The sequence below is a fragment of the Melospiza melodia genome, chromosome 4 (genome assembly GCF_035770615.1).
Source record: "Melospiza melodia melodia isolate bMelMel2 chromosome 4, bMelMel2.pri, whole genome shotgun sequence".
Taxonomy (NCBI): Eukaryota; Metazoa; Chordata; class Aves; order Passeriformes; family Passerellidae; genus Melospiza; species Melospiza melodia.
This window is the reverse complement of record NC_086197.1, coordinates 70,816,881-71,064,221: the sequence shown is the minus strand read 5'-3', so window position 1 is coordinate 71,064,221 and position 247,341 is coordinate 70,816,881. Positions and strand designations below refer to the sequence as shown.

The 247,341-nt window shown below is 40.9% G+C and overlaps 3 protein-coding genes and 1 long non-coding RNA gene across 6 annotated transcripts; 3 read left to right on the top strand and 1 right to left on the bottom strand.

The window, feature by feature from the left end:
* Nucleotides 1–41,526: 41,526 nt before the first annotated feature.
* On the bottom strand, nucleotides 41,527–78,880 carry WIF1 (WNT inhibitory factor 1). The gene is made up of 10 exons (XM_063155129.1): nucleotides 78,734–78,880; nucleotides 78,510–78,649; nucleotides 61,128–61,236; nucleotides 55,245–55,385; nucleotides 52,043–52,138; nucleotides 50,374–50,469; nucleotides 48,960–49,055; nucleotides 45,274–45,369; nucleotides 44,579–44,674; nucleotides 41,527–42,364 (listed from the first exon to the last, which is right to left on the bottom strand). The coding sequence occupies exons 1-10, from the start codon at nucleotides 78,867–78,869 to the stop codon at nucleotides 42,243–42,245; spliced, it is 1,128 nt and encodes a 375-aa protein (XP_063011199.1). The 5' UTR covers nucleotides 78,870–78,880; the 3' UTR covers nucleotides 41,527–42,242.
* Nucleotides 78,881–98,475: 19,595 nt separating this feature from the next.
* Nucleotides 98,476–139,468, top strand: LEMD3 (LEM domain containing 3). Its single transcript, XM_063155120.1, has 13 exons — nucleotides 98,476–100,023; nucleotides 113,740–113,777; nucleotides 116,187–116,253; nucleotides 123,364–123,431; nucleotides 125,248–125,327; nucleotides 125,408–125,556; nucleotides 126,163–126,264; nucleotides 127,270–127,372; nucleotides 127,606–127,784; nucleotides 134,382–134,463; nucleotides 137,143–137,248; nucleotides 137,335–137,413; nucleotides 137,655–139,468. The coding sequence occupies exons 1-13, from the start codon at nucleotides 98,511–98,513 to the stop codon at nucleotides 137,816–137,818; spliced, it is 2,730 nt and encodes a 909-aa protein (XP_063011190.1). The 5' UTR covers nucleotides 98,476–98,510; the 3' UTR covers nucleotides 137,819–139,468.
* A 1,296-nt stretch (nucleotides 139,469–140,764) lies between these two features.
* On the top strand, nucleotides 140,765–222,325 carry MSRB3 (methionine sulfoxide reductase B3). Of its 3 annotated transcripts, XM_063155132.1 has the most exons (8): nucleotides 140,906–140,978; nucleotides 162,157–162,283; nucleotides 166,294–166,365; nucleotides 175,605–175,713; nucleotides 177,524–177,601; nucleotides 187,852–187,880; nucleotides 215,029–215,126; nucleotides 219,848–222,325. In XM_063155132.1, exons 2-8 carry the CDS (start codon nucleotides 162,208–162,210, stop codon nucleotides 220,010–220,012), a joined length of 627 nt encoding a protein of 208 aa, XP_063011202.1. In that variant the 5' UTR covers nucleotides 140,906–140,978; nucleotides 162,157–162,207; the 3' UTR covers nucleotides 220,013–222,325. The 3 variants fall into 3 exon arrangements, with proteins under 3 accessions (XP_063011201.1, XP_063011202.1, XP_063011203.1); XM_063155131.1 differs by lacking the exon at nucleotides 166,294–166,365 and having other exon boundaries at nucleotides 140,765–140,965; XM_063155133.1 differs by lacking the exon at nucleotides 166,294–166,365 and having other exon boundaries at nucleotides 140,914–140,978.
* A 160-nt stretch (nucleotides 222,326–222,485) lies between these two features.
* Nucleotides 222,486–229,675, top strand: LOC134418085 (uncharacterized). Its single transcript, XR_010027684.1, has 3 exons — nucleotides 222,486–222,635; nucleotides 225,219–225,343; nucleotides 229,555–229,675. It is a non-coding gene; the product is annotated as an uncharacterized LOC134418085 (long non-coding RNA).
* Nucleotides 229,676–247,341: the final 17,666 nt, after the last annotated feature.

Sequence of the window (247,341 nt, the reverse complement as noted above, 5' to 3'; positions counted from 1 at the left end):
TGACATTTCTGTTTGTTGGGGGCTTTTAAAATTCCTAGAGTTTTGTTTTTTGGAGTTCTTTTGGTGGTGTGTTTTGGTTTTGGGGTTTTTTTCCCTTTGGGTTTGTTTTTTTTTTAAGGATTTTAATAGGATCATGTTGACTTTTACTTCTGAGCATATGTTTCACCATCATCAAATGAAAGCTTTCAAAGGGCAGGCAATTGATTCCATTTTGCAGGCACTTACACTGCAAGTGGAAACAGGTCCACAGCTATTCAGAGATTATGAGAAATTGTCTACGCTTTGGGGGTAAAAATAGCAGATAGAAGAGATAAATTTTTCAGAATTGTTGTTAGCAAAAATTGGTTTTATCCACAACTGCAGCTATTGTGCAAATTCAATTTTGTGTAAATCACAAAAATCCTACCTCCATTCAAAGCAACCTAAGTGGTTACTAGAAAGGCAGCAAAACATTCTTTCATGCAAAAGTAAAATGCAGCCTTTTACATAGCCCCATACATCTCCAACTCAGGTAAAAGGTAATTTTCAAAATTCAAGACTTAAAATCTGTATCAAACTTTCACAACATCTATTTAAAACTGCTTGAAATATTTCATACAGAAATAAGGTGAGTTGTTTCACTGTACTGTAGTTTTCCTTGACCTTCCTTGCAAGGAGTTATCTTGTGCCCATCCATGGGCAGTAGTAGCACCTGGCTGAGTGGCAGGGAGCCAGGATCATCTGACAACAGCTCCACTGAAGTATGAAGAGATAGAAAACATCCAAATGCATCCCTATTCTAGTCAATGCTTCATTTGCTCCAATTTTGCTTGTGTTTAATTGGTGAAAGATTCACTCAAGGCAGGGGGTTGTCCTAGAGGCCTGCCAGTGATCTGAGATGCGCAGTCATGCCAGGCAAGCACCCTCAGGCTGTGTGCCATCAGCCAGCAGGGACTGGGGAGGTGACTGATTTCTCAGGCAGCCAGAAGCTGCTCAGACACCTTTGCACACGTCTGTGTTAACAGTGGCCTTGGGAAGGTGGGCTCCTTTGTGGGAGGGGGGAATCCAGCGCACTGCAGGAAAATGCACGGGTGAAGAAAGGGTCTCCTCTCACACCCTTTCCCAATGAAGAGCCCTCAGGGCTTGCACTGGCTGATGGGCTGATTTGAGATATTTGACACAGTTTAGGACATAGAAGTGGTTTGCAGGGTCGGACCATGCTCAGGCCCAGCCTCCCCCAGCCTGCAGGATGCCATCTCAGCTGTGCTTTGACCTACAAGCAGCACACAGCACTTGCTGGCTCACCACAGGTTTAGAAAGAACAACAAATGCTTCCAAGTCTTTTTCTGATAAAACTGTATCAAACCACACTGGTTTGCCACAAATCAGCAGGCAGGCGTGGTGGTGGCACCAGAGGCAATGCGTGTGGATGGAGAGCTTGAGAGGAGGGAAGGATCGACTCGTCCAGGCAAAAGGTACAAGAAGTTCTGAGGGAAAGGAAACTCCTTGGTGTCTGTGTGGCTTTTTAGGTTTTTAAATTTTAAACAACAAATCCATGACATGCTATCTTTGCTGTGTTCAAAGTGGTCATGGACTGGCCTGATGCTAGCAAGGCGCACATCCTGCAGTGGTACTGTCTGCCCACTTTGTACCCCAGTGGTTGCTCTGCCCTGGCAGAGGGGAGATGCCAGTGGAGAGCCCTCTGATGAGGTTCACTGTGGCTCACTTCACACTGAGCTATCTAAAAGGCCCTCCTCTCATGGATGTGTATGGGTTTTTGTTCTTGCTTGTTGGTTTTCTGATGTTTTATATTTGTTGGTGTCATGGGGAAATTTTTTGATCCTTTCCTCATTTTTTGAATATTGCATCAGGAAAGACAAATGCTTTCTGCATCTCAGGACTCAATAGTTTTGCAGCTATTTCTCTCTGTTTGGCTTGTATTTTGCCTTTGTGGACTCCCAACCCTTGCTGGTATTCATTGTCTGAGTGTTTGATGAGAGTTTTCAGGAAGATAAGGATAACCATGCTGATTGACGTAGCCCAGTGTCTTTTCTCTGGCAACTAATGGTTGGAAAGGGCCAAGAATGGAGTCCTGCAGGAACACAGCACATCAGAGAATGGCAAGCCTTCCCTTGGGGCAGTCATCCAGTTTTGTCTGGGTTGAGTACACCACACAGAGGTGAGCTGGATGTTGGGCCAGCAGCTCACCCACAGCAGGGTGCTGATCTGGGCAGCTGTGTGCACAGCAGGGACCACAAACACTGGTTCATAAGCAGAATTTCCTCCTTCACATGGAAAGAACAACAATAATGGAGACATGGCCAAGAATGAAAAGAATAATAAACACCACAAAATGTGAACCTGAGGCTGCAGCTGTCATGGTGGTTCCTGCTGGGTGCTGGACTGCCTCTGTGGGCTCCACTTGAGCTTCCAACTCATGGTGATTCCTCCCTTCCAGGCTAACTGGCCTCCCCTTGCAGGGGACATGACAAGGGACTTAGCTGGAGGGATCCTCCAAAGGGGAAGAAGGTGGGAATGGACTGGAAAGCCTCCCAGGCCCTCAGAGGGTCAGACATGCTGAAAACCCCAGATGCAATGCATCACACGGCCTGTTCAGTGATGAAGGGCTCACGGGCAGTCATTCCCAGGCAGGTTTCACCCCCTTCTGGGCACAAGCAGTGGTGTTGCTCTGCTCCTGCTGCTCACTGTCCATGATGGCTCCTCCACCCTGCTTTCCTTTCCTAACCATTCCAGCTGCTGCAGATGACACATGGGTACAAACCCAGAGTGAAGGGCAGGTGCCAGTCCGTGCAGACACATCACAAGGACTGCTGTGGAAGGTGTTCAGCCAGCAAGAAGAAAGTAACTTTGTTCTTAGGAAAAGTAGGAAAGGTCTCTAGCAACCACCCAGCATAGGCATAGAAGTCCAATGTTAAGACTTTGATAGGCCAAAGGTTTACAACTCACCAGCAACCAGTCACAGGTGCTCAGGGAGAGGAGAGCTGAGTGGAACCTTACAACGTATGAACCTGTAGTTCCAGGCACCAAAAAGAGTGTCAGAAATTGTACAATTTTTTTACCCAGCTGTGACTTATAATTGCAGCTTCTCTTAGTCTTCTGATGACATCTCTTAATGAAATTAGATTTCTTTTTACTTTCTTTTTCTTTTAATGAATGTAGGTCTATTGCTCTGTTTTATCTGCAGCAATGTACAGACCTGACTGTCTTCTGCTTGTTCCCACACTACTTACATTGGGCATACATAATGCCCTTTTGAACTCCAAATTACTGTGTATGATAATTTTTATACTGTTTCCCCTGCACTGGTAAACTTTTCACCCAGTTACAACAATACTGTTCAGTCTGGCCTCCAGTGCTCTCGGAGAAGAGGCCTCTCTCCAGAGGGAACAAAAGGACTCTTGTCTGCTTGGCAGAGGGCCAGGTGACTCGGTGCTGCTGGACACGTTCTCTGTGCCCAGCAGCCAGCACTGAGTCACTGATTTCTGTCCAGACTGGAAAGTGTTTGTTCCACAAAGTGTTTGTTGCTGAAGAGGTGATGCTTCTGCCATCGTGGCAGAGGCAAGTTGTGCCACACTGCTGCTGAGCCTCCAGGCTGCTGCGACAGACAGAGCTGGGGAGGATTTCACTATTGCACTGGGCAAGACACGATAGCATCTTCTGTAAAAGGGCTACAGCGTCTGGCCCCCGAGCTCCAGTGCTGCTGCCGGAGGTTAGAGCAGCTTTGCAGCCACCACCAGCAGCAGGGCAGTGATGTGAGCTCCGGCCCAGTCTGCACTGAGGCTTTCTGTGCCCGCACCCATTCGAGGGGATCTTCTAGGTACGGTCACTAGGTGCCACTGGTGCTCCATGCAAACACAACTGCTGCAATTCCTGGGAAAGGAAATACAGCCATCGCTTAGTGTTTTCAATTTTTATTCATTCCGCATCAGATGTGAAGCAGTTTCTAGTCTGTTTGCCTTTGCTTTCACATTGCAACCCCTCTGCTCTATTTGACTCCTCTTAGTAAGCTTGCTAACCTTGCACAGTGATCCCAAAGCACAGAGACATCCTAATCGTGTGTCTTTGGAAACAGAGCCCACAGCAAGATTCTAAAATGGTCTAAAAACGCTTTCTCAGTCAGAGGTATAATGAACTTTCTCCTTGGTGAACAAACAGAATTCCAGTTGCAGGCAGATGAAGGAAGCTTATTGGATTCACTGAGCTGAAACTTATGAGTGCACCAGCAATGACAACCAGTTCCTGTCAGTCATGAATCAGCTGAGGTATTTTATTATAAATATTGGAGTTAAGCTGTTCCAAAGGCTGAAAGGAAAACCCCACCTTTTGGTCAAACTTCTGTGAAAACTAACCCAAACAAAATATAGCTGTACTAATAAACTCCCCTCAGATACTTACCTGCTTGCTGCTCTTCCCTGGAGAGCTTACTGCTCAACCCATTAATGTTTTAAACTTCTGGAGCTTGAAAAAAAAATGCATTCAGGTATCCAAATGTGGATCTTGTGCCTTGAAGAACTGCTTGCCTTAGCTGAGAACTGGAATTTGAAGTTCACATGCCAGTCGTCAGAAATCAGTACTGACTGATTCCCCCAGTGGGCCTGAGAGAATCTCAGGAGGTTTAACAAGGCCAAGTGCAAGGTGCTGCACCCAGATCAGGGCAATCCCTGGTATCAGCACAGGCTGGGGATGGACAGATGGAGAGCAGCCCTGCTGAGAAGGGCTCGGGGTGCTGGGGGAGGAGAGGCTGGACATGACCCAGCCCTGGGCCCTCCCAGCACAGAGAGCCAAACGTGTCCTGGGCCGCATCCAAAGCAGCGTGGGCAGCAGGGCCAGGGAGGGGATTCTGCCCCTCTGCTCTGCTCTGCTCTGGTGAGACCCCACCTGCAGGGCTGCATCAGCTCTGGGGTCCCCAGGAAAGATGAGGAGCTGTTGGAGCAAGTCCAGGGCAGGGCCCCGAAGATGGATTGGAGCACCTCCTGTGAAGGCAGCCTGAGCGAGTTGGGGTTGTTCAGCCTGCAGAAGGATGTGGGGAGGCCTTACAGAATCCTCCTAGTACCTAAAGGGGCATTATAAGAAAAATGGTGACAAAATTTTTAGCAGAGCCTGTTGTGATAGGACAAGGGGCTAGTTTTAAACTAGAAGAGGACTGTAAAACACTGGCACAGGCTGCCCAGAAAGGTGTGGATGGCTGGAAACATTCAAGATTGGGCTGGATGGGGCCCTGAGCAGCCTGGTCTGTTTGAAGCTGTCCCTGCTCAGTGCAGGGGGCTGGACTAGATGGCCTTTAAAAGTCCCTTCCAAACCAAACCACTGTATGATTACATGGTGGCCTCTCAGGTAGATACTTGGTCTAGACATAGTCACTGTCAGCATCCAGCAAAATGATACAAGCCTTGGATTTGTAACTCAATTTTTCAGCAGCTTGCTCTGCAAATTGTTGTGACCAGACACATGCAGCAGCACACAGGCTTGACACAGCCTCACTGAATATGCACCAGACATTTTGCTGCCAGGAAAAAGCATCAGCTGAATGCAGGTCACTTGAAAAAGAAGCATCCTACATCCCTTTAAGGACTTAGGCTCTTAAAGCAGGAGCAAGATGTTATTAAGATGCTTAAAAAGAAATGCAGCCCTTGCCAAGCCCTCACACAGCAGCAGTGGCCTTTGGTACTCTGTAAAATTTCCCTGTTTGGCTTCAGCACTTCCCATGCACCTAGAATTCTGCCTTTGCTTGTGTCACCTCTGTGTCCCTTGGCTAAATCACATGAGACTGATCCAATGAAACTGAAAAATGAACTCTGATTAAATCAGAGATTGATCTGGTACATCTAGAGCTCCTCCTTGCCTTTTAATAATGAAATTCAACACAGGGCAGATCTTGTTGTGTGTGGGCAGAGGCAGAAACAGACTGATTTGGGGCATTAAATCAGGATGTGCCCAAAGAGATTGTGGTTGTTTCTAGATCAGAGTAACTGTAATTAGTTCAGCAATGCCTGGAGAAGTTCAGCAATTAGCTGCTTTTAATTGCCATATCAGGATACACTTCAAAGAAAGGTGTTACTGTTATCTCAGAATTTGTTTTTCTCTTGTACAGACAGCCATGTCCATGACCAGAATCCTTGAGGCTGGACAGTTCCAACCAGTGGTTCCCTTCCTGATGAACAAGAGTCTTTACTGTTGAGTGTACCCAGTTTTAGAGGACAAGGAGGAGTGGTCTGCAGCTCCTGTTGGGGTGGTAACACCATACACACAAATCTGAGTTCCAGATGCAAGGACATGGCTCTGTGCCACCTACACAGGATGCATGGGTTTAATCCTCTCGCTGTGGCTTGACAAGGGTGAAAGGGAAGGAAGATATTGACTTTTATAAACTTGCAGACAATAGCCTTGTTTAAAAAATGGCTGTAGATGGGTCTGTGCATCCACTGGAAAGGCTTCAAAACATGAAGTGTATAAAAGCTCTGTCCTAGAGTTCTGACCTTTCATGTGGATGAGGGAGACCTGGACCCCACCACCTGTGTGTGGTTAGATTTTTCATTATACAGTAATTATATAAAAAGAGGATGAGCAGGGAATTGTCTCAACCTGAGGCTGATTTCTTTAGATTAATAAAAGATACCAATGATGTAATTTAAATATAAAATCTATATTAGAGGTAACCCATAATAAATCTCCTGTGCCAATTCTCAACTTGCTTTCAAGCTTCTATTTGGCAGTGAGTACAGAAACCTGAGCCCATTTGGCTCAGATACCATCTGTACTTTGAACTGGAGTGGATCTGTATTTTGAACTACAGATTTTTGCATATCTTTTTCCTTGAAGGACACACAGTGTGCAGGTATTTGGCTGTTACATTTGTTACAGGTGCATGGTATTACCAGTCTGCGTGGTGAATGCTGACTGCTATTTAAATTAAAGTAATGGTAACCCTGCTTGAGCCAGTCCCCATTCTATTAGAAAGTGACACCACCTCGGGCAGCAGCTTGCAGAGAAGCTGATGGTCTCTGGGCTCTGAAGCCACATGCAGCACTTGATGGTGAGTTAGAGGGGCCAGAGCACTACAAACACATGCAAGGTTGGTGTTTGCTGGAGTTCAGTATCAGGAAAAGTGAGCTGGAAGCATCCTCGCTGTAATGGAGCTGCAACTGCACAGTTCATACAGGTGATTGGTTTCTACCACGTTCACCTGCCAGCAGCTTACCCTGCAGTGCCACTGGTGCTGATACTGACTGTGGATCCCAGAAGCTGCTGCTGGTCTCCAGGAAAGGAATTATGTCATAAACAAATGAAACAAATGTTCTGGGTTTGGCTTATGCCTTCTTGTGTCCTCATGGCACAGACTGGTGCCACCACTGTTAAAGATGGCAGACTAAAGAATTTCCATTCCTTCCTGCCTTCCTGCCTTCCTGCCTTCTTGCCTGCCTTCCTGCCTTTTCCCCTCCCTCTTTCATCCCTGAAAAGATCAAAAGCATTTTCCAGAGCTGATTTTTAGAAAAAGGCAGAAAACACCCCGCAATGGTACCTGACCTGCATGTAATATTTAATTTATCCAGCTTTCCATTCACATTTATTCCTTCTTACACAAGACCTGTGATGTGTCTCTAGACTTTCAGGAGAAGAGAACTGAATGGTTTCTCTCTGTTCCAGTACACTGCAAGGACCTAAGTGCAGTATCTGGTTATCAACAAGGCAATTTTTGACAAGTGCACTCCTGTTATGAACCAGCCACAAGTTAGATTTTTTTAATGTCTACTTTTCTCCTCATGAAGTTTTGTAGGGTGGGCTTTTTTGTTTGGTTTGCTTTGGTCTGTTTTTTATTGTCTTTCCCCTCTGTTACAAGCCCTGCCCATTAGTTATTAATGCTATGGAGTTTTTCGCTGTTGGTGGATTTTTTTTGAGCCTTAGCTGCTAACACCAGACCATACCAACAAAACCACCCCAAACCCCAAACAAGAAGACGGCAATGTTCCTAGCTCTCCTAGATTTGATAAAGTTTCTGCTGAAAGTTTGAACATCAGAAGGAAAAAATTCTCCCAAAGCTGTTACTCCTATATTGATTCTGAGTGATTTTGGAGGAGTAATGTGTGATTTCTTAGCATTCTGACATAAAAAAGTATTGCTGTCCTTCAAAATTGAGAAAGTAGTCATTATTCAGGTTGACAGCAGCAAATACATGACCTGCCTCTTGAAGGCAATCATTCTCAGAGTGAAAGATGAAGGAGAAGCAGCAGAAGCTTGGAGGAGAGTGAGAGCAGTACTCCCCCTGGACTGGGATGGGCATGGCTTTTCTCTTCCCTTCCTTTCCAATACAGGGACCTGTGCTCTGGTTCCCCTTAGAAAATAGCTGAAGTATGTATCTGAGACTATATTTTGGCCTTGCTGGAATTGCTCCACTAAAATACAAGTCTTAGAAGGGAATTACCACACAGCTGACCCTGCTACAGAACTAGCTGCAGGTTAAAATTTCTCACTGTCTGTGTATTTCACTGAGGCTCAGAGAAGATGGAAGCACTGGGAATTCGCTGCAGTTGAAACTGACTGTGAATGGTGAGTGAAATGCAGTTATTTTTTCTCTCAGAGGTGTGTTCCACCCTGAGGTTCTGTTGGAGAGCATGGAAAGTTTTGATGAAGGTTCTTTGATGACAATGAAAAGAGTCATGACATATGTGCAGAAAACAAAAAGGAACTCCTGGTTTTATCTTCTCCTTTCTCACACAATGGACTGACTAATTGAAAAAAGGATTGATAAGTTGCATCTTGATTGTTCACCAGCTTTTGAACTCTGTCCAGAGCAGAGAATAAGTCTTGCTTGCTTTTCTGTCAGGCAGAGCGTGCCCACACGATTTTCCAGCTCTGCCATTCACATATGCAGATCATTAGAGATGAAATGTATTTTTCATGATGTTTTGCTCACTACTCCCATGCAGAGAGGGGCTGGGGTGGAGAATGCTTCACATGCACCAACCCTGAAGTTATTACTCTCAGAGTAAGTGTTGTAATATAACTCTGTTGTCTGGGTGGTATTGCCAGGCTCTCATTTTCACTCTTTTAATAGTTTCTAATGTTGTTGTGATGCGAATTTTTAGTTTGCATGCACCACAGGATCTTGCTTGAAGTTAAGGCAGCTCAGGATGGGAGGAGGGCGTCAGCTTAGGTCCTTAGTTGCCTTCAAATGGTGGTCTCAGCTGAGCAAGGGTGGACTCCATCTTCCCTTGGTGTTTGTAAGGTCCCTGGGCCTATTGAAAGAAGTGGAGATATGCCAGTAAGGTGTCCCTTGCCCATCCTCCCGGGGCATAGTGTCCCTCTAAATCCAGCCAGGTTTCCAGCCTGAGCTGCTGGTTCTGTGCAGCTCTTCACCTACATCAACTGGTCTGTGGGATGCTTCCATCCACACTGTTGCTGTTTTCTTTGGAGGAAATGGGCAGCTGCTCTTGAGGCTGGTAATGCTGCCCTTGCAGGTGAGCACCTCCTTTTCCTGCATTTTCTGTATATTCTCACAAGGGAATATGATTTTAAGGCTGAACTACAGGAAATCTGCCTCCCTGGCTTTAGTCTCACACCTTCCTGCAGTGGTTTAGGCCCATCATGTAGACAGCACAGCAGTGGCTGCATGAGGTTGAACAGGACCAGAGGGAAGGCAAGAGGCTTTCTGGGGAAGGAGCATCCCACTGGCATCTGTCCAGCCAGGAACTGCCACCATCCCTAATAAAGCCTGTGGAGAGTGGGTGTCCAAAGCAGCCCCTGTGGCAGCTACCCTGAGGCCACTCTGATTTTCCATGTCAGGATTTAGTCTGAGACCAAGTGCTGAACAGCAGAAAGCCTGGAAGTGCAGGCACAGAGTTTGTGGTGATTGGGATGGGGCTGTGGCTGAGCCCCATCCCCAGTGGGTGCAGCTGTGAGCAGCAGGTGAGCAGCACTGACAGCAGTGAGCCATGGAGTGCCCAGGGCACTGACCCACCACCAAAGGGAACAGAGGGCACACAGGGGCAGGGCATCAACATGAGGGGTGTAAAAGGCTGGGCTGAAGAACAAGAAGGGCAGATGCCTGCAGCCTTCTGAAGTGTGATAGTGCTGCTCTGTATGGGTTGAGGCTTTCTGAAATTGTGTGGTGATATCTTTGTATCATGGCCATCTCAACTGAGACATGTGCTGTGGCATAGAAGAAGTTGCTCAATGGTTTGCTGTTGTTCAGAGCAAAATGGAAAGCCAGAACCAAGCTGGTGAGTGAAAATCCCTTTATCTGGAAGTCACAGAACTCTCTGTAGGGAAGCTGTGCTGAGGGGAATGTCTCTGTAGGGCTGCACTGAGCTTTAACACTTGGGGAAAAGGGCAGCTGGAAGTATGATTTTGAGCTCTGCCTCCTGTTACATAAATCAGTAGCAGATTATGTGTGTATAAAAGTGTAACCCTGAGGGAAACAAGGCTGATTTGGTCTCACAGAGTGGAGTACAGAGCTGAGAGGAAAAGTGGACTTATATTTTGTAAGAAATGGGGTTGAAATGTTCTGGGTAGATTTTCCTAGATTTAGTTTAAGAAAAATAAAGCAAAAAGAAAAAAAATCTCACAGTGTTGCCTATACTTCATACTCACATTTTTAGTGAAACATTGTGATTTCCAGTTCCTATTTTTGCATATGAGCTCTAATTCAAAGCATGTGTTCTATATCATTGAAAAAGCCCTTCTCAATTGGCTTGGAGCACCCCAATCCTCTGGCATTTTACTTTTGAGAGAAGAGTGGGAGTGGTTTTTGTCACCCTAAACTAGACTGTTAGAGAAGGGAAGGGGAGCTTGTCCTTCTGTCCTTTTGGCACACCATGTGTGTTTGTCTGAGCACTAAGCTGCCCACAGGTCAGGCAGGCTCCTGGCATTTGCTAACTGGATGAAAAGGGCTCAATGCAACAAAAACTTGAGTTGCTTGTAGAATAGCTACTCAGATTCACCTGAAACCTAAGGCAGATATTGATCTTTTTAGAAAATACCAATGCTTTTCTAGTGTTTGCTGGTTTTCTGACAAAGAATTGGAATGATCTCCCAGGTTAGGATGCTCTGAGAAGTGTGAAATGAGACTACAATGCACAGATTAAATAAATAAGCAAGTCATTAAGGGATAAAGAAGGCCTGAAGAGATGGAGGAGTGGCTTGTTTGAGAAGAATAGGGATATGCCTCTTATTTTGCATTAGATTTTACCCTTCCTTTCTGCAGTAATCCCTAGGTCAATTAACAGTTTGCTGTGACTGGAGCAAAAACCAATGTCTCCTTTTTCTTTTTTTTGGTCACTCACAGGCATCTTGAGTTCAACAGAAAGCTTTCTGACTTTGAGCCAACTATTTGCTCAGAAGTTTCTGCTGCTATTCAGTATTTCACAATGGCACCAACAGGGAATTTGTCAACACAGGATTTCTACTGAATTAACAGGCTGTTAGGAACACCCCTGGGACAGGAGAGGAGAAAGACTGTTGAATTTGTTAGCAACCTCGATGTGGGAAGAGATGAGAATCTTGACTCCATGTTTCAGAAGGCTGATTTATTAATTCATCTTGTATATTATATTAAAAGAAAATTATATATTAAAACTATACTAAGAATAGAAGAAAGGATTTCATCAGAAGGCTAGAAAGGGAAGGAAAAGAATGATAATAAAATCTTGTGACTGACCAGACAGTCTGAGACAGCTGGACTGTGATTGGCCATTAATTTAAAACAACCACATGAGACCAATCAAAGATGTACCTGTGCATTCCACAGCAGCTATAATCATTGTTTACATTTAATTTCTGAGGCCTCTCAGCTTCTCAGGAGAAAAGATCCTAGCAAAAGGATTTTTCATAAAATACGTCTGTGACAAAAGGCCACCAGAAGTCTTGGCTGGGATGGGAGAAGGGAAGGTGAGAAAAAATTGCTGCAACACGGCAGTAGAAGAAATGTAAAGTAAATAAACCTGAATACTAACAGAAAAAACCCAAGCCCGAAATAAAATAATTCCATTTTTTCCCATACGTTTCTGTTTTGCCTATTGAGCCCTGTCAGGTACCTTGCCTCAGAGATGGCTAACTCAGTGTATTGCCTCAGCTACTCTGAAAGTAAGCAACAACAACACTACCAACAAAATTAACTGACCTTTTTTTTTTTTTTGGTTTGTTTTGTGAAAGAATGAATTGGACAGATGGAGAGTCTGCAGACCTCTGTACACCATGATTGCTATCCTTACTGTTATTTCTTTAGATACAAGTAGTATGGCATAAAAAAGGGGACATTTCATTATGGCCAGCCTGATACTGATCATAAATGACAACCAAATGATTTGCAGTACACTCTGAAGTTTGCATGGATAGAAGCCACTGATGATTATCATTTAAAGGACACTGGCAGAGTAAAGTTAAGTAATTTACTTAGTACAACACAGTAAGCCAAAGCCAACAAAAAGTTGAATCCCTTCACTGCCATCTCCAGGCTCAAATACAACCATAAGAATTGCTTCTTTTCTTCCAAAACAACCAATTCAAAACAAAAATATTCCTCTTGGGTTACAGGCTAGTAACCTCTAGTGTCCATAAATGGCATTGTCTTTAAAACACTTCTACAATTTTGTAATAACTGTGGGACTTTGTTCCTTCCAATATCTGGTTAGCTACACATTTTGTTGCTTGGGTACTAAAGCTACAACTATCAATTTTATGTATATTTATTTACTTTTGAGAAACCCATAGGGGGTTTTTTTGTTTTTGTTTTTTTTTTTTTGTAATGTATGCTGTATTTCAGAGTTCCGCATTCAGTCCTGTTTCTGGCATGTTAGCAATAATCTTCTCCTCTTTCACAGTTCCATATCTTATGTAGTCCCATATCTTGTGTGGTCCCATATCTTATGTGGTCCCATATCTTATGTGAATAAGCTTCTCCTGAGCATGTCCCTGCATAAATCTGCTGTTCAGATCCCTGCCCTTTGACACCTACATTTTGTAGAATGGCCTAAAATTGAATGTTTCAGGTTTATTTATTTTCTAGCTTTAACTAGTTTCCCTACCTTAGTCAGTTTCTGATTCCCATAGTGCTTTTCCTTGTAGTCTTTCCCCTTTTTCTTTAAAATTCAGTTGAAAGTTTTTCTTTGGAAGAAATGAAGATCTTTCCTTGTTATAAAGCTGTTGTAGACATAGTAAGCCAGGATATTTGAGGACTTAAGGGCAAAATTATCTCTGGTGAATTATCCACCAGAGAATATGGGTTATTGGATATATATTGGTTATAGAGGATATGGATATTTTGGCTTGTGATTTTTACTGTGCCTTTTATGAGGTAGGTATTACCTGTTGATTCAGAGGGGAGTTGCAGGCACAGTAGAAAAGCAGGGTACTTGAGTAGGCATCAGCATATGAAATTAATAAGAGAATTTTGCTTTGTTCTTTCGGTGTCCTTGAGAGTATGGAAATTATGCCAATGGCATAAAGTATTCTTTACTCTTTGTTAAATGTTAATGAAGATTGGGGCTGTTATGTAGTCATGACATTTCCACATTAGTAAGTCCATCTGTCACTGAAAAGGGAGAAGTTAGGCTAAGTTATGTGGTTTATTGACCAACTTCTCTTACACACCAACCCTGAGGTTTTAAAAAACAGACAAATTTTTCATTTCAGAGGAGAGGAAACTTCTGCTGGAGTGAACAATGGCTGTGAAGGTGCCAAGAGTGTAGGATGCATGAAAAATCATTCTCGCCCACCAAAAAGCCCCCAGTGACTGTCAGTCCAAAAAGATCCTTTTCAAAGAAGGGTCTTTACTGGGACCCTGCGACGTGTCAGCAGGGTTTATGTGCTCCATGCATTTCTGGGGTGGTGCCTACCACTCTGAGATTTTTCCATTCCATTCTCAGCACAGCTGATTTGGACTTCACCCATGGGCTGTGCAATATTCCTTCTGGGTATTTAATTCAGATTAATTGCTTTGAACACCTTTGCTAATGTGAAAGTGTAAAAAATTGGCTCGTTTTTATAGCTCTCTTTTCCTTCTTCCCTCCAGAATTTCAGAAACGCTCTCTTTATCATGTGGTGATTTATAAGTCCAACGTAGACAATTGTAAAGGAGACAGCCAGCTGTGTTATTTACCTTCTTTGGCACCCTGAGCCTCCAGCTAGGTAATCTGTTAAAATTGTCCAATATTCCTGGCAAGGCTCTCCTCAGTTTTCTCTTTGGTTTAGTCCAAACCCAAGGATATTTTTCTTTTATCTTATTGTTCCGAATTTCAAAGCCTTAATGAAGAAATGCATTGTCTTTGGAACAGCAAGTGAAGCTGCCAGAGAGAGAGGAGGGAAGGGAGCTTGCCTGGAGAAGCTGGAAATAACTGGGAATATTTCTGAGTGTAAACCAGGTAGGATCCTGCAAATCTAAAAATCTACTAAATGTTAAAAAAACGGTGGGAGGTTACTTGAGTGAAAGGTATTGCTAGGTGAATTGTTTAGTTTATTATCCTCTACCATGTGTGATAAGACTAGAATGGATTACTGTGGTCCTCTTGGGATTCTCTGTTTAGCATCCTTACAAGGCCTCCTACCCCGGCAGAACACAGTGGGAGATAAACCCAAACCTGTTCTTCTGCAAAGCCTGGTTTCCAGGCATGGTCAATCCCTTCAGATGATGTCTGTCATGTTTAATAGGATTGTGGTCCTTGTTTTCTGAATTTATTTCAATGGAAATTCCTAACAGTATCTCGGAGGAGAGGCACCTTCCAATAACAGATGGGCCTAGGTGGGTAGGCACATAAAATTTCAGCTTTCTCTGCCTTAATTTAACTGCAAATAGCCTTTAGTTATTCTCACAGCTCATCTTTGAATCTCCACTTTTTCAGTCCTGTCCAGAAAAGTATTTAATTTAAGCAAATAAAAACTGTTTCAGCAGGAGAGCCTGAGAGTCTTATGAGGTGCAAAGATCTCTACTCAAACCTCTGCTTTCTGCCAAGGGAGCACAGAAAAGCCTGTGGCTGGCCTCTGTGTGAGGTCCAGCCCTCTAAATGTGTGCTGGGGAGGTCCTGTCTCATCAGCCAAATAGACCTTTCCCCCCTCCTCTGCCCTGTGAACTGTGCTGTGCCACAGAAAGTAGAAACTGGGTGATTAGGAGATTTGGAAGGTTCCTACAGGATTCTGTGGGAAGGAACAGTACCCACAACACCAACTCACAGAGGAGATAACATCCAGCCGCTGCCCGTGGGACTCACATGGTGCCCTTGGCCAGTGTGGTTTCTGAGGCTCTCCATCTCCTGTTTTCCTTCTTTTGGTAGTCACTGAAAAAGCTCCAACTAGATCAGGGTTGTGTACAGGACCTTGCAGTACAGGACAATCACTTCAGACTGGTTTCCACCTTCATTTCTACCTAATTTATCCAGTTTCCAGTTCATTTATGCACCTCCATGTTCTCTTGGCACTGGTGTGACACCTTAACCAACTGTTAGTGATATGAGAGCAACACAGTGGTCTTGCAGCCTTGGGATCTAAAAACTGGTGTCAGGATCTGCTTTCTGCTGGCCTGTCTGGCCAGAGTTATTCCCAGTACCTTCTCCAAAGCAAAATTTGCATGCTGGGGTGCACGCCCTCAGGGAAATCACAAATGGATCTGGGGAGCTCTGGTGGCTCTCCTGGCATAAGTTGAAGCTGAGCAAGAAATGGTGTTAGCAGACACTTGCCCAGGTTAGTTTTCTATCAAAAGAGTGCTGGCTGAACTCAGCTGAGCCTTCCAAAGTCAGGAAAGTTCTATGGAGGCTGCATGAATAGAGCAAGGAGCTAGGCTTGTGCTGGGCAACCCATGACACTGAGGTAGAAAACGGAAAAGTACCAAGCATTACTGGTTAAGTGTAGAAAGGAAAAAAGAGACCAAAAAAGATACAAGAAGATTGAAGTCTATATATGGGAGGATTTAAGTCTTCAAGTTCATGTGTTTGTGAAAGGGTTGGGAAAAAATTGCCCTCCATGGGCTCTCTTCCCAAATAAATCTCCATCCTCTGTAACAGCAGCACCACCACCACTTCCCTTCAGTAATAAACCAGCACCATCATCAGGTTTCTTTGTTTTGGTCTATTAAAGAAATTACTTTTTTTTTTTGTTCTTACACATGCCACCCATAAAATTCTAGCTGTCTTTGTTTCTCTTCTTAGCTTTTTATTCCTCAGCTGTACTAATTTTTATCAATTCATCCTTTCATTCATGTCTTATTTCTTTCTCTTTCTTCATTATGTTTTTAGCTTATTTTGCACTCTTACTAAGTCAAGTTCTTTTGTAACCATCACAGCCTTCTTTTCCAATTGTGGTATTGTGGCTTTCTTAGCATCTAGTGAAATATTCTTAAATATCTCCTAATTAACATTTTTCTTTTTCGAGTCATCTCCCAGCTGACTTCAGTCAATAGTTTTCAGCTTGGCTCAAGGCTGGCCCTTTTCAAGCCTCCAGGATGTGAATAGCTTGGACTCTGTTCCAGTTACAGAGAACAAAGGTAATGAAATCATGACTGCTGGCTCCTATGTATCACTACCTTCTACTTCTGCTAATGGCCTTTGTGTAAACAGGAGGGCTAAATTTAAATCCTCCCCATGGTGGATGGTGGATGTAATGCTTGAACTCTGATATTGCCTATGATTCTCAAAAACAAAGGAAAATCTCACATATGAAGATCCTTAAGATCCTTGGAATTCTGATTTTCTCCTTCCTGAACACTGCAGATTAGTCTGGTGTGACTCAGCCATCAGCAGGTTACTGCTTTGCTGGCACGAGCAGCCTGTGCTTCACTCACTAGTGTCTTTTTCTCCACCCATGAGTCTTCTTGACTTCCTCTGATTTTTCTCCCCATCCCTTGGGAAAGGGGAGTGAGCAAGTGGCTATGTGGGTGTTTGGCTACTGGCTGGAGTCAATCCAGCCCAAAGAAGACAAGGCTAACAGGGGCTCACAGCCGTGTGTCTAAATACAGGAAGGGAGGGCCCTTTACCTGGAGGTGAAACCTGAACTCCAACCAGAGGACCTCCTTCTCTCGTAGCAAAATGTAGAGAATAAAAAATTTATAGCCTTCTTAACATTAAACAGTGAAGTTAAAAAACTTAAAGTCCCAAAAAGAAAGAACTGTTGCATCTCAGTGAGCAAGAGAGTGCTAAAGGATTGATGTGCAACCAATGCCAGTTCTTGGGTCTCATCTCCAGCATCTCCCCCCAGCCATGCTCAAGTGCATTTTGCCTGTTACATTTTCCATCAGCAGCTTCCATGGCTGATTGCTCCTGCTGTAGGCACCCCACTGCTTCATGGATCCTGGCTTATTAAGCCAAGCACTGTTTATTCCCACCTTTATTCTGAATTTCTGCTAGCTTGTCTGTTACAGAACATCAAAGGATGTGGTCCCTTCTTTTTACTATCCATGTTTTTAGTGGGAACTAGAGAACTTGCTGAAAGACTTGCTTTTCTGGAAATTTCTTTGTTTTCAGCAAGACAATTTCTGGGCAGTCGAATGCCACTAATGCATATAGATTTTCTATTTAAAACCAGAAAGAATCCTGCAGTATTGGACGTACTTAAAAGCAGCAAGAGTTTGTTTTTTTTTAATTCAGTCCCAAATATGTTTGGGATCTCTGTAAAAGTCTATGTGGATTAATAGCATGATTATGTGGATTAATAGCATGATTTCTGAAGAGGAAGGCATTCATTTTCCAGGATTGTGTGGGGCTGATATTGTCTTCCTGGCTTTCTAAAATTATTTCTTCCTAGGCTGTGAAACACTGCTCAGCACAGACAGGTTATGTGAGCTTCAGTAATGACAGAAATACATGTACTTTAGCTTCTCTTGGAAATGTGAAAGAACTTTTTTACTTTGCTTTGCTTTGTGAACTCTTTCAAAATGTGGTTTCTACTTCGAGACACTGTTACAATAAAATATTTTCTAATATCCCATGCAAATATCAGCCTATTTATCCAGAGGCAAAAGTAAATACAGACTAAAGACTATCTACACTCTCCACAGGAACAAGCTGGAGGCCTATATTTTGGGACCTGTTCTGCTACCCGCACTGTCATGATACTTTTGTGTTCTGTGGTGCCTTTTGGAGCACAGTTTTGGATTCAGCATCAGCCACGTGCCCCATCAGCAGCACTGTGCTATGTCTTGTAGACACAGGCTGAACAGATACAGACCCTGTTGTGCCATTTTTGGCCATAATCTGGGGATATGTACACCTGGGTTATCTCTAAAAGATGCATGTTGTGGGTAGAGGGGGTGTGTCTTACATCCAGGCAGCATGAAAGAGGGACAAATTTTAGGGCAAATGTAGATGTATTCACATATAGCCAAAATTAAGTATAGAAGTAGCTAAGGTCTCTCTTAGACTGGGGGTATCTCAGTAGCTAGATGAAAAGACAAACTTGAAACACTTGAAAATCTTTTTGCCATCCTTTGGCAATCCATCAGGAGCAACTCCCCCCTTCTACCCAAGACTTCTGTGAACTGTCCGGCTCCTTACCCAAAACAAAAATTGTCCCCCTGGAATACATTCTGATTCCAAGGGGAATAGCCCTGGTCCCAAAAGGTGCAGTGTTCAAGATACAGTTTGAGATACTCAGTTCACCTAAAATTAAAACTGAAGCCACTTCACAGTTGTGTTGAATATGTTGTATTAATCATCCTTTTCCCTGTTTCATACTGTCCTGAAAGCTGGGGGGAGGAGGAGCACAGCATTTCTTCATGATATGTAAATTGTGTTGGCTGTTTGTTTGAAGTACATGGCTCCCTGTAATTGTAGTTTTTTTACTTTAGATTTCCACTCCTGTTCATTCTGTCATGGATTTGCACATATTATTCCAATCATGGCAGGGCAATCCATAGCTTGCCTTCTTACTCTGCAGCCAGACTGGTTTCTCTGAAATCAAAGTCCTGGGACTTATTTTGTTTATTTTGTTTCTTTTAAATAAAGAGACTTTCCAAACAAAGAGCCAAACAAATTTTCCTGTGGGCTTCCTAGATTTGTTCTGCTTCAGTTAAAGAAAGATGTAGGACAAGTCAAAGTGTATTATGGAACAATGGAAAAACAGATTAATACACTGCTTTTTCTTCTTCTTCTTTTTTCCTTTTTTTCTTTCCTGTGTTGAAGAGCTCCCTAAACAAAAGCAGCAACGTTTTAGAGTCCAAATCTGGGTGTCCTTGAAACATGTGTCTGATCTCACCTCTCTGAACAATGAGCCTCCTTACAAAGCAAGTGCCAACTGCTCTCCCAGAGTTCATTTGAACTTCCTCCAGCTTCAGAAGAAAGAGAAGCAAGAAATTCCACTTAGGATGCCAGCAGGTCTCGTTTGTGTAGCTGGCAGCTCTGAGGGATTCCAGATGGCTTCAGCCTTCTTTTGAACATATCTTTTGATCTCATTTAAGTTTCCTCCTGATTTCACCTGCTCTGTGTTTACTGACTGAAGGAGACGCAGGTGGACATATTAACTTCGCCATGGGACACAAATGGATTTCATTTTGAGTTTGTGTGCAGGAGGGAGGTTGTGTAGTACAGCTAATGCAGCTCCAGCTCCACTCCATGATTTATGATTCAGAAACCACAGTATAATTTTAACAGACAGAACAAACAAATGGAAACCCTTGTCTGTCCCCAGCGTGTGTTTTCTAAATGTTACGACATGTACTCTTCAATCTAGTGGTCACCTAGGAATCAAGAAAGAAATGTTTTTAGAGTTCACTTCTGTGATCACATATTTTTTTCCCATTCTTTGTTTACATATTTATAGATCTCTTTATTCACAAACAAGTTGTTTGTCAACCTTTTGAGCTATGTTTAGCTATTGGACATCTCCATAACAAGTATAAACAAAATAATTTGTTTCAACAAAGACAGCAACCTAATTACATTTAACATTGTACCTGAATCTGCATGTTGTGGAAAGAGGGAGAGCAGTCAGGATCACACACTGGTGGACTGCTGACAGAAGAAGACATCAGAATGCAGCAGAAAACTGGGATTGATGAGCTGGATTGTCATCAAGGAGGACATGAAATGGGTCAGTCTGCAGAGACACAGGACTTTGCTGGTTGGGTTAGCATGTGCCTTCATCTAAGAAGGGATCTTCTCAGCCCATTAAACTGCTGAGTGCAGAGCACTTCCTCACTTCAGTTTCAGTAGATACCCCTTCTGCATGTTGGCTGTGTCACAATGAGACTCAGGTGTAAAATTTTCTCCATAGTGTGGTCTCTGTGGGGTGCATGAGTTAGGAGAAATCTGTTTCACATTTTACCAGGTGTGCTGCCTCTGTGAGAAGCTGCCAGAAGCACGGAGCCAATGCCAGGGCTCCAAGACAGACCAGCCACTGGCCAAGGCTGAGCCCATCAGTGACAGTGGAAGGATTTCTGGGGTAACAGATTTAGGAAGAGGGAAAAGTCTCTCTTGAGGAGCAGACAGAGAAGAGTGAGAATATGTGAGAGCCACAGCTCTGCAGGCACCAAGGTCAGTGAGCAGGCAGGGGGAGGAGGTGCTGCAGGTGCCTGTGCAGAGATTCCCCTGCAGCCATGGTGAGACAGGCTGTCCCACTGCAGCCCATGGAAGTGCACAGTGGAGCAGAGATCCACTGGCAGCCCACAGAACATCCCAGGCCAGAGCAGGTGAATGCCTCAAGGAGGCTGTGACCCCAGGAGAAGCTCATGCTGGAGCAGGGCTCTTACAGTACCTGTGGAGACAGGAGTGCCCACTGGAACAGGTTTCCTGGCAGGAATTGTGACCCTGCAGGGGATCTATGTGGGAATAGTCTGTTCCTGAAGGACTGCAGTCTGTGGAAGGGATGCATGCTGCAGCCTTTAGGAAGGACTCACCTTAGAGGAGCTCATGGAGCACTGTCTCATGTGGGGAGGACTCCACACTGGAGCAGGGAAGAAGGTGAGCAGTCTTGGCCCTGAGGTGGATGGAGTGGCAGGGACAGAGTGTGATGAATGGACCATCGTTCCCCATTCCCCATCTCCCTGTGCTGCCTGCAAGGAGGTGCAAAACTGGGGAGTGAAGTTAAGGCCAGGAAGAAGAAAAGTATAAGGAGAAGGTGATTTTAGCTTTGGTTTTATTTCCCATTATCCTACTCTGACCTGGCTGGTAATAAAGTAAACTGATTTCCCCCAAATTGAGTCTGTGTTGCCTGTGACAGTAACAGGTGAGTGATCTCTCCATGTCCTTGCTTGACCCACCACTTTTCCTTATATTTTCTCTCCCTTGCCCAGCTGAGGAAGGGGAATTATAGAGTAGCTCTGTGGGGCAGCTGGCATCCAGCATCAGCCCACCAGACTCCATTAGAAATGGCATTGTCAGGGTGAATGGCACAGTACACACTACTGATGTTGCAGACCAGAGAATAAACATTGCTTAGTGACTCTTTTGTTAAGTAAATGTTGTTTCTTTTAAACATTTAAGCCCTCCCCAGCCCCATGTTTCACATCTGCTGGAAAGATCTGATTAGGTTCTTAGCCAAGTCACCCAAATGCTCTGAGCTTGTCCTTGCTGACCATTTGCTTCAAAAGGATCTCGTCTGGCCAGAGTGGATGCTTGTAGCTGACAGAATATTCTAGACACTATCTCTAACTAAAGGAGAGAAACAGGCACTTCCACAGTGCGGCTGTCCCCATCCTAAACAAACAAAAAACAACAAACAGAGCATTCGCTCCAGCTGCAGGCTCCTCTGATGAGAGAGGGAACACGTGGCAGCCAGCATCAATTTAACTCATTGCCTAACAAGTGAGATGGGACCCACTGTCTCCTGATGGCAGCCACTCTTGTCCCTTTCCTTTCCCCAGGAACAGTCAGTAGGGATACAGCTGCTTTCTTGGTACAGGGAGGTGCCAGATCTAACCTGGAACAGGACACGGAGCTGTGGAGAGCCCTGCCCACAGCCATTCCTGAGGCTGCAGCTGGAAGGGGCTCCCCTGGCTCTGATACCTACCCATCCATTCACATGGCTTTTGAGTACCATGAGGTACCTCCTCCTCCCTCAATGACTGAACATGTTGCTTTTCCTGTGTTCACAGCTCTTGCATCTGCTGATGACCTGCTGCAGGTTTCTCTTCTGCGCAGCACAGTGTCCTAATTATTATATCCCAGTTATTGTATTAATCCTAATGCAGCCTGAATACATCCCACTGAAATCAGGAATGGTCAGTGAAAGTGTTGAGTAAAATTTGCAAAGGGCAATTTCCCTGCAGTTTGTTTGTATTTTGTTTGCTTGATTTTAATTTAAAGGTACCACAGTTACACCCACCAGATAGATAGCTCCAGGGTCTTGACCTAAATCTGGGAAGGAAGACCCCTGCTTGGGCTTTGCTCTATTTTCCAGATTTCAGTAGAGCTTGTCAGCCTAATTACAGTTTTGAACATACCATCACCATCATAGAAAGTGATGTGAGTATTTGCTAATATGGGCATTTAAACCTTTGATCTTCAGATATGCAACTCAGTGACAATCCTTCCTGTGCACATCCTGGCTGGTCACTTGCTGGCCATCAATGTTGACTTTCTGCCTAGAGAGACAGGTTTAGAAGCAAATGTTTCTCATAATTTTTCTAGACAATATTCCAAAGGTTACAGAAAACTTGGAAGAGTTTGAAGAAAAGCCTTTTGAAACACAGACATGAAAATGAAGCTCTGTTTACCTATGCTGTGTGGCAGACATCTCTCTCATCTTGGGGGTAGATTGCTGGTAGTAAAACCACGTGAATTTTCATGCAAAGTCCCTGGAAAATGCTCACACATTGACTTTATGTGCATGTAGATTGAACACGGCATGGAGATGCTTTTGTTCCCCAGTATTCAAAGCATTTTGTTAGAAGAGAAGTGGGAAAATAAATGTCTGGGAGAAATAAGCAGATGTTTGCTGTTAAAGATCAGCATGTTATACAATCGAGTTTACAATAACTGCTTTTAAATATAAACTAACTTCTGACCAATGTTTTTTCAATGTACTGTGAAATCTGCATGTCATTCCTTTTGTCATTTGCAAGTAAACACCCACTGGAGTGTTTTATAGTTTGTAAAATATGAAAAGGGCTTTGTTCATAAGAGGCTCCTTTGATTTACTGTAAGATGAAAACCTATGTGCCAGAAGTTTTTGGTTCTCTTAATCAGAACTGAGCAAACTTTTCTTCATCTTGACCGCTCTGATCTCATTGCCTAAACATACCAGCAAATAGCTAACAATTGTGGTGGCTTTTTTTCTTCTTTTAACATAGCTTTCCTTCCCTCTGGACAGGGCAGATGTTGGAGACTGGCTTCAGCAGCCAGGAAAGGCATCTTTATCTCCTGACAGGCCTACAGAGCTACAGAACCCACAAAAACAACAATAATGAGGAAGCTTTCAAAAGTAAACAGACCAAATGGGTGCATCTTCCTTTTCCCAGTGCCTCTGTGCCAGGTCCTAATGCTTAGCCAGTGTGCTGAATCAACAGCTGCAGCTATAAAAAGCTATGTTAGGTTTGCTAAGGTGGACAAACCCCCCTCCCCTCCAATTGCTGTCGAAAAGGTCAAACAAGTATGAAAGATAGGTATCCCTTCAAGGAAGATTTCACATATTCCTGAAGTAAATGGTCCAGCATTGAGGGAGGTATCCAGTATCTGAGGGAATTAACCATGCTGAAGGTGATCTATAATAACCTGCATGACAACCAGCACCCAACGACCCAGATGAAATCTGAGGCACGTGGCCTGTGTGGTAGAAGTTGTACAAAATGCACCAATGGCATCACCCCCACTCTGGTGAAAACATCTGGACTCTGGTGATAACATCTGGACAGACATGGTGGCACCAACTGCAGATGAACAGGCCAGACAACTTTTAGAGTGCGAGGATTATCTCACTTCCCACATGGGGCTGTGTCTCAGCTGTGGACAGGCTGACCAAAAAATGTCTGAGCAAGCTGAGGAACGTGGGTCATCCTCTCACACTCCTACCAAGGCCTCAGCTTTGAAGAGTCAGCCTTGTCTGTTCATGAGAAAGGGTGCCAGTGCTGCAGACCAGGTATGATCCTGTGGCTCTTCCTGTGGGACCATGAGAAAGTGGGATGGTAAACCTACCTGGAGACTGGAAACAGACACAGGAACTGAAAGGAAAATAACAGTCCAAAAGCATCCATCCAGGAAAATTACTGCTCCAGTGTCTGTTGAGTGGAGAAAAGAGCTGATTGTACCTTTGAGCCCAACAAAGAGGCTTCTTTGTCTATTTTGCTGCTACAAATATTGAGTAATGAAGACCAGGAATAGAGGGGCCTTTCCTCCTTTGGCCAGGTGGAGGAAAGGGACAGCTGGGTTTACTGGACTGTGGGGTTCACATGGCCTGCCTCATCAGCCCCACAGGAGTATAAAGCTCTAGCAGACATCTGCAAGCAGTGTACCCTGGTGCCATCAGACTACAAAGGGGTAGAATCCATCTGCAGTTCTTGAGTGACAGGAAGATCCCCAAAACTGCCTGGCTTGTAGGCTGAGGCAAGTTTAACTGGGAATGAATGGTAAAAGCATCCTACTCTGACTGGTGTGGAGTCTCTGTGGATCATTGGCATAGACTGCTTCAAGGGAGAGTACTTCAAAGACCCAAGAGAGTACCAGCGGGTGCACAGTATGATGCCTTGAGAACAGAAAAGATTAAACATCTGTCTAGCTGTCTAAACAACAGACCTTGCCTGGTCTCACAGATGCTCTGTCTGTGGTTTGGTTGCTGTGTTTAAAGAAGAGCAGATTCCCACTGCTACCATGACAATGCATGGGCAGCAATGCTGCACCAGTGGAGATTCCCTGGTTTCCACGTTGATCTGGTGGCTGGACAGCCCCGCAGTGATCAGCAGGACCTGCTCCCCCCTTGGCCTTCTCACCACACAGCCAGTGCAGAAGTCTGAGGGAGTGGAGACTAACAGTGGACAATGGTGGCCTGAGTGGTCACGCTGTGGTGAGGGCTGCCAAACCAGACAAGCTGGAAATCCAAAATGAGCTGGAGCTAAAGGCTGCCAAATGACACACAACCATTCATATTGCCAGTGAGTTCTTCTTATCCCTCTGGCAGCAGAGAGCAGTTTGCATTCAGCTGTGGGGGTATGGAGTACACCTGGAATGGACAGCCCCAGGGTGGAAACCCAGCCCTACCATTTGTTAGTGGGTCTGTTCCGGGTGAAGCAGACACAAACAATTTGCATCAAGCTGCAGGAGCTCCTTTGGCTGGTTATTAGCTGTGCATTAGCCACAGCTGGGCCAGGTGGCACTTTGCAAGGAATGGTCAGGAAACAGCTGGCAGGGCCCATATTGAGCAGGAGTCAGGGACAATCAAGTAAAAGTTTTAGTATTTTCTGGGGCTGAATAATTGGTATAGATTGGAAGGGGTAGGGGAGATATGGAATAAAAAACACCATGAACACCGTGTGCAAAGCTTTCTTCTTCACAGAGACAATCTTTTCACCCAGTTTTTTAGCAAAGCTGCATTTTGCATGATGTTCTACTGGATTTGAGTCTAAAAAGGGGAGATAAAAATATTTTACTTTATGTTCTGTGACAAGATGACTGAAAAAGTGATTTAAGAGGGTATGATAAACATATGTTTATCATATGTACTTATGAGCAGAAGAGACTTCTCACCCTAGAGGAGGAGCTAAATTACAGGAGAAATTCCCAGGGACCTGGAGGAAATTTGGAGCTCCTGCTCTTTTTTTAAGCATTATTCTCAGGAGTCTTCAGACAGACACAAAAAGGGGTGGTAAAAGATGAATTATGTGCTGGAAAAATAGCTGGGTCTTAAAAGGAGTTTATGTGTGGCTCAGCAGGACTTTGGGTTAGATCATTCCCTCAGAACCTGCTGGGTGTTGCAGTCTGGCACTAAACAGTTCTGGTGTATGACTACAGCCATGAACAAAGCTAAGCTTTGATCTAAACATCTAAGATGTCCATCACTCTGAAGAAGAGCTACAGTAGTTAGCATGCTGGCTAGCAAACATGAGACTCCTCACTACTTAGGGTTTGGAGATGTCATTTCATCCCTATAGGGTAAAAAGCCATTTCTTTCAGATGAGATGCCAGATCTGCTTAACCCTGTGGTTTCCAAATAAATGCTTGCTGCTGTCTTTCCTCATCATTATAAAATGTGATGGTTAGAGATCTGCAAAGAGAGGTAATTTCAGTAATACCAGTAATTTCATGAAACAACGATACAGCAAAAATGTGTGTGGGCTTCACTGGGAGGAGACAGTCCCGGGGCTTGCTTACCTTTCCCAATCCAAGTTCTGTATTTTATGTGAAACACTCATTGGATAGGAGTCCTCAGAAAAGCCACAGGAAAAGGCATCCACAGGTGTCTGTGCTAAGCATTGAGCTGGAAATCAGCTGCCCCGCAGAAAGCATGAACACTCTGCAGCTGGGGTGGCTGCAAGCCTCAGAGCTCGCTGCATGCAGGCAAAGCACATTAAAACAATCCAATCATTTACCTGGGGTTCAGTAAAGCATCTCCCTTCATCTTTCTGATGCCCTGAGGTAATCAGTTTTAGGCTCAGGAGGGAATACATAAAGTTTCATGGATTCCCTGAGTTAGGACTAGGCCAAGCACGTTGTCACTCTTGAGTGCCAAGCATCCTGTTCACCTCACAGACGACATTATAATTCTGCGATGCATTTAACTTTTAGTGCCAAATTTAGGTGCTTGGTGAACTCCCTTCTAAGCAGCTGAAATGGAGGGTCTTGTCCCACAGTCTCTGGTCCCAGGACTGTTTGTATGGCCCTGAGCAGCCAGCAGCACCTGCTCCATGTGCTGTGCCACCCCTGCACTGCCTGGGCACTCCCACCCTCCTCTGCCCTTCTGGACTTTCTGTGCTTTGGCTGGACCTGAGGGCTCTGTGCAGCTGCGAAGAGCTGGACTGCTTTGCCAGTGCTGCTGAGAGGGAGCCTGAGTGCTGCAGGAGACTTGCAGGCATAGGAATGGAGTGGCACACCAGTCTGAAGCTGACAATGACTGTGTTTGTGCAGTCACTTAAAAAGCCCACCCAAATAATTTGAGAGCTAAAAATGAATGTTTCTGAGCACTTTCATAGCCACAGAACAATTTTAGCATCTTGTTGATTGCATATTTTGCAGAAACATTTGCTTTTGGCTCAGGGAAGTGCAACCACAGAATGCAGTGCTCATTATTGACATTACAGTCCTGCTGTCTAGGGTGCCTTATTTCAGGAGAGAGATGCTTCTCAAAACAGTTTTCAGTTAAATCCTGGCCTTCCAGCTACCTAGTGTCTTCATGGCTGTCTGCACACAGGATGTCACAGTCTTTAAAGATTTTCACTTTCAAGAACTGAAAGGACAAGTCTAAATCAATAGTTACCTACATTTTACAGATGGAGGTTTATTACTTTCATTGCTTAAGCGCACTATCCCAGTTTTCATGACAGCAGAGAGCTCAACCCAGGGCTCTTCAGTTCAGTGCCATGACCACAGATATCCTGTTCTTATGAAAATTCCAGTGTGTGGCAAAGTCAACATGTTTATGATAATATGGCTTGATTTTGCTCTAATGGACTCCATTCAGTGCATTATTATGGTGAATATTCCCTTATTTCAGGGAAAACTTAAGCTTAAAATCTATGCTGCTTCTTTTTATCAAGGTTTTTTAGAACAACAAGGGAAGGGGATGGAGTTTAAATTATATAGGTTAGACTCATCTGGCAAAGTTTGATATACACACCTTCTGTCTGTGAAAGATGCCTTAAAACTAGTTAATAACAGCACAAGCTGTGTTTATAAGGTGCCCTATAAGAATTTTGCTTAAAGGTAGAATTTTTTTTTATCTTGGAAATTCTACATAAGTTTATGTAAAAACACCTTTGACTTCAGGAATTCTGTCATTAAGACAGTCATATTATTTGCTTATTTTGGTTTGTTTGTGGGGTGGTTTTTTTACCAGTTATAAGAAAAGGATGTTCTGAGTGAGGATTGAAATAGCTACAAGTCTTCCTTACTCCTCCAAAGCACTCAAAGGAGACAGATTATTGTGTAGTCAGACCTGCTCTGTGAGCTTGACTTGACTGATTCAACTTGAAAACAATAATGCACACAAACAAGAATCTGAACTCCTTCCCTTAGGGTTTCCTGCCCTGGTCTCTTGCTTGAAGAGACAATTCACATTTCTCATCTCTCTTAAAACAAATTAGACCCACATGCCAGCGTGACTTAATGATTATGTAGTAATTATCATGGATATTTATGCAAGTTTTCAATAGATAGGCTTGGGACGACTCATCAGAAGGATTTTATGCTCCTGTGAAGTTTTGTCCTCCCTCCTGCTTAAAAACGTCATTTAGTTGCTACTGAAATGGTTTCTGCTCAGCTTGAATTTAATCAGGATTTTTGTGCTATCTGCAATTTTTTTCTTACTGCAAATGAGAATTTTAGGTGCCTTTTAATTAATGTTTGACTAACTTATCTATTTGCATGGGTTAAATCTGCATTTTGTGTGAAAGTTGCAGACTTCATCTTTGTGTGTCTAAATGTGGGTGTTAAGTCATAGAAATGAGATTTGAATTAAAAAAGAGAGTAAATGAGAGCTAAATAGGAAGGTGCTGCCACTGCTGCGTTCTCCATGCTACGATTAAAAAAATTTATCTGCCTATTTTGTTCACTTCAGTCTTTCTGACAAGGTCACTGTTTATTTTGCTGGTTTTGTTTGTTTGTTTTTCTCTTTTTAAGATGCAAGTCCACTTTTTCATCTTCTAAATCCAGTTCTGGTGTCTCTTCAAATGAGCAAACTTTTTAAAAGGCTTCAGATCGCTTTGCCATTTTTTTTTTTTTGCATTAAATATCAGTTTTCCTAATCCAGCTCAGCTCTGTTTTGATATATCAACCAAAATTCTGGGATTACTTACTTTCCTCACTGACAATAAAAAGGAACTTTTTGTTTTAGCTTGTGATTCCCTTGTAACTTTGGAGTGTGTATGAAAGCTCATCTCTGCTTTTGCACAGTGGAGAAGTTTCTTTGGTAATTTTTAACCTTTAACAGACTTTGTCTGCTACATACCTGTTAATCACACGTGTATGTCTGTCTTGCTCTTTAGTGTTGTCACAGGGTACTGCTACATTACTGGCCCTGCATTTCTTTTTTTCTCAAACAGTCTTTTTTCAGTCAGGTATTCGTGGCACAGCTTACACCCAAAGCATCCAGGACTAGGTGCCATGTGGCGAGCCCTTTCTCTCCTAGCTGGGCTGAGGAGAGCTCTACACTTGAATTCATGCCTGTAGCCATTTCATATGAGAAATGAAGATTTCACATGCTTGATTGCAGCACAAGAAGCCTAAACTGACTCCTTCCAAAGGCTGAAAGCATGGGGTCCAGCTCTTGCCCTATTGAACTAGTCTGTGGCAAGTTTTCAACAGAACTACCTTTGGTTAGTCCTATTTTATTTTTTTTTACTCATCTACCCTGCTTTCTTTCTCAATTTCCTTCATTTTCTCACATGTGTTTTTTACTTTCCCATGCTTGCTTTGTGTGTCCTCATGTACCTTTAACCTCTCTTATTTTCTCCTTCTCCCTTGTCCCATTCAATTACATTCTCTCTCCTCTGTCTCATTCTTTCCTTCCTTGCTCCTTGCTGCTCCCCCATGTTATTCTGGTTTCCATACCCCCACACCTACTCCCTTCAGCCTGCTCTGCTGCTGTAGTTGGCAGCTGATCTCTGTCAGGCAGCCCAGACAAAACTGAAGATGGATTTCTTGGGGTTTTTGTTTGTTTGTTTGTTTGTTTGTTTGTTTGTTTTTTCTTTTTTCTTTTAAACCAGCTGGACTAATAATGATTGCAGCTTGTCACACACTCTCAGTGGGAAATGTTTTGTGAGCAAATCTTGGTCAATCATAATCTGGCACTGTAATAAGGACCTTTTCTGGTCCAGGGGCACTAAATAAATTGGCCTTACATCTTTGCTTTCAAACTGTATTTGAGCTGGGTTTTGTAATTGCCATTTACATGCCAGAGGGATTGCGTAGGGGTGCTACTCAGATCAAAGTTTCATTCATCTGGCCTCGGTGTATTAGCTGCAATTAGTAATGTAATTTTAGGAGACAATGCCACATTTGTGGGATGAACTGAAACTACAGCAGCACTTCAGCAAAAAAAGCAATGTTGATGCAGTCTGTTTCTCTTCCAGTAGCAGAGACTAATTGCAGTGGGAGTATTTATATTACACACACAAAATCCCCTGACATATTTCCAAACTAGCATGAAATACTAACTGAAACTGCAGGTAATTCAGAGCTGTGCCTCTCACCAGATGGGAAGGAAGCACTGCAAGAAGAGGACATTTGTTTTGTGTGTTACATGGGGGCATAAGAGATAAGTGGCCACGAGTCAGAGAGAGGGGCAGGAGGATTTGGGTTGTATTTCAGGTTCCTGTCTGTTTTCTCACCAATTAGTTGCCACCTTTCCCCTTCAAAGAACAATCCTGCTTGGACCTTGTTTTTGATTCTGAAGAGAAAAAAACCAACAAGACAGCAACCTTTCATGTCACCTACTCTTTAAAAAAAATTAGATGCTATGCATTTTGGTAGGCAATTGTTTTGGCTGTACTCTGTCTTCTTGGTCTTGTCTCTATCCACTGTAATTCTTTCCTGCTCTGCCCTTGTGTACAGCAGAGAAGATGGTAGCAGACAGACCCCGAGAAAGCTACAGATCCAATGGTTACAGCCTTTGCAAAGTATGGCTGCATCTGAAGAAGGTCATTAGTGGGGAGATCATGAGTACTACAGAGCATGGCAATTGTGCTTTAAACTTGCAATACTCTTTATTAATGCAAAGGTATCCAATAAAACTTGTCTTTTTGATATGCACATTCAAGGGCCTACATTGTTTCAAATTCTAGACATCCTCATACTCTGCTATGGAAAAAAGCATTTTGGGTTGATCACTGCAGGTGATACCTGCTCATCCCAAGAATTGAGCTCAAGCGAGATTTATCTTTACAAAAACAAAACAGATCCAAGGGAATTGTTCTTGTTGGACTTGTCTGACACAGATGTTTTTTTCAGTTGTCCCAAACTCATCTCCATGTGATATGTGGAACTACCACATGGACTTAGGTACCTATCTGAGGTCTTATTACAAATCCCAGACATATGTGTCAGTATGTGGCCTTCAATGATGGCCATTACAGAAACATAATTTAGGTTGGGAGTCACCTCAGATTACCTGGTCCAAACCTCTGCTCCAGCTGGGAATTGCATCAGGCCACAGATGTTGTGTCTGGGCAAGTGTGAACACCTGCAAGGATCAAGATTCCATACCCTCCCTCAGCATTTGATACAGTGTTCCACCATATCCAGGATAAATCCCTTTTTCCCCTTCTTACTGTATTGGATTATCTCTTGTTGTGTTTTATGTCTGCTGCTTCTTTTGGTATTACTGTGCACCTGATGGAAGAGTATGGTCCCTTCTTCTCTACGACTTCCATTTAGGTGCACCCATTGTTATGGCAGCAAAGAAGGAAAAATAAAAGCAAGTAAGGAAGGGAAAAATCTGGGTGTTACTTAAACCTGGTAATGGGACGCACTGCTAAAGCAGGGAGAGTACCAATGACTGTGGAAAGCCCTACAGAGGGGCTCAGGTCACAGATGGATGGCTCCTCTCCTTCTAAAGGACCAGCATGAGAAGGCAATGGATCGCTTGCTATATAACCCCGGTTTAAAGAGATTTAACTGGAGTTAGATAGGAAGAGGGAAGGGACATCTTCACTGCAAACTAATTCTTAAAATAGGTGGATCGGTTAGTGCAAATATAAATAGTGCTTGTGGAGTGGACTTCTGCTCTCCTTTGAGTGCACTAAACATAATGTAAAGGTGAAACTATATTGAACTGGTGTTCTTCCCTATATCTGGAATAAAATATGGAAAGAAGAAGAGGAACTAAGGAAAATTATTATTACCAAAAATCAGGTTCCCTGAGCAGAAAAATTAGAATTTGTTATCTTTTCTGCACAGAGACATCACTCTTAGAGTGTTAATCACAGTACTGTTTTAATCTACTTATTGTTTTGGGATTTATAGTTCTAGTTACAGGGTTTTTAATTCAAAAATATGACATTCTGTTTTGAAAAATGTCTCTCATGATTGTCAATTACTGCTCAATTATGAACCTTTTCCTTCTGTGAAGGTCCATTGGTGGTAGAGGTATTTATGTAAGCCAAGCAATTTGGAACTAGCTCAGGGTCTGCAGTAAAATGCTCAGCCAAATGGTGTTGATTTGTAAATGGAATCTTCCTTTTTTTTTTTTTTTTTAATATATTTTTAAATGGGTAAATCACAATGGTGGCTGAGAAACCTTTGTTGTTCCCTTTCCTCCCATCAGCAGCACTCATATCCAGGCTGAATAAATCCTTTAACGGCATTCTTTGCTCGGGGTTGTTTGATGTGGTTCCAACAGCTTCAAACACAGGAGGAATCCAAAGTTGAAAAGGCTGAAACTCCACCATCGTGGGAGTCCAGAGTGGCAGTGGGGCAGCTTGGCAGTGCCTTGTAGTACCAAAGATGCACACACACACAGTCCTTCAGCTCTGCTTCTCCTTGCAACACTCTTGGAGCATCTTTCCTAGGGGTTGGTGGCAGGGTGCAGGGAGCATTGGGAGCTCAATGGCACAGGCTACCTGCTTGCTGGAGGGCAGCTGCTGGGAGGAAGGAGAGTGACACGTGTGCCCTGGCTGTGCTGCAGTGAGTCTTTCTGTGGCACCACGGTCCCTGCTCACTGTGTTGCACCAATGAGCCCATCTGGGAGAAGGTGGGGAAGGAGAAGGTGACAGCCAAGACTCAGGAAGCAGGGTCACGTTGTCACTGTTGTGTCCATGAGACCCTTTCCTCAAGTGGTGTCTTGGGGATGTATGTCTCCTGTGGGTTTTGTTGTTGGGAGTTGGTTCCCAGTGTTGCTAAGCCCAGTGGTTGGTAGCCTGGTGGCTGTGAACGGGCTCTGCCTGTTCAGAGGCTGCAGCCAAGGAATGGATGGACAACTGGAGCGGGAAAGGCTGGAGGAAAGGCAGCCTGGTGATCATGAGCACCTTTCCTGGACAGAAAGTGATACCTCTGTGTAGCACAGGTCATTTGTGAGTGCAGCATCCCCCCCTGCAGCAGCAGGTCCTGGGGAGTGCAGCTTGGGGGGCAAACAGATGGCTGCGTGCTCCAGCCTCAGTCCATCACCTTTTTCCAAGACCTAGGCTGGCTGCAGCACACCAATATTCCCTCAAACCAAGGCTTTGTCTCTGATGCTTGTACAAATGAAAAAATTCATTTTAACAATACAATTTCCAAGTAAGAAACCTCAAATAATTAGAGGAAACCACCCCAGGGGTATATAATATCTGGTTAAAGACCTTGCTGAAAACTGAACAGATTATGTTGTTACATGTGGTTAAACTGGGCCACTAATATTAAGACTGTTCAAAACACAAAATAAATTTTCTTCCATCTGAGCTTGTGGTTCAGTGTTCACACATTCTAGGTTCCAGTTAAATGATTTACTGTACTGCTTAATGCCTTTCAGCTGTCACTCGCACAAAACCATCCCTTGAATGATCTGCCAGCAAATAAAGGCAACACTTGTCCAAGGTGGACTTGGGCCAGGACTAAAAAGCCCAGTGTGCCAAGATAGACAGGAGCAATCACATTTGCCCCTGTGACCCACACTTGGCACTCAGAAGAGTGAAGGCATCACAGCTGTGACTGAATCTGTGAAAACACATCATCTGAAATACACGGAGACATTCATTCTGCTTTTGTTGGGCTTTTGTGAGCAGTTGCCTTTATGAAGGCTTGTATCAAAGCATGCTGTAGTTCTGTGCCCTCATGAGCTCTTCTCTGTTCCTGTTCTTTAAATGGTGTGAATTTTTGAAGTGTTTCTCAAAACTCCTTCACAATAGCTTTTTTAATTTCTAATTCTCATGTAGCAACAAGCTGAGGAGAGACAGTTGCCATGGGACAGTGAAAAATACACTTCAGGAGCAAGGAAGGAAATAAAAAAGCCACTGCTCTTCTCTAATTATACAGTTTAGGGTTTGAGTTGGCCTTGAGTTCCTTGCCTTATCCTTGACAAGCTGAAGTCGTGGTATATGACCAAATATCAGTGTATGAACAGCATCTTGCTGTGATTTCAGTTATTACTCAACTTCCTTCACCTCTGGAGTGAAATTGTAGATGCACTCAGAAATTAGGTACCTGCATAAGCTTTGGGGTTATTCACCACTTTATATGTTTAAGACCAGACCAAGATATTAGACCAAATCTAAGGTGACCACAGTTTGGAAGGAACCAAAACCTTGTTTTGTGACTTCTACAGGAAGACTGTAACTTATTTTTTAGCTACTAATTTATCTCTTAGAAGGTCCTGCTTTTAAGACCAGATGATGAAGAACCTGCTGCAGTCCCAGGTAAAACCTTACACTTACTTAATCCACTGTTAATAACAGCGGTGTACCCAGTCTGAAAATTCTCTAGAATGAATTTTTTTCAGGCCCAGGAGACATTTTTGTGACAAGGAGTTGGTTTTGCAAGTAGTGAAATGGCTGGGATACCCTTTGAAGATCTCATCCCTTCTGCTGATCTACCAGAGAGCTGGTAAAGCTTGCTTATTCAGTAGAAAACTTCTTGTTTTTTTCTGCTGAGGATAGTGTATGGGATGAAGAAAAAACCTCTCTTCTAGCAGCAGGGAGTGTTTTTAGCAGCCCAACCACTCCTCCTGAAATATGTTTGAAGTTTCTCACTGTGTCACACACTTTTCTATGATTCTGAATAGCTCTTGCAATTTTCTTCTGAATTCTCATAAATTTTCTGTGTTCTCTTGAAATATGGATACTGCAGTAGCAGTATGAAGCAGACTGTTTTTTTCTTGGAACTAGTCCTACACACCTTTAATAAAAAGATCTTTAATTTTGTTACAGAAAATTACATCAGCGTCCCTTCCTCTCCTGCCCTTTCCTGTGAGTTATGATTCAGTACTGCTTGAAGAGAGCCACTGTCAGCTTCTGATTATTGCTCCCCTCTGTACTTTGATGGGTAACTCAGCTGGGAGAGCTCTGCTAAACTGGGAAAAGCAGGCAGGATCAAACTGCTTGGGATGGCTCTGAGTTTGGGACAGTCTCCAGGGCTTGGCTAACACCACTGGCCCAGAACATGCTGAAAGTCAAATAATCCTCCACACATTCAGCAGAAGTTACTTCTGGGCTCCAAATACATCCTGTAAAAGAGCCAAGCTACATTGGTTCCATGTAGCTGTGTTTTCAGATCCAAAGCAGTGGGGCAGCAACTTTATAGCTGCACTCCAGTTTCATAGCAATATCATTTGTCTCTAGTGACTTCACAGATATGAAACAGCAGTGTTGTATCACTGGCTGTTTATAAGATAAGGAAACCTGAGTGGAGTGTTACACAACAGATAGGAAGGTGGCAGTAATAATGAAGTTATAATTACTGTTAATTGTTTGACAGGTTTTTAGAGTCTCCCCCCACACCCCCACCAATTTCAAAGGGACATTCACTGTCTTGATTTTTTGAGACCTTAATTGTTGTGCTGGGCATGACAGAAAAAGCATAGCTCCCAATTAGCCACTTTTTCCATGTAATTATTCCCTCTCTATTTTCTGGAATGCAGAAGGGAACACATACAAAAGGAATGTGTTTTGCTAGGAGAGGAAGCAGAGTTAGAAAGAAACACAGGATTCTGCATTCCTCTTTTGATCAAGATGTATTCAGCAGATCTTTTATTTTATCTTAAACTCTTCCAGAACAACCTTTGCTGTGGACAATAGAGGATTGCAGTGCAGTCAGAGCTGTTGCATGATGATATGTTGAATAATAAACTTTAAAAATGGACAGGAAATTCAATACCTAAACAACCTCATGGCACTTTTTGGGTACTTTCTGCACTTGACAGCTCACTTTTTTTATCTAAGTGTTCATGTCATTCATTTGCTGCAGAGACAACTGCTGTGTCTCGAGCAGAATAGACTCATCAGAGTGACCAAAACTTATTTCAGTCAAATACTAATCCTCAAGCTATTTTCTTATTGTCCTCTAAAAACCCAAGGAAATATCACATCCAAGGCGTTCTGCTGGCCTCATTGTTGCAGCTCCTCTTCCTTGTGGATGGTCCACAAGGTGCTCAAAAACATTGTAGTATTTCCAGGGACAAGTGCAGAGTTAAATGTGGTGTTACTGCAATATCAAATTATTGCTCTAAAAAGACCAGAAGTGATGTATCCTAAACAAATTAAATTCTTGGGGATCTCAGATACTTGGGGTATATTTAATTATTTGTTTGTTCATTTGTTATTTGATGTTAGTGTGTTTTAAGACAAACAAAAAAAAGGAAGCGCAGTAGAACAGGAAAACCGAAATTTGATTAAAGGCAGGGAAAGCTGAGGTTATTCAGCTTGGAGAAGATTCCAAGAAGACCTTATTGCAGCCTTTCCATGTATAGAGGGGGCTTATAATAAAGACAGCAATACTTTTTAACAAGTCCTATAGTGACAGAGGTAATGTTTTTTAAATTAAAGAGGGTAGGTTTAGAGTAGACATAGGGCAGAAATTATTGACTGTGTGGGTGGTGAGACACTGGAACAGGTTGCCCAGAGAAGTTGTAGACGCCCCATGCCTGGAAGTGCTCAAGGCCAGGCTGTATAGGGCTCTGAACAGCCTGGTCTAGTGAAAGGGGGGAGCTGGAACTAGATGGAAGTTAAGGTCCTTTCCAACCTAAACCACTATGTGGTTCTGCATTACTAGATCATTTATTGTAAAGATGTTCAGGAACAACTACCGAAACCCTCAGTGATCCCTCTTTCAGCTCCCTGGTGGCAATGAAGATGAACCTCCAGGGGGGCACTATGCACTCTTCTCCTGGTGTTGCTGTACATTTTCAAACAGCTAGAGGGGTCCTCTGGTGTTGGGGAAGCTCCTACTCTCACTGATCACAAGGAATAGAAATTCCAAACTCACCTCTCCCTAGAAATCCCTTACATCTCATTTTTAAGTGGATTGCTGTAAGTTGCGACATCTAAACCACTCAGGAACCCATAACTGTCAGACTAGGTTAACATTTCACCTGCCTTTCAAATCCAGTTGATTCCTTTTAGGAATAAGCCTTGGAGGTGGAACTATCACTGCTGAGTCAGTCTTACAAGGGATAAATACAGTGAAGCGGTACAATCAATTCCTTTATTGTTGCTGTAGCTGTAAAATGGGAAAAATCTTTATGCCTTTGCACAAAAAGAGTGGTTTAAAAAGCACCGAGTGGATTGTGCTGAACATTCATTTAACTTTTTTAACAGTGACACCATCTGGGAGATGTATACATTTGGCAGTCCCTCTCCAGATAGACCAAGGGAGAGGTGATACCCACAGTGGCCACCGAAGGGTGGAATTGTGCATGCTGAGAACAACCATGACCTTAATTAAATGCTCAGACTTTCAGCTGGATTGCCTAATTTGAAGAAAGCCAGAGTCCAGCACACAAGAAGCTCCCATAGCAGCCAAATTTGTCCAACAAAGTTTGGCAAATTGTAGTAGGAGGACTGGGGAAAATTCCAGCCCAGGGTCATGGCAGGCTCCATTTGGGCAAGGCTCCTGCAAGCTGGAGATGATGGATAGCACAGAAACTTGATGCACAAGGTATAAACACTGTGGGCCATCCTTTCCAAATACGGCCTGCTGGAGAATTTGGGGAATCCCACTGGTCCTTGCCTAGAAGTGAGGCTCACTACGATGTCTGGGCAGGAAGGATCAGTACAAGTGCAGCACGCTGATTAGGATATATATGTGTATATATATATATATATATATATATATATATATATATATATATATATATATATATATATATATAATTAATTAAAGCCAAACAGAGCAGTCAGAGCCAGTTAGCTCTGCAAACTCTGTGCAGTGCCCCAGTGCCAGCTCCTCAGCTGTAAAATCCCCCAAGCATATGCCAGGAAACAAAGTGTTAGACAGTCCTTGTGGGGATGTCCCTCATAAGCATCTGAACTACTTTGGAGCTGTGGTTTGGCCAGACAGGGTATGTGTGTTAAATCTTCTGAAAAAATTCATATTTCCGTGGAAAGATTCCTGCAACGAGACTGCCCTGGCTTCTGATGGGCTGTGTGGAAAGGGATTAAAATGCAATCCCTGTAACTAATATGGATAATAGAATATGGTGTTCTAAGTAAAAATATATATAGTGTGGGGCTTTTTTAAACTTAAAATTGTGAAGGTTCATTGAAACTGAACTTCCTAAAGCCACAAAGATAAGAAATACATCTCTCAGATCTGCCTGCCTGCCTGCCTTTTCCAAACCTTGCTGTTCTCCTAACCCGTTTGTTCTGTGCTCAGTTCAGCTTTGCACTGTTGCTGGGTGTGGGTGAGCTTGCATGGCTGCACTGGGCTGCTGCCCCCAGCCAGCACCCAGGGGTGTGCAGCCAGCTGTGCTCCAGCAGATCCCGGGTGCTGGGAGCCACTCAGGGACTGCTCTGGGGCTCAGCAGCCATCCTGCAGAGAGATGCAAGAAAGAATAAACAGCAACTGGGACACATTTCACTTGAGACTTTTTTTTACTAGTTGCTTTTCTGTTTAAAGCATCATGTGAGCAAATCTTGCTGGCACATTTTAGAGCTGGAGAGGCTGTCACTGTTTTAGTTGAGGTTTTAAGGTTTGGCTATGCCCTGGCTAATCACAGCACCTCATCACCTCACTGAACACAAAGTCTTATTCACACTGCAAGATTTGTGGGATTTAGTAGGACTTAATCCCTGTAATGGATGAGAGCACTTTTGACTGATGCAGATCCTCTGGGCTAGAGCTGAAATGGCTGCAAGGCCTAGAGCTGCCATGAAGCCATGTCTCTGAGTGATGCCTCAACACCCACTCACCCATTCCCCCTGCCCAGTGCCATGCTGTGGGCTGTGCAGGCACTGGGGGAAGCCTGGCACAACTCCAGGCTGTTTCAGGCACCTCCTTCTCTGCTGCTGCCAGATCTCCCGTCAGCATCTGCAAGTAGGAATTTTTTCCGCAGTAGGCAATCCCAGTAGAACAGGTGATGTAGAGGAGTGAGAGGAAAGGAAAGGTAACAAATCTGTCCAGCAGAAACAAAGCTGACATTTTTGAATTAATACCAGAAAGTCTGGCCAATGCTTTAAGTCTGGCTTTTGGAGTTTGAATCTTACAGGCAACGAGTCATCTGGAACAATTTTGAATTTTTTTCTTTATAACTATTTTTCCTTAATATTCCTTGAAATGCAGCTGAAGCTGAAGAAGAACAACTGGACCATTCAGTCCCAGCACATGGAGAAAGTGTGCTGGGTTGCAGCAGGCAGTGCTGCCTCCTGGCCAGAAGGAACCCTGAGCAGCACCCGGTGCGTGCTGGGCCCTGCTGCCCCCTGGTACCCCCGCCCTGCAGGTGGAACCAGCACAGGCTGCCAGGCCAAGCACAGCATGAACAAGAAAAGGCCACAATTCTCTCCATCTCCCCAGCAGACAGGTGAAGATGTGAAGAGGCACAGATAGAGATATGTTTGAAATCCAATGGCACAGAGAGAGGCAACCTGAAATGCAAATTTCAAAGAAAAAATAAAACAAACAACCAAACCAACCCCCAAAAGCATGTGCATCAGTTCAGTAATGTCAGCAGTACAAAAAACGCAGTTTGCCCTTAGGATGTCTGCTTCTGCTTTCTTTGTGTGCCTTGTGTATTTGTCCTTTGAAATGTTGCGTGCACCTGGCCATAGCAGGATGCCAATATTAGACACCCAAATTATCAAGTACTATTAGAAGTCCTTTGTAAAACTATCATTTTGTCAGTTGCTAGAATTGAGATTTCTTTGGTAGAGTTATAGTGACTTTAATATTTTATGTTGCTTTATTAATTTTCATCACCTTACAGCTGCTGCTCACAGGTGCAGTGTTTGGCATCTTGCTCTGGCTAACTGCAAACTTTCCAAATATCATTGAAAAGGCAGTTTCTGTCTGACCTATTGTAGTGGATTGGTATTTTAAATTTTTTTTTTTTTTGCTATTTTTAAATAATTTTCATCTCTGGCAGGTCTTTTTTTCCTCATATGTATCTCCTGTTTAGTGATAGAATGTGATAAATTCTGTAGTTTATTTTCAAATGGCTAAATTGCTTCCAACTCCCAGCTGGACTTTTTCTGGAAAATTCATGTCTTCTTTTAGCATTCTCAGTTTAACTTAAAACTCTGACATCAAGGACTGCCTCTTACACAGGAAACTTTGTGCTCAGACTGCAAAGATATGGAGATTTTGTGTAGACAATTGATGTTATTTAAGAAACAGTTGTGGTACAGTGTGCACTTTGAGGACTGTCTTTTCCTTTTGTAACCCTTCTGATTATATTCTTCTCATGATAATGATACTTCCAAAAATCAGTGGTGAAACTCTGAAAACAAAACAGCAGCATTAAGTGTCTTTACGGCAAGTAGCAAAAAATTTACTCTGTATAAAGGAATACACTAGCTATTTTTAAGGAAGCACTTTCTAAGAAATTGACAGGAGCAGAAAAAGTTCAGCCAAAATATCTGAGGAATTTTAAGTAAGAATTTTCTCTGCTTTTTACGGTATTGTGTGATAAACCACTTAATCTTTGCTACAGAAAGAACAAAAAGCATACAAATGTGACATTCATGTTTGTACACAGCTCCCGAGGCATCCCTGGGTGTATGGAGCAGCTACACATTTAATCTCAACCTACAATTAATCTTCTCCTTTCAACACTTTTAAGAAAAATATCAAAAAATGTTTCCTTCATAAACAGTTATCCCCAGGTTTTCATCACCAAAATGTTTCCTTCTCTGCCTCAGGCTGCTTCTTTCCCATCTTTTTTAATCTGAATAGGGTGCTTTTGGGACAGCACTGACTGTGGGCAGAGGCTGAGCACCTTTCCTGCCCACATCTCGTCTTCCTGGCCTCGGTGGAGGGAAAAGTTCAGCTCTAATGCTTCCAATTTTATGTTATTTATTTTTTTTATTTTTCTCCCAAATAATAAGATTGCCAGAAATACACTATAGCAAGGGCCAGTAACCATTGGATATTTACTGTTCTTCAGTGCAGACAGAAAGCATGTTTTCTGCTTCCAAGCCACATCAAATTACAAATCACATGGCCCTTGACTGTTGCAAGAAGCAGCACCCAAACCTTCTACAGAGTGATCCCAACATGACAAAGGACCATCACCCTTGAGCAGCGAACGTGGCTGGGGCAGAAGCTGTAAGAAGAACATTCTGAGCACCTGAGGCACCACAAACTGGGCACACCAACATGGGTGGATGGGAACAGGAGGATGTGGTACAAGGAGGACAAGTACAGGGAGCGAAACACACAGCTTTGTATGTTCTCCCCTCCTTTGCCAAGGCACAAGAAGTTGTTCTTCTGAAGTATTTTGAAGATCTGTGGGGCTAAAAGCAGACAGAGGGATACCACCCCAACAGTGCCACTGTTTTATGAGGGTGTCCTAGAAAAGCCATCGTCCCAACCCAGCACTGATGAGACCGCAGGAGGCCACACAGAGCAGTACTCAAAAAACTAAAGCAGTGTCTTTATTTTATACATAACAATCAGTATAAAAAGTTTATTACATAAGAGCTGTTCTGTTTTCAATATATTATATTGCTTCAAGCTGATGCAGAAACTTCTTACATTATAGCTCTACTTTGTTTACAATACATTATGTCAGTTAAATGGTACCACTGCAGTTTCTTTTTAATACACAAAACTGTAAAGCCAAAAATAACATTGAATTGAGTTATTCAGTTTTTAAATTAGGCAACTTATTTATTTATGTATTTGTTTTTCTTAGGGAAAAGTCTAAATACACAATTTGTAAAAATTTGCAAAATGCACCTTTCTTTTGTCTTAGGCAAATTGCATCTGTAGTCATTGAAATAATTCAGGGTTAGCATCTACAGGATTTTCTCCTTGAATATTGTTACTTAATTTTTGGATAATATTTGCTATATAACCAAAAAAAGGGGAAGTTTAGCTGTAACTGAAGTGTAGTACAAAACACCATCCAAAGCACTGAGAGAAGAAGCCTATATAATCATGCTACAGAAGTATTTATAAAACTTAAAAGGAATAGTAAGTGTCAGCTCACTGGTTTATAATGAAGCTAATAAAATTCCAGCCGGTAATCTTAACTGTAATGAAGAGCATTTTAACATTCAATCCATGAGAGGTTAATGAAGGCTGTGAACTTTGTGTAACACGAACCATTTCAGATGTTGGAGCTCACCAGATATAATTGGATTCGGGTGGGACATGCTTCTCCTCGGCCCTTTTTGGCGAAGGCGTGTGCTGCCTGTTCTTGCTGCCTGCTGGCCTCAGGGCGCTCAGACCGCTGGCTCCGTACCCTGGAAAATTATCCAGTTCAAGAAAAAAGAATCCACAGAAGTGGGCTCGTGATCCACAGCTAATATTTCAAATGGAAACTGTCTTACCCATTTGAACAAAGGATTTTGCTTTGCCTTACAAAAGTGCTCACACGTCTGTTACCCCTCAGGACAAACAGAGTCCTGCCAGACAGACGGATGCTTGGCCTGGCCAGGGAGCCCAGGGATCCCAGCACAGCCAGGCTGTCACTCAGCCTGGGGTTCACATCTGTAACCCCCATGCCAGGTGGGTTACACTCATGATGATCTGCCAGCTCTAGATTGGGGCGTAAGCAACCCCCTGGGGAGAACCTGCACCAGCCACCTGAGCTGGGCTTAGGTTTATAGCTGAGTGCAAAGAAAAAGAACACCAGTGACCATAAACACCCGGGGGAAAAAAAAGCCATCTGAAACAGGCTTAGTAGAGCTGCTTTGTTGTGGAAAATGAAAGCAAACAATAAAAATGGAATTCAAAGTATTATGTTGTAATTCTTTATAGGTTCATTTACTCATCTCATTACTTAAAGCTCATGGAAATTACTTTGAAAAACTGAGTCCTCTGTTCAATTTTTTAGCCACTTCTTTTTTAAAGAAAACAGCTTTACCAAAGAGCCATTCATTCGATGGAATATGAAGCAAGTCTCTCAAGTTAACTGTAAGTCTCCTCTCAAGACCTGGTGATGTTTGGTTCCAGTTGAAAAGAGGGAACTGCAGTGCATGCACATTAATGGACACTTAAAATGGGGGTGAATTTTGCCAAATGCCCATTTCACAGGTTCTGTGCTGAATACAGAGAGTTTTGCAGTACTAAACACAACAGGACTGTATCCAAACTCCAAGTAATAAAGGATGCAAAACCTTGGAGTTTACAATAATGTGAGACTATTGACTTCTTATCACAAGGCAGGTGTGAGCTTTGGTTTTGTTGTACAAGTAATTACTTCTTTGGTGATGGTCACCTAAAGTATGTATTTGTTTTCATGTGCTATCTGAGTTCTTTATAGGAAGAGTATGACAGGAAGAAAAAGTTCATACCAAAGTTATAAACTGTAGTTTGTAGTGATTCATTTCTTTATATCTTTTTTCTAACCATAACTTGTATTAACGGTATTTCTCCTTCAGAGAGTAGCATGAATACTTAAACACAAATCCACTAGGTAACGACAGAAAAGTAGACTCCCAATTTTCACAGCAAACCTAATTTTCAAGCAAAATCCATCTTAGTTGGATAATACTCAGTTTTCAATGAAAATACTGTATTTATTCTATACATTTTGATGTGACAAAAATCATATGCATCAACAGGTTTTAATAAAAGTGAACATTCAGTTGATGCTGCAACGTAAGGTTCACATTCCTTATGGCTGATTGGTTTTGTAGCTGAAAACTTTTTTATTATTGACTCATAAAACACAACATGTGAATTGGTAGCCAACAGTGATATACATTAGTATTTTTGGGAGTATATAAAGATCACTGCTGTTACAGTATTGTTGCACATGAAACATAAAATTAAATCTGAAGTTCTTACTGGATATATCCTATTGTATTTCAAATAATTATACAACACCATTTTAAGCCCAGTGAAATGATCAGTTACTACAATAGATGGTAAATGGACCAAAAAGCACAACAGAAATTTACTTCAAGAACTTTAACTTTGCTTTGGGGCAATGCATTTTGTGTGCTGTGGAACATGGGTGGGAAGAGGAGAATTAAAATGTAAAGTTGCAAAGAACAGATCTTGCATAATTCTTCAAGTTTTCCCCAAAATTTCTAAAGGACATTACATTTTTTCTAAGTTTCAAGCAGTTTTAAAACCTGACATCGTTTTATTTTTAAAAATACCTACCCAGCATTTCAAAGCTAGCTAACATTACTGAGGAGTATTGAAAAAATTGGATCCCTTCCATGCTATGGTGGGAGGACATGCAAGTCCTCCTCTGATTGATACCAGATTCTGGAATTTCTAATACAAAAATGGCCATGATAAAACACTTTCAAATTATTATGAAATTTTTTAAGTAGGTGAAATTATGGAGTATTGAAAGCCTTTGTTTTATTGCTTGGATTAAAGGTCAGAGAAAAAGGAGTGTGGTATCATTAATGATGCTGGAAAGGCTCTTGAGGCAGTCAGTTCTGTATAGCACTGGGTGTGTAACACCTCAGATCCAACTCTCAGGGTTTCTCACTTACTTTTGTTGCAGTGTCTCCCGTGCCAGCCTTCCTTGCACTGGCATTTGTTGGGCTCCACACAGGTGCCATACAGGCCACAGCTGGGTTCGCAGACAGCTGCAGAAAGTGAACACACACACTTGTTCTCATGACATTTCATCCAGAGACAGTCACACATTTGCTCTCCCTGCTGTTTCACATGATGAGCTGGTCCTGGCACAGGCTGTGGCTCTCAAAGTAAATCTATGCCTTTGCACTGACTGCAGTCAGAGCCTTGAAACAGTCCACACCCATTCTTTACTGGCAAGGTCTGGCTCAGCCCCTGGCAAGAGAATCAGGTTGTACAGCAGAGATGAGCATTCATCAGAACCAGCCAGAGGAGAGAAGTCCCCAGCACTCCACTTAGAGTGGATATTTACATGGCAAATTATTGACATTTCATTAAGCATTTCTCTCATGAAACTGCCATTGCTGAGCTGACACACTGCTGTTTTATAGAAACTCAAGAGTACAGAAGGGCCTGTGAGGACACTTCTGTTAAAAAATGTTTCTGGTTTCATAATTTCCTTAAGTCTGGTGTAGGATGTACGTCCAGAAAGTAAAATAACTTGAATTACTTTGACAACAAACAATTAGCAGTGATGTTATGTAAAACAGATACTGCACAGCGAGCTCGATGTTCCCACAGGGACTGAAGGAGTGGCTTTGGTACTCACGCTTTGAACACAGGTCTCCCTGGTAGCCTTTGGAGCACTTGCATTTGTTCTTACCAGTACATTTGCCTCCATTTCGACAGGGTTGATGGCATTTACCTAGAAATTGAAAAGGTGGAAACAATGGTTTTAGTCCCCTGTGCCCACTGGAGACAAGTGTCAGACAAGCTTGCCTGTACCTGAGAACTCACCAGATGTTAGATTGTGCACTATGGATCCATCAGGAAAGACTCTGCTGCAAGTCTGTGCTTCCAACTTAAAAGTGTTCTTCTCCTTTGAGAATATGACAACAATTTGGCATGGCCAGAGCCTGTGTGACCTTGGTCAGTACTGACTCCTGCTCTCCCCACCCTTTACAGGGGAGGCAGCCCTGCCCAGACCATGCAGTTCCAAAGAGTGGGATCCAAACCCGAGGGGCCCCAGCAGAAAAAAATCTAGTGCCATCTGAGAGCAGTAGGATACTCAGGAAATGACAGGTGTGGCCGCTACTTGCAGACAGTAAATAGATTGGCTGGGCCCTTCAGCTTATAGCACAGACTGGGAACACCATGGTGCTGTGGATGGTGCAGAGAGGAATGTTCCACATGGCAGCTCAGAAACTAAGAGCTCATTACAAATACATGCCCTTCTTTCCTGTTTGCAAAGAACAGAGCAACTTTGCTAACAGTAATCCGAACTGGCAGACATTTTTCCAGGCTCTTGGACTGGAAATTACTTTCCTTCACAAACAGCCTTTGCCAAAGGCATAGGCTGGGTCAGGTGTTGCTGCTGTAGGAAGTCTTGTTTGGCCCTGATTGTCTGGGACTGAGGAGGCCCTCCTGGTGAACAACCACACTCAATTTCTTTCTTTCATGCTGGGCACACCAGGGACCTTCCTCAAACTTAACATCCAATGTCCCACCATCAGACTGCCTTGTTAGAATTTGTCTGCATTTCTGAACTAATTAAATCTTCTCTCTAAGAAGGGAAGAACAGTGCCCATGAACTCAGACACTCCCAAGCTGAGGGAGGTTCACTGTCACTTCCTGGGCACTCTTGAGCCACCAAGAACTGCATCCTCACTTTTCTGCCACCTTGGTGCCCATATGTACCAATGCAGATTTTCTCATTGTGGTCCAAACCCATTTTTTTATCTTTTCTAATGCCACTAGACTTCCTTCTTCATTCAGAAAAGAGAAAACAAAGGCACCCTTCCTAGATTTAACACTAATATTTACCTGTATCTGTAAGCAAATAAAAACTGGAAGCTGGGGCAGTGAACTGATTCCTTTCCTTCCCTTTCCCTTTTTCCCTTCTCCTTTCCCTTTCTCTTATTTTCATTTCTTTTTTTTTTAAGAAAGGTATTAACTGAGAACTGCACATCATAATTTAAGCATCAACACTAGCTTGCTGTGCCTCATTTCATGATCACAGACTGTCCTCTTGGGAGCTCAACATCACAGGCAGCACCTGCTTAGCCCTCAACCCCTACAGACCTTTGTGATACACATGTATATTGTCCATATAAAGGAAACACTCATTCCTATTCTACATAATTATTTTAATAACTCTGAAAGAATTTTCATAAGTAGCTGGTGGAACAAACTGTACTGAGGAGAGTTTCTGTAAAAGCACAATTCATCTGCAGGAGCCTTTGGGGAGGGAAACTTTAGGCATTCTAATTTACAAACAATTGCATCCCAAGTAATTAACAATTGGAAAGAGCAATGCTAAAGAAATCAATGAACTTTCCTAGTTCTTTAAGCAAATCTGAAGGATATGGGTCAAGAAATGTGACATCAACTTCCACCAAGTTGCAACAGGCAAGCATTTGGCTCAGTGCAGCTCAATTAACTTCGGACTAGGATTGCCACAGAATGAAGGAAAGAGTAGTAACTCTCTCTGTTATTGACTTAAAGATGGAAAAAGCAAAAAAACAGCTGGTGACAAGTAGGAGAGGAATCCAAAGCAAAACAAAACTCTGGATTCAAAGTGAAACACTAATTAGGAAAAAACCTGGAAGACTTTGAATGCTTGTTAGTTTTGTAGACTGGGTTCAGTACACTTCCCAGGAGTCTTACAGAGGGATTCAATTATTACACAAGCACTGAAAACCTATACCCATTTCTAAAAAAACCCAACAAAACAACAAAACCTTGCAATTTTCAGAAGATGGCTTTCTGCCTGTTGAAAGGTTTTTCCCCCTCGTTATTTTAAGAATCCCATGATTAAATGTAGCTGGCCCTGGATCTAAGAAAATGGACTGAGTTGTGTTTCTGCTCTGGTATTTCTAAGCCTTGTCTAGATTTCTTGCAATCTTCCACTGCTGTGCTGATGCAGTGCCCAGGGGTGATGACAGCTGTCAATCACAGTCTAACAATTGCAGTCCTGGCTTTACAAGAGCCAGAGTAAGTGCATCGCTTTCCTTGCTCTCATTGAGGTTGTCCCAGTTTACCACAATCTGAATTTGCTCTTTTTTCTTTTGTACAGAAGCTAGTTTACTGCCTGTATTTTAATTAATTTAATTTGAGTTTCACAGGTAAACCTTTCTAGGAAATCAAAACAGTTGCACTTATCCCAAGCAGCAGTAGACAAATACAAGCTTCAGTTCCTCAGACAGATCAATTAAATGGACCACACTTAATTATAAATGCTGCAATAAGAGTTCTAAGAATTCTCCTCAAAAAACCCACCACCAAATATAAAATGCATGTTTCTCTCTGAATCAAACTTTAATTTTCATATGAAAAATGTCAACAACAAAAGCAGCAAAGCTTCTTTTTCCCTGAATTTTTAATGCTGTGAAAAGGAGTTGCAAAATGCCTTGTAATGCATACAGACATGGTGAAACATTTACATACACCTACTGTTAATCTGCACATAAAGAGTGAGCAAAATGTAGGTCTTAGTGTACCTGTGTACTTTCTTTGCATAGTAATTCACTTGTTTTTGTGTATTGCCTGATAGCAAGTTAAGAGTTTATTTCCATGTGTTTCCAAAGTGATAAAAATTTCCTAATTGTGAGGAGAGCTTGTTTCTACTGATGTATATTAAAAAATCAGCATTTACATATCCTAGGCAAAATACTGCTCTCCATGCTCCTGTGAAGGTGCTGGGAAATATTAGTGGGATTATTTACAGTAGGGAAAGCTTTCCTGCACAGTGTCCTGTTAGAAGTTGTAAGTCCAGGAAGAATGAGGTCTGGTTCTACATCCTCAAATTACCTTGTGAATGTAACTTTGCATGTTACATGAAAGCTCTCAGCTCTTACAGTTTAGTTCTCCTTTTGCCCCAAATCTTTTCATTCCCAAATTATAGTAGCCCTTTCAGAGGTGACAGCTCAAACTTAATCTGCTGTGCCCAGGTGTGATTTGCCATAATGTTTGAAAATAGATGCACCCCACAGGCTTGGCATGGCAGCACATGTCTGCCACAGGGCGTTGCTTGCATACTTATGGCTTGAGTATTGTTACCAAGCCTGGTTACTAGTGAAAACAGAACAGGGCAGGGGGTGAGATGGTCCAGCAATGAATCAAACTTCTGAGTAGGAGACTTGTTTGGAGGCATGTGGCATCTGACTCAGAGGGTCCCAAAGTGCTGTGTGAGACCCCTTGCTCTGCGCCCAGCAGAGGCAGCTCAAATGTTACCATTCAGGCAATGACAGTAGAAGAAGCTGTAAATGAAAGCAAGCACACAGAGATGCTACTCACTAATTTCACATTGGTCTCCCTCATAGCCTGAAGGACAAATGCATTTTCCCAGATAGAAACACGTTCCTCCATTGAAACAGGTTGTTGTACAGTTTGCTGAAACAAATAAAAAGAATTAACTAATTAATTAACATGAACTAGAGCTAACTTGGACTTAATGTTCTCTGCTGTTCATCATAAATAAACATTGAGTATGTTGTAAAAGCAGGATTAACCTCTTTTCATCTGCTTTACAAAGTAAGACTGAATTGCAGTTATTCCTACATAATGCTTTACATGGGCACACACACAAGGCAATATAGAATGAGACAAGTGAACAATACAGCAGTGAGCTCTCTGAGGACAGACTGTGCTACATCTTTATCAACCCTCACTTATAAAGCTCATTGAAGAATTAAGGCACTATTGCTATTGAAACTGCCAGTGTCTGATAAAAGGAGCACAGCCTAGGACTGGAAGCTATTTCTACAAGAGGATACTTCACTACAGTTCTTAAGTAATCCTTTGACTGAAAAGAAACCTCTGTGAGTTTTTCTGTGTGGTGACATAGATGCAAATGCTCTGACTTTCAGCTGCCAAATAACTTACATTGTGTTAGATGTGACTTTTCACCAAACAGCTGGGATTCACATTAATCCTTCAAGACATCAGGAGCATTTAATTAAAGCGCACATTTGAAGCGTTTTCTAAATGTGGTGAAAGTCTGTTCAAAGGCTAGATAGAAGTTGTGAGGGCATTGACACCAACAGTTTGTGTAAAGTAATAGGAAGGTTCCCACTATTTTGCTGAAAAGGCCTCTAGGACCTTTTGCATTCAGTCTTTACTTCATATAGACCTGCAATGGCAAATGGAGCATGACATGAGCAGGTCAGTTACACTTCTGCAGGAAAGTACTTAGTTCTTTCTACATGGCAGCTTAGACTGTTCCCAATTACTGTTCTGAACAATTGATTGTTGGTTTTTACCCTTCATGAGTCACAATGCAGCAACGAAAAATGAATAGCTTGCATATTTTTTTCATGTGTCCAGATGTAGCACATTAATGTACTAAATAATTAGTAAAATTAATTTTACTACAGGAAAATAGAGCTCAAATAGAGATATTTTTTTTGTAGTTTTTTTTCTCACCCCAGAAATAGAAGTGGTTTTTGTGGTAAGATCAGTTTTCAGTGGATCAACTGAAGGGATTATCCCAGCAACCCTTCACAGAGCTGGGGTGTATGGATCCCTACAATTTCCTACATTCTTCCAGCAGCTGCCAGCCTGCGCAATAGCATCTATTTTAAGAATTTTAATTTTGAAACTTATTTACTCATTGCTCGCCTGACTTTCCAAAGTGCTGTCCTAGAGGGAACCTGGCACAGGTGGGTGAAGAGCGGCTGCACGCAGAGCCGGGGCTCTGGCGGGCGCTCACCTTTGTCGCAGTTGATGCCGTAGAACCCCGGGGGGCAGATGCAGAGGCCGGGTGTGATGCAGAGCCCGCCGTTCATGCAGTGAGGAACACACAGTGCTGAGGGGTGGGGAGAGCAGAAAAAGCATTGCTGGTGGCGATGTCCAAATGTCAGTACCTTCCTGGCATTTAAACACGTGCACATTGACTCCTTAAGCTACTTTCCCTTCTGCTTATTGTTCCAAGTCAAAACAAAGTGCCTCTGGTAAGGGGTTAAATCTATTATATCTTTGGTTTGTATCTGGCAATTTCTGTATAGCGCTACTAAGAACTGTAGGCTAACTGAAGTTCAAATCTGACTCCATTTGTAAGCAGAAATTGCCTCTTGTATAGTTTAATACCAGACAGGGGAGAGCAAAGTACCCACATACACTTACACTCTCTGGATATTTAAAACCCCCCCAGACAAGTGCTCTCTACAGCTGTATTCTGGTTCCACAGCTGTGCAGGCAGGACTATCTCAGAAGGGTCAGTAACTCACTGGGGTTCCCAGGCAGGCTTTACAATGAACCTTCCCCACTCCTGCAGACCTAATTTTGGCTAGGTAAGACTGCTGCACAGCCAAACTGTCCTGCATGCTCCCAATGAATCTTCTCTGGAGCTCCTGTGCTCTTCCAAGACCTCTCTGCCTTGTGGCCACCTCAAAAGGCTCTTCAGGGAGGCATGTTAGGGGGCAATGCTTCACTTTGTGGTTGCCCACAATTGGTACACACAGTGAGGTTGGGTCCATGCTGGTGAGTTAAACAGCGCCCAGGCACGGGGCCAAATGGCCTTGTGAAATCATCTTGTGAAATTGTTGGTGGCTTGGCTTTGTCCCAGCTGACCAGCAAATCCTCCTGGCCATGGTCTTGGGATGAGTAGTGACCACAGGCTCCTCCCAGGAGTGAGTTTGTAATGGGTTTGTTGGAAGGTAAGAGTTTATTAAACATATGAATGTAAGCTGTGCCAGTTCCTCTCCAGGCCAGAGAACAGTCCTTGATCCTTTGTGTTTAATATTTTTGATGTAGCCAGAGTATCTGGGAATGAATGATGGCCTTGGAGTAGGTTGCCCAAGGGGACGGGCATCTCCAGTCGCCCTGGGGAGGGACTGCCACTGGGGAAAGGAAGGGAGGGACAGGAAGAAGATCTAATTTCCTTGCTAAGTCACACCAATTTCTTGGTTCATCACTCCTGGAAATGTTGGTTTGGGCTATTATCCACTCATGGAAGAGAAAGAGAATCTTTCCTTCATCTTCCCATTTTTGTTTTCAGCCTGCTTACAAAGATCTTACCTGCAAATAAACAAATGCAGAGCAACTAAAGCACTGTGCTTTGTTTCACAGCTAGTCCTCATTAGCAGAAGAATTTTATTTAATCTTCTTGCCAGATGGATTCCCTGGATTAGGGATCACTTAACTATTGCATCAGTTTTTGTTAAAAGTAATTTGTGAAAGAGAAAATATTTTTCATGTAAGCAATTTGTATTTCCACTAGACCATGGATGATAATAACAATTCTCTTACATATTTGAACTCAAAATATACAAAATCTTCAGAAAAGGCCATTCTTAATTTTAGGAGAGCATACAGTGCAGGAGATACAGTTTTCTTGAGAGTGTGGTAAAGAAGACAGTTGAGATATTTTATTAAATTACCTTTCTCACAATGAGGCCCATAAAATCCATCAGGACATTCACAGACATGTCTTTCATTGCAAACGCCTCCATTTCTGCATCCTCCTGGACATTCCGCTTCATAAAATATAACAACAATCTTAATTAAAATGTTATATACTTCAGCTGCCAGCTAGATCTCAGTAGGATTAATACATTTCTTTGACATAAGAGTCAAAATTTTTGCTGGCAGACAAACACTGAAGAAATGGGAATTCAGATAAGATTTCTTCAAGATAAATTAGTTTTTCTTTTAGTCTATCAATAGATGTTCCATCACATGTTCCCATGGGTGCTGCACTTTTTGGTGGACTCTGCATTTTCATCTCTCTATTGCTTGATAAGTGCATGAGCAATGTGGATGCTCTGCTGAATCCAGTACTTTATTTTCTGTGTGGAAGTGAGCAGGCAGCTTAGTCCAGAACTTGCATGTCTGGTTAGACCTACCCTCAGTGTGCAGGACCAGTTTCGATTTCTGCAGCCTGAAGTAGACATCACTGCAACTTGCATTGCATTAATTACCACATCTGTTACCACTGAGGTGACAATGATGAAATCTGTGTTCACATGAAAGAGTGAGCATCAAGGCTAAATGGAAGAAGGCCAGAAAGGAAGATGAAAGCAGTCCTGCACAACAGTTCTACATCATCGTCAGCTCTCATTCATATCTCAATTACTGATCAAATACATAAAAGCATTTGGCAACACCGGCAGGATTATACAAGGATGAGAGATACTTCTGGGTGCCACCACTATCCTCAAAACACCAGAGTCCATCAAACAAGAAGGCAAACTAAATAAAGCCTTGTGGAATACCATCAAAAAGGGCTGCTGGGTAGAAAAACAATTACACAAAAATGCCTTCCCAGATCCCTCACAGAGAATAAGGCAGGCAGGAGAGACTGCTTATTCCCATTAGAAAAACTCAACATCAGTAGGGATCAGTGGTAGGCACAACCTCCTCATCTTGATACTCTGTTGTGTGACATTCCAAGTGAGAAGGTTCAAAACCTCTAAAGTAAAATTATATGCCTTAAAAGTAAAGCTGTTTGCAGCCATAGTAATTGTAGTAAAGGATTTTTGGTCCTACTGTGTTCTAACACTGGATTGTAGGACTTTTTCTGGAAATACTTCTCTCTTTGTAATCAAATGCAGAGCTGCTATTCATTACCAAAAAATGCATGCTTAAATGCATACCATTTCAAGCAGAAAAATAGGAAAACATATACTTTTTCTTTGTGACCACCTCTTAGCCACAACAAATCCTCTCTTATCCACAAAATTGCTCCCTTGCTCCCCTCACTTCCTCGGCTGGGACCTTTTTGTATGGCCAAGAATAACTGGAAACAGTGGCTAGGGCCCTGACAGGAGCTCTTCACCATGTATGATATCTTTCAGAGGAAGGAAACTCACACCTACTCTAACACTAACCACTAAAGACATTCTTATCCTTCTCAGCATCTGTCCTAAAACACTGCTGTTTCCACCTTACTAGACACAGGGCAGGAATGGGAGTTATTCCAGTATGGGCTGGAAGAGACCATGTGAGAAAGCTCCTCCTTGGCATGTCTCTAAAGTTTGGGAAATCTTCCTTCTGTCTCTCAGCTGGCTCCATGAACAAAGAACTAGGACAATAATCAACCCCAGGTTTCTTGAGAGGTCATATGATGCAATACTGCTAAACTGTTAGATATTACAGCTCTTATAAAAATGGTAACAACAAATATTGACACAGAAATGACAACTTGGATGACTGCTGACTAAACTGAATTTGGAGCCCTTCCTCTTTAAGCCACTATTTTCCAAACTACAGACCTGTAACTCTGCTTTCCCTATCAGAATACCCCAATGTTATTTCCAAAATTTTCTAAGTTCAGTATCTTTGAGTTGAACTGAAAATAAAAAGAGAGGAAAAGTTTTATGTTGTATTTACACCAGACACACAACTTCATACATGAGATCTGATTGTTTTTGTGCATTTAAAGACTCCATTTTTCTTTCTGTATCTCTGCCCATTTCTTCTCCCCCTCCTCCACTTTCCCTGGGCTAATTGGCAGCAGCAAGGCTTCAAAGGGGACAAGCAGCTTTGCTATTTGGGCATAGTGAGGTTTCAAAGAATAAACAGCTCTGGCTCCTGCTGCTCACTCTTTGAAGCCACACTACAGCCAATTATCTCAGAGAAAGTAGTGCAGAGAAGAAAATGTGGGACCGTGAATGAAGATTTAATAGGGGAAGGAAAAAATCATGTTCTTTGTACATCAGCCCTGTCATGAGTTAATTTGATACAATTGCACATGATATGGGATAATTATCTTGTCTTGGACACTGATTTTTCAATTTCCATAGCCTCAGCTTAAAGTGATAATTATAGTTGTTTGTGGTCTATCAAATTAATTCAGAAAGTCTTACTACATAGTGCTTGTGGTTCATAGATTACTTGATTGAACAAGTGCTCTCCTTTCCAAGCAAAAACTGCAAAAACTTCATGGCTTTTCTCCTATCAGCATGTCTTCTGTGTGTTTACTGCTTGATAACTGGAAGTACTGAACACCAGCTTCCACCTTTTTACCTGTATCAAAAGCCAAGAGGTTGCACCTGAGCTACAGAGAAGGTAAAGCCAAGTTTTGCAGAAATTTTCTGATTTAAGATTTTTGCAATCAGTTTGGATGTGCAAGTTTGAGATTTAGGGAACTAATAACACCAAGCTGGAACTGAGGCCCTGACAGCATTAATTGTCCTGTGTCCCCACTATAGTTCCCAGGAGGTCAGCTCCCCAGATGATGTGCCATTTCTGGAAAAATTAACCTCAGCTTGCTTTCACAGAACTAGCTCTCCTCCAAGCACCTTGAAGTGTTTGCTAATAGGGGCTTTTCATATGGTACATCTCTATCAATGTCTTTAATTAACATCCTACTGATGTTAATGTGATGAGCAGTGAACAGCAGGAGGGAGAAATGTCTCCAACCCAGCATGCTAGGGGAGTTCTGTAAGAAAAGGCTCAGTAAACACGTAGTAAATGATCAACTAAGAGCATACAGAGCCAGAAAGCCTGGAATTCACCATGATGGCTTCACATTGTGTGACTGCTTTACTTCCACCTTCTCTAGCTCTTATCCTAAATGAAACATAAGACAGTTAGGTGACCTGATCTAACAGCATTCCAGCATGTTTTCTTCAGTGTTACCTTGTTGACAGGTTTTAAAGAAGATGGCGTTCTGAGGGGTCTGGAGAATAATATTGCCTTCTGAATTCATTATGATCACGTTCACTTCAAATGCAGCGACCCCATCTTGTTTTCCAAGGCAAGGAAATCCAACCTGAACAACTAAAAGGATAATAATACCAATAACACTTATATTTACGTGCACATATACACATACATACAAAAGCATACATTGCAATACTAAAAAAAAAAAGAAGTTATAGATGTATCTAAGCTTTGGAGGAATGCCATTGGTGAAAAAACGTAACACAGAACCCTTTGTTCAGAGGCTCTAGGATTAGAAGGAAAGCAGGGCAGGAGCAGAGCTTATGTTCATTTGCTGAAATAACCCCAAGAGTCTATAGCACAGACAGTGATTTTAACATAACCATACTTTTCTTGCAGATGAGGAAATTAATCATGTGAAGGTATCTAAGGATATATCAAAACATGCTGGAAGCCTACTTTAAATTTTCTGAGTTGAACTGTTCACTTCTGAGTCTAAATTTTCTGCACTGTCACATGACTTCTGTAAAAACATATATTTAGGGGGAAATTTACTTTAGGTAAGTTTTTCTCTTTTGGATATTGCAATTATTACCTAAATGAGATACTGAGCTAACCAAAACTTACTCCATAAAGTGCTGACAAATGGTACAGTTGATACATATGATCATGGGTGCAGTTTTTAAAAAGAAGACATAGACACCTCACTCTGACAGAACTAGTTAAGCATAGTGACATTTGGGCATTACTTTTCCAGGAAAAGTATTCAAACACTTTTGAAATACAAAGAGTTTAAGCAACTAATTAAGGCCAGTAAATCTGGAGTATTTTAATGATGAAGTAAGCCAAATACCTCAGAACTATGGAATTCTCTGTTGTGATTGTCACAAGAGATCTTAAATAATCTTCAGATGAAATGATTTTATCTCTTTTCTTCAAAATTGGCTCTTCTTAGCTGCCTGATAAGCCAAATCCAACTAATAAAAATTGTTTATTCCTTCTTCTAAAGCTGATCTGAGATTTCCTAATAAAATACAGAGCTAAAAGCCCTACACTTGGCTTCTTTTAGATTGCTTGTTATAAAAATTTTGCAAGCCATAATTTGGTAATTTTTGTTATTTGGTGCCTTGGTAAAATACAGAATAATTTATTGCTAAAACACATTCTGCCTCTGGTAAGTCCTACAAATAAAAAGGTGCCTTGCAGTTCTCATTCTAAAGTAATTACATAGTCAAAGGGCTTTTGCACCAACCTTTGCAAAGACCAAAACCATGTAACCAGGTGGCAAGAAGGAAACACAGTTTATTATTTAAAAAATACATTTTAAATGCTGTAAACTTCTCTAAACTGTAGTAACCTTCTCATAGCATAAGTGCAGGAAATCAGTGCTTGGATTAGGATGTGTTTTATTTGAACAAATTGCAATGGGGAGAAAAATGTGGCAGATTGTTAATGACAGCACTACAGCTGTATCTAAATTTCATTGAATTGGTAGCAACCCCTGAACTCCCCTGAGATCTGGCTGTGGTTTAAATGCCTAGGGAAAAACCCAGCAATGCATCACTAGAGCCCAAGGCCACAGATCATAAACCTTTTATTCCAGCACTGCCCACTCCAGAATTTTTGGACTTAATCATGTGTCTGAACATGCACACAGATATGCAGTAAAAGGACCCTCCTGTAGGCAAAAACCACCTGGATCCTGGCTGAACTCTGTGGTGGTTCAGAATTGAAATAAAGCCCCTAAGCTCTTCCTGAATCTTTGCATTTTTATGCCTGTTTGAGTAATGCCAAGCAGCCACCAACGGCACCACAGTCAAACCAAAGCACAGAGGGAAGTCCCTTGCATCAGAAAACATGGCCATGAGCTCCCGTGGCCCACCACGGTGCTGAGCAGGGCCACAGGGGGCAAACCTCAGCTCTGGCCCCTGCTTCCCTAATTCAGGATGCAGTCCACATTTGTCCATCACTGGCTAGAAACAAGGAGAGGGAATCACAGATATGGACCTCTTTCTGTTAACCATCCTCCCCAAACCAGGCCAGAAAACAGCCTCTCCTGCACATATATATTTCTGTATCCTCTGGAGCACTTGTATCCAGGGCTGCAGAGCATATGGCTCTAATAGGAACAAGGAAAGTTTAACAAATTTGAAAACTAACCTAAGGAAACGTAGTGACTTAAACCTAATTTAATTTTAGGTAGTAATTAGAATGCTCTCCTAGGATGCAGAGAATGCAGGTTTAATACCTTTTGTCTGGGAGGTCATGCATTTTCCCTCTGCTTAGGAAACTGAAGTTCTCTAAATTCTTCAGTAGAAGCAGGCTGAGAGTAACTCCTGGATGTCTGCAAGCCCTTCAAGTTTGCAAGCAATTACCTTGCCCACTAAGCAAATGTGCCAAGGCCAACAACAAAAACCACCTTTAGTCTCCACTGGATTGCTTAAGGGACATCTCTGAATGACCAATCCCAACAGAAGCAGGCATGAAAGGTCTGGAGAGGAGTGGGAGCCCATACACAGTCGTGCAGCCCACTGCCACTGTACCAGCATGGCAGACAAGAGCAGAGATGGTGTTGCACTCCGAGGAGACACTGATTTCTGCTGCTGAGCTTGGAGAGATTTTCAACCTGTTTGGATGCTCACCATCTATATTTTAAGGTCTCAACACCAGCAGTGGGCAGGGAGAGAAGGTCTCCTGAGCCTGACTGGTGGGCTGTGGGGGCTGCATGAAATGCAGCGCTGTGCCAGCAACCTGCTCACACCAGCATGCACCAGCACTGCCCTGCCTGGGTCACACAGGGACAGCAGGGGCCAGCTCGGGCCCCTCAGGGGGACAGATCTACCTCAGTCACAGGCCACTACATTGCTTCTGGGCACACACCAATAGCTGTGTTTACCTCTCTGAGTGTGGTGTTCAAGATGTTAATCACTGCCACAAAATGACTCACTTTGTTTTCAACTCGCCACCCTCAGATTGAAACACTGGACCTTCCTAAGCTTTTCCCTGCAGTCAGAAACGAGCAGCCAGCTGCTTCTCACTGAGCAGGTATCCACACTCCTCCCAAATATCTTTGGCACAAGCTGAGCAGTCTTAGCTCTTTAAGCTCCCTGAAAAGCATCTCCAGTCTTCTTAACATCTTACCATGTGTTTAGGTGTAGCAATATCATGTTGTGAGCGCTGAATCAGCTACAAATTCTGGGACTTGGCAATGGGTTTTCAATAAGTCTAAGGAACCTAGGTGATTTAAATCTCAATTAAATCCAAGGAGAATTTGGTAACTCATCTCAGGATGTACCAAATTAGAGAAGGCTAAGAGAAGGACAAGGCTGCATCCAATGAGAAGCAATTGCGTAGGCTGTGACTCTTTAAAGTCTGGCAAAGAGAAGAAAAATCAGGGGATACATAATAGATGTATAAAAAATCATGGATAGGATGAATAGGATAGATTGACTATTGTCTCTACCAGTGCAAGGACCAGTGCCCATCAGATAAAGCTGTTGCAGTCAGATTTGAAACAACAGGAGTGGGATCTTCATGCAATGGATGGCAGTGAACTCCTTGCCAAGGTGATTGGAGACAACAGAAGATGATATGGACTCAAGGACAGCCTGGAAAAGTACTAAAGAGAGAGATCTATAACTCATATGGGCTTACAAAGTAGACAGACCACTTAAGACACAGGAAATCATGCTGAAATAGTAAAAGCTGAGAGGCTAAATGGAAGTATCACATGTGCTTGTCCTCCTTTTGCTCTTCCACAGGTCTTCTTATGGCCACCATTGGCCATAAGACAAATACAGGCTATAGAGGCCCTACAGCAATAAAGCTGTTCGTATGCCTTATATGGAGACAAATATCTTCAAAGAAGTTTCAAGAGTCCACTTGATTTTTGTAAAACCACTGGGTTCAATTACCTCTGAATAAGGTATCTGTTAATCCTCATTCTTGTTTCCCATGCTCATGCTTACTATAGTTGGTCTTCCTCTTTTATTTCTCCTTAACTCTCTGTAAGGGCAATTAATTTCCTTTGGAGTAAAACACTTTTTCAAAAAATACCATAATTGCTGATTTGTCACTAAATACAAGCTTGTGGTTGAATTTCTTATGACATCTGTATGTATAGAAAAATTCTGTGGTAATGCAGTAGATCCAGGTAAAGTAGACTGGGTTTGGCAACTCTGTTTTGCCAACATTTAAATTATACCAATAACTACAAAGTAGCAAACAATCACTACCTTGATAGAGTGTATTTACTTAGGACTAAATTAATTTTGGCCAGCTAACAGGGAGCATAAAAAGCCTACCATCGCAGTAGTGTCTCACCAATAACAGTGTACATGCTTCAAATATTGTATGGGTACTGAGCACTAGAACACCAAACAGGACTGAAATACTGCTTATATATACACCCAGTGCAGTGGTGCCCTGCACATGATCCATGTAAGGGAACACCATGGACATGCCCCTATTAGTCCTGGAACTGAGGTACCAGTGCTGCCAACAGGACAAGTCCTTTTTGTCTTTAATAAGATCTCCCATCACGATGGTAAACAGACATTCTGCTGCAGCTGTGAGCTCTCATCTCTGCCCTCCCTGCACTTTTAGATTAAGTTTTCCTAAACACAGTCAGAAAGGAGTAATTTTGGTCTACCCTTTCTAGATAGTTAAAAATAAAGGGAGAAACTAGGTTATATTAGAGAATGCTGAGTGCAGCAGAGTGCTTTTCACAAATCTCACCTGCATTATATGGAGATGTAAATAATGCTTAAAAAGAACTTGGCCTCTATGACATTTAGGTTGCTTTTAAATATCTTTATTTGACATTCATTGGGCTTGGAACCAATTCAATTGCAGCAGTTGTGGCACAAAGATCATACCATCTTTCACCCAAATCTATTTTCAATACCACTCCTTCAATCCACACTTGAATAGAGAGACCAATCATTCATGCTAAATTCCAGGTGTCATGGCAAAAAGCTGTATTGAAACATTACTTCAATGTCAATCTACCACAAGCTGAAAATGGAGAATATTATACACAGACTTTCAGAATGTATCGACTGAAAAAGACAGCAGGAATAAAGACTCATCAGAGATGAAAACTTGTATATTTGCAGTCCAATCCTCCTGTTTTATTACTCTTTTTTTCCCCCACATTTATCCAATAGGTTGGCTAAGGCAATTTAGGAAACAATAATCACTAAGACACTGCTGTCCTCAAGATACACATTTCTGCCTTCCTACCAGAGGCTACCATGTATGAACCCTGAAACAGATCACATAAACTGTTATTCATCCCCTTCAGAGCTAACTGGATTCAATAATCTTTCATGGAAAGCTTTTTTACTCAAATCAGCTCACTACACACCATGGTATTTCTGGAGCATTTGCATTGGCTGTGGACTTGTAAATTCCAGTGAAGGATTAAGAACGCACAACTAAGGGATAAATAATAAATGATAATATCCTAAACTAGAACTTGTGTCTTTGAGCTGAATGCCGGATGACCCTAAATGAAAGCAGAACATCCACAAACTGCAAATTCTGAGAAACAGAATAATTTGATAACTTTTCCAATAGTGATCAAAGAATTTGTTTTCCAAAAGTTGTACAACTAAGTAATAGCATTTGTGAATTTTATGCAACAATTTTGCACAAATTTCTGCTGATTTACCCACACATAAAAGCTTCATGTGTCTTGACTCAGACAAAATATGCTGCTGTACTTACTCAGGGCAATTGCAAGCATTGCTTTAGGCAATAAACTTCAGAACTACAATTCATAATGAAATATTTAGACTTTACTGGCTGTAGAATATATTTTACAGAAACAAAATTTATAATATCAACAGTACAAACCTGATGCTTTATGAGGAACTGTTCCAAGCAGCGGGATATTTATAGTTGGATCAGCCATTATGCCTTTATCCAAAGAGTGCAAAGACAGGAATTCATAGTAGTACTCAGCCTACAACAAAAAAAAATAAAAATTTGTATTTATTTTAATTGTATTCACAGAAGCAAACTATTGAACACATAAACTATAGCAGAACTACTACACTTTTCATTATTCCATTTACTGGATTAGTTTCTATAATTTCTTTGAGTGCTTCTTCATCTAAACATCATTTTCAGAAATTTCCTCTTATTTCATAGATTGCAAGTGACCATACACAGTAATCAGCATGCAGCATATCAGCAAGGAAAATGTCATGCATATAGTGGACAAATATATCGTTTTACAGAGAAGATGCTTTTTACAACCTACACCATTCTGGCAGACAACAAAAATACCTGAATGCTAAGCTCACTTTTAAAGCTGTTTCTTGGGCAGAATCCTCCTGCCCAAACTGGTCAGTTCCCTCCTGGAACTGACTGGTGAGCCTGGATGACCTTCCTGTATTATAAGCGCAGTTTAAAGGGCATGGGCACATACAAGTGCGGCATGAGATTATCCAGGCTTGCTCTTGGTTGGTCTGCACAGCTCATTGACTTGGGCAAACAGTGCCAGGCAGTGAGCAGCCACGCTGCTGGGGCACCACAACAGGACACATATCTTGTTTACAGCTCTGACACTGCCTTGTTCAACCCCACTCCATTACCTTGTTCCAGGGGTGGAGCTGAGAGCTCTCCTACCAAGCTGGCTTCATGTCACTCATTAACTGCAACAACAATGACCTGTTTTGGCGATCCCTAGAAAGTGTTGGAATGATTTAAAAACTACTTTCCACTACCTTAATCCTTCCCCCAATAAGCACCTGCACTGTGGCACAGATTGCAGGCTCTGGTACTCTTGTCCATGGGAGCCTGGCCTCTCTGTTGGGTCATCTGTTCAAGAGTTCTTCACATCTGATGCAAAGTGCCATCATCTGTCTGCAGTGTGGCTGTACACACCACATACAGCTGAGATGTATGCACCTTAGCCAGTCACTAGAGGCTTCCACTACTGTCAGTAGCACAACTGCTGGTGTGCAGAGCAAGTGGAAATGAAACTTTTATGTTAAATTGTGGTATCTCATTTACCATGAAGCCTACAAGGGATTCCAGGTAATTCTATCTGCTGGTCTCAGGTAAGTGCTTGAGAACCTTAGCATGGGCACCGGCAAAAATGTGTTTCCATCTGCTCACTGACAGCAGATGGTATTGTTCTGTCTACTTTTTAGATAAAACAGTGCAGCAAAGAGAGATTAAAGCCAAAACTTGGGCTGGTAAATGATAACTTGCTTATGTCTGTAAGATGTTTGTCCATATCCTTAGCCAGAACAAGGTCCTTTTTCTCCTGTAATATCCTGGTTCCCTAGTACAAGAAGGATTGATGACACCAGAAAGGCACTTATGACCTGGATAGAATGGTTGTTATGAAATTCCTTATCAGCCCTGGCAGGACATCCACTTGCTCTGTAGGGACAGTAAGGACACCCCACAACAGAGAGGAGATGGCATGAGGGGCTGCACTCTACATGGACAATTTTCAGAGGGTGTTGTGTAGGCACAGAGGACTTGCAAAACAATAGGGCAGGAAAAAATGAAAGGTTTTAAGTAGGGGTTAAACACATGGAGTAAATGTGTGAGGGAGACAGGACATGGAGCGAAACAGTAAGACCAGAGATGAAAAATGAAGTCTGGGGTAATGTTCAAAATGCTGCTTTTAATTAAAAACATTTTTTTCCAATACAACATACCATGCCAAAATATGAAAAAAGGCCATAAAGTCAGATTGTGAACATTTTTGTTTTCAAATAAAACTTTGTTCAGAAAAATAATTGTATGTCTCCACACATCTATAGAATAGTGCAATGAGTGAGTCAAGGCTCCACTGTCTGTTTCTCATTGGTTAGCTTTGATGTTTGGTCGTATCTAAACCAGGTCATAATGAGTTATGACCTGGGTTATTAAAACATTATGTTCTTACTATTCTAGTAAACAACAACTGGTAACTAGTCCAAATAGCTCCAGTCCCATATTTCCATTCCAGACACACTGTTGTAGAAGGTCAGCTTGTGAGCCAGATTCCCAATTTGTAGGAAAAGGACTGGAATCTCATTTTCTAGAGCCAATTTTCTAGTGCCTAAGGACAAAGACAAAAAGAAAGCTCCCCATGGAAAAAGGGACCTGCTGCTGCATGAGCCACAACACTCACAGCTGCTGAAGGAAGTAATTCCTCTAAGCAGGGCAGAGGCGTAGCAGCGGTTGGTGCCTGAGGCAGGAGTCTGCTCTGATGGCACATTCAAAAGATGGGAAGAGACATTGCACAAGCAACAGGCTGCTCAGAAGAAAAGCCACACATTGCACTGTGGAGAGATAACTGCTCTCGCCATTTCTCTGCAAAAGTTTGTACATCTGCTGAGTTGACAGGAACTGAACTTCTTGAAATGATAGCATCTAAGAGCTGAAACACCTCAGGTAGATCCAGCTAGCTTAACTTCAAAGTCATGTGCTGCAGAGAATGTTTGCAAATCATGTGTGCTGGATAGAGCTGGTTAAATTTTGACATTAAAGTTCTACACAAAAATCCCAGTCTACAGAGGTTGCACAGTGAAGCAGAGTAGTTTCACTCCTCAAATCTGTGAATGCAAAACATGATTTGACTGCCACAAATCCTACCTATTTGGAGAAAATATGTCTTGATACGAACCCTACATTGAGTCTCCTATATTGTCCTGCTGTAATTGGAGTTGATTGCCAACTCCAATTGCCAATTAACTTGCATTAATCATCATGACTGAAAAGCAAACAACACGCTCTCAGCAAATATTTATCATGCTCCAAACTACCATGAAATTTAGTGATGATGGTTAACTGAAGATACAGGTTTGTGCAATTAAAATACGGTCTAGTGACTACTGTAATTTATGCTGCAAGTAGTCATTGTGAGTGACCTGGTAGTGAGAACAAGATTTGCTTGGACATTGGTGACAGTAAAGGGAAAAAGTTATCATCTGTAATTCTCTTTTCCATCATACAGGCACTCCCATGGGGTTTTTGGGGGGTTCTTTTGTTGTTCTTTTTTTAAAGTTGGCCTACAAACTCTCTGGTATGTGAAGATCTAAATTTGGTAGTGAAGGTAAATCTTAGATGAACAGTGTTGTCAAGGGTGGTGAAGAAAATGGGGTTTGTATTAAATTGCTGCTCACTGACAATTGCACACTTTGCACTGACAAAGGACTTTTGGCTTGACTTCAGGAAGCACCCAAGGAGAAGTATGCTTTGCTTCTGTGGAAAATCTTTGTTTGAGATCCTCAGAAAGGCAAGGACCTCTGCAGACCTTGTGTGGACAGTCTGGGGAGCTGGTGCTTTCAGGCAGCAGGTAGCCCCAAGCAGCTGCCCTTTAACAGTTTCCCATGTGGGTAAAGCAGAGAGAGGAAATTTCACTTTAGGCAAATAATTCCTTGGTCAGGATTAACTTTTATGGAGTTTGAATGGCTGTTTTCTATAAATCAGAGGAATTTAAAAGGTTATAAAAATAATGAAGCCCTCTAACAAGTATTGTAGAAAACATCTGTCGGCAGTTTGGTTTTAAATGATATACAGTTAAAATTCCTACAGATCTCCTTTCCTTGGTTCAAGATCTACTGCACTGAACCTCTTCTATCATTCAGATGACATGTTGTTTCTGCCTGATTTTTCTTTCATGTTTTTTCAAAGAACTCACAATAGTATGCTTTATTTTTTTTTCATTTTACACAATAGACATAGAATTGTAGTACCTAAAGCAAAGCAGAGTAGCTTGAACTGTTGTATGTTATGGTTCAATAACCTAATGAAATCTACACCCTTTCTAATTAAGAAGCAAATGTATGTTAGCTTTGAAAGTAGATGTAAGAAATTAACTATATTTTCTTCTCATTATTTTAAAGAGATCAATGCTGAATGTTCTGTTATCAATTAAATGACAAATATATCTTAATGCCAATTTTCTATATTTAAAGGAAGAAACACATCAAAGAAGTTCCTTTTTATCCCAGATCCATGAATATTTCTGGCTATGCACACACTGGAAGATTCTACCCTGCATTATCCATAGCAGATGCTCACAGCTGCATATGCCATAAATAAAGTCACGAAGTGAGACAATGTATGTGTTTGTTAGGTGTTTACAGCATGGACCATTGCTTCTCCAAGATATTCACTGCATTAGGTCAGAGAAGTTGGTCTGTGCTCCAAGATGAAGCATGAAGCAAAGTGAGATAAATTCCAGCAAAGATTATCTGTACCGTGCATACCAGGCTATTGAAGGAGTCTGGCAGAGTAGGAATTTGTACATATATGTGAGCATTTTGTTACTGCACTGCAGTCTAGACACTGCTGTCATGAACAACATAATGGGGCTCCCTTAGACAAGCAGATAATAAAGTGTCTGCCTACAGACTGCCCATTTTTGTGCTAGGGACAGAACCCATGAATTGGTCCTGTCACAGAGTGGGTAAACCATTTTTCACACCTCAGTGTAACACTCAGAAACTTGCTGTCAGCCTCAAGAGGTAGACTTGAAATGGGAGGCATGCTCAACAACATGAAGCAGTACTGAAACCTGCTCTGAGAAAATCAGTTTACATAGAAGACAGGGTAATCTGACTGTCTTCCAGTATCAGCTGCTGAGGGTGTGGGAACAAACTGAAGCAGTAGGGTGAAAAAAACAGAGATGCACACAAAAGGAGGAATAGAGATATTTGCTGTTTCAAATAAATAAAAAAAAGGGCATTAACTAGAACTCAGAGAAATGGGAAACCTCAAAGAAAAATACATTATGTGACATTAGTAATTGGATAATGCTGTGGTGAAATGCTCACAAATCTGTAGAGCCTCTTCTATGCCTGCTTTCTTCTCATTAAGGAAATCATGGCAGATTGAAGAAAATCCATGCACAAGAGGGAAGGAAGACTTTTTAACAATAGAGTGCATCCCTGCATGAAACTTTCAACAATAACTACTTGTGGTTTTAATGGTTTTAGAAGAATGGTATAAAACTCTGATTTTGCCAATGGAAGATGACTAACTGGTGCTTAATGTCTCCTGTGGCATTCAGCTGTGGATGGCAGATCAGGTCCTCCAACAGAATGATTTATGAAATTGGAAAAGTGAAATTTATCATTTGTTTTTAAAAGAAGCCTCAGATTTTGAAAGGTGACATTACAGGGTTCCAAAAATGCCTTGCACTGGGGAGATGGTCTGAAATCTTTGCAGAATACATCGGCTTTTCCTCCAAATATTGAGAAAACAATTTCTATAAAGATAAGTAATATGAAAAAATCACTGCCAAGAAGCTTGGTGAGGTCACAACATAATAGATTTAGATTATATTTGGCATTGTTTCTGGCAGTTGTCTGCTCTTTGGGAGACATGGGAAACAGGGCTCCTACTCAGAGATTTTGAGCAAATATTTTCTCTCACCAGAAGCTGAGCTCTGGAGGCACTCTAGCATTTGAAGCAGTCATTTGAAAGTAATCTCAGACTGGAAGCTGAAGGGCTTGCTAGAAAGACCGGGGTTTGAGAGGAACAGAGTTGAAAAAGAAAAATCCAAGTATACCAGCCGAGCATTAACTCTGAAAATCATCATCATGCCTAAAAAGCAGGCTCCTGAGACAGAGGGACAAATAAAAGCCTAGTACACATTCCTGTCCATCATTAGCCTGCTAATGACAATACAGTTTTGGTTTAGATCAGAGGCAACCCTTGATGCAGCAGCAACCTGCAGTGGGGACAGTGGGGCTGTTCCACCAGGCTGGAGCCTTGGTGGAGCCTTTGCATTTGTGCAAAGAGATGCACAGCAACCTCCAGGTTAAGCACAAGCACGTGGAGACAAAGGCATGCAGCATGAATGGTTTTCTTAAAACAGTCACAACAAATTTACAGCTCCTCAGTGATGGAAGTCTGGGAGTTTCTCATTCCTCTCTCTTGCTTTATTTGGAAACAAAGAAAGCAAAATAGCCCAACTTCCTATATTTAGACCTTTTTTTGTTTAACACATTTTCTGTAATGCATTTTAGTACAGCTTCACTAGATTACTTTTGAAAAAAAAATTAAGCTGAAAGAAGACAAAATCACTAAGGTTTTGACAAATATGCAGTTAATTATGTCTCAAAAATTTCTAGCAAGGAATGCTACTTCTCTGCATGAACCAGGCCTGGTGCACAAGCTTCCTTTAAATTGTTTTCTCTCATGTCTTACAGATGAAAATTAGATAATTCTGCTTTGGGGAAGGGGAGAGAAGCAAACAGTACACCAAAAAGAGATATACCATTAAGAGTTCAGATTTAAAGTAAGTAAAACACACACAAGCCTTTGCTATCTTCAACAAAACATATTGGTCCGGTATCCTGAAAGCTATTCTCCTGAAAAGTTAATTCTTGTTCCAGCACAGCAAGGGCTAATTCATTCTTTGTTCACCCAGGAAAAGATTAGTGCTCTCTCTGGTGGACATTTAATGATCATGGACATTTAAAATGCCCACCTCCCAAAGCTAATAAAAAAGGAGAAAATTATTATTGCCCTTAGAGAAAAAAATACAAAAACCACTGTCTCATCAGGTTACTTCCTAAGAAAACAAGTCTTTGCAGGCCTGCCACTGCCACCTGCAACACTTCTATGTGGCTCTATGTACACTGAGAAAAACCCACAGGGCTATATTATCTCCCTCACAGCTTGAAAAGTAAGAGAATAGCTAGGTTGGCTGATCCTGGGTGGGCACCTTTAGATTATAGTCTGTTTACAGTTTCAGGCTTTGGATAGATTTATTGATAATTAATATTTACCCTGAAAATTCTTCACAAGGAATGTAAAATAATTTCAATAAAATCTTTACAATTAGGGAAGTGATGGCACTAACAAGCATTCAGGTTAGTTATGATGGGGATCTGAACAGACACTATATTTAGTTAAGCAGAATAGTTCTAAGAGCAAAAATGTAAAGCTTAGAGATGGTGGCTCATCTGATGCAATGAGGGAAAGCTCACAGACTAAGAATAAGCTAATCCACCTCTTGAATGGTGGTAAACATGGATAATGCATACAGATTCATTTTGGCCACGCTTCAGACTTCCAACCCTTTGTTCTTAAGCCTCACAGAATAGCTTTGAAGTTGAGGATAAAGCTCCTCTAGCACACCATTACTAAAGAGCAACCTTCTGATTATGATCTCATGAAAGTGTAATCAATTACTTACACAAGTTAAAAGCGTGGCAAACAGCAAAGGTCACATAATTGGCCTTTATTGAGTCCATATGTTTCTATCTTGGCTTTAACTGGCACTTCTGTGTAATAAATATAAATATCTCTCTTCAAAATGTAAGCAGTGAACCTTCTCAAAAGTTATGAAATCTCACAACAGCTTCTGTCAGACTGGAGTCCTTCAAGCATTTCGAAGAGGGATGCCTCCACTTTTGTGTACCCATGTGACAGAAAGTTTGCAGCACCTCTAACTGAGAGTTTCTTTATTTATTGCTCAGCAGATACTGGTCTTCAGCCTTATTTTACAGGAAGACTAGTGTTTAAAATTTGAAAAGATGCAAAAACTCAACTCTGTCCTGACTAGCCATTAGGAAAGACTTTCTTAACACTGCTCTCTTTTAATATCTACTGCATGGATTTTCAAATACATTTTTTGTGAAAATTGAGAGTAATTTTTTTCTTATTTCATAGGCTGTTGTTGATCAAAGCAAATTTTAGATACTACTGTGAAAGAAGAACTAAATTCACTACTAAGTGCTTTCTAAGTGTATCTGAAAAGGAACTTGTGTGTTTGCTGTTGTTCCTGGAATCACACCGATTTTTCTACCGAATGAAGACTCTGCTAAGTAGACATATATCGCTGTCATATTTCCACGTACTATAGAGGTGCCACAGAGTTCTGTCCTCCATAACTATACCCTGAATTATTCAAAGCACGATGGACTTCTCTTCAGAGTAAAGTAAGGAAGAATAATCCTATCCCCAGTTTCTGGTGGGAATCTGAACAGGTTCTACAAACAGCTTATCTGTTTTCTGGACTGTTTCCACAGGCAGGGTCAGCACAGCTTCATCCCTTGGTTACAGTACCAGCTTCACAGGTCCAGTCCTCTGAGCTGAGGTCCATTGCATTTCCCAGCATTTAAATGAAGTATCTTGTTTAAAACCAGCTCATCCTTGACTTCTTGTACACTCAAAGGACAGAGACCAGTGCTTGCAGAAGAAAGTTTAGCCTAGCTAGAATCTGATTTACCTGCTGTCTTGAACCACCTTTCTTTCCCTCCCTGGGTGCAGGTAGAGTCTATCTGCAGCATAGGCATCTTCACAAAGCCCGGACTCTGCTGCCTTGACAGAGAGTCCAGCTGAGCTTCCAGATAAACCTTTTAAACACACTTGCAGGAATAAGGTCCATTAAGAAAGGCAGGAAGTTTATTTTGAGAAAACTACATCATTCTGTTGTGGTTTTTTTTTATTCTGGATAACGTGACCTATCCTGTGTCAGTCTAAATCCTGACAGGGAGGGCTGGCAGCTAAAAGTTCCAAGAATCTTTTGCAGAGACCCTAACCTCATTTTTATTAGAGAAAATGCATGAGGAACGGCAGCCTCAGAAATGAATGTGTGGACCTCCCCAAGCCCAAATTTACCTGTGATAAAAACAGGCAGGAGTCTACTGACAGCAGAAGTCTGCACTCTGCTATAAGACAACTGTCCCATTTGGGATTCCAGAGTCTTGTTAAGATCAGAGATATAACTTACTCCTTGATGAATATCTGTGGTAAATCTGGTCTGCTGTTGCAGACTGGGACCAAATTGTTCTTTTTGCCAGTCAATGCATTCCAGATATGTTGACAATCCCGAATTTGTGCTGGTGTCATAGGCTGCTGGAGATTCCCCAAATACCCTAAACCAGCCTTTATCAATGAATGAAGTGAGTAGCACTGGGCTCCACAGCATTTTCAGGAAGAAAAAAATTGCTGAAGGGGAACAATGTCCCACAGCACAAACCTTGCTGAGTAGTCAGGTCTGCTCTCTACATCACTACAGGGCACAGAAATGGCTGAAGAACCTCAGTATGATCCATCACCTACTCTAAATCAGGAAGGGAGAAAGACCTCACTCCACTTACTTCAGTCTTTGCAGTCAAGGACAGGAACACATACATATAAACCTAGAGACAGCTGTTTCTGTTGGAGTTGTTGGGTTTGGGAAGAGGTGGAAAGGCAAGAGATTTTACAAGAAGTTGCAGAGATTGTGAGCTTTTTACCCCCATGTCACCCTTCCTCCTGCCCAGAAACTCTCAGATACCTTGTCCTTTAAATTATTTACTAATTAACATAATTTAATAAATTTATACGGTTTGATTGTATTTTACAGGATGAGGAAGCCCTTACTTTTGGAGGAATAAAGTTATTATATAAATAGGATATGCCTGTTGAAATGTTTTATGTCTAATTCTGGTGTCGGGTGATTCATAGAATCATAGAATGAAAGTAGCAGTGGCATCATGATACTATAAAAATTATGAAGTTTACTGTAAATATTTGGTGAGACAACTAAAAAGGGAATATTAACTAAGCAGGATATTCACACAGATACAATTCAAATGTGGATGCTGTCAGTGGGCAGGATAAGGCGCAGACTTTTTCCCATCAAAGGAAAGTTACAGTTAGGTCAGGTAAAAATGTGAAATCCATGGTTCTTGATGTGATGAAGACTTCTAATTTTTGCCCTTAAGGATCAGTATAAGCTGCTCCATCCTGTACCTAACACCAACACGTCACAGGTCTGATCAGAGGGAATCAACATGTTGGGTTACAATCTTTCAGCCATCCTCCCTTGCCAATACAGAAGTCAGATCAAGCCTATGCAATATAAATAGAGGTTCCTGGGAGGGAGGAAGGGAGGGAGGGAGGGAGGGAGGGAGGGAGGGAGGGAGGGAGGGAGGAAGGAAGGAAGGAAGGAAGGAAGGAAGGAAGGAAGGAAGGAAGGAAGGAAGGAAGGAAGGAAGGAAGGAAGGAAGGAAGGAAGGAAGGAAGGAAGGAAGGAAGGAAGGAAGGAAGGAAGGAAGGAAGGAAGGAAGGAAGGAAGGAAGGAAGGAAGGAAGGAAGGAAGGAAGGAAGGAAGGAAGGAAGGAAGGAAGGAAGGAAGGACAATGCAAAACAAAACAAAAATATCAATTAAGGTAACTGCCAATGTGCTTTGCTAGCAAATCAATTCTCAGCTCTTAGTGTGTTATGCATATCATCTGTTGCTCATGATTACAAACCCAGATAATTGCATTTTGCCTCTTCTTCCTCTCTGAAGTGTGCTCTGCTGTGCAACCTGCCTGTTCTCCCTGACAGTCTCCGTGAGGAATATTGCAGCCACATAACTGCTTGCAGAAACTTTATCTATGTGTGGCTTCACAACAGGAAAATAAATTTGTTTCAACCTAGTAACTAAAGTAGACTCTGTTTCAACAGCTCAATTTATTTCCCAAAACCTCTGCAAGAAAGATAAGTTTGGCTAAGGCTCAAACTTGGCAAAATGAGACCAGTGTTTGCTGCAGTTTAGAAGCGACAGGTTGAAGCTGGGACTTGTACTCCTTACTGAAGGTGTTCAGTGGACTTGATTATTTACCTATGAGGATTTAAGTCTCCAATTCCCTTTGGCTGTATCAATATTCACACATTTGCAAGTTGAGGGCAAGGAGAAAATATTGCAGGAAGAGCTTAACTTCTGTTCATCAATAAGTTGCGATTTGTCCATGTCTTCCACGTGTTCTGAGAAAAATCAGGTTCATAATCACAGTACTGAAAGCTCTGTTCTCTGATGGTCAGGATAGTCCAAGAGCCTGCCCTCTGCTTCTCCGGATAGTTGTTATTGCAAAGGCTGGCCCTCTGGCTCTTGCTTCTGATTTCTGTGCTTCAGTGTTCAGAGCTGGTGACAGAGCTTCTCATTAGTGGGCTGCTGTTTGGGAGTTTATTTTGCCTGGTGATGGGCCAAAACCTGGGGCTGGGAGATTGCCAGGTTTGATGTCAGGCATATTTATTTCCTTTAGGATCAGCTGGGTTTAGCTAGCTTTTTATCCAGGCAAAGGGGCAACTTCAGAGGATTTGTGGTGGGACCAGCTCTGAAAGCAGTATTGGTCTTCAAGTTATTTATTGAAGTATTTAGCACTAATGACAGCAAGTGCTGAAGCAGCTCAAAGGTAATTGCCCATTTTTCCTTGTATGGCCAAAAAAAGGTGGACTCCACCAGCTGATTGGAAAACAAAGCAAACTTTTATTCTAGATGCAAAAAAAAAAAACAAAAAACCTGGGGTTTTCTTATTGTAAGGCTGGGAAAAAAAATCTATCCCAAATCATTGAAAGCCAGTGCTAAGGTGTTCTATGAACAGAACATACTGTGGTGGACTTCAGGTATCATAGCTGGGTAAAGCTTCCTAATGCCTCTGTACAACAGTATCAGTGTCTTTCCTTCATTTATGTTTGGTTTTTTTTGAGGCAGATTTTGGGTTGCTGCTTTACTGTGAGTATGAGACCCAGGACTGACCTCTGAGGTGGACCACTAGCAACTGCTCTCCAGCTGGAGCAATGCACCTTGCTCATCTAAGTGCCACTTCTCACTTCTGCAGCTGGAGCGTGGTGGGAGGCAGTGCTGAAGGCCTGGGCTCCATCAGGCACAGCCCTGCCAGCCAGTCAAGGTGGGTTTTACATTTCCACCATGTCAGGGCTACAGTTCACTGATGCAGTGAAGAGCTCGGCCACAAATAAACTGTCAAAAAGCAAACAAAAACCTCCCAGCAAAATGAAAAAAATCCACAATGGTAAAAGAGATTAGTACAAGTAAAGTAGAATCTTTCAGATGGTGGAATTTGTATAGAGAAAGGCAAATAAAAGAAGAACAAACCCTAACAAGCCAAATGTAAACTCACAGGAAGGCAAAACAAAAGAGATTTTGAGATGCATTTTCTTGAAAGCTTTAAATATCAGGTACTCATTGTTCTGGCCTAAGGTATCCAGCTCTTGAAATTCTGTTCAATGTGATGCAAATATCCACTACATAATAGTTTTGAAAACTCTGGGGCACACCATATTCCTCACATATCTGCATGCCCTAGGAAGAGTGTGGTTCCTTACAGGTGTTTTGTATGTACATAAGCCACTTGGCTAGAATCAAGTTGTAGCTACCCCAAAAAAACCTCTTTGGAAAGTATGAAAGCAAGAAAAGATGTTAATACATGAAAAAAACTTTCAGTTAGTTCAGTTAGTTCTCATTTTTGTTAGTTCTTTCTCTATAGCATGACTTGTTAATGGCATCAACTTTGGACCACTAAGAACATACCTGTGAAACAGTCTGTAAAAAGAGGTGATGTTGCCAGAAAACACTTCCACAAATAGGAAAGAGAAAAAGAGGAAGGCAACACAAGAGGAAAGCCTGGATTTTCTTTTTCAGAAAAATTGTTAGCAATACAGGGAATGAAATCTGTACAATTTCACAAAATATAGACTTGAAGTTTGGGATGTCCTTGTTAGTTCCAATGCTTTTCAACAGTTATGTTATACATTACAGCTACTACTGTAGAACTAGTGAAAATACTTTATGACTAGCTTATTTTTTGTTTAAAATGGATTATTTATAGAAATGATAAACAATGAAATCTTGAAGAACTGTTTACTTAACACAAGTTTACAGTGCGGTGTAAAAAGAATAATTGTGTAGTTTACACACATGCCATGTAAATTACTATGGAAACCAGATGCAGCTTACACTACAAGGTGCCTTGTAACTCATCTCTGCTGAGCAATAAATCCCCCTTTTCTTCTTGGCAAAACTTTGAGAAACTTTACTGCTGTTTTCTATCAGCAGATAGAACAGATGGCTGGCACATGCCTGCTCCACTAAGAAAGTGGGATCTTGACAGTATTACTTTGATCCCTGGTGGCATGTCTACAACACTGAGATGCAAAATACCACAGCTGAGTAGAATCTAAATATTAAAGGTTTTGAGCTGTGCTTTTGATTTGAGAACCCCCTGTCTAAAAATCATGCTCACAGTATGTAAACATCTTCACATTCCACATAGAAATTTTGGTACAGAGGTCAGAAAACAAAGTATTTCCCCAGTTTGGTGATATGGAAGTGCAGTGAAGGTACCACTGAAAATCACAAAAGTGTGAGTTTACGCAATTACCTTGACCAAACTTTGAGAAGAGCCATACTTTCATTGGAAAAAATCTCCTAAATTTTGCATATTAGACTTTTTTAAGCTGTAAAGCATCACTGTAATGACTAGTTATGAATAAGATATTTACAAAAAAATTCAGCAGTTTCTTTGAAGAAAAATTTCCTTTGAAGAATTAGGTTTTGAAATTCAATACTTTATGTTTTCTTTCAGTTTACCAGGGAAATAGCCATGTTTGACTGGAGCATCTTATTGCACCCCTTATACCTTAAAATTGGTGGCCTGGTAGCTTTCCTCTGAGCAAGGAAACAAATATTCCCCCAGCATAGCTGGATATTCCATTTTTTCTTTATGGTCAGGCTACATCTCAGCAATATAAGACAATTTCAGACAACTCAGCTGAGCTATTCAGGGCTGATGGTCACATTGCTGAGATCAGAACCAGCCTCCAGGAGCTGTTAACTACACAGCATTCCTGACCTTCACTTTACAATATAGAAATGATGATAGAAAATGCGCTGAAGACTACATTCCCTCGTTTTCAGAGGTAGGCACCTTTTTGATTGACTCAAGGTTGTCAATAATTCTTTGAGACTTATTTCAGATGTCATGTTATGCATTCAACCAGGCACCAGGAGAGGAACTATGGGCCACTCATAACAGTGGGGAGGGGGAAGTGAGCCACCACAATAATTAATCTGACCACAAATACATATCTGAAAGGAAAAAAACAGCCTGGGCAGGTTGTGGCCCAGACTGACTATTTCTCTGGATCAGACCAGAGAATGCTACACAAAAAAATTCCAACTTGATTTTTGGTTTATTTTTTCACCTCCTGTCTATTAAATCAACTGGGCTGCTGCTCTGTCACTGAGCACTTGCTGTCTGGCAAATAATCTACTTTTTAATACAATTCTCTTCCACCAATATTCTCCAGGATGTGAACTTAATTTTGCAGCTGTCAGAATGCCCACTGAAAGTTAAAAATACATGTTGGGTTTTGTAGATTTGGAGATTAAATACCTGTCACAAATTCTTAAATGCTGTAGAGATTATGTTATCATTGAAATCTTTGGTAACTTTCACTAGTGGACACATGTGGAAAACATGTAAACATGTTGCAGCATTAATCACTGTGATAGGGTTTCACTGGGAAGTTTTTTAGCTCAATCTTCCTCAGAGGACAAGACCACTAAAAGCCATTGTATTTTCTTTTGGAAAAACCATCCAAAATAAGAGCAAGAAGCACACCAGTGAGCTCTAGTGGTTACATGGATGCATGCTATTTACTACATATTATCACTGATTTTTGCTTTTTTAAACCTTTCCATTCAAAGAAATTTGTAACTGTCAATTTATTCTCTTTTTAAAGAGAACATAGTACTTGTAATGTTATGCTTTAATTTATAAGTAGAAGCATAAAGTGCATAAAAACATGACAATCCCATTTTGCAGTACTTTAACATTCTTGTCACCCCCAGCTCATCCTGATTTCACTAGCAAAAAAACTATATATCCAGCACCCTCAGATCCTTAAATTTTGGGTTTCCCCTGTATTTCCTAATAAATAACTAGAAGTAATGGACTAGCAATTAAAAGTGACTAATGAATGCTTTTTTTTTGGTTAATGCTTTCTAGTGAAAATTATTTTGTTTGCTTATCAAATTAAATCTTTTTCACATAAAATGCATTCAGGACACAAAGGTCACTGCATCAGAAGTGTAACACCTAAATGTAGTGAGTTTCAAGCACTTCTGTTTCCACAGAATACAAATGCAATCTAGTCCTTAAAATGTGCCTTTCAAGAAGCCATTTTTGAGTTAGAATATTCAGCCATGAAGGACTGAGGAGCACTGCCACTCCCCAACCTCAGACTTGGATTATCATTTATCCCAGGAGCAGGTAGATGGGATCTGCCCACTGGATATTTATACATCCTGAAGTGCCCTGCGGGGGATCTCAGGTGCGGTGGGTTGACCTTGTCTGGCTGCCAGACACCCACCCAGCTGCTCTCTCACTCCCCCATCTTGTTGATAGAGGAACTGTGTAAGGCCATGGACATCCTGCACCTACTCAGGAGAAGCCTTATATTTGTAGACCCAAAAAGGGTCTAGCTATTCCTAGAGGTGGGGCATACAGTACTGGGAGCCCCCAGCCCTTGGAGTCCCAGAGAAACATATTCAAATTTCAACTGGGATACAGGGTCAAGAGGTCTATAAGGCACAACACTCACAGAAGAATTATTTCAGTTTTACCAAACAGGAGGCAACAGTATGCTAGTTAATAGCTATTTTGCAGAAAGCAGTCTAGCACCTCAGCATTTCAAATGCCTTTATTCTTTCAAAAAGGTACTAGTTTCCATTTCTTTTCCTTCTTCCTTTTTTGCTTCTCTATCCCATTTCTCTTCTTTTCTTTTCCTCTCCTCCTCCCTTCCACTTCTCATTCTCCCTTCTCTCACTTAGGAAATTCCCAGAAAAGTACAGAATAAAGGTAGTAAGTTGTTAGCACTTCCCTGGATGTGTTAATGGAAACTTCTAAGAAGATGTATACTTAAAACCAAATCGGAACACTGGAAAAAAGTAAAAATATACTCATTTTTTCCCCTCATAAAATATTGGGAGTTCTGGAGAAACATAGAACTTTTTTAACCATTTAGGTATTTCACTTACTAATTATGCTTTGTCTAAGAGGAATTCGGTAATTTGGAAAATAGGAAGAGGACTAATGGGTCAAACACCTTTGCAGCTGCTCAGAAAGGATTTCATCCTGCAAGTGGCATCAAGCAGAACATTTTCCTATACTGTCTTTAAGCCTGTGACTCTTCTCACCGAAATCAGTATTGGAACCACCTTTTCCTAATGACCTACCTGTAGGCAGCAAAGGAAGGAGAGCAGAGCACAAGAAGGAAATCCAAGAGGACAGTGTTCAGTCTAACATCTTGATCACCCATTAAAAAAAGAGCTAGTTTTATCATCAACAGCAACTGAAGCTGGCAGAGAAATGGAACAGAAAACACAGTTCCAAAAGACAGCAAAAATTTCTAGGTATTTAAATGCCAGCCCTGGGCTTACAAAGTTGTTTTCTCTGTAAAGCTTGATGGGAACGCCAAAGACCTAGAGCAAGGCAGCCTTTGTGAGCAAGTTTTGTCTCTCCACATTCACCTTCCTCTCTGGAGGAGGGGGTGAAGCACTTCCTAAACCCAAAGGCTTTGTGAGGACAGCAAAAATTGCAAGGGCATCAGACAACACCTTGAAGCCAAACAAATCCTGTAGATAGAGAACTTTCAAAACAACCAAAACCACAACAAAATTTGTGAAGCTGCAATTAGCTGAATTATACAATCAATGATCACAATTTAAATGGAAATATTGTTTCATCTCTACAAAGTTCTTTATTGTATAAAGTCAATGTTCAGCACTGTAAAAATGAAATAATTTTATCCATGATTTTACGCCACCATGTTTTTTCTGTATCCATGATAATGTACACTAACAAGTTTCAGCTTTATGCAAATCCAACATATGTTGTCAGTGTGTGAAATCATACATATGTTTCTTCACAAAAATATGTCACAGATTCTTACATTTTCAACAAAAGAATCCAACAGGATTCAATAAACTGCAGATTTATGTGGTTTTGCAATTTAACTTGGTAAAATTAAGCCCACAGAAGAGAATTGCTATTTAGTAGCACTACAAATTAAGCCTGCACATTTAGTACGTAGAGATCAATGAAGAGCTGTAGCGCACGTTCATAAGCTAAAGACGAAAGAAAACTGCATCCACGGAACTACCGTCCGGTACAAAATTTTACGGCAAGTACAGGCGACTGGGGCGTTCCTAGTGAGTTCAGTCTCACGTCTCACCAGCCTGAGGGTTCTCCGGCCCGGGCGGCCCGGCGCTCCCACGCACCCTCCAGCCCTTTGCCAGCGCGCTTTCCCAGCCATCCATCCCGAGGCGCCGGCAGCAATCCCTGCTCCCCGAGCCCCCGCCCGCGCCTCGGACCCCCGCACCCAGGGCTGCCCTAGCGCGCCTCGGAGAGGGTTTTCTCAACTATTCCAAGGCCAAACCACCTGCCTGGGTTTACAGAGCGTCCCCCGCCCTTGCCGCGGCCCCATCTCGGCACCTACCCGTCCCGTTGCCTGCCAAGTGAAGTTCATGGCGTGGATGCCGACGGGGATGGCGGGCATCCTCTGCTGGGCTTTCCTAAAGTCGTGGGTGAACGGGGCCATCTTCCCCTCGGACACGATCAGAATATCCTCCTCGAAGCCTGCGGAAGGCAAAGGGGCGCAGTGCGCGGCAGCCCCGCCGGGCTCGGCTCCGGGCTCCCGCTCGGGTCAGCGGCCGCACTTACCGATGAGCACCCGCGCCTGCTGGGCGTCGATCCACAAGTAGAGGGTGTCGGGCTGGCGCGGCGCGGCCCGCAGGCTGCAGAGGCTGAGGGCACCGCAGAGCAGCGCGGCACAGCACAGCCGCCCCGCCGGGGCCATGCTCCCGCACCGCCGGCCCGGGGCTCGCCGGCTCCGCTGCCGCTCCTCCCTCCCTCCCTCCCTCTGCCGCGGGGCGGCCCCGGCGGGGCGGCGGCAGCGGCGGGGCGGGCGCGGGGAGGGCGGCGGGCGGCGCCGCGGGCGGCGGGGAGCGCGGCGCTCGCTCGGTCCTTCCCCCGCCGCGGGGGGCGGTCAGCGCTCCGGGGCTGCGGGTGGCCGCCTGCTCCCGCAAGAGCAGAGCCGAGAGCCGGGACCGTGACCCACACCCGTTCTGCCACAGGGGACCCGTGACACCGCAGGGTCGCACCCTGTCGCGCGTCCCGCCCCCCTCCCTGTGCTCGCCGTCCCCGCAGGGGCACCCCGGCACTCCGGCCGTCACCGTGGCACCACCGCGGTCGCAAATGAGTCGCTGGAGTCACTCGTGTCTGCGTGAAGAAACCAAGTCCGTGCGTAGCCGCCCCCCGGCACACGTGGGGTTCGAGTCAGAGATGGGGGGAGCATCACCCAAGCCGCAGGTGGGCGCGGTGTGGCCGCGGCTGCAGCGGGGACCCGCGACACTGCACGGGTCAGCCCTAAAGCGAGCCATCATCCCGACAGCGGCACGGGGACACGCTTTCCAGCGCCAGAGAACGACGCACAAAATGAGGCGACGTGCTAAAGGAAGAAAAGCTTCACCTGGCTTTTGTCCCAAGGTCCTGAGAACAGTGGAGACTGAAAAACACTGAAATGTTGCCATTTACACAGAAACTAGAACTGGCTCAATATAGAAACTTAGTAAAGTATGAAAGAATCTTCTATTCAAAAAATTATTTAAACAGAATCACCACTTCTAAAGGAATAAAAAAATATTATTTCTAAGTTTTCTGGATTTTTCCATTACAAAAAGAAAAGCCTCTAAAAAATGAAAAAAGACCAAAAATTTCAAAACTTAGCAGGATAGATAAAGTTTGAGTAAAACCCCCAAGTTTTTGTCTGTAGTGTTCTGGAAGGAGTTGCAGGGTATTTTCTCCCTGTGATTACTGCTTTAGATGCTGCTGGCGCTCCATCTCATCCTGTTAGTGTGACTGCTAAAGTTACCTCAGTACTACTGCGAGGGCTGGAATTCTCTTTGTAATGGACGGCAACATGAAGTTGGTCTTTCTTTTCCAGACAGATGTTATTGAGTGACATTCCCTAGTAACTTGCCCAGATGAAAAATCTTAGGTTCCAAAAACTGGAATCAGTGTATGTACTCCAACAAAAATACCTGACCTCTAGATGCTTGTTAGATAGGGGTGATTACTTGCTATTTTTTTGTTATTTAGTAGTGTGACAAGTAGGTCAAGGGAGGTGATTCTCCCCTTCTACTCTGCCTTGTGATACCCCACTTGGAACACTGCGTCCAGTTCTGAGATCCCCAGCAAAGGAAGGATGTAGATCTGTTGGATTGAGTCCAGAGCAGGGTCATGAAGTTGATGAGATGGCTGGAGCACCTCTCTTACGAAGACAGGTTGAGAGAGTTGGGGTTGTTCATCCTGGTCAAGGCTCACAAGAGACCTTAGAGCATCTTTCCAGTACCTAGAGGCAGCCTAGAAAAGAGCCAGAGAGGCAATTGAACCAGAGAGGGAACTTCCACAGGGACCTGTAGTGATATGACAAAGGGGAATGGCTTCAGTCACAAAGTGGGCAGAGAATGGCTTCAAAATCAAAGTGAGTAAGTTTAGATCAGAGAGAAATTCTTTACCATGAGAGTGTTGAGGCCCTGGCACAGGTTACCCAGAGAAGTTGTGGATATCCCATTCCTGGAAGAGTTAGAGACCAGGATGGATGGGGCTTTGCACAACCTAGTCATAGGTGAGTTGAAACTTGAGATGATCATTCAAGTTTCCTTCCAGCCCAAACCACTCTGAGGTTCCGTGATTCGATAATTCTCATTTATTTTGTGTAAAATGCTTCTTTTAATCTCGCACACTTCGCTGCGCTCCCCAGTCTGGCTGATGCGGTTGCACGGAGGGCCGCGGGTGCTGCGGCCCGGGCTGTGCCGGTCCCGCCGCTGAGGGCCACGGGTGCGGCGGCCCGGGCTGTCCCGTCCCGCCGCTGAGGGCCGCGGGTGCGGCGGCCCGGGCTGTGCCGGTCCCGCCGCTGAGGGCCGCGGGTGCGGCGGCCCGGGCTGTGCCGGTCCCGCCGCTGAGGGCCGCGGGTGCGGCGGCCCGGGCTGTCCCGTCCCGCCGCTGAGGGCCGTGGGTGCGGCGGCCCGGGCTGTCCCGGTCCCGCCGCTGAGGGCCGTGGGTGCGGCGGCCCGGGCTGTGCCGGTCCCGCCGCTGAGGGCCGTGGGTGCGGCGGCCCGGGCTGTCCCGTCCCGCCGCTGAGGGCCGTGGGTGCGGCGGCCCGGGCTGTGCCGGTCCCAGCCGCGGCTCTCCCTGCGGAGCGGGGCCGCCCCCTGCCGGCCGCCGCCGCCCCTGCAGCCCCGGCCGCCGCGGGGCCTCGTCCCGCAGCATGCGCTGCCAGCGACCTCCCGAACAACCGCGTAAATACCTGATCCCAGTCAATGTTATTGAGCCTTCTCAGCTTGAAAATGCACAATAAATTTTAACTGTATTACAAAATATAAATATAGTGGGGAAAAATAGTATCTGAAATGAAACTTATAAGAAGAGGTTAAATTGGACCTCAAGACGGGCAAGAATATTTAATATTCTAATGTAAATGATTTACATTGTTACTTACCACGTAAAGGGACTTTTTTAAGATCCAGCAAAGGAACACAATGTAATTGCCAATAACACTGGAACACAATTTCCAAAACTGTGATGATACAATTTAAACACTCCTGAGTAAAAATGAAATAGCAATTAGCTTACTCTCTGCAGAGATTAGCTGGTTCCTGGTGACTGACGTACAGTTTGATGGGTATGTTTTTGTACCAACAGACTACCCAAGCCCAGAGACACCTCTGTAGGTGTTTTAGTGGAGTGTCTCTCCTCCAGCACCTGCCAAGGCTTAGGTGAATCCTTTGTTAGTGCTGAGACTGGTCTGTTGTGAGCATGTGCTCTCCAGTTACTCTCTGCTGTAGTATTGTACCACAATGAGATTCACTGAGGGTGAGGTCTGCTAAACTTCTGCTCATAATGCCTGCTTGCATTTGATGTGGAGATCTAGATATAAGCTTGGTATAGTTCTTGATCCCTTTTTAAAATGCCTCTCCTAAATTACACGACATATTTCAAGGAAGAATAGTCTCTTTTTAAGTGAGTTGAGAGCATTATGGAGAGAGGATTGGAATATACTTGGGAAAACAAATATTTTGTGGTTCTTTGTTTAATGAAATGGAAAACATATATGAAAACAGAACTGTGTTGTGAATATGTCGTCAAGTTCCACTAATTTTCATAAGAATGCATATATTGTGCGTTTGTGGCCTGCTCTGACATTCATTGCAATTGACAGCATCCCCCTGATGACAGCCTTGGAATGAATGAATGAATGGATGGTTTGAATGATGACATATCCAGGGAAGGGTATGGAAGTCAGAGCCAGATGCCCTTTGATCATCAGCTGTGAATAATATAAAAGGAGGGAGAAAAAGACATAAGTAATAACAGTATTGGGCATAAATATGGCCCAAGGCAATAATCCTCATTCCAAAGGTTATAGATGCTGCTTCGCTGCGGAGGCCAGCAAGGAGAGAATTCACAACGCTCCCCTGGAGGGAAAACCACTCAAGCCACAGCTACCTTTGGTAGGGTGAGGAAAAAGGTTTCTCCCAGCATGCCTTGCTGTGACATGCAGATTCAATGTATCCCATTGGCCCTTCCCGCTCATTCCACCCCTGTGCCCTCATCCCATTGGCCCTGGTGTTCTGCCCCACCCCTCAAAATCCATATATAAACCCCCCGCTTTCCCTGGCTTTTTGTCCCGTGTCTTGAAATCCAAAGACAGAGTTGAACAAACACTCCTGAAAGGAGATATGGTCAATCAAAAATAAAATTGAAAAATACCAAAAATTTGAAATGGAATGATTACAACCAATTGTACCCAGATGAAATTGAGTGTAGGGAAATAGAGCAAAACTTGCCACAATTATTCCCTTTGAAATCCCTAAAATCAGGGAAGAAAGGTAAACAAAGAGATTGAACAGAAAAAGAAGAATTGAAATTTCAATAAGAAAAAAAAAAAAGAAGCTGATAGGACTGTGGTAAATGGATTTGTAAAGAATTTTCAAAACGTGACTCAAAGTTCACACAGTCTTGTACATCTGTTTGCAAATGCTGAGATAAAGTGTACTGACTTAGGAAGGCCATGGAATAGAGATGACATTGTTCAGGAGGGATTGAACAAGAAACAAGTTTCAACAAGTTTCAAAATACGGCCTTGCAAAAAAACTAGATATTTTAGAGAATTAAAACTGAAAAAGATGCATTGTAGCAGAACCATGTAGGGAAAAAATATAGGTAATATATAGGTAATAACGTAGGTTAGAAGTAATGGCAGCATTGTGTGGCACAAGTTAATAGGCTGGAAAACATTTCTAAGGTGTTGTAACCAAGAATAGGTTAGCTTGTGATAGAATAGCATTGAGTTTTACATCTCTTGTGTCTCACTATCCACTGAGACTTAGAATAAAACCTTTTACAATGCCTCTCAGTTACCCCATCTCTGTAAAAACTAAGAAAACCAATCCTTTACCTTCACACTCCCATCCCTTCTTCCCTTCCTCAACCCCTACTTACCTCCAGCCTGTTCCCTAAACCCTTCACCCAACCCTTCCACAATCCTGCAGGACCCCAGCTGCTGAAGGGACAAGTCCAACAGATCCAAACAGAAAAAATCGCTGACAGAATAAATTCTTTGGACAGTGGGGACTCAAGGGTTGAGGGCTTGCTTTAGTTAAAATGTTTTGTAGATTTTTATTGTAATTTTTATTGTTTTGCTTGTATTTTCATGTTTTTTACGTTGTCATAAAAAAGCCATGGGAGAAGCCTTTTTAATAAATAAAGAAGTCTTAGCAAATAAAGAAGGATTTCTAATAAATAAAGGGAGGGCAGATGTGCCTGTGCCCCTGAGGTGTCTTTTTCAAGACGCTTCTTCGGGAAGGTTGCATCATTCTGAACAATGCTTGCTGAGACACTTCACCTCAGGTATACAGAAATAGTAAATAAGATTTTATTGGTTTGTTTCTATGTGGTGAACACTGGTAGATGGTAACTAACACCTGCACAATTTAAATAAACAAGAAGATGCCAGATTGCAGCAGGATTTTCAGAAGTGCTCAGCCTTCACTGCGTGTATTCACTGAAGTGAATAATAAAATTCCTGCCAGTCTCTGCAGACACGAAGCTTATGCATTGGGATTTAGATCCTTTTAAATTCTTCCTGCTTAAGCCACAACAACTGTCATTAAGAGCTGTCAGGAGAAAATCCCATAGAACTAGTTTTAGAACTGACTAGAAAAGTCAGTTTTTATTAGAAAAAACAGTTTTGCTGAAATTGAAATAAATTGAAGTTTCTGAAATTTCAAATGGGAAATTAAAGACTCCATCTTCAATTATTCTGAATATTACATTCCAATTATTTATTCTAGAACATACTCCTTATTGTAGTTTAAAAAACTATGTCAAAGCAATACTGAAGGTTGCAACACACAATATTCAAGAGGCAGAAGTCTTCTATTTTATATCACTTATGATATGGTTCATTATCTCTCTCATTTCTTTTCCTACAATAGTCCTGGGTCATCCACTGGAGAACATGAAGTTAGTCTGGCTTTGAACCCAGCTGGGTACTGAAGAAGACAAATATTTTTACAGCTATTGTCCCACTCTTTACTGAAGCTGAAAACTGTGGCAAATGAAAGTTTGCAGAAATAAAAAATATCAAATTGTTAGAGAAGTTAGAGAGAGATGTCCTTGTCCTTGCTTCTGTCATACACTTGAGTGGCAATGGGCAAGTTATTTCATTCATTTTCCCAGCTGATCACCAATTTTGTTCTTCATTTCAAGCATGGCTGACATCAGAACTTTGGTCTTGTCTGTAAAATCCCAGAATCTGGTTGTGTTATCCCAGAGGTTTTTAAAGTTTTTAGTAATTGAATTTTCAATGGTTTGGGAGTTTTTTGAATATAAAACTTGTGTGACATTTCCCTGCTTCTAAAAAAGCAGATCTAACCTTTTAAACTTCACTAGTAAATGCTTGCACTGCTTTAATTTAATTAATATTATTGTAATTTCCATTACTTTAATAGACTGTAGTAAATTCAGACCTCAATTATTTAATTTTTAAAAGGAACAGTGTCATTGCCACTGTTTTAAATAAGGGATGGGACCATCATTGGGCTAAGAATGATTTATTGCTCAGAGAAGAATCAGTCTTAGAGGCCGTGAGATCTTAGAGGAGCAGGCAGTCGGCCATAGCACAAAGTAGTCCCAAGTTCTTTGTTACAGAATCACAGAATCACAGAATTTTCAAGACTGGAAGAGACCTATAAGATCATCTAGTCCAGCCGATATTCTAACTGTTCAACTAGATCATGGCAGCAAGTGCCACATCCAGTCTTTTTTTGAATTCTTCAAGGGATGATGCCTCCACCACCTCACTGGGTAAATGATTCCAGTTTCTGACCACTCTTTCTGTGAAGTATTTCCTTCTTACTTCTAACTTACATCTAGCTTGACGCAACTTGAGACTGTGTCCTCTTGTTCTATCTGTTGTCGCCCGGAGAAAGAGGCCGACCCCCAGCTCACCACAGCCACCCTTCAGGAAGTTGTAGAGAGCGATGAGGTCGCCCCTGAGTCTCCTTTTCTCCAGGCTAAACAACCCCAGCTCCCTCAGCCGCTCTTCGTATGGCTTGTGCTCCAAGCCCCTTATTAGTTTCGTTGCCCTCCTCTGGACACGCTCAAGTAACTCAATGTCCCTCCTAAAGTGAGGGGCCCAGAACTGGATGCAATACTCCAAGTGAGGCCTCACCAGTGCCGAGTACAGGGGAAGAATGACCTCTCTGTTCCTGCTGGCCACTCCATTTCTGATACTGGCCAGGATGGCATTGGCCCTCTTGGCTACCTGGGCACACTGCTGGCTCATATTCAATCGACTGTCAACCAGCAAGACAGCATATAACTTTCTGATCCAATGGACAGTTATTTTGCTTTTCTAACCTATCACCTTTACTCATTTCTACAGCACTGTGGATATTTTCACCCAATGGGCTTCTAACTCATGTACACACAGATGCTTCTATTATAACTTTTAAACTCTTAACTCACCCCATACAATCCTGTTACTATACTATAGACTCTTCATCATCTTACCCAGTACAGATTCTTACTTAAGGCATATTCTTACTTACAACTGTAAAAACATAAGTTTATTATTTTTATACTTAATGTCTGTGTACTTTATTTTTACATCAATCCAAGCTCCTTCCCAGGCTGCAGATCAAACTCTCTTGAATCTGTGGAAGTTTCCATCTTTCCATTTCCCACAGAACAGTGCACGCTATTTTTATTAATTAATCCCCAGACTAATCATTGGTATTATCCTGAAGGCATCAGTTCCCAGCTCTCTCGCCTGGTGATTCTCTTTGTCCTGGTGTCAGGACTTCTAACTTTGCTTCAGGTTTCAAGTTCCATTTCTGAAACCAATTGTGTGTATGACTAGAAGATGTGAATACTCCTTTCTAAACTATCAGACTAAAGAAATTTTTAAGAAACAAAAGTAGTCTTCTTTTCTTTATTGCTTTTCTATAAATAATTTCAACGCAAGTATATTTTTAATTGTTTCCATTATTTTGATTCTTGATCGGTAAATTTTTCATTGAAAAATATATTTCCAAATTATGTCCTTAAAACACTGAAAAATATACTAAACTAAATACTTATATTAGTATTAACACAATTAATTGTACCTTTCCTATTTATAAGATTTGGAATTGGATTTTAAAATTAATTTAGTTTTTTTAAAGCTTTCATTGAAGCATTTAGTCGTCAAATAGTCTCAGAAATAATTAGAATGAAATCTTTATATTGAAGCATGTATATACAAAACTATTTCTACCAGTTTTCTTCAATTGTTTGCCTTCATGGAACTTCTTTAGTGCTTTTTTGTGAATGAAGAGAATACTGTAGACTCACCAAGTTACTTGTCCTGAGTTGTTTGAGGGAGGATGTAGCATTACCCAGAAGAGGCAGCCTTAGGACCCCAAGGCTGTGGGTCCAGCATCTCAGTGGGCTGAGAGGAAGATTTTAGCAAAGTAAAAAATAAAATGGAAGGAGAGAAAAGTGGATGCAATGAAGTTTCAGCCTTAGAAATTACAGAGAGTGTGAGTAATGGATCTGAGCAATTAATCCTTCACAATTTTTTTAAAATATTGTACCAAACAAAGTAATCTCTTTTATCAACTTTACTTACCTGCAGAATCAGCTTCAGTGGGTTAAAGTCGACATCTATTGGAGGAGATAATGGGCAGATTGTGTAAATATTACTCACTGAAAAGGAATGAAATGTATGACAGCAGGATGATTTGTTGCTGAATGTGGCTGCCCACAAAGCCTTTGGTGCTTTTGTCATACACTGCAGATTAAAAGCTCAAATTCTGCGACTATAGGATCATGCAAGCTTCTTTGATAACTGAGCTAGTGGTCTGTGACTTGCCTAGCAAGAAAACCTCAGGCACTTCCAGAATCAAGGTCAAAACTAAAGATATCATTACAATTTATCACACAAATAACAACAAAAGCACCTCAAATTCTCTTAGGAATATTCTTGGAAAACCACAGTTAGTGTCCAAAATTACCATCAGGACAGATGGTCCTCAGGAGCAGAAAGATCAAATGTATATTGTTCATTCTGTCACAAGGAAGAATAGACATGGGAAAGATTATATATGCCATAGCATGAAATAATGCCTTACATATGGTAAAGAATATGTGAATTGCAAAGTGGAAAAGAATCACTTGGAGCCATATGTTCCTCTCTGGCATTAAACTGAATGGGAGAACAAAATAATCCAAAAATAATGTAATTTTTGAAGCAGAGCCATTCAACTATGTTCTCCTCCTACCTTTATACACTACTCTAGAGCAGGTATGAGAAGATATAAAATACTTTGAACTGTGCTAAAGAAAAAGGTTCAAACATTCCCTATGCTGGAACAGCAAGGAAACAAAAGAGCAAGGATGAGCAGGGCACAGACCCTGATACTCAGTTCATGGTTTTGGTAGAACATGAGTCAGACAAGCAGGATGCCATCCTAGCTTAAATAAAGGCAGTGACAAAACTGCCATTGACCTAACAGGGCCAGAATTTCTGTCTCATTATATATACTTAAGTCCCCCATCCTCCTGGAACCACTGTGAAGCTGCTGCTGAAGTGTCACCCTGGGCTGGTAAAGGAATTGAGGAACTGAATGCCAAGGGCTGTAATCCCCAGCACTCAGGGAAGAAACCTAAGAGAAGAAATGCAGTAAAGATGTAGAAAGATGGGGTGCTGGCAAAATCAAAAACAATGAAAACATCCAATCAGCAAAAGATCCAAATCAATCTGGCATTGAACACAATCACTATAAGCCTTTTTAATTGCACTAAACATCTCTCATATTTATGTAATGACATGTTTGGAAATAATCCAATTAATATAGGATATTCTGAGAAAATAAGACTTCTGCATCTCTGCAGAAGGTTGTTGCAGCTTTTTCACTGAAAGCAGTAGGCATTCCAGAGGACTTGTGAGAATTGTGTCTGTGGCAAATAGTGATGTACAAATGGACTAAACTGCTTAGAGAGCTCACCACTGGGATTTCTCTTTGTCATATTAATTGCTGGAGATTGGGGTTTTCTCAATAGCCAGAACCAGAAATATTTTCACACAAGTAGTAGATTGGAGAGAACAAGAAAGAGCTTTTTTACTTCCAAACTGCACAGGCAGCACCTGAAACAGAGTGAGAACAGCCACCTCATAGCATATTTATTAACAGGTTAAAGCACTCCTTCAAACACAGGATGTTCTTGAATTGCATAGTTCATGTACTCCACAATCTCAGTACTCCACAATGAGTACCAAACAGGCAAAGCATAGTGGGTATGCTAATACAAGGAAATTCAGCACAGAAACCCATGGAAGGAAGAAAGTGGAAGGAGTGATGGAGTAGCTGAACTTGTATATATCCTCAGCAATCCATTCATTATGTAAGTTACAGCACTACAGCATTACCAGTTGTCAAAAAGAGAAAAAATAATGCGAGATTATGGGAAACCTGAAAGTAAAACATGAAATCTGAGAGCAACAGATGGATAATGAGAATGCTCAAATGTATGTATTATCTACAAGATGAATTTAGAAAATTTTGCCTGGCATCAGTTCTTCAGAAAATCCTAATGACAACTGCAGATAGATTTAAAAGAGTCCTGACTTCCAGAATGAAAGAGGGAACTTTTACAACCAACACAATGTCAAGATGAATGATGTAAAATATAAAAATTGCTGAACTGTGCATAGTAAAATGTTTCCTCAGGGAAGGAACAAGGAGTAATAGGTTCTAAAGCATGGCTTCAGTAAATGATAATTGAAGTAGGAAATGGTCCAAAGAGTTAGTAAAAAAGCTATGGAAAGCAAATAAATGTTATTAAAGAAAGCTAAAATGAAATTACAAGGCAGTGATATAAAATAAATGTCATGGCATCATGCAAAATGTACGGAAACTATTTAGGCAGTTAGTGTTTTCATAGAGCAATTCAGCTTCATACATATCTTTATATCCTTTCAGATGATAAAAATAGGTCTACATGTATTTAGGAATGGACATGATGTTGTCCTAGAGCTGAGGGTAAAGGAGCATGAAAAACTTGGTTGGGTAAGAGCATAAACAAAATTGTGTTTAAAGACTCATTGGACATTGGTTTTACTGAGATTGAACAATATTCTCGATGTCAAAGGGTTTAAAATATTTTATAAATAAAATCAAAACATATTTTCTATACTATGTACATTCAGTTGCATATGTAAAATGTAGATTAAAGCATTAATTCAAAGGTACCATCTTGGTCAATATAAGACACTGCTGGCTTCTTCATATGGTTTATAACAAATGGCAGATGTACACTATGTTGTAAATGTGCAAATGTATGATGTTGAAAACTCTCATTCAAGTAAATAATAATAATAGCTATTAAAAATCTTAGCTGGCAAGTTTTCCCTCCTATATTTTTCTAGATGGTTTTCCAATTAATTTCATTTAAATTTGTGAATAATTAACTTTTCTAAAAGCTGGTCTTCTCTACAACTCAACTTGGACACTTGGATGATTAGGAATACATTACAAAAGGCTCATTTGAAAACTTTGGTTTACCTGTCTTTCCCATTTTACTTCTTGAAGCTTGTTGCAGGGTAATTCAGTTTCCCTGGGTACCAACCACAAGGTACAGCCTGTACTTCTCTTGTGCCTTAACTGCTATGTGTTTTCCCTTTTTTTGCTGTAAATAAGGTTGTTGACTTTTAAATTATAGCCTTCCTTTTATGGTCTAACATATTTTCATTCATTTTATATCTGTGCCTGTTTCAGGACACATTGAAAGGTCTAATAATACATGGCCACTTTGTTTTTCTTATAGAACGACAAATTTTAAAATTATTTAGTCACATGCTGCTTTTTACTCCAGACTGAGTACTGAATTGGCATTTCATGTTTTGCTTGGCTGATTCTGCTACACAGATAACTTCCTTTTAGCACATCTTTTGTCTGCTATAACACATAACATGTAGCACATAGAAGTAATCCAGCATTTAATTTTGCTTTTGCTATATAATTTTGCAGCTTTATTATCTGTAAAAAAAGTACCATTCACCGTAACAAAGACATCACTCTTCAAAAAATCCAGCAAGAGGACAAATGATAGCCTAGGGAGTGCACTGGAGTGGAATTCCTACTTTGCTTTTCTATAACGTTTTCCAGCATCATTCTTGAAGCACTTCTACAAAGATGAATCATTATTTCAATTTGCCTATGGGAGAAACTGACTCACCTAAGAGGAAGTAATTTGCCATGCAGCAAATCAGTGGCAGAGCCAAGGGCAAAGAACAAGGCTCCTCATTTCCTGCCTGGTGCCCTCATGACATTAACTCAGTTTACAGCTCTGCCACAGTCTTCTTTATGACCTTAGGTAAGACCTTTTGGGTCCTTTATTGTCCTAACACTTAAGTGCATGCTTAATTTTTTAATGATCACAATTGGATGACAACTCTCCACTGATACATCAGATATATTACAGACATGGTTCATCATTTCTCTCAGGTACTACGAAACTGAGAATTTTTTGTTCAGCATACTGTTAAATTTCTTTTTCATGCTGTATTATTTTTTGCCCAGGAAGTTTTTTACAAAGACTAATCCTAGCCAGGGGAAACTTGTGTCTGTACATGATAGAAAATGATGAGTTAGAGGAGCCTCTGTTCTGCTGATCAAAGGGTACAATACCTGTGTATTATGGGCCCCCCGTCCTTCAGATTTGCAAATACTATTTTCCTTTCTCATAGACATCTGGAGAACAACTGTTTGCACTCCCGATGAACTCAGGGTGCAGATGAGAGGAGAATGCGCTCCTCCACCTACTGCTCCCTACACAGTGTGTATGAATGAAAAAACCCATTTTTTCCCTTGCCCTACCCATTTGCACATAGAGCTCCTCCAAATATTTCCTCTAGGTTTCCTTGTAAAAGTACCTCCTCACCGTCCTACAAAGTCTCATGGGGTACAAAGCAGGCATTTCAGTATTTGGCTTTTAATTTGTTCAGTATTACTACTTTCACTGTTCCTTCTTCTTTCTTCTGTTCCATTTAACTTTCTTACTTCTCCTTGATACTCTTTCTGCTGTGTCTACTGTTTCTCTCGGTTTCATTTCTGTTTGGGTTTTTTTCCTTTTTATGCTTCTTTTCCATGAGAAAAGGGAGGTGTTCCACTCTAGGCCAGCTCATCATAGAGGCATGGAGAGAACTGGCAGAAATCATTGCTCATGTCTGGCTATGCAGGGAGAGGACTAGGGTTTTGCTGCTGTGAGGATTTCTCAGAAGTGATATTGGAGCTGTTCCAACAGTTTACAGTAAGAGGACTGCAGTTCTAATGCAAGTTCAGCAAGGTGAAGGCCATCTTTTTTCCAGGTACAGCAACAAATGGTGTCAGATGTGTCTCTGGTCTTAGAAATTAAACCTTTGTACAGAATGCTACATGGTACGCTGTGGAGATGAAGGATCCAGCCTTCACAGGAAGTCTGACATTGAAGAGCAGAGAGAGATTTCTGGCCTGTAAGGACCATAAAGAATTAAGCACAGAAGGAAACTGAATGCAATGATGACATTCACATGTATTTAGAAGACCAGGGAGTGTGGGGAATGCTAGAGACTCCCATGATGTGTGACACAGAAGATTCAGTTCAGACAGGATGGAGCTGCTTTTAGATGGAGATGTTTGTGTAGGCCAAAAGTTGGTTGTTGTTAATGTTCCCTAAAAGTACTTGATTTTTACAGCAGAAAACAAAGTTCTAGAAATGTAGCATGTACTTTGAGAAGGAAATTGTTGTCTTAGGGCTAGTGGTACTTTTTTCCCCACTGTCTGTGAGTAGTTCTTATGGAAGTTCTTCCTTCCTCTTTGTGAGATATTTTCTATGTGAGTGAAGTTATAAACAGTGGAAATAATGTAGCCTAAGGAAATCTTTTTAAAATGTGCCAGGATGACACCACTGCTCGCTAATAACAAAAGGATTGATTCAATACTCAATAAGAAGCTGAGAGTAGGAGAGACAGAGAGACTTGTGGCAGTCTGCACTGCTGAAATGCACAAGTGCTTTCTCTACAAAGAGAGAATTTTCTAAGGGCTACTGGCTTCCTGCTTATGTACCTTGCCTGCACTTCAAGACAGAGGTAATGGAAGCAAGTGGGTACTCAAGGGAAGGGAGTATCTTCTCTTGTGTTTGCACAGAGCCAGTTACAAAAGAACCAGGAAAATGGGTCAGATCTCCAAGTGTTAAAGAGGCATAGACAATACCAATAATTATTAGGAGCACACTGAATTTAGTGCTTTGCAGCAGTCTAATGACATGGACAGAAAACAGAATGGTGGCCATGTTCTTACTTCTTGGATTTGGTTATTTTTGTCAACTCTATGAATTAATATTTTGCTTAGTTATTGAATGAACTGAAATTAGAAATTAGAAATCCTGGGGCACAGGAAAATGCATTACACAATTCCACCTGTACAAAAAGGTAAAATATAAACTTCATTTTTTCTTTCTGCACATGATGGCTCTTCTTTTAAGCATTATTAAATTAATTAAATAAACCTAAGTTTTTAAGACATTAATTAGCTTTGGATCAAAGTCAAGGATGTAAATGTAAACAGTGAGCTCTTTATGGCTCCATCTATGCTGCTCATCATTTTGGTGCCAAACACTATTCAAGGTTTCAGGCTACAGTGCCACATTACAGACACGTTAAAGGTTGTTTAGGTCATGGCAAAAAAAAATCTCATCAGGTGTAGTTAACATGTCTATATCCTGTATGGTGTTAACAGGTGTTTCCTTATGTGAGAAAGGTACAAGAATGCAGGGAATCAGGCATCTCCAGGTTTTCAGGGTTCTATTTATTTCAGAAAGGCAGGATCCCTTCCCAGTATTCTTCTGTGGTTAAGTATACAACTCTAGTTTTTATTGTTCCTTAGATCTTGGAAATACTGCAAGGGACACCTAAACATAGGAAAGTAGATGCTCAAAAGCCAGAGTAGTGTATTGCCACAACTTTTGGCCACAACTGTGCTGGGAGGTCATTATATATGTAGAAGTACTTCTACCAATTCCACATGGCAAGTACTTGATTTACCCAGCCAGAGTTTCTGTATGTTAAGAGTAGTGAACCAATAATAAAGTACTCTGCCTGACCACCAAGCTCAGCTTCCCTTTTTCCTTTTCAAATTTAAACAAAAAGCTCTGTTTGTAACTGTACAATGCTTTAGAGAACAAAACAGAACTGATTGGCCACCTTGTTAGAAATATTGATTAAAACATGCAGTAGTCTTTAGCAACAATTCTCTGAGACATAAAATAGTAGGGCAAGAAGGTTTTAGGGACCAACAGGTGGGTGAGCATTTTGATACTGTCCTACTAATGAGATTTTTTCATTCTCTCTGAATAGCTTCAGGATGATCCCCTCAACCATTCATCTGCATTCATGATTTCATCCATCTGCCCCTCGGTAACTACATTTTTGCTTCCTGAAGAGGCTGGAAGGAGAAAGTTGACTATCACAATAAATATCAACTTTTAGTCACTATTACTTCTTTGTTTTACTCCTAAAACCCTTGTCTCTCTTGTTGGCATTTTCTTAAATTCTACTATTTCTTTGTCACAGTTTGTTATGAAATCTGTCATTTTCTGATAGCTGACATTCTTCTTTAAGCTCAGTTCCGGAGGAATTGAACGGCTCAGATTCAGGTTTTAAAATAAATATACCTACCTATTCCGGTCTCTGAGAACTGAATACAGAAAGTGAATTTAAGTGAAAAGCTCATATGTAAATAAACTGTCCTTTCAAAAATAAATACAGTTTTTCAAGTCAATCTTTAGGATTTAAGAGTTCTGCTTTGTGGATCATTTATTTTCAAAGTACAGAGTCAGCAGTAATACTTCCAACAGTTTCATCAAAATGGTCAATGCCCAGGAATACAGATATCATAAAGTGAGCAGAAATTATATGACCTGATCAGGGATGACCACCCAATAGAGGATATGCTATGGATCAGTTTAAGTTATATAAACATTGACATATTAACTGCAGGAGGGGATTCTGTTGCCTTTTTGAAGTCTCAGAGTCATGAACTAGGATTGTTCACTTTTAGCAGCAAGAACTGCACAGTCACAGCAGGTCATCGCTAACTTTGTGGGAATGGAACTAGTGTGGGACACTTAGGAAAGAACTGTAATCTGTAATGTGGTCATGGCCTCTTTGCAGGAGGTGGGGAATCCAGCACACTGTGCTCATGCTGCTGCAGTATCTGAGTGGTCCAGCACCATGTGGGTTGTGTGGGCAAGAGATACTTTGCATGTGCCCACACCTTAGCCACAAAAAGCAGCAATGCAAAGGCAAGAGACAGCATAAGCCTTTTGAATATTAATACGATGCCCATAGGAAAGAAAAATGCATACATAGACTCACATGCTGAATGGCATGGCCAGTACATAAACAAATAATACGTGTTAGTACCATAACACCACTGTAATTTTAACAAAGATGGATTTGCTCTTATTAAAAAAACTCATATCGGAGTTGTAAGGAGGAGAAACAAGAAATTTAAAGAAGGCAAGTGAATCTGTTCACTCAGAAATGTGGCAGCAACAGTAATATTTAAGATCGGCTTGCTTGGGAAAAAAAGCCCATTCAATGTTAAAAGGAAAAGGGTATTTCATGTTCATCATGTAGTATTTGGGACAACTGGATAAACAAGGGTAAATAGGCTTAAAAATAGGTTAGTACAGTTTGTTTTCAGAGGGGAGTGATTTCTTCTGAGGCATACTGCCGTAAGAGTAACTCCACTAGTTCCTGGAGGCCTGTGATTATGTGACTACCTCCACTTTTATTAAAAAAGACAGGAAAGGCACATTCTTACTTTTTACTAACATTCACATTCATTATCAGCACAATCCTAAGAGAATATGATCTCAGCATACCTTAAGGCTCAAAAATCGAAAGGTAAATAGAAATACACAAGCACTTACAATATTGTGAGTTTAAGGATAATATTTCGTTTAGATGTGACTCATGATTTCTACATGCTTCAGGTATGCAACAGTGATTTGTGTAGGGAGTGGGCTGCATTAATTGAAGAGGAAGTTGCAGTGAGAGACTTGCTAACATTTGAAAGGCAGCTGTCATTCACACATTCTAAGAACATTAAAAAAGCATAAATATCACACAAATCTGGAATCAGGAAAGAAAAATAAGAGAGGTGTTAAAATACAACTTCAAGTACCAGTCTAATGAAGTCAACATAAGTATGGTTGCTAACTTCCAGAACAGCTTTTCACCTAATGGAAGAACTGGCAGTTTCTTTACAACACCAGTCCTTTAAGGATGAGAGGGAAAATACAACCCAAAACTTCTTATCAAAAAAACAACCACCATTTTTTTGCTGATGAATAACAGCCTCCACACTCCTTGCAGTCAAAAATTAGAAAAGTACTTTAGAAAAGTAACCACTTTCAGTATTGCCTTAAAAATTGACTATGTGGATATATTGATAAAAATAAGGGATTGATACTAATGTATTCTATGAAAGAAATGTGATTTTAGATTGGTAATGGAAGTATCCTAACTTCAGTACAACAAGAAGACGTATTTTTTAAACATTTCAAAATATTTTGGCACACAGATTTTATATCATGACTTGGAATATGTAGACTTCTCAGTCAGCTGTTCCATGGATCTACATGAAGGAGATGATTCAATTTTTGAGGAGATTATTCAAGTTTTGCAGGTGTTATAATATAATAATTGTTAACTATTTATAGTATTTACTGTACTCCTGCTGCTAAGTAAGCAGTTTTATAAAATAACTCATGCCCTTGCAATAATAAACAGCAAGATAGGAATTGCACTGGTAGGATAACAAGATCCTCACTTTCTTGCAGGACAGCATACTTTCTGCTAGTAGAAGGAAGGTGTCCAAGCCAGTGCTTTCCAGATTGGGCTGGGACTGACTGCTGTTTGTTTGGCCAGTGTCACAGGGAGCTGGAGACAGGCACTGAATGTGGCCAGGCGTGTTCAAACACGTATCCCGACTAGCTGCTGCAAAGTGTGGGTTGCTTCTCACTGATGAGAAGGAATGGAACGTCAGAAGTATCTCCCATGGTGTTTATGGTACCAGTTGGCTAGGACAGATTGGGAAATAGGACAGAACAGGTACATTTACATTATTAGTTTAATGCATGATGGAGGTCATGTTGAGTGTAATGATCCTACAGCTGGAGTTCCATGCATTCCTCCAATGCAGGGAACCAAGAGGCTGTGCAGTGGTGCCACATAAAGCACAGCAGTCATAAAGACCCTTGGCCATGCCTCTAGCTCTGTAGATTTGGCTTGATCTTCTCACATAGCTGCCTTACACCTACCTGAACTCCTTTTCTGCAAATGCTCCTCAATAACAAAATTAGCAACTTCACTTTTGACATTAGCAGGGCACATCCACAATATCCTCATGGCAGCAGACTATGAGGGAGAACACACAGTTGTTCATGCAGTTCGATCTTGTCCCTGGACCAATTTGCCAAAGGTGGTGGAAAGCCAGTCAGAGCTAGATCAAAATTGAGGCTCAGCCTCCTGTGTTTTTGATGTAGTATGTAGAAAAACTGAGCCTGGGGTTTTGTCATTCATGGTGGATAGGTAGAGACAGGCAGGCCAGGAGATTTTGAAGCCTCCATATGAGGTTCTGTGGCCAAAGGGCCTATCCAGAACAGTCAGCACACACCACATGCTCTGAGAAATGCCGGGATGACATCTCTTTATATTGGCACAACCATATGACAAGTATGTTTCTGTATACAGTTTGACAACTTCAGCTGCAATACATATGAAGAATTATATTTTCCAAAAGAAAGAAGTAAAATACATCCAAATAATTCCAAAATTAATCACATGCAAAACTACACAGAATTTATTAAGCTGGAAAAGACCTCAGATCATCAAGTCCAACTTATGACTGAATAACACCGTGACAACTAGAACACAGCACTAAGACTGGATGTGGCACTTCGTTCAAACATCTCCAGGCGTGTGTCTGCCACATCCATGAGCAGTCCATTACAATGTCTAATCACCTTCTCTGTGAGGAAATTCTTCCTAAACCTCCCCTAGCCCAGCTTAAGACTACGTCCTCTCGTATGTATGAGAGGTTGTATGTCTGCTCACAGCCGAGATGTCCTGATGCTGGAGCTGCAACAGGGAAAGGTTTGCTCTTTGCTCCCACCAGGCACATTGGTGGAAAGGAGCTGCTGCCTGCCACCTCGGGAACGGCCCGCCAAGAGGCGCACGCAGCCTCTTCCCATTTCTCCAGCCACCTTTAGGCTAACTTTGACACTCGGGAATGGCGCTAGTGGAGGTTCAGGGCTGGGTCTGACGCTGCTCACTGCAGCGCATTCCCGAGCCCTCCGACACTCGGCAGCAGCCTCTGTCTCCCCCCAGCCCCGCACTCGGCAGCCCCCGCCCCGCCGCTTCCCCGCCGCCGCCGAGAGCGCCTCCCACAGGCCAACCGCGCCGTGCCGGGGGCCGCCCGTTCGGCGGTGCCCTCCCTGCTCCCATCCGCCGCCCGCCACGGCGCGACTGCCGCCCGGGACCCCCTCTGCGAGCCCGGGGGCGGACGGGGCGATCCTGGGCCCCATCTCTCGCGGTGGCGGTGGGAGTGGCGCCAGCCCCGCGCGACAGCCGCGACCGAGCGGGGGCGGCCGGGAAGGGCCGGCGGCGCCGGGCGGCCCCGCCCCACTCATCCCCCCGCTCCCCCGGCCGCGCTCCCGGCGGGCGGCGCCGCGGGGTGACGGGCGGGTCTCGGCCACAGCCGAGTGCGGCGCGTCAGTTCCGGCGGGGAGCGCGGCGCGGCGCGTGGGTCGGAAGCGCCGCGGCGGCGGCGGCGGGGAGCGGAAAATGGCGACGGCCGCGCAGCTCACGGACGAGGAGCTCTTCTCGGAGCTGAGGCGCTTCGGCTTCTCCCCGGGGCCGGTCACCGAGAGCACCCGGCCCGTCTACCTGAAGAAGCTGAAGAAGCTGCGCGAGGATGAACGGGCCGGGGCCCGCGGCGGCGGCGCCAACAAGACCCGGAACAGCAACAACAATAACACGGGAGCCGGAGCGGCGCCGGGCGGAGGCGGCGGCCCCGGGCGGGCGGCCCCGGGAGCGCGGCTGGCTGGCGCCGAGCACCCCTTCCTCCCCGGGACTGCCGCCGGAGGCGGCCGGGGCCGCGCCGCACCCCCCGCCGGGGGCGGCAAAGTGCTGCTGGGCTTCAGCTCGGACGAGTCGGACGCGGAGAGCAGCCCCCGGGGCCAGGCCGGCGGCCGGAGGGAGCGCGCTGCGCCCCTCTTCCGCGGCCTCAGGCCCGCCGCCCCCCACGGCGCCTGCGGCGTGAGCAGCAGCTCCCCCCCGGAGGAGGCGGCCCGGCGGAAGCCCAACGCCTGGTGGGGGGCGGCGGCCAGGAGACCGACGGCGACTCAGGGTCTGAGAGAGCTCGGGGACGGTGAGGAGGAGGACGACGACGAAGAGGAGGAGGAAAAGGAGAGCGAGCAGCAGCGGTGGAAGAACCGGACCGTGAACGGGAACCGGCTCCTCTCCTACGGAGGCAGCAGGGACAAGTACTCGGACTCGGAGGAGGAGGAGGCGGCGGGGGCGAGGGCCAAACAGCAGGAGGAGTCTGCAGTTCGCCGGCCCAGACGGAGCCTCAGCAAGTCGCCAGCTCCATTCATAACAAGCAAATGCGCTGCAGCCGGCGCTGGCGTGATGGAGACGGGCCAAGAAAGGGCTGGCGGAGGCTGCGGTGCTGCTGTGCTCGTAACGAATGACAGGGCGGCGGGGGCGGCTGCTGCCGGCAGTCTAGACAGGGGCAGAAATCAGGAGGAGGAGGAGGAGGAGGCGGCGGCGGCGGGAAGAGGAGGAGGAGGATGTGAAAATCTGGACTCTAGTCCTCCCAGCCCCAGATACCGCATTGGCCTACCCAAGAAATCCCCATCAGTATTGCTGTTGCCACCACCGCTCACGGACGTGGACAGCGGCAAAATCACTGACCCTCCAGGCGCCATTAGGAAAGCGACCAATAACCATGTTCTCAGCGGTGCTCCTGGTAGCTGTAATGTTGAATCCAGGATTTATTCATCTACTAATAGCCTTCCCCCGGGTGGAACCACCTCCTCCCTTAGACTCAATCACTCCAATCATACGGGTTCAAATCATACCTACCTGAAAAACACCTACAAGAAGAATCTCTCTGAGCCCGAGGAGGAGCTTCTCCAACAGTTCAAAAGAGAGGAGGTATCCACCACTGGAGGCTTCAGTGCACATTACCTGTCCATGTTCCTCTTAACTGCTGCATGCTTGTTCTTTCTGATACTGGGATTCACATACCTGAGAATGAGAGGTTCTGGAGTAGCTGAGGATGTGGGAGCCAACAGTAAGTATTAGGTGAAGGGTAAGAGGAGTTTCTGCAACTGGATGTAACAACTGTTAATGCGCCTTTGCGTTCCCAGACCACCCTTACTGAACAGTTCTGGGTTCCACCTTAGTATAATCTCTCTGTAGAGGATGGTGCACAGAGAAATTGTCTTTCCTTATGTATGTGCTTTGCAAGCTGGTGTAATAAGCTTGCAAGATATTTGAGGATAAACTTAAATCCCAGCATTCCCTGCAGTAATCTCTTGATACCTTATTTTCTAGCAAGTTTTCTTCCCAAAGCAGTTCTGTGGGTTTTGTTCAATTTAGCAGGAGTATGGTTAATAGAGAATTGCCGAGGTAAGACTTTACGTTAATCTTGCAGGAGTAAGTGCACAGTTAGATACCTGGGATTCCTGCAGGGCTGAAATTTGGCTGTAGTTGTTTGGTAATGAAGCAGGTTGTTTTCATTCATGTGTGCTGAGGCTTGAAAAGGATCCTAGGTTGAGATGATGTTGCACACGATGACAGATTTTGTGCAGTGAATGCTTGACGTATTGTGTATTGTTTTCTAATAAATGATTGCTTCTAAATTTAGTTGATAATAACGTTTATACATGAATTACTGCTGTGCTTTAGTCTGAATTTCAGAGCATTATTTTTTTTTTAAATACTGAATTATTGGGGAACTCCTTTAACATGTGGAAGTAACTTGGAATGGATTTAAAACCTACAATTTTTGAAGAATACCAAAATGGAAACATACCACGTGAGGGTGGTGATTCATGCTAATTCAGTTCTTGGCTGTTTTGAAATGGACAGTGGAGATTCTAATATCAGAAAGAAAAACCATTCCATTGCTGTCCTGGGTTTTCACTGCTTCTGGTAAGAAATGATGCAGAAATCTGGTTTTGGGATGTAAGAGCATTAGAAAGTTCTTGGCAGCTTGTACTTTTCTTGAAATGATTGAGGATGTTGTGGGGTGTACAAGTGGGGCAAGTGTGTACATTTTTTTTTATGGAGAGTAGAGGATTTATGTACTCATTTGTGGACATGTATACAGTGCCTTGTAAGGAATGATCTGGCTATTACCTTGGGATCTGCTAGATGTCCCAGGGCAGCCGTGTGGGCTGGCTTTTTTTTTTTTATTCCCTTTCAAACTTTGTTCATTACATTAGGGTAGCAGAATAATTTTAAATTCTGTTTAATGCTCTTTGAGGGGGGGGTTGGCATGTAAGACATTTAGTGTTGAGGAAGGACAGTAGCAGCAAGGACTTGGGGATTTGCAGTGGTTTCATTGCAATGGTCCACGTGGCTTTTAAGTCTTGTTCAGTCTTGTTTTTTGAGCTGGCTGTGAACATACACAGGTGGGCTATAATTAGACACAGTGTAGTGTGACTCTTAGGACTGCGTATACTCTGGTCAGCTTCTGGCCATAACTGATAGAGACATGCCTGCATTTTCTTATGTATGGATAAGCTGTATTCTTGTACTAGAATAAGTATTATATGCTGCATTTGGTCTTGAAATATGATTTTAACCGGAGAAGATCTGTCAGCCTACTGGGGTAAACTGCCAAATTCAGTGGTTGAGTTAAAACTGGCTTGTCTTCCTATTTGGTAAAAGGTGAGTGTTTCAGCAATGCAGATAGCAATAGTTCTTAAAGTTCAGAGTGGATATTTTTTTTGTATTGAAAAAAATTTGTTTTGGAATGTGTGAATGTTCCTATAGAGCATGTGGGATGACTGTGTTGAGTATATTGCTCTTAAAAAGTTAACCCAGCTGGGACTGTTACACAGGAAAAATTGTGCTCTTCTTAGAGGACCTTGCTTAGGATAGGCTGCCTAGTCAGTGCTCTGGTAGCCCAGTGTTGCTTGGTAGTTCAAGTAAACCAGTTCTTGGCCTGTTCTTACTTGCTCTCTTTTCAGTGGAACTCTCAAAAGTGGATTTCCTGAAGAATCGTTCTGGCAATGGCACTCGAATTTCATCTGTGCTGCTTCCTCACAGCCCCAGGCTTCGCTGCAACATAACAAATGGGAACGGGAATAGTGTCCTTTGGCAGAAGCAAACGGCAGGTTTTGTGGCTAGCTTCTTTGATAGGGAGAGGAGCAGGCCACTTCTTTTAAGCTATGTGGGAATGAGGAGGGACTTACCTTGCCCATATGTTTAGCACGTGCTTACTAATTTCCTCTTAAATCAACATATGGCACAAGAATACGGTGGGTCTGTAGAACGGGCAAGAACAGACAAGACAGGCTAATAAAGACTGCAAAGGGGGAGAACCCTGTCTTCCTAAGCTTAAACATCATCCAAGTGAGTCCTTTGACTCTTACGTTTATATGGGTGTATTGTCTGGTTTTTTTAATAGAAGCAGAAATGATTCATACTTTTTAATTAAAATAGTAGTATATCTCAAAAACAGCCTTATCATTTAGGCTATTGGATATTGGGATTTTTCTGTCTTTTAGGTGGTTGTAGGTTAGATTCTGTTGGGTGACAGTGATTTGATAGTGGAAGAAAATCAGCTATTTTAAACTCCAGTCTGTGTCATAAAAACTTTTAGTGTTCAGCAGAGTTGCAATATATGCATCTAATTATCATGCTTACTATGATAAAGCAATAAAGACAGTTATTTGTATATTTGGTGACTTCTTATTTTAAATTTGCAGGGAATGATGCACAGTGAGCTTAATGTTGGTTTTCTTAACAGTTAAGTGCTTAAAATGAAATGCAATCAAAGTAAGGTGATAGTATGTTTGTGACGTTGAGAAATACTTATCACAAAGTACACTCAGTATCAACACTTAAATATTTGTCAATCTAAGAACAGAAGAGGTGTGTCTGATGAGAGGGAGGCTTAAAACCAGGTGATGGAGTTGAATTTAGGCCAGGTGGAGTAACATAAGTGGGAAGGGGTGAGCAGAGTATTTCACAAGAGACTTGTTACTTACACTTACATTTTACAAGAGACTTGTGCATAGTGTTCAAATGCTTTTTTATGCAGTGCTCTGAAATAGCTATGAAGTGCTTCAGTTTTTTCACATGTAGCATAAAAAAATCAGAACTGGGCTAATCCTTCTGTATCTAAGCTATAAACATCACTTGAATTAAGGTTTTTATGCATTTTGCTGTCTAAAATATAGATAGGGTTGTTCTTAAACCCGCTGAAATGAACTGCTCTTCAAGCTCACTTAAAAGACCCAACTAATGCTAGTGCCTGTTACGCTTGCTGTCTCTGACAGTGCTACATTTGAAAAAGATCAGTTTGGGCTTGGTGCTGGTAACCTCGTTCCTTTTGCTCTGGCTGTAAAGCATGTTTTGTTTGCACCTGCCTTCAAAAGACCATGGGATTGTATCAACTTCTTGCCAAGCCAGCATAATATTTTGTCAGGAAAATGATACACTTTAGTCTACTTCCTAGGTTCTTCAAATCCTGGAGAGATGTGTGTGTATCTCTTCCAACTCCTGTGGTTTTGTGATGTTGCTCTGAGCATCTCTAGTGGCTGTTCCTGGAAGTTAATTCTAAAGTTGTTTTTAATGAAAAGTTGGTAACAGTATCAGATGGGTTGATGTTGCTTTCAGATATGGTTCACTTTCTTTCTGAAAGATGTGGGTGCTAGTACAGATACTGTTGAAATCTGTCATCTGAAATAGATTGTATGTAGGTTACTTCCACCATTTCTGCTCCAGTACTTTGTCTGGGAAGCACTTGATGTGACAAAAGAAAAAAAACAGAACAGAACAAAACCATCACAACAAAAAATGAATCTTGAAAGTTTCAGGTAGGTCTTGTTTAAAGTCTTATTTTCTTATAAGAAGCCTTTTAAAGTGACATCTGTTGCTAGCAATTTTGGTCTTTCTATGATACTTGTTACAAAACAACTGCTAGGAGGATAATCCTTACTATATTTACTAAAACTTGTGTTTTTGAAATGTTAATTCAGGGAGACTTAGCAGTTGTGCATATTCTGAGTGTAAGCTTAAGCAAATCACAATTCTAAGAGTTTTATTCAATTCCATTGATGTTCCTTTGTTCTTGAAGTCTAAATCTCTCAGGTGTTAAAACTTCCATGGAATTTTATGCAGGGTATTTAATTGCTAAGAAGTTATACATGCTGTATAAAAGACAAGATGATGACTGTTAAGCTCACAGGCCTGCAAATTACTGTTGAAGTGCTGTGGTATTTCGCAGATAACTGTTATAAATTTACTTGCCTTCTAAGATCACCTTCTCAGAAGAGTCTATTCTTTACAGTGTTGGCTTTAATAGAAGAAAATTAGTTGTGGATAGGAAGTACTTATGGAAGAGGACATAATAAAGGGAGGGAGAAAAATTAAAAGATTTATAACATTTCTGTGTTGTGTCCCTATTAACTTTACCTGTGTTTTGCAAGGGATACCCTGACTTGTATTCGACAATGTAACAACTTCTATTGAAATATTAGCATGTTGCTGTTTCACTTTCTGTATATTGCTTTAAATCCTAGTTAGCAAGTATTTCTCAACTAGGTGATATAAAAGAAAATCCTGGTGTTTTTCTTAAAGACTAATCTCTGTTGTAGCAATCTCAGTTCTGTGGTTTGATGAGTTTTGGATCAAGATCAGTAGATCAAACAAGAAGAATCCGTAGGCTGTCTTCATAAGGTAAAGCCAGGCAGAATAGTTAGATTTCCTTAGGATTCTTGGCAATTCTAAACTCTCATCTTCCTTATGGATGTCAGAAATTATTCTTTAAAATGAGGAATAATTTGGCCTTTTATCTAGGAAAGTTGAATAATTATTATGTAGTGACTTTAATCTAGGAAAGTCTAAGTAATTGCTATGTAGTACAAAATAGCTCAGCTGACAGTTTCAAGTCCTTCCTAAAGGATTATAAACAGTCTATTCACCTTTGTAATAGATATGGAGTAAAAAGAATAAATAAGAAAATTGCTCAGCAATGTTTGAAACAAAACTGATGGAAATTCAGAATTCTGTTTTTAGGGAGGTAGTGGTAGTTGATACTTCGTTCAGAATATTTATGACTACTTTGCATTCATGTGCTTAAGTGTGCTGCTGTTAGCAGATGTGCACAGAACATTCCTTATGCCATTACTGTAGATTCTTATTATGACATTTTTTCAAAGTTACTGTTGGAAGCCATGAGTTTTTTCGAAGTAAGTAATGGAAAATCTGGACTAGAATCACTTGCCTGGGGACCAGGGATGCAGAAAAGCTCTGACAGGAGTCAACCTGTTTTCATTGGATATCAAAAAGTAATCAAAAGTTTGCACTGCATTCTACAGTGCGTAGTTTTCTCAAAAACAAATTTCGTTTCTAATGTGAGAATGGTGATCCAGAATCTGAAAGCAGATCTGGTTGCAACTTTTACATTTTAAAAAGCACTAGAGACTAGAAAGGTGTGGGAAAGCAAAAAGCAGACTTGTTTCATTTGTTAAGAACCTCAGTCAACTCTAATACTGTTCAAGTGCAATACAGATATTTCTGCTTAGGACAGATGCATAGAGTGATAATGGATGCAGTGGAAATACTTTAAAGAAGAGCCCATGATACACAAGGACTTAAATTTTTGCCTTGTAGGAGCCCTACTTAACACTGTTTCAGTTCACAGTCTATAGTTATCCCAGTACAGGAGGAGAATCAGGCCTGCAGTCCTCCTATCTCTGGGATGCAATTGTGTTTCTAAAAATCATTTATATTTAAATCCTTTTGAGATCTGTGTTTCATCTGAGAGTAGTAGGTTTCAAACTTTAGCTTGACTGCTTACCCAGCTAAGCTGGCAGGAGTTGTAGAGTTGTACCCAACTGGTCCCTGTCATGCTTCTGGACTTGTGCTTCAGTAACAGTATGAACATTTGAACAGGCCAGAACTGCTGCTTGAGAAAGTTGCTTCACTAAAAAGCTTTGGCAAGTAAATTAAGCCAGTACAGTGTTTTTTTGTTGATGAAAGTGCTATTCCAATGTTGTGGAGAATCACGGAGTGTTGTAATCATGAGGCATATATTCCTTTTGCCTATATAGTTCTTGTGAATGAATTCTCTGCTAAAATTAGTTGTCTGTTGTGATTTGTGTTAGGTTGAGGGCAATAAGTTTACTCTGGTCAGTGATGGTGAAATAAAAAAAAAAAAGGTTTTTTTAAAGGAGAATCTCTTCATTAGTACTTTGTCTTATCTGCCCTTGGCTCCTTCTATTTTTCCTGGTGGATACAGATTTGTGGAAGAAGGTAGCAGTGCCTTTGCTGTGATTATAGTAAATAAGGACATGGTGTAGCTCAGGTCTTGATCAAAAGTAACCTTGGTAGCTTCTGCCCACTGAGTCATTCTGATACAGAAAAGCTTGTCGAAAGGGGCAGTGGTACTGATGGGAAGAAGTATACTGGTCTGGGCAGGGATAGATTGAAGAACCACTGCACATCTTAAAGCTGAGCTCATGTAGGTTCCTTCTGTGTTAGAAGGCTTGCTAGAGTTTGTAATGTTCAATGTGGAGTCCTGCTGTGCTGTACCTCCCACAATGTTATTTAGTGCTGTTTTTCTGTTCTGATTATCTGTAAGCATGAGAAGTACTTATGCTTTTACATCTGCGTATGTAAAAGCAGGTGTGGATAAAAGAGTAAGGCACTATGGGAAATGGGGAATCTGAGCTTTGCTAAAGGATATGTTCATGTTTGGGTACTTTGTCTTTTGCATGTAATAATAAATGCATGTTCATTTTGATATAAACTCAAAGAAACTAAAAAGGTAGTGTTGAGAACACCAAAGAAGCTGTACTGCTGCACTGTTTGTACAGTGACCTTTGAACCAGGAGTAGAAGTACCAATCTTTTGATTACTCCTTAGAGCTCATTCATTCAGAATGGGCAGGTACATATGCACCGTTTGATTTGGTGATTCTGGGTGTATTATGATCAATGCCTGTTAAGTTTTGCTTCCATCTGAGGTGGTAATCCCTGCAGAAACACTGTAGGCTGTGTGGTTTCAGTCGTTCACATTGAGCACGGATGTGTCGGCATACTTTGGAATTGTGCAGTGTGGTGGCTTTTTATTTATAACTTTAAACACTTTATTTCTTTTGACATTCAGCTAGAGAACCTGCTTATTGAACTAACAACAGAAATGTGCAGATTGAGTACAAATGCCCATGAAGTGTAGGGGGAGGAAAAAACATGAGAAGTTAAATCCACTTGTTTTATTCTGCTGTGTAGGATGCGTGGTATTAAAGTGATGCCTTTTGAGGGAGAGCTGACTGGAGGGAAATGATATGAAAGTAGCAGCCCTGGGAAGGAGCTGTCCTGGTAATGGAGGACCTAAGGCCAAATAGGGTCTGCCTATTCCTTCTGTAAGGGAATGAGTTAGCATGTGGTATCCTTTGCCATTCAGAAGATGGAAATGTACTGAGCTGCTTACACAAGCCTTGGGATCAGACTAACTATATGGCCAGCTCCCTTAGGTACAAGATACGTGGTTTGAGGAAAGGATTAGGATCTTATTCTGTAAACTTTTTTTTCATAGTTCAAGCACTGACTTTTATGCCACTATGTAGTGACCTGCATAGTACAGAGTTGTCATGTGCCAAAGGTGTGGTACAGTTTTATTGCCCCTAGTGTTTGAGATATTGTTAAGACTCACTTGTACTTCCTGTCTTCTTTTTTTCCTGTTTCTCCATGGCAAGTGAGTTTCTTGCCAAGAAATGTTTTGGATTTTCTTGGTTTTTTCCTCCTCTCTAGATCCACCAGGGTTAGAAGTATGCGCAGTACTGCTAGAAGATTCATCACCTTAATCCACAAGCTGATGATGTAACCTTTTAACTAATAGGCATAACCTATTTCATTAATAAACAGTGATCATACCTGTTAGTTCAAGTTCAGTCTTAATTCAAGCAGACTCTTCATCTGAGTAAAGGATAATGGTGTGTTAGTCCAGTTGTTCCCTTTGGATAATTTTTGTTTGAACCAGGTAGATTAATCAAACAAATCATCAAACAAAAGCAGTTACTATGGTAGACAACCTAGAAGGTTTAGCCAGCTCTTCAGTCTTAGTCTGGAGGAGTAAAAATGGAAGTAACTAAATATTCCCTGGTGTTATGCATGTCCAGTCTAGTGTTGTGTTGTGTATTAACTGCTGAGCTCATTCTGATTTTGAGCCCTTCTAACTTGTACAGTATGTGGTGAGCAGTTTTCCTTCTTAACTACTGTGGATACTTGTAAAACTGTCTGCTGCTTCCTCCGTGAATGCTCATCTTTGTCATGCCAAGAGACCTGCTAGCAACTCCCTCTGTATGTCCTGCATGGAGCACCTGTTTTCAGTGTTCTGCTGTTGTGTTAGGCATGGTAAATGCATTGTTCAGCAGTTCTGCTGCTCTTAGTGCAGCAAGCACTGATAGAACAATGTGTGCTGAATGATTTAAAGGACAGAGGTGCAACAGAACCCCAGTTTTAAAAATGAAAAATTCCTGTGATCTGTATCTTGACTTTGTTCCTGATCAAAATGTTACCTTTGGATGTTGTAAACTGTTCATACTCTTATTAGTACTTTGTAACTGAAGTCTGTCTGGAAGAAGAGGTTATAACTGTGATTTTATTTTGGAAACTCTTCAAGACAGAAATCCTTATGACTTGTGTGAAATCACAGGGTATTTGTATCAAGACTGGGCCCCTTGGCAGAGTGACAGTAGATTCAATATTTAATTGCAGCTTCCCATTGATTCTTAAACCTTCTGTGTTTCAATAACACTTGCTTTATTAGTTTGCTTTCCACTTTGAACTTTGGAGTTTGAGGAAAGTCGAATGCTTCCTAGTTTAACATAAAACATGTTGTGTTGCTATGCTTTCAAGATGGAGTTTCCCCTTTTTTCTAAATTTGTGTTCATTTGCAGAAGTGGTGGGTATTTTTTTAACCTTATAAAATGTAGGGAGCTGAAATTGTTTGGGAGAGGTGCAGAAAAACGCAGAATAGCTATTTCAGAAGACTGTTCTGATTCTCTATCCATAGTAAAATGCTGGTATGTGTCTGAAGTCTAACATTTCTCCTGGTAATGTTTTGCAACTGCTTATAAGAGCAGTCTTAGTGTGGTGGGTTTTTTATTTCCTATGTATGCACACTAGCCTGTGGTGAATACTGTGTATATGTGATTTTAATCTAATTTTTACAATGCACGGCAAGTGAACTTTTGGGCCGTTTTCCCTGATAGAACAGAGACAACTGTTTCTTCTATTTGTAATATAATGCAAAAGAGCATGTGTGCAAATACTGTTACTAAAAAAATTTCCTTAAATATTCTTAAGAACTGACAGCTTTTATAATTTTTAGGTTTTTTGATCACTAATATGAGTACTACAATGAAAATAATGTTATTATTTAGTGAAACTGAATAATCTGATGAGAAGCTTTCCCAAAACACTTGTGTTTATCCTTAAATATGAATTAAATTGGCATGACATGCAGGAGCACCTTTCAACATTAAGGTCTATTCTAACCAGAATTTAAATAGCAGGAGTAGATTTGAACCTTTCTAGAAAGGGTGATACAGCTAAACAAAGGAGATGGTTATTTTGTGGTAATTTTTTGGGCTTTTTATTTTTTTGTTTAAGTAGTGAAAACTCCAAAGAGAAATTCTGGTAGGTCATATCATTTTACCTGAAATAATGAAGACTTTTATTTTCAGAGCTGATGGAAAATGTGTCTGAAGTATGTATCACAAATATGATTTTTAATTTTTTTGGAGGGGAACTTTGTCGGTAGAAGGGAACAACATGAAATTGTTGGTTATGTTGTCAATCGTTACATCACTTACTTGGAAATAGAATGAATTAAAATTATGTTGGCTGGAAAAATGATCAATAAAAGAGCTTTAAACTGAGCCAGTTGAAAAAGTGATTAGATATTAAGGAAAGGTTCAGCCATTTGTAGCGTTCGGTAATCCTTGTGGCACATTATCTTCAAAATTGACACAGCCAAGGAGTATTCAAACTGTAATGGGGTACTCATAGAAATGTAAAAACCATTTCCAAAGCGTACAGAGATGATCCATATAGAAGGAATTGCTGTATGATTTGATGTCTTAATGTCAAAGCAGAGAGATTTAGCCTACTGGTTCGAAATGGTTTCTACCTGAGTTAGAGAAATATGGAGCTGGAAGGTAATGCAAAACTGCTTGTCTGTTTTGAGCATTGAATAATTGCAGAGAGGAAAATAAAGACAGGATTATTTTGTTTAAGAAGTTTGAAATATGGAGCTCTGGAATAACATTTCAAGCAATAACTCGTTTGTTTGGTATTTTTCTGGCATTTTAAGGTTTAGGAGTTCAGAGGAGCAATGTTTTAGAATTATTCTTGACACATACATGGTATGTCACTGGGTGAAGTCACTTCTTGATCCTAGACTTAGAAAAAGTTACAGGTCTGTTAGCTGACATTGAAAATTCTTGAGTTGTAAAATTATTGAAAACCTGTTTTGAGATCATGTTTTCTGATAGCAGTGCTTCTACTATTGTTTCTTACTCTGGTAGCAGTATATTATCCAGCTGATATGTTTGTTTTAGTAGGAGAAAAAATCTGATGGAAAGCATTAGGTTATCCTCTTACAGAACACATCTTTGTAAGACAGATATTGGAAATGTTACTACTTCTCTTTTGAGTTTAGTCTGCTTGTGGCTTGGTGGATGAGGAGGAGAAAAGTACTTTACAGGGAGAAGCATTCTTGTTTCTGCAGAAGCTGCTACCTTGGAGGTATATGTCATAGTGCACAGTCCCTGAATCCTGTGGGTGAATGGTATTTGATGCTTTGTGGCATCACACTGAGAAACGAGCTGCTTACTGGTTAATTGGGATCATTCTTGTTTCTGCTGCTGCAGCTTTACAGCTCCTTAAAGTTGCATTGGAATTTTGCTTTTTCATCTCTAAAATCACATTATCTGTACATTCAAAAATAGATTATGGCATTACAGTGGTTCTGTTAAAAATGTCACCTTAAAATATTAGGAGGAACATAGAGCTGCAGAAAGGTTCAGAGGTGGCTTGTATAGCAAGGAGGAAGAGGACTCTCAAATGCGTATGAGTGATGAATGAAGTGAAGGCATGAATATTACGAAAGGGTGAATGGTATTTTATACACTCACCTCTGGTACAAGGGTGCATGTTTTAACTTTGTAGCATGAGTAGATGGTAAGTTGTTCTTTGAACTCCATTAGAATGCGAGCTTGATAAACTATTTTCCAGGCAGCCAACTATTGCATGGTTGAGGTCTCAAACCCGTTTTGAGGAGGAGCCTTGGGAAATATATGTTCAGATTAAAAATATTACATTAATAATTAATTCTTAATATAATGTTTAGTTTTGTAGAATAAGAATTTATCACTCTTACAAATATAGTTGCACATTCTAAGAACTGTCAAGAAAGCTTTTGAACCAAGAATGCTGATGTAATATATTGAAATACCTTAGGCATGTTGGAGTATGTGAGAACTTTGCATCTGTGACTGAAGCATGTGGGAGGATTTGGTAAGAGATTAGGTTCTGGACAAAAGAAAGAAGGTTGTATTCAGAAGAGGAATTACTGAAGAGGTTAAGGAGTGGCCTTATTAACTCAAGTAAATTGAGGTTATGTGGTAAATAAATGCAGATTGATTAACAGTTGTAATTGCATATGCAGCTGATAAATTGCTGCAGTTGCATTTTGCTTACTTGCCTCATACAGCACCAGTCATGCTAAACGAAATAGCATCATGTATAAAATGTACTTCAATTTTTGGTTAACAGTAACAATCACTAACTTCAGAGGGATTTCATGGAAATCCTATAGTGTGAGTTAAAATAAAGAGTTTCAGAGATTGCTACATTTTTGTGATAAGTATTTTTGAAGAGGTGATTGGTATTCTTGGTCATTGTAACCACTATATATTTGTGAAGGAGAGGCAAACACTGACATATCATCTGGCTTCCTTAACAAATTCAAGGTGTAATTTATGTAAATATGAAGTTGCCCAAATATGAGATAGACTTTCCCAGCATCACAATCCCAGTAAAATCAAACCACCACCATAGCCTCTACTTAATTTCTGGGCTGCCCTAACACATCTAGAATTTCAGGTGACAGTTTTCAGTTTGAGTTTTTGCAGGCATGGAAATGTTGCACATGTGTTTGTTTTGTGACTTTCATGGATGCTAAAGTATGTTAATCAGGTGTACTGAAATCTACTCCCTCTTGTACCTTGTGTTTGTACCCACCTTCCAATCTAAAACCACTACTCAGTCAAGATTTCATGTGTGCTGAATAGCATCGACCCTGGAGTCTGTAATTATCCTTGTCTGGGTAACTAACAATCAAACTAGGTGTTTAATTCTATTTTAGGCTGTTTACATTAAATGTTTAGTGTGCTGGGTGTGTTTGTTTGAGTTAATGAATGAAATACATAAAACTTTAAAGTTTGTAGCTTGATAATCCAGTAAGCAATGGCTGTGAATTTGGACCTATAGAAACCTATAGAATGAAATAATGAAATGCTGTAGGGCTTGGTATGCAAGAGTCTTCAGCATCTGCTTGTATCAGCTTTAATTAATCTTATATCTGAGTACAGTATTTGGATGTCTGTGAAAACCAGTCCCTGTGTTAGGGGACTTTGGTTTGGTTTAGTTTTTTTTCCATTTGCTGTATCAGAAGAAGCCAAAGGACTTACTGGGTTGGTAACATGCTTAATTTTTTTCTGAGCTGAGGCACATGGACAAACTTGTTTGCAAAGTTGCAGAGAGTCAAGCCTTCTTCATTTAGGAAGTGTTTTCATTGTCCCTCTGTTTTATACATCATTTGTTGGTTGTCACTGTAGGAGTGTGGATCTTAACCATTGCCACGTGTAGGAGCAGAGAAAGGGACTTCAAACTTCCTTTCAAAGCTAAAGTGAAACAGATCAACATTTGTCTGCTGACAAGAGTGCTTCTGAAGTTCATGCAGTTAATAAAAATCACATTCTTTTACAAATAATTAGGGTTTTTTCTTAGAAAATGATTTTTTGTTTCTTATCCATATTCACTTACACTTGACTAAGGTTGGGAACCCTGTTTTATAAGTTGATCCTTAGTTTCTTTTGTATCTTCCATTTCTCCTAAATGAGAAATCTAGCCATGAATTTGATCTAATATGTCAACCTTTATATTTCTATTATATTTCCTGTTTATAACTAAACTATAAATATAACTCTGACTGATCAGTTTGAGCATGGCTGTGGATCAGCAGTCAAGATATTGTCAATCATCTACTCTTGGATGGGCAACTCTTAATATTTTGTGGATACCTATATGCATGGGAGTGCATGAGCTCTCAGTGTGTCATCTCACTCTTGTTAAAAGAACATGCTGAGTTGTAGAGCTTTGTTATATGTATTAGTGGTGAGTAAAAGAGAGGTTTTCCTTTTTTAAATTGTCCACTAAAATGTAAAACCTTCAAATTATTTCAAAGCAATTGAGTTATAAAGCAAGAGTTCAGCAATTGGCAAGTACAGTTTTGTTTGTAAGGAGATAGTTGTGAAATTTGTTGACGTACAAAAATCTAGTATAACCCAAATGCTACTGTACTGCATTATCAAATGCAGAATTAGGGCAAAGGTTAATAGATGTCTGTTAATTTGTCTTATTATGGACCATGTTTTTATCTTAATTATTGCAGTGTTGTCATAAAGCTACAATGTTGGTATACCTTTTTAGTGTTTTCAGACCCTAGAGTGAATTAATTTTTTTTCTTTTTTTCTTGACAGTCAAGGATCCCTTTAGTGAAGAACTCAAAAAAATACAAGTAAGTAAAACCACTTAATGTTGAGATTTTAATCTGTCAGATGATTGTATACAAACAGTATAGATCTATTCAGAAGGATGCAGTTTTAGTAAAATTTGCAGGAAGTAAATGTACTTCTTGTAACTGGTATTTAAAAATTTTTTTCATCTTGGGCAATATAAATAAGATTACAAGATTTGGCTGTGGCATGCTGGTTGCTTCATACACAATGAAAATCGTACATAATTTGTGTTGTAGAAAGAAAAGAGTATTGGAGATTTTGAGACTAAATTTCACAGTTTTTCACTTACTGGTAACATTAGGCTTTTCAACCTTGAAAGCACAGCTGGTAAGAGATGGTTGACATGAAACCCAAGGATCTAATTTAGTGTTACAGAAGTGCAAGGGTTAAAGTCCTTCAAAATGAATTTAAAAATTTGTCTCTTTCACTTTGATTCCATTCTGTTACTTGTTCCTGTATTTACTTTTTTTGTCTGAAGTATCAGGCTAACAAGTTTTGAGATGTCACCGTTGAAGCTATCTGTATTATCCTTAGTGCTGCAGCATGTGTTCAGGTGGTTCTCTCTTCTGACTGGAATTGTAAACATAGTGATCTGCTTTTGCTAGGCATATATAAGCAAGTATTGCAAGATAATTGTGGAGGCCTTGGAGGGGGTGGTTTTTTTTGGTTTACTGTCTGGGATTTGGTGTTTTTGTTTGGTGGATTGGTGGCTTTTGTGTCTAGGATTGAACTCTCCGAACGTGAGTAATTGCATATTAAGCAGGTGGCCTTGGCTGGTTTCTTGGATAGAAAATGTTTCTGAATCTCTTGAACAAATTAAATTTCTCGAGGCAGATTCTGGGGATTCTTTCAAAATGACTTTACTAGTGTGGAGAGAATACATTTTGTTCACTGGACTTGGCCTGAGAGCCTTGTCTATATGTTACTTACTCCTGTTTCTACTGCACTGTTCCATAGTAATCCTTTTCCATGGTTGATTGTTTGTTAGCTACAAAGGTTATACTGCTCAGTTGCTTCTTTTATGTGGTCCAACTGTTAATTAGAAAAAAAATGGTCACAGTAATATTTCTCATGTTCATCTCAGTGTAGCTATTAGTGAAGTCATGGGTGTACCTACTGGCAAGTAAATGTAACTTGATGTACTGCTGGTGGTGTGTGTGTGCTGGAAGACTGATTTTTCTCTTCTGCCATTCAGAGTCTTCTCCAGCCAGGAAGTGAGTCAATAAGATTGGTTAGTTTCCTGAGAAGTATCAACTACATCAGCTTAATCTCAGTGATGGTTTTCTAGTACCAGAATAGGGAGAGATGATGCTGGTAATTGATGCTGTTGGGAAATAATTTGTCCATTGTTTGATCGATGAAAGAAGTATTTTGCTTTTCTGGTAGCAATTTTCTTACAAGAAAAAAGAAATGGACTATTCACATTTTAAAATTATGTCAATAATGCTGGTGCATCAAGGAGTTAAGCCTGCTATAGTTACTTTTTTTTCAAAATTAGTATAATCAGCATATGCACAAACTGGAATTACTTTTTTGAGTATTTTTTGGAATGAAGGCTCTAGTCCTAGCCATTTGATAAAACTTCAACATTTCAGAATAGCCTTCAGTGTACATAATTGTGTATGTAATTGCATGTTCTTTGTCTTCATGTTTTGAATAATTCCTTGTAAATATAAAATGCTCCTGGTTATATTTAAATAAATTTCTTGATATCTTGATAAGTTTAACTCCTCTGTAAGTAGCAATTATATGACATCTCATATTCATGCTTCTTTTGGGAATTAGGCCTTTTTGTTTTGTGGTATATGCAGGAAGTATCAACACTATAGTTCACAGCTTTCTGGTATGCTTTCTTTTGGCTTTTTGTTTGGCGAGGGTGGTTTATTTGGTTGGTTTTTTTAAAATTAAATTACTGTAGTTGGAAGGTGGGCAACAAAAGTCTTCCTTTGCTTGAATTTTGTGCTGGAATGTGACCAGATGGTACTTTAGTGTGGCTTGTATAAAATGTCACAGCACATTTATAAAGAATAAAACTTTTGTTTTTACACAGTAGCTATCAAAAAAAACCACCCCAAACGAAACAGATTTCTTTTGAGTCATTTCACTACTCTCTTGGTAGTATCAAAATACTGCTGAGATTCTCTTGGTGTGAACTGGCAGATCCATCAGAGTCCAAGCTGCAATCTAGTTCAGCTTCAGTCAAGATCTGAAAATTCAGTGTAGTGTATATTTGGATTCAGAATCTATTGCCTGCATCATTGTTGGTGTGTGAGACATTACAGCTTCCTACCTGCATATTTAAACCGTGGGGTTTTTCCTCATGGTAATTGAAGATTCTGGGGATAAAAGGAAAAATGTTCATCTGTACTACTGCTTGTTTTAACATAAATATGTTTTTCTCATTCTAGGAAGATGAAATAAGTCTCATGATGAAGAGCTTGTATGCACTTCATGATAAATTGGCACAAGTAGCAGGTAACACTTTAAAAATATTGTGATGTCACATTATGGCAACATAAAAGTCCCTGCTCAGATAGTGATTTACAATAACTGGGTCTCTGATAGCCATTTAGAGCTCCATTTTGGGGAACTCGAAATCCTGTTTCTAGTTCACTTACACAGTCTTTTTCCACCAGTGTTGCACCTTTTGCTGCAATGTTTGCTAATGAGATAGGCTCTTGAATATTGTGATCCTGTGTGGTTTTTGACCTGATGCCTGAATACTTTAGCAATCTCATTTTGTTAAAAGGCTTAAATTAAATTTACTATATGTGAAGAGGACTGTGTGGGTTTCTTAAAGGTTGTTAATTCACAGAGGTGAAAATAAAATATTTTGCGACTGTGTTAAAACGGTTACTAATAAAGTGAACAGTAATGGTTGAACAAGATTGCCTTGTTAGATAAAATGTCCAACTTAACCATATGACTTATACAGTAATGAAAAGTGATGCATATAGTAATGTGTCAGATTTGGTGTTTAGGGATAGTATTATTGAATATTCAAAGTAAAAAGTAGGGTGGTTTTATCTAGAGTCATAAGGAACGCAGCTTTAAACTGCACACATAGGAAATGGTGAAGTTAAGGCTGTGATTATAACTTTGGCATCTGGTAAATGAGAGTTACAGCTGAATCTGTGTCATGACTATTAAGCCATTTTTATCATCCTTGCGTATTTAACCCATCGTGTTCAGGAGGTCTTACTGGTGTTTGTGCCAACTATTTGTTTGGCATCAGCAAGTTTTACCAAGAAGGCTTTTCCATTATTATCAGGTGCTACAGACATTTTGCAAACATGAAAAAAATGTGGAAACAGCTCTGTGTCAGATACAAAGCCAACAGTGTAATATGTCAGGGCTGTATAGGAAATGTGTGAGAAATTTGAGCAGCTCTGTAATACCCTGTACATTGCAACAGTAATCTATCTTCATGCAGAAACATTTTGTTTCCACAGCATTTATGGTGTCTGCTGTGAATAAAATAGGTGTTTGGACAAGCCCCACATATTTTGGTTTGTTTACATCAGAGAATCCCAGAATGGGTCAAGTTGGAAGGAACCACAGTGGGTCATCTGGGCCAACCTCCTTGCTCAGGCAGGATCATCCCAGAGCACAGGGCATAGGGTTGCATCCAAATGGTTCTTGAACATCTCCAGCAAGGGAAGCATTCCACATGCTTTCTGGACCATCTGTTCCAGTGCACAGTCACCAGCACAGTAAAGAATTCTTCCTCATGGTCAGGTGGAACTTCCTGTGCATCAGTTTCTGCCCATTGTCTCTTGTTCTGTTGCTGAGTACCACCAAGAAGAGCCCAGCTCCATCCTCTTGACATCCTCCCTTCAGATAATTATAGCATTGATGAGGTTCCCTCTCAGCTGTCTCTTCTCATGGCTGAGCAAGTCCAGCTCCCTCAGTCTTCCTCATTAGAGTGATGCTCCAGTCTCTTGATCATCTTTGTCTTCTGACATAGACTACTATAGCTGAGCGTTCCAGGGGATTGCTGCTTTTCCTTGCTTAGATCACTGTCATGCTGCTTCCCTCTCTTTTGAAGAGTGTAACAGCTTGCTGTTTGTTCAGTGTGTCATCTGGCCCTCCAGAGGCCACACAATGTACTAAATGGGTGAAAAGGTTTGGCACATAATTTCTACATCCATGAAAGAAAGGGAGTTTTCTTTACTAGCTGGGGCTTACTTCAGTGTACAAATCTTTACCTGTCTGCCTTATGAAGAAGAATTTGTATGCTCCAGGACAGCTGCTTGCTTCACTAGGTCTCAAAGATGCATTTTTCTCTAGTAGTCTGTTTCTGGCCAGAAGGATCTTCAAATGCTTCCTTTTGAAAAATAGAACTATGCTGTCTGGTTAGGTGGTGCTCCAGACTGGAGCTGTAACATGAGGTTACCTGGTTGCTCAGTAGAGTAGCTTTCATACAGTCTGAAGAAGGACCTAATCTGTCTTTACTTAGGCAGAAATTCTCTTCAATGCTAAGTTTCTTAAGATACGAGAGGACGATGTCTGCCATCCAGTTTTGAATACTGCGTTGATGTAGACCTGGCACACTGTCTGGAAGCAGTTTAAAAGGCATAAAACAGAGAAAGCTGCAGGGGAGATACAGGATTTAAGAGTGTTGATCTTGTGCACAGTGCACCACTTCAAAAGAGAAGTTAAAGAATACAGATTTACACAAAGTGGTGCCTTTCAGGTCTCTCTGTCACATACTTGGAAAAGTTTCTCTCATTTCATACTTGGCTGTGAATCATTTTTTCTTGTTATAACTATTAATATTAAAAAGGCAGGCTGGAAACTTGAAGTAGTCTGTTCTGTTAAGCTTTATTCAACATCTTGACTACCATAAAGATGGTCCCCTCAAAATTTGGTTCCTAGCTCTGTTTAATTAAACAGACTCATTATTTTTACTGATCTACTTTCTTACCTTGTCAACTTCAAATGGAGGGCAAGTGATGGGGCTTTTATTATAGAAGATTGAACATTAATTTTTTTAAGGAAGAAAATGTCAGAGTAATAGTTTGTTCATTTTGAGTTAATATACCATGTTGCAATTGTAGATACCTATTCTGGACTGTGATGCTCCAATATGTTGTCAAATTATTTCATTATCCAATATAGAAATGGGTTGCCTTTAATGCATCACTCTTCTCAGAATTACTGGGCTGCCAAACCTATAGTGAGTTATTTTTGCCTCACAGGAAACTCAGAACCTGATGAGCAGATAGTGCTTCTCCCTTGAGTTGAAATTTGTGTTCCCATGTTCTTATCTTGAATGGTTTAGCCATTCTTCAAAACAGCAACTTTTTATAAACAGTATATATTTCAGTACCCAACACTTTCTGCTAAAACAAAATACCTGCTTTTTTAAAATTAGAGTTACTTCAGCATATGTTAATTACTGGATATTTTGGTCCTTCATGGAGAGACTTCAAGAGATCACATCCATTTTCAGTCAGACTTGCAAAATGAGTAAATCTAACCACTATAGTCACAAGAAGCAACCAGCCACCCATGGGTATGACCCTTTCTTGTAGATAAATGATTTTTTAGGTAGCCACTTCTCTTGCCTGGCATTCTTCAGTGTGACAGTCTATTGGGTTTAGACAGTTTCCTTCTTTTCACGGGTCCTTGAAGATGCAGGGGCGAATTAGGCTTTCATATGTAAAAAGGCTTCCTGATAAATCCATGGCTGGAAGAGAAACCTGGCAAACCACCTAATATTATTTAATATTAATTTCAAGTATCAGTTACTCTATCTGGTGGCTGTCGCAGGCTCTCTATTCTGTCACTCTCCTAATCTTTGTCTTTTCAGGTGATTGATACTGTGCTGTTTCCAACCAGTGATTAAACAGCTGTTTGGCAAGTTCTGGTGTTCTGCAGTGTTGTTGAGCTCTTGAATTTGCCTTTAGAAGATCAGGCATTCTTACTTGCACTTGGTCTTCTGCTTTTCTTGACCTGCCCACTTTAGTATTCTGCTGCAAGTAGCCTGAAAACATGAGACTTACTGAACAAATGTCTTGTACCCTGCTAGCAGTTTGTATTGGTGGCCATATCATATCCAGCTATAAGCTAGAGATCTGTGCTAAATCCATGTCTTCTTTGAAATACTAGATTTCCACTGCATTCTGCTACCAAGTAAGAAAATTATTTACAGAGTAAAGCAAATACTTCAAAATTTTAAATATTTCTGTTGCCTGTATATGCTGCAGCTCATAAGTTAAATGCCTAAATGAAAGTCAATTTCAAATATTCTAGCCTGCATGGAAAAGGAATATCTGACTTGGTTTTTATATTAGAAGCAGTTGAGGCATAATAAGTAATTCTTTGAATTCTAACTTTAGTTGCTTTTTTGTTAGTGGTTTTAGAAGAATTCTACTTCTTAAGTGACTTGCCCAAATACACTAACATAAGCTAAAGTGTAGTTTTGTGATTCTTTCTGGGATGTGCTATTTGCCTTCCTTCAAAAGCAGAGGTTCTTTGGTTGCTCTTGAAGTTGGTGATCAGTAGTCAAGGAAAGTTTAAGCTCAAAGATTCATGCTTTCTAAAGTAAGCTCACAGCAGACATTATAACAGAGGGGCAGTTTTTACAAAGAGATGAGATGTATCTTGCAGCAGACTTGTGTAAAGTTTTTTGCCTGTGCTTCAGTTTCATTCCTGAATATAGGGCCTCAAATGGAACAGTGGGAAACATTTTTGGCTCACACTATGGAAAGTGGGTTTCCAGGCCAAGTGGTTAATGATTGCACCAAAGTTATTCAAAGTAAGCCTTCATTTGCAGAACTATTAGCTAACACAGTGACTGAAATGGCATATAGGAATATCCTGCTGTTACAGTAAAACAGAAGGTTGTCTGGCTTGTGAAATGCCTGACTTTCTGCAAACTTTCAAATTCATGAGTTTCTCAGAAGAAAGCTGTTAAATGGATCTCAGCAAAAAATGTGTTGGAATGAGAAACTGTGTCTTCAATAGCTTTTTGTACAAGACTGAAACTCCATAACTGATTAGCTTATGTTTTTTAAAGTGGGAGACAAGATAGAAGTGATTTTTGTTCCTCTTCCCCCCTGCCTCCCAGTATTGCTTGAGGGAAATTTGAACTGATGGGCCTTAGACATTGACAGAGCCCAGGCAGCAAAGGTTTGGTTAACTGTTAAACTTGTTCAGAGGGAATACAATTTGAAGAAAAATTCAGCAGCAGGACTGAGAGGAAACTGTCTGCTGATTTCTGAAGATGAGACCAGAAGCTGTTAAGTCAGTGTGCTGGCTGGGTGCTGCATAAATGATTCTTGGAAGAAGGCACATAAGATTAGCATTTAAAACTACTAAAGTAATTCAGTAGTCTCCTACCTAAGGGAGCTTTTGTTCTGTTGTAAAAGGCAATGCTGTGTTCTCAGAAGGTGGAAAATCCAACATGAACCCTGAAACTTCTTGTTAAGAATTCATATTTTTCACAGTCGGTCTCCTGCTTGTGTGTTGGGTTTGCTTTCTCATCTGCATATTAACCTCACCCTTTTTATTCTCTCCCATTTATTTCATAACAGGACTTTTTTGCTAATCTAGATAATTAAAAAACCAACCAAAGCAAACCTTCTTAGCAGAAGGGTCTCATCCCCCTTCTCTCACAAGCTGTTTTGTTCAAAGTATGACTGACAAGCTTTATCTGTATTAAAAAGACCTCAGAAAGACTTCAGGTCTTACCAAACAAGAGAGAAGGCTTAAATGTAGGAATACCTGTTCAGACTTGCTCATGTCATACAGCTTAGTATCAGGTGTAAATTGTACATACAGCTTTTACAGAGATGTGTTTTGGGTTTCTTGTATTCATTCTATCAATTCTAGATTTAAAACAATGTGTTTACACCAGAGACTGTATGAGTACGATGTATAGTTATTCTAAGTCTGCTAATCTTGAAACATGAAATCACTGATGATTATACATGTAAATTTACAGGCTGTACAGTTTAGGCTGTAAACCAAAGTCTGCCTAAATTACATACAAGAAAAGCCCATAGCTCCAATTCAGGTGCTAAAATTAGAGTGGGTTTTATGAAAGTGGAGTCCATTTTCAGCAGTGATCTGTCTAGTTTTGCAATTACAGTAGACTCAGGCACTTTGAAAGTCTTAGATGTTGCATGCTAATTTTCAAGTGAAACAACTTGTAAAATTTTCTGCTTAGTACTTGATTGAGAATATATGCATGCACACAGGCTGAGTTCCAGCAGCACTTCTAGGCCAGTTAGCACCCTTACAAACACTGCTCCTATTTCTCTATATCCCAGCAGTAAGAGCATCCCTGTTAGGCTAATGTGCTTGCAAGGCCAAATTATCTTAAATCTGTTGAAGTGTATTAAACAAAACTTCTGCAGTCTGAGAAGGACTTTGGCTTCATAGAAATGCGTATTTCTTTGGAACTCCAAATGAGTGAGGTGTGAAGGTGCTTCTCCATAACTTGCTAGTGTTTCCTAACTTTTGCTCACATTGCCTTGAATGTTCCTGTTTTTGTAGGGAACTAATACTTGAAATTGCTTTTTAAAAAATATATTCCAATATAAGTGAAGGTTTACATTTTACAGAAGCACAAGTATCTTAAATTTTCTTAGCCTTGCTATAGCTTTGGGAATAGTACAACTTGGCATAGATTCAAGAAGGTAAGGCAGGCATAACACTCAGCCAATGAAAGACTGGCTTTGTTGTTTCCTATTTTATTGTTTTGGCACAGTAAAAACATAGTTGCAAATGCCAAGATTTAGGGTTTTTTTTGAAGAAATAGCAGGGGAAAAAGTGTCTTGCCAATGCTGACAGTTCTTCAGAAATGATGGCCTAGTGATAGATGGAAAACTGGCCTTTTCCTTTTCTGTATGGCTTTGTGTTGATATGACTGTCACTACTTTCACTACTTCTTTGTTCATTGCATTAACCATGTACCTTTAGTTTAGCAGAGAAAACCAGGGAGATGATGGCACATTGCTCTGAGGACTGACTATGCATATAAATACCTTATTTCCTGGCTACTTCTGCACACATTCCAAAACCAATAGAAGATGTTAAAAGTGCCTGTTTCAAGCTATAGTGGGATTCTGTGCAGTTTCAGGAAAGTAATGAGAATAATTTAGGCCAGTGTAAAATGCGGTAACTTCATAGTGCCTGAAATACTGTGGATGTATTTCAACTGGAACTTGGGCTCTATAAAAGATAATACAGGTTTTGGAGTTAAAGGAAATTATCTGGAAGCTGAGTCAGGGTACAGTAACTTTTATGGTAATGTCCTTCTGACAGTTCTTCATGCTGCCTATTATTCTGCTTTTGGTGTAAATACCAAAACACACTTTCTGAGCAGCACATGAGATTGTATTGCTGTAATTTGTGCATATTATTAGTTCTGAAAATCATCTGGGTTTTTAAACTTCTTTTGAAGGAGAAATTTGTGCAGAGATTTTTTCCATATTTTTAGTGGAACCTATGAGAATTACTGTACTGCTATGACTGCTTGTGTAAATGTTGTTAACCATAACCTGGTGTTTAGGTGATTTTGTTTTATATAATGCAGTAATAAATAGATCAAAATAAAAGTTTTCATTTTACCAGGGGAACATGAATGTGGCAGCTCTGTTCAAAGAAACCTTACCGTCCAGGAGGCAGCTGCATATTTAAAAGTAAGCAAATGAGTTATTTTTCATTGATTGTATAGAAGATCTGTATAAGTTACAATTTGCAAGGCCTGTTTTTGTATCTACTGTATTGACTAAAATTTGACTTAGTATTGAATAGTATTTGGAAATGATCAGAGCTGATGACTTTAGTACATACTACATATAATTTTTATTTGGGGATGTAGTGAGCATTTGGGGAGAGGGAGGGTAAAAGAAACAGAATTAATGACAATGAAAGTGTAGCGAGTAGTGCTTCAGTGACATGCAGGGCTTTTTCGATGGAAATAGTTGACCAAGATGAAAAGAATACATTTATAATACTCAAATATATAGATGCTTCTCTGAAAATCACTGTTTTGGTTTTTGAGACTTAGTAGAAAGGGATACTCTTCCATTCTTTGTGGAGAATGGTTGATGGGTAGATCTGTGCAAGCAGCCTGACAGGCAGCAGCTGTTTGGAGAGGCTATTCATTGATGCTTTAAATAGAAATGGTCAAAAAAAGGCCTTTTTGTTAATTTGATCGCTGTGCAATATTTTGAAATCCCACTCGCTGTTATTCCCCTGCCTCACTCCCCAAATAAAAGATGACTCTTGCCTTGTCTTGACAGCTGTAGGGTTTATTTTAGCCCATGCTGGTGTACCCTTCAGTGGAAAAGTACTTGAAGCTTTTAAGAGGCAGAGAGTGTAAGATTCTTTGATTGGATGGGGAGGAGGTAAACTGATGTATGTAATATACAAATGTGTAGAAATTTTATGTTTTGGCAAATGTGTATGTAATAGACAAAAAGGGGCAATGCTTTAGAGCATCCCAAAGAAGCTGCTAACACTGGTTTATGGTTTGGCAATAATAATCTATATCAGTTAAAATCAGTCCATTGTGGAAAAAATTAAGGTTATGCCCTAGAGCTGATTGTCTTGCCTATCTGTTATGCTGAAAGAATGACATAACTGTTCACTGTTACCATAACTGTTTTAGCTGTGCTAGAAAGCTCAAGTTTAATATGAAAAATTGTTGCTTTGTAGGAAGTCTAATTTAACCATACAGCTTCTTTGCAGAATTTGTGTGTTCACTGATAAAATTTTCAATACTTTAGTCTCAAAGGTAAAATAAAACCATTACTGTCTTTTCTTAAGTACTTATGCTTGGCTTCTAAGCCAATGTGAGGTTCAGAGGAAAGATGAAAATAAAACTTTTTTGGGACTGTAATTTCAAATACAACAGTTACTTCCATTTTCACTTCTCTCTTTCTGCAAAAGAGCATGCAAGATGAGCTATGGAGAAAACCTTAGCTCAGACAGCAGTGAGTGTTATCCTATTAGAATTAATATAGAATAATTTTTTAAAAGTCAATGTAGTGATGTCAGTTCTTGATCTACAAATCCTGGATTTTTTTTCAAAATATCTGTTAAAACTATATGTACTCGAGCTTCTTAAAAAAGAATGGAGCATGGAACTGCTTTCATAGGAGGCGTTTCCAGCAGAGTTCAGATGCAGTTGAAGTTTCACTCTCGGAGTAGATTTCCAGCGATCGCCGCCTAGTGGCTGAATAGTTTTTTCTTACTCTAGAGTTGTGACTAAAACAGTGAACGTGGCTTGGCTTTTCAAATACTTCTGAGTTTGAGGGATGCTGGTGAGTCTGGGAACTGCTTGTAGGACAAATATATTTACTTTATGCAGTGAACACGTACTGAAAACCCGAAGTATCAGGAATGAAACAATATAGTTTTAACTACTGCTCTGTATAGTATCTCAGTTTTATTTGCATGATAAGTCCCTGGTTATTTATGAAATTACTGATTAATATTGTATTTTGACAGAATTTAGATCCAGAATATGAAAGTGTACTTAACACATCATTACAATGGATCTTGAATAGTGGGGAAGATGTTGGCATAAAGTAAGTGGTGTTTATTTCTTAATTTAATTTCTTCTAAGAGAATGTGTCCTTTTTAATAAGTACTGTACGTTTTTGAATAGGTGTCTCAGCAATGACCCTAATGAGATGGATGTCACTAATGTGACAGATGTGAAGTATCTGGAATCCACTAGTCCAAAGATGTCTTTCAGGTGTCGATTTCGCCGTGCGTTTGTTAATGTAACTCACAGATTATCAATATTGCTTTGGGGTAAGTTAATAAAACAGTCAACCTTTTTTTGTTGTAACTCCTATTTATCTAAGTGCATGGAGAAAAGCAAGTTTAGAGAAAGTTTTTATTCAGCCATAAAACTTAGAATTTCTGTTCATATCTTGATTAAATTAGGGTTTGATATGCATTTCTATTGCACCACTGTATTTTCACACTGGTTGTTATCATCTGCTTCTGTAGTCAGCTGAACATATTCTTTGGGAAATCTTTTTCCCTGCCAGAGCAATATCTTATGGCTTTCAAAAGTTCCATGTTGAACTGACCAGAAAAAGCAAACTGTTCAGTAAAAAGATGACAGCCTTAATTTTGAGGATATTTCACTGTTATTCCAGGAAGTTTAAAAAATAACTGCAAAAAAGATGGTCTGGAGTACTGAGCTGTTCTTAAAACAATAAATGTTTTTCTAGAAGTATCTGCCCTTTCAAGTGGAAGAGTTTGTTTTCAGGCAGCAAGTACAGTGTATTTCACTAGTTTTGGAATGTACAGTGCTTGTTAGATAGTCTACCTCTGAAGTATGCTTTGTAAACTCTGTTAAATATCCAGTGCTCTAATACTGCTTAAAGTGTATTATGCATGTTAATGCAGGTGTAGCAATGGTCTGGGGAGTCTTACACTACATGAAATACCGCTGGGCAAAAGAGGAAGAAGAAACAAAGCAGATGTATGATATGGTGGTGAAAATCATAGGTATGACATGTTTAATTGTGTCTGATATATCTGTATCAGCTTTGTATAAGCTTTCAGAGTACTGTTAATTAATTCAGTTAATGTTTCTTCATGTTTAGTTGTCATACTGTTAGAGTTCTTGGTCCAGTGTGATCTGTGTGTTTTATTTCTCTTTAAAATACCCCATCCTTTAAACCTAATCAAAGCTTTTGACATGAAGCTTGTAACTTGTGAATTACATCAACATGGCTATAAAGTTGCCATTGACTTGGTAGTTTTTTGTCCTCCTGTTGAATACAAATATAAATGTGATGTTTGTTTACTGAAGTATAGTGACATGTTGCTTTCTGTATGTGTTTTTTCAGCTAACTTCAGGTAAAATATCCACTCCAAAAATGTGTGGTAGCTCTCAATACCATCCTTAATGTTTTTTTCATAGAAAAAGCAGCTTTTTAGTTAATTACTTTTAGCAGGAGGTTTTTTGGCAAAATAGTATGCACAACTGAGATCTGAAATCCTCTCTTTCTACTTGAAGCCACAGTATTAGCAGTAGGTTCAGTTTGTAATCTTTCTGTTTGGAGTCTTGTAGTCTTGCTTAAGTTGTTCTATTACTTTCATTTATGGTAGTCACAATAAATACAGAGATGGTAGAGGAATCAAAACTTTTCTGTTTTAACCATGTGCCTACCTTTTTTGTCTGCAAATCAAGTTTTGTTGAGGTGGAAGGAAAGGACTTTATTTTCAAAGATGGCCATCTTTACTAACACTTAAAAAGTACCAGTCAAGAGTAAATGTAAGAACTGTCTTCCTTTACTTCAGAGTTACTTGGGATACCTAGATACGCTGTTAATTTGCCTTAAGAATGTTTTGGAAAAAACAATGATTCAAAATGCCAGAAAAACCTAACTATTGAAATCAGGAAGAGTGTTCAGAGTAGGTGTTAATTGCCAGAAGTGATAGTTTTCTTAATGTTTGCATGAGCTACAAGGTTATCAGTTTGGTTTCTTTTTTTTTTTTTGTCCTCAGATGTTCTAAGAAGCCACAGTGAGGCGTGTTCAGAAAATAAAGAGTTGCAGCCTTACATGCCAATTTTGCATGTGCGTGATTCTCTAATACCACCTCAGGACAGGTGCGTTCTCACTAGAAGTACTGAAAGGGGGGGGAAAACTAGTAAAAATAAATTGGTCAATTAACTTAATTTCAGATAAAAATAACTTAATTTCTTAATAGATTGCACAGTGTAGTATTTTGGAGTTTCCTGTTGATACAGATGGTAGGAAAAGCATTGGATTCTCTTACATTGGATTCAACTATGCAGGTTGTTGTTATGCTAACTTTGTGATTCTTGTTTCAATTTTTAAGGAGGAAGATGAATAAAGTCTGGAACAGAGCAGTTGACTTTCTTGCAGCAAATGAATCTAGAGTTCGCACAGAGACACGAAGAGTGGGTGGTGCTGAGTTCTTGGTCTGGAAGTGGATGCAACCTTCTGCAGCATGTGACAAAATTTTAGTGATACCATCGAAAGTGTGGCAAGGCCAAGGTACTGAAGATGTATTTTGCAGATATAATTGTCTTAATTCTGCATCTAACTTAAAAATGGTACTCTGTTGCTTGAAAACAGGCATGAAAGACTTGTTTTCTCTCTTGCATTTAAGGATTGTTATAAACTGTTAGTGCTACTTTTCTATTATCTTGTTTTATGGACTTACTTTTGGTGCATTGTGTCTGCCTTGTTTTCAAGGGAAGGTAGCTTTTTTGTTATAGCTACTGCAGAAATATGCAGTGGCTATTCAGCCAAAGTGAGTTACTATTTTTTTTTTGTGAATTTAAAAAGAATACTCTTTAGTTGGTCAAATTCTGACATGCTTACACTTACTGTTACTAGTGTAATTGGTTGTGTATGACAGCAGGTAAATTGTGTCTTGCAGACTTAGATTTCCTACTGTTAAGTTGCCAGTAAGCTGCCTAAAGACAAAGTTAGGGGGAAGAGATAATTATTTTAAAAGGGAAATTGCCAGGACAAAAGACTTCTCAATTAGGAAAATGTGCATTTGGAACATCTAATAGTGTTAGATGTTCTATCTCTGTCATAAATGTTTTTCTACACAGCATTTGTTTTTCAGACTCTGTGGTTAGCATTTGCTTTAATAGAGAAGGTAGTTTGTCATACACAGATTTTTCAGTGGTCTGTCACTTTTCAGTTCTATCATGAAACCAAATGGCAAGAATTTAATAAGTTTGCAGTTTTATGTCTGCAGTGGTCATATTTTCCTGGTTTGAAAAGCCTTTCTTGGTTTTTCTTTCTGCTTTTCTTCATGTTAAGCTTCAGGTTTTGGTTTGCTCTTTTTTTTTTGTCAATGAAAAATTGAAACTATAGGATTTGAATTCTGATTTGCAATTTAAAAAGAATGGTCATTTCTATCTCTGACTGAGTGTGAAAGTAAGTAATATCATTATATACTTCTCAAACTTATACTACTGGTTTTAGCATTACATTTCTCATTTTAAATAATTCATTGGAAACGAGGGCTGCTTTTTTAAAAGTACCACATGAATGCTGCTGCAGGCTTGAGGTTCTGTTTGCAGTAGTAGTAATGTAGCATTCTGCTGTGACAACTGTATTGCTGAATTTCTCAATTTCTCAAAGTTTTCTTGAGTGAAATGTGTATGTGAACTTTATTCCAGGAGTTGTGGAACCTTTTCTTTCCAGGACATTGTGCATTAGGGATGTGCAAGTGCTTTAGTTGCAATACAGAAATGGTGGGTTTTGTCAACAGCTGTTTCTCTTCCATCTCTGTAGTAGTGCCACGATTGAATTTCAAGCACTTAAATTGAACACAGCTTCTGCAAACCATAAATGTATTATAAATCTGAATCTTCTACATATTGTATTGTTCAGTGCAGGCTGGGAAACATCATGCTCTAGTTTCAATTTGCAGCTCATTTGCTCTCAGTTTTTCTTGTCCTGTTTGACTGCAGTATAAATCACTCCATGGCATTCTGTCCTGTATTAGAAATGGGATTGGATTCTCCTCACCTGGAGAGCCCTCAGTGTGTGATAGCTCAGGTGGTGTTTTGCTACCTGTAATACACATTCAAGAGTGTAAACGGAACAGTGGTCTCCAACACTTCCTAGAAATACTGCTGTAGTAGTATTGATATGCACCATCCCAGTCTGAGCATCTGATAACCTGCTTCAGCTTCTTGCAAATATGGACAGAATAACTTGATCTCTCAGCTGTGGCTTTCATCTGTATGTCGCTTAGAGAGTATGAACTACAACTTCCTGTTTCCTGTTGCATAGGATGTATCAAAATCCATTCTGTTGCAGTCCTTTTAATTGCAGTTTTTCTGATTTCCTTGTTATGTTTGAAGTTCAGTGAAGATCTTTGAAGAGCTGAAATTGCATACTTTGGCTCTAACAGAAGGGCGTGGAAATGGGGTGCCTGAAACTACAGTGGGTTATTTGGGCTCACATTATTTGATTATTTGGACAGTCAGCAGGCAAAGGCAATTTTCACATGCAAAGGCTCTTTCTATTTTGCACTCCTTGTGTTCAAATGACTGTTGGAAATAGTTCTGTTGCATAAGTCTCATGCTTTTTGCCCAGCTATTTCTTTCCTGATGTTAGGAATTCTACATGTATGTGTCACTTTCTTTCTTGGAAGTATGCATTAACTGGAATTTAAGTTCGTACTCCAGTTCTGATGTTTGAATGTATAAGTTCATAAATCTAGATACTCTTCAAGACTGCTATGCCCTCAACAGACTCAGCATATAGCAAATCATAATGAATTACTGGGTCTGAATCTTGTGAATAAATTTCAAGCTTGCAGTTTTTTAACCATCTGAGATCTGGTAGTGTTCTGTAGCAGAGAACAATACTTGAGCATGTGCAATTGAAGAAGAAACCCTTTTTGGAAAGGCCTGTCATAATTTTACAAGGGTATCCATTAATGATAGTGTGCATTTTAACTCTTGGGACCTGTAGCTTGCCTGAGATCTAATGCCTGCTGTCTGTTAGCAGTGTGTTAAAGCTTCACTGTGACATTTTGTCCAGTTCTTCAGGGTGCAGCCTGTGTTTTGATAGTTTAGTTTGTTTTTGTTTTTTTTTCTGGATTAGAATAAATTCTGGTGCCATTCCTTTGAAATATTACCTACTGGATACAGTAGCTGTATTTGTTAAAAAGAAAAGGGTAGGTAAGCTAATTGTAGGGTGGACAAATGCGATGTTTTGAAAACAATATACAAGAGAATAGTCGATTGAGAAACAATCTGGATCATGCCAAGTGATTTAATTAAATCTCACAGTGGAGAGAACCCCACAATTCTAGTGTGTTCAGTTTGCTTTTGAAAGAACAGATACAATTGTCCTATCGCACCTTTGATAACTGGAACTCTGAAGAAAGCTAGGTAGGCAGGGCTGCAGTGTAGCTAAGCTAACAGTACAAGCTAAAGTTCCTTGACAGCTCTGGAGATGCGATAAAGAGGTTCTCTGAAGTACCACGTCTAGGGTGATATTTCATCCTGCAGCGTGGAAGATAACCTGTTACCTTTTGTGAATGACACCCCTCCTCCCTGGCTTGTGAGAACATAATCCTTTCTCTGAACAAAAACAAATAAAAAAACCCCAAACCACAATTATACTCTGAATTATTGCAAGAAAACTGGATTTCATGCTGCTTGTAAAATTCAGTATCCATCCTGTGTTTGTCTTCTATAGCTGAATTAGCTATATTGAACCTCAATTCAACCATACTTTTCTCTTTGGTGATATTAATTTCAGCATCTTCCATGTGTAGTAAAGAACATATTGTATAGAACACGATGTATAAAAGAACATATTTTCAATATTTTCAGGTAATTGTTTTCTTTTTTTTTCTTGCCTTTGATAAGAAGGGTTAGTACTTATTAAATTGCAGTGATCCATGGCTTAACATTGAAAAAACCTGGTTTTAAGAAACATGGCTACCTATATTTGATGCAAGTATTCAGCCTTACCAGGTTCATCAAATTTACATCTAAAGATCTTTTGGGTTGTCTTGTAACCCATGGTGATGATACTTGGGAACTCCTTTTGTAATAATATGCTAGTAATTCAAGGGGTATAGAAAGCTGTACTGCAATCTCTTCAATGGTCATTTTGAAGCCAGTGCAAGAGATACTTCTTCCATCATAGACAGTAATAAAGGGGTTGACAAAAGCACATGTGTTTAGCTGCTGCTGCTCTTCAAATCTGGAATGATAGTGATACTCAGTTTAAGGTAGTAAAATAATGTACATTATGAATTAAATAAAAAGTAGCTTCCTTTTCTTGAAAGTGCTCAGTAATCCCCATGGGGAATTTATGAAAGTCCTGAGTTTTTTCCCACCAGTGGCTTACTACACAAAGTTGTGTCTCTGCTTCCCTATCTCATCTCTACCTTTTCATCTTTGTCTTGTAAGCATTACTCCTTAGACCTATGTAGAAAAGGATGTGAGATACTTAGTTAACCAGTGTGTAGCTTATACTGTTGTCCTGCAAGAATGTTTGCTTATGCCCTTATCAAGAATATTTTGTATGCTCCACACCAATGTAACTTTTCAAATAATCAGTACTCTATTCTGAACAGCTTTGCCACTGAAGCAACTTCTTTTAGAGGAGGGGGAGAATCAGTTGTTACAGATGTGAAATTAAGTTCAAGAGACATCACTTAACTATGCTGGTTTCAGTTTTGCTGTGTACGTACAACATTAACTTGCCTGTGTCTTCTCTACCTTCTCTTTTTTGGTGCCATTTCTGGTATACATATTAAGGGTTATTATTGTTCTAGCATTAATTTCACACTTCACTGATTTCCATGTAATTTTTTTCCCTTATACATGAAAAGCTCCATCTAAGTTGCAAAAGTTACTTTTAATTTAGCATGATTTTGAGAAGTTTTTTTGAGAAAAGACAGAGTTCATCTTTATTTTCATATGCTGCACTGCCCTGGGCACACTTCCCTACTGGTAGGATGTTACATTAAGTTAGAAGCAGTTTAGTCTTGTGCTGATGGTAGGCTCTGGCTGAGGTTATCTCAGTAAGCACCTGAGATCTTCCAGTCAAAAGGACATCAAAGTTATTAGAAACTGGAACAGGCATAGTTCCATAGAATAGTTTATATAGGTAACTACACTAAAGGGTGAATTCCCCATTTAGTTACTTTTGGATAGCTCAGTGGTTTAACTGCTTCCATAAATATCAGTATGGAGTTTTTTTAGTTCATAAACAGCTTGCAGAAATGTTGATCCTCTGGGTCTAGGATCTCTGCAAATAACCTCGCTATTCTTTATCCTTGGATTAAAACGATGTGCTGAATAAACCTAGTTATAAACAATCAGCACATAATTTCCTCAACCCCACACCTTTTCAGGTCCAGGTCCATGACTAGGCCACCCCAGATCACCTTCTCCAGTATGGTGTGGTGCCCCAGTGTACAATATGCTGGTGACATTTCACCCCCCCCTTGATCTGCTGGAGCCAACCTCCATAAGTAAGGTAAGTCCATGTATTTTTCAATGTTGCTTAGTTCTGTAAAGTTTTTATTGTATACCCTATGTATAATTTTTAATAAGGGGCAAAAAACTTTACAAAACCATGTGCTATTGAAAAAGGACTTGTCCTTAAACTCTAGGCAGCTTAGAGATAGATGCAGTGTCACCAGCATACTTAGAAATCTCTTCCCAAGACAAAAACAGACAGTTATTACAGGTGTTGGTGACTTGCACTCTGTGTGCATGTATTCTTAATAAGAACATTTCTAGTTATTTGGGGAACTTGCAGTAGGTTGGATATTAGAATTGGAGGTTACCTTTTCTAATTTCTAGTTGGTAATTATATTTCATTTGTCTTGAGAATTTACATAAGAATAAGTTTTTCTACGCAGTATCTCCAGGCAGTGAATTTTCTCTTGGTTAGTGCTTGTCTTTCACAAACTGTGTCTTCCACATGACTTAATTTTGTCTGTGTGACACAGTTTTTGTTTGGGTGGCATACAGAAGAGCAGCAGTGTTCATGTATTTTGGATGTACTTTCAAGATTTTAAAAGATCAGCAGTAAGAAGCACAGACATCTGCCCACAACAGGCACTTCTGACCCTTGGAATATAACATCCTGAATATGTTAAATTTTTCTAAAGTAGAATTGCAAAGGAGAAGCATTAATAGTTTTTTTGTTGTTGATATTTTAATCTTATGTTCAAACTCTTGAATCTACTTAGTCTTCAAAGTAAAATTTCCTTCAAGCCTTGAAAGCTGTTTTACTAGGCTATCCCCTTTCATTTCCACTGCTGATTTGTTGGCCCTTCTCAAGGTATGGAGCTGCCTTATCTGAATCTGAAGTGGCCCTTGATTCCTTTTCTCATGGTACAGTCTTCTCTTGTGACTCTCACAAGTAGAACTTGTGAACTTTAGTGAAGTTACTATTTATTTTAGGATTTCAGAATGTATTTTGTGGCACTGTTCAGCTTTGAGTTACTCTGTAATTTTTGATTTTCATTTTTCTTCTTATATCTGTTTTATCCTCTGGTATGTTTCATTTCAGATTTTTAGAAGCTTCTGATCATGTGTGATCATTTAGGGCTATAAAGGCTCTGTCCTTTTAGCGCATCCTTGACATGTTACTGCACTACAAATGTAATGCAACATCCATCTTAAGGTCTCCTTTTTTATTAGCCAGATGGGCAGCATATTGCCCCAAAAGTAGAAGAAATTAAAATTTCATCAGGCAGTTAGAGCTGTATGGTTAACTTCCAGTTCCAAAAGTTTACTCCAGGTGTTGTGTATATCTGGATTTTCATGGAGATGTAGTGCAAATCCTTTCTTTTCAAGTATGTGTTATTTTTAAAAATATCCTGAATTCCTTCCATGTGGCCTGGATATAAGAGAGTGTCTTAAATGTAGAGGTTTTAAGTATAAAAAATTAAGCAAAATATGGTATGTTTTCTTCAGTGTGGTAGAAGACTGTGTGAAACTAATTTGCTTGAATTCTTTCAAATATGAATTAAACTTTCTTCTGAGTAAAACTAGAAAGGTATTAATGTATAAAGTTGACATTTCTTACCTCAATGGCATTATGCCTGTAAATAATTAATATTTAATTTATTTTTCTTTCTAGCATTTCATCTAGATAGAAGAAATTCACCCCCGAACAGCTTGACACCGTGTCTAAAGATTCGCAATATGTTTGATCCAGTTATGTAAGTAAAAGCAGTTATCTTGTCTGTATTTCTGCATTCTTTTGGAAGAGTCCATTTCTTACCTCTGAGAGGGGTTTGGAAGAAGTGAAGAAACATGAACATGTTGAAAAAAACAGGTTGTTAAAAAAAATGTTTCTCTTAACATCTTTGAGAAGACATAAAAAATCTTAACCATCTGTCTTCTGTCCTTCATTGTATTGCTCTGTGTCTTTGGCTCACTTCTTGAAGGATGTGGCATATAGTCAAACTACTTGGAGCAATGACTGATCTTTATACATTAATTAAATTTGTAATGTTCAATTGTATCAACTGACAGAGGAGACTCCTGTGGCCTGACAACAGATTGTAAGTTTTTAAAGTATTGCTCAACATTCTGGAGTATTTGGACTGCTACAAAGCTTGCACAGTTTGCATTTAAAAGGCTGAATTTAAATTGCTTTAATGGCACTGTGACTGCCTAATTTTGAAGCAAATGGATTTTTGTAGTGGGAACAAATTAGTGCTGTGTAGTGGCTTCTAATGCTCATGTAATTCTCATAATTCTGAAGTATGTACTGTGTATGAATAAGTAACAAGCTTATTTAATGTACCAAAAGCTAAGGAAAAATAATTAATTTTTTTTGTAATCTTTTAAATCTTCATCTACTCCACTTTTCTGTAATATCGCCTTTGGCTGTGGACTAGATCGCGGTAGGAGTTGGGAACTAACACATAGGTTATGCCAGATAATCCTGTCTAAGCTTTGAAGTCTCTTTGTCCACTGTAAAGAGATACAGGCACTCCAATAACTTCACTGGAGTAAATTATTCCTTAATGTGATTATACAAGGGAAAAATACAGAGGCTGTGTCTTACAAGGGTACATGTGAGATGCTACCTCAATAATACAACCTATTGATTAGGACAGGAAGTAGGGGAGGACATCAGCCTATGGACACAAATGATTGCTAAGTTTGGATGTATTTATTCAGCCTTTTTTCTAGCCACACTTAATTAGTTTAATTCCTTGCCTTATTAACTGAAAAGCTGTTAGTTAATTTAGCTGGAGACAGTGTTACCTCTCACATAGAGAAGTACTCCAAAAACCTTTTCTCAGTGTCTTTAAGATTTAATGTCTGGTCAAAGACACCAGCTTCTGTAGCTTCTATAATAGTTTTCAGGTTGGAGTAGGGTGAGCAAGACTGAAATTTCAGGGGTTGTTCTTGAAGCAAATTGATCCTCCTGTAGGAGGATTAAAACATGAGATTTGCAGAGAATTTTAAGTGATATCAGCATCCTTATTGTAGATGCTTCAAAGGAGACTTTGTGAGCTGTATTGGTTAGTCTGAGTGGTACTGAAATAAGTCCATTCCTGAAGCTTCACTGTAATATTTATTGGTATGTGGTATTGGCTATTTTCCTTTTTCAGAATGTTAGCAGTTCAAAATGTCTGCTGTTAATGGAACTAATTACTGAGGTGTTATTTTTGTCATAACAGTCTCCCTTTTTAGCCTTTATCTTTGCTGTAAGTTTCAGTGCTTTTCAGTACTGACCCAGTCCATGCCCAACAGGTGCATTTAAAAGCCCCAACATTTATAGACTAGGAGTTGTGTTTTGACACTTGTCTTTAGTGCCTATGTCCAGTCAGCTATTTGGAACATTGCAACTTCTAATACATTGAATTTTTGTAGACCTTTTCTTTTGGAAGCTGACCTAGCTCCATTACTGGACGGCTGGATTGCATTCATAGTGGGATCCAATTCCATATTGTACTCCCTAGTGCATTCTTCTTCTGTGAGCTGTCTTTCAGAGGACTGTTGTTTAAGGAAATAGTTCTTATCATACCCTTGTAGCTATCTTAAAGAAAACACAAATAAAAATCCAGAGCCCTCAGTGCAAGACAAACTGTATTATTAATCTGCTTGTGTCATTAGAGGAAGGAGGCTTATGTTCTTGTTCCAGACCTGAAAGGGATGAATGCTTTCATCCATCTAAAACCACCTAAAACACAGAATGTACCAGTCTCTGTGATTAGATTGTCAAGTATTGTTTTGACGTTTGCTGTGGGTACAAGGTATGTTTAACAAAACTAGTTTTAGCTGCTCTTACAGTGACTGTATACTGACAATAATTACTGAGTTCCTTTCAGTGATTACACCAGTAGCTGTTAGAAGCAGCCCCATGAAAAAGGTCTTTTTTCTTGGCTTGAGAATCATCTGGGAATATAGTGGTTAACTTTTTTTATTAATATTAGCACAGCACATAATCACCTCTCTACTGCCAAAAGTCAAGGAGGAATCATATCAAGGGAACAACTTGTCCAACTTGTTCACTTGTACATTATGAACCCTCACATCACAGCATCAGACTTTGTTGTGTGTTCTAGACATTTACTATGCAAGGCAGAAACATGTTTCTTTAACTATCAGTCTAAGCACCAGTTGGATAGGCCCATTTTAGGACAACACCCCACCCCCCAAAGAAGTTACTTCTCTTCATTTGTAGGGTTGAATTTTCTAAAGTGGACTATGGGAGCCAATTTATGGTGTATTCAGTAGGAAAAGTATTTAACCTGTCCCAGAGGCATTTACCAGAAAATTATGTAAAGTTACAGAGAAACCAGACTCAGTAGGGAAGTATGAGAATGTTGTGACTGTTTAAAGAATTACATAGTCCCTTAAATTTTTCATTGTTTGCCTAGGGAAATAGGTGATCACTGGCATCTAGCAATTCAAGAAGCAATCTTGGAGAAGTGCAGTGATAATGATGGAATTGTTCATATTGCCGTAGACAAAAATTCACGTGAGGTGAGTGTCTTTCCAGTAACATCGTCATACTTCATCCTTTTCAGCTGGACTGGCAAAAAACCCAAATCCCTCTTTCTCTTACTTAGGGCTGTGTGTATGTCAAGTGTCTCTCCCCGGAGTATGCTGGAAAGGCTTTCAAGGCATTACATGGCTCTTGGTTTGATGGTAAGGAATGAGAGTTTATAATAAAACATGAAATTACCCATGGGTGCGGAAGATGGGGGCAGTTTGAGTTCTTTTAAATGGTGAAGTATTTGGTATCTAAAGTATTGAGCAGTTAAAAAATTAAACTAATAATTAGTAAACTAATTTTGATGTAATGAAATATTTGTGTTTTACATCCTGAAGCAAAATGGAATAATACTGAACTAGAAGGTTTCTCTTTTCCTGTTTCTTTGCCTTGTAGGAAAGCTGGTAACAGTAAAATACCTGCGACTAGATCGGTATCATCATCGTTTTCCCCAGGCTCTTACTTGTAACACTCCACTGAAGCCATCAAACAAACACATGAACTCTATGTCACATCTGCGTCTTCGGACAGGCACAACTAACTCTCAGGGAAGTTCCTGAGAAAACTTTCTACAACTGCTAGGACTGTTACTTGCAACAGGAATGTTCCTGTTCGGCCGCCGTCTTCCTTTTTTAGTGCTTTTTGTATGTAATACTTTAAAGAATTAAATAAAAGTTCGAACGTTCCAGAAGTCTTGTTTCCAAAGGGACTTAGCAATGAGGCAGTAATACTGAGCTGACAAAAAAGGAAAAACAAGTTGTTTCACAAAGTTTTCTGGGGCTATAGTAAACCAATGCATTTAAGTTTTGCATGAGGAATACCAATTTCATTATACATTTGCAGATGTGGTGACGTATTTTTGCACCAAGAAGTGTTTTTGCTAATACAAAAGCATGGAGAAAAGAAGACTTCCTGTATTTCCATAGTTTCCTGTGAAATAATCTTGTGGGTATTTTGTAACAAGCAACCTACAGTTCCTGATGGTGAATAAGTTAAAAGAAAATTCAGTCAATATTAGTTTTTTGTTGCTATATAAAAATCTTTTTCTGCAGCTGGGGTATGGGGAAAGTGAATTTGGCATTAGTGGTTGCATATCAATGTGAGGGAAGATGAACTGATTGCGGATGTACTGGGTTTTGTATATAAATGTAAATGCTGGTGGTGGCAAAAAGGGTTGTGTTCTGTGAGGATGTCTGCGTCAAAGCAGCAAATAAGCTTCCTATTTTATTCAAAACCTATTGTTTTATATGGTTTTGGCTGTACCATGACAAGAGGCCAAATACTTAAAAGTGTTGGATACAGGTTCAATATCTTTTATAGGTTTTATATAAAATACCTTACTGATTTTGTGTGAAAGGTCTGATACCAATTGTAATGAATTCAAATTTGTGAGCAATAAAGAAGCAATTGGCAGATACTGGAAAAATATTTTGTGAAAAGCTGTATTTATTATTACAAGTGTCAGGGCTGTGACAAAATACCATTGGATTAAATGACATTCCCAATATATTATAACATGTTTTAATTCTCCATTTATGTGTTAAAATTTAAAAATTCCTTCCTTGCAACAATTTTGGCTCATGCAAACTAGTGCAGCTGACAGTAAATCTTGTGATTCCAAGCTTGTAAATTTACTAATGTTTACCTAGAAGTACAAAATTGTTGCTGAGAAGCTTAGTTGCAAATCTAAGATTATTGGCTTTACTAATCCCCGCTCCTACAACCATTTTACCTAGTTATCCAGCTGAACATCCTGTAGGAGGTGAGACTGGAAGCACACCAGTCCCACAAATTTTACTGAAACTCACTTTACTTTGTAGATATGATGGATCTGCAGCATGAACTTGCACAAATAATGCACGTTTTTCTTACAGTTAAGTAAACATGATGCACACTATTCTGCAACAGGAAATCCTATTGTGCCTTACCTTTGTGCTTTTGTGGGCACCATGTTTATTATTGGAGAGTTTGTTAACCGAAAAATTTTAAATCCTTGGTTTTATGTCTCAGATGCTAATGAATGAGTATATATAATATATAATCAGCCATGCAGAATTCTACTTACCAAGGACAAGTACATATTTTTGATGGGTAAGTGGATTGTGCCAGGTCTGGTAGATTTTTGATGAGTTTTATTATATACATATATGTATATGTATAATATACATGTATATGTATTATATATATGTATATAAACTAATTTTGTTGTATTTGATGTGCATCATAGTGATTTGTTAACCTGACCTTAGTGACCCCATCTTGTGACCTGTTGCAAGAGTGAATGTAAAAATAGCTGTGGCATTTTAAAAGGTCGCCTCGATGCAAATGCATCTATCTTGCTTCTAAGATATATTTCTTGTAAACACTGTACATTTTAATTGTAATATGTACTATTATGCAGCTTATTTTACCTTAAACTGTTAAGTTGACCGATATCCCTTCCTGCAAGACAGGGGAATATGTATAATATCTGAACATTTGAGAAAAATCAGATGTTTGTTGTAACTTGTCACCCTATCCTGTAAAAACAAACAAAAAACCAAACCAGACTCGAATTAAAGGTTTATTAGGGGTTTTTATATGTGTCTCACCTTCTAGATATTCGGGTGTCTCTGACTCAAATGCTTTTCTTATCTGGGGTGGAGGAGGAGATTGATTTGTAACAGCCATGTAATTAAGTTTTAGTATTTGTTAGGATGTGAATGGGTGCTGCCATGAGCTGACACAGCCGAGTTTCACTTAACTGTCAGCTGGACTTTTGTCCTGATTTTGTTCACAGGGAGTGCAGAGACATTACCTTGCTTCCTAAGTCATGCCGTGTTGTCTGCCCTGTTAAAGGACAGGGCTGAAAAGCCTTAACCTTGTGCTTTCAGCCGCTTTCTTGTACTTTGAGGTACAAGAGTCATGAACGGGATTTTGGTAGAGTAACAGAAGAGGTTGGCTTTTTTTCCTGCCATTATCTTGCTTTGTTTGAGAATTGTTTTAGTGACAGGTTGAAGTTTTGGGGGTAGGAGGAACAAACCAGGGTCTGTCAGTCCATTATTTACATATACGCGTCGCGTGAGGAAGGGGAGCAGGAGGAGGAAGTTCGATGTCGTTCAGTTCCCTCCTTTTTGGAAGCTCGGCAGGGTGGGCATTGAGCGCTGTGGTAGTTTCGGGGCCGGTGCTAACGTGAGGAGCTGGCTCGGGCTGGGAGCCGTGGGCCGGAGCCGCTGCGGCGCTGGCAGCGCTGTCCCCGCTGCCGGCCGGCGCCGCGCAGGCAGCTGAGGGTCACGGCAGCGCCGGCTCCGCTCGGCCCGAGCGCTCCGGCCGGGGCTCCCTTGGAACCGCAGGAAGGTCTCTTTAAAGGGGCGCGGAGCCGCTTCCTCGGCCTGCCCGAAGCGCACCCTTTAACCCTTCGGACAGGGCGCTTCGGCCGTGCCGCGGCGGCGGGACGGGGCAGGGTCCCGGCCGCCTCCCCGCGCTGCCGGGTGGTGCCGGGCGTGCGGCGGGAGTCTCCCGGCTCCATGTTCATATTTGGCGTTGGCCGCCGGTGCCCAGGAATTTCCCGTCATGCTCCCCGGGCGGCGGGCCCGTCACTGCGCTCCCGCGGGGCGGGGGGGCCGGGGCCGCTCGCTCGCTCCCTCGGGCCGCTCCCATGCGCGCTGCGCCGCCGCCGCTGCTCCCCGCGCTCTGCCTGGCGCTGGCGGCCGCCGCAGGAGCCGCAGGTAGGAACCGCAGGTAGGAGCTGCGCCCGGCCCCCCGCCTCCACACCGGCCCCCGCTGCCGTGCCGCGGGGAGGGCGGGCCGGGGGCTGCGGCGGGGGCGAGGGGAGGAGCGGCCCCGGCGGCGCGGGGGACCGGGCCGGGCCGGGCCGCACCTGCCGGGGCTGCGGCGGGAGCGGAGGGCAGCGGGTCGGTGCTGAGGAGGACCCTGCGGCCCCTGCCGGCGGCGGAGAGGGGGGCTGGGGTCGAGGGTCGCTCGGGTCGGTCCCCGTGTCACGGAGCGAACCTCTGACAGGGCTCGTCGCCCCCGCAGCCCGGCCGCAGCCCGGCCGTGCCGTTCCCGTGGCCGCCGCAGCGCCTGGACCCTGGCGCGGCGCAGGGCTCCGGGTGTCCTGCGCGGTAGCTGGAGCTCCTGACTCGAACGGGGCGCACAGCAGAATAGCTGGCGCGGGGAAGCAGCGCTTGACCAAGTGCGTAATGAGTTCAGTACAGCCGCGATCCCCAGCTCAGTAAATTGTGCAGCGCTAGGTCCAAAAGGAGCTTAAACTTCACAAATGAGCTCAGAATTTGGTTGTGTTATTCTGAGGAAGCTCAGTATGTTCGCTGACTAGGTCTGTTTGGTGTTATTCTTCTGAAAGATACAATCGATGCAAAGGATAAAGTATAATTTATTTCTTACTGTCCCCTGCCCAAGTTGATGTAGCTGTACTTGCGTCGGAATATTCCTGGAAACAGAAATGAGACTTAATTAAGCTTCCTGTAGTATTTGACAAATTAGCTATAAATGCTCTCTTTCCTGCTTGAGCTGAATTTTCAGTCATCACCCTCTTAGCTCAGACTGTCTGAAGGCACAGTGATCTTAAACAAGCATAGCTGTGTATTAAAAATGCCAAATCTAACAGTAGTTATCTACAGATAAGGCCGAATGTCCACTGTTAGCTAGTGATAAATGCTGTAAGGCAGTCTCTGAAGGTGTTCCAACCCTGAACACAGCATTTAGGAAAGTACAGAGCCCTACATTATATATGTCATGCTTTTAGCTCTTTCTCTGTTGTTGCTATTAAAACTGTTCTGGAGATGAGTTCTCTGGACAGATAGAAATCAGAATAAAAAATCTGCAATAGCCAGATACTTTGCCTTACTGGTACGGCTTGCTTATGGCCAGTCACCTGTAAATGGAACAGCCGTCTCCAGTCCCACTATATCACAGTGCCACTCATTTGAATCCAGAATTTAATGCTTAGAATTCATCCTGCTTATGTTCTTGCCCTTGCTGAGTAGACATAAGTGCTTTCTGTCTTATTTGCTGATGATTCCGAACTTTTTGTTACGTTGCTGCGTGCCTTTGCAGTTCGTCATGATTCCTTGTCTGCCAAATTTGGTTGGTAACAGTGCCCTTTGAGTCTGATTCTGGGAGTAGTTTCCATGTGGCTTGTCATCTTAATCAGACGTTTGCTCATAGTTTCTAAAAGAATCTCCTGCCTCATTTTAGACATGGCTTATTTTAGAACAGTATTTTTCAACTGTCTTTTAAAATTTATGTAGGGAATTAACTATGGTTAGCAGCTTAACCAGAGTTACTAAATAATCCTAGAATTCTGAGATTAAAAAAGGATTTTTTTAAGAAATAAAGTTCGGCATTGCTTTGTTAAAACTGGCAAAATTAATGGAGTTAAACAATATATAGTTCAGTCCAGGATGTGGTTGGTCAGTCCTTTTCCCATCTGATGTACCTCAGATCTTAATAATACACATTTGGAATGATCTTTTAGGAGGAAAAAACAATTCTAATTTTCTTCCAAAGGCACAATCTTTAAAAATAGTGCCTTTGTAGATGGGGTAATGTTTCTATATTTGGTAGCAAAGCCATATAAAGTAGTTGATCCTAGACAAAAATAAAGTCTTTTGACTGATTGACCTTGCTCATTTTTCCAAGTGGTAGCAGTTACTCTTACAAGGGTTAGTTAATTCAGATGCTAATGTCAGTACATACTGTAAGAATTCCTTATTTTTTGTTTGTACATGCCATAAGAATTCCTTACAGCTGTTTGGTAAGGGCCAGCTTGCACGTGAGGGAGGTATTTGGTCCTTTGCCCTGTTATTTATGAAGGTATGGAGGATCTTGTTTACCTACTCATGTTTTGTCAGCTTTGTAAGCTGATACTTGTTTCTGTACCATTGGAGATCCAGCCTATTTATTACATTAGAAATGCTAGAAAATAGAATTTATCTATTAGGTGAATTGTTAACGGTTCTTTTGTTACTTATTTCCAAGGATGGGGTAATAAGAGTCAGTAGGGGAAGAGAAGAAAACACACTGTTAAGGATTTAATCTTCTCAGACAGAAGGTTAAGAAGTCTGCCTGTCTGCATCTGACTGGCATTGCTGCAAGCCAGCAATGCAGTAAAGCCATCCAATTTGGAGATAGCTTTGTTGAGCCGCATAATGCAAGTGAGTGTGTCCTCATTACAGAGCAACTCTTAAACTACACGCAGCATTGTATTAGTCATAGGTAGGGAAAATGACCTTATTTTCCCCTTTCTATTATTTTTCTTTTCCATTAAAAGCTGCAGTTTAGGTAGCACCCAGGCTATATATGAACTTAAGCTATGGAGGCTTTAACTGATAGGAAAGTGGAATAAACATTGGCCTAATTATAGCTGAGTCTAGTTCTAGTTTATGGATTCCTTAGCCAAAAGATCCCTACATGGACCCTCAAATTCCTGGTGTGTTTATGACATTATAATTAGGAATTACTGTTGAATAAAGTCAGGTGTGGATTTATCTTACCCTGAGTAACTCTGAAGTTGGTATGCTTATTTTGGAACAAACTACAAGATTAGACAGGAAATAGGATGTTTCTTGCTCAGGAGTATTCATGTCCATACATGGAGTTATTTCAAGGTTACTTTTTCCACATAAAAACAGAAGTCTTTTAAACAGAACAACAAAAAACCTGAGAGCTTTCGGGACTTTTTTTTTTTGTGTGTGTCTCATAGAGTAAGAAGTGGCTACAGGCTAACTTTCCCTTCTCTTACTCACCTTGCTTTGGTAGGATTTATTGTTATCTTTTCAGAGGCTTCATTTCCCTCCGAAGGATAATTTGTTCTCAGTGAGCTATTAATATGTACTAGCTTAAAAAAAAAAAAAAAAAGCACAAACCCAGAGATTTAAGTCCTTCTCTGTGGTATTTTGTGAATGTATAACCAACTTGCAGTGTTTTTAAAGTAATTTTCAACTAACCACTTAAGAAAAGGAAGGAAACACATATTGCATCATTAATTTCTACCAGAAGTTGAAGAATATCATTGTGTATTTCAAAAGGGATTTTTGTGTCTTTAGTTTGTGAAGACACTGATCTGTATTTTTTGTGTGAAAATAAGGTAGAAGAATTCTTTGAGAACCCCATTTATGGTGAGGTAATTGGAAATTATAATTTATCTGCTTAGCTCCAGCCTTCTGGTTCTCATTTAGCAACCTCAATTCAGCATTATCTGAAAACCACACAATCTGGCAACTGGATCTGGGAATAAAGAGGCTTTTTGCAATAAGGACTTTAGGATCTGAGGAATTGAACGATACTAGCCCAAAACAGGCAAGAACAATACTTACACTTATAAGGTGCTAACACAGTTTTGCTGTCCTCACAGACTTAAATTATAGTTTAGCATTGTTTTGTAAAATAATTATTAGCATAAATACTTCTTTATTTCCAGAAAGTTTTGGATTTAAATGTGATTCAGCTTAGACAAAGTCTAAGGACAGGACTTCTGCAGAGGTCCCCAGTTTGCTTTTTCCTTTCAGTAGCATCTGAACATCAGGATTGGTGATTTCTTTGAACTGTGGGCAGCAGCTTAGCAAAATGTACATGGCGTGCTAACACATTGTTTTGTTAGGAAGTGTTACCTCATCCAAGAAATTTAAAGAGTAATGTTGTGCATGGCATTTGGAAGGATTTCCCCACGGGTCTCTTTAGCTCTGTGTTCTTCCAAAAGGGGACAACGCCTTTGCATTTCACCTGATGGAAAACAAATCCCTACCACCAGGGAACAACAATAGTGCTGATGGAATGTAGCTGCCAAATGCCACCACTTTCGCTCTCACCACACAATGAAAATGGAAAAAAAATTTCAACACATGGAACCTTAGCAGCTTCCTGGGGAAGTGATCCATGCCAGTTGTTGCCAAAAGGAAACAGCCCACTAAGTGTTCCTTCTGGCTGAGGGATTGCCCTGTTCTTGTTCCTCTCCATTCCCCTGTGTGTGGTTCTCAGGGAAATCTGCAGGCGAGGCTGTTTCAGATGCCTGCACAGAGAGTGGAGGTGATTTTAACAACTTCTAAGACCTTCAAGGTGGGTTGGTGGGTGGGAGCCACATGGATGTGTATGGAACTCTTTCAGTTCATGCAGCACAGTGAGTCTGGCCTTGGCTTTCCTGCAGCTGGTTCAAGAGAAAGCATTGGTGTCTTGGTTTGGAAAGACAGGAGTCTGCTAAGGAAGGCAGGAGCCTCCCCTGAAATGGAAAATGTAAACCCCCTCCCTCCGAATTGCTGTAAATTTTAAATTAAAGGGCACTCTGGCAAAAATATGGGAGCAGAAATAACAGTTCTTTATTAGGGAAGAAAATAAAAAGATAAAATAAACAATACAGTAAACCAAAACAAAACTGACAGAGTCAGAATACAACCTGACACCCTCTTGGTGAGGGTGTTGGTAGCAGTCCAGTTGCAATGAGGACTGCAGTCCTCCTGGAGTGTCAGGTGTGGTTCTGTTGGAGCAGGGATCCTGTAGGAAGGGTGTAGTCTTCCTCTGAAGATCCCGTGGAAGAGGCAGCTATTCCTCTGGGAAATCCAGGGGAGAAGCTGTGCTGGTGTTCCAGAACCTCAAGATTGTATCCAGGTAGGAATGCTTGGCTCCTCCCTCTGGGCGGAGCATCTCACAATGGGGTGCTATAGTCCTTATCAGTAATGCAGTGACATTCAGTAGCCTGTTATCAGCAGATGTCTCTCCAGAGGGAGGGGTAGTTGTGGAAGAGATAAGGAAAACTGCCCACTTAACAGAAGACAACTGCCATACAGATAGCAAAAAGAATACATCTTGCCTTGCAATCAGGGACAATTGGTTTGATATAAAGTTGCTCAGTTGGCTAAGAAAAATGGTTGAATATACAAGCAGGCTTTGCCACCTGGGTCAGATTGTCACCATCCTGCTGCTGGGAGGAAGCTTGATATTCAACATAAAACCAGTGCAGATCCACCCTAGTGTGTCCTGATGGTGAACAGTCAGAGCTTTTACTCTAGTTCGAATTGAATTTGTCCTAATGGGTGATTCAGTAGTGCACTGATCCAGTCTGCACAATGCTGAAACCAAGGCTTGCAGGTCAGATTGGTTGGGCTTCCCCTCCTGCACACCAACAGCATTGTCAGTAGCCATAGCACACGTGTGAGAGAGAGCTGGGAATAAGACAGGAGCAGATGCTTTGGCTGCAAGCTCGGGGACAGGTGGAAAAGTAGAGGTGAATCAGTCAACTGTGAAGTTACAGCCCTGAGATGCAAATTCAGAAACTCTGCAAATAAAATTATTTGAGTTTTCTATAGCCTTATCACCTCTGCTTTTGAATGGCTACAGAAAAGGAAAATCAGCCCTGTCGGTCAAAGTCTTAATATTTAACTGCTATGTATTTTTAGACTGTATCTTCATTTTTTATTTTTTTTTTTCAGAATTAAAACCAGTGCTTCATCGGATGTTGTATGTACATGGTGGAAAAATACACTGTACGAACAGCACATCTCTTAACATCTCTTTTCATGAGAGAAACCAAATTGCCTGTGTGCATGCTTGTTCTGTGTACTCCTGCTTTTCCTTAAAGGCAAGCTCACAAAAGGGACAAGATCTTGTAGCGAATTAGTGGCTCACTGGGACCCACCATATGCTCCTGGTATCTAAGCTGCTACCTGGCATCCCTCATGCAAAAACACAAGGCAGCTTTGCTGCTTGCCTCTGAACTCGAGAGAGGTGCTGGTTTGTACCAATTTATTCTAGCAGTTGTTGAACCATGCTGGGAAGGATTACAATAGATATTTTGTAAGACTCTAGGCTCTTCTCATGAAGTCTTAAAATGTGAAATACAGTAGCTGTCTGGGGAAAAACAAGCTCTTTTTGTTGCTCAGTTACATATGAATTACAGACCAGTACATTTTGCTCTAATGACAGTCAAGTAATAACTGTGGCAGTAATAAAGACAGTATAATAGCTGAGTGATGTAATGCTATTTAAGATGAGAGAAAGATTTTCAGAGCATTATCCCATTTCCACAATCACTCTTGTAGACTAAACAAGCCAAGCGCTTAAAAGTTTTTGCAGAGATTTGGCTTTCTGAACCACTCTTTTTGTTTTCACTTCTCCTCTGGGCTTTCCTCAGCTGTTTCTGCCCTACACCCCAAACCAGAAGCATATTCCAAGTGATACCTCACTGCTACTGAGCAGACCAGACTTCCTCCCCAGTCCCTCCTGTTATGGATTATGTTTCTCTTTTTTAATAAACTCCAGATCGTTATCTGCCTTCCTTTTTTTTTTAATAATTTCACACTGCTGGCTCAATTTATTGTTACTGTTACCTTGACATGCTTTTTTGCTGTACTGCTGCTAGTCTGGCGTTCTTTTGATTATTTTGTGCATTTGAAGATTTCTTTTAAAGTCTAAATATGATTCTTTGTACTTGGCTGTATTGAATTTTATCTTGCTGGTTTTTGACCATTTCTCCAATCTATTAAAACCATCTTGAATTCTGCTCAGCTCAGAGCAGTGTTTCACACTCTTTGCAGGTTGGTGTCTCTGCAGTTTTAGCAGGACTACTTGCTGGGTTTTTGGCCCTGGTCTGTAGGAGAAGCGCTGAACGAGTGTGTTTATTCAAGCAGCTCTGCACCTGTGATAGAGGACCTTGATCCAAAAGAAAAGTGCTTTTCCAGTTTGCTTTGTCTAAAAGTATTTTACATTTGAGGTCTATTTGATTTGCTGCTTTCCTTCTGCCTGCAGAGTACAAGGAAAGAAGGAAAGTATGTTAGTTATGGGGTTAGGTTTTGGCAAGCCCATCATGGTGGCTTACTGCTTTCTAATTTTCATTGCCTGTTTATGGATTGTTTAGTATTTTGCTTCAAAAGCTTTCTGTGTGTTGAAGATAGATTTATGGCCATGTAATTCACTAGTCAGTCTTTTCTTCCTTTTTAAAAATGGATAATACCCTCTTCCTCTTGAGATTTTGTAAAGGCAAAAACCTTTCAAAGGCAAAAACCTCCAAGGTACATGCTCTTTTCTGGACAGTTTCCCCTCCTTGTTTCCCAAATGCTTAGGATAAATTTCTTAATCTGTCTGAAGAGGAAGAGCAACCTTAGGGAAAGGTTTCAGGCACACAGGATCTCCCCATCATCCTGGAATATAGTGATCAACATTAGTCTGCCTAATTTCTGATGGTCTCATATTTATGCAGCTAAAGTACCTAAGGTGCAGTTCCTAAGCATGAGATGGAAAGCTTGATAGACTTTGATAAAGATTTCTCTTAAAAAAAGGGCAGGACAGGGGACAGGACAGGGGACAGGCGATAGGAAAAAGGAAAGGAAAGGAAAGGAAAGGAAAGGAAAGGAAAGGAAAGGAAAGGAAAGGAAAGGAAAGGAAAGGAAAGGAAAGGAAAGGAAAGGAAAGGAAAGGAAAGGAAAGGAAAGGAAAGGAAAGGAAAGGAAAGGAAAGGAAAGGAAAGGAAAGGAAAGGAAAGGAAAGGAAAGGAAAGGAAAGGAAAGGAGAGGAGCTTTGGCAAATCCAGTGACAATTTTTGTGCAGAGCAAGGTCTGCACAACAGATTTGAAGTTTCAAAGTTGTCACTGCAAGTACTTCAGGCAATTGCCTCTGCTGTTTCTTAAACAGTCCTATTTCCAACCTGATAATCTCATGTGTTGGTTTTATTTTCTTTGTATGTTACAAAGTTTTTGTTTGTTTTTTTCTTTGTATTGTATTGTTACAAAGTGTGAAATTAGCAGATGGGCTTAATTGATTATAGGTTATGGTTTATTAATTTTGTTATTTGCTTTGCCAAAGAACTACACAGAATTCAAACATATAGATAACTGTATGAGAATGTGAATTTTTCTATACATACATACCAAGGCTCTAAAAATGACATACTGAGCAAATGTATCAGAATTCTAATCAGTAATTATAATTTCAAAAATACTCCAGGTGGACATAGAGCTGGCATGTCCTTCATTGTTTTATCCTGCTCGGGGATGCTGAAGGCTCTCACTGAGACATGCTGAAGTGAGCTACAGGAAAAGGGCCCTGTGCTGGGGTCGGAGCTGAGTTGCTGAGGTTTCATGCCCCTGAGGTCTGGGGGCATGTCCGAGTTGCTGAGGATTTCTAAGAGATGTGAAATATCAGGACCAAGATAAGAAAGAGGGGCTCTGATGGTATAAGTGCAGGATTTTCTTTTTTTGGAGCACGAGTCCAAGTAGGACAGAAACAAACTGCATTTTGGGGCAAAGCTCAATGAAGTTCCTGACAGCTGGCTGTGCTGGGAGGGGCTGCCTGCAGATGCCTGCTGCTGCCTCTGCTGAAGCAAGTGGAACAGATGTCACTTTTAGGGACAGATTATGCAAAGAAAATGTCAACATTTATCTTAGGATATTGATCCAGAGGAAAGCTAAATTACAAAGCCTTGAAAGTAGCCGAAGGTTGGGAAGAGGAGAGCGGAGCTGGTGCCTGCATTGTTGCCCTGTGCACCCCAGCTGCACCAGCACTGCCTGGGGTGCTCCACACATGCCTGTGTGGCTGCTGCCAGGCCTGGCACTGCTGTAAGTCTGCTTTAACAGAGCAGGAGAAAATATTTATGGGTTTTTTTCCCCGAAGGTAAGTGCTTTTTTGCTCTGCAGAAAAGGTTTTGCATGGTTATTGCAAGTCCAGCTGGAGGAGTATAGGATGAGTATTTAGCCCTTTGAATGCATTTAGGGCTGGGAAATGTGGATTGACAAAAATGTAAAGTTTAATAAATATTTTCAATCAATTAAAAGAGGTGGAAGAGACACCTTAGTGTTTTAGACACTTGGAAGAGGATTGAAGAGAAGGGAAATAATTTAAGCAAGTTTTGCTAGAATTAATACTTCTTTTGTTCAAGATTTGAAAAATAGCTTTAGGATGCTTAAAGATGCAGATCCTTGTGCTGCACAGACAGTGTAAATACATTTGGCTAATGAAAAAATAAAATGCTATGTTTGTGGATTTTAAAACTGCACTGGAATGAAAATCACAATTCAGCTCACAGATTCCATGTAACATTTTTCATTGAAAAAGTTTGTCTTTGGAAGCTATTCAGAGGCTGGAGCACCTGTTCTATGAAGACAGGCTGAGAGAGCTGGGTTTGTTCAGCTTTGAGAAGAAAAGGCCCTGGAGAGACCTTAGAGCCCCTTCCAGTACCTGGTGGAGCTATGAGAGACCTGGAGAGGAACTTGTTACAGGGGCCTGGAGTGACAGAACAAGGGGGAATGGCTTTTAACTGGGAATAGGTTTAGATTGGATATTAGCAAGAAATTCTTGGCTGTGAAGGTGGTGAGGGACTGGAACAGGTTGCCTGGAGAAGCTGTGGATGCCCCATCCCTGGAAGTGTTTGAGGACAGACTGGATGGTTTTTGAGCAACCTGGTCTAGTGGAAGCTGCCTCTGTCCATGGCAGAGGAGTTGGAACCAGGTGATCTTAAAGTCCCTTCCAACCCAACCTATTCTGTGATTCTATGGCTCTACAACATTTTCTCTTGTAAGAAGGAGAGTCTTGAATAAATGTTTTTATCCCTGAAATTAACTAAATATAGGTAGGTGTACATATAATTCTGCTTATTAAATTGCAGAAAATTTGGGTAGTGGTTTAAAATCAAGTGATCTTTATATTTGAATCAAATTTATTGCTGTTAGGACAGAAATAGTTTTCCTTGCTCTCTCACTTTTCAGTCACTGACACTCAGTATTCACTCAAAGCTTAAGTTATACTCTTTCCTTACTTGCTGTGGTGTCTTCTTGCTGCTCTTCATAAAAATAAAAGTACAACCTTGACAAGAGAAGACTTAGGAGTTTCTGTTTTACTTGATGGTATTTTATTTTGTTATGTATTGGACGTTTGAGGTTTTTTTCAGCTTCATATAGATTCTTTGGATTTTGGATGATAAATGTTCCTATTGCAGTGTGCAAGGCATTATTTTGTGTTTGATTTTTTGTTTTTGTTTTTATTTTTGCAATGTCAGACTTTCTCTATGCTATAATTTTAAAAAATATTTTTGGATAAAAGGCTGAGTTTTTCTTGTATATTCATAAGGCTGCTCTGCATACCATCGTGACACAGTCTGAATGATCAAAGGTACATTTTTAAAGGATGCTTTTGTTCTGTTGACATATGCGTAGACCTGTGCGTGTGTTTGAAGGACAACTCACGGGGCTGTGCAGCGTGTTTTGTATCAAAGGGAGCTGGCACCGCTCGGTGGTGAGGAGCGGTATTGGTGTGTACAGAAAGCCACGTGGAACATTTCCATGTAAGGGAGACTGCTGGGCAGAGATTGGCAGCTATGGTGTCTTTAACTCCAAGTGCTTTTCTAGCAGCTGGGATGGTAAAAAAAGAAACCACCACCTGAATTACTCTGAGATGAAGTTATGCTGTCTGACAGAGAGATCATAACTAAATTTTACAAATCCTTTACCTAAAAACATTTTTACAAAATACAAGATACTCAGGTCTGGTTCAGAGTCTGATATAAAAATTGTATTTTCTCAAGTAGGAAATAATAAAAATACAGCGAGATGATTCAACTTTCAAATGGCCTGTGCTGAAGAATGCAGAATGAATGAAACTACATAAATAAGACAAATGTCTCTTTTGCAAGAAACTTTATTTTTGTAGCAAGGTGCATGGCATCTGTAGGCACATTATGTGCATATATGCACATGTAGACAGATATTAGCACTAACTACTTTTTCAATTAAAAGAATTTTAAATATCTTAAAAATCTGCTGGCAATAGACCTGCTGATTGTTGGTAATTTCCTATATTCACTGTAATAACTCCATGGCATCCATTAAGAATACCTTAGTTTCCTGCTGTGGCAGGGAGTTTTTGGAGTTTATTCCCTGGTACAGATTTTACTCTGAGAAATCATTAAACTGGAGGGCAAAACTATGTCTGGAATCACAACTCTTCTGGCGCTGTTGTGTTCAGGGACTTTGTCTCCTTCAGTGCACTAGTAAGTGCCATTTGTACATTTCCTTACAGCGCCTCATTAAAGACAGTCACCAATGTACGTGGTCGGTGATGTTTGAGAATTCGGCTTCTCTGCACAGCAGGAGTGGCAGCTCCCCTTCCACCTCCTGCAGCCCATGTGTGTGCGCGCGTGTGTGTGTGCATGTGCGTCTGTGCGCGTGCGTGTGTGTGTGTGCGTGCGTGTGTGTGCGTGTGTGTGTGCGCGTGTGTGTGTGTGTGTGTGCGCGTGTGTGTGCGTGCGTGTGTGTGTGTGCGTGCGTGTGTGTGTGCGTGTGTGTGTGTGCGTGTGTGTGTGCGTGTGCGTCTGTGTGTGTGTGCATGTGTGTGCACGAGTGTGTGTGTGTGCGTGCGTGTGTGTGCACGCGTGTGTGTGTGTGCATGTGTGCGTGTGCCATGCAGGTTGGGAGCACACTCAGCAGACGAACAAACCCCTGCAGGGCTGGTGTGCGCACATCTGGCTGCGGGACGAGGGAGACCCTGCTTTTTTCAAAAGAGGGTACTGTTCTCTTGTGTTGGTCTGAAATCCGCTTAAGTCATACCAGCTAGCTGGAGGCTTTCTCTTTGCTTCATTTATGAGATATTCTACCTAAGAGAAACTGCTCTTGTCATGGATCTATTGTGTATTGTTACCCCGGCAAATAATCTTTGTAAGGCAAGGAAAAAGTCTGCTCAGTTACAGAGTAATGTGTAACCCAATTTAAAAGAACGCTGATTCCAAATGTTGTATTTGTTAGTCTTCAAAATTAGTCTTTCTTTTTCAATTGAAAAGTAAAAGCTAGTACAAAGGTGTTTCAGAAAAGTAGAATAGAAATTTCTGTTGAAGGGCTTCTGTTCATTGCTATAAAAGGAAGCTGTATTTAACATGATGCATGGGATTTGTCCCAAATTAAAAATAGAATAGAAAGTTTGTTATCTCTGCTGTATTAGTAAGCCTGACAATGCAAATAATGGTGGAGAGGGAGACATACCTAATCAAACCATCCTGATAACAGAAATGGATTTCATGTCTTCAAGTGCTAGGGTACCCCTTGCATAGTTCTATTCACAGCAGTACCCAGAAATTTTTAATTTTTTTTTCTTTTGGTATTGAGAATTAATCCTTTATAGGTGCGCAACACAAAATGCTTTTGGGCTTGCCAGTAGGAATTGTTCAATTAAAAGGTTATTTCCAGAACACTTGTATCTCATCATCTGAAGACCAGAAGCAATTAAATCTTTACCACTGTGCTGGAGAGGACTGCCTGGAATAGAAAAAATGAGAAATTTTTCAAGATGTTGGAAGGATCATGATTCTCAGAAAAGACCCATTTAAGAATAGTTTACGACTGTTGTAGTTATAAACTCACTGCCATAAAAGGAATGTGCTGTATGTTGGCAGGCTACCAAGTCAGGGAAAATGGAAGTGCATCTCAGCCCTATTTCAGTGCATCAGATCTGGGAGGAGCAGGAGTGGAGGGGAATCCCAATTGACCTATATTTACTTTCCTTTGGGAAGTATTGCCAGTTATAACTATTGGGAAACAATCTACAAATGACTGATGTATAAGCACTTGCAAGACTGAGAGACTCACTGGTTTCTGCCCTTAGCCAAGAATTCTTTCATCCCAGGCTTGGGGACTCCTTGTTTGTCTTGTTTCTTCCCTTGCTTGGGGTTGCTGCTTTTTTGTGTCTCTTTGCAGTTTCACTTTTCCCATTTCATCTGTTGTTCACAAGGCCTATGCTGTCTTGTCTCTACATTAATGAAATCTCCTTCCATTTTACTACCCTCCCTAAGGACCAAGTGAGAGTCCCTCGCAAGGACCTTCTTCTGTATTACTTAAAGCAGAAACAATTGCCTCCCTCCTGCACTTGTACTCAGTGTAGCATGGATGTCCTCCACATCCCCACAGACAGACCACATCCCTTGGTTGTTTGGATGAGATCAGTATCAGTGTTCTGCTGTGTGTAAATATTAGTTGTAAAATAAGGAGAAATCAAGCCCACAGTTTTCTTGTCCAGGGAGCCAGTTGGTGAACAGGAAGGCATTAATATGTCTTTCCTCTTGTTGCTTTTTTGGAGGGTACAGCCTTCAAAAACTCATTTGTTTTGATTATATTCTCACTTCTCAGGCTCTTTAAATTTGGTCCATGGACACATCCTGGAGCTGTAGTCACCCCAGCCTCGTTGTTGCAGAGCTGGTTTTTTGCTAGGGGGAGAGGGGGAACTGCAGTGGCTGTGCAGTGGCCAGTTCAGCATACAGTGTTGAACTGCAGTGGCCCGTTCAGCATACAGAAAGGGTTATTCCTGTGAGAGACAGTAAGCTTCCCATTTTAGGCGGCTGTTATTAGAGAGAATGTTAGCTCAATTTGGTAATTAGGGGAAAATTAAATATACATCTTTGTTTTCTGCTCAGATGTAGTGTTTTTCTTTTAGAAGTATAAATAATTTTTCTATTCTGGAGAATCACTCTAATACAAATGGAAAGATGTGGTGCCTCCTCACATCGCATATCTTTTTGTCAGCAGTTGGAACCAGTGAGATTATGCTGAATTGTGTGCAGAGATTTCAGAATCTGGTTTGCTTTCCAAGATTTTTCATTATTATTTTATTGGAAAGATAATAATTTTAAGCTGTATGATAACCCAAAATCTGTTGTGGGAATCTCATCTCTCTTACATGGAGGACTGAAGTCTGGGTAATCAAGCTCAGACTAAAGGCTGAACTCCTAAAAATATCTCTGATTCACCTCAGTAGGAACCTTTATGCAACCGAAGGATAAAGGATGGAGGGCATCAGTCCATACAGCAATGCCTGTCAATTGTGTATCACAGAGTGGGACTCAGTGTGAGCAGATGAGCATTTCTGCTTATTCTTCTTTTCTGCTTCCCTCTGTTTTATGTCTGATCTCAACCTTTAGACTTTTCTTCTTCCTTCCCTACTCCCACTGAACAAAAGCTGCTGAAGCATCCCAGCTAGAATATGCCAAGGATACCTCAGGAATGTCCATAGACTGGACTGGATTACCCCATTTCACAGGAGAAGGAGGACTGGCCGGTGGGCACCGTGAGGAAGCTGAGGAAGCCGTGGGACTGGGGAGGGCCCTGTGCACCCCTCGAGCTTGAGCAGCCCTGGTGTGTGCCATGCTTATTGTGCCCAGGCAGGCGTCTGCCACCTCCAGCCCTGCTGGCTCTGCTGCAGTTCATGGCATGAAACACTGAATAGCCTCCACAGTTGGGGACTTGTCTGGTTGCTTTGCAAATTATCATTCCTATAAGTAAGGCCCATTAAACACCTGGATCTGACAGTATCCTAAAGCATATGTGGGGCAAACTGCTACTTGAAAATGTCTTATGTGTGTTTTGCAGGAGGGTTTTTAGGTTGGAGTTTCAGTTGCTCTGGGAAGGGTTTAAGAACAAAATACAGTATAAGAGAATATGTAAAATTCAAGAAAACAAAACGGTTTTGAACTTCACTGTTTAGGCTCCTTTCTAATGACAGTACTAACTTCAGGTTTTAACCTTGACATTTCCTGACATTCCATTCAAATATTACAAGGTGTGACAGTAATTACCTCTTTTATCAGGGCACAATGTAAACTTCCTAAAAGTAGACAGGATTGCCATTTGGTTTATACATTCCAGCACAAGCAGCTAAGGGGAACATGCTTTAACTGAGAGTCTTAAAAGTGAAGTGGGAATTCAGGTCTAATACTTCAGATTTCTGTGGCTGTAATTGAGAAGCTAACATTGGATAGGGGGAATATATGCTGACAAGCATGCAAGCTATATGGTACAGTCCTTCTGTAGACCTGTAAAGTTAATGCAATTAATTTCATTTAGAATGCTTTATTCCTCTTCAGTAAGTCTTTGAGAAGCTTAAATTTATAACTGCCTTTATCATTATCCTAGCTGTTAATGATTAAAGTATTTTATTCTCATCAGTGAGCTTTTGCAAGGTATTTTAATAGCAAATAACAAATCACAAACCTTTGAAGACACCTAGTTTGTATAATCAATAGATATACAAGCACATGAAAATCCAGAGCCTAAAATCTCTTTTTAAAAGTAAATTTCATAGAATCACAGAATGGTTTGGTTGGAAGGGGCCTTAAAGATAATCTGGTTCCAAAACCCCTGTTGTGGGCAGGGATACCTTCCACTAGACCAGACTGTTCAGAGCTCTATTTATCCTGGCCTTGGCTTACAGGGATGGGACATTTACCACTTCTCTGGGCAACCTCCTCCAGTGTCTCACTACTCTCATAGTGAATAATTTCTTCATAATATCTTATCTAAATTATCACTTTCCAGGCTTTTGTCAATTACTACTTTTTGCCAAATGCTTCAAATACAGTACGGTGCATTGAAACATGCAGTTGTCTGAAAATATAATTATAAAGCACAAATGCATATTCACAGGATGTGTGGTTTTTTGAGGGCTGAAGGCTGCCTCCTCATGGTTCTCTCAGGATGTTGGAAGCCCAGGTATGTAAGTGTGAAAATACCTTGTGCACTGCAAAGGGTGCTAGTTTCAGGATTAGACATCTTGGATTGAAGTGGGAACTAGAACTCTTCCCTCCTTCTTTCACTGATAAATAACCAGCAGTCATCAGGCCCCTGCTGAAAAATTTTCCTGTACTCCAGTCTCCTGCCAGAGCTGGCAGCTTCACAGTGGTTTATTAAACATCTCTTACAAACTATTCAACATTGCCTTTGTCTGCACCATAGCATACACCATGTCAAACCTGCAAACAGGAAACTCCTTTAAAGCCACCAAGTGCAGTGCAGAGAGCAGGAAAGGCCAAGGTCTTTGGCGTTAGCACAGAATGTGTAAAGGAAAAATGACTAGGGAGTAAATAATTGTTTAGACACAGAAAGACATGATCCACTCAAACACTTGCTCATGTGGTTCTCTCTTCATGCTGCACCTTTTGTTTCTGCAGTTCCTGAGGGTTGATCTGTCCTGTCTGCTGACTCTGACTGGCAGCAGCTTTAGGTGAGCAAAAGCCAAATAAAAAAAAAATAAATATCCAAGTGTTAAAACTGAAATAAACATATATACAAAATAATCCACTAAGTTTTGTCAGGGAAACATTTGGTTATAGTTTGCTTTGTGTCAAAATAAATAAGTAAACCCTTTGCAAAACAACTGTTCAAAGTTATTGCTGGACTGAAAAAAATTTTACAAAACAAATACTGATAACAATTAAACTGTTAATTTAACACTTGAGTACTGTAGACTCCCAGGCCTTTACTTGGTTCTAACTTCTAGTTGTTTGGCTTTCTTCAGTGTGGCAATTTTTTTGCTCTATGCTTTTTCCAGTGACATAGGAATTCCTGACAAGAGCCTGGGAGCCTGGCTGACTAGTGTGTGCCTATCTCTTAATTGTTTCCTGCCCTCCAAATTAGACTTGGGGCTGGGGGAAGGGAAATTGGAAAAAGGTAGAAACCTCACACTACTAAGGTCTTATTATTGGGGCAAGAAAAAAACCCCTGATCCTTCCCTTAAGAATTTGTGGATGTTTTTTAAATTTACTTGTAAAGAGCTAAAACTTCATGTTTTTTCTTGTGAGAGCTGGGATTCTCATGTAATTTTAGGAATTCTGGATCTGAGTTGTCAGGAGTAACACTGAATATGGAAAAATTTAAACCAGTAGTGTTATGAGCTCCAGAGACCCTTGATGTTTCCCCTACTGCTCTTAAAAACAAGATGTGGTAATATCAGAATTTAACCTCTCAAGTTGTCCTTCACCCAAAGAAATTTTTCTAGTTGCAGACAGAGGTTGAAAAAACATAACCTGAGTACATACAAAGTTCTTAATTTCCGAAGGACAAATTTGACAGACCACCTATGCTACTTTATAGCTAATAATTTCAGGGTGAAACTTATGTTTTCTGAATGTCCACAATGGACAGTATAGAAGCTCTTGAAAGCTGGTAGTTCCTTAATATTTGCCAACATTAGGCTCCTGAGAGGAAGGCTTCCCTGCAATTAAAATGCATATCCTAGAAAACTGCTTCTGAAACCCAGCTAATGCCATAGTTACTGCTGTATTTGTACTATCTGTACTTACAAGATTTGCAAGTTATTGCTGAGCATGGTGTCCATTTTATGAGAGCCAAACAGATGGAAGATCCATGTTGTACTCTGTTAAAGAGTTAAGTGCAGTGAAGGAGCTCCGAGGGGTCTGATGACACCCAGGGAGAACTGTGGAGGAGCCAACAGTGTCCTGGGTGTTGCAGGACAGCAGCGTGTGTTTATAAAAAAAGGGCAATCCACCAAAATAAACCCAAACAGTGATGTATGAAAGCATCAACCCCTTCCCTGAATTGTGAGTTCTGCTCTGACCTCTTCATGTAGCATCTGTCCTTACAGGAGAGTGGCATACTGCAGTACTGCAATAAAGACATAGGGTTGGTGAGTCTGTGTGGTGGAAGTGCAGTGCTGCAGTACTCACTGTGGCTCAGGCATGTGACAGCTGTGTTAGCATTGCTGTCCCCGGGCCACCTGGCCCCTGGCAAGGTGGGGTGCTGTGCCAGTACAGATGGGGTCCCTGGGGCTCAGGCAGGTACCTCCAGCACCAGCATGGGGGCTTTGCTTAGCCTATGGAGGGCCAGGCATGTATAGCATGGGAGTTTAAACCACCAGCCATCTATTCCCAGGATAGTGCTTTCACAGAATCTTTTAGGTTGGAAAAAACCTCTGAGATCATTGAGTCCAGCCTTTGACCGAGCACTACCTTGTCAACTAGACCATGACACCTCCTTGGGCAGACTGTTCCAATGTCTGATCACTTTTTCTGTGAAGAAATTATTCTTAATGCTCCACTAAACCTTCCCTGATGTAACTTAAGACTATGTCCTGTCATCCTACTGTTGGTTGCCTGAGAGAAGAGGCTGACCATCACCTGGCTACAACCTTCTTTCAGGTAATTAAAGAGACTGATAACATCACTCCTGAGCTCCTCTTCTCCAGGTTAACCAACCCCAGCTTCCTCAGCCACTCCTCATCAGACTTGTGCTCCAGACACATCACCAATGACATTGCCTTCCTCTGGACTTCTTCCTATGTTTGTTATGCTCTGGCTGTTCCTCTTAAGTAAATCAGAGACATGAACACGGCACTTGAACATGCTAAAAGGCTATGGCCAAGTTTGCATGTGCCACAGAAAGAGCAGAGGGAAGATATGAACCTGTTGCAATGTTACTGTTGTTCTCCCTAAATCTGTTCTCTGTTCCCGTGGAATTGGCAGGTGGGGTGAAGCACGTCCAAACCAAAAGCGTTAATTGCAATGAGTTTGACTTTGTACTTCTCTTTACTGATTCATCACAAGCCGTTCTTATGGGGTCTGGAAGCTTCTTGCAGCAGGGTTTGTGTGCATGCAGTACCTGGCACCAGGAGATCTCCCACTGGAACTACTGGGCATTGCTATAATGTAAGAGTAAATAGAAATAGCAATCAAAGCATCAGCAATAAAAGAATAAATTAGATTAACTGCAATAAAGCACTTCCATGGATGCTCAGTGATATTTTACTGGGCTCCCAGGACTTGCATGTCCTCCAAGTCTATGAATATGTGAGAGTAAATATTAACATTTTGGTGAACACTGACATAATTGACAGTTTCAAAAGGCCAGAATATTTTATAATTCTTGTGAATTTCAAATAATTTCCTTTGAGCTGTTTACAGTTGAAGGAGGGAGGGCGGAGGAGGAGGAGGAGGAGGAGGGCAGGGGGGCAGTGTCCGTCTGGGCTGTCAGTGCAGCGCCTCGCAGGAGTGTGCTGGGCAGCGGCCGCCAGGCGGCGCCACCGGCGCGGGCCGCTGCGGGCTGCCCGCCGACAGGGGGTGCTCGATACCGCTGCTGCCGGAGCGCGGCACGGGCCTCAGCCCGGCTGAGGGACAGCGCCGGCTGCGGGACGGCGCCGGCTGCGGGACAGCGCTGGCTGCGGGACAGCGCCGGCTGCGGGACAGTGCCGGCTGAGGGTTAGTGCCGGCTGAGGGACAGCGCTGGCTGAGGGACGGCGCCGGCTGCGGGACAGCGCTGGCTGCGGGACAGCGCCGGCTGCGGGACAGTGCCGGCTGAGGGTTAGTGCCGGCTGAGGGACAGCGCTGGCTGCGGGACAGCGCCGGCTGCGGGACAGTGCCGGCTGCGGGACAGTGCCGGCTGCGGGACAGTGCCGGCTGCGGGACAGCGCCGGCTGAGGGACGGTGCCGGCTGCGGGACAGTGCCGGCTGAGGGTTAGTGCCGGCTGAGAGACAGCGCCGGCTGAGAGACAGTGCCGGCTGCGGGACGGTGCCGGCTGAGGGACGGTGCCGGCTGCGGGACGGTGCCGGCTGCGGGACAGTGACGGCTGCGGGACAGCGCCGGCTGAAGGACAGTGCCGGCTGCGGGGCAAGGGCGGAGTTGCGGCGGGGCTGCGCGCAGCCCTGTGGTCTCCTGGCGGTCTGCTCCGGAGGGATCCGCGCTGGTTTTCACGCGGCTCCGCTGCCGCTATGGCAGGGCCGTGTTTGTGTGTGTGATGGCGCTCACGGGGCTGCTGCCCCAGTGCCCCTCCGCCGTCAGGCAGCACGGAAGTGTCGGGGGTCTCGCAGTGAGTTTGGTTTGGGTACGACCGAATTGAGGCGGGTGTGTGAGATGCGCCCAGACCGGTTTGGTGATGGGTCCGGCTGGGGGCTGGGTCCTTGTTATAATCGTGGAATTATCGCAGAACGGTTTGGGCTTTAAAGGCCCCCTGATCCAACGCCCAGCAATGGGCAGGGACAACTTCAACTACACCTCAGAGTTGCTCAGTCGCGTCCAGCCTGACACTGAATGCTGTCAGGGATAGGGTGTCTACACCTGTCTGGGGTGTTCTATAAGTGCCCTTCCTCTGAGAATCTTGTTCCTCAGGACGAGACCGTGGCCAGTTTGTGCCCCGCTGGCACAGCCGCTGCTATGGGCCATGGCTGGACTCACCCCACAGCTCCCGCAGCTGAAAGAGTGAACCTGAGAGGAGGCTGGGAGACCTGCCCTGCTGCTCCGCAGCTCCTAAGGGCCTGATCCTGCTTCCACGAGAGTCCCAGAGAGTTTCTGTACCGATTTTGGCTGGGGATTGGCTCCAGTCCTACATCACATAATCTTCTGAAGTGAGCTGTGGCTGTGCATGGCTGGGCTATAAGGCATCTGCATTTCCTCTTTCCCATTGTGAGGTGAATGGAACAATTAGTATTTGTGCATTAAACCCTTCTGAAATAAAATCTCATGACTGCCATCTCTCTGTTTGCTATATTTGAACTGGCTGGAGGATTGTTTAAATATATCTCATGGACAGTTTACAACATGAATTATTTCCTGCCTTTGAAAAGCCATGGTTTTAAGGTATCTGGCAAGTTTATTACAATGAAATGTCACATTCTTCAAACAAGTCATCAAAAGAACAATTTTTAGCAAAGACTAGTTTCCAGCATTCACCATTCAGAAATGTTGCGGAGTGTGATCTTGGTTTAAATAAAATAAATAGAAAAAGCCTGCATTTGGTCTTCCCAGCATTCCTGGGTGTTCCATGCAGGATTCCTACTATCTAGCTGATGTTCTAAGGGTTTTTTTCCCTTAGTACCCCTGCACCTGTGACCAGGCTACTACCCCAAGTTGCTCTCGGTTGGGTATTTAAGGCAGCTGTTGTGAATGACCCCTATAAAAATGTCCAGGCCCTCTCACTTTGTAGCATATAAAATGGTTACACTGAAGACTGTGTAATATGTCTCAAAATGTTGGGGGGTGGGGTAGCAAGAATGGGTTAAATGCACTTTAAAAAGTACATTTAGAATTGTGGTCCCATGTGGTAGTCATATAAAATTTTAAGTATTGTTTTTTTCTGTGAATGAAAACATTTTTGGTGTTTTAATTTGTTCTCATCTTTTTTTTTTTTTCTTTTTTTTTTCTTCCCTACTCAGCTCTTGCCCCTGTTCTTTGCCTCTGGTTTTGTTGGTGAGGATATCACAGTGATGTCTGCATTCAACCTGCTGCATTTGGTGACAAAGAGCCAGCCAGTGGCCCTGCGAGCCTGTGGGCTTCCCTCAGGTTGAATGGGTGCTGCTTGTTGTGTCATGCATAATAAAGGCCCTTGTAGGAAGGGGTGTCTCTGCTGCAGGAAACAATGTGCTATGGGCTGTTCTGTTTAAATTTTCCTTTGAAGTAGAAGTTTATTTGCACTTTTTTCTTTTTTTGTAAAAGTCTCTGAGTTGAGTGAGCAATTTTATATCCGAGATTTTAAAAATCTTGGAAATGCTGACTTCCTTGTCAAAATACAGTCTCTTAAATTTTGTATTATTTTCCTCATTCTTGGCAAAATATGTGTCATTAAACTGAAAATATTTTACTTAATGCCATTCCTAATTTTAAAAGATAATATCTAAAAGAATTTCACATGTTGATTGCTATTAAATCATTGCTATTAAATCATACTTAAAAGTATTTTCCAAAATATTTAGCAGTACACTATAGTTATACTCCATGTGTTTATTTTCACATTTTTATTATAAATCAAGTATGTTATACTGAAAATCATGTACAAAAAGTGTGCAGAATTTAAAACTTAATTCTTTCATTCTTCTGGCAGCACATTCCTTAATTACATGACACTTCTCTACATAACTAAGTGGAAACATGCAATTTAATGCCCACATGCAGCTGCACTTTTCATGTAAGGCCCAGGTTTGACCATTCAGTCTGGGAAGGGTGCTATAAGAGCCCATCTCCATGAACTGATTTTATCATGAAAACCTTGAACCTAAGTATTTTGTGTTTCACTTAAAAGGCAATAGTCTGTAATGTCAGTGTAAAAATGTCAGTATACAGGGTTATGTGGGAGAAAATAGAAGCTGTGCTGAGTTAATTTTGAACATTACTAGAAATTTTCTTGCTGCCTGAATAAAAAAGATACAGTCCTGGCTGATCTGTGTTAAGCCTCGAAGATGGGCCAGCTTGGGTGTTTGTGCTACACTCACAACGGGTTCATAAGAGTGCAGAATGTTACAAGCAGTTTCTCCCAGACCTGGACTTAGCAAGCATATGGAGGTGATGTTTTAAAGATTTTTTTTCAGTGATAAGACATCAGTTTTCAAGCTGATGGATTTTCCTAAAGCTTATTAGACTTTATTTGAACTAAATCTGAGTCCAATTTTTGCAGCATTTATGTTCCATTTCCCCCACATGTGCGCAAAACTCCCATTAACCTTGATAGGAACTGAAAACACATATTGAGGAAGAGAGAGAATAACCCACATTGTGTCAGCTTGACCTTGGTTTCCTGTTATATTTGCTCCTGAGCCAGATTTAAAATCCTAAAAATATAGGGTAAGCAAATTTCCTTAGCCCTCATTATGCACCTTTTGATGTGTGCTGATATTGCTGTTGTCTCCCTGAACATGGGGACACTCAGTCTTCTGGCCATTTTGTTTCCACTCTGAAAAGGAGATGTGCAAGCTGATCAGCTAGAAACACACAGACCCCACAGGAGGTTTTGCTGCTCTGTGCCTGCTTCCAAAGCACTGCAGTAGCTGTTTAATCGTTTTTCTGTCATAATCCAGTAGTCACATTTTGGAATACAAAGTTAACACTACTGTTTATTCCCATCTCTTAGATCCCTAACTGTGGGACCATTATTAGATTGAGTTCCAATGACTGACTACTTTATAGAGATATATACAGAGAGATACTTATATCTAAGAAGCTCAAATTCATCTGCTAACAGTGGAATAATATACAATCACATATATCACATATTTTAAGAGTAATCTAAATTCCCCAGATGCTTAAAAATTAATATAGGCTTGCTTTGCCTTTGGTTTGGGTTTTTTTGCCTGTGGTGTATTTAAGGGGTTGCAAGTAAATGGCATAGCATGTATCCAATAAAACATGGGAAGGAAATGTCAAACCAACATCTGTTTAAATGCCACAATGCCCTGTGACTTTGGCTTCTGAATATACAGAAAACACCCAAGTTCTCCTGAGTTTTTATAACATAACACTTTGAGCTAGTACTTTTCCCACTGTCCAGTTCTGTGTGAATTGCAGTCCTGTAACCATACCACCATGCCATGTGTCCGCCAAGTCTGGGACCGTGTGGAGCTTGGCCACCTTTTAATTCAGCGGCAAATTCAATATGGAACGAGACTTTTTAACCTTCTGGAACCCATGCTCAGAGTAAGGAAGAAAAGTGCCATCAGAGCAGTAAACTGGGCTTTCAAACAATGCTTTAAACACTATGCAGTTAAATATTTGCTGGACAAGGACTTGAATGAAAGTATTGTTTCAATTTCTATGCTTGGAATGGTACCTCTATCCTTCCTGTAAGGAACAAAGTAACACAAGGCAATATATAATTTATATTTAATGTATAGTTGTAGATCAGAAACAAGAGGGGTTTTTTTTTCGCATCTCTATCCCCATTAAATTAATTAAATACTATTGGAATGCATCTTAGAATAGAGATGACCTGTCCCTTCTTTGAGCTACTATTTTGTAAGCACTTGTGAGATTCACTTGTACTGGTGAAGTGTTTTTACTTGTTCTTTTTGTGTTTATATATTAGCACCTGAAGTGTGGATCTGTTCTTCCAAATTGTATTTTTAAAATATTTTTTTTGTCTGAAGTTAGGACTAAACGTTTCAATGTGTGCACACCTAGTGGACTGTTAGCTCATAACATTTTTTGTAGACAAGATGGCAAGTCTGAGCAGGAGCAGGAGCTCCCAGTAGATGGCACTAGGCATTTGCAGTTCTGCACACCCAGGACTATATAAAAAGCTTCCCGTCTAGGAGTCATTCATTCAGAAAGCACACCCTGAGAACTTAGGAACATTTACAGGTATTTTAAGAAAAGCAAGAATACTGGGAAAAAAGCAAAGTCTTTGCCTGTATGCAAACTACCATCACATTGGTTCAAGGTTTCTTCATTGTCAGTGATGACTGCAGCTCCATTGTGTGACAGAGAAGTGTTGCTCCTTGAGCCCACTTTATTTGAGCTGAATGTTCTGAATTTCTTTGGAAATGTAGGATGCACTCAGTACCTGCCAGGATTTAATTCACAGAAATTAAGTCTTTAAAAAAAACCCACAACAATGCCCACCAAACTTTTAGTATAAAACCTACTTCATCTGCTTTATGCATATTAAGAAGCAACTGATACAAGTACTGATTATGCAGATTCCATGTACATATGTTTTCTGAAGCAGACCACCAAGCTATAACCTAGAAAGATAACTTATATTGCTTTGCTGTGTCTTTTAATTATTATGGGTTCTCATTTCTTAAAAAGACTCTTTATTTCTTTAACACTTTGAATGTTGTGCTGCTTACATCACATTTTTTGCATGTGATAAATTGGATTTTCCTCTCCTGTAGATCAAAGAAAATTATGGTGCTTGTAAAATTAAGTAAAAGTAATGATGAAAAAATTATAGGGGTAGACTTAGGGTTGGGTTTTTTTCCCATATAATAAAGTCCTAGGTAATACCAAATTGTTTTGTAGTGTTTAATTACTAAAATAACTACTAGTAGGAAACTGTACTTTTCTAGCATTAGATTAAACTGCAATGCATCTGTATGAAGATGGTGTTGGGCATATGGTGTAAGTCTTTATTAAGTAAATATCTGTAGTATGGTTTCTCATTCTTTTACTAAATCTTTGTTAATTCTAAGTTCTAACATAATGTCTTTTCATAAAATTGAAATTAATAGTGAACAAAAAATCACTGGGTCTCACAACTGGGTTTTTAGCAGTAATCTGTTAACATAAAGAATTACTTTTAGAAGCAGATCTTGAAAACATTTGCATACATGAATTATTTGTATGCATTTGTTCCTCCCAACTCTCAAACTGCTCATGTCAATGAAATATCTGTGTGCATACTGCTTGCCAGCTATGGCTTTAACAACTGAAAGTCTAGTAAAGACTTTAGTCTTGTGGGTTCAAAGTACAGTAGTTGCTGTCAAACTTTGTGTGACTTGAGTATGACTAAACATTTCATATTGTCTGTTTCTATGTTCAGAGATACAATTTCTATAATGTATATTATAACTTCCCCTTAGTTTTCCGTAATGTGTATCACCAGAGATGTACTACTCCAGAAGTCTGTTCACATGGTCCAAAAGAAAATAAAAGTAAGACTGATATTGTATAGCATAAACCATCCATGCACCTATGGTCAAATGCCTGTCAATGTTTTCATTATACATTCATATTTTCTGGGGTTTATGTCTTGAACATAAAAATTTGCTCTGGGTTTAAGTATGCTATACAAGGTCTCAGATGAATGTATTTGTTCCTCAGAACTGGCTGGGGGGCAAAAATTAAAATTCGTTTGTATCCAGCTAAATTAAAAAATGCAAATATCAATTTGGATCAAAAATAGATTTCTAAATTTAGAACTCAGTCTTACAAGTACCCAGTTTACTGCCTTCCAGCAGTTTTGAGGAAGACTGTTGAAAAGAGTAGAAAATATTCACTGTGTGATCTCAATGGTAAATAGCATGTGAAACCATTCATGTATCATTATTATATAAATGTCTGTGTATATGTTTGCCTTTTAGTCATATGATAGTAGAACCCTACATTATCATAATAGAGCATAACATTATATTTTTTGGAATGGCTTTAAAATGAGTTTGAAAAGATAGATAAAACTGTCTTAATGGGAGTACATTTGATGTTGTAGTGTGTTTACAAATGTTCCTTTTGTACAATAATATTCAGTCTAGAATGCCTTACTTAATACATTTTCAGACGAAATTTATTAGTAGATATCTCTTTTGGTGTAGTACTCTTAAAAATGTCTAGTACTTGCCAAACCTGGGATCATAAAGAAGACAAGAAACCTTCTGTTATGTTCCTTAGAGTTTGTGCTCTTTTTTTTGCTCTTTTTAAATCTTTATTCTGGTGATTTTGTACTCTTCCTCATCTGCTCAGGAGACAGATGGTGCTTGTCCCTGGCCCACCTGGGTGGAGGCTCCTCAGTGATTCTTGCACTGAGAAGCACTGGGATGATGAGACATTTCTTGTGCTCCCAGATCATGCACAAAGACAGTCCCTTAATGTGTACCCTGATGGATCTTTTAAAGTTGTTTTCATTCCCTTTCTGCTCTCATAAAGGATCCACCACAAACCATTTCCACCCTTCTTGCAGGAATGTTTTAATTCTGGGAGTTCATAAATTTCCTGTGTTCCATTCCTGAGCCTTCTGCAGCTCAGGCTTAGTGTATTTTCTGCTTAGTTGGGTACGGAAAAGATGATTTTTCAAGGTGTTTCTGGGTTTTAAAGTTTCTCATGAAAAGTTTCTTTTTTTAGTTATTGGAGTGTCTAACAGGAGGACTAAGAAGTCCTTTAAGGATTGCCTTCACATTTTCCCCTTCAATTAAAAGAAACTCCTGGCTTTGTCTTTTCTCTGAGGAGCGTGTGATGTGAAGGAGAGATGACAGCACACAGAAAGAAAGGAGATTTTCTATATTGCTGAGCTGAGGGAGGACAAGCAAGAAAATGTGCAAGAAGTGAATGTGAGCCCTAAAGCCAATAAAAGTATGTTGGAAAACAATGGAGGAGATGATCACTTAGGGAATTTATAAGCTTGGAATTTAATGGAACCTTGAATGGGTCCAGAGTGTGGACTGGGAATCAGGCACTAGAGGCTCCAACATTACCATACCTTAGCTGCTAGGTTAACCATAGGTTGCTACAGCACAGATCATGATCTGGGGATAAATGAGTAGAGACAAGGTGTGCCCCACAGAATGCTAAGGAGGGGAAATTGTTCTTAGTTACAAGCTAAATATGTATCTCAGTTTGTAATTTCCTTCAAAAGGTGTGCTGGGTAGGGATGCATGGCTAGGGTACAAAGGTGCCCTCTGCTCTGTCTGGAGAAGAGGTTCTTGTGGAACGGGAGGTGCAGGCAGCCCAGGTCTGGTGCTGGCAGCTTTGTGCACTGTGGGTAAGGACTCCTCATCAATGCTCTGGCCCAGGCTAGGGAGTCCCAAGGACAGCAGAGCAGTGAAAGTTTTCACCAAATCCTCTTAAAGCCCTTTTACAGGGCTTGATCCCATCTTCTCGACTCATAAGGCATGGCTGAATTTTAACTAAACATAAGGAATTCCATAAGGCCCAGTAGGGAATAGAGTTGGCAGTTACAGCCCTTTTTGACTGTTCCTCTACCTTTAGTCCTGAAGCAGATTGAGAGGGAAGTGTTTTCACACACAGTGTTTTCTGTGGTGTCATAGCAGAGAATGAACAGGAGCAGAGTGTCCCAGCCGTTCTTGTCTTCATGCTAGGTATGTCCCTCTGTGCTTGGGGAAGTGGGATGAAAGGCCACAGAGCAGGCAGAGCTTTTGCAAAAGTGCTCCTTACCCTCCACAGCTGGAGACAGATCAAGTTTTTCAGGGGGTTAGACTGGGGTGTTATAAAGAATTGGAGGAGAGGAAGGACCTTCCCCCAGCTCTCTCCTTTCATCCACCCCCATCCCAAGTACAGATTGAGGCACCTTAAGTCTAGAAATCCAGTGCTCATTTCACAGGCCACACATCACTATTGTGGAGGAAGCAGCAGGAGGATTTAGCAACAGCCTGAATGCCAAAATAAGCTACACACAACTGCTGGAAAATGCTGACTTTTTAATTGTTTCTGCTGCAGGGTTAAACCTTTATTAAAGCTATGTGAATAAACTTATTTTGATGACTTAATGAAATATTATAAATAAAAAAGGTAGCATAAAGCACTCTTACTAAATTCACCTTGATCTCACTGTTAATAAAATGCTTTTCCATATGTTGAGCACTCTTTTATTGATTCTGTCAGAAATCTACTGACCAGATAAAGAGTGCTCAGTGTTTCTGTCTTTCTTGTTTTTAATTTAAACAAATGTAGTGCCAGTGAAAGGTGCTAGGATAATATCAGCAAAACAAAAGTCTCTTTATCTGTTGGGGGCAGAGGAAGAGAAATCCATCATTATAAATATTCCCCCCTCCATGGCTGTACCAATAGATCTTGATCTTTTCTTGCCTGGTTTGCATCCAAGAGTAAGGCAAATAGGTCAGCTGCCCTGTGCACTCTGTCTTTGGCCATCTCAGCAGAAACGATAACAAATGTGGCAGTTTATAACATAATGAGCTTTTGCTCCACTTAATTGAAGGTTCTTCTATTCACCAACCTGTGCTGAGCAGCCACATGCTGTTGTTGCTGCAACAGTAGTGAAGATGACAGCTCAAAAAGCTGCAGAGGAAGCTGTCTTCATCTCCACCAGCTAATGCAGGGTAGTGGTGGACTCCTCTCAGTCGTTATAATTTGGAAAGGTTGTGAGATCAAGATTGTGTCTGGTAGTGACATTTATTTCATTGATGTCAGACATGGAAGTAAAGTAGACATGCCTGGAGAGGACAAAAGGAGCTGATTTTCTTTCCCCCTTTCCCACTAAGCAAAACACTTCAGTCTTTTGTTAAATGTTTTTTACATTCACAAGAAGGAGAGGCAGCTTCAGATTTCTTTTCCAGGGAATGACTCTTTGGCTTGCATGGCTGCTTTAGTGTAACTTGCTGCAAGCAGGTTTGCAGACCTGTGGAAACAACAGATGCTGCCTATATGGGCCTGCCTGCTGGGATCCCAGTACCACTTTCTGTGCAGAGAAAACAAGTGCATAGAGATGCATTAGCTGGCAGTTTGGAGGTTTTATTTTTTTTTTCTTTAATTTTTTTATTAAACAAGAGCTGTGCTGATGACCAGGTGGGAAAAAAAATGTGATAGCTCTGTTACTTGATAGTATGGGAAGTTTGCAAATTTGCAGAGAAGGGGCTTGCCCTTCCCTAGTGACCATCTGACCCTCCTGGTGTTAAGCAAATAATTTTTTTTAAAGACAGTTAGTTTTTGGGTGGTGTTCTTTCAAGATAGAACCTGGAATTTGACCCAAAATTCAAACTGCTGTTCTGGTACCTGGCTTTTGGATTTTCAACGCACAATATAGTGGAAATGGTCTTCGCTCCATTACTTCTAATGCTTGCATGAAACTGCAAATGGTATTTCAACAGCAGGTGGGAGTTAGCTACCTACAGCAAGAAAGCAAAGGAACCACAGATCTGTTTTTCAATGTGTAAAACATTTATGGGGTTTTTTTAATGATGAAGTTTGAATTTTACTTAAACCTGACCTCCAAACATTTCAGAGGAAGTTCTGAAATTGAAGTTTCAGTTTCTTTTGCAGCATTTATCCTAGTCACCAGCAGGCTAAGGTAATTTGAAATGGCTTGTGAGGGGATTATAAAAAGAACTATCATGTCAAATACAGGTTTTATAAAACTGTGTTTTCCAAATACAAGCCAATAGAACTGTTTGCAATGTAACCGTTCTCAAGAGTTGTTCTTCATTAAACTAGATGGCAGTTCCTGGCTTGTTTGCAGTGAGAGAACACTGCAACATTCTCCTGAGAGGCTGAAAACTAGAGGCTGCACAGAAGAAATTAAACAGAAATTAAAATATGTGAGAGAGAGTTGTGAGTTTGCCTTTTCTTAATCAGACAGTGAGGCAAAACTGGCAACAAGAGGCATAAACTGTGAAATGAAATCTGAAGTAAAAAGAAATGCGAGGTTCCACTTTTAAAAATACTAAGTGTTAGCAATAGTATATGTAAGGATATTTATTTAAAGAAATGTATGCAAATATTTTTTAACTTTGTGGAATTCCTCTTAATATCAGTTTGAGGTAATTTACCATCAATCTACCAAGATTTGCTTATAATGGGACAGACTTTGGGAAGCAAAAAGATGTATACTTAGATCCTGTAGTCTCATGTACAGTCATAGACCCTTAAGTAGCTATGCATATTTTCAATGGTGTGCCTACACAGGTCACATTGCAGGATTGGGGCTGGGGTGGAATATGAAAAATAAAAGGTACTGTAAGGCCCCTAAAAAACTGCGTGGTTATATGAAAAGAAATAGTGCGGAAAACTAGAAGCCCGATTTATTATGTGCCCTGCTGGAACATTTGATCTTTCTGTATTTAGTTCAGGAAGTCTAAGTGGTATGTCCTCAGTGCATGACCATAATGTCCATTAATGCTAGTGGAATATAAGCATAGATAGAAGAGGGAAAATGGATGTTGTGTCTTCCATGCAGTTGAAATATTGAGTTAATTTCAGTGATAGGAAGCAACAAAATGCAAGAAAGAAATGTTAGAATGGTTCAAAAGAATGTTTGATATAGGAAAGCTATCAGGCAAAATGCCACCACATTTCAAGGCATATCAGACACTAATCACCAACCTCTGGTGTGTTGGAACAGGTGAGGGGCTGAGTTGAGGAGTAATGGTCTGCTAACTTGTGTCCATCTGTCTGAACATATCTGGTTGCTGGTTTTCTTGTGATTGCTTATAAGGAAGGAGTGTTATGAACCACAGGCTTGAAAAGTCAGTTGGAACTTATATGTGAGGTGAGATGATTAATGTCTTCATTATCAGGTCAACACTCAGAAAATACTTTCTGTTCACTTAATTTGTACAGCAGACTTCAGAGCTGAACTCTGAAATGCTCATAGTCTGCAGGTGAATAGTAAATGGCAGCATGCCCTCCCTTGCTTTTCAGAAAAAAAATCCCATTCCTAAACACAAGAATACTGTGAAGTCTCCAAGAAAGGTTTCTGTTGATGTTTGTTTCACCCTCCTCAGGTTTTTTTTGTTTGTTTGTTTGGGGTTGTTTTCCATTAAGATTTGTGAGGCTGGTCTTTTCCTCACAAAACCTTCCACCCTGCTCCAGGATCATAAGTGCCTTTAGTGCTGCTGTAGCTGTTGCCAGAGGGCTGAAGGAGCTGCCTGAACACTGCTTTTCTTAGGAGTGCCAACCCCAAAGAAGGCACCATGGGGTGCTGATTAGAGAGATTTAATCTGGCCTCCAATCCTGCAGTGGATCAAAGGGAATTTTGTCTGTCTTTGCAGGCAGTTCACCTCTTAACAGCTGCATCTAACTGGAGTTCAGAACATAGCTGTCCTGGCCTTTTCTAAAAGTCATTGCTGGGAGCACTGTCTCCAAGGAACAAGAGTGCCAACATAGATTCTATGAATCCGGGCTCTCTTATTCTCATACAGCATTTAAATTAGCCTCACCTTTAATCAGGTGACGAAATGCTGTTTGTAGAACTGATGACCTTTTCTCTCATTTGCCTCAAACTGTGGGATATGCCAGTGAACTCTGAGCCTGCCTTTATGGCTGAGCTGCTGAAGCATTTTGTTGCCTGTAGGGACCCTTTCCAGAGCCCAAACCTCATCCCATCTATGGAGAACCAGATGGAGGAAGGTGGTCAGCCTGCCCATTTATTCTCTAGTTTAATAATTAGCTCAATAACAGCTCCATTACTAGTGGCAGTTTTTCTTATATTGGACATCTTTGTGTAGCTTTATGTTGTCCCCTCCCAGAATACAAACAGTTGCCTTGAATGTGATAGTCATCTCATGTCATAAAGGAACAGCTGCAAAACCAGAAGGAAACACTCTTTTACCAAAAATTATGCACTTTTGTCCCTCTTGCATGTATTTTTTTTCCTAACTGAAGGAATGTATTCCTAGAATCTCATCTAGTATTTTCTAGGATTAATTGCATTTTTATAGAAGCTTGTAGGCTATCCCCATTTCAGATAAAATACTCCTATATCCTCTGCAGTCAGGGATGAGTCTTGCTTTACCTCTTTGCCTCCACAGCAATAGGGAAATAGTGTGATCCATTTACTGAGCTATCTGTTTGTTGCCAGCAGTTAAATAGTAAGTACAATTAATTTAATAGGGCCGTTCTTGAATGCTGGAGGCTGGACCAAGGGATTTTCTTTATAATTTGTAGTGCAACTTTCTTTTGATCGATACTCAAATTTCACCCTTGAAGAATCCCTTATTGGGGTCGGTTGCATTTTACATCAGCGTAGTTTGGCAAAATTCCCCTGCAGACATAAACAATTGTTTGTATTATAAAACATACAGTTAATTATTAAAACAAGGCATACAAAAGATCTTTTTTTAACACACTTCCTACTTCTGATCATTGTTGTGGATCATGTGGCATCTAGAAATTTTCTTATGCATACAGTAAACCCACAGATTGGAGAACATTAAATTTGTAAATAAAATGAAAAATTATTTAAGGAATGTAAAGGGGGCAAACTGACTGTTTAAAAAAATCATTCAGTATTTTCCCTTTTTCAAAGTGAAGTTATGCTTAGTTTGCCTTTTTGCAGCAGCAGCAGCAGTTATGGAGCAAATAGAATTTATTTTTTAAAATTATGGCAGATATTTTAAAAATTGAAGAGATGTTGGTTTGTAAGATTCTTTGTTGCTCCCTAGACTACTTTTTAAACTGAAATTGTAGAGAAAAGACTGTCTCTCAAACAGTTTCTTTCTGAGCTGCGTAATGCAAGATAACAATAGCTATTTATATAATGCATATGCTTCCTTTCCCTGTTAGCTATACTTTGAAAGACTTATTAGTCCTAGAGTCCTGCACGTTTGGAGAATAAAAACCTCCAAAGTTTGACATCCTTAAATAAGCAACCAAATGTTATAAAGAACAAACCTCACTTACAGTTAGAAAACAATATTTACATTTAAGGTTGAAAAGCCAGGATGTAGGAAAATTTTGCTAATTTGGAAGGTGACCTTTAAGTGCACCAAAACCAAATAATTTGTAAGCTATGGCACAGGGCACATTCCTGCAAAATTTGTGTGAATACTGCTTTAGTGGTTCTTGAAAGACAAACAAAGAGACCTGGAATGAAATCTTTATCCCTCTCCCAAATAAGATTGAAGCTAACAAAGGCGTACAGCAGCGCTCTTTCAAAGCTTGCCATTAAAACGAAGAGTCTGCAGCACAGCTAATGAGATGGGTCAGAGTGGAAAACAATCTGTTTTTAAGAATGTTTAGATCAAAAGTAATTTCTAATCTATGAAATAAAGTCGCTTTTCAATACTTTTCTTTCACTAGTAAAGCTTTTTATGTTTGCACTATTTACTTCAATCAGATGTTTTCAATTTTACTTTTTTCTTCCTGAAAATACTTCCTAGGGTTAGTTGGTAGTGACCAGCAGCATTATTCTTTTTCTCTCTCCCCTATTCACCCACCCCCACACATTAAAAAATTGAGAAAAGAAGAGGGGGAGGAAGAAAGAAACATCTTTTCTTAAATGATTTGCAAGCATCTGTGCTCTAAGCTACTTTTTATGAACGCTCCTTAGTAATGACTCAAGGTAAAAAAGCAGAAAAGCATCCAATGTTAGGAAATTGCAATCCAATACCATGTAATTTAAACCTGCCATTGCCTCTCCTGTACTAAATGACATACAGATGGGTAGCTCTGTTGCCTCTACTTTGGGAACACAATTGGTCTTTTTATGAGTGTATATACATTTCTAGCAAAAAATATTTTCGTTGGGAGTGTTTATTTCTTATTGCACTATATTTTAATTACTGTCATAATTAGAGTGCTTTTCCCCTGCTATATTTTGTCAGCTAGTTTTTGCCAATGCTTATCAAAGCTACCTGAATATTTTGCAATTTATGTTATTACTTGGAGAATTTTCATTCCCAGAAGTAACTTTATTGTTGTTTTTTGCTTTCACAGTGTGGATTTTGCACTATGCAAATGTCTATTTTTTACTGTAATCCTTATGTACTCCTTGGATTTTCTGTGTGAACTAAGCAAAGTGTTAAGATTAGATTTTCAGAGGAGGGTAATTTCAACAGAACCCTCCTTTGCAACAAATTTTACAAGTTGAACCTTGTACAGCTTTGTGCATAAAGAAATTACTTATTCCTTAGGACTTCTATTCTAGTGCTTCAACAGTGAAAAAAGAAAAAGGCTACTTTTTTAACAGAGAAAAGGTTGAGGATGCAACTAGAAATTAAATCAATCTTACTGTAATTCTGAAGGTTAGAATTGTTTTTCAGCTACTTTTAAGGGTACTGAAATTGCCAGATGTTGTGGCTAAACATCATATGCCCATTACCATAAGTCTCCAATATAGATGTCTTGTAAAGAATGTTTCAGCTGTAGCTGGGATTTTTGCAGATCTTTTTTTAATGGTTGAAAAGCGGTATTTTCTTGTGAATGATTGTGTGCGCAACAATTTAGTGTATAACACACCAAAGGGCTTTGGCTGTAGCACATTGTCACTGCTCCAGTGGAATCACCTGGCTCTCCATAAAAATTCTTTTCTATACTTATATTTGAATAAATAATCAGCTGCAGTTCAGCTGAGCCATTCTTTGTGCATTAGGGACCAGCCTGGTCATTGACAAGTGAATGCAGAAGCTATACTGTGGCTGTCTGCCAAAGCAATTATTCAGGATTTAAGCTAAAAAGGCTCCTTCTCCCATATCCTCTCCTTTTGCAGGGTCATGTAGGGATAAAAAGGACTGTAAGGTGGTCTTTTCCCAGGAAGAGCTGAGGAAGCGACTGACACCCCTGCAGTACCATGTCACTCAGGAGAAGGGGACTGAAAGGTAAGGCAGGATGAAAGAAACTCAGATCTAAAAACACAGGCATCTTTCTTTTCCACCTCTCCCCTTACTGCTGTTTCCTCACCTTCCCTACCAAGTTTTGTTGGTTGTTTTCTTCTTCTTCCAGGATTTCTACACTTGTTTACTAACCCCTACAAATTAACACTACTGCAAAGACAAGCATCTGCAACAGGGGGGCCAGGGCCAAGGGTCTTGTGTGACTTTTTCTTTTAATGAACACTGCATGTCTTATAAAGTCACCAGGCTCATAGTTAGAGTCTGTTTTTAGTTTACTACAAAACGTGTGGAAGTAATAGTGGTTTAGGTACACTTTTTTTGGAAGACATCGCAGTAAGCAGAACCACGAGGGAAATGGCCCTGTGCCAGGAGGCTGGAGTTTTGAAGGTGGCCATTGTAAGTATAGACGTTTTGGCTGCAGAAAGAAGGTAGCATAATTTAGTTCTTTTCCACCCCACTCCAATTTCTTTTTGAAGCACATGTGGAGAAGGTATTTATTGGCTCATTTGTGGTTGGAATGTCAAAAATTTTCAATAACTGCCCTCACATGGCTTTAGTTGCTGGAACCCAGCCTTAAGTCCTGGAGGGGAAAAAAAAAGGACAGACTTCCAAGATTGTTTTTAGTGAATAAAGTCTCTCTCTCTCAGCTGATTCCAGCCAAAGGTAACTTGCCAAGGCCCAGCCATTTTTTGTTGTCTAATTTATACCACTGAGCTTGGCGCAAGGCCCTGGCTTTACCTCTGCTCTAAACGTACTAATGATGTAACTGCTTGTTTTCATTCAAGAGCTGCAAGGACTCCCTGCTGCACGTGGGGTCCTGGTTAATAGGCAAACCTTTTCCTGACAGCGCTGAATTTGGTGGCTGAACGTGCCAGAGAGGCTGGTGGGGACAGTCGCCCTCCCCACCCCAGCCCTCTCCGTCCTGCCACAGCCGTGGTAGGGCAAGGGGACGGTTGCCTTTGCTGGGAGACCTGCCTTGCCTTCCCCCCAGCCCTCCATGCTCTTGTGTACGGGACCAACAACGTGATTTAATGCACACAAACAATCGGAGATTAGGTCATTCTTAAAAATCCTGTTTATAAAAAAAATTGGACCTCATAAAAAGGGTGAAAGGATAATAAAAACAAGCTGCTGAGCACATAGGCTTTTTGTTGGGCTAGCGCAGCTGATTCGTATTAGGTGAATGACCTCCTAGCCTTTTAGATTGTTAACTTAGAAAAATATTCCCTTAAAGCTGGAATATTGCTTTTCAACTGAAAATATAAGGCGCGCACAGCTTGAAATCCTGGACCAATTATTTCATTTTCAGCTACAATGTCTGTGCCGCCCGGGCAGCCGGCGTTGGCCTGACCCAGCGCCACGGCTCTGCAGCGCCTCACACCTCGCTCCACTGCAGCCACTGAGCCCTGCACGCGGCCCAGACGTGGACACAGCGAGGTGGGGCAGGTTGAGCTACGTGCCAAATGATCTGTGTTTACAAAAACTTGACATTTCACTTGCCAGATAGGGGAAGACTTTTGTTCTATCCTTTTTGGTTTTGTTGTTGTTCCAGCCTTTGAACTGTGGGACAATTTGCTTCCTTTTGCATGATGCGTAACATCCGAGGCACACTAACGAGGACGTTCCCCTTTTCCTGTGCTTGCTTTATTTGCTACCTTTAATAAAAAACAGCTGCCAACTTAGAAATCGTGGACTTCTTCTATAACATTTTTCTAAAGACTCAACTACTTTAAAAATTAAAAAAAAAAGGAATTCCTTTATTTAATTTTAAAATGCGGTCTTATTGTTTTACCAGTGCCTTTGAGGGGGAGTACACACACCATAAAGCTCAAGGAATATACAAATGTGTTGTTTGTGGAACTCCTTTATTCAAGTGAGTATGCTAAATATAGTTTTGAGATTTTTGTCTCTTAGGTTATGTATAGTCTTGTATATATTTCATACATAATTGTACAAGGTCATTTCATAAAATCACAGAATGGTGAAGTCATTCCACCTTTTAAAGAATGCAAGAGAAAAAATGTAAATAATGCTGTAGTAAAATTAATCTTATAGCAAATATAAAAAATTAGGATAAATGAGATAGGAAGATGACATTCAGGTAAAAGAGGAAGTATGACAGGGAAAAAAAAATCAGTAATTTAATTTTTTTTTCTATATGCAGCTCTACCAAGTAATTGTAACAGTCTTTCACTGAGTCAACCAATACTGAGGTTTGACTGTTAGAATTACTTCCAGGTAGCTTTAAGAGATACCAAGTGGCAATGCTGAATTATACATACAGCATTTTAGCTGATGATGAAAAAAAAAGTAGATGCATTTTTTTAGAATTCAAGCAGTTAAGAAAACAAAACTGTGTAATATTTCATTACTTATTGAATTTCCATTCATCCAAATTGGCACACATGGAGAGCTGGTTTAAAAATACTCTTTAGAAGTACTGTGGGAATTATAGCCCTAAATTTGATGCTAGAAGCAGTGTTGATTGAATTCCCTTGATCACTGCATTGTTCTACACAGATTCAGTTGTTTATGTGCTTTTTCTTATTTCTGGCTGCTTGTGTTCATTCTGATGGAGAGTTTAATTTTTTTTCTTTTTTTCCCCCCTCAGTTCTCCCTAACTTAGTCCCTTGCACTTAAAGAGGTACCTTTACAAGAGCATGAAGCAGGATGGTCAGGATAGCAGTAATACTACACAATATTGTGCCAGTAATAGGTTAAAGGAAAATACAATTGATGTATTTCTAGAATCACCAGATGTAGCAGTGATAGTTGTCCTCAGGAGATGTCTGTAAAATGAAAGAAGCACCTGGTCTCTGTAATGTTTGATTCCTCTGTCAGAAGGATTACCTGCAGAAACTGGTAATAATGTGAATCTTTTGGGTTGAAAATCGGATGGTTACAGACACAGCCGAGACAATAGTCTCATGTCATATGTTACTATGGTCCTTGGCTTGCGAGTGCAAAGTGGGGATCCAAACTCTCCATAACTCGTCTTTCTACTCTGCTGCTTAGACCGCATTCCACTGCTTACTATAGCTAAATCTTTTGAGGGGAGATCCTGGCTCTGTTGAAGTAAATTCATATTTAGCAAATGGAGTCAGAATTTCACCTTCTACCTTCAAGACTAGCTTCCTCTCTATCATCTGATGGAGAAAGAATAGGGGTTTTTTGTGGGGCCACTTTTGGACAGCATTAATTCATAAATTAATGTGAACTAGTTTCCAGTTGCCTTCAAAATAGTTTTACGATGGGAAAAAGCTGCAATATGGGACTTATCTCAAGTGTACAGTTTGCTCTGGCATAGTCTTGAGTTAATGAGTTGGATTTCTCTTTTTAAAATGAGCTATATGGAAATGTCTCTGTTTTCAGATTCTCTTTGAGACTCCTGTGGATTTTATGGGAGGAGAGAGAGAAAGAGGAAAGTTATTTTTTCATTTTAATAATTCCCAGGCCAGTGGGCACCTGAAGAAAACACCTGACCTATTGTATCCTGAGATTAGACTGGCCTTAACTCAGTCCCCCCAAAGTCTTTGTGTTGCCTTATGAACTCTTGCCACCTCTGGCCTACATCTAATTCAGCCAGTTTTTCTGAGGTGGCTGACAACTGTGGGAAAAAATGCAGAAGCCAGTAGGAGTCCCTCTTCTTTTGTTTATTGACCTCAAAATATCAGTATATGATATCTTCCTCAGCCAGGGAAGAGAGATTTCTGAACCTTGGTCCCTGATTCAGCCCAGACAGCTAAAAACAGTGAGAAGGAAACATAGATAAGAGAATGCAAAACATATATTTTTTACATTTTCACCACAAAATGTAAATTACTGAAGTATTTCCTTAGGAGTAAGATACTAGTATAATACAAAGAAAGTCTATTTGCCCATTTAAAATGTGAGCAATTTTTGTGATGTTGTGGAATTTTTTTGGTGGTTTCTTTTTGTAATGTCCAAATAGTTATCTGAAACTTGCATTTACATTTGTTTCTTATTGATGTCCATTGATTTTTTTTTTGTCTTTATGTCGTTGTAATCTGTAAATATATATATTTGGACTATGGACCTGTCAGTTTAACTAGGAAAGAGACTGGAGCTTCAGCAGTAATATTAACAAACTTCAACTTTTAATGTTTCTGATTTACGTTGTTTCATTACCATGTGACACATGAGGTCAGGGAACATATGAATTTTACACTCCAGATGAAAGACCTGTTTTTTGGTAAGTCTTTAAAATAGAACTTTGTCTCTATCACAAGGAAGATAAAAGAAACAATTAGGCATGTCACATCTCTTCATCTACCTACTTGTGCTAGTGTTATGAGAAACATCCCAAGCTTTATGAAGGACATGCTTTAACTTTTTCACAATCAAAGGTGCCTCACACATAAAATGCATAATCATGCCAGTGAATCTTATTATTCCATCTCTGAACTTTCACGCCGTGCAGTCTCCTACATCCCAGTACAGCTGTCTAAAAAAGCAATAAATGAGAGAGCCAATAAACTAATCTCAAGAATGTCCTTTCCTGCAAGCCGGTCCTTATGCAGTTTTGTCTTAGACTTACTCCAATCTAGCTGTAGACTTATGCTAAAAGAAGGAGCCCTGCTGCCCCCACCTTTCTCTAGGGCGTTTTTTCATGGCTTTCTCTTCACTGGACCTCACCTGGTGCGGCTGGAGCATGTCTCAGTGCAGAACTCGGATCTGACAGACAACTAATAAGCCAAAGAAAAAGTCCTTATAGTTATCAACCATACCCATTTGTGTTAATTTTTTATCAGCCACACTTATCACAGCTGGACAGTCTCCACAGCAGGGTTGTGTTTTTCTGTATCAGTTCACAAAGAGCCACCGATGTCACCCAGATCCTCAGTCTTTTCTCAGGCCAACTGTATTTGCAAGGTTGTGCCTACTTTAATTTTTCAAGGCACTTTCTTATACGTTATTCAAAAATACCATTCTGTCCATAGCCATGGAAACAGGAGGTTAAAATGGACCTGAGTGAAATCCATGGCTCGTGCTACTGCCATAGGAGACCATCTATTCCATATTTAGTAAACCGTAGTCATGTCCTTAACCATATGCAGGACTGTGAGAAAAATGTGGTATAGATGGGAACTGGGAAGCCTGGGAGAATGATTTTTTTTTAAAAAAAGAAATATTATTGTTTTGTCAGTTTCCAATTTTTAGGGCCAAAGACTAAATTACCAAGTCTTCATAAAACAGCCACTGCTGCCCTTAGTGCTTCCTGGAAGGAATTCTTGGTAATAGTATTGGCTCTTGTGAATGTATACTAGCAGACACAGCAACAGTCTTATCCATGTTATGTTTTCATTTGGTTTTTGTTGAGCTGTGTCAGGTTTTCTCAACATCTCTCAGAAAATCCAGTCAAGAGAAAATGAAAGAGTGGTTGGGCAATGTTATTGTACCATTAATATAGTACCACTCTTGCCTTCACAAGACCAGGAAGGATTTCAGTCACCAGGCTAGATCTCTACAAGGTATTTCCTTGCACCAGTGCTGCGTGCTTAATGAATGGTCTTTAAGCTTTCTTACTGATCTTCATATTCTTTGAGGAAGGCACATGAAAAATCAGCACTGGTTATCTGTCTAGGAGAGCCCATATGACATCACTGATATGGTTTCTCTAGTAAGATCCAAAAGAACCACCTGAGCAACTTCATCTGTCTTCACTGTCTCTTCATTTCCTTGGAAGACTGTCAATCCCAGCAGTTTCTACTGATGACATTTGTTTGAAGTAAGTTGGTTCTCACCAGTGTAGGGATCAACAAATTGTCTACGTTGGAAAAGACTTTTAAGATCATTGGGTCCAACTGTTCATCCAGCACTGCCAAGCCCAGCATTAAACCATGTTTCCAAGCGCCATATCTACACATCTTTTAAATACTTTACGGCCTGGTGACTCAAACACCTCCCTGGGCAATCTGTTCCTGTGCTTGACAATGCTTTCCACAAAGAGATTTTACTAATGTTCAATCTAAACCTCCTCTGGTACAACTTGAAGCCATTTCCTCTCATTCTGTTGCTTGCTACTTGGGAGAAGAGCTCAACGCCCACCAGGCTACACCCTTCTTTCAGGTAGTTTTAGAGAGTGATAGGGCTTTCTCTGAGCACCCTTTTTGTGCTCCAGATCCTTCACCAGCTTCCATATCCTTCTCTGGACACACTCCACCACCTCACCTGGAGTTCTTCTTGTGGGGGGCCCAAAACTGAACAGGAGATACAGCCTCACCAGTGCTGAGTACCAGAGATGATCCTTGCACAGATTCTGATTCTACCATCCTTGTATGGATACTGATTCTAGTATGAATTTCATTGCTATTTTCAGTGTAAAAGTACAACATATTCTTTGTAAACTTTTAAGTCTGATATATTTTTTCCCTTGTTTGAAATTTACTCTGTTTTGTATTGACTGTTCATCAGTCAATCTGTTTGGAAGAAGTAATTTTCAGCTGGTTTTAACCTCCTTTATGCTTTAGTATGTGCACATATATACCTCAAGCAAAAATCAGGTAGGGTGAATTGTTATGGATTATGACTGCAGAAGGTATATATTTATCTATATTTATATATATATTTATCTATATTTATCTGGTTATAACTCTCACATTAAAGACGTTCTGTCTCTCTGGACTGAACTCACCCAGAGACTACTCCTCACCATCACTGCAGGTATAAAATGACATGTAGATGTGGCACTTAGCAACAAAGTTGAGTGGTGAACTTGGCAGTTCTTGATTAATGGTTGGACCTTTAATGATCTTAAAAGTATTGTCCAACCTAAATAATTCTCTGATGTAAAAATGCTCATTTTGAATTTGGCTTTTCATCAATATGCAGAATAAAATTTATCACATCATCTGTCAATAGTGAATTTTTTTCTTTAACCAGGCTTGTTGAGGAACTAATACAGTGTAATGCTGACTCCATGTCAATCCTTCTGTAATAATAAAACTGTATCATTTAATCTATTTGACAATTTCAGCCAAAATTTTCAGGGAAGTAGTTATTAAACCTCAAAGATATTAAGTTCTTAAAGCAATAAGAAAATCAGGAAAGAGATCATACTCAAGCTCTCTTTGAGGAGAGGCCTGAACAAGAGTTCAGCTATATTACTAGACTGTAGCAGATAAAATTATGGTAAATAATATATATTATTGTATTATAATGAGAATCCACATGAGGGTTGAAGAGAGATAGGCATTAGGGATGTCCAGCTCTGGCAAATATCTGTTAGTAGTTTTGCTGCCAGAGACATCAGAGGATCTGTCCCCTGGCCAAAACACAGCAACAAGCCCAGCTTTGCTCTTTCTGCTTGGTTCTTAAAGTTTGGGGACTTCTCAAATTCCCTGATGGTGCAGGTCTTATAAATTCCTAAGTAGTTACATCAGTAGTTACATCCAATGTACTTATTTTTACATTGGAATACTGCTGCATTTTTCTTTCTGGAACCTTGACTTTCAGGAGCTTCCAGAAGCTATTTGGAGCTTCACCTCATGAGTACGATCAGTGACTGCTTTCCAGGTAATGGTTTACATTTTCAGAAGGGTTATGTTTATACTTAACAAAATGGACAAAAGTCTCTTCTCTGGCCCTAGAGTCAAGTGACAAGACGTGGCATGTGTTTTTAACATCAGCTCCTTACTCTGAAACTGAGTGACCTGGTTCATTCTGGTCCCTGGCCTGAGCCTCCCCTGCAGTTTGCCTAGGTCCTGTCTAGGGCTCTCTTCAGCATGATAAGGGCCAATGCAGTGTCCAGGAATATGTTCACAACTGAGCATTACTGTCCTGGCCTTCTTTATGCTAGCAATGCTGTGGCAGGAACACAGATACTGCAGCTAGGTATATTCTGTACCACTGGGAGGCAAACATGGGAGAGAGAGGATTGATTGTGTCCTAATCAGTCACCTGGACCAGGACATGGGTTGGCTTGGATTGCATCGGGAGCCTGCTAGGCCATCATCCCTTCAGCAAAATGCCCATGCCAATATGGAATAAAATTCTTTGAAAATCAAATACCAAAGGAGTAAGGAGAGAAGACAAAACACTCTCACATGATTTATAGTATTCTCAATCATGTTCATAATTCCTTTAAGTATACATGGTACAATCATTAATACTAACACTATTACAAACAACATGGTAACTCTCTGGACTAGAATATTTTTTAACTATAGGCTAGTTCATTTAGTACATGTCCATTTTCCTTTAAATATGATCCTACAATGATGCATCATCTTTATGACTGTAACAGATCTTTATCAAAGTCCTTTTCAGAGAGAAGTAGTATATTGAATGTCTGCCCCTACCAATGTTCTGTTTAGCACAGTTGAAACACAGCCTTGCAAAGGAGCAGCCTGGTATAAACTGCTAATGCAAAGGCCTAGAAAGCCAAGAGGAATAAATGACTTCTTCCATGTTACAATGCAAGGATCAGAACTGCAGAGTACTTTCTGAGAGAGTTGTGAGGCTTCCAAAGTCTGTTCCCTATGTTCCCTCAACAAAACCTATAAAAACCTGTTAAATACTTTATCATGAAAGGTAAAAGGAAAGGCTGTGTTACAACAGCAGAGGTTCTGCAGTAAGTCCCCTTCCCTCTCTCTTTGACAAAGGCCTGCTTCCCTGGCAAGTAGCAGATCTGTGTTAACTTCAGCTCTAGTGTGTCTGTTGACACTCTAATTTGTGGCACTGAACAACTGCATTTTGGTCATACTTAGTAAGGCAGTAGTTTAAAATTCACACTATAGGAACACATGATGGTTATCATTACTCCATTTCTCACTCTTTCTTTGTACTTGGCAGTCTGAAGATCTGGTATATGATGTCTTTTAGAAAAAAACAGGTAGAAACCCTGCACCTCTTTGCAGTACAGATCAAATGACTATCATATATTCTGTTGTTTGTGTTTGACTTAGTTATTCCTGGGATCTTTGCAAGTATTGCAGCAGCTTTGCTTAGCTAAATCTTTCCAGTAGCTCTCCATTTCCTGACACATTGTGTGTCGGTAGCTGAGCCTACTTAACATTTGTATTGCCATGTGTTGTGTGTAGTTGAGCCATATCGAAGTTGGAAATGAAAAGCACTTTACAAATACCCTCTTGTTCCTCTTTATGCATATAGACTCCTTTCCAAAGGTATTTATGAATGATCACCTGGCTTTCAGAATACTCCTTTATAAGAGACAGAAGTAGAGAAAATATGCAGAAAGCTATTATCTGTTCATTTGGGGGTGGGATGGTGGGGCATGGTGTTGGGGTGCTACCCTCTGGTTGTGATAAATGATAAGAGACAGTTTGTACAGTCAGGACCTGGCTATGTAATGTGCATCTTGCTTGGTAGGATGCTTAGGTTGGGTATCAGAGTATGTACTATGATAACAAACAATGTACTGAGGAGTTTTTTCCTCTAGTTAATGTAGTTTTAAAAGTATAAAGGAGCTAGAGTGAATATTTTTGTGTGTAGCAGAACATCCCTTTGGAATGTACTTTCAGCATTTATTTTTTTCCTATTTAATGGCCATATTTTAGTTGAGCATTTTTAACACATGCACAATTAGTTTCTGGCATTTTGTCTAACGTGCTGTTGAGAAGCAGATATAAATCTTGGAAGAAGGGAAAAATGCTGCTTTCATTAAAATGGCTGTAAGCTTTGTCATTCCTTCAAGTAGCCAAGGTGACCGTGTTCTTGCAGTGTGTTTCTCTCACATTTGCCACTTGTTGCTTATTTGCAATGCTAAAGATGCTTCATTATTTTGCTGCACTTTTTTCTGTGCCTTATTCAGATCTCTAACAGTTTCTGTAATATTGTGTCCTAAATTTTACATGGTTTTCCCAAAGGGAAATGGTGACCATAACACAGGTGACCCTCCTCCTCTTGATGGCTCCTAGTACTACCTCCCATGTTGTGTTTTCTTTCATAACTATTCTGCTGTTGCCAGACAAAGTTCAATTCATTTATCACCCCCATATCAGTTTTCTGATGTGTTGTCCAGTAATTTATGACTGTTTGGAGCTTTGGTACTAATTACAGTGCCCAGTGACCCCTGTGACCCTCCTCCCCATGCACGCTCTGCCACCTTGGCCCTTGGGCCAGTTTGTTGAAGCCACAAATTGCAGTGCATATGTCCATAACAAGGCATTCAGGCTGAGAAGCAAGAGCTCTCTTTGACCCACTAATAGGGAGTATCTACAATTTAGGCAATGAGAAGTTGATTGTGCAGATAAACAGATGCTGAGGGTCCAATTCATACATTGTGTCTGACTATGTAGGTAGTGAGGTGTCGCTGATACTGTGATGAGCAAGAGAGAATAGTGTAGGCAGGTATACAGCAGCTTGAGGAGAATATTGTAAATGAAACACTGACTAAGTATCTTTAATTCCAACTTAGTGGAATTTCCCCCAGGTTACCACATTTCACAGGGTGGGGACTTCATCCTGCTGGTGTAATACCAATTGAATTATACTGCCAAACTGCACAGGCTGGTGCCCTGGGCAGTTACTGCTGCTGCTATTTGTGAAGGCATGTCAGCAACGTGCTTTCTTTGTTCAGTGCTTTTGGTGGTACTAAAAATATTAATTATGAAGATATGTCTTTTCCCTCTCACCTTTTCATCTCCTGAGAGTTATATTTAAGACAAAATATTGTGAACACTGAAGGAAGGTGCAGAATGGGCAGCATGGGAGAAGAGAGTTGTTTCCTTTCTGATGACTTTAATGGTGTGAACCTGTTAATTTTTCAAATTATAATTGATTTTATATTTATTTGCTGTAGCATAGATATTTGGTATACAATTACAATGTGAGTTATATAAAAATATAGAGTGCACGTAACAGCATGTAGAAGCTTAAAAAATAAAAGTTGAAAATAAATCTGCAATTAGTTTTTGAGCTTCAGTCATTTGCTGCTGAAAAAAGGAGGACTGTAACTTCCCAAAAATACATTCCTTCCTTGATGCAATGTAGAAGGATCCAACATTGTACTTCCTCCTTAGAATTTCTGGGGAAATGCATTTTGCTGCCAACATAAGATGCTTTAACAGGTCTCCTGCTGGTCAGACCTTGTGTCCTGCTGTGACAGCCATGACCATGTGTGCAACTGATTGTTAGTGGGCGATATAAATCTGATTGGAACATGCCTGTTAATTGGTTTGAGAGCTCAATATAGACAATGCTGTCTTGTAGCAGATTGTGTAGATAGCCCTAGTCATAGGGTTAATTCTGCTTGACAGCACATCAGCAGCATCTTGAGTAATTACCCAACTTAAGTTTTCCCACAGTTGAAGTGAGACCTTCAAAGGCTTCTACATTTACAAGTATTATTAACCGATATCTGAAACATGATGTTCCCACAAGGGCTAATTTTTTCTTCCTTTTATTAAATATACAGGTTATAGGGTTCATTTGCTAAGAGCTAAGCCCTTAGAAGAAAACACTACTTGTTAGGGACAGAAAAATCTGCAGTGCACGACCAAAGCTAATGGTGCATAATGCACACATCATTGTCTTTTTGCAAAGACTTTAAAACAAGTTAAAATTTGGGTCTGGCTCCCTTCCTCTCTCCCACCCCCCACTTTCCACTTTTAAGAAAATCAAACCACTTACTCCTGTGTGCAGAATGAGTAAATTGAAGACACACACAAACAAAAACCTCCTAGGATGTTGCACAATTAAGTACAGATCATTGGATACAATACATATGACATTAATGAAACGGTATCTGCTTCAAAAATAGATTGGAAACATCCATGAATGAGTTAAATCCTCCTAATGACTTTTGAAAATGAATGGAAACTATTTAATTCATACAAACAACTGTATGCTATGATTCACAGTATATAATTTAATCCTAATTCAAATTTATATTTTATTTTCTTCATTTAGTGATCTGCCTTTCAAAATATCTTCTTTGTAACTACAGCATATAAAACAGTAAAATATTAAAGATAATAGTCATTATTTGGGTTTAAATGCCTTTGAATGCATTAAATGTTAATGTACAGAGTTAGACAGTCTGGTTAAAGATGGTATTTGCTGGAGGGATCAGTCTGACAAATGGCTTTTATGGCATAAAGCAGTTCTTGTAACTTACAATCTTTTTATTTTCTTTTTCAGGTCAGAAACAAAGTTTGACTCCAATTCAGGTATGTTTACATTTACAGTGTTTTACTGAATGTACACTATTCAGGTTAATCTCAAAAGAGTAGTTTATCAGTTCAAGTTCAGCTTAGTTTTAAACAAACTGGGGTAGGTCAGCCTTAAAAAGGATCTTCATTTCTCACCCTCTGAAAACAGCATTGTTACTGTGAAACATTTGCTTTCATTCCTTTCATTAGTTCCGGTCTCTTTACATTTTCCCAAAAGATGATAGAGAAGATGTATCTTACAACAGGCTTTAATTGATCCAGAAAAATTGTAATACAAATAAATGATAATGCAGACTAAATCAAATGGAGGATTGAAGTTTGAAAATGATCACTGCAATAGAGCAAATGGTTTTCTTCCTGGTGGACAAAAACATTTCGTGGGAATTTGAAGTCAGTGCAGCCTCTCTGTCAGGAAACAGATGATTTGTCATCAAATTTTCGTGACAGATGCAGGTACACAATGCATGCCAGACCAGTCTGTAGAGCTCAACTGAGGAGGATTACCAAAAGGCAGTCTCTCCCAAGATGTCTTTATAAAGAATTGTAATGTGTTGTAGGAACTGGGAGGGAAGTGAAGGTCAGTCTAACAGGTTAATGTATATCTAACAAGACAAAAAACACAGGACAGCAAACAGGGGAGACTGTTACTTATTCAGTTCACTATTCCTAGGTGTCCTTAAAGTTAAACAGTAATAAAATAAGAATAGGCTATTGTCCTGAAGCTAGCTGAAATGTCCATTGCTTGAAAAGGTAATTCAAAATATATTTTTTGTTACGATGAAAAAGCCTGTTCTAAACAGGAAACCTGATATTATTGCGGAAATTTTGGTTTTAGACTAATGTTATCTTCTATATAGTTTGCTTAATGCTGTGATTATAACTGCTTATAATGTTGTGAATTTTACAATGTATATTAATCAGGTTGTTTATGGAATAGTAAGTTTCCTTTTATCCCAGTTCCTTTATTCCAGTGGGCTTGAAATGTGAGGCATTACGTTGCTTTTTCCTTCTACATTAGATTTTATCTTTGGAACTATATGGAAGTGAAATCTACAGCAGGAAGCATTTAAATAGCCAATGCCTACATCTTGTACACTTACGTTATCTTGCTCCTATTGTGATTTTAGTCTGTGAGGTTGGGATTACTTGCTTTAAATATTTCTTGAATAAACTCTATGCTAAGATTGATTTTTGGATCTTGACAAAACAGAGGGATTGCACGAGGGACAGCTTCACACATTTTCTGCCATTACCCCCTTTATTTTAGTGCAGTTACCAAAACTGGGGTGTGGAGCAGAATGTCACACGTCTGCTTCTCTGCTAAAGGAAAAATGCTCTGCAGAGCTTCAATTTGCTTGGTGGCTTAAGCTACAAGTAGATTTCTGAGTCTCTTTTGAAGCAGTTCTCCTGTGAGGTACACTGTTCTGCCTGCCGCTCCCTGGGCAGCAAAGGCAGGGACATGGCTTTTCCGAGGCTAGTGGTAAAAGTTCGGCACTATTGCAGCTGTGGTGTGCTCAGCACATGTCACCAGGCCTTTCTGCCCTGGGCTCCCGGTCCCATTTTAATCTTTGCCCCAAACCCTGTACTTGGAACAGAGAATTTCTAAGGTTTAACACCTCGGTCTCATCAGTGCTGTGTCTCGTGGCACAGGTTTCAAGGGTATCTTGGTTGTAAAGATACCCTTAACAACCAAGGCTAGCTGTTAAAACCAAGCAACACCAAGGCTCAAAACCCCCTTATCATTGTGAGAGGTACAGCTGCCTTCTCTTCCCAGGAAGAGCACTCAATTCTTCCACCAAGAAGCTGATCCTGACAGTCAGATGGCACAAGGACTCTTAAGTTTCTCTTTTGTTCCCAATATGTAAGAGCAGAGGAGAAGTGAAGATACTGGCACCATCTGGTTTTGTTTCCCTACCAAAGAATTGGCTATAACTTTCCCAAAGCAGACAATAATCCCAGACCTCCTGCTGAGTGAATGCACCCTGTTCGCTCAAGGTGCATGGGTGATGGCATCCTTGTAAAAAAAACCCTCTTTTGTGTCTGGGGGTGCAGTGCCTTGTGTAGCACCCTGTTCTGCATTTCACAGGCCTTTGGAAAGTGTCAGTGTAGTGTTGGTATAAAAAGGGCTGCTGGCATCTGAGTCTGTATTTATGCAACCTCAAGATTCTTGGAGACACCTTAAGGTATTTTCACATCCCTCATTTCATTTTGAATTCCCTAGACTGTCATTCCTAAGTAAAGTAATGATCCCACAAACTGGAACAAACATGCTTTGTTCCCATTTATCTTATGTTACTCAAAACAGTTCAAGTGTGGAACATGAGAATGAGGTAATTTTATTATAGAATACATTTTTTTTTCCTAGGGAGTTGTTCCACAACTATTGCTTGCTCTAAATTAACCCCAGTGTTAATTCCAGTTAACTTGCAAGTCTAGATATGCCCTTAATAAACATTTATCAATGCTATTATACTTGCCTTTCCTAGAAATATTTGTGAAGCATTGAAGAATTAAAAGAAGTCTTTCTGAAGCAAGTACAAAGTCAGAAATACAGCATTTAAAGTACCAAATAAGGTCACTGCAAATGTAACCCTGAAAATGTTGTTAAACACTGAAATATTAGACAAACATTGTCAAAAGAAGATTAATTGGAACTTGAGCATTAACTTAAAAGAAGGCTGCAAAATTCCTATGGTGATGATCAGGATTTATCATGCAAATAACTATAACATCTGTAGGGGACACACATTCTTCATATCATGACTAACAGCTCCATCTGAGAAACTTCTTTTTCTCTGCTAACTCTTTATAAGTCTACAGCTGGCAGGATTTCTGTCTCAGAGACCATGGGGTTAGCTTCACGCTGTTACAAGATCTTATAAATGAAACAATTTTGCTTTCCTGTCATACTATGATGAATTCTACTGGTACCGAAAATAGATTTTTTTCTAACAAAGTAATTGAAAGCAAAAACGGTTGTAGGAGAAATATTTCTTTTTCCTCACAATTTGTTGGAGAACAATGTAAACCACAAAAAACCCCACAGGTGAAACAATTTTGTTCTTATTATCAGTATTTTAGTGTTTAAAATGCTTATTGTGCTATGTGCTTGGTTAGAAGATTTCAGAATTTAAGAATATAAGAATTATATTGGAACAATTAATGGAAATAATTTGATAAATGATAAATAGATTTTTGCTTTTTTAAAATTTAGAGTAAATAGGTCTTCAGGGTGCTGTTCCCTAACAGGATGAACTGTAGGTCTCAAAAGCTGTTGCTGCACACTTTAAATCCCACTTTAGTAATAGCAAAATAATCTAAGAAAACTACCTCAGCATGCCCCCTAGTCACCAGTGAATGGTAATGGTGAATTTCCTACTGCCGACTGGGAGGGCTGGAGTTTTCCTGGGACATGTCCCTTACTACTTGCTGCATCCTGCACCCAATGTGGAGGTGAGATGTGATATTCAAGTTAGAGTGTTCACAGTGAAATCACGGGCAAAAAAATTCCATTTTGTTCTGTGATAAAAGGAAAGGCCAAATTCATGGACAATATGCAAGGACTCCAGTGGACTCTTTTTTGTGTATCTGTCACTCAGACCATAGAATGTAGAAAGTCAGAGAGCACAGGGTGCAAGAGGGAGAGTCAGGGAAGCACCATGCTGTAGAAACATATCTGTGCACTGAAGAAAAAGAGTGCCCAAGGACACACAGTGCCTTCAGCTGTGTCCATCATCTGCTGTGCCAGCTTCACACTTCTCTCAAAAAAGAGACGTATCTCCAAGACCTGTTCTTCTGCCTCCCTGCTTTTACATATCAAATGAAATGTAAAGATAATGTATGTGATTTATGCCACTGTTTGTGTCAATAATTTGGAAACATTCCAATTAGTATCAGAAATTAAGATATAATAGCTGCCCATGCACCTAGAGGCTGTCCTGAGGGACAGATACACATGAGCTTTTGTTGGATTCCTACTGCCCCAGCAGTCAAATACAAAGCAAGTCAAGGAGCCCCCAACAGTTCCTGGAATTTCTTTTGCCTACCTTGTCTGGACTCATAGTGTCAGCCAGGGACTCTGAAGGTCATTTCTTCTCTCAGCACATTGCATTTTCCACCAGAATGAGTGTATTCCCATGTCTTCAGCACTGCACAATGCTGCCACCTTTATATCCCCATGAAGGTTCCCATCCTTTCCTTTCTTGTGTTTACTGGCATCTTTCCTTTAATGTGGCCACTACAATGTACAAACTTGCAAGGCTACGTGATTCAGCACAGGTGCTAGAGAACAGAAGAACAAAATTATAAGGCTGGAGGTGATCAGATGTTTTCCCCTCACAAATTCCTCTCAGCTACATTTCCAGATGTTCTGCAATGGGCTTTCCAAACTCTGTGTATCAGCCCTGATTTCCCTTAGCCTGTCATCAGTCCCCTTGTATGAAAATCATCAGTACAACTATTAAGAGTATAAAGAATCCTCTGCCCAAGTAAGAGAGAAATGGATACAAAAAGGCATTTTGAAAGTGAGTAATTTTCACTGACCTTTACTACCAGGGCAACACAAAAGAAATATAACTTGCCTAAAACCTTAGGCTGACAAAGCAGCAAGGTACTTAATAAAAACATGCATTGATCTAACTCATCAAATATTTAAATACAAATTAATAAATAAGTTCCTAAATTTTATTGCTGTCAGCTTCTCCACCCAGGTTGTGTTAGAGCAGTTCTTAATTTCTTCTTAGGAAGGCTAAGTAGTTTCAGAAACGGGGAGAAGTGATATTTGGTGTTCTTAACAAAATCATGCTGGCAAGTTCAACAGTCATCCTACAATCAGAGCATTTGATTTAAAAGTAGTAAAAGATCTCTTGCAGAATCTGTAAAACGTGGCAAAATAAACTGTGATACTGAAGAACAGGGATGCTCCAGAGCTTTTTGGATGAGGTAAATGACCTCTTCAGGTTCTCTTTCAACTAAGAGGAATGATTTCCTTCTCTCTGGCCACCACCAGCTTGGATTCTTGAAAATGTGCATGAGCTGGCACAGAGACATGGTGGGAGACAGTTACTGCAAAAACAGGAACAGCAGCTCAGATTATCTTGTTGTTACTTGTCAGTGCTACTTTGTTCTTGGCATTAACAACTATTCATGCGGGTTGTTGGGGATGCAATGGCTGAGGAGCATGGCCAGTCATATTTGTTCAGCAGCAAAATGAGCATTTAGTCAGAAGCAAACTGAACCATCTGCAAAATTCCTATGGTGATGATCAGGATTTATCATGCAAATATGCAAACTGAACCATCTGGTGAATGTTTCAGGGCCATGCCCTGATGTGGATAATACTCCTGACTTGGAGTATTAGATGGCTGGGACATCTCACTGGTACATCCCAGGGAACTATGTGCTGATGAGTGATAACTGATTATCATTTGTTCCTGAATCACTTGCAAAGCTTGGCATCATTTCAGTTGTGACAATCTGGAGGTGTTTGGCACTGCTGTGACCAGAACTGAGCTCAAAGGAAATCTAGAGCTGTGTGAAACCATTGGGACAAGCACCACACTGCCAGCCTCATCAGCCTCTGGAAACGAGGAGGGGGTGAGACAATGGCATTCAGTGAGTACCCTGCTGGAACCCCCACACACTATGTGTCAGATGGCTTTTGGGACTTCAGCTTATCTATGGGATAAGCTGCAGCCACACATCAGGCAGAGGACCATGAGGGTGTTTTCTGCCTGTGCACCTTGATGAATTTAACAGGACAGGATCCTTATGGTCAATGTGTTCACTCTTGTTCTCACTGTTCTTACTATTTTCTCACTACCACAAAAGTGCATTTTCCTGTTTTGGATTTAGGCAATGTTGCATTAAGCACAATATCTTTTGTGGCTATGTGCATGTTTTCCAAAATAGCGCATCTTCTGTTTTGGCTAGCATGGTTTATGAGGTTATGAATTTGAATGAGATGCAAGGTATTTTTATTTCTTCCCTCTGGATTTGTTAAAGGAGAAAGAAACTTAACATCTCGTTTGCACGAGATGATGAGAATGATATCATACAGTATTACTTGAAACTGGAATAAATTTGTTATTTGAAAAAAAATTAGACTGTACAAACTAGCTATGTGATAATTATTAATGACAGAGGATTCAATAAAGATTAAAATATTTAATGTTTTTCTTTCACTGATGTAGTGCTGTAAATTTATGACCATTAAGAAACCATATGAAAGATCTGTCAGCTTTTGCTATTTCACATTTTAGTCTCTTATTAAAACTGATTTCAGTTTTTGTAGTACTAATAGTAAAGGGAAAAATGCAACCTGCTTTTAATCAAACTGGAATGTTCAGTGATCACCATCACAATCCTTAGTGTTGATCTGAGTATGAAGCAAAGAAGATTAACTTGTCTCTTGCTGACTTAATTTAGTGGCAACCACAGTCTTTAAGATGTAATGGTAGACAAGTTTGTGTCATACCAACGCAACTGCCACTGTACATGTGAGCAACCATCTGTTTAGAATTAAGTCCTTAGTGAAAACATCAATGAGGCCTAATGCTGCCAGTTTAAGTTAGACACAATTTGCACTGAGTTTTATATGAGTAAGGGCATCACAATCAGGTCTAATGCCACACAACAGTGAATTTGGTTACAAGGCCTGAAAGCGTTTCTGAAAGGAAAGAATCGTAGCCCTATGTGATTGGATCAGGAGTGTTACCAACCTTGCTTTCCACTAGGGGTGAATTACCATTTATTGTTTTGTACATAGTTGTCTTGCCCGCTTATTTTTCTTTACAAAGTGGTCCCAACCTTTTCATCAGCCACGGTCCAGATGTCTGAACAATCTTAGACTGTATACTCCAATCCAAACACTGTGCCTCTTGAGATCACAGAATCAATATTCACAGTGTTTGATTGTTGTGAATAAGACTGAAGCACCTAATTTAGCACTAATCTTTTCTTTACTAGCTGTAGCAATGGAGGTGCTTTCATTTTCTGCATAATATCCCTTTCAGGTTATGTCTATGTCTGGCTTTCACACAATCCCTGTGTATGGAGAAGTGTTAGCGTTTCATTTGGAGGGATATTTTACGCTAGCTAGTACCATGTCGGTGGAGTGGGATCATCTCAGCTAACTGTGACTATCTACCTTAACATAGCCCTCCGAGCTTCATCTCAAGTCAGTTGGAAGAGATTAACATCCTCAAATGAGTTCATCCCTTCTGCTGGAGAAGTCTGTTTCAGGGCACACTGAATCACCCTTTTGAGTGTCCATCAATTTTAGAGTTAGGCATGTAACTTTGATTTACATAATCATTGAAAGTCACAATAGATTATCACTGGAATGAATGTACCAAGAGTTGAGGATGAGTGGATGGGATCCTCAAGTAATTTTCCATGTCTGTTGCTGTGGAGGCTTAGTAGGATAAAAATCATAAATTTGAGAGAACTACACAACTGCTCCCAAGTTCTTCGGCTGGGTGTCAGTAAACCTCTTACAGACAGAGCTTTTGTGGAGTATATTCATGAGAAAGATAAGTTTAGCTTAGTGATTATTTTAGTTCTGTTTCTCTTTGTATGCATTTTCATTTCCCTTTTTAAATCTCACCTTTCCTAAACAAACCCAGATCTTCTTATGTGTCTCCAGAAATGGTGACCCCAGAGAATTACTGCATTTTTATAACTTTTTCTTAAATTCTTAGTAAGAATTGTCAGATGTGAAAAACCTGGTAAAGTATGTTTTGCAAATTGATCATTCACCAGTGTTCATCTGTTTACAGGCAAGAAAAGAAATATGTAACTCAAAGAGATATGGCCTAAGGATAATAAGAGTGGATAAAAAATCTATCATATTCAATCTAGCTTCACTCAGGGCCCAAATATTAAACTGGTCTTTGGCATATTTCAGAAAGCATGTGAAATTTTTGAAAAGCTTAGTAGGAAGATATTTTGATGATTTTAAGTCACTATTGAGAAACTTTTAGAAAGTCAAAGTCTTTTATTCTGTTAACTGCTCTAACCAAGCTAAGGAAGGCTGACACAATAAATGCAGATATGAAAACTGAAGGGTATTTTTGAAAATTTAACATTTAAAACCATAAGCATTCTGGTTTTGTCTCTTACTTTTCAAGGAGGTGGTCATGAGAACAGAATTTCCGTGTTTATATTATAATTTTAAAAGTGTTTACCTTAAGATTTATGGATTTTGAAAGTACTCATATACTCACTTCCCAACTATTATCTCCCCTTCAGTGATTTTTTTTCCCCTGTCACGCACACTAGAAGGGATTTAAATGGAGTTCCAGGAATACTGAATCAAAGAGGAGTGGGATTTGAAATGACAATGCTTAGCACTGATAGAATGTCTGGAAACCAATTAAGACATATTTACATTGAAGAGTGGCAAAAAATGTTCTTGTGAATAAAAAAATCTGCTGCATAAAGCATTAGGGTTCTTGAAACAACTTTAAAATGCAAGAAAGGAAGATACAGTGTTTCACTGGAATGAAAACACTCCCTGCTTTCAAGTATAGCAAGAAAAACCTGAATGAAAGACTACTGTCAGAACTGCCCTTTAGGTCATGATGGTATTAAGACTGTGGCAAACTGAATTTACATTGGTCATCATTTACACTGTTAACTGGTGGAGAAGAGAATTACAGGAGCACCCTTTTTCAATAATTCTATTTTCTTTAATATCTGCATGTGTGACTCTTCCCTGGCCCCACAATGGCAAATATCTCAGGTGTACCTGTATCTGTATTGTTGTGCCAGTATGATTACACAAGGCAGCATTTCGTTGCTGAAGCTCAGTACAATCCTGAATCCTGCAGCCAGCAGCTGCTTTCACTCCTTTGGTTCTAGGCATCACACTATAGACCATACAAAAGTAAGCCTCACTCCTAAAAAGCAAAGAAATATACATAGTAGAACTGTAATCTTAACTCCCTTGCTCTAGTTTTTGAAGAAGTAATTCATTTAATGATACATTTATGTGATTTTTCATGTTCCCCCTGCTTTCTCACGTCAGGAAGGTCTCTTCCCAAAGAACGTGCTCCTGGCCGGGATGTGTAACACACCAGTTAGACTGCTCAGTGGGACATGCCCCTGCCTGGGCTCCGATTTCTGGGAGGAGGGAAAGGGTACCTGACCTCCTTTACTTGACCACCTTCCCACCTCCTGTGAACACTATACACCAGTCCAAGTTTGGGACCTGTGCCATCACTTACCTTTTGGTATGGCACCCAGAGTGGCCAGGCAGCTTGACTGCACTTGGTGGCAGTGAGGACATGGACCTTCATCCAAATGCCCACAGCCTTAAGATGATCAGGACAGAGATGGATCATACAGAGACTCTGTCCATCCCTGCACCCTCCACCTTCCTTCCCACAGCAAAAATGGCTATTGGGAAACTTCAGAAGCTCAAACTCATAAGATTTATCCTGCCACTTTGCCTCTGGGAATGTTTCTACTTATCCACAAAATGATTGAGCTTTAATGGGTTTCTCATAATTTGTACAAGCACTAACAGTATATTTCTTTCACTCCTCTGCCAATAGTTCCTGCATGTTTTTTAGTTTTCATAAACTGTCTTGTCCAGTGCTGGGGTTAAACCTCACACAGATGGAGATGGACAGTGATACTAAAATGCCTAAGTAATCAAATGTGTTACAGCCTACAGTTCTGCTTTAACATTTGGATGGGACTGTGTTACTTCAAATTTAGTAACATAAAGGTAGTCTCTTAAAGAAGCTGAAAGAATAAGGCAGAACATTCATTGAATTCATGGAGATTAATAGATGTAGGGCATGCAGTGTCATCTTCACTGCAATGTAAAGAATAAGATTATCTAAGCTATGCAGACATTCTACCTTTCATTCAGGCTGTACTTACATAAACTTACCACCCATATCTCATTAGTTCAATTATATGGTCTATTTGTGCAGGTCTGTTTTAGAACTAATGAATGATGGAGAACTAGAGTTACAGCAGTGATAGCGGGTATTTAAAACATTCAAAGCAAGAGTGAAGAATGTAACCCTCTCAGGAAACAAACTGATACTAACTGAAGCTTATGCAAATATTTAAATGATCTCATAAAGATCAGTGAAGGAAAAAAAAAACCAAAAATAGTTGCATGGAATGGGCACAGGGAAGTAAATCATTAAACACGGAGAAACGAGAAAGATACGCTAGTACAAAGCTACATATTAAATTATTGCTTGTTCTGCTCACCCAGTTTTCATATTCAGATGGATGCAAGGTCTTTGCTATATGTTCTTACTGTAGAAAGAGGTTAAATGTTTAAACAGAGGATGCTAAGGTTAGTCCCAGAGGGTGGGGTAGCCAGAGCTAGAACTGTGAGATTTTTTTATTTGGGCACTAAACAAGTACATGCAAACAAGGCTGGGGACTTGTGTATCCAGGCAAGTTTGTTTTAAGTTGGTAATCTGAAGGAAAATACTTTGGCTCTTTTCCTATGTATTGAACTGGGGCAGGATATGTGCCACTCAGATTTTTTAACATACACTGATATTGGAAAGGAAACATTTCAAGCAAAGACTTGCACTATATGCTCGTAAAATGAAGAGTGGAAAACAGTTGAGCTGTTTGATTTTTATCCAAATTCTCTAACTTTTCCAGTTTTTACAAAAATTAATTAAAAATTTAAAAAAATTTTTTTGCAAAATTTAAGATTTTTCAGAAAGTTTTTGAGACACCTAAAGGCTCAGGTTTAAGGCACTATTATTATAGTAGAAAGAAACTAAAACCAAATTCCCAAACCTGGCATCAACTTAAAACTCAGGCCCCATTTATTTGTATGTTTAATATCTGGCACCCACAGGTTGGTTTCCTAGATTACACAATCATCCAGCTGTGACAGCTTTTATTTTGTGTTCTGCCCTGGTAGAATGCAATTGAACCCCACTGTGACCCCTGGGAATGCCAACAATAGAGATGATCAGTCATTGCACAAACAGCTCTCCAAAGGGTGATCACTTTGTTTCAGGCCTTTCAGAAAGCAATTCAATTTTGCAAGTATTTTAACATTTCTTAGGGTGTAGATTAAAAAATGTGTTAAGAATAGCAGTGTGAAACGAATATTACACCTGGTGATAGTAGTGTTGAACACTGAAAAATAAAAGTTGAACACTGGAAATTTTGCTACTGAGGTTTCTTGCTTCTCCTCACTCCACCTCCTCCCTCAAAAATACACCAATGGGATGGTGCCTTGTGCAAATGCTGCACCATCTTGTTTCATGCCAAAAAGCTTCAAGGAGGGTGAAGGTGAGGCTCTGAAGCTGATGTCAGAAACGGCCTGTACAGGTCATTAAGCTGCCTGCAGGGGTGGGAAGTACATTTATAAGGTCTGTTTCAGAACATGGGTCAGAGGTCCTCAGGTCCTCTAGTTCTTGCTCGAAAGCCAGAGGCTGCAAGGCTTGTTTGGGTTTTCAGTGAGCTGCTCTGTGGGTTGCTGCTAGTGGCACAGGAACCAAGTCATTTGTCAGCCACTGACAGTGCTATTGGGTCCACTCTCTTCCTGCAGCAGTTTGGACAGTATTTTACTTCTTTAGTTTCTTTACAGGAAGGAATCCTATTGAGAACACCTGAAGTGATACAATTTCAGCACGAGCATTTAAAACCATGGGTATGCCTCAGTTTCCTGGGGAGCTGGGAAGAGGTTACAGTGCACATAAAAAAAATTTGGTGTGACTGCAAACCTATCAGGGTACTAGAAACCCTTTACATTTCAGTGAAAGTTTGGGCTTAGAATACTCCCTTTTAGGCAACTGAAAGCAGATATTTTTTCCTGAGGCTAAGAGTGCCCTGCAGCCAGACTACATGTTTTTTTGGTTGCACTCTCATGAAGACATGAAAGGTGCAGAGGGAAGAGCTGCAACCCCTGGCATTCCAGTCCTTCCCTGTCCCTGCAACTTCCATTGTTGCAATGCTGCTAAATCCCCTTTGACCACTCCATAGTTATGTAAACAGAGAGTGTACTTGTGAGGAGTTATGAAGTATTTTCAAAAAAGTCTGAGTTTGTTGAATAGGATTCAATCAGTACTGGAGTAGCTTGGTGTCAAAGGTGGTCAGACTTTGTTTTACCTAAGATAGGGTTGGGAACTGACATACTGTAGCTTTTGAATTTGTCTTATCTGCTTTTTAAGAGCTCACACCATGCTTGGGGAATGAAAAGTACACTGTATTTCAGTCCCTTCCCAGAAAAGTGCATCCACTGCTACCTGCTCACTTTGAAAAGATACAGGTTATTTAAGTTCTAAATTCACATTCTTTGCCTTTTGTAATGCTGAGACAGAGGAGATCTTTGGAACTAAAGGATTATAGGTTTGTTTGAATTATAAAGGCACTGACCTCAAGCAACCTTCTAGTCAAATCTGTTGTTTGTGTGGTCAGTTTATAATCATGTTTCTGTGATACTAGTGCACAGATGTAGTGTCAAAGCTGAGTTCAGAGGTTTAGTTTATTCTAACAGTACAATTTTTATCAGTCAGGGATATTACAGTAAGTTATCCTTGCACTTCTTGCCCTGTTTTCTCACTCTCCACCTCATGTTGCCTCCAATGTTTGTTTAACCTCTTACTTAACTGATAGAGCTTGTTAGCCCAGAAAAAAAGTTGAATCATTTTCTTCTGTAAGTTGAATTAAACTTTCTTACCACAAATGGATAAGCACCTGAGCTAGTGAACAGTGAGAAAGCAGCAGGACTAAGACAACTGAGGGCAGGGGAAAGAGAAGGGAAGAAGCTGAAAGATTGTTTCAGCCACCCTATGACACCTAAGTCTGTCCTGTAAAGCTTCTCCACTTTGGATACAGAATATTTGAAGTTTAGAACAGAAGATTCCCATGCACCTCCATGGGACCTCCTGAGTAGCAGGTTACTTCATTGAGAGTGTCTTTGCTGAAAGACATGCCTATGAAAAAGTTTGCTGCCAGCAAGTAAGCATTTCATGTTCCTTTTTTTTTTTTAAATCAGCATTTTTAAATGGAAGATATCGTACTGAGCTCTTGTTAAGATTTTGTATTTTGCCTTCTCTGGTGAGAGTGTTTGTAGAACTTTCCTTTAAGAAGGAACCACAAACTCATCTCTCAAACCTGAACAAAGTCTCTGCACAGCTCCTTCCAAGAGCAAATCAAGGCTACAGCTCCTTGACTTCTCATTCCCAAGCACACTCTGCCTGAGAGGAAGCTCAAACTGCGTTTCTGAATGGAAGTTTGCTGCCTTTCTGAATGAAAAAGGAAAGAAAGAAGTAGTGTAAGAAAAATCTAATTAATAGAAGAAACAAAGTGGAAGGGCTGACAATGAGAAATGGTACACATAGGGTATAAAAAGCCTTAAATCAAATTAAAATCTCTACCTCAATCCACTTTTTCAACTTAGGTATTTCTGCTTATGGCTTGGTATGGATGATGCTTCTGTTGCCTAACTGCTGTTTTGTTAAGAATTCTTCCAGTCAAGCTTACCCTACATGTATCTCCTCTCTTGCTTCATAGCAGAGTTATCCTGGCAGAAGTTTTGGTAGTAGGGAACCAAATTAACAACTGTGTGTATGAGGTGTTAATCAACTTAATTTCAGTACATTTAGAATACCTTGCAAACTCATTTGGCACTATTTATGCAAGGTTTCAGCAGTTTACTTTTGGAGTAAATATTAAAGTGAAATGAGCTACAGCGCTCAAGTTTTGAATGTAGAGCATTATTTTACACCTCGTTAGGTCTATTTTTCCTACTAATACAGCCGTGGCAATTGGACAAGCGAAAGACTGATGGGATGAACAAAGGCAGTGCTCCTTTCCGGAGTGCCAAATTCATCCTGTAAATGTGACATTAAAAAAAAAAAAAAAAAAAAAGAGACCCCCGAACCACATGGCAGAGGTCAGGCCTGAAAAACCAAGAAAACCTGCACTAGAGCAGTTTGCACAAGCTCCTGCATGTCTTTACCTAATGTTTTCAGACACTAGAAGGATCATATTTCCATGTGCAGCTAATTTGCTGTTTTACTTAGAAGGTTTTCTCAAGGACATACACAAAATAGCATAAATGTGGTAGGATGCTTTTCTGCTTTTGAAAATTTGAAAGGTTGAAAATAACTTGATCTTGATACTTAGCAAGGCCTTTATTAAGCTCTCTTAAGTAACAGCTCTTACACTTGTTTCAGAATCCGCTGGTCCCAGCAAAAGCTTATGCTGCAACAGTTATGGTGGGGGAACTGTCCCGAGCACTTCTGACGTGCCCTGTCAGAATAAATTGCGCAGGGGCAGAAACTTATTCTTCCTCACAGCTTCACACAGGGTGCTGAGCCATGTCCAGAAGATTTAAGAGTCCTTTTTTAGGAATATCACACAATGAATAGTTCAAGTGGTATCTCCAATCACTACCTGCATCTTGTGTCTGGCATCAGCTCAGTGTGAGTAAACCAGCACAAGAAACAAGCCATAGTATGTGAACTGTTCCACACAAAAACGTGCACAGCTTTCACAGATGTATCAATACTGTTGCAGATTTAGTGATACTCTAGTGTGATGCAATAATTACATGAATGCCCCTTGGTTTTTTTTCCCCTGTAAAATAAGCTTTGCAGTGCTACCACCCCTTCATACCCTGTTTTCTTTGCCTGCAAGACTAAGATGTAGCTGCTGATACAGGATTCTAAAAGGCTTGGGGGTAACAGAATGAATTAAACATTCCTCTTCCAGCTGCTGCTGTTCACAACACTTTTGACAGTTAAAATACATCACACATTCTCTTGTCTGTTTAATATAAACAATTAGTATTTTAAGTGGAGTCCAGAAACAACCCCAAATAGGAGGATCCAGACAGGCAGTTCAGAGAGAAAACTAAGAAGTGTTCTAAATTTATATAAAAGTAGTTTGCAATCAGTTCAACCTATGCCTAACACATTGTCTACTGCAGCATATCAGACTGTGGAAGCTGAGAGACCAGTGGCTTGTCTCTTGAGCAAGAAGGTTTAATTTTTCATCTCAAAATTATTTCAGCACAACTTTTTATCTGCAATTTTTAGTATGAAATATAAAATGAAAGGGGAAAATCAAAATTAAAATACAGTATTTTCGTTTTCATATAATGAACTCTTTGTATAATGAAATACTTTAGTCAACCGAAGAGCCATTTTGGAGTAAAGCTTGTTTACAGAGAATTTTCCTTTTTGTCTCTTCTGGCAGAGTCTTGAAATCACAGCCTTCATTAAATAAAGCAAAAAAATCCAGCTTCTCTGTATGTTTACTTCCTTGAAGCTGAGGCAAACCTGAGATAACAAAAGGACTTTAATGCAAGCTCAACTACAGTATACAAGCAACATGATGAGAACAGTGTCAATCTTTGTAATTTTAGGAATTCTGACATGATCTTTGCAAAGCACAATTTGCTAAAATTTATTTCATTTCCTAAATGAGAGAATTTTTAATGAAAATGTTATAAACTGAAAAAGCTCCTCACTCCTTATAAAAGACATTTGGGATACAACAGTACTCAATTGTAAACCCCTTCTTTTTTTAGTCTAGACAATGTATAGCTCTATAGCTATACACTGGGGGATGTAACATTATGTATAATACCACTTCCCATAGATGGTCTTAAAATTCCATTTACCTAAAGTTTAGACCCTTGTAGGCATGAGGATCTCTCTGGAAACCTCTCTGTCAACTTTTCTATGTCAAAATCTAAGTATGCACCTCAATATGAACCTGGACCAGATGCAGCTATCCATTTTGGAATGAACCCTCCAGTCACTAGCATAGGTAAAATATCTGATAGGAAGTATTTAACTTCACTTCTGCTTGACAGGAAAAAAGCAAAATGCTCAGTTATGAACTTTACATCAATGATTTTCCCTTCATTCCTTTGCAGTGGTTAGTGGCCAATTGCACTTGGCCCTGAAGGGTCTACAATAGTGTAAATAATGAATCACAAATAAACAACTTACCACCTTTTCAAAAGGAAGCCAGGTAATTAATTTCTTTTAAATTGACACTTCCTCTAAAATGAAAAAGTCCCCTCAGCTTCTGCAGCCATCAACTCGGTTTGCACCTTAAAAACAAATAGAGGCAGGGAACCGGGAGTAAAAATGAAAACAGCTTCAGGTTATTCAATTTCCTGTTTGTTTAAATTTGTCCTTCCTGACATGCAGATTCACCACACTCCTTTCCTGGTGACTACTTCATTAGATTAGTTTATTTAGGTATTCAGAGGGATTTTTATCTTTTGACTCATAAAATTCTTGAATTGCCCCAAGAATTTCCTGTGTCTGACTGGAATTTTATGTCCTTGTAGTTTTACCCGGACTCCTTGAAGAAGTTGCTGCCTAAATTGCTCTGCTTTTGAGGTCTTCAAAACAGCAGATCAGGAGCCAGTTCTGAGCTCGGCTCCTGTTTTTCAGGAAAACTGATCTGTACCAGCACTTCACCTCTTAAAATTGTAGTAGTAGTTTTAAAATTTTCTTAGTAGTTTTAAACTCTTCCTTTCCTGACAGTATTTCCCCTTGCTGCCCATGCCCTTCCCAGGTGTCCACTTCAGAATATTTGTCCAATTCCAAAAATGCACCCGGTGGCTCAAAGTGCAGCCTGCACGCTGTCCCATCGGGTTTTCATCACTCTCTTGCTGTAAAGCAGAGAAGCGGAGGTTCCGGCTATATCGGGCCATTTAGCAGCTGATGAGAAATGCCTTTGTATATCCCTTCCCTGTCTTTTTTTTCGTCCTTTCTGAGGAGGGTGAGAGCTAGGTTAGGCTGGAGCCTTGGTGTGTGCTTCTTTTGAAGGGTTCAGCGAACTGAAGGTGATGCTTTTTGACACATGAGCTCCAGAAATTTACCGAGCGTTAGCAGTGGCAGCTCGGCTGCCTGCACTTGGGTTTCTCTTGCCTTGGCCGCCCTCTCGGCGGAACGCCGGCCCTCCCGTGCCCCGGGTCAGCGGGGCTCGGCCGAACCTGAAAATGGCTCTGGCGAGGAGGGAACGGACGGCGGAATGGCACCCTGCCTGTCCTCCAAAGTCTGACAGGGAAAGTGGAAAGAAACCGGGTCACCCCTTTGCGGTGTCGGTGTCCTGCCTCCTCTCCCGGGTCACGGTGACTGCGCGGGAACAGCCCTGAAACACGGCTGTATGACCACCGACCCGTGTCTGCCAGTCTGTCTAGCCGTGAGGCTGCTTTCCCTCGAGTACATTCGCTTATGGGATCAGCAGGTGGAGACAAGAACAAGGCCATGCGCTGTGCCGAGCCTCCCGGGCTCACCGTGCCTGGAGGCGGCGGCCGCCTCTGAGGAGCGGCCGGGCGGGCCGGGGACGGCCGCCTCCCGCAGCCCCGGGCCGGGCCGGAGCCTGTGCCCCTCCGTGCCTGCCCCAGCGCCGGTGCCCTTCCGGCGGCAGCGGGACGGAGCAGCGGGCACGGGCACCGGCGGGGAGGGGTACGCGGCCTGGGCGATGGCCCCTGCGGAGCGGTGGCACTGGCACATCAGGATGGCCCAGAGGAGGAAGCCCAGAGAAACACAAATACTAATCAACGTTAGAGAAAGGAGTATCCAAAGAGCGTCCATAGCTGATGTTGTGGATAGCAAGCTACTACAGTTGGCCTGACGTTGAGGGAAGCAGCATGTAATAGAGGCAAATCCGCATGAGTACAGAGTTTTCCTTGAGTTGCTTGAATGCCTCGATGAGAGGCACTATGTCCACTCCTTAGGATCTTGCCTCTCCAGTTTTCTTCTGTATAGGGGCCCGTTTCCTTTTGCTGCTACTCTCTTTTATTTCTCCTCTTGTTCATTGCAGCAGGTTTGTTTTCCCAGCAAATTACTCCTTTGTACATATTTCTTTACCTAGAGTATCGTAAAAGAAAACAAGACCCTGAAGTGAGTTGCATGTTTATAAACCAGTATTATTTGTGTGCGAAAACATGTAGTGAGTATAATTGACTTCCGCTGTGAACATTTGCACTGTGCCTAATTACATATGTTCATAGCTTACCTTGGAAGTTGTTTTCATGTCTTGACTTTGCCTATGGTACTTATGTTTTGTTTGAATTATTTATTTGAGTACAAAATGTAATAGAACACTAATGGAGAAGGAAAAGAAGACATAAAAGATGTAGTCATGAAAGGAATAGTACAGGCACAGAGGAGAATAAGAGACCTGTGCTGAGCTGACCTATACAGCAGCCATATTCATGTTAATGCTTTCTCAGTCTTTGGGATATTCTGGAGGCAGGCTGGACTTCCCCCAGCAAAGCATTAAAGGAGAGCAGCTCCTCATGAGATTGGTCTTAACTGCTTTGCTGTTTCTTTCCATGGACTGTGTTACTGATGATATTATATGGCTGTGAAATTATTTCCTTTTAAAACGTTGAAAGAAAATGTAGTGTTTAGGAGAAAGGGCATGCTTTGCCCTAGAAACTGTCCTAGAAAACAAAAGGTGAACATTACAATCAGAAATCTTAACTTTTCCATTTCAATGCTTACAGGGTTTTTTTTCAAAGTACAAAGTTTTCTGCAGAAAACTTAAAAGGAGCATGTGTGAGTATATGTGCACATGTATGTTGTTTTTGCCAGCATTTTCTGTGAAGAAATGTCTTTATTTTCTAGGATGCGTTTCTACCTACCTCTTTTAGTTTGCATAAGAGGTTGTTAAAAATATTTAAATCTCCCTCCAAACCAACAGCAGCTCCAGACAATCTAACCCTGCAATACTTCTTTTTTCTTCTTTTATGATTTTATGTAGTGCCTGTGGCTTTTGCATTTTTTTATGCATGTGGCAGAGTGTTGAACTGTACGTTGCAGAGACAAAGTCTCTGCAATACTCAGAGGGAATTGTAAAGTTACCCTGAGGCCTAGGGAGACAGAAGTCTCCTCAGAAGTCTGCAGAAAACTGCAGAGAGTAGATTTTGCACACCCCATGAGAAGCATGGCTTCAAGGCCATGGTTCCTTGCAGGGCTTGATGAGTGTGTAGTTCATGGTGAAATGTTCCTGCAGTGTGATAAAAATCATGGTCTAGAAATTTATCAATCTTAAGGACTAGCTTTGTGGATAAACTGTAATATTAGGCAAAGAGGAGGGTTTTGTTCTCCACAGTGGCATGAGAAGGAGCTGTGCTCCACCTCTCCATATTCTCCTCCTGCAGAGTCTTGTCATGTGGCCAAATGGCCCTTAGAGACCTGGTGGTTTGAAGCTCTGTCTTCACTCTGCTTTCAATGCTCTATTCTGTCAACCTTTGATATCAGACATTGCCATCATCTAACTGCCTCCGGTTTTTGCCCCAATCCTGACAAAAGTTTTCCTTCATGGCCGAGAAAATGATGTCCGTTTTTAGTTTGTGACCAAGTTGCCTCACCTAGACATCTCCTTTAATAAAGGAAATGGAAGAAAGGGAACGTTTGTCTTTTTTATTGTTGTTTGCGGGGGGGTTGTTTGTTTTAATCAGTGTAGTAACACTTTCCCTTGTTTCAAGGGAAAACTAGTGGGAAGAGAAAATTATAACTTTACAGTTGAGATGAGAATGTGTTTGTCCAGCTGTCCTGTCTTGTCTGCTAGAGCATTCAATACTAGAGGCATTAGTGAAGGAGGCTCATAGAAGGAATATAGCTGCAAAAGGAAGACAGTACAGGCTTTGGGTTTTTTGGTATTAAAATTAATTCAGTAACCTCTGTGGTTTCAGTTTTAAGCATGCAGCTGAGTTTTGGCTGTTCTTTACAAACTTTATTTCCCAGACATGCATAACAGTACTAAAAGGAAAATATTTCAACAAACAATTTGTGGATGTTCATTACTTGAAAGACACCATGACAAATTTTTCAAATATGTATTTCATCTGTGACTGCTGTTCATTTCAGTGCCAGATGTTGATTATTACAAGGTTGCATTTGCTTGGTTTTTTTAACTTTCTCTGTGAACATATTGCATTAGAATTCCAATTTTATCAAATCACTTCCATCTAAAGCCTGCCAGCTCTACTGCTATCCTGATTTACTAATCTTTTATGAAAACTTTAGCAATTTAAGTGAGTTGCACAGATAACTCATTGATATACAAATTTAAAGGTATTTTGCAGTATATATATTTGTTTTACCAATACTGCTTTTGGAGGGAAAACAAAAACAACTATTTGAAGTTGAATGCTTTGGACTGAGGTTATTAGGTCAACAGTAAATTTTAAAAACTATTTGAGAGATTTCATGATGGCATTTTAAAATTATAGCTTAAGGTTACACTGCTTCACACAGTTCTGTTTGGCTCCTTTGATGCTGAAGATCTACAGCTGACTTATGTGTAAGATATATTTTTAAAAACATTAGCCATGATTTAAAGTAACAAGAGACACTATTCAGATGAGGGGAGAAACCTGTCCTTTGGGAGGAAGTGAGTTAGGTTCAGTAGTTTTTTGAACCTGAACCAAGAAAGAAACCATTAGTAACTCAATCTTTGTAAGAAGACATGAGGAAGATCCTAGCTCCTGCCTACCTGGAGATTTTAGCAGTGGCTTGTACATTCAAGATGTTGAATATCACAGAGGAAGACTCTAAAGGAACCAGCTTGTATTAATCAGTATTTTAGACCACAGTGAAAGCACAAAGGAAGCAGCTAGGGCAAGAGCAGTATTGTGATAGAGTTATTAATTGCTAAAGAGAGTAGGCCCCATGCTTTTATTGCTCAAGAGACATCAGGGACACTCTTGTTCTGAAAAATTCAGATGTCAAATGAAATTGTAGACGCTAAGTTTCAGATCTCCCTTAACAATCATTTTAAACAAATATAACCTCCTCCCACTAACAAGGAAATAAATCTGGATTGCATATGCTGTTTCATGGTAAGTTGTTTGGATGCTCAGAGTGCTGTAAAGGAAGAAAACAAATACCACCTTTATTCATGGCTTTCACTTTTTTTTATTTCCCGAGTGAGAAACATAAAGGAAAAAACAGATGGCAATTGTCTCATAAAAGCTGCTATTAGAAGTTCAGTTGTTTTGAAAAATTCCCTTCCCACATTGTTCTGGCTGCACAGTATTTGCCTGCTGCAATAGCCCAGTTTTGCTGTTAGAGACAGGTAATATTAGAGAGAAGCTCTATCTTTACTTTTTCTTCCAAAATTAAGTTTCATTTTGTCTTTGTGTTGTTCCCTTCAACCCCTATCTAGCTACCACTCTGATGCTTTTTCGGTGTGGTCTGTTGAAAAGCAGTTCTGTGTTGTCCTTCTTGTATCTGATGGTGCTAGAAAGGAACGGCCATTTTTTTTCCCATTGGAATACATATCTAATGTAAAGCTGTTTGCTGGTGAACAAGGATGTTTCAGTGCCTGATTCTGTTTCTACCTACATTTAGATAAATTACATGAACCTCCACAGTAAGAAGTGTTACCTCACAGTAAAATAATTGTGAGTAAGAATATTCATTATTCATTCATCATCATGGAGATATTAAGAAAAATAACCCAGGATGTTCTGTGCTAGCCAAAAAAAAAAACCCCTATATCTGTACAGGCATCCTACATAATAGCAACATGTCACTTTGTAGTTCTACATTAAACTTTTATGTGAGAAGTTACAGCTGTGGATGCCTATGTCGTTCAGATTCTGTTTCAATAAACCTTTGAGAAAGGAGAAAGTGAAAGCCCTTCAGCTTTACAGCAGTTTCAAAGCAGAAGCTTTATTACTTTTTTTTAATCCTAATACACTTTATGTTTTTACACAGACATGGTTTCTCAGTGAAGATAAATGATGAGACTGTACCTTAAAAAGCCTTTGGGTTTTCATTAATCCACATTAGGTTAAAAGGGAATCAGAATTCTAAAAATACAGCACATCAGAGAAACAAGGTATTTTTCAGGTCGAGGTCCTCTTTTACATCTGGTGCCATTTGGTAGTTCTAACATCTTCCATCTCCCCCTACTTCTCCATCTGTAAATAACTCACTGAAGTAAATGCTTGGAATAATTACAGCAAAGAATGATAAAATGCAGGTTGGATTTAATCTCCTAGGGATCTAAAATGAAAAACAACCACAGACATCACAGTTACTGAGAAACTGGAACTCTCCAATCGGCAGGTGTATGAGATGGGAATTATGTCAGAGTATTACATGCTTTAGGATTGCAGTTGTGCTGTTCAAAAAAATGTCAAAAGGAGTATTAGTTAAGGAGAGGGGGAAAAATAGCCTAGTGGGGCTGATTTTCAAAAGCAACCTGCCATTTTGCTTCTGCAAATAATTATAGAGGCACAGTTCTAACGGTTAGATGTCTAAGTGCTTGCATCCATCTACTAGGATGTTGGAGATCTAACTAGAGTAAAATGTGTGCAAACTTGCAATACTGGATAGAGGTTTGAGATGCTTCTAAAATTGATCAATCAGTCAATCAGCAGGTAACTTTCCAAAAGTTTATGAGAACAAAATGTCTTTTTTTTTTTTTTTTTTTTGCATGAGGTTAGAATTGCCCCAAGAAAGAATCCTGGAGTAGCCCACAAAATAAGGGTCTTTGGAGCTTCCTGGATTAATGTGAAAGAAACAATCTACTCCTGCTGGGGTTTCATATTTGTATCAGGAATGCAAAATGGGGGCTGGACGATGGGCACACTATTTGTGTTTGCTGCCTTCCTCTGGCACTATAGCTACTTTAGCATCTCAGTTTGACTGTTCAGTTTGTCAGCTCTCTGGGACACACTGCTGTGTGCTTGCAGCTGTGTTGTCCTGGTACCCACCTTGTGCCTGCTGCCTGTATAGGTGCCCACCGTGACTAGCACATTAGAAATACAGACTCAGTCAGGTACCTGGAATAGGAGGTCTGAAGTGAGAAAGAAGATGGCCTCTTCTAAATGATTTAAGTCCTCTGCCCAGAGTGGCAAAAGCAGCATCCAGCATTGGTTACCAGACTCAATGTTTCTGTTCCTCCCTGTCCTGTGTTGCTGCCCAGGGCAGTACCAGGCAAGAAAGCATTCTTTGACAAAGAGGCATAAACCACTGTCTCCTCTTTTCCAGAATAGGGAAAGCATTATAAAACACAAAAGATTCAGTTTTGGTGAGGGCATGTAGAGTGAATTTTAGAAATGCTACACAGCTTTTACAAAATATTTGGGGACTGTCCTCAAAAGAGAAAGAATAGGACATGACTCTATGTGTGACTCCCAGCAGCATAAGATCCTCTCTGTTACTCATGCAGGATGGAGCGGAAAAGATCCGTCAGTAATGTTCAGTTTACACATGCTTTTCACTTAAATACTTGACAGAAGAAAGTTTCATGGCTTTATTAAGCATATTTTAGATCTAAGAAATGATAATTGCTGTATATTTGAAAAACTACTCATCGCTTGTGGCTTGCTTATTAACTTACCAGAAACTGGCCCTTAGGACATAGTGGCCTGACTCCCATGCAAAAGAGTTGTTGGAGTGAACTCAAACACGACAGACTCCTATTTTAAATCCTGTTTATATTGCCAGTGTGGTGCAAACTGTCTGTGAATTTAAGAATGAACCCATTTAAAATGTCTATAATGCAATAAAATTGCTGGCAATTGCTGTGTCATACTGCCCCTCAAACTAAACTTTGCATTCAAGGATAAATGTATTCACAAATCTTAGTTGCTGTTCACACACACAAAAGTGTGAATATCATTTGAAGTTGTTCATTCATCTGGTAAACTCCTCCCATCCTCATCTTCTCTCTTGCAATTACCCTTTGGCCCTTTCCTGCAGAGGCTGTTTCTTCCTAGCTGGTATGTTTAACCACCCTTCAAAAGGATGGCCTGGCTCCTGCTGCCCATCACATATGGGCTAGACTTGACAGAGGGCCATCATCCGAGGAGGGTTGAGTCTTGGAACCAGGACTTGCAAAGGGTCTCCACCAGTGCTCAGCCTCTGCTGTCATAAGGGTTACTGTTTCTCTCCGCTTAGCAGAAGCACAGGAGATCCAAAATTGTCATCTTCACCCCTATCCCTACAGGAGCATGCCCTTAACAAGTAGCCAGATAGCCTTAAAGGTGAGCTGAAGATTTCATGGATGGCTTAAAGCAGCCTAAAATGTAAAGGTAGCTAACCATTTTGCAGCCTTAGGGCAGGAAGGAGGCAGGAGGGCAGGATGGAGGGGCTGAAGCCAGGGAGACAGGTGAAGTGGCCTGGGGCCTGCAAAGTGGAGGCCACTGCTGGGCCATTTACTTCTTGTATAGACAGAAGCTTTAAGGCTGGCTTTCTACACCACTGGGAGGGGCCTGATGTGCAGGCAAGCAGGCTACTGCTGTTACAGCTTGTTCCTGGCAGCTTTTGAAGCAGACAAAATGGTTCAAGAAGGCTTAGCAAGCTATCAGATGGGTTTTCCACTCTACCTCAGGAGAGGAAATGAGACTGCAAAAGGGGATTGATTTTCTGGTCAGTCTGGCTCATCAACTCAATGAGCAATTCATTCATCTTCCTCTCAAGGTCAGCAGAATGACAGTGTGTGTCACTGTGCCCTTCAGGACATTGTCTGTTTCAAGGTTTGCTCAGTTTTCAGTTAACCCTCACAGAGTTAGTGGTTGGTCCTGGGAGTGCTGTGCCTGGCCTGCCATGTAACTCGAGAAGAGACAGTTTGGCAGGGAGTTAAAAATACACACTGTGGAGATCTGTTTCCTAGTCCCTCTCTTGGGGACCATATGTGGCAGTGGTGGAGCCTTTGGAACATGTGTCACATGTAGCATGAACTGACAGTCTAATCTGAAGTCACTCCAGTTGGGTACAAAGACTACTTTAGGAGAAGCTTGCCTGTTTATATAGGTTTCAGATTACTTCAATTGTAGAAGTGTATGGAGTGCATCCAAAGGAAATAATTTTTCTCTGGTGAATGGGAAGACCAAAAGGAGAAGTCCAGAGAAAGAAGGCTGGATGGTCTTTCTTAATGTCAAAGCTGACATAAACACATCTCCTCCAAACTCTTCTCACAAGATAATTTTCTCAGCAAGACACAGATTGCTTCAATCTCTGTGTTGCAGTCTTTGAAGCTTCCCCCTCATTGCTATAATGAAGGAGGCATGGTTTCCTTTGAGAATTTCTGCAGCCCTGAAGTTTGCCTTCTCTAAAGGCTTTCTCATGATCAGGTGGTTGTTCCAAAGAGCTCTCTCTGAAATTCCTCTGCCATCACACAAGGGCAAACTGCAATGTTTGCTTTGCAAAATTATTAAATTAACAAACAAACAAACAAATAAGACTTCATTTAAAATATTCTGACTAGCTCAATTTTCATTAGACAGAGGCCCAGCTAAGAAGATGAGAAATGGTGTTGGAAAGGAGCCACCAATTAGGAAACATCAATTTTTCTGTCAACAGGATAACCCCTTTTACTAAACTTGTCATGTGTTTACTCCTTTTCTGTTTGTGAAGGTAGTTGTTTGACAGCAACATTTTGCATGAGGGGAAGGATTTATAAATTGTTTTTTTACAGTTAGCATTGCTGCACTGTTTTGAGTTCCTGTTTTGTGGGATATTTTCCCTGTTCAGGGTGTTTGCTCCTCAGTCTGCCTGCTGTCTGTAGCTCTTCCATTTGTAATCATTGGAGAGAGGGCAATGACTCTTGTTTCTGTAGGAAGTTCTGGGGTGGAAACAATTGTGGTGGTAGGAGGCACCTTGTGAGCATAGGGCTTATGACTTGCAATGCCTTCAGGTAGCTTAGAAATGCTACTGTATGTGTGTTCTGAAAAGCAAGAAAAACACATTTCTGAGCATTTATTTGTTAAAAAAAATATCCTTGTTATGCTTACATCCTAATAAATCTTCTTCTATATTTAATAATCCAGGATACAACTGAAGACATATGGGTCTTTTTCCAGTTTACACATTTTCTCTACCTGCATTCGGAAAAGTTGATAGTTTCCACTCTCCTTTTACTTACTTACAGAAAATTTTACTCACTTGTCTTATGGAAAGCTGTATATACCCTTCATTCATCTGCATGCAGTGATTCACAGCTACTGCTATGTTTCTTAATAGCTTATTGCAAGTCATTTTATGAAATCATCAGTAGCAAATGCTCAACAAATACTAGGACGAGAAACGAGGAAATTCTTTATTCTTGAGCATATGGTTAATACAGGGAGACAGTAAGAGCTGCCTGTTCATGTTATATTTGGCAAGAGACTGAATGAGAAGGACAGATAGCTGGTGAGATTTCAGATAGGCACTGGTAGATGCTGACATGACCTTATGGCCTGTCAGTTGCTGATGTGGGAATCCTGCTTCAGGAAATGGAGCATTATGATGGCTTTTGAGGAGTGCTGAGAAGTTACTATGTAATGTGTGTCTTCTGGGTCACCACTGCCTGTGTTGTGGAGAGGGGGAGATTTTGTGTGGAATAGTTAAAAAGTGGAAGGTCATTATTTTGGTAAGTGGCCATTACTGGTAGGTCAGGTACACATATCATCATCTGGTGTCAGGTCATGCAGCTCAGTGCTCAGCTATCAGCTGCTTTGAACATGTACATTAGTGAGTGCAGTTGTTTCATCCTGGATGCAGACCACATGCAGATCCTCCACTAGTGTCTAACACGGGCATAGTTATGGTTCCACCTGTCCATGTCTGATCTGAAGCACTCATTACTGTTTTGACATGAGACTATACAATAATAATCATCTCACTACCTCTAATGTGTGATGGTTCAGTGCCTGAACACATCCTTTTGGGTTTGCCTTGGGGAAGGCAAAGATTAAGGCATGTTTTGGGGCTCTAAACTGCAATTTCCCAATTAATTTTTTAAGTATCATTATATTGCAAAAGCAAAAGCATTTCTCTTCCATAAAGCCTTGCTGTTTATATTCAGGGTGGAATTTCTGGGTTTTTTTTTAACGCATGGTAAAAGCTGAATTGCCTTACCTGGGGCCTTTATCCCCAAGCTAAACTGCTATGACTGCTTGTGGTGGAGGGCAGGAATCCCTGTGGAGATGGAGGTTGGGCAGCTAGGGAAAGCTTAGTCCTTTCCTGTAAACAACTGTACCTGGTTGGGGGGGAAGTTTTCCAAAGTACCTAAGTGATTTAGGATTAAAAAAAAATCTCCATTTCATTATTTCCATGCTCTCGAATCAGATAAACATTTTTCAAAGTGTAGTTCTGTCCTGTTTTTTGCAATGCTATCTGCCACAAAGACACCCCCTTTTTTTACCTACCTTGTTCCTCTTTTCCAGGTTGGCCTTCCTTTTATGATGTGATCAGTCCTGATGCAATTGCTTTCAACGATGATTTCTCCTATGGGATGCATCGGATTGAGATATCCTGCAGTCAGGTTAGCTTATAGCACATTCAGACCATTCCAATAGCAAAGGCTGCAAAAACCATTACAGTGTGCTGTACTTTCCTTGAGATTTGCAAACCTTTCAGTTCTATTAAATAGTAATAATTGTGAGAGAGCACAATGGGTCATAGGCAAAAAAGCTGGGTGGAATGAGCTGAAGGCACAAAGGGATCGTTGGAATGCACATTGTTGTCTCATGTGAGATTTACCAGAGCCGATGTAAATGGTTGGACTCGGTGCTGAGTGTGCAAAAATAGTCTTCCTGAAGAGGGTCCCTTCAAAGGAGCTCCTGAGCCTGTGCCTGTCCAAATGACTCCACATGTGAGCAGTTGAGAGAAGTTGAAAGCAGTGGAGCGACTGTCTATGTGCTGATTCCATCACTCTACATTACTGTGCATCCATGCTAACTTGCTCCCAGCACTCATTCCCAGCACAGTCCTAATGGCTGCCTCAAATAATCCCATCTGCTGTAATAATGAAGTCAGTAGTCATTCAAAACATGCCCAAATTTTCCGTTAATCCGTCTTGTTCTACTTTCGCTCATCCTTTGTGCTGCCCTCCTTTCTGTGAAGGGAAAGGCACAGTCATTACCTAGCAAAGGGAGAAGCTGCTGCATTGGTGTTCAGCAGCTGTAGCCAGCAGCTTGCAGCCCTCTAGCTACACATTCTCAAACTCCTCCTGAGAGAAGGAGCAGCTTTATTTGGGCAGTGATAATTTGCTCTTCTTCCAGCATTGTTGTGGGGGTAAGTGATTTTATCCCTGACAATATGCATTCTTATTAGTCAGTCAGACCTCATTATATAAGGCTCGGAGTGAGTGGAGAAACTTATCAAGAGTATCCATTAACTTCAGTCTGCATAGAGCATTTGGCCCAGTATGTTAATGACCATATTAGGGTGTCTGCTAGTTTGTCATGTATACTATGAAGTTCTGAAGTTTTTGCATGGATGATATGCTGTAGAAGATCCATTCAACATTTTGTGGGAATATCCACTTCCCTAAATTCAATAGCAAGGTAGCCATGAGACTGCAGATTGGGAAGCTCATGCTTCAGCAGTGGTTACTGGCATAATCAAAAATGCAGTCCAGTCTCTTTAGCTCTGCTTAGTAGGCCTGAACAGTGCTAAAATCTGCTTATTGCCAACTTGCTTGACACACTTCAGGAGATGGCCAGAGCTCCTGGAGAAGCCCAAGGAAGCCTGTGGTCAGCCAAGGAATATGGGAACGTCATTTACCTGTTACCAAGCAAAGTAGTGTTAAAAGACCTGAGACCAGCAATATTAGCAGCAGTCACATGCAGATACCATAAAATCAAAGCAAAACTAAAATCTGAATTTGAAGAAAAAAATATGACCAAGGTCATATTTGCTATATAATCCAATAGTGACTTCCTACCAGCTATTCCAGCTTCCTGGGGCAATAATTCCATTTAATCCTTTGCAGATGAAAAAGTGGTTGATTTTTCTTTGAAAGTCCTTCCCGCCTGTCTGAGAGAATAAAAGAAATATTTTTTAATGTTCTTCACTATAGAAGAACTATAGAAAGCAAACACAGGGGGAAAATCACTGTAATATTAATCAAATACATCCGTGGGATTATCCTAGAAATAACTTTCACTGTTTTTGGAACACACCCTGGGTGTATTTAAAAGGTCAGTGATTAGTGACAGGTAGAAGTTAAAACAAATGCAGTTGAGGAATAGTGTAAAACTGGCTGCATCTCTTTTTTTCCTCTGTCCTGTTCAAGCATCCCTTTCCCTGTGGTCTCCCTACCTACTATTTTTCCTGTGCAAATCAATAAAATTCCGTAGTCACAAGAGTAGTGTTTGCACACCAATAGCTTGGACTCTCTGCTGCAGCAGCTGACTGCAAGCTGCTTTCCGTGCCTCCCAGCAGTATATTAGAACCAGGAGGCTTAGGAGATCCAAGCATACTGACAGTTAGCAGTGACCCCCTCCCTTTCCTGCTCCCAAGCACATACTTGGAATGCTTTAACCATTTCACTGTACCAGTTCATTCTGCCCAATGTATTTATGTGCAAGGCTGCAACAGATAATTATTTTTTTTCCAGAGGCTCTGCAGGCATGTACATATGTCCTAGAAAAATGATCAGCACCTATTATGTGTGGGGAGGGACAGTAAAGTCAATTCATCCTTGTACTCTCAACTGAGTGCCAGGTTTCTTATACTGTGATACAAAGGACTGAAATACATTTCTGTTTAGGGCAGATGAGTTATAGAGTCCTCTATACAGAGAATCGCCACATAAATTTTTGGTGAGGGGTAATCTCAAAAGGTAACAAATTTTGCAGTAATTCAATCCTGGAGTGATTCTGCCATCACAAAAAGGTGTAATGAGACTGCCTTGGACTCTCATACAGCTTCACAGGTTTTGTGAGGAAAACCTTTTTGATAGATTGTCTTGGTAGTCTGTGTGTGAATATATTACTTCTATAGACCATTTCTCTCTGCAGTTTCTCTTGTTCTGTTGCTGTCCAGTAGAGAGGGAATGATTTATCTTTTGTTAAATGTTAGTCTGGAAAAGATCTGTTTAACACTTCCAGCCAGGAGGTTTTGAAGCACTCTTAGTTGAGATGAGATGATTTAATTAGGATGCTGAGCATTGAGAAAAATACTCTCCCTGGGACACTTAATTCTTTTTCCCCCCAAAGGTATGCTTATAGTCAGGTGAAATGCTTCATTGTTAGATGCCCCACGTTCAGAAACAGCTCCGATTTTTTGCACATGCTAACATAAAAAAGGCCTTCAATGTAAAGGAAAATTATAAAAAGGATAAGCAGTGGAAAATGGAGGAAAGGATGGCAAGACAGCAGTCTTTCAGGAAGAAAACTTGAAGCTTAGTTTTCTCTAGGTCCCATTCAACTTCCTTTTACTTACTTCCCTTGTTTTATCTTCCTTCCTTAAAAAGCTGAGCAACTGCTGCTTAACCCAGTCATGCATGCCATTTTCCATTGCCTGTGGGAGTGTGTTCTGCTGATACCACAGGCTGGAAGCCCTTGGTTGTTATTGGGATCTTTGCTGGACTGCCATGGCTGTCTCAGTGACACTTTTTGAGGTGCAGGGAGCCTGCTGTGGGATGTGGGATGTGTTTGCATGGGTGAAACCAACAGGTGGGAGCACTGAAGCTTCACATGTCTACCTGCCCTGCTCCTGAAGTCAGTGAAGATTATTGTTTCAGCTGTCATTAAATGAGCAGAGTTTCTGTCCCACCTAGCTGGTGTGAGAGTCTCCCCCAGCCTTTCAGTCTATTCAGAAAGTTTAACCTGGAGGCGAGACTACGTGCTACTACAGACACATTTCCTGCTGCTTTGGTGAATTAAAGGCCATAACAGCAGGAGAACATTAGCAACACATTAACTGCAGGGTAGAGATTTGCCATCACTAATTCATTCAGAGTTTGGAATAGTCACTATTGCCTCTATGTATTTGGAATACTATGAATTAATTAAATTTTAAGAATAATTTGCAGTCTTTAATTTTTGCTGTCTGACTGTGAGCCCATGAGCAGGTCTGTGATCTCAATTACATCATTCCACCTCTCACTGAGATCTGCTATTGACTTGAAAGGCCAAGGCTCTTTGGTAAAGCAGCATGACTTTCCTGTTCAAGATAAATATTTCTCCAGTGCAAGGTTTTAGTTTTTTGTTTCTCGCGGCAGACTGTAAAAATGAACTTGTGGAATTCAAGTGACTAATTACAAGAAGTTCTTATTCAGATAAATTGTCAGGCACAATGTGCAGTGATAGTAATCTTAATTTTTGAATAAGGATCAGCAGGGTTAGCTTCCTCAAAATACTGTATTTGTAAAACAGTCCTTGTAAAGCAAAAGACTGTTACCTTTCTTACAGACAAGATCAGTAGTGCTCACCCTGAATAGCACTGCAAGTATTTGGGTCTGATTCATACAGAGCAAAAGGGGCAGCAGACCATTTGAACTTTCTTATTCCTTACAAAAAACAAAATTCAGTATCATTTATAATTTCTCCCAGACAGAAATTATTGGTTAAAAAATTACATATCTGCACTACAGGTCTTTTTCAGTCACCTGTCCCTGTCTTGTATGTACTAGAGAAATTATTATGAGATGAGTGGGTTGGGCTCCATCCCCTCCAGGGTCGAGAAGTACACCCAGAAGGACTTTGATGCTCAGAAGGATGCCAGACTATAGAAAGGGGAAAAAAAAGAAATGTGAGAGCACACTCCAAAGAATATCTTTAGTGGTTTAGGTCCTTGCCAGGGTCACCAAAGGGTTTAATTTTTTTTACCAAGGGGTGTAGCAGATGGTTGCAGGCTGAGGAGAGGCCAAAGCTGAGGCTGTCCCTTTCTTACACAGATATCCTTACAGCAGTAAGTGAAGCATGGGCAGTGCTGTCCTCACCACCATGTTTTTAGCTGTGCTCCTGCCATGAAATCATTATAGAAACACCTCAGAGATGGTGGTCCAACCAAGCGTAGGTGACAGGAAACACCCTGGAAATTTGGGCTTGGAGTCTTTGGTGCCTGTGGTATCTCAGAAGATCATCTTCCTGGATCACTCCTGCAAATAAATGTAGATTGTAAATCCCACTTGAAAGGGTGATGTAGGCACCAGTGGCTTCCTTGGCAGCAGCTGCCAGTCATTGTTTGACAGCGCAGCGATGGCACCGAGCGAGCGGCACAGACACACTGATACTCTATTGTGTTTTGTTTCAGTGTGGGGCTCACCTGGGGCACATTTTTGATGACGGACCTCGCCCAACTGGCAAACGGTACTGCACAAACTCTGCTTCATTATCTTTCAAGCCAGCAGACAAGAACAACGCTGGAGAAGGCAGCGTTAATGCCAGTCCTGCCCCAACAGGCAAAGCTGAGCTGTAGGATGAAGCAAAGCCTGCAGAAAACTGCGTGGATCCCACACAGCTTACAAGGAATGTTTTCTAGTTTTCAAGTTGCCTGCTCTCTTATATCCTAAGAATGTTCAAATGTATGAAAGCATTTTGCACCATCATTCTTCTTTCTCACCTTTTCAGAACTGAGGCCTTTCCTGCCAGTGCATTTACTGTATAATTGGATTGAAAAATGTATTGACTGAGTCCGCAGGTTTTCTTTTTTCTTCTTTTCTTTGAGATTGCTTTGGGGAATCTTTAAATTGAGAGGCTTTGACATCATTAGTTATTAGTTTCTTCTTAATACTGTGTTACTCTAGGTTTACACACTATTCCTTTTTGTGTGACAAATGGGACTTGTGTTTATCTCCAGTCTATAGGAAACTTCTGAGCATAAGAAAATCCTGAATTCCTAGCACATCTTTGCTTTGTTCTGACTTGTGAGGCATGCAGCCTTTGGTCATACGTATCCAACCATCTCCCAGCATCAGCCAGCCGCACCTTGCAAAAACTTGTAGTTATGGCTGTTCCTTCCCAACTGAAAGAGATGGATGAGATGTTAAAAGCATCCTTTGGCTAATTTGCTGCCAAAATTTCAAGGGTGTGGTTGAGAGGATGTAAACATTGTCTCAGCATCTGTGTTTCCCCTTTGTTTGGTAATTTAAATCAAGGTTTTACCTAGTAAGGCTCACTTTTGCAGGCTACTAATGAGGCTTTGTTTGTGAGGCCTATTCAACAAGCGTAACGCAAATCTGAATTAAAGTTGAAATCTGCAGGGGGTAATTATATGGGCAAGTGCAGAGATAAACTTGCAATGTGAAGTAGATGAAGGATGACACTAGGCTCTTTATCTTGTCAGTTGCTACAAGGATTCAGAAACATGACAGTTTCTGCTAGAGAGAAGTTTAGGAATGAATGCAGTAGAAAGAGGGAGACCCTCCTGACGTATCCAGTTTTAAAGATTAGCTGGTCTGGATGCATACTGCGTACAAGATCAGTCTTTAATTTGTGCAATGGCAATGTAGCGGCATGAGTGACAGTGTTGGTGTAAGAAATTAATTAGAAAAAAGTCTGTCACAGTTCCAGAAATTTTCATGTAGCAAAATTCACCGTCCCATGAGATCATGTTCACAGCTGCTTTTCGATTTTTTTGAATAACACTTAGAATTGTGCATAATACTGTTGTTTAAGCTATAATACACAGTATTTGCTACCACTTTGCCTTTAAACACTGAGAGACTTAATGAACACGGTATTTACTTCTACTAGCAAACTTTGTGACTAACATGTTTGGATCCAATTTTATTTTTAGTAGGAACAAAGCAACCACTGATTTTTATGGAAGCAGGATTGAGGTTTTTATGTCAGTGATAATAAACATGTTATCTGAAGTTCAAACACCCTTCAGTTAAAATATAGCTACTGAAAGCATATGGAATGGTCATAATTGCCTTTTTTTCAAAGCAACATTAGAAAGACATGAAAAAATATTAAAAAGGCAGCATCTATAAAAATGTGGTACATAAATGTGGTTTAATTCCAGATTGCTGTTCGATTTAAGTATTATCAAATTTCAGTATATTCCTGCCTTATGTTAAAGAAATATAGTACTTAAGCTTCAGAACACAGTAATGTATGCTGTCCTACAGGAGATTTATTTTTGCAGGATATGGAATGCATTGAAATGAATCAATATGGTGAGGTGCATGTGATCTCTGGGAGTTAGATCATTTAATATAGGAAATGCATTGTTCTTGTGCACAAGCTATACCACAGTGCAGTGCAAGGTAAGACAGATTTCCTTTTATTGCTCCTAGAAGATGCTAGGAAGGGCTAGTATAGAACCCTCCAAATTTGGTTCAGTCTGGTGATGATCATGACAGAGGAAACGTGGGAGCTGAGCACAATGTACAGGATAATAGAATATTTCTGTATGTTTAAATTTTGCACTCTAGATGCTTATAAAAACTGAATGCAAACTGTGTAGAAATAGCAAACTATATTTTCTAATATCTCTATTTTAAATATGATGTTTAAATAAGATACCTTAAAATCATGTAAGTCACATGTTATTTATATATACTATATATATATATATAAAATTGCACATGTTTTTTATATATATATACGTACACACACCTATATTATTTGAGTATAATTTTAGCCTTCTGTACCTTTATAATAACTAAAACCTTTCCATAAGAGGGTTCAATACTTTTAAGAAATCAAATATACATTTTTCAAATCAAATTTGTTTTCATATATTTGCTGTACACAAATATAAAATAAATTTCTTTATAAATAATTCTGTTTTGCTTCCTTATTTATCTGGTTTTATGTCACATTTCTGCATCCTTCACTGCAGGATGTCTTAGGGAACTGCTTTTACTTTGCTATCCCCTAACTTACTGTGAATATTACACATACAGTGCCTTATCTCCTGCAGGTTTCTGGCAGGGACACAGCACTGCAGGGTACCAGGTATCCTTGCACCTACCAACTTTCAAGAGACTATCACAAACACCTGGGCCTCAGCAGAGCAAGGAAATGTATAGAGAAAGGCTCAAACTCAGCAGAAGTTCCAGTCTCTTCCAAAGGATTCTGTGTGGGATGTGGTAAGTTTCAGGCAAGGATGTCATAGGAGCCGTGCAGTGCCCAGGCTCCATCTGCAGTAATGGGGAAATGTAGCTGGCAAGTTGCTTTCTGCCAAATTTTCACCTCCAAGGTTTGGAGTACTACTGCACAGGCAGCAGGTTATTGCCACTTGGTAAATCAGCCCTGCAGCGGGTTTTAAAAGATAGGTGTGAGTTGCAGGCTGTGTTTAAGCTAGCTTCCATGTGTATGTTTGTGGGAACCAGAGAGTTACATTGAAATTAAATCCCTTGCTACTTGTTCTCAAACATTTTCAGTGCCTAGATGACACACTGCACACCTGTTTACAAGTTTAGAATGATCTCTCTTAGTCCAGAAATTAATCCCTTTGGACTCTGTGTCCCACCCATCCACTGTACTTCCCTCTCAAAACTGTAGTAGTTTGATATGTCTTAAATGAGGTACTAACTTGTACCCACTAAAAGGAGGGGCAGAGCTGGATGCCCCATGCTGGCTTTGCCCTGTGCTCCCAGCACAACCTGGCCAGTCTGTCAGCACCCAGAGGTGCTGTGCTGAGGCACATCTTCAGAGGCATTCATGCTTTTGCTGGTGCTGCCCTGGCAGCAGACATGGGGCATGGCTCTGTGCTCCAGTCTAGCTCAAGGCAGGCTGTGTCTTGCTGTGCATGGCATGCAGTTTTTCTTAACACACATGTGTACACCACCACTTCAAAACCAGAGAAATTTCTAGTAAGAGATACTCTCCTAGCTGCTCCTGGTGTTCCCCAGGGTGCCCCAGACACAGGGTAGGAGAAACGGTTGTGGCAGGATCAGCTACACACGGCCAGTTAAAACCATCTGCTTTGAGATTCTCTTGTTGCTGTGGCTTTATGCCTTCCACATATAAAAGGCACTTGAATTGTAGGCCTTTTTCACAAGCTCTATGAGGTCTCATTCACTAAAACAAAACCCCAGTGTGTCTTTATGAAGTACTCAAAACTGAGGCCTTACCACAGTGACTACAGCACAAAATTAGGACAGCATCATAAGTCAGGGTTTCTGTTGGGGTGGCAGCAAAGAATACATTGTCACAAACATGATGCCAAGTGTGGATGTGAATGTTGGTATTTAATTGTACTGAATAGTTCAGTCTTATTTCAGTTAACCTTGTTTTGTAGTCCATTTACCCAATCAAATTTGTGTTAGACCTTCACTGACAGAATCTGGGATACGTGTTCATTTTTTCTTACTGTTCATTCTGTTACAAAATGTCTGTGCTAATGTCACTGCATAGCCAGCAGTCCTCTTGTCCTTTACCCATGGTCTGGGAGGGAATGGGAAATAAGGATGAAAACAAAACTAATGTGTGCACTTTCTGCATTGCAATCAATGATTTTATAAATATACCCACTCTTTTATAGAATGAATGGCAGAGTATTGAATGGCACCAGAAGCAAATTTGTCAGCTTCCAAGTTCAGTATGACAAAATGTTGCTTAGCATGCTGGGGAACTGGACTAATACTTCTTATTTTATTGACTATTAAAATGAGGCCACCTACAGGTCCTACAATAAACCTGCAAAAATGTTTAACCCTGTATATGTGAAGACCTGCATTCCAGTGTGGCTTGCTCCCACTTTGTGGTAAAGAGAAGTCATGCACCACAGGGCCTGACCGGGCTTTTCAGATCAAAGCCATGACAGCAACCAACAGCTGTCTTCCTTTTACAGTCACTTAAAAAACCACAAAGGTGAGGTAATACTTGCAAGCATGCCCCAGTGAAATCACTGGAATAGCCAAACCCCAAGCAGTGTAGGCAGGTGACACTCTGAAGTCCCTATACACAAGCTACCAGAGTAGTATTAAGTGCACTAAACAAAAAGGTGTCCATTATGTCCAAATATTTTTGGGATCAGGACCCACTTGAGCAGCCTAAATTAAGCAGGAAAAATACAGAAGTCTTCCCCAAAGACCTCCTAGGACTTGTAGCCCGTCTGCTTGGACATTTTGCTTAGCCAATATAGCCAGCAGAAGAGACAAACAGTTCCAGAAAAGAAAAGACAACAGACTTCCATTTTCAAAGTCCTGTTTTACCTTTGTTAGACAGCTTGCAAACAGTTAAAACATTTCACTCTGTAGATATCTAAGCCAGTGCACGTTCAATTTTTGCTCTTTGTAGTTTTCCAGACAATGGTACATTATTATTTTCTTTTCACTGTGGAATAAAAACTGTCTAAACAGTTGCTTCATCTTGGCCTAGACCTTGTACCTCTCACTTCTTGTATGCCCAAGTGAAAGGAGTATCTGTTCCTCAAAATACAAACAATTGCCTGTTGGCAATATAAGAACCATGACAAGCTGTATGTGCCCACCTGCTGGGCAAAGCTTAGAAAAGCATTTTAATTTTAAAGCAAATTTTAAAGCAAATTTTAATTGCTTAGAAAAGCAATTAAAATACATCTTTGTTGGCCTCTTAAAGAGGACAAGTTGATTTTATGTGTGGGCTGGTTAATGTTCATGTTTTTCCAGGCTGCCCTAAAGCCCTTGTTCTTACATTTCGAGTATTGTCTTGTCCAGTTTACAACTTTATTTTTGTATGTTTCGTAGAAACACAAACATCTGGAGAACATCCTCAGGTTTAACTGCTGGGCAGTGCAGAAAATATCTGGTGTGATCTGAAACAGCTTTTTCTTCCCATGAAAGTACACCTCTGGGACTGGGAAATTTCAAAGGTCAGTAATGGTGTAGAGATCCTTTCACCTCCAGAACTCCACATTTGCCCTAGGTCTGTAACAGCCAGCATCCCTGGTGATTTCTTAGCTGTTCACTGATTTTTTTTTTTGTGAAATTAGTTAGTGCTGGGACCAGTTCACAGAAATCACTGTGGCTGGCAATGATGCTACAACTGGTGAGAAGATTGAATTCCTTGCTCTAAGAACAGTTGGTTTCCATCTAGAGATCAGTCAGGAGATGGAAGGGTACATGGAGGGTGGGGAAAGGGAAAGAGGAACTTGGATTTTGCCCCATGCTGTTTGCACCTCTGATTCACCCAAAACTGCATGGATTTCCATGATGGAAATGGAAATTTCAACCATTTAAGATCACATTTAACTCAAGACAATCAAAATAACACAGACTTGTGAAACCCTGTAAAAATTGGTTCTAATTCTTAACCTCATTCTGGTGTGTGTCTAGCATCACTTACTTTAGTGAAACAAAGTTCCTATAATCTGAAGTGATGGAAAAAACTACTGGGAAAGGTGTCTCAACATACTTGAGATAAAATATTTTCAAGAATCCTTAAAATCTTTGACAGGAAGACAAGGCCTTTGGAAAATCCTACTCCCTGAAATAACTAGTTCAGAGAATATAAGTCCTAAAAGCTGTGGACCATATTCTCCTGAGAGATGTCTGTACCACAAAAGCCTGCACTGCTGACTCCTCAGTGAGCCAGTGCCCCGGCTGCCTCTCTGCATGCACCCACCACTGCTCTGTTTTCATGCCTTCTTTGACATGCTGCAGAAGATAGTTGCAATCACAGTATTTTCATACACTTTAGCTGCTTGAGCCATGTCGTACTGGATTTGGAGAAAGGTGATTTTATCTTGTTCCCAGTTTCAACAATTTCTAGGGGAAAAAAAGAGCTTATTTTCCCCTCAAAGCTGAGAAAAGTCCAAACAGTATCTGCAGTTTGTTGTCTTTATGTTGTCAGCTTCAGCTCTGTGGGCTACCACCAGTCCCAGCAGTCACCAGTGACCATGAATTCAGCATTCTCTGTTGATAAATTACAATTTTATCTTTGTTTGGCTAGGGCTTTTAGTAGCCTGCCAACTCAAAACCGTTGCCTAATATATCATTGGAGGGCAAATATGTTCCTGTGTATGTCTGTGGCGTATAAGCAGCTCCTACCACAGCCTGGACATTCCAGCATCCTGCTGAGGAAGGAAAGCAGTGCCTCAAATAATTTAAGCTGCAGATTTTTCTTTTCAAATAAAATATTGTTTTGTTTTGCAAGGTCAGACACTTGGGGCTGTTCAGGTCACAAGACGCCAGAGACTGTTTACTTTGGAAAACAAGGACATCCATGGTGGGAGGTGCTTTTAGCAACAACCAAATCTGGTATTTTAAATCAAACAGAAGCCTGGGCAAAGGGCAGCTTCACTCATCCTTACTGACACCATGACATCAAGGGAGAGTGTCCAAGAGCTGACTGATGCATATGCAGCAGGGATGATATTTGGTATTCTCACTTGTGAACTCAAGTACCTCAAAGCATGTGGAAGAGTCTCAGATGAGAGGATTAAATATTTTGTGTTGACTGTGTTCACAGTGGAAAGTGATTTCTTGAAAGGTTGAGACAATGCCCAGTAGTAGGTTTTATCTAAAAGCATTTTGGTCATAGTGGAGCAGCATTTTTCCTACACCCAGATGTGAAGTGAGATGGTAGGTTTTCCACTTTCCTTTGAGTATTTTATTTCATCATTCAGTTGATTAAACTATTCAGGGTATGGAGATTTCTAAAAGTCAGATTTTCTTCTCAGTCACCAGTAGAAAAAAAAGATTAAATTATTCTTTGATAAGTTGATATTGGGTGGCAAGAAAAAAAATTGTGATAGGTTGCTGCTATTAGTACAAATGGAGGCACTTTTAGATACAGTTTTGCATCCCTTGTGAATGGCATTGCAGGGCTGAGGCTGACCAAGCAGGATGCAGAGCTTTGCTCCTCCTTGCTGACTGGCCAAGCCTGCTTTGTCTCAGAGTGCAGGAATTGTCATATCTGTGGGCAGCTTGACTGAGAAGGCATGGTCTCCTATACCTTATCAAATCTGCTCTGGAGGAAGCATCTCTCTCAGGCATTTCCATCCCTCGCTGGGTGGCCATGCATGAGTTCATATATACTGTTTAAAAATGCATGTGTCTTTCTGAATGTGGAGTTTTTTCCATCCTAGCTTTTATGCCACAAACCACAATTGCCACAGATAACTACCTCTGTGAAGACATTTGTTTCCTGTTGATTTTTAATTAGTTGATACATTCCATCGGTCAAGTTAGAGGGTAAAAAATAAAAGTATATTTTAGAGGATTCAGCCTATTCTTAACCAGCATGGTATTTAGAAATGTTAAACTGCAATAAAAATCCACATCTGTGTGGACTCACCTAGAGTTTCACAACAGCAGTGAGAATAGGGCACAGGGCTTCCTATTTCAAATGTCTTCAAAACATCCCTTCAAAGAATCTCTATTAGGTGTTAGGAGTAGAACCTGGGGCATCCAGTTTCACAGTTTTGACCGTTTAAGTGAGATGAATAGAATAGGGTTGGTTTCAGAAATGCACTGTGAATGGATTACTGTTTTAGCCCTGAAAATACACATTTCTTCCAGCAGTATAAAAGTGAGGGAAGTGTTTATGCCACCAGTGTACGAAATACACATCTCTTTTCTCCAGTGACTAAAGCAGACTAATGAGAGCTATCAGACTTGCTAATGATTGAAGGAAGGTCTTTCAGTGCCTCACACTGGTAAAATCTAAGCATTTTCTGCAGCTTTAGGTTAGATTGACACCAGTGTGGAAGAGACACAAATAGCAGGCAAGATCAGTGTACCACAATAGTCCATGTGCTCTTTATGGCAGCGAGTGAAATTTGGAGAGGCAAGTGCTGCAACCCCAGGAGACAGCTACATGAACCATGAGAGGCACACCCAGTTACCTTGAGCATAATATAGCAGATATCTTCAAATTAACTACATTTAAAACTACTGCTGTTCCAGACAGAAGAAGAAGTATGAACTCTGTAAGGAAGGAGTAATGGGCCAAATGGCAGAGCTGAGCCACTGGTCCAGGGATCCGTGCTATGAGGGCAAGTTGAGAAATTGCTCATACAGGCAGATCCCAATGAGTCACTGACTTCTGCTTTCCAAATGCCTCCTGGCCAATGCATAATTTCAATGTGTTTGTCATGATATAGAGATAAGATCAAGCAGCTTGTCCTTATCAAGGTCTGTGGGCTGGGCAGTCAGCTGTTGGAAACCTGCAAAAGAGTAAGCCTGGGATTGTTCACAGGTTGGTACTTAGAGATGCCTTCAAATCACATTGGGCAACCAGTATTTTTAAAGAGACAGATGTTACCTAAGAATATTTATATTTTGAGAGAAACCAGATAACTGGGGGCAAAATGCTCACCTTCAGCTCACAAAGAGTTTTCATGCCTGAGATTGTATTACAGCTTCGAAAATTCACAGCAAAGGCTCCAAGTTTGTTTGAAGACATGCATGAAGAATTATATGGTGAAACGTTTCATTCTGGCTGTGAAAAAAGTTAATTCAAAACAACTAAAACATCAGCCATAAAGATGTAGAACATTTTTCAGGAAGACCTGTCCACCTTGAACTAATGTTTTCTTAAAAAACAGCCTGCCTGTAATAATCACTGTTATTGAAAAGACATCTCAAGGTTGCTGTATGGAAATATGTTAAATACGGTCTGAAATCCAATCTAATATAATTTCAACATTAGAGCTCATTCATAATCCTGTATTAAAAGCCTATGCAATTTTCATGAAATATGTCTGTCTGTGTAATCATGAATGCTGAATATTGTCATGGCTTTCCAGGAATTTTCAACTTCAATGCAGAGGAAAGAAAACTCTTCCAACTGGACTTCTACACCACTGAGAAGAAATAACAATAACAGCTCTAAATGTAAAATAAACATTTCTGGAAAAATACTATCTTTTCAAAGAGCTGTAGTCTGAATTTCAGGCTACTAGTAATATGACACAGAGGCTTCGAATGTGCCTGTGGTTACAGCTCCTTGCTTTGTGTGGCACTGGGGACAAACAGTCCCAGTAGAAAGGAATCTGTTTATTCATGCCTAGATTTAGAAAGTGATTTTTCAGATGGAGTTGTCTTAAACCTGGTGAATATTCCTGCTTTGAATCGCTAGGTTACGACTGGATGCAGCTGTTACTGTGATCAAGTATTGCCACTTCTTTCTAATTGCACAGCAGCTCGAATGCATGGGTGGAAAATTAAGAGAAATTTTCAGCATCACCATATGTCTGACATGAGTACACTAACTGCTCTCAGGAATTTCTCTGTGTTTATAATTTTATAAAGAATCAAAGCTTATAAAGTAGCACTTGGATATACAGAAGGGGTGAGGAGTGGGAAAATTCTTCTTCTCTCTCTAATGTTCCTATTCATTGATGGCTGTTTGATATTTTTCCTTTTTATGAGCAACCTTTTTTATTAGTGGAATATTTCTGGTTCCGTGGCATAACTTTAAAATGATAGGAAAAATTATACAACTGGGATCTCAATTATTCAGCACAGCCATTTTAATCCTTCATGTTATTTGATCCAGTACAAGGTAATATACATCTTATTTCCAATTAGAATACAATTCTCACTATATTCATCATCTATTGATGTCTGCTTTTCCATTTGCCAGAGACGTGAAACTCTGTGATTCAAAGGGTGCCATTCAGCCTCCCCTACCTGAGGACAATTATGTGGTGTCAGCAAGGCTGCCTGTAGGTTTGATGCCTATAGGCTAAGGCAGCTGGGAGCTGCTGTGTGCTTTGGGAGCTGCTGTGCGCTTTCTTTCCTGCAAAATTTCTCACCAGCTGACAGCATATTGCAGAAATGGTTCCTCCATGCTCGATGCCAAGTGTATGAGCAATATTGCAGAGCACATTTGTGTGAGGATCCTCAGCTGCATGTGGCAAAAAGATCACTTCTCGTGCCTGAGGGCCATATTCTGCAAAGCCCTTCATAGTGCTTTGTGCTCTGTGACCCTACACTGTGCTGTCCCTGCTGTCCTGGGACATATTCTGCTATTGACTTCAGCAAACCCTTCAGAATTGTGTCCCTCAGACTTAAGAGGTGTGTATCCAGCTTTAACTGGCCAGGAAGCATGGAAAATCCATTGTCCAGAGAGGCCTTTGTGATAACCACCTTGATGTACTTAGGAGATTTCATGCAGACTGTCAGTCTCTTAGATTTTAAGGTCCCTTTGAAAGTAGGTTTATCATTAGTCTTTTGGTAGCATTAAGTATGCTATAGAAGAAGATGAGAGAAGGCAAAGACTGAAGCTCAGATGCAGAATACTCAAAAGAAACCTTTAAAAAAATGGCCTGTGTTGGAAGAGGAGAGGGACTACGGCCAGCATACCTGTGAACTCAAAGGTGAGGGCTGGAAGGCAGGTGACTTTAAATAGTAACAAGGCTTCTGGAATTCTCTAATTCAAGACTTCCCTGGAATCAGAAGTCAGCCCACTCTCATTTCTATGTTTTATAATGTGCTGAACTCCCAACATGATTCATGTAGATCTGAGCTGAGAGCAAAGCTATAGTATTGAAACAGACTAGTGTTTTCTAGGTCAGGATTAACTTGAGTTACAAAATCTTCCCAAAAACTACTCCAAAGCCATTTAGACCTGGTGGAATGGTGGCAAACAGTGACCTTGTGAGGGACCATGTCTAAGCTAAGAAGTCACACAAATGCCTGCTTCTCTGTATACAGCAGGCTTCATTCTCACACTTTCAAATGAACAGTCTGCTTCCCACTTATGCAGCTGTCAGAGTGAGATTTTAACTATTTCCTTCTCAAACCTTGCTTCTTTGTCTGTGTCCAAAGTATCCTGGCAGATGACCACAATACTGTAAGATTATGTTGAGAAGATGGATAGGGAACCCTGTTTCTTGTGGCAGAAGAACTAGAGGGATCCAATGAAATTTCCAAGCAGGAGGTTTTAAAGAAAGCAAGAGACAGAACCTTTCTGTGCAGCACTGAGTTACTCTGCTGGGTTCAGCACTGCAGAATGCTATGGGATGCTGTTGAGCTCTGTGCAAACCTTGCTTTGAACTGGCTTTTTTTCAATTCATATTTTTATTACAGGTGATAGATGTCTGAACTAATCCAAATGTATGGTGTTTTGCAAAGTTATGGAAGAGCATGACCTCACAGGTTTGAATTTTTGTAATGATTTTCCATAGCCATCTTCATAAACTGCCCCTTGCTGATCTCAATAGACAGCGAGCTCTAAGATTCACGCTAACATTGGAAAAATTTTAATATCTTTAAGGACACCTCCTTGTAGGGGCTTTGCAAGCAGATCTATGTATTTTTGCATAATTATTTTACAAGTGTTATGGTGAAAATACTATTTTTTACACTAGTGATAGTGAAAAGAGTCTTAATAGTGTAACATTACACAGCATTGACAGATTTACACAGAGAACAGCTGAGATTTAACTTATGGCTGTACTGACCAGGAATGAGAAATTGCCCTATGATGATGCAGGCAGACCATGTGCAGCATCTAAAGCTGCAGAAAGCAGCCAGATCATTTGAAAGGTGAATTAATGCATCCCTTAAAAGTGCACATCCTCCAAAATCTTCTGCCCAGCAGAAGGCAAAAGCAGCGAGCTGCCACGTGCTGCTCTTTCTGCAGGATGAGTAATCCCTGCTGCTCAAGGCATCCATTGGAAAGGCTACCCTGGAACAGATGTTCCAGAAAGGGGTGCTGAGGATCAATATTTTTACAAAGGTGTTCAGCATTTCACTTCTTGCAGAGAGCTTGGAGGCTGTCCTACAGATAAGCATTTCTTTGTAAGGACCAAAGGAAGATTTCCTTGGTCTAGCCAGAGAACAAGGATGACCATCAGTGGGGAGAGGACAGTCATCTCTTACAGCATTTGGTATACTTAAGTTGTGGGTCTGAACCTCATGCTAGGATTTCACAAGATGCAGTGCATTGAGAAGCAGGAATTCTTCAAAACATGTTTTAAATTATTTCATTCAAAACATTTGCAAATATAGATGCTCTTGGGCATTGAATTGAATCTGTAAGAATGGGGGAATAACATAGATAGAAAGGAGGGGAAAAAACACCAGGGAACAGATAGAGTCATTTAATTTATATAGGAGGAAACTAAGGAACAAAAGCAGTTATGAGTGGTCTGAGGGCAGTCAGAGAGAGGGGAACCTTTAATTCACCATCCTTGGTTTAGTCCCCAGACAAGCATGGTCACAGAGGAGACCCTTGGTTCCTTGCTCTGGATGCTTTCCTTGCTCCCCTGCTACTCGAAGCTGAGCAAGCAGAGGCTGCCTGGGCTCAGAGGAAAAAAGAGAAAGAAGATTGCGGGTGGAGGGTGCATGACACAGGTGAACATGATGGTGGGTGGTGGGGTGGGTAAATACATCTATGTCAGGTATCAGAAGTTACCAGAGGGTGACTTCCAGAGGGGACCTCCAAAGTGCTGCCATCACGGGCTGTGACTTAGTAGCAGTAAGAGTTTTAATTCTCATCCAGTAGCCCCAGGGAGGCATCCAAAGTGTTGTAATAGAGCAATATCTTGACTACTCCATGGAGGCCAAGACTTTCTAACTGCCTGGTTTTGGCATTTTTCCTGTCAGGCCTATGTCCCTCTGCTTGTCCACTGCATTTGCACTCAGACATTGGCTGGGGGTGTTGGCTGGTCCGGGGTCACCACGCTGCAGAGAAACACGCTCCATCGATGTGCTCGCTTTCATCGCGCGGATATGCGTCAACATGTCACTTTAAAGTAGTTCAACTAAGAGATATGGGAGAACAGATGAGGAGAAGGGAAGCAGGAAACATGTCATAAATCCACAGTAAGAGAGACTCTGAAGTAAGAGAATTAAAGACTCTGGAAAACACATAAAAATCTGCTGTAGAAAGGGCACTGTCAATGCATCCTGTCAGTGCAGTTTGGTTTTTATTTCCTAGTGTGCAATATGATAGAAAAAACGTTCACCTTTACTAGATGATCCATGGAAGGCCATATTTCACATGAGATTTATTTTTCATGTGAATTGGCTTGGTGTTTCCAGACACTGGTGGATATCAGTCGCCGTCCTATAAAACGAGGCCACCAGCACCTGTGGTCTCCCAGGGACTGTCTCTTACAAGCGCTGCTCCTCACACAAGGGCCACTTCATTGTTTCTGTTTTGTGTTTAAGTAGAGCTGAACTGAGGAATGTAGAGTTGAATAAAAATAATGGAAAAAGATCAGACTGAAATTATTGTCCTCCCCCCCAAAAATCCCACTTGTGCAATCATTAGATATGTGAGCTTTGTGCTTTCTCATATTGCTATTGTAAAAATAGAAAAAAAACTTGGACCCACTCAAGTATTACAGAGGGTCTCAAATACTACAAAGAGTTTCTATAGACATATGTCCCACTGCAGGAATTTGAAATTCCCTTAGCACCCAGAATATTAAGCAATCTGGGGCCTGTACTTGTAGATCAAGATTTGTGAGAAAGGAACATCCTGGCTTGCCTAAAATGACTGATGAAAAGAAAAATTGCCAGTGCAGCAACCACCAGCCTCTCTGGCAGCCAACTATTCTCATTCAGCCATCCCCACGACCTTCACAGGACATAACATGTTCAACATGGGCAAATGGCCTTCAGGCTCTGTCTGAAAGACTCAGTGATGCTAATGAACAATGAGGAGGAAGCTTTACACTGTGTAACCCACTTTAGGCATGATGAAAAATAATTTCTTTTCAGAAGTGTATGAACTGGGACATCCCAGACTGAGGGGAGGATCTCCTTCCCCACTTACTTCCTTTACCACTCTGTACTTCCTTTTCTTTTTCCTTGGCCTTTTCTTTTCCTCCTTTTCTTTTTCCGTAGCAAGGACACATTCCAGTAATTTTGCTGGCACCTTATTGTGAAGGGTCTATTGCATGGCAATCCTCTATCTTCATGGTATTCCTCCAGACTGAAGTGCTGTGCCATGGGGGTGTAGATAAAGAAGAGACCATTGCACTCGGACTTCCCTGTGGGGACCCACAAGCCAGACAAGCACATTACTCCCTTCCCTCAGCCACCCATCTTACTTTAATTTTTTCCTTCCAGCACAGCTTGAGAGCTATTGCTGCTGAGACAGCATTTTCATTTCTTCTGTTTCATTTCTACTCTGTGCCTAATGTATTAGTGGTGTGAAGTAGAGAGGAAGGAAACAGAGGGGAAGCACAAGGAGCAAAGTAAACATCTTCAGGGAGGTAAAGACTGCACAGAGAAACACTCAGTCACCCTTTTTCAGCCAGGGATTTAACATGCTTCAGCTTTGCATGGCAGTCCTGTGTGCAAAGTTGCCCTTCCAGGCTGTGCCAGCAGCCACGGGGGTTGCAGAGCCCCATGAGTCAGGATCCCACAGACTCATCCTTTATCATGTCAGGCTGTGTGGGACCTGCTTTCAGCTGTAAGGCATTTGAAAAGTACAGGCACTCTGTCCTTTCCCCAGTGGTGGGATTTTTGGAGGAGCAGTTTTCTGCATGCTATGCCTCAGATCCTGCCAGTAGATAAGACTACTTTGGTTTACAGCCTTCTGGGTACAGAAGTGATGTCCATCCCACAAAATCCTAAGGTGCTGTGAGAGCAGGCAGAGCATAACAGACCCTGCTGTTATTTGCCAGACTCTCAAAATCACATTGCCTTTATGTGCAGAAGGACCCATGGAGTCTCTAGCTTCTATTGTGATGAAGGGCAAGGTCAGGCTGAAGTTTCCTTTGGGAGGAGACAGCAACCCCCAGCCTGGCTGAGGAACACATGGCACAATCCCACAAAGCCCTCTCACTGCTTGTCTGGGGAGTCTCTGGTCCTCTGCAGAGCAGATGCATGACAACTGATGGAGAACAATGATATCATTTAATGTTAACCAGGGAAATGGGTAACTTTAGTGACCATCAGCAGAATAGCCAGGTACAACATGGGTCACTATTATGGAGCTGTGTGTCTGTGGCCTTACCCAGGTTCATTCTGCATTTCCTTCCATTATTGTACAGCCACTCTGGGTGGGGGCTCAAAGTGACTTACTCCTCTGCTAAAACCAGAACCATCTTCAAGTGCTGGTCTGAGCCCTCCTGCCTGCTACCAGCACCTGGGCAGTGCTGGGATGTTGAGAGAGCCCTGGTTTTGCTTCATCACAGCTAGAGGCCCCACTAGCAGCATCAACACTTCTAAAATTTATCATAGCCTTGAACTGGAGGCATAGGCCATCCCTGGCTTATTTTATGGTTCCTCTAACCTCTGTATTTTGCAATGGCTACAGTCTGCACCTATGCTTTGGAGAGGAGCCCCTGCTGAGTCTGGTGTAGGGAGGCCACGGGGGCCGCAATGGGCATGAGCAGCACAACTGGTGACTTGACATGGGCTGGCCCCTCACTGGTGCAGCTTGGCTGTGGTCTGGGAGGGCAGAAATCAGCCCAGCACCCTGGGGTGCGAGCGGGCTGTGGGGCTGTGCATGGGGAGGCACAAGGCAAAGAGCTGCGGGGGGAAGCACAGCCTCTGTGGGTGCACATGGCTGGAAGATGAAGATGCCCAGTGAAACAGCCATGGGAATTACATATGGAAAAAGGGGATGGTCTGGTGGAGGAACAACAGTAGAGCCTTTGGGGACACAGGGACAGTGGACAACCCAGGGAGCCCAGCTTAGTAGGCAGCCATGGAGAGTTCCTCAAGTTGCCACTGGCCAAGTGACACAAGCCACATAAGAAAAAAATTTATTTTGGGACAGAAATAAGTGTTTCCACCACTAGCCCTATCGAGCCACCCCAGGGCACCATGCAACTTTTTGGTTAAAATGTGCACCAAACAGAATATGGCATTGTCCTTACATATGCATGCCCAGTGTGTGGCTCCAGTGCAACAAGCGCCGTGGGAAGAACAGGAGGGGTTAAGGAGTGCAGCTCCAAACACACTGCATCCTCAGAAACAGGCAGGAGGAGGGGGGACCTGTTCCCTTGTGAGGCTGGAACAGCTGTAACTGAGGGTCCTGCAGGGGTCCCGTGGGACCAGGGGCTGTTTGCTGAGTGCCGCCCCAGCCCCTTGGCACGCAGCCCAGCCCCAAGACATATAAACCAAAGAAGCATAAACAGATGATCACATGAAAAATATACATGATTAGCCAGATAGATCCCAAATGTTTGTTCTATAAACTGCAGCAGGCAGCACAAGTGCTCACCGCAGCTGTAGTTTCTCATCTTATTTGTGTAAGTGTGCCATTAAGCTTAGACATGGGCAAAATAATCTTTCATTGATTCTCATTTAGGAAGCTGCTTTAAAGATATATTATATCAATGTTTGATTCAACCCTTTTGCAACTGGTATTATGTTGTAAACTGCTTCTTGCTTAATAGGAAATCTTTGTGCATTTTTTCTCCTGGGTTACTTCCTTTTCTCTCTGAAGCCAGTAAAGTGGTTTGTTTTGTGAATGAAAGCTGGATGCCTTTAGCAGGATGGCATTAACACTGACCTCTGCTCATGCATTGAATTCCTGCCCAGCGGGAGGCGAGTTGGAGGAAAGGGTTAGTTCATTGATGGTCAGAACCTGCTGAGAGCAGGACTGTTAACCTGCCTGGAAAGGGAACTGCTTAGAGGGCTTTTCCCTTTCTTGGATTAGCCCAATGAAGCCATCCTTCTCTCCCTTTAGTTTTAACCATCTGCTGGAAAGATGGTTCTGATTCATCTCAGCTTGGTAGAGATTATTTTTGTATATATAAAATGGCAGTAAATTGGGGTGTGGGGTGCAGAGGAGGTATACACTTTAATTTTCCTGTTGCTACTTCCTGTATTGGAGAAGGCTATCTGAATTTCACAGCATGAAATATTTAGCAAGGACAACACAAAGAAATCAAAACCAAACTCCTTCAGGCATTTCCCAAGAAATGTAGCATGTTTTATGCCCCTTGGATCTTAAAATGCATCCTGTAAAAAGGGTAAGCAGGAAAAGAAGAATTTTGTGAAGCTGATTGCCAACAGCATCTTCTGACAACTAGTGCATAAGAGTTGTTCTGAGGGAGACTGGTCTGTAATTTATAATGAAAAAATATTGTGCAAAAATAGTAACTTTTCATTTGATAGTTTTATCTGCTGAAAATGGCTATAAAACCTGTGCTCTGCTTTATTTAGAGCTGGAGAAAACATAGAGTGCAAGTCAAAACCCAGAACAACTGTAAGTTTTTCTTTTCTTTTGGTCTTCTTTGTCCTTCACAGCCAAGGGAACATTTGGAGAATCAGCTGCATCTGTGCTCCTTTTTTACACAATCAGCAGAGTCATTAACTAATCCTTCTCTTCCCTGTCACTTTGCCTACCAGATTGCTTCAGGTGCAGAGAGAGACTACCCTGAAAGAAGAGTGCATAGGCCAAGTCACAGTTTGGCCATAGCAATTTGAAACAGAGCATCTTATTTTAGCTCTCCCACCCATGTCAATCAAGAAGAAATCCACTGAAGCATCAAGAAGAAATCCGTAAAAGTCAGTGGAATTGCACTGGCACAAGGTTGCTTTCATTGAGAGTAGGGTCTGACTTTGGTGTCTGTTTTATTTGTAAATTGAGCAGATAGAAGCCACTGGGAGATCTTTAAATCAGAACTCAGAAATTTTCATTTCCACTTGTTTTTTTTTTGAGTAAAACCATACTTTGTTATCCTTACAGAGTCTACAAGGACTAGTTTGAACTACACTCACCAGCTAAGACAACACTTCTTCTCTATAAGGTGAGCACGTTGAATAAAGCTTATCGATGTAGTTGTTTCTTTTTCTTTTAATTCACCTCGTGACCTTTTAAAATTACTTTTCTCAACAAAGGACAATAGGGCCAATCCAACTCCCATTAAAGTCAGCAGGAGTCTTTTCATTAACTTCAGCTGAAGTTGGGCTGGGCCCAATAAGACTAACTTTAAGAGTAAAAAATAGCAACTCATATAGAGCTTTATCTTGCCCCCTGTGGCTTGATAACTGACCTCCCATCATGTTCACTGGGACAGGATCAGGCTTATAAAGCCAAGTAAAACTATTACAGGCCTAATCCTATAACCCAAAGATTATAAAGTATTTGAATTTCCTCTTTTTAATCACTCTGGAATATTTGAGAACTCTTCATGACTTTGTGAATAGTGAGGAGCTTCCAGCTGAACAGATTGGATTTGTCTTTGGGTTGCTTTATGCCCTAGAGTTTTCTGGTTTTAAAATAGGAAGATGACAGGGGTAAGGGGCTGAAAAGATAACCTCATGCAACTCCTTCACTCTTTGAAGGAGTTAACTTCTTCACCTTTTTTGCTCCATCTTCCTACACAAGCACCATTCTACTTCCTTGCCAGGTCATCCCAGCTGAAATCCTGTGCACCATTTGCTTTCCCAGAAGAAAGTGCCATTGGTCTTCTCTACCTGCTTGTCCGAGATGGAGCAGAGCAGCATCCAGAGGGGTTAGCTGGGGCAGGGTTGCAATGCAGATGCCTCTTGGTCTAATGGGAACAGGCAGGCTGGATTTTGTTATTTGTTACACCTTTGCCCCAAGACATTCAACATTTGTTTTCTAACTAATGCTTAGATAACACTGCAACACAGGGAAAATTCCAAGAACTCACAAAATCTCAGCCGATGGTGTGGATTTTGCTCTGGATGTGACACGAAGTTGATTTCTTTTTCTCTGTATTGGTTTTTCGTTTTGCTCCTTTCCCCTCTCTTTCTAATTACCTTACAATGAATCTTTATGGAAAACTCTGTATCAAACACACTGATTTGTTTCACCACCAAGAGAAGACAGGTCATCTGGCAGCTCTTTGAACTGTTGTAAAAAACCCACCTACTTGGTAGATTCTTGTATGTTTTAATCTGGAGACTCTAGATCACAAATTTTGTTTTTGTTAATAACGAATCTACCTGCTGCCATTTATGGGGAACGTGTTCTGAAGTCAGAAACGTACCCTGCCATCAGAATAATCTGTAGCAGCCACCCAGGGAAAGGTGGGCTTGGTGACACAGCCACGCTGTGAAGCAGGACGCAGAGCTGCAGCAAATGCTGCTCTACCCTCAGCCCCGTGTCACAAACCCTTCTCCTCTTCCAGCAGAATCTAAATGTATGTAGTCCTTTAAATATAGACCCACAGTGTATTAGAAAGAGCTCTCAGATATGCTCAGCTTCTCCATGCATGAAGAGGAAGAGCCCCCCTGACTCCTGACACCATCAGCCCTGGTATTCTCTGTGCTCACCCAAATGCATTGCAAGCATCAACAGCAGTCACTTCAAAGAGCTCTTTCATGTACCACAAACTTTTTATCCAGAAGGCCCAAGCAAAAGGCAGATCTGGCTGTGTCTGGCTTTATTTGGCTCACCACTTGTGTGGCCCCTTGGAAAGGTCTCAGAAGAGTGAACAAACTTTCCATGCATTTTCAGCAGCAAGTACAAGATACAAAGCTGTTTCTGTCACTTGTTGTTAGCAGTGCGAGGTAATTAATGGCTTTGTGTTGCCCTGGGTGTGTTGATGCTGCTGAGGGAAGGATTCCTCCCCCACCTACACTGCAAAGTCCTGTTCCCTCGTTAGACAGTGCCTGGAGATGGGTAAATTCCATTCCTCTCTGCTGGGGCTCCTGCTCACGTCTCAGGAGGGAGCCTGCTGACCATACCAGATGGGTGCACTCCTGGCACCCTCATGGCACCCAGACAGCAGCTGGGACTATGCCCAATTTCACCACAGCAGGGTTGCTCTGGGAAGCCACCTGTAGAGATGTCAGCTCTTCTGGGATCAATGTTTTGATGGGGACAGCACAATCCCATTTCAGGGGCGTCTGTGTAGGGAAGCCTGGTGAGATGTGCCCACCTGTCTCACCAACTCACCCTTCCCAGTCCTGTGGTGCTCATGAAGTGAGGACTTCTGCTCACCCTTCTGATACCCTATGCAGCAGCTGAAGGAGCTTACCCAGCAGTGTCCTTTTGGGGAAAACTGTGATTTTGCACATCTCAGATGGAGCAGACTCACAGGAGCCTCTCTGCACCTCACAGAGAATCCCATTGTCAGATTCTTACTGATGACAAATTGTGTTTGACAATGTTCAAGGTTGTAGGTCTTTTCTGCACAATTCTTACTAACTTTATACAACAAGAACCTAACTTCAGGGCCTTAATCACTCCCTGTTAGCTCTTCTGTCATGTAGTTCACTCTTTGAAAAAGCCCTTGCTCTCTGCTAAGAACAGAGAAAACCCACCAGAAATAGACATCTGATTTGGAGAGTTAGGTGCCAAAAGTCAGTTGAGATAAACCATTTCAAAAATTTCTCATTAGGTTTTTTCCCAGCCATTTAGTCTCCTGTGAACAGGAGATCTGATTGAAGATAATAGCTCACTTTCTTAGGAATCTTCTGATGAATTCATGAGAGCTGATGCATTCCTTACCATTCAAGTGGCACCTAAAGCAACAGTTGTTCTTAGTGATTTATGTAGATGCAAATATTCTGGTAAATTCTCTGGAATCTCTGTGGGGGAGACAAGCCAGATTCTGCACTGTCTTGTTAACTAGAAGCCAGGAGAGAGGGGAGTGCACATACCAGATTTGCTGCATATACCTTTGTTGGCCAAACAGGTCATAGAGCCAACAGACTGCTCCATGCTTTATCCTGCCTTTGTAGCCAAATGAGAATGGCAAGGCATATAGCAGGAGCTTGTATTTTGCTCTCTTGATTCTTATTACAAGGTTTGAAGTGTTTTGTTTATATGCTCAGAGAACAGAAGCTGATTCTCTTCTTGTTTGTAATTACTTGGGTACAACTGGAGAGAAAGTTTGTTTTTCTCAACTAGAAAGCAATTGTCTGTAGCCAGTCACATATAAAAGATTTCTGGTACAGTTGTATCCATTTCTCTGTTCTTTGAATATTAAGCAAAAAGTAGGATCTGATTCCCTAGAGGGTATCAGAGTCTCTGCTGCTGCAGACTGTTGTGTACTTATGAAATATATTGATTTTCTTTGGACCCAAAGATACTGCCTTTTTTTCCCTTTTTTTTTAATGGATTGAATGTGACTGCATATTTCTAAAATACACAAAGGTGGAACAACAAATGTATAATTAATGAATTGTTCTAACCATATTTACTACAGAAGTTACCAGGGCCTTGGGTGGAAAACATAAAAACATATCCCTCCTGGTCTGGGCATGCCAACCTGTAGTATATTTTCATTAAGTTATATGATATTAATGTTTTCAGGAATCACTTGCCTTCCTCCACTCTGTCTGCCAGAAGTGTTGCCCAAATCCATTCCCTATTTAATCGTGAAGGAATGCTGTTCAAAAGATTTGGGGTCAGAAGTGCTTAATAAATCAATCCAGATACACTCCTAATGAGTGGTGAATTAAACAGCATTTGCTTTAGGATCAGAGGTCCTCCTGGGAGATTATTTTTTATTGCTAGCAGGATTGTTCACTTGCAGGTATCAGGAAGCTGTGAGTTAAGGTCTGCTAGGAAGGTCTGCAAAAGAATCTCTGTCTTTACTGAATGCATGTGATTATGTCCAGACAACAATGATAAATAGGTGAGACTCATCCTCCACTGGAATACCCTGTTTCCTGAATTAAGGAGGAAGAAATATTTTGTGGCTTCAGGTGGGATAAAATTATTCTACATTTATATCTCCAGGTTCCTGTCTTGCGCAGGAACAACACAACACAAGAATTTAGAACAAGGAGTGTGAAGAAAACAGCTGAGGTGGAAAAGGGATATTTAGAGTCCACACTGGCCATCAGGAAAAGCAGGTTAAGGTAACTACTCCAAGGAGTCTCTGCAAGGCTGGGCAGGACATTTTTCCTGTGATGGGGAGTGAAGCTAGAGAGGCCAGAGCTTTTTACCACCCTAAGGGACAATGTGCAAAATTGAAGGTAAAATATCTGAAATGGGAAGGATGTTGCTTGATGTAATGTTTAGTTTATTTCTAGCCTTCTACGCTTTTGAAAACTGGTGTTTTTTCAGAGCACTAGAAATTAATAATTCCATATTTCTGTCACTCTCACTTCCCATCACCACCCTCCTCTGAGTAGGCCAACAGGTTCACTAGTGCATGGAGGTAGCAAGTGGATATAAAATGTCCCCATGCAGCCCAAGTGGCATCATCAGGAGCAAGTGAGAGTCCCTGAAAAAGCAGGAGAGGATCAGATAGCAACAATACCTGGGAGCTACATATCATGCTAGGAGAAATTAGGAAACACATGCATATAACACAAGCATATATCATCATTCAATATTATGAGGAAAAGTGTAGCCAATTCCCTGTCATGTTCAGAGAAACACAGACCCTTTCTCTTTGCATTTTTATGTTTTTATCACACATTGCTCACTTTGCATCACATAATTTAATTTAATTCCTAGTTTAAACAGAGAGTCTGGCATTGCATTTTTTGTCACAGTACCACATTTGGACACAAATCCCCCACAACATAGTAGTGTAATACACAATCATGGAGGGGAGACACATGGATGAGGTGACTTCCAGGTGAAGGATGTGGATACAGAAATTTGAAATATCCTCATAAGAAGCAAGGGCTTTGAAACCATGGTTTCCACAGAATATTTAGCAATGTTCTGGGACTCCGATTAAAAAGAGATTTTAAAAGAAATTGTAGGCCAAACTTGGCATGTTGCTTCTGTGGAAATGCTGACATTTCCAGAGAGTTTCTTGTTCCGTTCTGGATTGGAACAAAGCCTAAAAAAGTTTTACCTTTCCAGTAGAAATGAAATTCTGAAAATATTTTGCCCTAGGAAGCTCAAAACATTGTTTTTCACCTTTTCTAAAATCAAAGGCAGCAGATGTGCTCATGGGGAGGAGAGGCATGGTCTTCTCGGGTGGCTGCCGTGTCTGAAGTGCAGTGGTGTCAGATGTGACTCCACAGCCTTTACTGGACGTTTCTGTGATGTGTGGAGAGTAGAAACTCCTCAGTCCCATTCCTTCTTGGGCCTCCAGACTGGCCATCAGCCCTGCTGTGCTGCAGGGCCTGGGAGCTGCAACCCCTGAACTGGAGCTGGGCATCATCTGCTGCCAGAGAACGCAGCCTGTGAGACTGGCAAGAGGACTCCAGCCTGGGCATGGCAAAAGCTTCCAGAATGAAAAATATTTTCATGAAACATTTTGGCTTTGACATATGGCCATGAATCAATCACCAATTCCTGACTAGTTAGCAGCCATGTCCATGTAGGTTTGGTGGGTAGTGAAGCACATTGTGGGTCTTGTACAACACTCGTGGCTCTTATGCCAGTCACCAGTGGTTATATCAAAGAGATTAACCTGTGCAGGAAGTAAGAATTATCTTCAAAAATCCTGAGATGACCCTCTGGATGTATACAAGCCCAGGGAATGTCACAATGATGGGAGTTTGAATGTGCAGGTCGTGTGCAACAGGAGAAGGACTGAAGAGCTGAAACAGCCCAGAGCAGCCACACTAGGGTTTGTGTTATTTATGTTGGTTAGTCATCTACACCCTTTCACTAGTTTAGATCTCACCCCCTTTTGAAAAGGGGTTTTGGATTCATAAGTTATCTGGGCACTTTTAATAGTTTTATCTCAAATTAACTCTTCCAAGAGTAACTCCAGTATTTGCACATTCCCTATTTTATAGTAGATATTATTTATACCCGCATAAGTGAGTTCAGAAGGACAGACAATTCAGGAAAAGATGTGGCTTATTATATAGCAGTGATGGATGGTTTCTTTATAGAAACCACTTGCATGTGAGAGAACAACTGTTGTGTATTAAATACATTCCCTGCATTATGCATAGAGTTCATACCTGTCATTGAACTAAAGATCCAAAAGGGAGGGAAAGAGCAAGAAGGCTTATAAAAGTACATTAAATATCCACATAAATATCAAACAGTCACCTTGATTTTTGTTATGACAATGAGCATCAATGGAAGCCATGATGATGCAGTGCTTGAGAAACTTGGCAAATGCACTGGAGTGCCTGGGACGTTTTGTTCCTGTACTGAAGAAGGATGAAAACAGCAGATAGAGGGGTTAGTTACTCATAAAACATTAATAGCTGGAGATTTCCCAGATCATTATTATTTTTTCTGGGAATGGTATTAGGTATTATTCAAGGAGATAAGATTTTCTTTCCATATGTCCATACCAGTTCAGTATTGGAAGGTGAAACACATACCTAGGGGATTACAGGCCCAGAAAACACCTTTTCCAGGAAAACAATCTGAGTGAATCACTTCAGACAAAAATGTGTTGAAATGTTAAACAAGCACTGTCTTGATTTAATGTTCTTGTTAATTACAAAAAAAAAAATAACTCCCTCTATGAACATGCAGACAAGTTAAGACTGATATTGTTTTACAGAACTAAGGGAAACAATTAAACTGGGCACATAACCTCAAACCATTCTGAAAACATATAAGGAAAAAAATGGTCCTGTGGTATTCTGAAGAATCAGAATTGTCTTAGCCTTGTGGTTTCTGCTACAGGCCAACTAACAAGGACACAGCTGACACAATCTCCAGGTGCCAGAGTTGTTTTCGAACCTGGAGCCAGACAGAATTTCTCTGGACATGTCTTGAACCTCAGAGACAGCACAGCTTGGCCACACCCTCAAAAATAGATTAATCCCAATGTGGAGATTGCCCAAAGACACTCCAAGACATGCGAGCATGTAGTTTATAATGCAATTGAAACATTAACCCATCACACAGGCTCTCTGTACGCTTCATCATTTAGTTGTTTAAAATTGTTTTTAGGGTCCTTCACATGGTGAACTTCTTCCCTGAATTGTTCCCTGAATTCCCTGAACTACTTCCACCCACAAAGTGGAAGGCAGTGGGAGGATTCTCTTGCCTTCCCTTCTTGAATGGGTTCCCTGAACGCATGTGTGTGTGTGTGTATATATATATATATTTATATATATATATTTACATGCATATCCTCCAAATGGGGATTGGGAGATTTAAAAGGGCAAAACCTCAACACTTGTTTCTGTTGACAGGACAGGGAGAAGAATAGCTGAGCTGTGAGAGCTTGAGACAAACCCCTGCCAGCAGCAGAGGAGCACGAGAGGTTGACTGCACCAGCTGAGATTCCTTTGCCAGTTATAATTAAGTAGGGGGAATTTATTTGTTACAAAAAGTTGCATTTAAAAGTTGAGAAAAATTGAGTTCTTGTGTCCCACATGAACCAGGGGCCAGCAGACATAGGAAGAAGAGTAAGATTTGGGCTAAGATTTGAGTAAGAGAGCATGAGGAAAGGGGGAGAGTTTCTGGGAAGGAATATCTGACCAGCCAGGTATGTCTCTAGGAGACACTGTCATGTTTCTTCTCCTTATTTTAAAAAGCTGGAATAGTTTGGGGATGTTCTGGGCAGTGAGGTGGTGGTAGAGAAGAAGTGGTGAAAACAAGGAAAACTGACAGCAGCAAGTATCTGGCAAGATAGTGTTAGGCTGAATCTAATAAAAAAAGCATCATAGATGTCTTAAGCCTTTCTGCCAAGCCACGAAAGTGATTACTTTTCTTGGAATATGCTGTAATCTTCCCTGAATCCACATGCATTTCAGGTGCAGGACAGCAACTTTCTCCCTGGTTTTCTCTGAGTCTGGGAAGATTCACCGAATTTTCCAAGCTGATACTTTATAGATTTTCCCTTCTTTGTTTCAGTTCTTCTAGTAAAGCTCATTTCTTTAAACCCTGGTAAATTATGATAAGTAGAGAGGTTAGTCCTTCTTGCTGCTTGACATGGGGCATTTAGTTCTTGGATCTCCAGACAGCAAGTTTAAGCTGGTGATACTGAATGTTTTCCCAACAGAAAATCAAACCCAGCCAGACTGATCAGACTGACAGTAAATAATTGCTAAAGGGTTGCATGAATAGTCAAGCATATATGGGCATCTTTAGCATGTAATCCTTTAATCCAGGGAAATAAGCCAACAATATCACAAGTACAGTGCGTAAATGAGTATGTTTTGTTCTACATATACTTGTAAGGTATGTACAGGCATGTATTTAGAGAGAGAAGGAGGGAGAGGGCAAGAGTAAACACACCTGTGGAAAGCCAAATAAGGCAAGATAGAAATACAAAAGTTACTCAGGCTTGTTATAGATGGATAAAGAGATTATTGGCTCTTGCAATTAAGGGATAACTATTGTGTGAATATTAAGAAAAGCTTTAGTGATGTATAGTTATGTTATTGTAGTTTAGATCCCCTCTGTGGTCTCCCCACAGTTCCTTTGCCCCCTGTACTGCTGCCATCAGAGAGCCTGGGCTGTCTAGGACAGGGACAAAGAAGCTGCACACGTGTCCCTTACCTGGGGCAGGTGGGAATGGAAAAGCTTGGTGCTTAGGGGGTGCGGCATGGCAACAGCTGACCTCCAATCCAGTTACAAGAAAGCAGTTTCCACCCATAAATGGCAAAGAAGAGCTGACTGACAGACTTTGGGAGGGAGCAGGGCTGGCTGATGCAACCCCAGGGGTATAAAAGACTGAGCATCCATCTTGAAGACAAAGCCAGGTGGTATCCACGAGGGCAGTTCCCAGTGCTGCGAATTTTTCCTTATGTAGTCCTTTTGTAGTATTTTTGTCAAGGTTTAATAAACCTTTTTAAATTTTCAAAAAGTGAGCAGTTGTTTCTCACAGGCTCATGATGGCTGGTGGCACAGCAATTGCATCCCAGCCAAGGCTCCCAGGGGCTTGAAGGCAGCTTCAGCAGAGGGACCAGCCTTCAGACTTCCATTAAAATCACTCACCCCAAAAGCACTGACATATAATGAAGTCATTGCTCCAGCAAAAACCACTTTTCCCTTGGCTGAGATGCAGGGCATGATATTACAGGGCACCTTCTCAAGGAGCTGCAGATGGTGGCTGGCTGTTCCCAGCCCTCTTTTCCCTGCTCCACTTCCCTCAGGGATCACCTCTGCTGCCACTCTGTTTCCTGCAGGCAAACT

Coding starts and splice junctions, on each gene's coding strand:
- WIF1 (XM_063155129.1), bottom strand. CDS start 78,869: ATGGCCCCGGCGGGGCGGCTGTGCTGTGCCGCGCTGCTCTGCGGTGCC. Junction 78,650..78,733: donor GCAGGCGCGGGTGCTCATCG/GTAAGTGCGGCC, acceptor TGCCTTCCGCAG/GCTTCGAGGAGGATATTCTG. Junction 50,470..52,042: donor TGGGCCTCATTGTGAGAAAG/GTAATTTAATAA, acceptor CCCACCCCTCAG/CACTGTGTGTTCCTCACTGC.
- LEMD3 (XM_063155120.1), top strand. CDS start 98,511: ATGGCGACGGCCGCGCAGCTCACGGACGAGGAGCTCTTCTCGGAGCTG. Junction 116,254..123,363: donor TAAATTGGCACAAGTAGCAG/GTAACACTTTAA, acceptor TCATTTTACCAG/GGGAACATGAATGTGGCAGC. Junction 127,373..127,605: donor CTAATACCACCTCAGGACAG/GTGCGTTCTCAC, acceptor TCAATTTTTAAG/GAGGAAGATGAATAAAGTCT.
- MSRB3 (XM_063155131.1), top strand. CDS start 140,765: ATGTTCATATTTGGCGTTGGCCGCCGGTGCCCAGGAATTTCCCGTCAT. Junction 140,966..162,156: donor GGCCGCCGCAGGAGCCGCAG/GTAGGAACCGCA, acceptor TTCCCTACTCAG/CTCTTGCCCCTGTTCTTTGC. Junction 177,602..187,851: donor TGTGGAACTCCTTTATTCAA/GTGAGTATGCTA, acceptor TTTCTTTTTCAG/GTCAGAAACAAAGTTTGACT.